Source organism: Castor canadensis, chromosome 1 (assembly GCF_047511655.1).
Source record: "Castor canadensis chromosome 1, mCasCan1.hap1v2, whole genome shotgun sequence".
In the NCBI taxonomy this organism is placed as follows: domain Eukaryota; kingdom Metazoa; phylum Chordata; class Mammalia; order Rodentia; family Castoridae; genus Castor; species Castor canadensis.
The window spans coordinates 13,481,915-13,770,272 of NC_133386.1; the positions used below are offsets into that span (position 1 = coordinate 13,481,915).

Consider the following 288,358-nt stretch of genomic DNA (forward strand, 5'->3'; position numbering starts at 1 on the left):
CAAGTTGATTCATCTCTACCTGTCCTCTTCACTACTTCCCGGTCACCTTCCCATACTGACCTCTGTCACTTTAAGGTTACTGTATTAGCTTCTCTGCAGTGGGGACAGCAAACACTTTCAAGTTTGGGGTTTCCTACCTAACTCCATCCCTTCCATACGTGCTCTCCCCTTAGCATGTAACCCAAGTCCAACAACATTGCTGCATTTGCCCTTGATCTAATGTCCGCATATGAGGAAGAACATGTGATTTTTGGTCTTCTGAGTCTGGCTAACCTCACTCATGATGATGTTCTCCAGTTCCATTCATTTACTTGCAAATGATAAGATTTCATTCTTCTTCATGGCTGAGTAAAACTCCATTGTGTATAAATACCACATTTTTTTAATCCATTCGTCAGTAGTGGGACATCTTGACTGTTTCTATAACTTGGCTATTGTGAATAGCACTGCAATAAACTGGGTGTGCAGGTGCCTCTGGAGTAACCTGAGTCTCATTCCTTTGGGTATAACCCTAGAAGTGGGATTTCTGGATCATATTGCTGGTCTATGTTTAGTTTTTTAGGAAGCCTCCATATTGTTTCTAGAATGGTTGCTCTAGCTTATATTCCCACCAGCAGTGTACCAGGGTTCCTTTTTTCCCCATATCCTTGCCAACAACTGTTGTTGGTGGTGTTTTTGATGATAGCTATTCTAACAGGAGTGAGGTAGAATCTTAGTGTGGTTTTTATTTGCATTTCCTTTATGACTAGGGATGGTGAGCATTTTTTCATGGTTTTTTTTTTTTTTTTGGCCATTTGAATTTCTTCTTTTGAGAAAGTTCTGTTTAGTTCAGTTGCCCATTTCTTAATTGGGTCATTGATTTTGATTTTAGGAGAGTTTAGTTTCTTAAGTTCCCTGTATATTCTGGTTATCAGTCCCTTGTCTGATGAATAGCTGGCAAATATTCTCTCCCACTCTATGGGTGGTCTCTTCAGTTTAGAGACCCTGTCTTTTGTTGTGCAGAAGCTTTTTAATTTTATGTAGTCCCATTTGTCCATCCTTTCTCTTGGTTGCTGAGCTGCTGGAGTTCTATTGAAGAAGTCCTTGCATATACCTGTTGCTTCCAGAGTATTCCCTGCTCTTTCTTGTACTAACTTCAGAGTTTCAGGTCTGATATTAATTTCTTTGATCCATTTTGAGTTGATACTAGCACTTGGTGACAAACATGGATCTAGTTTCAGATCTAGTTTCAGATCTAGTTGCAGATGGATAACCACTTTTTCCAGCAACATTCATTGAAGAGGCTGTCTTTTCTCCATCATATGTTTTTGATGCCTCTGTCAAAAATAAGGTGGGCATAGCTGTGTGGATTCATATCCGGGTCCTCTATTCTGGTCCACTGGTGTTCATGTCTGGTTTTGTGCCAGTACCGTGCTGTTTGTATTGCTATTGCTTTGTAATACAGTTTGAAGTTGAATATTGTGATATCTCCAGCATTGCTCTTTCTGCTGAGTATTGCCTTGGCTGTTTGCAGTTTCTTGTGTTTCCAAATGAACTTTAGGGTAGATTTTCCAATCTCTGTGATGAATGTCATTGGGATTTTGATGAGAATTGCATTAAACATGTAGATTGCTTTTGGCATCAATGTTCATTAAGGAGATTGGCCTGTAGTTATCCTTTTTGGGTGTGTCTTTGTCTAGTTTGGGGGTGAGTATAATACTGGCTTCATAGAATGAGTTAGGCAGTGTTCCTTCCCTTTCTGTTTCATGGAAAAGCTTAAGGGGTGTTGGTATTAGTTCTTCTTTTAAGGTCTGATAGAATTCAGCAGAGAATCTGTCAGGTCCTGGACTTTTCTTTTTTGGGAGACTCTTTATTGCTGCTTCAATTTCATTACATAATATATATCTGTTTAGGTGGTTAATATCCACTTGGCTGAGTTTTGGATGGTCACAAGTATCTAGAAATTTGTCCATTTCTTCAAGATTTTCTAATTTATTAAAATATAGGTTCTCAAAGTAGTCTCTGATGATTTCTTGGATTTTCATGGTGTTTGTTGTTATCTCCTCTTTTGCATTTCTGATTTTACTGACTTAGGCTTTTTCTCTCTTCATTTTAGACAGGTTTGCCAATGGTCTGTCAATCTTATTTATTTTTTCAAAGAACCAGCTTTTTGTTTCATTGATTCTTTGTATGGTTTTGTTTGTTTGTTTCTATTTCATTCATTTTGGCCCTTATTTTTATTATTTCTCTCCTTCTGCTTATTTTGGGATTTGCTTGTTCTTGTTTTTCTAGGAGTTTGAGATGTAGCATTAGATCATAGATTTGAGATCTTTCTTTCCTTTCAATATATGCACTAGCTATACACATACCTCTTAGGACTGCCTTGGGTGTGTCCCATAGGTTCTGGTAGGTAGTGTTTCCATTTTCATTAACTTCAAGGTACCTTTTAATTTCCTCTTTTATTTCATCAATGACCCAATGATCATTAAGCAATATGTTGTTCAGCTTCCAATTGTTTGCATGTTTTCTACTGTTGTTTTTGTTGTTGAGTTCTAGTTTTAATGCATTGTGATCAGATAGAATGCATGTGATTATGTCTGTTTTCTTATATTTGCTGAGGCTTGCTTTGTGCCCTAAGATATGATCAATTTTGGAGAAAGTTCCAAAAGGTTGCTGAGAAGAATGTATATTGTGCAAAATTTGGATGAAATATTCTGTAGACATCAGCTAGGTCCATTTTTTTTTTCATTTTTCTTTTATTATTCATATGTGCATACAAGGCTTGGTTCATTTCTCCCCCCTGCCCCCACCCCCTCCCTTACCACCCACTCCGCCCCCTCCCATTCCCCCCCCTCAATACCCAGCAGAAACTATTTTGCCCTTATCTCTAATTTTGTTGTAGAGAGAGTATAAGCAATAATAGGAAGGAACAAGGGGTTTTGCTGGTTGAGATAAGGATAGCTATACAGGGCATTGACTCATTGATTTCCTGTGCGTGGGTGTTACCTTCTAGGTTAATTCTTTTTGATCTAACCTTTTCTCTAGTACCTGTTCCCCTTTTCCTATTGGCCTCAGTTGCTTTAAGGTATCTGCTATAGTTTCTCTGCGTTAAGGGCAACAAATGCTAGCTAGTTTTTTAGGTGTCTTACCTATCCTCACCCCTCCCTTGTGTGCTCTCGCTTTTATCATGTGCTCATAGTCCAATCCCCTTGTTGTGTTTGCCCTTGATCTAATGTCCACATATGAGGGAGAACATACGATTTTTGGTTTTTTGAGCCAGGCTAACCTCACTCAGAATGATGTTCTCCAATTCCATCCATTTAGCTAGGTCCATTTGATCTATGGTGTGATTTAGTTTTAGAATTTCTTTATTGATTTTTTGTTTGGATGACCAATCTATTGGTGATGGGGTGTACTAAAGTCTCCCACTACCACTATGTTGGAGTCTACATATACTTTTAGGTCCAAACATCAAGAGTATGTTTGATGAAATTGGGTGCACTGATGTTGGGTGCATATAGGTTGATATTTGTTATTCCCTTTTGGTGTATTTCTCCTTTTATCAGTATGGAGTGTCCTTCTTTATCACATTTGATCAATGTAAGTTTGAAGTCTACATTGTCCAAGATAAGTATTGCCACTCCTGCCTGTTTTGGGGGACCATTGTCTTGGTAAATCTTCTTTTGGCCTTTCACCCTCAGCCAGTGCTTGTTTCTGTCAATGAGATGGGCCTCCTGTAAACAACAGATTGTTGGATCTTCCTTTTTAATCCAGTTTGCCAAAAGATGTCTTTTGATAGGGGATATAAGTCCATTAACATTCAGTGTTAGTATTGATAGGTACGTGGTGATTCTTGTCATTTATTTGTTTTTGTTGTTTAAGGGTATGATTGTGTGTACCTGAATTAATGTTACTCTCTGATTTTTTGTCTTCTCTTCTCCTGTGGTTTGGTACTGCCTGTTCTTTCATGGTTTTGTTTTCTTTCATTTTCTGTGCACAGAATTCCTTGAAGAATCTTTTGTATTGGTGACTTGGTGATCATATATTGTTTTAGTTTCTGCTTATCGTGGAAGACTTTTATTGCTTCATCTATATTGAATGATAGTTTTGATGGGTAGAGTATCCTAGGGTTGAAGTTATTTTCATTCAGTACCCAGAATACCTCACTCCATGCCCTTCTTGCTTTTAAGGTTTCCGTTGAGAAATCTGCTGTGATTTTGATGGGTTTACCTTTATATGTTATTTGTTTTTTCTCTCTTAGAGCCTTCAATATCCTTTCTCTATTCTCCATGCTTGTTATTTTAATGATAATATGTCATAGGGTAGTTCTATTTTGGTCAAGTCTGTTTGGTGTCCTGGAGCTTCCTGTACCTGAATGTGCATAGCTTTCTCTAGATTTGGGAAATTTTCTGTTATTATTTTGTTGAATATATTACAAATCCCTTTTGCTTACACCTCTCCTTCTTCAATGCCCATGATTCTCAGAGTTGATTTTTGATGGAGTCGGTGAGTTCTTGCATATTCTTTTCACAGGTCTTGAGTTGTTTGACTAATAGCTCATTCCTTTCATAGGTCTTGAGTTATTTGACTAATAGCTCCTCGGTTTTTCCTTTAATTTCTATTTTATCTTCAAGTTCTGAGATTCTGTCTTCCACTTGTTCTAGTCTGCTGGAGTGGCCCTCCATTGTTTTTTGTGTTTCCGTTTCATTCTTTTTTCTGAAATCTTCCATATCATGGGTCATTTCCTCTTTAATATTGTCAATTTTTGTCTTTAATTCATTTATCACTCTATTTATAGTGTTCTCTGTTTCACTTTGGTATTTATTTAGGACTCCTATGAGTTCATTTATTTGTTTCTGTGTCTTCTCATATTCTTTATTTTTGGTGTCTTGAAATTTCTTGAGGGTCTCTTGTACATTTTGGTTAGCCATGTCTAGTAACATCTCCATGAAATTCTCAGTGATTTCTTCTTTCAGGGTGTTTTTGTGGACATTGTTGGGTTCCTTGGTGTCATTTATCTTTGTTTTGTTGGAGTCCAGAACTGGGTATCCATTTTCTTCATTTTCCTTTGAATCCTGTATGAAATTATTTTGGGGGGAAGAATGATTTCCATCCCTTTTGCATCTTTCCATCTCTCCACTTGGTATTGTGTAACTATGTTCTTGATAGGCTAGTTGGTGGTTTCAGTCACCTGTTTTCTTTCCCTTGGTTTAATTTTGTTTTGTGGTCGTATTGGGTTTTTAGCTTAGTGTGTGTGTGCTAATTCTGTCCCTGTTCTGGGTATAATTTAGTATTAACTAACTCACAATAGTAAAACTAACAAAACAAAATAAAACAAACAAACAAAAAAACCAAAGAAATCAATGGAGAGAGATGAACAAACAAACAAGAACCAAAACAAACACACACACATACACACAAACCTCCAGGTTCAAGAACAATAGAATTTCAGTCTTAGTTTAAGTTCTGGTGTTACTCCTCCAGCATCCTGTCCTGGTGTTGGTATTTAAGCGGAAGCTCTGTGGTAGTCTCACCAGATGGTAGGGTAATGTTGTTTTCTTCTGCCTTTCAGTGGTGGCTGCTTAGTCAGCTCCTCCCTCAGTAAGGTGTGGCAGTTTAAGTTTGTATGTTGTCCTCAGGTTCCAGAGATCAGTTCTGTGGCTCACCAGTTGTCCTGCTTTGGAGTTGGGTTTTGGTTTTCGGTGTGCTGGTTGACTGGGCCTTGTTTCTTTCCCTCACCACCTTTCTCTGGTTCAAGGTCAGTGATCTGTCAGCCAGCCTCCTGCTGTCAGCGTGTTGTGATGGTTTGTTGATTGTTTTTCAATTTTGCAATGTCATTTGACTTTGGATGTTGCTCACTGGCTCAGGAGATGATCGTTGTGGACTGCTCCCTGCCCTATTTCAGGCAGTGGCTTATCACCTGCCCACCGTCGGCCCTTCTGCTTTTCCAGCCTCTATTTACTGAAAGTTCTCATGGGGATCAGCTCCTTGCTCCTCCTCCTTCACCAGTGTGCTTCCAGCATTCCTGCCCCCTCTACTGTGTGCTAGTTTTCAGTTTGTTGTTTATCCAGCTTTTTTTTTTATGGGGGTCAGTCTGCCCAGGGTGCCATGCTGGTTTATCCCAGTGGTGGCTGGGGAAATATTGTGTAATGCTTGGCACTCACCTGTTTGGTATGCCAAATGTCTCCCAAGCAGGTTTGGAGCTGATGTCTGGTGTTGGCGTTCTGTTTTCTCAGTGTAATGTGGAATGGAGAAGCTTTCCATGGGCTAGTGGTTCAGGGTGTTGAAATTTTGATTCTCCTAAGTGTTTTATTTCTTCCAAGTGTGGCTCCAGCATCTCATCAAGATTTTTGGTTCATGGAACTCGTGCTGTCTGCTTCTGCACCCTAGTCACCATCTTAGATCCTCTGGGGTGAAGCTACATATCTTAATTTGTGTATAGTCAGGCAATGCAGAGAGAGCTGCCAGGAACAACCAATCAACTCTCCACAGATGCACAGTGAAATCTCATAAGAAGGACTAACACAGACATGGAAATTCAGTAAATAAGAAAGGTGAAATCTCAAATGATGGAGGAAAGATAGATAGCTCAAAAAAGGATATTGAGACAATAAGATAACACTCTGGAAAAATCTATAAGTTGTACCCAAACTTCTAACTTTCACAAAGGAAATCCTTCATGTGTCAAAGTTTACATTTTTTAAAATTCTAAAATCATGGCAAAATAATTGCATATATACACATATATTTTATATATTTTTTATATATCTTTTATCTTACTTGTGAAATATAAGTGGAAATACATATGGCACACTGATGCATCCAGCTTGTTATCACTTAATAGTATGGGTAGGCAGACAGACACACATATATACATACCCTTTGAAGGATAAACAAATATTGATAAGCAGTGCTTTATGGAATGAGTATGAATGACCTGTGAAAGAAACTCTGGATATTTTGTGCCTTTAAATTTTTGTCCCATTTATTGTCCATTATAGGAGAATAAGTAAATTTTGAGGAACTATATGTTATATGCTAAATTATAAGTCCTAAGCCTCAGTATCTCATTATGACTGTATTTGGAGACAATTTCTTTAAAAAGGTAATTAACTTAAAATGAAGTCATCAGGTTGGGTCCTAATCTAATATGACTGGTGTCCTTTTAAGAGGAGATTAAGACACAAACACCAAGAAGACCATGTGAAGACATAGGGGAAGTAGCTATGTATAGCTAAGATGAGAGACATCTAAAGAAACCAATCCACCGGATTCCTTGCTCAGACTTGCAGCCTCCAGAATGATGATAACACTAATTTCTGTTGTTTAAGTTGCACTCTGCAGTACTATGTTATAGGAGCACTGGCAAACTGGTTACATAGGTACACATGTATTTATACACATATATATGTACATATCTGCATACATGTTTTATTTATATATAATATATGTATACATACATTATGGACAATTGAAAGCAGGGATTAATTAGATTTTGTGGCTTTTCACCACAGTAATAACTGAAAATGAACATTTTCTTTATTCTCAGCCTATGTTAAGCTTGGGTTTTAAATACATTACCATTTTCCCCTATACAAATGCTAAGTTGTGAAGTCCATTATCCTCCATTACTTGGAGAAAGCAGATCAAGGAATAATATGACAACCTCTTAAAGTCTCTCACAAAATTAATTGGTTATCTCATATTTCTTTTAGAAAAGACTTTTATTAATTATTTTCAGAATTCTGAAGTGGATTAGCAATTAATACTCATTCTCACTTCTTTTATTAATCCCAAAATGAAAACCACAGTCAATTGCCAAAGCTTAAGCATCCCGATAGATATCTGAGGATGGCACCTCCAAATCCCAGCATTACTGGTGGGATATAGGGAGGGATTCCAACATTGAGTGGGTGTGGAGAGGAGACAGCTAGAGTAGCTTTCTAGATATAAAAAGGTATACAAGATTTATTTTCAAAACACTTTATTTCTTTCCTCAGATCCCACCCCAGTATCATATTCACAATTTAAAATAAGTAACACATGGTGTCAATTTTATAATGTACAGTGAAATTGATCCAAGCAGGAATATGCCACATAAATCACTGAACCTAGATTAAGAAATTTAGGTTTTTGTATTGTTTAACAGCAAAATGGATGGAAAGGGAAATAGGAGGGAGCTACATGGTCACTGTCATTCCTCTGTCCTTGCTGACTCTCCCAAGTTCCAAGATTTCCAAAAGCAGCTGCACCAGATTCATCCTTTATTTTCCTCATTCTGAACCTGTAAAATATTTTTTTAATACTCCAAGTCATTTTGGATATGGTTATTCAATGAGTAATTGAATTAATTGATAATTCAATGGATAATTAATAATTAATTGTAAATGAATAAAGTGGTCCCCCTGCCAGTACTTGGAGCTCCATGTCCTCACAGCAGCTTCGAAGTTCCTGATGATAAAGTTGACACTAAATTTAAATATTGAGGGAAGCATAACCTGCCCTCTAGAAGTGAATAATCGGTGATAGACCATCCTGTTCCATTTATAAAGAGCAGCAGAATAAGAGCCTGATGCCAGAAGGCAATGACATCCTGAAAGCACAGGCAATTTTTAATAACAAGGGGAGCAATTCATCCCCAGGTAAAGACCCAGGGAAGGACGGGGGTCTAAGTTAGGTAACATAGGCTAACTTCTTGTCTGGATCTCCAACAGATCTGGGCAAATTAGCAATAAGAGTGAAACTTCAGAAATTTTCAAAATGATGGGATACAGACATAATTGCCTAGTGCATGTAATTCCCCAAATTCTGGTATCTATTTCCATCCCATGCTGTACTCAGGAGCATGACTGGAGACTGTGTTCTTAGCTTAGATCTATCTCTTGCCTATAGGTTATGATCTATACAGGTAACATTGGCAAAGACAAACTTGAGATACTGAAGAGCCAAACTTAATCATCTGGAAGTATTAGCTACATGTGAGCAGGCAGGTATTAGTTTAAATAAATGATAATATCATCTCTATTTTATAGTGACAACTACTTTCCTACCATTTAGTACCTAATTAATGGCAAGAAGTCAGATGTGTACACAACACTCTTAAGTCCCTTTCCTTTGAGGTTTTTCCTTTGCCTATATTGCTCTAAATGGGTAAAAAGTAACAACAAAGCTAGAAATATTACAGAATAAGAATAAAGTAATATTGATCAGACCCACTAGAGTCACATTTTACATGTGAGTATTTTAAGTTGAATTGGTTAAAATTAAATAAATTTGAAATTCAAAGGTCAGATATGGTAGTTCACATCTATAATCTCAGCTACGCAGGAGGAAGAAATGGGGGGAATAATGGATCAAAATCAGCCAGGGCAAAAGTGAACAAGACCCTATCTCAAAAACAAGCCTTGCGGTAACTCACACCTGTGGTGCCAGCTACTCGAAAAGCAGAGGTAGGAGGATCTTGGTACAATGCCAGTCCAGGCAAACATACAAGACCCTATCTGAAAAACAAACTAAAAATGAAAGACTAGGTATGGCTTATGTGAAAGAACGCCAGCCTAGTAAGCCCTGGGCCTTGACTTCAATCCCCAGAACCGACAAAATAAAAAAAGAAAAAAATGAATGAATGAAATTCATTTCCTCAGTCACGGCAGCCACAGCTCAAGTGCTCAGTTGTGATTGGTGGCTGGCAGCACAAGGGCAGCACATTTGGACACTTCCACCACTGTAGAAGTTTCCTGGGTGCTGCTGATCTGGGGACATTTTCAGGCTGCTGCACAAAGTTTCCTCCAAAGTATCTAGAATTGTCACTCAATAAAATATGAAAGTGATTTCAGATTTTAGTCTAGTCTTACATATGCACATTGCTTACAATTAATTTCTGTAATGACCTTTTGCTTTGAAAGTTTTAAAAAGGAAAAAAATGAAATTTTGTCAGAAAAGTCAGATGGAAAAAGAAGCTAGCACTGCCCCAGTGGTGTTGGAAGAGGCAGGGGAGGAGGGAACCAGCTGGCCACACACTCCTTCTCCCAAACAAGCAAAAAAGAAAAAGGGAGAATGGCAGAGAAGATTCTCTTGACAGAACTCTTAATGACAAAGCCCATGGTAAAGCTACATTCCCATGCACTGTCAAAATTCTCACTCCAGTTCCAGCAAACTTCAAGGATTCCCTCCAATTCATTCTGAGGCACTTTGGGGTTGCTCAAAGGTACAATCACTTTGACTTCTTTTAATGAAAGACTTAACAGAAGAAAAGGGTCCAGAAACAAAATATCCATTTGGTATGGTCAGCTCTGGCTGATAAAAAAAATGAATTAACATTATAACTTTTTTTCATCCACAGAAAAGTTGAAAGCAACAGTTTTAAGCAATCACTTCAAGTAACTATGCCGCCATCCGCAGGGTACTTTTAGAAGAAAGAAAGGACCAATCTTCTCTCTAAAAGTACCACTTTTACCAATTCTCTTCAATAATTTGTTTTTATGTTGTTTTTCATTACCATAATTTTTCCTTCTAGTCTAACTTTGGTCTCTGACTTTTCCTCACCTAGCAATTAAAATCCTTCAGTGGAGCCAAATTATAAGTAAAACAGCTGCTCAGAGCTGAGATAGAGACAGGAAATTGTGAAGTGGTTTCCTTAGCAATGGGAATTATTTGAAGGCTCTCAGAAGCCAGTTTCTTGGCTTCTCCTTTCTCTTCTGTCTGCTTGCTACCATCTCTCACAATTTCATTCACAAATTTCTTTTTCCCCTGGCCTTGAACACACTTTTACTGCATACCATAGGAGCTAGCTTAAATTTATCTGATTCTTTTCTTTGAATGCACCATATTTAAAATTATGAGTACCATATAGCATCATCTGACTGTATTGCTTACCAAGTGCACAGGGCTGAAAGGAATCTCTGAAGATCTAGGTCATAATCCCTGGAATCACTAAGCAGTGCTACCATATTTGGAAATCTGGACTTTGCAGATGTGATTAAGTTAAAGATGTAAGATGCAAAGGCTTTTCCAAATTATCTTGCTGTGTTCTATGAGCAAAGCAGGGACACACACACACACACACACACACATACATGGCAGCAAGGAGAAGATGGAAACAGATAAGGGAGTGGTGGAACCTCAAGCCGAGGATTGCCAGCAGCCCCAGAAACTGCCAGAGACATGGAAGAATCCCTTGCTTGAGCCTCCAGAGGGAATATGAACCTGGGCTTCAAGTTTCTGGACTCCAAATCTATGGAGAATAAATTTTGTTGTCTTCAGTCACCAAGTATGTGTTAAAATTTTTTAGAAAAGTAACAGGAAAACAATACACCAAGAACAAGTTAAAAGTGTTAATATCCTTATTTTTCTTACATGCATAGAAATTCATGCTGTAAAGTTCAAAGATAGGAAAATGAGACCACCATAACTAATTGGAATCTCTTTTGAATGATCAAGTACATTGTCAGAATGGTGTATTGCTAATTCTTAGGACTAGGAATCATCCCACACCCTTATTCTAAAATAACAATTATAACTACCACCAGCTGCTTTCCACCCATTAAGATATTCCCTCCAGAGTAACTCCTGGAATTAGTGACTGCTTTCAAAGCAGGAATGGGAGAACATTAGCTGTCCTCATTATTTCTGTAGAATCCCCTCTGTGTCTAAGATGGAGTAAAACCACTTCACCCTCTGTCTCTGGTTTGCGGACCAGAAGTCCTAACTAGGACAAGCAAGAAAGAAAGAACACCCTGTCCTGCACCTGATGGAGGAAAGGGCTCTCTGTCCTGAGCCAACTGGATGGGCTGACACACATGGAGGGAACAGCTTACAGGAAGAGAGGCTCCCAACTGCCAACTACAGCACAGTGTGACAACATGAAGGCCTCTCTCTAGATTTGCAAGTCGTCAAGTATTTTCTAAGCATGTGGGATTTGGGATAAATGAGTCTGCCTAAAGGAAAAGAAAAAAATATAGGATTTTTTTTTGGAAATACACTCTGTGCCAATTTGGATCTTCTACAAATGAGACCATGACAGTCTGTTGGAGGAAAATGCTAACTAGAGCTTCTTCCCTAGTGCAAGGTTGTTCTACTCAAAGGAGTGTCTGGATGAGATTCCTGGTGCTGGTTGGGCTGTAAAGTGTACTTCCTATCCCACCATCTTACGGACTGCAACAAAGACTTTATGTGGTCTCTCTTAGACATCACTTGAATGTGTTACTTGTGAGAGGAAATTTGACAATCAAGGTAGGGAGAACTGAAACTTAGTCTTAGAAAAGACCAAGATATTTTTCAAATTCCCTAAAGAAGATCCTAATGTAATCATGTACGGTTCATACTTTCCTCTGCAGATATTCACCAGGAGAAAAGTGAAACATTTGTAGACTCCTTATTCTACTGCAATCACTCTGCTGGGCACTTCACATTGATTATTTCATGCAATTCCTTACAAGATCCCTACAAGATGTAATTTTCCTACAATGGACAAATTTGCCTGTTTTCACAAACAAATGCTAACTTTTCTCAAGTCATACAGCTAGTAGAGAAATCAGAATTTGAACTCAGGGCATACAGAGTGACTACAGTTGTAGAGAGCCTGCCTAGCAAGAGTTGAGGCCCTGGGTTCAAACTCCAGTATCAAAAAAAAAAAAATCCAGCTCTGCATGACTCCAAAAATTAGTTCCATCATTCCAATGCACTGAGGTCCTTAAGAGACTGAGAAAAACTCTAAAAAGCTCATTGGGTTAATGAGTCTTTTATTTCTTTGTGGTGAATGAAAGAAGAGAAATAAACAATGGCCATGGTCTACAAACTGATGAGGTAAGAAACAATGGTTTTGTTTTCTTTTTTATGAGACAAAAGCTAATTGAATGCTTTAAGAGTGATCATATTTATGTGCCCTTTTAGAACATAATAGGCTGAAAATTCCCCAACTCCAATTTTCCTTGCCAGCCCCAGCACCAAATATAAGGATATATATTTTTTTCTATTAGGATGGAAATATGTGTCTTTCATAGCAGTCCTGTCTTCATTGAGTAAGGCCATAAGTCTTTCTTATGAAAACCCATCCATGAAAAAGTATATTTATATAGTAAAGTCAATGTTATATTTTTGTAAGAAAGTTACATTTCATAAAGAATACACATACAGAAGTAGCCTTTGAAAGATAAAATATGTTGAGAAAATATGTTTGTCTTTATATATTTTGTTAAGGAATACTGCCATATAATAACTGGGAGCAAAAAGCCAAATGAGAGAAACATTTGTGGATGCTCCTTTCCACAAAAATAGAATGAAAGCTACCCCATGTCCCAGAATCTGCAAAAGGCTAATTATAAGAGGAACTACTGATATCTGATCCAAGGTGGTAGAGAAAGCAGACACTTACCATACTGACCTCATTTGAATAAAGAAAATTCAGAAGAATATAGCAAGAGACTAGACTAGAATATAGCAAGAGACTGTAGGAACAAATTAATGCTGATGGAAAGAGAGAACGGGAAGAACAAGTTTTTGTGCTGTCTAAAGAGGTGACTTACAGCTCTGTATAGATGATGAGATAAGCAGGCAGGCAGGTATCACAATAGCTGGCTTGTCAGATTTTATGAAGAGAAAGCGTGGACTGTCTCTTCTGGTTGTCACTAGTTTTCTCAGTAACATAACAGCTGAAAATGAAGAAGGTGGTGATGAGTTGAGGAGAGGGGAGGATTGTGTATAGTCTCTGAATAAATAATAATAATAAACATGTACCTTAAAACAAAGGAAAAACATGTACAGTTTCGATGAGAGTTTGGCAACTGCACAATCATTAAAGGGCTATTTTGGCACAAGCTCTCAGGAACTATAGATGAAGCAGACAAAACTGAGAGGATAGGAAGACTTAAGCAATCCACTAATAAGCTTAATCCAATACAGATATAAAGAGAATTCCCTATATTGCTCCTCAAAAAAGTACTTTAAATCATCCATATGCAAGCCACATATGTCACAATGAGTCCCAACAAGTGTTACTTTATACGTTGTTCTCTGATACATTCTAAAAAAATTAGAAGTTAATCACTAGCCAGTCCCACAAAAAGGATAAATAAACCTCACGTATTAGTATCTTGCAGGTTAAATAGGAAAAAAAAACATATAATATAAAATATTAAAAAATCAATTACTTTGAAAGTCACATATATCAAAAAATAAAGGCTGCAACAAAAGTGAGACATGCCCCTTATAAAGAAATATAAATTAGCTCTTAATTTCATCACTCAAAAATAAACACTTAACACATATAATATTTCAGGCTATCTACACTAATGAAGTGCAATTTCCTTCATCCTTAGAAAATTATTTCCAAGACTCAACATTGATCCTTAGAGGATAAAGTGCTTTAAGAAGAGGATTTGTCCTCCAAAACAGGAATAAGAACTTTTCCTGAGGAGAATTCTGTGGAGTAAAAGATTTGTCATTTTGTTACTTGGTCAAATACATCTTTTTTGCTAAAATATTTACTGTAAGATTATGCTAACAAAAGAGTTAATCTCCTTTCAATATTTTTATTCATCTTAACTTCAATTGCTTCAAGATGTGAGATATGTTTCTAACTTTATTAATTGGTTTACCATTTGTTTTCAAAGTCATTAACCAGTTACCATGCATCAAAGAATCATTCCTTTACCCTAAACACAGAGGTTTGTCTTTTCAATCTGTGTCTACAAATTAACTCTTGACATATACACACACAAAAAGAGAAAAAAGCAAATGCCCAAAACTCAGTAACCTTAAACACTAGGATTTATTATTGCTTTCTAGTCTTCAGGTCAGTTAGACTGCTTGGATGAACTCCGTCATACTCTACAGTTAGCCTCAGAGTGAGTAGGATATTCTTGTATTTTGGCTGAGCTGCCTCATGTATTTGGGATTAGGTGGCCCTAGAATGGTCTAGGCTGATCTTGGTTGGGAACCATTGAGCTCTTTTCCAACTGTTTCTAAAATGTATGTGTCTCTCTTATCACTCATACTAGCCTAATATGTTTTCATGGCAATCACAGACAAGCAGAAAAGAGAAAGAACAGGGGTACAAGAGGACAAGTATAGCATAAGAGCCTCTCAAGCATGTGTTAATATCACACTGAGTAACCTTCTAAGACTATGATTGAACCAGAAGGCAGGGTGGAAGAGGGGTGCTAAGTTATTGTGTAAAATTCAACGTGGATACATGAAGGTCATTAATAAAATCAGTCTACAACGTGTTCAGTGATGAAAGTTCAATGAAGTAGTATAATATAAAGTAGGGAATATTCGACCTGTGCAAGTATCTTTTTCTTTTCCAAGTCTTATTCCTGGTAAATTTATAAAGCAAATTCTGTGCAAATGCTGGCTGTTTTTGCATTTTACTTTTTAGCTGTCTAACATTGACTGTTTTCATTTATGTATTTCTTTTTAATCAAATGCTTTCTGATTTGGCTATTCTGTACTTTTTATCTATGTAATTATGTAGTCTGAAAATAACAACCCTGATTCTCATATTTTCTTGTACTTCTTGTTCATGTCTGACTTGATATGTCATAACTTGTAAAAACAATTTCCTGTTCCAGAATTGAATGTAGATGCTTCTAATTTTTCAACATTAAATAAGTCTACTAATTCAAAATAGGTATTTCTTGTAATGTGGAAAATTTCTCATTCAGTTTTTTGCTAATCCAGAATGCAGTTGTATTTTCTATGAATTAAAATTTACCACAGTAAGGGAGAACATCTCTTCTTTGGATATAAATTTGAACGGCTCTGTTAGTAAGCTTTTACAAGGATTTTCAGGCAAACAAGCTCAGCCATAATTATAACTACACATATACATTTGGAATGAGAAACAATCTTTTTTTCTCTATGTCTTTAAGTTTGAGGTTTGGTACTTCTGTTGACCATCTTTTTTATCCCAAGAAGTAAGTCTGCTTATGAATAAAGTAATTGCAGATGAAAGTTGAACCAAGTAGCGTGTAATGATGTAGGGACTTCAGGACAACATTTGAGCACCTGAAACTAGCAGAATTGGAAGTCAATATGTATTCATATTATTTTTTAAAAATCCATAATCAGCATTGAATTAATCTCATAATACTTATCTGAGTTTACCAATATTTGATACATTTACCTATGTTCATACATGGAGCTTGTTTGTGACACGGTGTATGTTTGAGGAAAACTATAGAATTTTTGGTGTCAAGTTGAATTGGAAAGATGACTATGTCTCTAAAGAAGTTAAATAGAACAGAAATTACCAGTCCCTTTAAAAATTGATGGATCTCACCCATCGCATCTTTTCAGTTTGGTTTCAATTACCAGAGACCCGATCCAAACTAGACTAAGCATAAATGCTTACGTACTTGTGTTTGTGTTGGCTTGTAGTACTGACAAGTTCAGGGTCACATAATCACTTCAAGGGCCACAGGCTTCTGGTCTCAGATCTTGTCTTGAAGCCTGGAAACTATCTCACTTTACTTCCTTCTACACTTACTTTATTCTTAGGTAGATTTACTCCCTGGCATAAAAAAAAAAAAAAACATAGTTCAACAGAAGCTCCAAGTTTTGAACTTACAGCTTCAGAGAGAAACAAGGAATAACAAGAGTAGAGCTTGTTTCAATGGTGCACCAGCCAAATGCACTCATCACAGTGGAAAAGCATTGTCCTTTTGATGAAAAATTGTGCCGACACCTCACAAACTAGTAGCTATATTTTACATAGTCAACTCTAGTAAAACTAATGTGGAAAATTAAGAAGTGAGAAGGTAATAAACAGAGGGGATAATAAAACATACTTTTTAGTTCAAGAATTATTCATGTTCTCATTACACACTAATTCTATTAAATCCTCTATAATGAATATATGATCTAAATAATATACTAATATTATATTTAATATTATACAGAATAAAGAAAATTCATTTCACTTCATAACATTCACATGATGAAAATCTATATGAATGTATGTTTACAACAAAATAAAGGTTATGGAAACTAGGGTAGAACTCCATGATTTAATAATGGTGGCTTTACAGATACCTTAAAGCAACTGAGGCCAATAGGAAAAGGGGAACAGGTACTAGAGAAAAGGTTAGATCAAAAAGAATTAACCTAGAAGGTAACACCCACGCACAGGAAATCAATGTGAGTCAATGCCCTGTATAGCTATCCTTATCTCAACCAGCAAAACCCCTTGTTCCTTCCTATTATTGCTTATACTCTCTCTACAACAAAATTAGAGATAAGGGCAAAATAGTTTCTGCTGGGTATTGAGGGGGGGGGAGCGGGAGGGGGTGGAGTGGGTGGTAAGGGAGGGGGTGGGGGCAGGGGGGAGAAATGAACCAAGCCTTGTATGCACATATGAATAATAAAAGAAAAATGAAAAAAAAAGTGGTGGCTTTATAAGGGAAGGGAGAGAGAGCAGAAGAGACACACATGTACTCCCTGCCTCTTCCCATGAGGCCCTGTGGCACACTGCCAACAAAAAGGCATCACCAGGGGTGGTCTTTTGACCTTTGGCCATAACCATGAGTTTGTAAACTTCTTTTCTGTGAGTCATATTGTGTTAAAAGAAGCAGAAAATAGGCTAATATATACATAAATATATATTAACTTCAAAACTTTACAGTTCATTAGTTTAATTTTTGTGCCTGGGTAAAGAAATTTTATATTTATACATAAAATATGTATTTTTTTATTTGACCATTTGAATCACAGAAATTTGGATTGATGCATAATTGCTGATTTATATTTCAATTTTTAAAATTTGTTTCTACTTTACAAATTTTACAGTAGGATCATAAAAAGTAATAAAAATTATTCTTTAGATCTGTACACCTACTCACAAGAAAAATGTTTTCTTCCTTTTGTATTTAAATTTAACATGTACAAAATGTTAAGTTGTATTTTGAGCCTATGAAAATATTATTTAACTATGACTAAAAGGTTAGTGTTTGTTTGTCCTGAGTTTATACTAAATATGATCTAAATTTTCCTATTGTTGATCATAATTACCTAATGAATATTCATTTTTGACAGCAATTGTGTTTTTTTAACATGATGAATGTTGGGAAAATTACCAAGAAAAACTAGCTCTGTGGCCACTGAATTAATTGTAATTGTTCAGAGATTTGAAAATAATTGCTAGTACTTTTAATTACTTTTGAATCCTTCCCCATGAATATTGATTAGTTCAGGTCCTTAATATGTGCTATCTCTACCTAAAATGTTTTCTTCTATTTATCATCTTTGCCTAATTAACATCTTCTAGTCTTTCAGGGCTCAACTGAGACACTGAAATTTAGGAGATCTTGAATTGCTGGCTTAGATTGCACTCACTGGTGTACATTGTAATTATATTCTGTAATTTCTTTTTTCATGCATCAGTATGTGATTTTACATGTGACAGAAGACATTCTCCTTGAACATATATATTTTATCAACTATTTATTTTTCTCTGCTTTATCACTGGTATCTAGAATAGTGACGATATGTGGTAAATAAAATATTTATTAGATTTACTAAGAAAACTGATTTAAATATCTGATACTATAGCAAATAACAATGTATTGCATACTGTACTTGAAAATTGCTAAGAGTAGATTTTAAGGATTCTTAGTCCCCCAAATAAATAGTAAATATATGAGGTAGCTCATTTAATTGCCTTGATGTAGCGCTTCCACAATTTCAAAACATCATGCTGTACACTATAAACATATACAAAATTTGCCAATTTAAATGAAGGTTTGACTCATGTTTCCATTCTTCAAGCTGTAGGTTCAATAGGGCAGGAGAGTATCTGTCTTGTCACTGCAGTATCCTTAGATCCACACCCAGCTTTTGTCAGAAAGCAGGGCTCAATACACATTTGCAAAATAAATGAAGAATGAGAAGCCTCAGCAAAGGGAATTCTAGTCTCAGCTGACCATGCTGCAGAGAGCCTCACGAGTGGACCTCCCGTGGATAGTGAGTAGCAGACAGCAGCTATTCTGTGGCCTACAGCCAAGGCTGGGTAAACCCCAGGGAAGAGGAGGGACAGCATTTCAACTTCACTGGAGCTAACATGCACAAGCTTTTGGATGTCCCCAAATGATCAAGGTCTGAATACAGAGGCAGGAACACTCTTCCTGGTCTCTCATTCCAGCACAGAAAAAAGTAAACATCAGTGGATGTGTCAAAGGAAAATGTCTGCCCTGAAATTTTCAGTTATTATGTGTAAATAGCATGGTTATTTTTTCATATAAGATTTAGCTTAACATATTTCCATCAAAACAGTGCTGGGAAAGTGAATATGTAAAATCTCTGGTAACATTTCATGCACTTAATCACCTGAAGAAATCCCTTTCAAAGGAAACCGGTATGCTTAAATTGATTTCAACAAATTCTGCTCTTTTCAACACTATCTTTTAATACATATGGCAGGGAAACCATGTAAAAGAATAGAATTTCAAACTAGAAGCCATAAAAAAAATGCAAGATATAGAAAGTGAAAAGCAAAAGCCTGCACTGTCCATGAGTCTTGTCCCACTCTGGGAACAGTTCCACACCTAAAATTTCTCTTGAAATGTTACAGATGGAGACGTGAGTGCACAGATGTTCTTTATGGCTCAACAAAACCCACTAACAAGACGCCTGGATTGCAGAGACCTCCTCATGTCTTATCTTTAGATTTAATGTAGTCATGCAAACCAATTTTAACACAGTCAACAGCAATTTGTATTTGTATATTTATACCAAAGCTTCATATTTTGGGCATGTAGAAGACCAATGACACCAAAAAATGTCTCATCCTGACATCCCCAAATCCTGTTGAAACTCCAGACAATTGTACTTCTCTATAGCCTATAAGTCACCCCAAAGCACAGGTTTATAATCAACCCTGAATTTCCTTACCCATCCTACCACTTCTTATTGCTACAAATGCTTTGTCTAACACATTGGATTTTTTTTTAAGCATAATGTTCTAAAAATTGAAAAATAAGCTTTTTCTACTAGTGCCTCTTTCTTACAATACCTTTAATCAATTTAAGTAAAAATATTTTGTCACTGAATTAACACAAACTCAGTGTAGAAAAATTAGAAAATATAGTCAGGCAAAAAATAATCCTCTATTCTTCTACTCATAGATAACTACTGTTAACATTTTAGGATACATTCTACTATATTTTCTACTTATAAAAATAAATTATTCTTTAGAAAACTGCAATTGTGCCCACTTTATAACCTAATTTCCAATCTAGGAATCTATCAGAAACATACATGTCATAAAGTTCAATGGCTAATAGTCCAGGCTATGCACATATTATGGGTTGAATCTTGTGTCCCACAAATTCTTAGTTCCTAAACTTCATAATGCAACCTTATTTAGAAATAGGACTGTTACGTATGTAATTAGTTGAGATGAAGTATTGCTGGATGAACTCATAATCTAGTATGGCTGGTGTTCTTATAAGAAGATGATCATCATAAGACACAGACACACAGGGAGAACACCATATGACAGCAAAGGCAAAGGTTGAAGTTATCCTTCCCCAAGCCAAGAAGTGCCAAAGATTGCTGTCAAACCACCAAAATTGGGAGGAAGCAAAGAAGATTCCACCACTGGTTCCACAGGTAGCATGGTTCTACCAACATCTTGGCTTCAGACTCTTAGTCTTCAAAACTGTGAGGGAATAAATTCCCTCACAGTTAAGCCACTCCATTGTGTTAAATTGCTACAGCAAACCTAGAAAACTTGGGGGCTATAGAAAAAACTTTAAAATCCTAATAATAGTAAAAGTTCTATGAAATAGGTGTTCCTCTATAGTAATACTCAAAATAGTTCTTCCACTCAATGAAAGGATTAGTTTAAAATGTGTAAACCCACACAGTAGCAGAAAAACTCCACTCAGCTCTAAGCTCTAATTTAATAAATACCATAATAATTTACATGGGTTATTGTGAGAAGTTCTAATTACAGATTTTGTTTTTAAAAATAAAGTTATGTTTATCAGTCAGGATCAGAACACTCATCAGGAATTTAAACAGAGAACATAGAAAATGTGCTTGTAAGTAGTATAGGGAAAACAGCTTCAGATTAGTAAATCCATCTGGGGCTGGCAAACAATGTTGAGGAAGGAATTTAGAAATCCAAAGAGGGTTGTGTGTTAGTCATCTTTATATTGCCATAACAAAATAACTGAGACAGTCATCTTAAAAAGAGGAAAGTTTTATTGTGTCACAATTTTGGAGGCTTTAGTCCATGACCAGTTGGTCTTGTTTTGGGTTTGTGTGGCATAGTAAATCATGGTAGAGAAAGCTGCTCACCTCAGCACAACAAAGAGAGAAGAGGAGGGGCTGGAATTGCAATTCCCTTTCAATGACATGCCTTTAATAACCAGAAGACTTCCCCCTAGATCAGAACTCTTCAAGTTTCTACCACTTTCCAATTACACCAGGCTGGAGACTAAGCCTTTAGCACCAAAGCCTTTGGGAGTTGGTGCTATCACTGTAGTGACAGAGAATCTAGATAGAAGCCTCTTTACATTAACCCACAAGAACATCTCCTTGTGTTGTAGACCAAGAAACTGGCTGGAGGCAGCTGCCACTGAACCAAAAAGAAGTGCCCACTATGATGATAAAACAAAGTTGCCACAGGGTGTCTTGAGTAGACCATGAAGGGTGTCCCAGCTGGGGTGTATGTGGTTGATTCCACCTCACACTGATATTGTTAAAGTCCCATAGAAAATGCCCTTCCTTTACAATCCTGCAGCATCCCTCCTGGGTCTTCTCAGGAAAGCCTAATACCAAGCCAGCAGCCCAGAGATAACTGTAATGAACAGAATTTAACCCCATCATCACAGAGCAGGACAAGCAAGAGTGAGTTTGGAGCTGAGAAACAATACATTAATAATTGTCAGTCTTTTATATGTTATATCTATATGGTATTGTATCCACCCCATGTCTCCTTCTTGATTCATAAACGTAACTATTGTAACTGTGGAAAAGAAAGCATCCAATCATCCTTTGATTCAGATGATAGTCTGAGTCCCTTTATAAAAGTTCATGCTCTCAAGGGGTTTTCTTTTAAATAACACTGTAATTGAAACCTTAGTAAGCCACTTTTCCTTTCAGGAAGACCAACACCGTCCAGGTGATGTCTTAAGACTAGAGAATTCTGTGAACATGAGCTAATAACCACACTTCCTTTGCCCTAAAACAAGATCCTTGATCAGAAGTAATGCTGTACAGGATATCATGCCATCAGATAAGGCATTCTGTGATTCCACCCAAAAGTGATGCTGATGAAAGGATCATGGGCAGGAGGCAAATTCACATCTGTAATATACAACTCATTTGGTGAAGACAATTCTGCTCCATGAAGAAAACAGCTCCATGAAGCCAGTCAGCCACCATGTCTCAAACTGGTTCCCCCACACTGGGCTTTATGTTGTTGAGAGATTGGGTGACTGAGCAATATCAGTAGCATAATCAGCCTTTGAAAAAGAAAGTCCACACCAGTGAACTCACAAGGAACTTCCATCCCTCCCATTCTCCCAGGTCATTGAAAGTCAAGCACTGAAGATCTTGGGAAAGAAGGGGACTGATGTCCACCTGATTGCCACATTATTCATCCAGTGACTGAGATTATTTAAAAAGATAGCTTTCCCCAAACTGTCTGCAATATTCAGAATTCCTACCTTACGTCATCTCTGGAATGCTACAATACTTTCAGTCCATTTCTGGGCATTTTTTTCTTTTCAAATGTTTCTTTTATCTATGTGCAGATCAGTAAAGTATGCATGAATAAAGAATTTTAAATATCTATTTTTAGTAAGAATAATTTTATTATTGCCATCAAACTTAAAGTTATATTTCTTCATTGTGAAAAACATAAATGTCGTGACACATTCTTTGTTGTATCATTAGACATTTCCTGTGGCTGTAACAGTTTTCTCTTTAATTGTGTTATAAAATCATGTGGTTTGTTCATATACACTACTATTTTTGCTTTTGTCCCAGTTCTACTTTCTTCCTAGCTCTCAAAATCTAGTTTTCTAGTCACGGGATTTAAAAAGGAATTTTCCCCAACTTTCAAACTCAATACCTCTTCAGTTAATCAAGAACTGCAGATCATCATGTTAAGCGAAGTAAGCCAGACTCAGTAAGTATAACATGTGTTCTCTCCTATGGGGAACCTAGAGAAAAAATAAGTAAAGATAACACAAAAGGAGAAGGAAGACTATTAGGAAAGAGGAAAGAGGAGCAGGGCTACAGTGGGAGTGACGAAGAGGGCAAAGGAGGGAGAATATGGTCACTCTAGTTGGTAGACTGCACCTTCTTACACAGGGGAAAGGCAAGGCAGTATCTTTACAGGGCACTGAGGGCTAATCACTCCATATTGGTCCCACATTTTGTATTCCCACTGGGTATTACGTTTCATCATGTGAATTGGGGGAATACATTCAGATCACAGATCCCCCTAAGGTAGATCAGATAGGCTCAGTGCTCTGTAACTGCACTCAAATTCCAGACTTGAAAACTAGAGAAACAGGTACCATTTCACATCTTCCATCTCTGCAAAGAACAGCACTGTTAACATTAAAGCACTTGATGCACAGAGCAAAAGGAGACATGCAGGGGACAAAGGAAATTTGCGGAGTTGCTCGTGAGTTCAACCTAGTTGTTATTTGCAGCTCAGAACTCAACATTAATACTTTGACTATTATATTGCTTCACTATTTACCTCTAAAGAGCAGATTTATATTTGTTATTAGTGATGGTTGGTCTTTGTCACACTATAATAAATCAAAGGGTTCTTGAGATATTTCACTCAAATCTTTGGCTCTTTTTTGCTATACAAAGACAATGTGTTTTTTTAGCTTAAGGGCTCTTTTTAAAGTGAAATTTTTGTTAGTACATAGATTAGAATGTATGCATGTCTTGGAAATTTGTATTAATACTAAGAAAGCTTTGGAGAAAACTAGAGTACTCTGAAATCAGACTTTTTCATGCTTTCTGGCTGTATTTATACTTTAGTTGGTACACATATTAATATATTTACCTTAACAAATAGTCCCTCAGTTGTATTTGTCTTACACATGTGTTTAGCCTTGATATATAGTAGACAGGAACATTTGGGAGAAAACATATCAGATAGTAAGTTATAAATGTATAAAATTTATTCTTTAATCTATATATAATTTACCTAATAGGCTCAGTTAAATTATTTCCCCACTCCAGTAATCTCCATTGACCCCAAAAGTTTGAAATGCTCTCTCCATCCTCACCTCTGAACTCCCATGGTACTTTCTACTTGGGAAGAAAGCACTGCCATATAAGACTTTACTCCAAAATGCTTGACATGAGAAGGTCCTGAAGGAGAAAAGGAACATTCTAAATGGGGGAAGGAAGTTGGACGTATGTGGGGTTTTGAGGTAGGTCAAAGTTCAGCTCATTCTGGAAATGGGAGGAAAGGTATTTGTCCTGTGCATTTTGTGGGCAGTCATGATCTTACCAAAAGGGTGAAAAGAATAGTTATGGCTTTTGTCATTTGCAAGAGTGGGAGGGAACTGTTGACAAGTGTATGTGGAGGCCACAGTGGAGAATTAATTCTCAGGTCTCAAGAACCTTCATATATATATATCACTCATTTGACTTTTTTTAATGTACCCTAAATAGAGTGACCATAAAATTATCATAAACACACAGAAAATAAATGTTATTAATAATTACTCTGAGAAAGCACTATGAACCAATGAACCGCATGGTCTTCATACATTCAGGGTTTTTCTTAATCATATCTCTTCTTTTTATTTACTTGTCTTAATTAAATTTTAAGCCTCCATATGTCATAACCCAGTATCGAAAAGGTTTTAAAAACATCATTGGATTATTCTCATTAATGAGTCACTAATTATGGCTGCAAAGTTCTTTCAGTTAATTTTAATATGGTTTATATTTATTGCACCCTTCTGCAGGCATACCTGTTACACATACCTCTACCTTCCTCCTCAGTGATACCACAGTGTTATTTAACTAGTTCCTGCAACACGCACTATACCATTTTAATACCTCTTTGGGGTATTCTAAAAGGAGAAAAAACTAGTATTATTTCTCCATGTAAAGGAGAACTATAAAATACATGAAAATTAATAGAATGTACTGACACAAGACATTTTTATTTGCGGGAATTGATTAAAATTTCTAATAGAACACTCCTCAATTTAATTGTGAGTTTTTTAAAAGTATGTAACTAGAAGTTTTTGTTTGTTTTTTGGAGATACTCTGGTTTGAACTCAGGGCTTTCCACTTACTCGGCAGGCACTCTACCACTTGAACCACATCTTCAGCCAAGTAAATTTAAAGTATTATAAATCTATTCCAAGTCTAATATTTATTACAGGTGTGCATGCAAAATGTTCTTCTGTAGGTCATTTAGAACTGTAGCATGGCTATGAAGCTTTATGAAGATCATAATAAGAGCTGAGCAAATGACTTCAACACATGAATAAATTGGTAAGTTTAAAAGATACAACATTAAAAAATCCACATCCAAAGTGCTTTACATTATTGACTGGTTTTGTAAACCACTTATCCTTTCTGAAAGTTCTATCTCCAAATTCAAACTGGAATAAATACATTTAATTTAGCAAAAGTCTAATAAACATTATTAACATGTGTAAAATATCTTATTAGTCAGTTTTAACTTACATTAATAAAATAGGATATTTACAACTGAGAAACTTACAGTCCAAGAGATAGATGCAAATATATTAACAATTAAATATATCTTTAAATGTTTTAGCTCTCATCAGAAAAATATGTAATGGGTACACTCGTTGACATAAAGGAAAAATGAATTATTCTGCAGAATAAGAAATAACTTTCAGTTAGAAGAATATTCAAATAATTCAAGCTCAAGAGTAAAACCTCTAATTATTTTCCTTTCAGCATTAATTATTTTTAAATTACATTTTATTGTAAAATGGATTTAGGGTTACAGTTAATTTTGGAAATACATGAATCAATAAAAAATAAAACAGAACCACTCATAATTCTACCACATCTCAATTTTTATATTTCTTTTTATTCTTTCTTTTTAAAACTATACTTTACCAATAGAATTGGTAAAACTACACTTTACCAATGACAATTATTGGTCTGATCTTTTTCATTTAACATTATAAACCATGGGGATTTTCTATATCATTATATTAATTTCAGAAACACAACTTTTAATGCTTACAAAGTATTCCACTTTAAGATTTGTCTTTATTAAAATACAATAAGAAAGAAAAACCTTTTTATTATTTAGCTAAAATAAATACATCTGTGACAAACTCTCTTATTATTGTGTGAATAAATGCTTTTCTCTTAGAATAAATTCCCACAAGAGAAATTAATGAATCAAAGGAAATGAATATTTAAGGCTTTAGATATAATTTCCAATCTCCCTTCAACAAAAAAGATTTGTAGCTTGCAAGCCAGTCAACAATGTATTGGAGTTTCCAGTTGCTTGCAGCAGTAGTGTTTTTTTAATCACAAAAAAGCTATTTTTGTTAATTTATTAGTTGAAAAACAGGCTGTGATTTCATTTTGCATTTCTTTGGTGTCTAATTGTGTTAGACCTTTTCACATTTATCTGTTCTTTTCATTTCTCCATTTTTTTGTCTTGGTCTGTGATAGTCCCATTTCTCTTTTTAATTCTCCAGTTTTTTTTTATTGTCTTAGAACCATTTTTTTAAATATTAAAATCCCTAAGTATTCAGCTATCATAAACATTGCAAGTATTTCCCAGATTTGCCATTCCCTTTTAATTCTGTTATTGATTTAATTTATCTTATTGGATATTTAGAAGACTGAATTTTTTAATGTAAAAGATCAATCTGATTTTCCCTGTGTGTTTTTTTTTGCCTCTGTGACAAGCTTAGAGAAGCTCTCTCCACTGCAAGGATATGTAACAGCTGAAATTAAAAAATATTTTGCTCCTTGATACACTTTTAATTTAATGCTAAAGTTTTTAATTTTTTTCTTTGTCCTACTTAATGATTTATAAACATTAATTTGCTTTTACCCAAAATTTTAAATCTGTGTTACTAAAAGTGTAAATCTTTAATTTTTCCCAATAAAACATTTTGTAACCTTTCATTCAAAACATTTTTGCACTTTTAAAAAATAATACTCTTTTAAAAGTAAGATTTTTTATTTTTTTACCTACCAAACAGCTTCTTAAAACAGCCTCCTGAATTATTTTATATGTTTTTAGGATAGTTTCTTAATCTCTGTGACTTTAAAAATTGCCACCAAATATTTAAAAAGGTGTCTTTTTAATGCTATTTACCATGACTGCTTCATCTCAGTCAGCACCTATGGGTCTTTTTCTCAGTTCCATTTTAGCTCTTGTTCAGTTTGGTTTCTATTTTCTTCTTTAAGTGTATGCTGTTTCTTTTGTTTCCTTTACTGTATGGACTTACACATTTTTTTATTCTACTTAAATAATCTGCAGTGTTTTAGAAGACATGTGCTCTATTCTACTAGTGCTTACCATTAAGATTTTTTAGTTTTTCTCACATACACACTAGTTTTTGTTAATACAATCTGGTTTTAAACAGAAATTGCTATATAATATATACATTAATATTATATATTTAAATGCTTTCATTTACTTAAAAATATTTTGGCTTTTTTCCATTTAAATTTTCCTCATCATTGTACTGAATCATGGTGCTACAGCTCATTCACTTTCATCCTTTTTCATTTCCCTGGCTTGTCATTCAATTTCATCTCACCTTTGTCGTCTGGAGTTATCAAGTGATTTTTTTTTTACAAAAGAATACCATGTAGGTAGCAGTTTTATGCACAATTTCCATACTTGAGTGTATTTTTATCTCCTTTAATCAGCAAAAGATAAATTGGCCGATAATCTTTTACTAGATCACATTAAAATTTTATAAAATATGATACATACCTCTGGAATTAAGGGTTGCATAAAACATTTTAGCAGTGATATCTTTTTTGCATACATATTTATAAGGGATTGTAGTACTAGAAGGAGTGTTCATTTTTTTTATTTTATTTTCTCTTTGTATAGTCAGGATATACAATAGAGTGAATCTGTTCTTGTTCTTTTTTTTTCATGGCCAAACATAATTACTTATTAATTTTTTCTTACAAACATTCAGTTTCTGTTCTTGTTCTTGAGGGAAGATCAAATGAAGACACAGGGAGAAAGTGGTCATCTATAAGTCAAGGAGAGAGATCTCACAAGGAATCCTGCCACTAACTTGATCTTAGACTTCCAGCCTCAAGATGGTGAGAAAATATATTACTCCTGTTTATGACACACAGTTTGTTGTACTCTGTTACCTAGCAAACTAATGTACTTCTACTCTCCCACACTTATGGAGGACTATGTCACTCACTCTTATCTAATTTCAAGTCCTTTCCTCTTCACCATTTTCCTCACTCTCAACTATAACACCACTTCCTAACTCATTGAAAAATAGAAGCAATCAGAAAAAGACACCCATAGACACCCACTACCACTTCTACCAATGGACATATATGACCCATATATGGAATGAATATGAAACATGGAGAACATCTAAGTTCTTGTGTTGGCTGTTCCCACTGCTGCAGTGCTCCTCCCTAAGATAGCTGCATGGCTAACTCTTCCCCTCCTTCAACTAATTGTTCAAGTATCATCTTTTTTATGAATTCAAGTCTGGTCATGACATTTAAAATTGTAATGCACTTCCCAGGACTAAATCCACCCTTCCCCAATTAACTTTTTCACAGCACCATATACTATTCTGTATTATTATTCATGTGTTATGTTTATTATTTTTCTTGTCTGATCCTAACATGTAGAAAATATGTCTTTTGTTCACTGATATGACTCATACACCTAGATCTGTGTCTAGTACACAAGCAATGTTGAATATGTTCTTTTAAAAAGTATTTATTTAAGCCAGCACCAGTGGCTCATGCCTGTAATCCTAGCTACTCAGGAGGCAGAGATCAGGAGGACCGGCATTTGAAGCCAGGCCAGGGAAATAGTTTGTGAGACCCTATCTCAAAAAAAATCCATCACAAAGAATGGCTGATGGAGTGGCTCAAGTGGTAAAGAAGCTGCCTAGAAAAATGTAGACTAGTACAACCACTCTGGAAAAAAATTTGGAGGCTACTTAAAAAGCTGGACATCGATCTACCATTTGATCCAGCAATACCACTCTTGGGGATATACCCAAAAGACTGTTACTCCAGAGGCACCTGCACACCCATGTTTATTGCGGCACTATTCACAATAGCCAAGTTATGGAAACAGCCAAGATGCCCCAGCACTGACGAATGGATTAAGAAAATGTGGTATCTATACACAATGGAATTTTATGCAGCCATGAAGAAGAACGAAATGTTATCATTCGCTGGTAAATGGATGGAATTGGAGAACGTCATTCTGAGTGAGGTTAGCCTGGCCCAAAAGACCAAAAATCATATGTTCTCCCTCATATGTGGACATTAGATCAAGGGCAAACACAACAAGGGGATTGGACTTTGAGCACATGATAAAAGCGAGAGCACACAAGGGAGGGGTGAGGATAGGTAAGACACCTAAAAAACTAGCTAGCATTTGTTGCCCTTAATGCAGAGAAACTAAAGCAGATACCTTAAAGCAACTGAGGCCAATAGGAAAAGGGGACCAGGAACTAGAGAAAAGGTTAGATCAAAAAGAATTAACCTAGAAGGTAACACCCACGCACAGGAAATCAATGTGAGTCAATGCCCTGTATAGCTATCCTTATCTCAACCAGCAAAACCCCTTGTTCCTTCCTATTATTGCTTATACTCTCTCTACAACAAAATTAAAAATAAGGACAAAATAGTTTCTGCTGGGTATTGAGGGGGGGGAGCGGGAGGGGGTGGAGTGGGTGGTAAGGGAGGGGGTGGGGGCAGGGGGGAGAAATGAACCAAGGCTTGTATGCACATATGAATAATAAAAGAAAAATGAAAAAAAAAAAAAAGAAACCACTGTGACTTTTGTAGACCTTGGCACAGAAAATAAAAAAAAAAAAAAGAAAGCGTGAAGCTTTGAGTTCACACCCCAGTACTGCACAAAAAAGTTATTCATTAAATAAGATAATATTTTTAATATCTTTGAACAATATCACCTTTCCTCAACTCAACTTCAGACGGCTCTGTGTTGTTTGTGGCATCTAAAATAGAAAGAAAAATTGACCTCATGGCACATGGTGAAGGGTGACAAGAACTCCCACATTCTGAGCAGACCAATTGATTGTCAGTACCTAGGGCAATGGATGATGGATCTTACTTACTAAGTGGAAGTGCCTTCTTTGCCACCTTCTGTCTATGGAAGAATAGCAGCTGCAGTCTCCCTATATAAATTCCTTTTCTTAATGACTCTTCCTTACTGGTTTACTGGGTTTTCACATAAAACTGCCCCAGTCTGGCTCCTATTGTATCTGCCAGACTTGTTCCCCAGGATGTGTTCCTGTTCTTTTTCCCCTATAACTGCTCATTATTTTCTGATATGAGTTCAAGTAGCCAAGGAGTCTGAGTCCCTATCTGCCCCATCTTGTTGGACTTGACTTGTCTTTACCTACAGCTTCCTTATCTGTAAAATGAATCTAATGAAGGCATATATTACAGAGTTCCTGAGAATTAAAAAAAAAAATCATGCACACAAACCCTGGATGAATACCAAGGATGAATCTTTTTCCTTGAAACCCTGCAAAAGCCATTTGTCTTCATTCTGTTGCCAAAATCAGCCAACCTAGAACTTTATTTTCCTTATTGTGTATTTGGGCTGCAGAAAGCAAACACATATGTAATTAAAACCACCTTTCACCCAGCTCAGCCTTGCACTGAGCTTGACCTGCTCACTCTTTACGGCTCCTGATAGGCTTCATGGCAATGGATGCCAGAGTTACCTTGTTCACCAACAGAGAAGTGTCTGGCTATCTGGCTCCTCAGCCCCTCCAGGAGAAGGTTTTCTTTCTCATGGTTACCATAACTCTAGGACACATCTCTCCACATGGACCTGTATTTGACTTTGGCTTATTTTATTCATTTATCACCTTATTTCTAATGTCTCTGCTTGTGAGCTTCGCTGAATTTTGTAAGTTCTCTCCCATTTAGACACAGACCAAAATTATATATAGGACTGATATCAAGTCATATGACCTACTTTTTCAATGTGTCTCAGTGTATGACAGCTTCATTTGTTAAAATTGTACTAATCTACTATTATGTACCGGTCTTGAATAATACAATCAAGATTCTTGCTCAGAACTTTGCAGTATAATAGAACAAAACATCATAATGGAGTAATCTCTCTGTGGTCTCAGATACTTCTGAGGTGGAGGAGGGAGGATCACAGCCCAAGGCCAGTTCTGACAACATTATGAAGACCCTATCTAAAAAACAAACAACACAAAAGGACTGGGAGTGTGGCTCAGTGGGAGAATGCTCGGCCAGCAAGCTGGAGCCACTGAGTTCAACTTCCAGTAAAAAGAATTCATTCCCAAACATTAGCAAAACAGTGAGTGTAATGGCCTGAGGTACAATATTGTAAACTATTAATTTTATTATGTCCAAATAAAGTTGATTTTCTGTGTATAAATATTACACGTTTAGAATACTTAGCTGCATTGATACAAATTTCAGTGAAGTTGTTTAAATGTTTCAAAGAAATATGTGGCTAGGCATGGTGGTGCCCTTGGAAGGCTGAGGTAGGAGGATCACAAATTCAAGATCAGCCTGGGCCAGATTGTAAGACCCTGTCTCAAAGAAAGTGCCCCCCTCCAAAAAAAAAAAAAAGATAAACGAGGAAATATGTGAAAGAACAAGCCTGCAACTTTTCTTCAGAATTCCTGACGAGAAATTCTTGTACATTGTCGACATTTGATAGATCTATTTTAAATGAATACATGCATCTATATCTATTCTTTAATTAGGAAGAAATGAACTTTATTAATGACTCAACTCTGGAGCCCCATGCAAGAGGTCTATTTCAAAGTAGCCTCCCAATTTACGTTTTACCATAGGTTTGTGGAGTGTTTGATCTAGAAACAGTTCAGTATGTTTAAGAGTCTCCAGTGCCATTGGCTTCTTGCCCAGTTTCAATCAAAGCAACATTTTTATTATCAAGTGGTTCCTTTCTGTCCCTTTGATGTAGCATCAGCTTGTTAAATGCATGCTCAACTCTTTCCATCAAACTTTTGCTCCGCTTGACTCCTAAAAGTAGAGGGTATTTTTAGACCCTGTTCTAACTCTTCACTTACATGTCAAATCCCATAATCACAAGCAGACATTCAGGGAAGAATCAGAATGGAGAAGGGGACTTGCAAGTGTTGATCAAAATTCAACACAGATTCTGGAATCACGCCAAAGTGAACCAGTTATCACTTCTACTTTCCCAGGTGGAAGCAACATGAAGTATATGTGCCCATCAGAACCCCTTAGTGCTATTAAGACTTCAGAAAACTGCTAGAAGTTTCTCTTTGCAAACCTGGGGGAAGTCAATGCTTTGTTCCTAAACATTGCTGAGAATAATATGCTTCAGAGCTATGATTCAAATGATGGTTAAGACTTGCTCAACTCTCACTCATGTGTTTACCTTATCAATGCCAATATTTATATTTTAATTAATCTAATAAAAAATTACATAACTATAATTGGCATATAAAAACACATTTGTTGTACAGGACTGTTGTCTTACCCTCATGTGCTTTGCCTCTAGTTACATTTTAGAAAAGAGGATTTTCCTCTTTAACTGTTGGCACCCACGTTAGATCTTCATCTCTATAAACAGAAATAAAAAAGAAACCAAGCCTGAATTTTCCCTACTAGATAGTCAGAATTTTCATAGTCAGGAGCTTCTAGTTGCTCAATAAATGCTTGAGGAATCAATAAATAGGTGATTAAATAAATGAGTGAACAAATCAGCTCTCAAGGAATGATTTTCAGTTCTTGACTCAAATCTCCCTCATGAGTGGGGACATGAAATCTTCACCCAGTTTGTTCAACAATGCTTCCTTTCTAAACCTCCATCCTGTTTTGCCCTTAAAAATCCTTCTCTAATTTCTATTTGTTAGAACTCTTTGATGTTCATGCTTATTTGAATCCTTTTGTTGCTGAAACCTAGCTGTCTTATCCTCAGCAGGTAAATGAAAATGGTAGGCTTGGCTTTATTCTCAATTCAGGATTTTCTGACTCTTCTGTGAGGCATGTTGCAATCTCAAAATCAGTCAGGAAACAGTTGAGTTTTTATATTGTCCTCAATTATGCTATTTTGACCCCTTCATAGACAAATACTATCAAGCAAACAAAAACAACCTGTTTCACATCATGGGAAATATCAAAATTTTAATATAAGATATAATCATCTATCTTACTGTGATCTTCCAGGAAACTTTCAGGGATTCACTTGACAGAAAAAGCTGATGTCTCAATTACATCATATTAGGATCTAGCTCTATGTCGTTGATGAATAATATTAAAAATGCAAGCAGCTTCATGCATATTTCAAAGCCTTATAAATATAGTAACTTACTTTTTTTTTAATTTGAGGAGAGTTTGCAAGATCTTCCAAAGAGGTATCAAAAAGTCATTGTTAGTTTTTGGGTCAAGTCTGAACAAGTCTCATCCAGATGAGAGGAAATGTTTATCTCTATCACTTCTAAAATCCCCCACAAAATGATAATATATAAATAAGCCCATTACATATGAGAATGGGCCATCCAGATAAGAGATCTTGAACAGATTTCTGAAAGACAGAAAGAGTGAAAGCCTGTTGATAGATTAAAAACAGAAGTTAAGGGCTGGTACAGGTAGTTCACATCTATAATCCTAACTACTTGGAGGACTGCAGTTCGAGGCCAGCCGGGGCAAATAGTTGTTTTATCTCCAAAACAACCAGAATAAAATGGACTGGAGATGTGGCTCAAGAGGTAGAGTGCCTGTTTTGGAAGCAAGAAACCCTGAGTTCAATCCCTAGTCCCACCAGAAAAAAAAAAAAAAGTACAAAGTATGCAAAGGAGAGAGTTTATCTGTTAAGTGATTCCAGAAAGAATCCAGACTCAGACTGGCCAGTGCAAAGGCAGTCAAGGGAGAAAAGGAGCATGAAGTAGAAATTCATTCAGGACTGATGTCTCATGCTTGAAATCTGCATTCCCAACTTCCTGCAAATACCTGAGAACTCCAGATAAAGTCACCAAATTGACAGTGAAATAAAATGATGATGAGAAGGATTTTGGACTCCAGAGGAAAACTCTTCTCAGTCTGGTTTGTTGGAGGCCTCAGTCTAATACCCCGTTCCTCCTCTGTTCAACCTCAGGTGAAGATAAAAGAAATGTCACACAGCCATTAGTCAATAGCCTGGGCAATGTGAACTCATAAGTACTCAATCTTTGCAAAGCGTGCCTCCACTCAAACTGTATCCTACTAAAATATTTCTCTGGTACCTGCAGTAAATATTTAAATCATACTTCATTTTTTATCAATTAACTAAATGAATTTTAAGATAATATAATTTACATATCATCACTTAATTATTTTATACAATATATCATATCTCAAAATTTCTTTTGCATTGACCTTTGTGCAAGAATTACCCAGATGAACAAGAGACAGAGACATGAGGGTTATAATAATCTCAAGCAGAGCATTTACCAATGCAGATTGCCTCAAAATAACATTTCACTAAATATCTTAGTATCCAACTGATGACTTGCTTTATGCTGCTCGAAACAAACAGAAATCTTCCTTTTGAATAAAAAAAATCTGCATAGCCATTTATTCAATACATGCATTAGTACTTTCATAGATGGCTTGACAAAACTCGGTCATTTTTTAAAGGAAGTATTTCTAGGGTTTTATTATGGTACATTGAGCTCAGGAGTGCTGGAGTAAAGATAATCCACACTGAAGTCCTTCTTGACTATTCATTAGCTTTTAGACCTTCAGCAAGATTCATAATCCTTCTGAGTCTCTTTCTCTTAAACATCCAAATGGGGATTGGTAGTCAGCATTTCTGTTTACAAACAACAGAATCCAAGTCAGGCTAATCTAAATAGAAAAGGAATGCAATTGAAGGCTATCAGATTGCTGAAAATCTCAAGAACAGCCCCATTATAGACACATAAACGGGTCAGAGATCAGAGGAAGGGGGATAACACACAGGAACTTTCTGATTAAGACATCACTGGGCCTGCTCCTTGGGCATCTCAGATGCGGGAATTTGGTTCTTATGAACCCAGTGCATCTTTGAATAATTATCCAGGCAGAGATGTCTAGTTGACCTTGGACTCCATGCACTCTAGGAATCCCTGAAAATAAACAAAATAGCTAATATTTTTATAACACATACCAATAACTGGCATTTTGGGGAGCTCCCCATAAATAATAATCCTCACAACACCACAAAAGTTACTCATTTTTATCAACTAATGAGTTTATTCATTTTGACTAGCTAATTAATAAGGTACAAATGATGGTTGGCTTCATTACACAAATTCAGACACCTAGGCACAGACATGTTAAGTAACTTGCCAAAGCTGGCAAGTACAGTGCTAGAATTCAACTGGTCTATACTAATTTGTGTTCCTTTGATGGCAATTAATAAACTAACTCCACAGATTACCAGGGTGTGTAGCTGGTAGTATCTGCTCAGTAATTAAGTGATAAGGCCAGTTTCCCTGAAAGCTTCATGAATCAGAGATAACTGATCATCAAATATTTTGTAAGAGCTTGCTGAAGTATTTGTATTTCAAAAGTATAGGTGACTCATGCCTATAATCCTACCTACTTGGGAGTCTCATATCAGGAGGATCATGGTTCAATTACAGCCTAGGCAAAAAGTTTGCAAGAGCCCATCTCAACTGGGCATGGTGGTGCTCACCTGTCATCCCAGCTATGGCAGGAAGCATGAAATAAAAATATTGTGGTCCAGGCCAGACCAGGCAAAAAGTGAGACCCTATCTCCAAAATAACCAGAAGAAAAGGACTAGAGACTTGGTTATAGCAGCAGAGCACCTTTCTAGCAAGTGGGAGGCCCTGAGTTCAAACCCTTATTACTGAATAGTCTAGAATCCTCTTCCCAGCAAGTGGGAGGCCCTAAGTTCAAACCCTCATTACTCAATAGTCTAGAATTCTATATTGTGAGTTGGTGTACTGTCTTAAATGGAAAACACATTGGTGTCTGCAAATCAAAATTTCACAGACAATAGAGAAACAAAATCAAGAACACTTTAGGATAGTATTTCCCATCTGTTTTACAACTTGGCATTTAGGGAAAAGGCTAGTATTTTTACAGCAAAATAGTGAAATTGAGCAGGATTTCCTGATTTTCCTGGCGTGACATGACAGAGCATCAGTATCTCAGGATACCTACAAATCATTCACAGAAGGAGAGATGAATACAAACCATCTATCTTAGAGAATGTTCTCAGATATCAATAATTAATATTTAAGATTATATTTTAACAAAACAGAATATTTTGTCATTTCCCTCTTTTTTTTAAAAAAACATCAGAAGATGACTAGCAGCCAAACTCTTTAAACACTGTACTTATTTTATATGCATGAACATTAAGATTCATTGGAGCCACATTTTAAAATTTCATTATATGAGGCCTCAAATGTTAACATGGGAATTATGAAAAAGAGAATAACTTGCCCAAGACAGATACACTGGGGTGTTGCTCTGCTGCTGAAGGTCTAGCCCTGCCTCCTTCAGGCTCCTTCATGGGGAAACAGAATTCCATAGAATGCAGTGTGGGAAGTGTTGATTTACATAAATTAGGCTTCTCTCTCCTTTTCCTCTGCTCCTTACTATTCTAGCCTACTTATATCTCCACAAATGTACTATACTGTCTTCACCACTGGCCTTTGTGAACGTGTAATGCCACAAGATTCTTATTTCTATTTTAGCAACCATAACCTAAACCATAAGGGCAGGATTGGTTCATATTAAGTATGGAGGATCCTTGGCAATCTATATCTTTGTTTGGCTACCTGAGCAATCAAAGATACCTGGAAAAGTATCACTCATAATGACTTAACTTCACTGGGATTGTGGTACAGAACTTCCCATGCTCCCTATAGGACATTAAAGGACCATTGTAACAACAGAGCCTTTCCTATGACTGAATGAAAAAGAAGCTAGGAAAATCAATCTATACCATAAAATTAATTTTAAGAGGATAAAGTGCTTTTAACAACATTGTTGCAGGCAACAATCAAATTATTTTATTAACAGTGTAAAGGCAAAGAAGAACTTGATAGTTCAAAATTAAATCTCTTTCATTAGTTTAGATATATTAGGTAAAATATTTAATTGAATTCTTTCAAAAGCTTTTCTTCATGTGAAAACCACTGGTATAAATAACTATTTTCTAATCTTGAGTGCTTTTTAACATGAAGGTAGAGAGAAAACAGATCTATAATATGAAGTGATCCATGGACTACAAGTCCAAAAATCACTTAAACATACAAATTGAAATTCACATATGCTCCTAAGCAAAAAGCACTATTTTATGAGAGCCTGAAGTGATGGTAGCATAATTCTGATTAAATGAAAGCAAGATGTGTCTTTCTCAAAGCATAAAAGGATTATTAACAATGCATCAAGAAACACTCTCTAGGCAGCCTAGGTTTTCAAAGTGAGGTTCCCACTCTGTGCTTTGTACCATTTGGGATTTATGTTTAAACATGCGATCTGCTTCTCATCTCTCAGAGCATCACAGGACAAGAGGACTTGTCTAAAGTCTCAGTTGCTGTTGTGGGTTACTCCTCCAGTGAAAAGCTATGTGACCATCACAGCCACCTGAAAGGCAAGTTCATCCTCCACTCATAATTGCCAAAAGAGAAATTCACATGTAAGAGGGAAGACGTGAACAAACAATATCAATTCTGTGTGTTGATTCATTATCAGTCATTGTTACAGCTTTTCTTATATTTTTAGTTGGCATTTCAGGGATTCCACCCTGAATTTTTAAATCATTACTATAGAAGGAAAAGATGTACTAATAATTATAAAAAACATTCTTAGCTCTGGACCACCTCTAGCAAACCCTCTGAATTGTCCACTCCATGTTTATAGGCAGGATTTCAGTCTTGTTCAAAATCCACCTGCTGCAGCCACACCTGCTTCTCTCCTCACACCCTCCCAGCCATGGTGGGGCTTCTCCTTCCTAGAATGCTCATTGTACCTGGATATTGCCATCTAAATTTTGATCCCAGCACATGGTTGCTCCTGAGTTGGTGCTACAAATGCTCCCCCCAACACACACACTGTAGCTCATTGTCCTAGGAAAGATAGATTTATGATCCAGCCATATTTGATAAGATGATTAGTTTCTATTCCCCGACCCACTGGTTGTCTCTGAATGTTCTATTCAAAAGCATGTAATCTAACTGGAATTGTTGGCTGCCAAATAAGTGTGTGTCTTTTGTATCTGTAGGAACAAAGAGGGCCCACCAATAAGTTATTTGGGCTTATAGGACAAACCATGTCACATTTCATAAATAGAGATAGGGATAAAGTTACAATCATAACATTCTGATAGCCTGCTGCAGACTTCACTAAAAAACATTCTGATTTCTCTGTGTTTCTGTATATGTCTATATGCACATAGCTGTGTGTGTGTGTACATGTGTATGAGCATGCATGCTGTACTCTTCTCAGTATAAATCTTCTTCCAAATATTCATGGCTTTAGTTTTCCCTAAAACAAAAAGGAGTCATAGGTTTGTATCTTGAGCCCACATAACTCCTCTGAGATACAGCCTCATCCAATATGTTACCTTCTCAAACTTGAAGCCCAATATGAACACATCCTATGCTATCTGCTGCTTTTCCTTCCCATGGGGCAGATGGGATTACAGGGAACCCTGGGCCTGTTGTATTTTCCGTATATTCCTATCCACTGAGTAGTGTAAAACAGAAGCCTAAGAATCACCCTTTTCCTTCTCCTTCCCTCTCCTACTCAGTCTCTTGCCAACCAAGTACCATGTAATCTATCAGGCACTTTTTCTGGCTCAGTGCCTCATCCTTGTGCCCTTTAACACTATGGTTCCAAAAAATATAGGATTCAGAATAAGATGTCTCTTATCAGATAATGATAGATTAAAGCAGGATGCAAAGTTTAAGATATAAAATAATAATTACTCCATATTCTAAGCACACCAGGAAAATGTTTGGGAATCAGATACCTCCTCAAGATTTATTTGAAAACATCAAAAACAAGTACAACTTCCAGCCACCTCCTACCATTTCCTGTCACTTCCTACAAGCAGATGACCATGAGAGGGGAAGAGTTCAAGGTAAATAGTGAAAGTTACGATTAGAATATAGCTCTGTAGTTTTGTGATCCGCTGACCACCCCTGCTGACACCATTGCTGCCACCCAAAAGTCAAGTGAAGTGGGGTCCAGGATAATCTGTATTAGAGACTAGAAGATGACTTCTCAGGGACTTCACTCTTTTCTGGTAGACATGTTTATGTACATCTTCTATTTGGTCATAGAGAAAAAGTACTGGAAAGGGATATTATTTTGGAGATGCATCCCAGAAAAGCTTTCATGAGCAACATTTGCTTGGGCAAAGATGAGTAAGTACCCCATGGGTCCAGTAGACACCATGCAGTTACTCTGATGTGAGTCATGTATCCAGCAACTTCTACAGAGGGCTGGCTGCTCAGCGAGGAAAAACCTGCAGAGAGAAGGTACAGGTGACATGGTAGGTGGAAGTTAGAATCGTGAAGCAACTAGGCAGTGAGGAGAACTCTGAAACATGGTTGAGAGAACAGACATATGCATTTCTTGAAGACAGTATTGGGAGACTGCCTCAAAAGGGCACCCCTGGGAGACCCCAGAGATAGAATATGATCAGAAGAGGATGACATGATCACAACTGAAAGAAAGGGCTTTTGATCCATTCTCTCTAAATCTCTTCTCCAGGCTCTCTACACACCAAAGGAGGAGGGGTTAACAGAAGAGAGAAGGTATAGAAACACAGCTGGCATCCAGTCACTACTGAATTCTTTAGATCAAAGCCTGGATGAGGTAAAGAGGAAGGGAGCAGGAGAGTCTGAGAGTGAACATGAATTTGATATTTCCAATGGGCCCTAAATGGCATGGACTAAATGATTGAAAGTGTCAATAGGTATGGATCTATTTAGTTGTCACTAAGAAATGAGGAAATAAGATCTGACAAGACAATGATCATTTGAAAAAAGAGGAGAAAGTAAGATTTTTCTATTTCATAGTTGTGCTTAATGAAATGTAGACCTTTTAATAAAGTAGATATAAAGGCTAGCATCATCTTCCAACTAGACTACTTTATTAATTTACTACAGGTCTACCAGCATCCATTGTGGTCTCCTTCAAATATCATATTGAAAAAGAAAAGTCATATGTAATCATGTGACTGCCCTCCCTCTAATTAAAAATCTTCCCTTTTAAGTCTCAGTATTTTAAAGACCAAGATAAAATGCTTTAACTTGAGCTATGCATGCCTGCAATGTCTGAATTCAACATATTAGCACCATGTTAGTGCAAGCTTTCTTCTTTATCTGTTTACTCCAGCCTTTCTTCAGACCCTCCTGTTTGTCAAAAAGTCCAAATCCCTGATATATTCTCATGTTTCCATAGACTGAATAGCATACGATGTTATTAGAATTCAGGAAAGTATTAAATTCAATTCATTTATTTTATATTTTAACCTGGACACACCTGAGTTTTACAGACATACAATAGCCAATCTACCCAGCACCAAACAACACATGGAAAACTACTTGGATCTCTCCAAAATCTTTGATTAATAGAAACTTCCATGGCTCAGTGGTACTTTGTGCTTCTGATCCCAAAGCAAAGCCAATGCTAGATGAAGTTATTCTTAGTGTGAAATTGGCTGCTCACCTCTGGGAATACCATTTGAAAAGTAACCTAATGCTTTTCAGGTTATTCTTAGTGTGATTAAATAATTTCCAAGTGGTTACTTCAGGTTGGAAATTTTCTTTTTCTTTCCTTTTTTTCTTTCTAGAAAGAACTTCACCATTTTTCAACCCCAGAATGTCATCCTCAATCTATAACATAGATCATAAACTAAGACACTACAGTAAAAACCAAACCTTATATGTGCATCAGAGGTTCAGCCTGTGTCAAATAATGACAGGCTTTAAAAAGAAACGAAAGGAAAACACCAGCACTCTTTGGAATATAAGTGCTCTAATCTCTTGCTAGAAATTCTTTGATTTAAACCTGTGATCTGAATACTGTGGGCAGAGGAATACCAATATAATTAAAAACATATTTAAGGCAACAGTTTCTAAATGACAGATTTATGCAATTCTTTAACTTATTCAATACAAAAAGAGTATATGCAATCTTATTTAAGTATGAAGTACCATAACGGGAACTATAACTTTCATTTGACAGTGATAAAGATTTTTGTTGATTTTGGTTGAGGTTAGCAAGGTTAGTAACTAGGATTTGACTTAAATAAAAATGGTTAGCTGCTTCTCAGCTTTTTTCCTTGAATTTCTAGGGTAAGCAACAGTCCAAATGTGACATCCCATTTATTATTCATGATTCTCATATTTCATGACTTTATCACTACAATTTGTAAAATGGAAATTATGTGTTTGTGGTTATTACTGTATAAAGTTATTAAACAATGCAAACAAAATCTTATGATAAAAATGGCATGCTTTCTATTACCAGATATTCTCTCAGTGAAGGCTGCCAATCTATCCAAGTAATATGGGAAAGGGTGGGATGCATGAGCAGGGTAAAAAAGAGGTTGCGACCACTGCCCTTTCTGTAATAATATGATGTTCATGACTCATTGTCAGCAAGCCATGATCTTTGAGTTTCAGTAATGGTGATGAGTTTGTCATGAGTCATCTACACTATTTCCCAGATGTTTCTATGACTAAGCACTTAATTTTCAACAAACACATTCTAGCAAAACATATAGCATGAGATATTTACATTAATTTATAAGTACTTATGAAGATCAACAAATTATCAAATTGCTATCATTTCTAAACTGTGTTCCATAAATATGTATAGATTTACTTACAAAGGACTGAGGCCATCGATATATTTTATCAGTAGTGACTAAAGACTTTCCCTCTCTGACTTCCAACAGCTCAGCAGGGACTACAAGTCACCATCAACAATTTTATGTTAGCAGTCCCTGTGGTCATTTACTGCTAGTTCCAAATCATTTAGGTCCAGACAGATTTCCTACCCTTCATTCTAAAGGACAGGCAGGAAGCAGAAAAGATTTTACTATCTGTCTGCATGCTTAGCTACAGTACGGCTTGTCGTGATAAAGCATTCTACTCTCATTAGGCTATGTGGCGTCCTTTCCAAGGCAACTTGTCAAAGAACTGGGTCATGGTCATGAGGACTTTTTTGTTATTTTTTTTACAAGTTAACAGTGTATTCTAATCAATGACGCTGAGAGACTGTGGATTCATTTGAAAAATGAATTTATTTTGTAAAAGAATTCAAAATTATAGTCTCTATATACATAAGTATAATGGTTTGAATATGATGTAGGCCTCACCACAGGTTCATGTGTTGAACGTTGGTCCTCAGCTGGTGGTGCTATTTTGGGATATGGTGGAAACTTTAGGAGGCAGGGACTGGATGGAGGAAGTGCACCACTAGTTATAAGCTAGTCATTGGTTTTCTCTCTCTCTCTCTCTCTCTCTCTCTCTCTCTCTCTCTCTCTTTCTCCCTCTCTCTTTCTCTCTCTCTCTCTCTCTCTCTCTCTCTCTCTCTCTCTCTCTCTCTCTCTTTCTCTCTCTCCCTCTCTCTGTCTTCTGGCTACCATGAGGTAAAGAGCTCCTCTGCCACATGTTCCTGTTGTCACGATGCTCTTCCCAAGTGCATGAGGCCAAGTGACCTTGAACTAAAACCTCTAAAATTGTGAATGAAAATAAGTCATTCCTCATTTCAGTTACTTTCCTCAGGTATTCTGTTACAACAACAATAAAAACAACTAATGCAGAAAAGTGGGGGCATTGCTGTGAGTAAACCTGACTGTGTGGTTCTTAAGCCTTTGGAATATGTTGTAGGAGGAATATGGAAAAATTCTTGCTAACTTATTTTAATTTGGAATAATTGCTAATTTATTTTAGGCAGATTTATAGTAAGAATTTGGAGCTAAAAGCAGAGCAGGAAGATCTGAAAAACTTAGTTTTGTCAGAAAAGCCACTGTAAAGTTGGGGCTAAGGAAGACATGGAGTCAGTAAAAAGAAGCCAGTACTTTGCATTGGGACAGTAGGAAAGATGCCTGGAGGACATCTCAGTATTTTACTGACCCACCAATCACAGAGCCAAGAGTATAAATGTGCTAATTTATTTGAAAAACTTTCTCTTGAGAGGAGAGCACTCTGTGTGCTCTGCTCACACAGGACTGGCTAGGCAGTTGTTTCCCAAGAGTTCTTTCACCATGCTCAGTTACCCCAGAACTCAGAAGCCAATGCAGCTGTGGTCCACAGGGCCTGGCTGTCACTCAGCAGATAGCTGGCCTTGCCATCATTTATGTGATGCTGGGTTTACAGCATGCAAAATGCAAGAGTTATGCAATTATAAAGGCTTCCACCCAGATTTCAAAGGAAGGTGTGGGAAGTCAGGCAATGTGTAACAGGGTTGGAGTCCCTGCAGGTAACACCTGAGAGGAAGATGTGTGAAGCTATGAGGGTAAAGCCTAAGGTGCAGTGAAGACCTCAGGATGTTGGAGATGCCAGGAATGTCCAACACCTGCTGAGGAAAAATGCAGGCAATCAGTGGATCCAGCCCAAGAGAGATGCCATGTCAACTAGAAACATCAAGGCAATGAGGTCAGGACTTTTCAAGTCCATTGATATACCTGTTATGATGCCACAGGCCCCGGATGACAGACATGGAGTTACAGTACTTAATGTTTGCCCTGCTTTTGTTTGCAATTTCCTCTCTGTCCTTCATTATTTGGGGATGGGAATATCTAATCCATGTCATTATATCATGGAGGTATGCAGCTTGTTTTTGATTTTTGCAGGGATTCACAGCTAAGAGATGTTTTGAGTCTTAAAGAAGCTTTAAACTTGGGTTTTAGAACAGTGTGGGAACTGTTAAAACAATGGGGAATCGACTAAATGCATTTTGCATTATGAGATGGTCATGAGTCTTTGGGAACCAGAGATGGAATGTTATGGGTTGAATATAAAATGTCCTCCACAGTTTCATGTGTTGAGCAGTTGGTCTTGAGCTGCTGCTGTTATTTTGTGAGGTGGTGAAAACCTTCTTAGTTGAAGAAAGTAAGTCACTTGGGCGGGGAATGCTTTTGGACTTTTTTTTATGGTGGCTATTCCCTTCACTCTCCTGGACACCACAAGGTAAAGAATCTCCTTTGTCTCACACTCTTACCACCATGATGCTCTGCCTAAGACAAGTGATGCTCTGCCTAAGACAAGTGCATGGGACCTTGTGACTTCTGATATTTTGCACCAAAATAAATCTTTTTCTTCTTTAAGTTTTTCTCTTGGGTGTTTTGGTTACAGCTATACAAAAGTAACTAATAGAATAAGTCAAAAATATACATATAAATGCAAACCTTATAATTAAAATGTTGCCTGAAAATAAAACCAACCCTGTTCCTTTCCTACGGTGTACAATGAATGTAAACTGAGGCAACAGGGTCATTTCAGGAGGATTGAGCTTAAGAACAGAGAAAATAGCTGGCATATATTTATGGGAATATAGATTATTATGCAAGGCTAGGTCATATAATTTTTCAAGTGCTATTAGGGCCAAAAAAAATATTCCTCTTTTCTGTAAAGCCACACTGGAAAAACTCTAGCCTCACCCAATCCCTCTACAGACTTCAGAATTAACTAATGAGACTTTCTGAAACTCTGGAAGGAAAAACCAAGCAGAACATTTCAGAAAATATTATGTTGTGAGAAGGTAAATATAAATTTCAATGGCCCTATTAAAATCTCTTTTTCTGTAAAGATATTACAATATGTAGGTTCACATGATTTTTATTAAAATTCAGTCTTAAGTATTACACTAAGTGTTCATCATAAAGTGCAAGACCTTCCTCTTTCTTATACTACTTTATTTATATTTGACTGCTCAATAGCGATTGCACAAGATAAATCATGAAACCATTAGCACACTTAACACTAGTAATAGATTTGTAGTGACCCGCACATCTACTTGATTATTCAGTATAATACCTTAGAATCAAGAGCTAACTGAAAAAAAAAAAGTGGCTCTGTTTAGAATGCCAGACACATCATAGGTAATTCCTATCCTTCCATTATTTCCTTATTATGCTAAATAGAATGCATAAAGAAAATGTGTCATTAAAGGGATTTACAAAAATATTTTAAAGAGAAGGCATTATCACATCTGTGTCTTGAAAAGTCCTTTTAAATGGTAATAAAGAGAGTAGCTTCAAGCATGAAGAGCACAAGATCAATTAAAAGCCTATTTCCATGGACTGAATCAAATATGATGCTAAGAATGGATGACTTGCTTATTTCATCTGCACCCTAACACACCCACCCACAACTCTCAGAAAAATTGTAGGGAAAGCCAGACAAATCGCCCATACAGCTGAAAGTGACTAGTTAGAGTCAAGGTGAGGTGACAGGTGGGGGGAAGACCAGTCCCAAACAACATTCTAGAAAGAAAGGAAAAGTTACAAGACTGAAGTGCTGGAATGCAGCGTGAACACTTTTGATGGGTATAGTGAGTATATTATAACTTCAGTTGTTAGTCAAAAATAAGCACTTAAGAAGAGAAGAAACCAAACTGGGAAGCAATAATGCAGGCAGATAGTGGGCATAGGATCACTGCAAGTATGAATGATGATGTGATGTTGAATGCAAAGCACAGTATCTTGGCGATCCCACACTCAGTGAGAGGTGGAAAAACTGGGCACCTTTCCCAAGCTTCAATTTGGCTCAAAAGATCGAATAATCTGAGACTACCAGATCCACTTATATTCACAAGGAAATAAAAAATACAACTAATAGTAAAGGTAATTGGTTTCTGTATTATTGTCTAACTAGAATTATGTGTTTCATTACCTTTTCTGATGATACAGGTAATTTGGAATTAACTAAGCCTTTCTCTCCACTCTTTCTCATTTTCATATTTTATTAATTATTAAGAACTCCCAATGTATTGCACATTTTGGATTTCATTACTACATAAAGATTCTAATCTTTATTTTTAATGTTGCTAAAACAAGACTTGATGTCAGTCCTCAGAACAATTTCTTCTCTAAACAGAAGCAGAGAACAGGAATGCCTTGAGCACAGGTTAGGAAATGTACACTAGAGCTTCAGATATAGACAAAAATTCTTACAGAATCCACTTACACAATACAATGGAACTTGTGTGCCACTAGAAGGGTGACATGGGAAAGCATCGTCCCATGAAAAGAGGAGCAGGGTCTGCACCTAAGTTAAACCTCAAGTAAAACACCCTTATTTGAAATCCCTTCCCTCTTATATGCGTTTCCTGTAAAGCCTTCAATATTCTAATTTAAACATGGAAGTAGCCAGCATATTTTAAAATATTTTATGTGGGAGGATATTTCCCATTTTAATAGTTTTTTATTTTTAACTGATACACAAACACAAAATCATATACATATTAATAGCATACTATGTGATGTTTCAATACTTGTGTACATTGTATAATATTTAACTCAAATTAAACATATCTGTCTCTTCAAATGTTTTATGGTGAAAATATTACTTTCTTCTAGCTTTTTCAAATAGAACATCGTTGTTATCTGCAGTCACCCTATTGTGCAGAACTTCTTACCCTTATCTAACTATAACTTAATAGTCATTGATCAATTTTTCCCCATACTGCCCTCACTGCTACTACCCCCAGGCTCTGGTAACAGCATTCCACTCTCAACTTCTATGAGATCAGCCGTTTTAGATTTCCCGCATGAGTGAGATCATGTGGTACCTGTCTTCCTGTGCCTGGCTTATTTCACTTAATATAAAGATGTCCAGTTTCATTGATGTTGTCACAAATCACAGAACTTCATCCTTTTTAAGGCTGGATACTATTCCATTGTGTAGATTCACCGAATTTCCTGTATCCATTCTTCAGTTGTTAGACACTGAGCTGTTTCTGTTTTCTGGATATTGTGACCAGTGCTGCGATGAACACGAGAGTGCAGATGTCTCTTTGACATATTGATTTCATTTCTTATGGATATATACCCAGTAGTGGAACTGCCAGATCAGATGAAAGTTCTTTTAATTTTTGAGGAAATGCCATACTGTTTTCTATAATCACTATATTAATTTGCATTCCACCAACAGCATGCAAGTTTCCTTTTTCTCCACACCCTCATCAGCCTTTTTGATAACAACCATTCCTAATATGGCAAGGTGATATCTCAGTGTTGCTTTGACTTGCATTTCCCTGGTAACTAGTGATGGTGAGCATTTCTCATACATTTGTTGCCCATTTGTATGACCTCTTTTAAGAAATGTCTACTTAGGTCAATTGTCCATTCTTTAAATCAGTTTATTTGTATTTTGCTTCTATATTTTTTGAGCTCCTTTTATATAATGGATATTAACATTTTGTCAGATGCATGGCTGGTAAATTTTTTCTTCCATTCTCTTGGGTGTCACTTCACTCTGATGATTGCTTCCTTTTCTGATTTTGTGACACTTTTGCAGGAACCAAATAAAGAGCCTTTGTTCTGTTCTTTTTTTTTCTTTTTTGTGGTACTGAGGTTTGAACTCAGGGTCTCACACTTGCTAGGCAGGTGCTCTAACACTGGAGCCACTCTACCAGCCCTCCTTTTCTGTGAAAAAGCATTTTAATTTGATGTAATCGCATATCTCTATTTGCACCTTTGTTTTTTGTGCTTTTAGAGTTTTTCCAAAAAAAAAAGTTCTTATAATTCCAATATCCTGAAGGAGTTACCTTGCTTTTTCTTCTAATAATTTTATAGATTTAGCACTTACATTTAGGTTTTTAATCCATTTCAAGTTGATTTTTGTAACTGGCAATGGGAAGGAGCTTAGTTTCATTATTTTTGAGTGTGGATATTCAGTTTTCTCAACTCCATTTGTTGAAAGAATCTCCTTTCTCAAATTTATGTTCTTAGCACCTTTGTCCAATATCAGTTGGCTGGTAGATGTATGGCTTTAATTCTAGACTCTCTATTCTGCCTATGTTTACATACACACACTTTTTGGTCAAGATGGTTTGGGATATCCATGGTTTTATATAGTTCAATACAAGTTTTAAGATTGATTTTTGTAGTAGAGGATGTCATTGGTATTTTGATAGCGATTTCATTGGATCTGTAGCTCACTGTGGGTGGTATGGACACTTTAACAAAATTTATTCTTCCAATCCATGAACATGGTACATCTTTCCATGTTCTTTTTTTTTTTTGTATTTGTTCTCTTCAATTTCTTTCATCAGTGCTTTATACTTTTCAATGTGGAAGTCTTTTGCTTCTTTGGTTAAGTTTACTTTTGGATGTTCTATTCTTTTGTAGCTAATGTAAATGGATTTGTATTCTTGATTTCTAGTTCAGACAACACACCATTGGCATAAAGCAGTACTACTGGTTTTGCACATTGATTTTGTATCTTGTAGCTCTGCTAAATTATTATTAGTTTTAACAGTTTTTGGTGGAGTTGTTGGAGGTTTTATATGCAAGATGATGTTATCTGAAAGCAATGACTATGATTTCCTGTTTACAGTTTGGATACCTATTCTTTCTTTCTCTCATTTGATTGCTTTGACTAGGACTTCCAGTACAATGTTGAATAAAAGTGGTGAAAGTGGACATCCTTGCCTTTCTGTAGATCTTACACAGAAAGCTTTCAGTTTTTCTTCATTCAATATCAGAATAACTGGTTTTTTTATAAATAACATTTAGTATGTTGATGTACATTCCTTCTGCGTCTAGTATGCTTAGCATTTTTTTTGATGTTGAATTTTATCAAATGCCTTTTTGGCATCTATTGAGATGATGATGTGGTTTTTGTTCTTCATTCTGTTTATGTGGTTTAGTATCACATTTACTGATTTGCACATGCTGAACCATCTTTGCATCCTTGGGATAAATCCCACTTGATCATGGAGAATAATCATTTTATTGTGCTATTGGGTTCAGTTTGCTAGTATTTTCTTAATGATTTTAAATCTATGCTCACTAAAGATATTGGCCTACAGTTTTCTTTTTGTGTGTGCCCTTGCTGATTTTGATTTCAGGGTACATAGAATATGTTTAAAAGAATTCCTCCCTCTTCAATTTTTTGAAATAATATAGGAAGAACTATTACTAGTTCTTTAAATATTTGCTAGTACTAGCAGTAAAGCTGTCTGGTCCTTGGCTTTTCTTTGATAGGAAACTTTTTATTACTGATTCAATCTCATTACTTGGTACTGCTTGGCTCAAGTTTTCTGCATCCCAACGAATCAATTTTAGTAAAATGTATGTGTACAGGAATTTGTCCATTTTTTTCTAGGTTCCCAAAATGGTTGACATATAATTGTTCCTAGTGGTTCTTGGTATTTCTGAGGTGCCAGATGTAATGGTTTCCCCTTTGTCTCTAATTTTATTTCAGTCTTCCCTTTCCTTTTCTTAGTCTAGCTATGTTTTCATAAATTTTATTTATCTTTCCTTTCCTTTCATTATCTTTTGTATTGGTTTTGTCTCATTTATTTCTGCTCTAACTTTTATTGTTTTACTAGTTTTGTTTACTTTTTTTGGTTTCTGAATCCCTCACATGCAATAATGCACTGTGTGTTTGAGATCTTTCTTCTTTTCACAAGGCATTAATGGCTGTAAGCTTCCCTTTTGTCTTCATTTTCATTTGTTTCAATAATTTTGTACTGTTTTCTTGATTCTTCTTTGATCCATTGATTGTTCAAAAGTTGTTTAATTTCTGTGGTTTCCAAAGCTTTACTTGTTACTGATTTCTAGATTAATTGCATTGTGGTTGCGAAGCATATTCAGAGTTATTTCAGTTACTTAACATTTGTTTGAGACTTTTTTTTCCTGCAGCCAATTATATGGTCTATTGTGGAGAATTTTCCATGTGTTGATGAGAAGAATGTTCTATCTACAACTGTTGGATGAAATATTCTATAAATGCCTGTTAGGTCCCTTTGGCCTAGAGTGATATTTACCTCTGTTGCAATTGTCCCTTTATCATAATGTGATATTCTTATCTTTTTTTTACTGCTTTTTATTTAAAGTCTATTTTATCTGATGAAAATATGGCTGCCCCTGCTTTACTTTGAATTCCATTTTTGTGGAACATCTTATTTCCTCTTTTCACTTTCAATCTATGTGTGTCCTTAGAGATGGAGTGATGCTCTTGTAAGTATCATATAGTTGGGTCATGTTTCTTATCCATTTAGTCACTCTGTCTCTAATATAGAATATAATATAGAATTTTGTCCATTTATATTAAAGATAATAATGAAAAGGTAAAGTAGCCATTTTGAAACCTGTTTTTTGGTTTTACTGTTCTTTCTTTCTTTCCTTCCCCCTTACAGTCTTCTTTCTATGGTTAAGTGATTTACTTTAGTAGGAGGTTTTGATTCCTTAATTATTTTTTGTTTGTATATTACAGATTTTCACTTTGTGGTTCACAAAACTTATAAAACACCTTTTGACAAGCAATTTTGAAATGATTACAACTTCTTATAAATGTAAGAAATGAAACAAAAAAACCAAACAGATGAAATATATTAATACAAAACTTGGCCTCTTGAACTGGTGGCATGGCTCAAGTGGCAGAGCACCTGTGTAGCAAAAAGGAGGCCCTGAGTTCAAACCCCAGTACCACCAAAACAAAACAAAACTCGGCCTTTGCTTTTCATTCTTCCCCACATTTTTTTTTTTTTGGTGGTACACAGTTTGAACTCAGGACTTTGCACTTGCTAAACAGGTACTTTTATCACTTGAGCCAATCTCCAGCCCCACATTTTAAGTTTTTGATGCCAACTTTTACACCTTTCTTTATTGCCTATCTCATAGCATATAAATGTAGCTAACATTTTAATTGCTTTTATTTTTAAATTTTCATGCTAAAGATATGAATGCTTTCTGCACCAAGTTTATAATATTAGAGCCCCCTGAATTTGTCTGTATAGTTACTCTTATCAGTGAATTTTATACCTTCCAATGCTTTCTCCTTACAGCTGTTTTTAAATGGTGTTGGATGCATTCCAAAACATTTTTATCATCCTGAACTATACCTGTTAAACAGTAAGTCCCAGTTTCTCCTCCCTCCAGTCCCTTATAACCTCTAAGTCTGTCTCTATGACCAAAAGTTGCCCAATCTAGATTTTTTTAAAAGTGGAGTCACACAATATTGATCATTGTTTGTCTGGCTTATTTTACTTAGCATAATCTGCCTAAGGTTTATCTATGTTGTAGCTTGTATCAAAATTCCATTCTTTTTCAAGTATCCATTACATATATAATGTGTGTCTCACATTTTATTTATCCACTCATTTGTTGATGGACAGTTGTCTTGTTTCCACCTTTTGGCTTTGTGAATAGTGATTTGTCATATAAAAGCCTTCTTGAGTCTTTCAGTTATTTTGAGTACACACCTAAGAGTGGATTTCTTGGATCATACCATAATTCCATGTTTAAGCTTTCTGGGGAGCCACCAAACTTTACACAGTGGCAGTATCATTTTCCATCAATGTACAAAGGTTGCAATTTTTCTACATCTTCCCCAATATTTATTGTTTTTTTTCCTTTGTTGTAGCCTTCTTAGTAGCTGTAAAGTGATAGATCATTGTGATTTTGATTTGTATTTCCCTAATCACACTGATGAACACCAATTTATTTGTGAAAGCCATATTTAGTAAAAAACCAACATTGTGTGTTTCTAAGTGTTTGTGGTATTTATTTTCAGCAATCTCTTGAGAAGATTTTTTTAAAATCTTTTTAAATAGGACAAATATGCAGGAGGTATATAAAAACTGGCAGCAGTAAAGATCACATATGACGTCAATATTCTGTTGAGTGTTTGGTAAAGCTTCTTATTCACCTGATTTAAGTAGCTTGTGACACTTTTCTAGTTCTTTGAAAGACTCTTTAAACAATTATATAAAGGACATTTTTCCTTTTGTTCCATTCTTGACTAAAAGTACATACCTGCATATGAAAAGGGTAGTTTTATTTTAAATTACTCTACGGAGTGCCCATGTGAGTTTGCAAAACACAATAAAAATATTTGCCTCTCTTCAAGCTTAGTTCCATGTATGTTTTTATCTTGTTTCATTTTTCTCAAGTTGTAAAAAAAATGGACTTTATTGTGCATAACAACATAAGAATTAACAATCATACTTTAAACATAGGCAACGTGATTTTAAAAATATAGATGCAGATAACTTTGTAATTAACCTGTAATTTAGACATCCAGTAGTTTAAACACATTCCATTTTGTACTTAGTGTAGACATGCAGATTACCTGTTTCTAATACAGCATTAAGATAAAGGTCACTCCAAAGAATTTTTATTTTCATAATTTATTCTCCATTAAAGTATACATTAATTTGATTTTCCATAATTTCCTAATTTGTACTAGTGTAGAGAAAGAAATGAGTAATGGGTAAATAGACTATGACTAAATGATATTTAATAGTCCAATGACGAATAAACACCTATTTCTCATTCTGTAACCACATTCCATTAAAAGTTCTAAAATAAGGAGTAATGGAAGCTTTTCTGATTTTAAAATGAGAGTCACTTAGGAGGAGAATAGCTGATTTATCTTTAAGTTTTTCTCCTATCTGTTCCCAACAGCCACACTCACCAATAAGCCTCTCCTACTCAAAAGTTTTGAAATAGAGCTGCTGGAAGGGGAAAGATCCATGTCTGTGCTATGAACACAGGAGTGGGCTGCTTCACTTCCAGCTCCTTCTGGAGGATTAAACTGATAACTAATCCTGCAAAACACAGTGAACAACTCCTTTCCCCAAAACACTGGCTCTTACACAGGTCCTGAGGTAATGAGCAGAAGTGGAGGAGGACTCTCATCAACCCTCACTTTGGAAAGCGGGAGTTTGGCTTTTTTCTTATTAAGATAATACTTTAAAACTTAAAGGATTATTGGTGGGTTATAAACATTTTTGGTCTAGAAACTCCATAATAATACCACTTACTAACAATTCAAGGTTTGTTACTAACATTTACTTCAACTGTTAATGAGAACTAATTGATGGAACAGTCACCCAAAAAACAGAGAATAGACCTGAAAACCAAATGGTCCTAAAAACTAAAATCTGGCAAGTGTTTTATTTTGTTCTACACTACTCTTATTTCTACTTACAAGAAGAAAACAGATGTTGACAGTATGTAAGTATCTTGACTCCGTGGGTAGGATGTACAGTTGTAGTCACAACAATAACAAAAGAAATAAACATGAAAACAGAAACACAAACATAGTAATGTTTGCCTTTGCTCCTATAAGAAATAGGTATTTATGTAATCATGGCCAAATCTGAAGGACTTAATCACAAAATGGGGTGGGGAACAGAATATCAAGTTACAATAATGCATCAAAGATATTGTAAGGTCTAAATGTAGAAGTGAAGAACTTAGGAGGTCACTTTGTCATGCCCACAAGAATTGCAACACCTAATGGACCCCTACAACACACAAAGAAGAGAGTGTCACTGTGGGGGTTCTATCTCTGCTTTTTTCCTTTAGAACTGATACAAACTTCAGCTCAAACCTTATAGAGCAAAATCAAGAGACTCTCAATCTAGGGCTCTTCACTACTTTACTGCCTCTTTCTTGCAAGGAAGAAAGCACTTAAGTGACCAAAGGGGTCCTGCTCTTAGCTAAGTGTGGTGGATCCAGAGAAATCCTAATGAATATATGGGCACACAGACATAGGCTCTTCAAAAGCAAACTTGAGAGAGAGTGGCTAAGTAAGATAAGGAGTCAGTCACTATCAGTTATCTAAATGATTGTCCATCAAAGAGGAAAGTTGGGCACTTTAATCGCAGTGCATAATGTAGAGTTCACATTTGCTACAAAGGAAATCAAATCCATGCATCAATCACATGCACGTGCTACCATCTTCTCTTGATAAGTTGGTATATTTTATTTTTTATAATAATTTTATTAGGATATATTCATTATACAGGGGGGATTCATAGTGACAATTCCAATTAGACTTATATTGTACATTAGTTACATCGCCCCCATTGTCTCGCCCCCTCAACTCCCTCCTCACCCCACTTAAAGCAATTGCAAGAGGTTTCTTAGTTCTGTTTCAAATAGGTATATGAAGTTTCTGCCATACACCGTCGCCTTAATCTTTCTCTACCCTCCTCCCTCCCACTAGTACCCCCACACACACTGTACTCATTTTATAGTCCTTGTTCTCATTATTAATATTTAACTTGATGTTCAAAGGGGTGTCTCAATGCATGCCCTCTGTGGGTGTGCTTTACTTTGGTCCATTCAACCCCTTCCATTACTCTCCCTTACCCCTTTACCTCCCCCCCATTTTTCAACAGCTTTCAATAGATATTCTTATATCATCTGCCATCACAGATGTTATGTTTTACTTTATTACTGATGCTCCATCTTTCTCTTTTCTTTTCCCTCTTTCCCCGAGTTCCCTAGAGTACATGTTGCAAACATGTTCTACAGCTGAGTTTGTATATGGTCACGTTTGTTTTTGTATATATGTTTATCATTGTATCTATCTTTTTAAAACAGAAATGTACTTCCATGTATTTTTGGTTGTTTTAGGCACAAAATGTATGATAAAGAGCATATCTTATCCTATTTAATTTCATAATTTTTATTTTATATAAATGCCCCTGGACTTAATATTCAAGAATTTATTTTAATCTAACTTCTCTGTTTTCAGGTGAAAAGAACCTCACCTAAATAAAGAACTAAAAACTGTGAATATACTTTTTTAAATCAAGAAAATACTTTTCTTAGGAATCCACAGCCTTACTGGGACTCAAAGGGATATCATATTTGTCTTTGTGGTCAGTTTTTACATGGTGTTACTTAATCCCATCACCAGGTTTCTCAAGATTTTACTAGCCCTCAAAGGACAACTTTTTCCAGATTCTTGCAAATCAAGTCAACATAAAAAACTGTCTTAATTCTTCATTGCAAGTTAAAATAGGATTAAATTAAGGCGGATGGTTTTGGTGGGATGGATTCAAATAAAGATTCTTAAAATGAACCAATCTGAGCCAGACTTTGATATAAGAAGCCATGCTAACTAGATACTATGCCATAACCCCAGTCCAAATCATAATCATTTAAGACCATAATAACTATGTGTTTAGCTCACAAATCTGGAAATCCAGCAGAGCTCAGTGGAGAAGATTCATCTCTGTTCTGCAACATTTGGGCCTCAGCTTAGATAACTCAAGTAGTTTCAGGGCTGGAATCACTCCATGTGGTCTCTTCATATGACCTCTCCATATACTTTGAGCTTCCAGTATGGAGGTAACTAACTGATTTTTTTACATGCATGCTCAAGGGTTCTAAGCAGGATAAAAGGAATCTGTAGTCTTTTGAGAGGCTGTGCTCAGAGTTGTCTGTGTACCGCTTCTGCTATGATTCATCAGTTAATCAACTGAATAATTGAGCTCAGGTTCAAGGGAAGTGTAGCTGGAATACTTTTCAGTGAGCATAGTAAGGAATATGCAACTGCCTTTAACCTAAGATAATCAGAGGTGTTCAACAGTGCTCATATTATCTGTGGCCCAATAGATTTCTCTAACACTCCTACAGTAGACTAAATTCAAAGCCATAGCATATGCTGTGGACAAAATAATGACTTCCTTAACAGGTAGCCATTCTGGTTTTGAGAAACAGTTCTTGGTTTTGAGTGACAGCTCTTGGCTTGTTGTTAAGTTCTGACAGAGACTAAACACAAAACTATGAGGCACTAAATGACCAAGTGACCTGAGTAGTTGATGCTATCTGATCCATCCACTGAAGACAGGCATGTCCAACACCCCTCCATTTCTAAGTGGAAAAAATACATACTTCGTGAGGCTTAGACAGGTTCTGAGTGCACTGTAACATGAGTGGAGGCCTCACATTGTCAGGATGCCTATGTCCAGTGCATGTTTCTTAGCCCTCCGCAAACACTCAGGCGTCAGTTCTGGACTAACTGACAAGAAAAAAAAACCTAGGTTTGCAAATGGTTCTTCATGATATCCTGGAGCCACATAAAATAGACAGCTAGAGCTGTACATTCTCCATATAGGGTGGTCCTGAGGGACAGAGAGAATGAGAAGACCTTCAAGTGGGCAAAGCTTGAAATGCCAAGTTCATTATTGCGCTATGGAGGATAAAAGGCTCTGTTGGGGAATCCTGATGCATGAGATTGGAGACAAGCAGAATTTCTATTACTCAGGGACTCTTGCGGGGTCCCTCCCAGTATACCATGAAGTTGTAAAAGTGAATTAAATCAATCAGCAATCTAGAACAGGCAGGACCATCAAGGTTTCAAAGTTCAACTGTGACTGTGGATGAAAGCCAAAGCATATGAGATGAGGAGCTGAGAAGTATAGGACTTTGCAGGGGGCTGTACAAATTAGGACTATAATGTCAACCCATATTTTCCCATGGCTATGTTCTTATTTTTGGGCCATTCCTTCGACCTATGATCTTTCAGGTAATGATATCTCATTGCACAGATTACAGGCTGTCAAGAGGCTGCTGAATTATGGACTCAAAAAAAGGATGAGCATAAAGCAGAAATTAATGCATGACTGACAAGACTTTTTGCTTTCAGAGAGAAGGGTTGCTTTTGTTTGTACTAAGAATGGGTTCATTAGGTTAAGCAGTAGCACCTTGAAGTTGCTTTGAGTTTATCCGAAACTTTGAATGTAAGATGAGTGGGAGTGATTGTCAAAGAGGAAAAGGATGTAGTGGAGCAGACACTATACACTGATTCATTCGATGCTGATTGAGCCCTCCCCGCAAGTTCACTTTCCTATGTCACAGTGATTGAAAATTGAATTTGCACATTAATATACCAAAACAAAAAGGCATTACTTCAATAGATGCAAAAACTATCATCCTATAAAAAGCAATTTGTATTCATGATTGTTCAAAAACTCTTAGCCAACAGGATATAGAATTTAACTACTGTAACTGAGCAAAAATCATACCACATGCTGAAGTGCAGGTGCATTCCTAAACCACTCATGATATTCCAAACATAATAAAACAACAAAAAGAATGAGACATAAATACAAAGTAAAGAATAAAACACATCATTGTTTTCAAGTAATCCATTTGTCTAAGTTATGAAAATAACTATAATACCATGCAACATTTAAGCTACTGCTACATCAGATACTTTCTAATATAATTTATCTATATTAAATAAGTATAATAGATTATTAACAAAGCTAATACATTCTTTACAAAAAAGAGATTAATAACATAAAATATAATTTTTCAAAGTTCAGCAACTAGTTGAATATGTGTATAATATAAGCAATAAAATAATGTTTCTGTACATATTGAAATCTAAAAACAAAGTATGAAAAAATTGATTTCCAAAAGAAATAAATGAATAAATAATGAGGAATTAAAAACTAAATGATGGATAAAAAACATATGGAGACTATTAGAAAATACTATTGAAAGACATAAATGACCAAATGGCAAGACTTGCAAATGTCCTAGAAAGGAGGACTCCATTTAGTATATATTTCATTTTTCACCATATTGTCCAAAAAAAATGTCAAATCAAAATGCCAGTCTGATTCTAAAGTGCATATGAAATAATAACTGTATAAAAATAACCAAGAGGTTAAATGACAAACAACGAAGTGAGGAATCGGGATGGCCTTTAAAACTGGAAACTCAAGCTTTTTGTTATTCCTCAGAGATAGATTAAATATATCCATGGAGATAATTTTGGAAACAATGGAAACAAAAAAACAAAAATAACCTGCACACAAGTGAAAACATGGTGTGTGAGTGAAGTAGCTTCACAAATTAAGTCAAATGGAAAAATAAGATGAAATTTGATCCCACATGCATTAAATAAGCAAGTATGGAAAACAAACAGTTTAAAACTCTTAGAAGAAAATAAACAAAAACATTTATCTTTATTATGTCAAAATAAGAAATTTCTTAACCAAAATGCAGGAAACACAAAGAATAATATGCTACAAAATTAACATTTTCCATGTGAGAAAAGTAACCAGACGTAAGGATAAAAAAAAAAAAAAAAAGCAATGCATTTGGGGGAGATTTTTGAATCATATGTAGTATATGATAAATTAATTACCTTTCAGAGTATATGAAGAATTCCTTCACATGGAAAAACAGAAAAATTAGTGCAGTGTCTGAACAGCAACTCACTGACAAAGGTGTTCAAATGGTCAGCCAAGGAATCTCCTAGCTCATTTACTCTATGTTGGATTGCCCTGAGTTCTGCAAATGGACTATGGTCGGAAGTGGTGAATGCCACCTACAACTCTAGAAAAAGAGGAAAGAGAAATGGAGGAGAAAGGCAAAGAATAAAAGAAGGAAAAGGAGGTAGGAGAAGGATGGAAAGAAGAAGGAGGGGAGAAAAGAAGAGAAGTCAAAACAGCTGTCACCATCCCACTCCCCTCCCCTGCAACAGCAAAAGAAGAGGTGACACATTCACCATGGCACATCCAGAAACTAAAGGAAGCCACCTGCTACCACCTATTTATTATACAAGAAATGAGAGTGCAGGGCTTGTCTTTATAGAAGAGTCTAACCCTCATCTGCCTAAGATGATTCTCACTTCGGGTTATCCAGTTACCCAGGCTGATTACAACTCCATTCCTCAACATGTTAAAATAAAAGACTTTATGCCATTTCCACCCCTCCCTTTCCTCATTTATTTATTGATTTATTTTTTGGTGGCACTTGGGTTTCAACTACAGGGCCTCAAAGGATCTCACACTTTTTGCCCTGGCCAGCCTGGGACCATGATCCTCCTACTTGTGCCTCTGAAGTACCTGGCCTTACAAATGAACCACCATGTCTGTCTTGTTTTATGGAGATGGGGTCTCACTAAATTTTTATCCTGGCTGCAATTCTCTCACTCTTCAACTCTCAAGTAGCTGGGATTACAGATATGAGCCACAGAGCCCGCCCTCCTCCCTTTGACATTCATCATCTAATCCATTAGTTAATCTTGTGACTCTACTTTCAGAAGACATCTGCTTTTAAAGTGATTATCGGATATCATTTAGATTATTGTTGTTGTCTAAAAAGTACTTTCCTTGTGCCCTCATTTATTCCCCTAAAGTCTAATCTCAACTCAAGAATTGTAATGATCCTCCCAAAATATGTCAAAATTTCTGCAACACTCTGTCATCAGAGTACTCATAAATCTTTCAAATTTCTCCTGGAAACCAAATAGAAAAATCAATGTAGTTAAAGACAATGAGGACACAGACCCCAGAATATGGGCACACCTTGGTGACAAACCAACAAGCAGACCATGAGCAAGATCAATGACTATGTGACAGAAAGTCTGCAGTGAAAGCCAAAGAGCTTAAAAACTGTAGAACCAAAAGTCACTAGAAAATACGAACCCCTAAAAAAAAGGACTTGTTTCATGAGGGAATCTGGGAAGAAAACAAAAATCAGAAAACAGTTACTGAAGTTGGGGAAAAGTTCTCATAGCCTCAAAGATGCAGTAAGTTCCAAACTCACAGAGATATGGGGGAAAGAAAGTGAATGTGGTGGTTCAAACCATCAACAGCAAGGAACCCTCGTGTGTGTGTGTGTGTGTGCGTGTGCGTGTGTGTGTGTGTGTGATAGAAACAATACAGATAAGAAATAGCAAAGCCCAGAACAAATTAGTAGATATCATTAAAAAAAACTATAAGGAAAAGAGTATTTCATAAAAGCAGATTAAATCAGAAAACATAAAAGCAAAGAGATACCATTAAAGGCACAAGAAGGGAAGTAGGAGTAAGAAAAGAGAAAATGACAGGGAAAGCTAACAATTTTTTTAATTGTAAGAGGATTTGAGAATTCTAGGTATGAAATGCAGATTAATAGCTACCCAAAGATGTCCTAATCCCTAAGGGCTGTAAACTTGTTACCTGGCATGACAAAAGGACTTTAGAGATATGGTTGATATCAGGAGATTTGCCTGAATTGTCCCAACCTAGACAACATAATCACAGGTGCATAGAAACAATGGGGTCAGAGGACAGGCGACAAGAGAACAGAGGTCAGAGCAAGGCGAGGTCATGTGCCTTGTAATGGAGGCAGCCTCCAGAAGCTGGAAAAGGCTGATTCTCCTCATGGTTCCAGAAGGAACGCAACTCTGCCAACCCACTTTTGATTTTTGGCACCAGTCTGTGAGATAATAAATTTGTGTTGTCTAAGTCAACTAATGGTAATTTTGCACCTTCAGCAGCAATTGGAAAGTAAACTCAGTGCAACAGACAGAAGATGGGAAACTGGAGAGCCAACATACATATAAGTGAGATCTTTAAAGGAGAAAGTCAACGTAATGGAAAAGACAAATATTTAAGACTGTATTTGAAAAGTATTTTCTGAAATAAAATGATGGAGAGCATACTATACTGTGTACCTGCAAAACTGACTAAAAATGATGAACATTAAACTATATCCTAAGCAAAAATTATTACTATATTTTTAAACAAGTTAACATTTTTCCTTTGGTATGTAAATAAGTAAAAATCATTTATAAGGGAACAAATATCAGATTGCTATGAGAATGTCCAAAGCAACAGTTATGTTAGAAAAAGAATGCAACAACTTTTGAAAAGTGTCTTAATGGGAAGAAAATGTAAAACAAGAATGTTATGTCCAGTGAAACTTTTCTTCAAAGTAAAAGCCACAGGCAGGCATACATGTGTAAAATCTCAGGGACTATCATTCCTATCATCACTTCTGGTATGTTTATAAAAGAATGGGCTTAAAACACAGTGTTTGTAAAGTTTGTAAAAGTGGAACTAAGGTTAAAAGATGTGAATTATGGTGAAAATATATAATTATTATATTTTAGATATTAATATTGATGAAAATACAAGGTAGAAATACTGAGAGTGAAATAAACCCTTCACATATGAATTAACAGGAGTAAAAATATTACTTGAAGCTAACAAATGAAATATTTGAAGCTTAAGTATATTTAAACTTAAATTATATCTAATAACTAGCAATGTGTTTTAGATTGATAAATGAGATAGTAGAAGCAAACGTAATCTATGGTGGGAAGATTTAAGGCTGAGATAATGTTAGAACTTCAACTTGGAAGGCAAAGACAAAAGAAAGGGTCTGAATTTAATCTTGTGATAGGAAACCAACAAACAGCATCTAAAGAAAGAGATGATAAATTATTTTTTCTAAAATGACATAAACTACAGATTTAAAAGTCAACATTTCCTAAACATCAAAATAAATACCAATAGAAAAGACCAAAAAAGACAAATACATTACTGAAATAATATAGCTAGAAACATGGAAGTATATGAAAAATATATTATAAAGCAATGTAACAGAGAACAAAAATATCAATCACTGAGGAAAATAAATTAGCTTAAGTAACCTACTTAAAAAATCCAAATTACTAACACCATAAAAACCAATTATTTATCATATGTAAAAGAAAAAAAGGTTTTGGTAAAGTTAAAAATCTAAAAGTAAACAAGAATATACAATGCAATAAAAAATAATGCAGAAATTAACATCAAGAGGCAAAAAAAAAAGATGTGAACAGGTCAAATAAAAGTAATTTTATAATGCTAAAAGCTACATTTTTAGAAAAGGTATAGCACATTAACATCTCTCTACCCAAAAATCCTAGCAGTCAAAAATATCCCAATTTATCCCAGAGGTAAAATCATGATTTTTATCATTATGATTAAGTTTGAATATTCCTGAAATTCATGTAAGTAATATCATTTGGGTCTTGTTTCTTTCTCTCAATGTAAAATTTTTAAATTGGTCTGTGTTACACATATTAATATCATGTACATATTTTGTTATAAATACTAATTTACTTATTTCAAATATTACATTTTAATATAAATAAAAGTAGAGTTCAAAGTTTGGTAGTTTTCTTCCCAATGTGAATATCTGGCACTGCATGTCAAAAAAGCATTCTTTTCATCCAGTTTTCCACACTGGGCACTTTTTTGAAATTTAGCTGTAAAGGTGTGGATCTGTTTCTGAAATACCAACTCTGTCATTGACTATTGACTACTCTTGACAAATACCAAAATGTTTCAGTTATTGTATTTGTATAGTGAGTTTTAAATCAGAGGTTATAAATATTGCAATTTTTTCTTCTTTGGCAAGATTGGTTCAACTATTCTAGTTCCTTTATATGTTGTATGGAATTTACAAAATTTTCATTAGAAATACAATACAATTACTTTTCACAAACTGACTTTAGGTCTTGCCAAACACACTTGTTGATTCTAGTAGTTTGAAAGGGTTTTGCATGAATGAACGTGGAAGACATATACATCATGCAGTGCTCAGAAAGAGAAGCACTGCATGATCTCACTCATATACGGAATGGAAAAATAAATAAAAATAAAAAGGTTGCACTCAGAGAGTAAAATGGTAATTACCAGAGAGAGACTGAGGTGAAAGAATTGGGAGGTGTCAGTCGAAGTACCAAATTTCAGCTAGATGGGAAGAACAACTTTGAAAAAGGGAGGTGAGCAAGTGAGTTGGGAGAGGGGCTTGTTGAAAACAGCCTCTTTCTAACCTTAGGGGTCATTAACACAGTGGGTGAGTTGTGATAAATCACTGACCTGTGCTTTTATATCCTGGGCGCTTTCCTAGTTGTGTATTAATTTCACATTAAGAACTTTTAAAGCTATATCATTTCTGGGAATGCCCAGCTATCAAAAAAAACCCACTTTTTGCTAAAATTTCATCCTATAAATGTCTTCCCACATACATTGCTTATAATTGTAAACGATAAGTTACCTATATGTCAACTGAAATCAATAAATTATATAACACTCTCTAAAAAAAAAAAAAAGGGTTTTGATTCCTTAAATTTATTCTGCTCCCAATAGTGTCACTAACACGTTATTGTTTCATTCTGTATGCACTGCACTTCCTTTTTTGTCACCTACTCCAGTAAGTGGAACTGTTAGTACAATATTGAATGGAACTGGGAGGATCAGTTTCCTTGTTTTGTTCCTGATCCTGGGGAGGAAACATAGTATTTCACCATTAAATGTGATATTTGCTTTAAGTTTGTAATAGAATCAAATTGAAAAGGTTCTTCATTATTTTCCTCATTTGCTAAAAATCTTGATCAGTAACAGGTATTGGATTTCATAAAACACATTTCCTAACTTATTTACATGCTCATTTTTCCTACTCTACTTTATTAGAATAATATGGTAGATTATAAGGATCAATTTTCTAATGTTAACCAATCTTTATGATGGGTGCCTTTGTATTATTTATTGATTGATCAGATATATTAATAGTATAAAGAATTTTTGTTTAAATTTAGATGATCAGTACTGGCCTATACTTGTGGTTTTGTTTTTCATAAAATCATCAGTTGGGGGTCAGAGTAGTATCACTATCACTAGTATCAGTTGTAGCCTCATACAATGAGCTGTGCAGGTACAAGTTTGGAATTTAGTCTTTCTTAATTAAATGTTTAAAATTTTACCAGTGATACCATCTGAGCAAAGAGTTTTTCTTTGAGGAAAAATTTTTAATTACAATTTAAATTTCTTCATAAAATACGAGCAGATGAAGATTTCCTATTTCCTTTGTGCCACATTAGATATTCTGTGTCTTTCAGTTTCATGTAAATTTATTGAAACAAGAATCAATCTAGTCTTTTTTTATCCTTTTAAGTTACAGATCTGAAATGCTATCTCTGCTTTCAGTAAGTGGGTTTTTTCTTTTTCTTTTTTTCATTTTTAAAGCTTGATAGAGTTTTATTAATATTATTAGTTTCTTCTTAAAAACTTTAATTTTTGCTTTGGTGGGCTTCTTTATTGTTTTCTGTGTTCTAGATTTTCTCCAGGTAACTAGAGAACACAACACTTATTCAAAACAATAATAAAGAAAATGACATTCTTGGCTTCTCATCATAAGCAGAATACATCAAAGACCATTAAATGTCATTTTTCAGGCTGGAAGAAGAATCAGCTCTACTGATTCTTTTTTTTCTACACTACTTTTGCAGAAAGAAGACCATCCTCAAGCAATGGAGATAGAATTGAAAGATCTTCATATGAATTAAAGTTGATAGAGCATATTTCTAGAAAGCTACACTACAAGAAATGCTTTCTACTCTTTTAAGTCTCAGTACTTCTACCATTTCTCAGAAAAAAAATGAATTGGAAGAATGAATAGCTGGAATAATATTAGATATATCCATGAATACAAAAAACATTTTCTATTATTTTCCCAATTTCTTTGATGGACACAAGACTACTTCAATCATGAGGTTTATAACACATCTAGTAGAAAAATATGATAAGAGCAAAATAAGTAAGAGGAGTAAGAGGAATTATATTATTTTAAACTTCTTACATTTATACATAAGGTAGCATATAATATTAATTTATTAATTTATGGTAGACTGAAATAAGTTAAGAATATATATTATCATCCCAAGAGCAGGTGCTAGAAAAAATAAAGACATGTACAAATACTGAATAAAGGAAAGTCACAAAGTAAGAAAGACTGAAACTTTGTCACCCCCCAAAAAGCAACAAAAATGGCAAAAAATCTTAAAATCAACATTTGCAAAACTGTAAAGATTAACCCAAGGTTTACAGAAAGCCGGGGAGTATATATTTTTAGTAAATAGCTAAATTATAGTAAGAATAGTGAGCTTTCTAGACTTTAATTTACCCTAATCCCATCCCCCAGCAACTGGAAGCAACAGTCTGGATTTTGCACTCCAAATTAATGCATTAGAAACTTAATCCCCATTGCAGCAGTGTTGGGAGGAGGAGCCAATGTATGGTGTATAGGTCATGGAAGCCTTGCCTTATGAATGGATTGATATTTCTATACAAAGGGTTTATAAGAGTGGATTTACTCTCTCTGCTTTTCTGCTATGTGAGAACACAGAACTTTTTACCTTGTGCCTGTGAAACACAGTACAGAAGCCCTCACCAGATATCAGCACCTTGAACTTGGATTTCCCAGCCTCAGAATTGAGCAAATAAATTTCTGATATTTATAAACTACCTAGTCTGTTACAGCAGCACCAATACACTAAGGTATTAGCTCTGCAGCAGCCCTGAAAAATAACAACCTGCAGTCCTGGCAACAGAGGAAGGAGAACGGATCTTGATCCCTTTCAAGGTCTCCTTTCCAAAGTATTGTCATAATATCACCTGCCTGGTGGTATCCTGTAGAAAGCAACTCTTACAGTTTCTTTTGTTTTTCTGTCTCGCCAAATAGAGAATATCAATAGAGATATAAATTCTAAAACAAAACAAAACAAAAAAAAACAAAGAACAAATCGTTGAGTTGAAAAGTACCATAGCAACAAATTGAAACAGAGAGAGTTGCAGAAAGCACAATTGAAATTATCTGAGGAAAAGAAAGAAAAAAAGGATTAAAAAAAATTGACAGCATCAGAAATTTGTGAAACATCACTAAACATGACAACATATTCATAACAAGGTGCCAGGAAGAGAACAGAAAAGAAAGGGAAAGAAAAAAACATTTGAAATCTGAGGGTGGTATTGCATACCTGTAATTCCAGCACTTGGGAGGCTGAGACAGGAGGACTATAAGTTCAAGGGCAGCCTGGGATATGTGACAAGTTTGAGGCCATCCTAGGCTAGATATTAAGACCCTATCTCAAGAAGGAAGAGGAGGGGGAGGACAAGGAAGAAGAGAAAGAGGAAGTCATCCTAGGCTAGATATCAAGACCCTATCTTGAAGGAGGAGGAAGAAAGAAATGAAAACAGAAAAAATGATTTAAAAAAACCCACTTAACTGAATTATGGCCAGAATTTTCAAATTTGAAGAAAAACATTCATCTACACTACTGAGAAGGTGAATGATCTCTAAAGTAGGATAAATTCACAGAGATTCATTCCTACACACATGATAATCAAACTATCAAAAGACAAGGTGGTAAATGGATAAAAATATTTAAAATTATCCAACAATATGCTGCATATAAGAGACAAACATGATTTAAAGAAAAGACACACTAGGATAAAGATAAAAAGATGGAAAAAATAACAAAAACATAGCTGGTATGGCTATAATTTCAGAAAAATAGACTTTAAGACAAAAATTGTTACTAAAGACAAAGGACATTTCATAATGTTACTATCAATAAGTTGATCGTGTGGAAAATATGGAATTCAGTAGACTGGTTGACAAAAGTGAGATGCTTCTGCACTGCTGAGGATTGGACACAGTGGTTGAGCATACCGGGCAAGTACCCTGTGACAGACCTATATCCTCAGCCCTTAGATACTATTTTTTAAGTATTGATAACTGAACTGAAAAAATATATTCAAGAAAGGGAAATAACATGGTAAGAATTATTTACAAAGTAGAAAGGCTTAAAAGTAATAACAATATTAGAAAACAAAAGGCTTTTCACCTAGAAATATTTTTTGCAAGAGGGAATAGAAAGAAATTAACATTGTAATTGCAAGAAAAACATACATAATGTAATCTTTGAGAAAATACTTCAGCAACCCATAGTATGAAATTTATAATGTCAAACATGTATAATAATAGACATGAAACTTTATATTGTTCAGATCCTCTATGTCATTACTTTTCAGCTGACGTATCTTGACCTATATAGAGGTTAAAATTTTCCTTCCGTTCATGTGTTTCTGTTTCTCCAGTGTTTTGAGTAATGTATACATTATTTAGATTAATGTTGTATTATTTTAACTCATTATCATTTTGAATTTTTCCCTTTATCTTTATAATCTGCCTTTCTCTGCTTTACTCAATGAATTTTAGCTTGAATCAGTGCCAAGTTTGGGACCTCTAGTTTCTTTTTAATAAATTTACTGTAATGCATTTCCAGTCTTCTTAAATCTCTATCTCACTTGTTTCAGGCATAATTCCAGCAAATTGTAATAACTTTGGTGTTACTGTGATCTATCCTAAAAAAATCTCTTTTTGGAACAAGAATGATAACCCCTACTTAAATGTATGGACATGAGTGAAATCTTTGGTCCCTTGTTATGCCATATAATGTTATGTTGTTTACTGACTATATTTAGGCAAGTGAGCATTAGTAAAATGAATAATAATAAATCAGCTTCTATATTGTTACTGTAAGGAACAACTTTTAATGAATTTCTTGGTAAAGCTAATCTTAAGACCAACTCATTCTCTCTATATATATATTTATACAGATACATGATAGATAGAAATAGAGGTATAGATATATGTACAATCAGCTTCTAGTAATTGCCCCTCCTGCTTCACCACCTAGATTCATTTGCTATGCCTATCTTTCTTAGTGTTTCTGTTTGTATTAAAATATCATTCGGTCTCTACTACTTGATTTGTCACTTTAAATGATGTCTTTTGACTCCTTACTACTGTTTGGGAAGAAGTCTATCAGATAACTCCATTTCCAACTTCCCTCCCCAGTCACCCATGAAATTTTGTTTAGCTCGATTATTAAGCTAATTATCTTGTCAAATCAAGGTATTGTGTGTGTTCTACCACAGTATCACCATATTTTGTAGGATTAGATGTTCAATAAAATAGATTTAGTGGTCCCCACTCATAAATTTGCTAATATCTTTTTAATAATTTCTTGGTTTACTAGATTATCAAGTTTATTTGCACCAAGTTGAAGAAGTATTTTGTGATTTGTAAAACTTCTATTTTGATGATTATTTCACTCTTGTCATTCCCTTATCTATTTTATTATTTGTACAGCTACAATTGAATTTTATTAGTTTTTTAATTTGCTTTATTTTTCTACTTATTCTGGCTCAAGTATTTCTGCTTGCATCTTTGTTTCTTCTCTGCTTTTCTTCAAATTATTTTGTTGATTTTCCCCCTAGCTTTTGCAGTAGTCCTTCCTTCATCTGTGGCTTCATTTTCCATGGTTAAGTTACCCATGGTAGGTCATTGTCTGGAAATATTAAGTGGAAAAGTCCAGAAATTGTACACTATTGTATACAGCATGGATGAAATCTTCTGCCATTCTATTTCTTCTTGTCTGGGACATGGATCATCCATTTTTCCAGTGCATCCACATTAGATATGCTACCTGCCCATTATCCATTTAGTATTCATCTTGGTTGTCAGTTTTACAGTTGAGGTATTGCAGTTCATGTATTCAAGTATCCTTAGGCAGAAGCCCAATGCTGTCAGAATATCTATATCATTCACCTCACTTTGTCTCATCATACAGGCTTTGCATCATCACAAGAAGGAGGGTGAGTACAGTGTAATAGTATATTTTGAGAGAGACCATATTCACGTAAATTTTATTATGGTATGTTGTCATAATTATTCTGTTATTAGTTACTATTGTAAAATCTTTTATTATACCTAATTTATAAAGCAAACTCTGTCATAAATATGTCTATATAGGAAAAACCATAGCACATAAAATGTTCAGTACTGTCTCCTGTTTCAGGCATTCACTGGATATCTTAGAACATGTCCCCTGTGGGTAAGGGTGGACTATTGGGTTAGTTTTCAGTCATTCTCAGATATAGGGATCCAATAAATTAATATGGTAAATATAGAGAAATCCACACCAAGATTAAAGTGAAACTACAGAAGAATAAAGACAAATAAAAGGTCTCAAAGGAACCCAGAGTGAAAAGATTGATAAGTAAAAGAAAAAGGCTAAATAGATTGAAAACTCTCATCTTAGGAGCAGCAGAAGACATTGAAATCCAAGAAATATCTTGACTTCCACACCTAGATATAACCCTAGAGAAAACATGCTCATGAATCATAGGGTATTTATAAGATGATTCATACCAGCAAACTCAGAACTCAGAAATTCCACTGTCAATTAACAGATGCATAAATAGAGATATATTCACATTATGGAATATTGGGTAGTAATTAAATGACAGTTCATGTGTAAACATGGATAAATTCAAAACATAATATGATGTAATAAAGGGGAGAAAGTATTTGTCTAATTTTGTTAATAAAAATGTAGAAACAGACTAAGCTATTCAAAATATTTTTTTTCAGAAATAGATATATTTATATGGTATGTAGAATAAAGCCCTTTCCCAAAATGTCCACCTTGGAACCTGTGACCCTGTGACTACACAGTGAGAGAGACTTTGAAGATATGATTAAACTAAGGAACTTGGGTTAGGGAGATGTCTGGAGGTGCCCAATCCAATCACACAGATCCTTAAAGGCAGAGAATCTCTTCCAGCTGTAGTTAAGAGACCAATTTTGCTGATTTCAAAAATGGAGGAGACCATGAGTCAAGGAATGTGGGAAAGGGGGGAAGGGTAAATTCTCCCTTAGAACATCCAGAAAGGAATGCAGCACTATTAACACTTTGATTTTAGCCTAGGAAAACCCATGTCTGACTCCAAATCTATAGAACTAAAAGATAATGGTTTTTTTGTATTGTATTTTGTTAAGCCACCAAATTTGTGGTAATTTATTTCAGCAGAAATAGAAACCAAATACAATATTCATATAGTGAAAAACAATTTAATATACAAGAATGAATTAATGCAAAATCAAGAATCAGAAACTTCTGAGATACTGGGAAATGTTTTAATTCTCAAAAGGGTCAATATTTTGATGTATTTTTTATTAGTGTACTTTAACCTATGGCTGCATGATTATGAATGATTTTTTATATATAAAACTGTTTTGTAGTACTGGGATTGAACCCAGGGCCTTGCATATGCTCTAGGAAACACTGAGTTACAAATCACTCAAAACTGAAAACCTTTTAAAAGTCAAAAGCAATGTACTAGGATATCTGCTGTGAGAGGAGCATCTCCTTCAGTACCTGAGAATGGACATCTGCCCAGCTTTCAGATGGGCTCATCTCCCTCTTGATTAGATAAGGACAGACCTGAGTGGAGGTGGCGGGAGAGTTTCCCCTACTCTCTATCCTTTGAGATAGCAAGATCCTATGACTTTCTCATGATTATGTGGATAGCATGAAACTTATTGGTATTTGAGTCTCAGTCAAGATGACCACCTACTCAGTCATGAGACCCTCACAGGAGCCTGTGGGGAGACCCCCAGTGACAGGAATTGCTGTTAGGGGTACTTGTGAAAATACTGGAGCAGCAACTAGATCGCAAATATTAAGAACCTGTACTGTGAAAGTCTGTGCACTGAACTCTGAGGAACCCACAGGTTCCCACAAGCAGCCAGCATGTCTACTCAGGCTATTCCAATGAAAATACCAGCCCTTTTTCCAAAGCACAAATGACAACAAGAACTGTGCCCAAGTTGAGTAAAGAGACATTTGCCCTTTCTTCCACATCTGTCCTCCCTAGCTCCTCTGACCCAGATGAAGCTGGATCCTAGCTTAGAGGGGTGGGGGAGAGAATGACAGAGCAGTCTGTGCCCAGTCTTCATTCCAAGTCCTTTGAGCCAAAAGCCTGCTCTGTAATAAGCAGAAAGAAAGTCTTGGAAAAGATAAATTAAAATTTTAAACTGCACTGGAGTGAGTTTAGTTATAGAAAGTGACCAGATAACCATGGAATATTCCCAACATATCATCAAGGAAGGAAGAAAGAAATTATAATTAAAAAAAGAAAACTGTGTCAATATAGATTGCTAAAATTAAAAGTTACATAGATGTTTATATGTACATAGGGAAGGTCACATGATCCCATCTAAGCAGCAAAATGTAGTGTTCAAGTTCAAAGATGGAGACGGTACCTCCTACATCAAGTGCTATAGCTCAACCATTATTTAACCTTATATAATTTACCAATACTTTAGTTTTCTCACCTGCAAAATGTGAAAAAATTTTATAAAATTATCTAAGTCTTTTCAATTTAAAAAATATAATAGTATACTTTTTATAGGACTGCTTGAGGATCAAGTCAAATTATAGATACAAAGTACTTACCACCATGCTTGACACTTAGCACTCATTCAATGTGGCTTTTAATGACTGGCTGAGTTATGGAACTCAGAAAGACTTCTGAAGAAGGCAACTCCTGGGCCAAAGTGCAATTGGCCAACGGAAAGGTATGTTGGTGATGAGAAGAGTGAGCCTCCAAACAGCAGCCATTTCAATATGACTCCTATCTATGTTTTAAGATTCAAAATTTCATGGACCACATAGACATATATCCCAGACTCTTTGTTGAATGTTTTAGGTCTCATGTGGATCTGCTCTGCTCACACTGTCTATGCTACAGGTTTTTTTTCCTCCTCCATCAGATGAATTCCCTTCTTTAAAATGTAACTCGGGAGGTGGGGAGGGGGAAAGGAGAGGGTTGGAGAAATGATCCAAACAATGTATGCACATGTGAATAAATTAACAACAAAAAAATGTAACTCAACTGGCATCACCAGCAGAAAACCTGTCATTACTTTATTATTATTCAACCAATATTTATTGGGTGCTTCTTCATAAATAGCACCATGCGAGGTGCTAGGCTGCAAATGTGAATAAGCAAAGGCTGGGTCCACAGAGGGAAAAGTCTTATGAGGAAGAAGTTCAAAAAATAGGTAATTACCAAACAATATTATGACTGAGATTAGAACAGGGTACAGTGCGATGCCTGGATTGGATGTTGGACTCTGATATCTGGAATAGTTTCATCTATACCAAGCATTGTCTTCCTGTGTTCCTATTGCCCTCATTTCAACTGTGAGGAGAGGAACATGAAGACAGGCTAAAATGAACTTGTTTGTAATATCTATCAGAAAGTATGATGAAGCACTTTACATGAATATCTGTTCTAATCCCCCCAACAACCCTATAAGAATCTAGTTCTTATTATCATTACAAAGATAATAAAGAGAGGCAAATTAACTTTCCAGGGACTGGGAGAGCTGAGGCCAGATGCCAACCTCAATCCCAGGCTGTAAAACACACCATAATCTTTGCACAGCTAAAAGAGCCTCTATTTTAAGAGATACATTGAAGACACTTATCATAATTCACTGTAAAACCTGTCAATTAGATATTCATGTTAAAAATTTTCCTGTATCCTTCTTGACTCTAGAAGATTGTCTGGGACCTGGAGAAGACAGCCTACAGATTATTTACCCCCAACAGGTAGGTGACTCACAGTTAGAACTCAATAAAGGTTAGGTTGGATGAATTAATGCAGACATGAATGGATAAATCCTTAAAAGAATAAATTAAGTCAATAACTGGTAAGAACTGAACACATGGGAAGAGTCACAAAGCTTTAAGGGATGGTGACAGAGGGTAATGGGCAAAGGTTCAGGCCAGGATGGCAAGTTGTCAGCACCATAGAAGTCCAACCACAGGCAACAGGCAGATGTCTTGGCACCCAAGCAGTGTCTCTGTCAATGGATTTGGCAATAGGAAGCAGATGGAAAAGCAGGCAGCCAGGTGGTGGGCATCAAGAATTTTGGAACCATACAGCAGAGAAAGCAGCACCAAAGCAGGACCTCATTCTATGTAAAGACTTGGGTAATAGATGACACTCCTATCCCAGACAATACAAGTGGATGTTCAGAGGCATGGGGTTCCAGATGAAAGGTCTGGAGACAGGTTGCAAGGCCAGAGTGGCACCAGTCTGAGAGGATGATAGATGCTAAGCGAACAGGCTGTGCATACAGCCTCTCTCTACTTCCTCTGTCTGAATCCCTCCTGCTCTTTGCACCAGGGGCCCTTCAGGGACAGTTGGTTAAGCCTGTTTGTAGTGATTTATTGGTCTCAGCTGTGGGGATCAGAGGGCTCTGGGAGCAGGAAGTCAAGCACGTCGTTATTAAAGGAAAGTTCCTGTCACAACTCTAAAACTAGTGGTGTCATTCTTGATTCCTCAAATTATTTTATACCACACATCCAAACAGTCAGCCAATACTACAAATTATACCTCGAAAATGTATCTGACTACTCTTGAACTCTTTCTTTGCTACAATTCTGGTCCTCAATCGACATCAGCATCCCTCACCTACCTGGACTGCAGTGGCTCCTGCACACCTTCCCACCTTCCATTCTTCCCCACTCTGTCCTTCCTCAGCTACAACGATCCTATTCTCATTTTGGTTGTTTTCTGTTTCTTATTGATATTTTGAAGATCTTTATAAAATTACATTTACAAACATTGCAGTATCTTGTTGTAGATTAATAGCTTATCTTTATGGCAGTCCCTTTTAAAATCCTCCATTACATCTCTAACTCACCCAAGAATGAATGGCAGCATCAAATTACAAGGCTGTGCATGATTCCCTTCCATTTCCCTTTGTAACCTGATTTTTAACTACTCTCTCTGCTTCAGCTTGAATGTGTCCCCCAAAAGTCCATGTGCTAGTAACTTAATCTCCAAATTTTTATGTTGATGGTATTTGGAGGTGGAGCCTCTGAGAAGTAATTAGGATTACATGAGGTCATAAAATGAGGAAGAGCAACCTAAGTTGTCCCATTTGCTCCATCTTGCCTTGTGATGCCCTCTGACTTGTTATGATGCAGCAAGATGCCAAGCATATACTGGCACCAGGCTCTTGGACTTCCCAGTCTCTAGAAATAGGAGCCAAATAAGCTTCTGCTTTTTATAAGTTACTCAGACTTGAGTTTCAGTCATAGTAACAGAAAATGGACTAAGACACTCCCCATTTGTGCACTGCTATTACATCTGTGACTGACAAACTCTCAATTCTGAGCCTTTGCTCTGGCTGTCCCTTCTGCTGGAATTCTTTTTCTCTAGAAATCCTCTAACTTAGTCCCTTGCTTTCTTAGACTGTGGCTCAGAAGTAAAATTTCAGAACTTCTGACTCACATGCAACATACTTTCCCTGACTCAGTTTTTCCTCTTAGCACTTATTATTACCTGGCTTACTATATACTTTATTTTACTTATTTACATTGATATTTTGTCTATCTTCATCACTAGAATATAAGCCCCATATGGGAAGAGAATATTGTGTTTGTTTCCTGTGCCTAGAACAGTGCTTACCTCAAAACGTATAATAGATGCTCAACGTAGGTTGAATGAAAGAAATATTAAAAATGAAGGTTAAGAATATTTATGTGTAGAAAATATTCTGATTAGGATTAAAGTTTATTTTATTTTTATTAATAAAATTGTGATCCCTGATAATACACATGTGAGTATATAGTATGTATTGTGTGTGCATTAGCTTATACATGTTTGTGTGTGAACAAGAGAAAGAGAAATAATAGAAGGAGAGGGGAGAGAGAGAGAGAGAGAGAGAAGGAGAGGGAGTCTTAATATATTTAGAAGCCATTGTGGATTTTTTTGATCAGGAAGATTTTCAAAATCTTTAATGTGACAATTTATAAAATATAGAGAAATAAATTTAGTGGTCAACTTCCATTATCCTAGCTTATTTGTCAAGAGAACTCCCTGTTTTCCAAGAATCACTTTTGAATAGTTTGAACACTCTTCCAAAACTATTCTGTGATGTGTAAGACTCCCCCTTTCAAAATCTTTTGACCCTCAACAATTGACTGGAACAGAGATGTCAAATACTGGGCAAGTATACTAACAAGATAGTAGACACTGCTAAGAATCACAATAATCTTTCTTGTTTAATCTCCAAATCCTATCCAATACAGTACTATTAACAATTAATTAGAGGTGGTGTAGAGATGCCAGAGTTGATATTTTAACTGCTTCCTCAACCCAATGCAGCCTTATTTTACATTTACATCTTTATAATTTCATATAACGGAAAGCTCTAGCTGAGCCATGGTAAAAATTCCTATATGTACCTCATAATTCTCACTGAACCAATCAACCAATCATGACATCACATTGCACCTACCAATCCCAGTGTCCTTTCTTCCACACATCTCATTGTCTACAAATGGTCCCCACTCTTTGCAGATCACTAGGAGGGCTGTAATCAAGCATAACCACTAAGATGACTGTGCTCGCTCTAGACTAGATGCTACTTACCACTTTATTCCTTATAGTCTGGTCTACTTATGAACACTTCACAGAGTCCTGCACAATGCCCTTCATATTATAGGTGTGTGCTTCTAAGTATTTTCTACCTATATGTCAACCAAAAGTGTATCACATAACTTCCTATTTAAATATGTTATATTTTACATCTCCAATTTCTTGAATTCCTATTGCAAATCTGCAAAGCCATTCAAAACTAGTTTCATTCAAGACAAAAAGTTCTCAATGCATTACTTTAATTGGCCTCTTTGATCATTTGTAATTGCTATGCTATGTGGTTGAGAATTCTGATTATAAAACACAACTCGTTTTTCATCATTTTCTGGTCTCTCAGAAAAAAAAATACCGTATCATCTCAAGTATCCCAATTGACTTTTTGTTGCAGCATGTATGCAATGCTGGTTTCACCCGGTTTATAAGTCTTTAATATTGCCTTTCATTACATTTCTATTCTCCACAATGCCAGTGCAGATGGTTTCTAGAGGCATTTCAGGTGAGTGGGGCATGAATGAATGAATAGGCAATCATATTATATTAGGTAAACTCTACAATAATCAACTGTAAAAATTTAGGTAAGACTATGTATTTTCATTTACCACTTCTTCATCATATTCTACATTGTGAAACAAGTTTAACAGAAAATCAAGAAACCAGGGGGTCTTTAACAAGCCTTTTGCAATGTCAGTATACATCTTCTGATTTACAATGTAAGTGTATTTTAATATGGACTCAAAACTAGTCACCTCGGTCCTTCTAAAAACCATTATATCCACACAGATATTCAGACATCTGCATTAACTTTGCACATCTCTGAACTTGCTCTGCTATTAGCCAAAATATAGTAAGGATACCAGAAACTTGCAAAATCTAATCACTGCCTCTTACTATCTTTACTTGCATCAAGCCGTAGGAGGAGGTCTGATAAGTCAGAAGCCTGTTTCACAACCATGTAACTCTCTTTTAAGAACTTTCACCAAGCTCAAGACAATATAACATTGTCCATTAACTTCTGGAATTTTGCTCCATCCATCATGAATCTGACTGTGATAAGTGAATGCCATTATGTTTTCTAGGTGAATTTAACATTTTTAATTTTTCTAAAGAAGAGCAAAGGATTGTTGTTTAACATTATCTGATAGATCTTTTGGGCAAAACAGAATATGAATATGAAGAGCCTCTCTACTGGAAACTTTTCTAAACTACTCAGGATGACTGAAAAACAACTTTACATTGGCAAGCTACAGTGGGATTTTATGATATATAAAATTGATTATAATGAAGAAAATCATAGGCAGGTGTTTATATCTAGACTCAACAATCACCATGAGATACAAATTCATTAGTGCTATTCTGAAGGAATAACATTTTAATTCCAATGCTGGTAAGTTAAATAACCATGGGAACATTAGAAACTAATGAGTTATAAAAAAAGTGCTTATAAAATGTGGAACTATATTTCATTTTGCATATTTGAGAGGCAGACTTTTTTCTTTTTCTTTTTTCATGTCTCTCATGTCCTTAAAATATTGATAAAAAACAAGAATTTTCCATCAAAACGGGTTCCTTGAGAAGAGCTTGTCTCAAAGGTTTGATTAAAAGCAGTTGAAAAAATGTGATAAGCACTATTTACTAAAAGTATATAACTGTGCTGGGCTGGGGGCATAGCCCAAGTGGTAAAGTACCTGTCTGATAAGCTCAAGGCTCTGACCCCAGGGTGGCAAAATATTAAGAAAAAAAAAGAATGAAAAACTTCATAAGCAGTCATGTGTCATATTGTCATATTCTATTTTCTCTGTGATCTATTCTGTAGTTTACCTGGAACATTCATGGTTTCCTGGATTCAACCAATGTCTTTTCCTTCTGCTTTTTAAGGGTAAAACAGCTGCTTTTAAATAAATACGTGGGAAAGAAAATGAAATGTAGTACTACATAGTTTCTTCCAGGAAAATCTTTAAAGGGTACCAAACTCACTGAAGTAGATTCCAGCTCTCCTAATGATGACAAATACCCCTAATTATAAGTAAATGTACTGTAAATATTGTGATGTTCTGTTCTTTTCCAGTATCTTCTATCTGGGAATAACTTTTCTGTAAATCTGTCTGCCTTACTACGAAGGCATTATACCAAAACTGCTGCTGCATCTAGATTCTCTTGAAAAACACATTCATTATGGCTTGGAAATGCTGATGATCAAATTCTGCCTTTCATGGTTACCACACAGCCATTAATGAAGATGAGTCTAGTGGGCTCTGAGTTCTGTATAAACAGTAGAGAAGGCATCCCCATCACTAAAATGACTGAGATTCATTTCTGAGTCATATAAAATAATTTTTATAACATTATGTTTTTGCAAAAAAGCATATAGTAGACATTAATAAAGTCTATTGAATTGAACTATTGATTTAGTCATGCTGTCAAGCTTGTTGTAGACAGTTCATAAGACCAAGATATAGAGATACCACAAGATATGCAAGTGAAGGTCATTACAGTTATGATTGGTTCCACCCATCTAGACATCTCTCAGATGGCAAACATGTCTAGTTTCCTAGAACACTCACTCAAGATTCCGGCTAATGCATAAGGGATCATACACACACACACACACACACACACACACACACACACACACACACAAACAACTGAGCAAGAAAGTCACCAAGAGGTTACATTTGACTTTAGCAAGTAAATGAATGGTAGAATAGTCAAGTCATATACACAAAAAGTTGCTCAAATAGTTATCACTATAATTTAGGAAAGCTCACAGAAGTAAGAGTCTGATTTTAAAATCCAGTGTGTTTGTTTTAAATTTGTTTTTAGAACCTTACCCTTGTATCTCCTTTAAACTGCATGGATGACCCTGCATGGAGCCATTTTTGATAGGCTGGGAAGAGGAAACAAGATAGGCTTTCTATGTGCTTTAGGGAAACAACAGATTCTGACAGGAGCCAATTAGGATCTAAGAAGAGGAACCATCAGCAAAAAATAAAAGACACTTTTTCTGACTTTGTGATTTGTTCATTCAATCATTCATTTGTTCATTCAATAAATATTTACTGAGAATGTACTATGTGATAAATCTTATTCTAGACACCACAGATGAAGCAGTGAAAAGTGAAGGCAAGGCTCTTAAGCCAGTCTAAGTAAACAAGCTTATTTAGGTAGTGAAAAGAGTTTTAAGGAAAATAAAACAAGACAAAAAGAACTTTCTGGGTCATTTGGAGCAGATTAAATGGATGGTCATATTAGGCCTTTCTGAGGCGGTGATGTATGAGCATATACCTACATGATATTAAAGAACCTGCTCGGTAAAGATCCAAATGCAGAGGATTCCAGGAAGAAACAGCAGCAGGAATTACTTACTGATTCATTCCAGTGAAAAGAAGCAGGCCTGTGTGGCTAGAACACACATAGTTATGGTCTATGCGAGCAGGGATAAGCAAACAAGGCTGGAAGAATATTTCATAAAACCTTCTAAGCTATGCAAGGATTATGGGTTGTATTTAAAATGCAATGAAAACTCATTGGAGAATTTTAAGCGAACACATAACAAGATCTGGTTATGTTTTTAGAAGATCATTCAGCTGTTGTTGGTGTGTGTGTTTCAGGGTTGTGGGGGAATAGAAACAAGGAGACAAAAACAGAAGGCATTTGAGTTGTTGAGGTGAGAGATAATAGTGACTTGGATCAAAGTTTTAGCATTAAAGGAGTAGAGTGTACAAATTGGGGACATGTTTTGGAGGTGGAGGAAACATGGCTTGCTAATTAATTGGATGTGAGGATGAAAGAAAAGAGACAAAACAAGGATGACTTCTACATTTTTGGATTGAATAACTTGGTAGAACAATTTGAGGAGGAACAGGTTTGGAGGGGGTGGATATCCGGAGTTCTGCTTCTGAGATGCCTGTTAAATATGATAATAATAGTATCTACCTTGTAGGGTTGTTGTGAAGAGAGAATAAAAGAATTTAGGTCAGTACCAGCAGGAAGTAATTGTTCAATAACTGCTAACTACTATAATTCTTCAAGTAAAAGTGGTTCAAGACAGAAAAGAGCTCTGTGAGGGGCTAAGAATGAACACACAAATTTCAGAGTTAACACAGGAGAGTCACTGTTGCTCAAACCAATTTTGGAGATCTTTTGTTCATTATCCATCATGGACCAATAGTACAGGGGACCAAATGTTTATCTCTCCCCCAAATTCATATGTTGAACTTCTGATACCTAAAGTAATGGTGCCTTTTTGAGGGTGAGTAGGTCAAGAAGGGGAAGCTTCATGAACGGGATGAGGACACAACAAAAGACAGCAGTCCATGAGCTAGGAACCTGGCCTTCCTCACATCCTAATTTGCCTACATCTTCACCCTAGACTTCTCAATCTCAATTTCTGTGAGAACTTTCTGCTGTTTATAAGTCACCCAGTGTATGGTATTTTGTTATAGCAGCCTGAAAGATCAAAGAAACTTTTGTAAACACCAACAAAAATGACTTATCTTAAAAAGAAAACATGCCAAGTATAGGTGACTACAGTGTTTGGAGTCTATGGCAATGTCGGACTGCAATAAAAATTTCTAAATTTCACTCTCAATTTCTGTGCCTATTTCCCATTATAGACCAGTAAAGAACAGTTTGCAGACAACGCCAGGGAGTGAGTGCATTTTAAGAGCCATCCTACTTAGAGCTACAGATGTCTAAAGGAGAGGCCCTGAGACATACAAGGGGAGGCGGGAGGCGGGGTAGTTCAGTAGACTGAAATAATGCCAAGTGTTTGCATACATGAGCACCCAAGCAATGGGAAATCATATACATTTACAAGTAATCAGTTTTAATTAGATACAAGGAAAGAGCCTAATCATTCCTGCAGGAATTCACTCCTCTTCCCACAGATGTGGAATCTAAGGAGAAACACATCCGTTTCCCTACTTCGCCCTCACAAACACTTCACACTAATCATCAGAGATGCAATCTAGCGCTCAGGATGCATTAAGTATCCACAGCTCCTTCACCACCAAGCTGGGCTCTGCTGGGGAGCAGAACAATTACCAGACCGGATAGCGACCCAGCTGTGCCCTAAGGCTGGTCTAGGCCCTAAGCATCCACACCTCGCTTAATAATTCACAGCTCCTGCCTTGCCACAGACTTGTCTCACTCAAGACTCCAGCTCCTGTGGTCCAGACATCCAAAATAGTGCACAACCCCACAGCCAGAGAGCACCTGAAAGAATTTGTAGGGCAAAGGGGCATATTTCTGGGTAAGGAAGTCAATCAAGTAAAGGATTCTTCATCATGTTGGAGTCTTTCCCGTAAGCAAAACTTGCTTCACTTTACACTTTTCTTGAACCCCTCCTATACGGGCTCTCTTCGGCTTCGGCTGAGAGCGCGCGGCTGCAGCGCTGTTTTGTACCTTAAAGACCTGCTTCTGGCTTTTTGCTTGCTCCTGAAGACCAGAGGACAGTACGTGGGCTGCGGGTGAAGGCCAAGTTGAAGGAGCCTTGCATACACGCTTGTGTCCTCAAAGGCGGCTCTGGGGTCTCCAGAGCTCCAGCCAAAAGCTCCAGACCCAGGCCGCCAAAGCGAGAGCCCCGCGGAGCCCCTGCGCACAGTGGGCTCAGTCCCGGGTCGAGCGCGCGGGGCCGGGCCGGGCCGGGCCGGGCCGGGCGGGGGCGCCGGGAAGGGGCGTGGCCGTGACTCACGCGGCCGCGCGCGGGGGAAAAGAAGCAGCACCTCCGGCCGCGCGGGGCGAGGGGCTGCGCCCGCCCGCAGGACGCATGCGCGCTGCCGACCCAGCGGCTCCCGCTCCCTCCCCGCCCACCCCTGCTCCTCTCCCTCCCCCCTGCACTCCATCCTCGCCTCTCTCCGTCTCTCCTCGCCCGCTGGGTGCTGAAGTTGGGCGGATGGCAGCAAGCCGGCTCCGCTAGAGGACCGAGCAACCCAGCCTCGCGCCTTTGGACCATCGGTGCGCCGCCAAAACCCCAGGCATCTGGGTAAGATATTGCCTCTAAAGCCGCGCGCTGCCAAGTAAATGACATCAAAATGTCTGCTTTGCACCGATGGATGGATTTTTTTTTTTCCTAGGTGTGGAGGGGGGAGGTTGAGGAAGGAGGGGGTGGAGAGTGCGACTGCCGGTGCCCTCTCTGGCAGGCGGAGAGGGGTCTCGCGGTGCCCGCGGCGCGGCGCGGCGCGGCGGCTTTGGGAAGTTGAATCCCGCGTCGCTGCCTGGGCTCGGTCGGTTTGCCGCCTCGCGGCTCGGCGGAGGGGCTGGGCTGGGCGAGTGTCCTGCCCGCCCCGGGAAGCCTCGCTCCGTCGGGCCCCGAGCGTCCGCGGAGAGCGCGGCACCTTTGGGGAACCAGCAAAAGAGGGCCGGGGTGGCGCGAGAGCCCGCGGGGACTCGAGGTCCGTCAGGATTTTTGTGGTTGGTTGTAAGAGAACCGAATTCAGTGTCTAATCGACCGAGGATCACCTCGCTTACCGTTCTGTACCTTTGAGGGAAATGCGCTATTCAGGTGGGGAAGGTGTAACCAAAAGGTTTGCAAAAATGAATACCTTGAGCAGCAGGGGTAAAATATCGGGGGGGAGGTGTGTTTGCAGGGGATGGGGGTCCCTTTTGTTCCTTCGTCCACAGAAAGGGAGTTCGGGCTGTGCATGGCATGGTGTTGGTTTTACAGCCACCCAGGGAGCGAGGGCGAGGAACGGCCACCAAACCCATAGCCACTGCCCGGGTGGGTGTATCTGAGACTCCCTGGTTGCGGGTGATGATGATTCTTTTTATTATGGATGGATCACAGTTTCCTGGCTCCCTCCTCGCCAGGCTCCCTCCTCCACTCCCTCTTCTTGGGCTGCGGCAGTGGCTGGGTGCAGACACTCGACCGTTTTCTCCTCTTTTTGCTATCTCCCCGTATCCGTGGAAAATGTCGGAGGGCTTGGGGATGGCGGAGGGACAGAGCTGGCCTCGGGAGCCATGCGTGGGGAGATGCTTCTGCCAGTCCGAGGCTGCTGGCAGCGCGTCCCAGGGAGCCCGCTCCAGCTTCGGAGTCCCTGGGCTCCTGGTACCAGGCAGTGGTCGCCAGGTCAAAAAGATGCCCGCCCACCAGCCGTGCGGGAACCCGCCCTGTGCCCTCCGCCTCTAGCCCGAGCCCCGGACACCCCCTCACGTGGGCGAATCCTTGGTCGCTCGGGGGAAGCCTGACCCGGCTCCAGGCTAGTTTTCCTAATCTCCCCACCTCTCCCTCCCTACCCTTCAGTAAATGCTTCTTTGAGAGTCTCGTCTGCAGAACTTTGCATGCTTCATAGTAGTTTCTGACCTTCTTTTGTAGGAAATTGTGTTACAGCGAGATGCTGTCCATTTTGGGATAATGATAAAGAGAAATCTTAGTTTGGTTCCCACCTAGGATAAGCACTTCTGAGACTTGATTCCATCTGCATTTCCGGCGTTCTTACATACTGGTTTTCCGGGAGATGAACCCTTCTGAAAATCATTTAATTGGCGAAGTGAAAAATAATTTTTATTCCTGTAATGGAAAATAATGTTTTTCCTACGTTCAGAACTGCTAGATATTATATGTATGAAATATTTTGCAAACTATGAAACACTTAAACTACATTGTATTTGTTTCCGACGTCTTTTGTAGTAATAGTAGCAGTTATTCATGAAATGTACATTGCAGCACTAATAACTAATCAAAAGATAATTTGTACTCATTAATTCAAATGAATGACAAGATTGACCTTCTCCAGTTAAGTTACTATTATTAAGCTACTTCTTCTGTTAGCATGAACTAAAACAGTAATTAGTGCACACATGGGAGTGTAGATTTATTCACTATTTTTACAGTCTTAAAGACTATATTTAGGGCAACGTTGGAAGATTAGTTTATTTACATTTTTGGAGATGAGGAAACAAGTATTTATTATTACACAAAGATCTGGTGGCATAACTTATTAAACATGGTGAATCTCCCTGATAATGACACCTAATCTCAGACCCATAGACACTCATCCTTCCTCCTGAAATTATAGTCTGAAGGATTAAGAAAAACACCTGATTTATAACAATGTAAAGTGTCCATTTTTGCCCATGTCCACTCTTTTTGCTCTAGTTCCTCAACTTCTTGGTGTTTGGTTCCCATGGAAGGAAATTAACAGTGAGTTACTTGGGTTTCAGTTCTAAGGGAAAGAGCTTTCCCTTCTCAAATAGATATATTTGGTTTTAGGAATCATCTTATGGGTTTCTAGTTAACTGAATGCATAGTGTTAAAGGTCTGAGTCCATTATTATTCCTAAGGAATTCTTATACTTTTGCATAATATATAAATAAATAATAGCCTCATTAACCTTTCCTGCCATTATAGCCAGAAGCTTTGAAGAGAAAGAAAAACATATCTTCTTGTCCATTTGGCTTTCTTACAACAGCCAAGTAAAAGCTGAGGATCGACATGTTGATTGGTAGCAATTCTGATTGACTCACAGACTGAGGAATGAGAAAGAATTAATGTGATAATCTGTTGCTATAAGGATAATGAATTTTGTATTAGATGTCCATTCACTGAAATAATGGACTTTTCTGGAAAAGTGGAAGGGGAGTACAGATAATGAAGGATTCTCTGCTGAGAATCCTGATAGTCCAACTCTGTCTGTTCAACAATGAAGATATTGCACTGCCCGGAAAAGCACACGCAAGCACTGCTGGATGCCCAGTGGATGAGAATAATTCTATGTGACGTTAAGAGCATTTTATGTCATCTGATCACTACAGAGTGCAAGTCCGAACTCATTATACAGGCTTACTAGTGTATGACATTCTCAGGGGGTGTCTGGGATCCTCACACATAAGTTGTTACAGAACGCTTAGCAAAGCTTAGAAAATAAAGCAATCCTTTGCTATGAGTAGACACTGGGACTTTCTGTGTGAGATTGATGGGTACGCCCACCTTCCTCTGCTCTCTCATCGCTACTTGTCCCCCAAAGACACTCTCCTAACTTCTAAGAAATTCATTGACTATTCTTGCTATTGTGCCAGCACCTAGCACAATGTCTGGCAAAAGACAGGTATTAAATAAACATTTCTTAAATGAATAAGCTTTAAATTGATATGGCTCACAACCGTCTTCCTAAATCAGAGGCACAGTTTCAAAAGAGTGCTTGTGCTCTTTTGAGTACACAATTTGAAATCCTAAAGCTCACCCTTATTGTCCCCACAGCTTTGAGGAAGCAATTTTTAGAATTGTCACATTGTATGTTTTTAATGTAACATTTATAGTATTGATTTATTTACACATTATAAAGCAATGTTTGCTTATTTTAGATCTACCAGAACACAGAAAATATATGAAAATGATTTGTGACTAGACATAGATATGATGAACACAAATTTTAATCAAGCTGACTTTATAAAGAACTTCTATTGAAATACAGCCCTTTACCACCAGTTCACCTGTGGCATAATTGTACCATTGTTTAAAAATGGTATTTTATAGCAGAGTGCCATACTTGTTTTATTAAAAGTTATTTATAGACTGGGAATGTAGCTCAGTGTTAGAGTGCTTGCTTAGCATATGCAAAGCCCTGGGTTTGATCCCCAGAGCTACAACAAACAACAACAAAATTAATTTGTTACTGTTTCTATATTGTTAATGCAACTTAGTGACTGCAAAATAATTTATCTTACAGATGTTTTAATTTGCTTACCTGTCCTTTTTTTATTTTTAGGCTTTTATGTTAGTTCCAGTATTTTCCTGTTTAAACTGATGTACATCTTCATCCTTAGCTTTTTGTATGCAGGCCTGTAACGCAGTTTTTCCTTCAGGCTTGATATATAGAACATTCAGTTTTCACCTGCATAATATCTGGCTTTAAAAGTATTTCCTAACTGGATATGAGAAGCTAATATTGTTCAAACTTTTATTTCTTTGGCCTCTAAGAAAGCTGACTAGTTTTTGGCATGCTTATAAACTATTTATTTTGCCATTGAGGATGGCTTGTTCTTTTGATCATGGGTATTCAGATACATTTTTAAAAATTTGAGTGCTAATATTAATATTCTTTAAAAAGGAAAAGCAAACAAAGGAAGGAAATGCTTAGTGACAGGACTGCATGTGGCAAAGACTACAGAACTTACTGTGGGCTGTGGCTAAACCAGAGAAGCTGGAGTTGGCAGGGCTACTGGATCAGGACTGGCATAGTTTGCTAACCAACATCTTACTATTGGGAGCTTCTACGTGAAGAGTTCTCATGTTTTCGTGGATCATTTCTGTCAACTGCCAGTGTTAAAGGATTGCTTTCAAGTTTTTCTGAGATAAATGTGATTGATTGAAAGGAAAAATGGAGTAGATGGAAGTCCAGTGGGGCACTTTTGTTAAAATTTTCCATCAGAATAAAACAATTAAGCATAATTATAAAATCCTGTCAGGTTAGTGTCACATCCTATCACAAATTTTCAGTGGTAGGAAAAATTTAAATATTTAAAAGATGAAAATCTACTCTATTACTAAGTTTTTTGTTCCATAATGCTCCACATAAATGCCTGGTTTTGACTTTTAAAATTCTATGACTTTTGATAAATTTAATTTCAAAAGCTTAATTATTTAGCTTGGAAAAAAATCTATGAAGTCCCTTAAATATTAAACTCCCTACTAAATATAAAATTTTGTAATTTTATCAGATATAACCTTAGTAATTCAGAATCAATGAACGTAGAATTTGTAATGAGTGTAAGGTCTCTATAAGATCAGCAGTGAGCTGTGGGGAAAATTAAATTACAATTAATTTTTACTATCAACTAGATGTGCAGCTTTTTCATAAAATCATATAAGTATTTTGTAATTAGAAGTCTAGCATAAGTAATTTAACATCCTAAATCTCTGAATTTCTTAAACTTTGTATGTGAAATTTTCTTTTAAATCCCTGTGTCAATAAATATAATTTTATTATAGACAATGTGGTTCACAAAGCAAATATTTACTTCCTTATATTGGGCCGCAGACTTTTCATAGTACTGCTGATTGGCTGTTGAAACACACAGGTTATAATTCAAAAGCCATGGCATTACAATAAAACAGACACAGCTCAGGGGAAATTATGATATAAATAAAATGAGCAGGTAAGTTTATTTCATTTCTTTAATTATCTCAGGTTTTCTCTGTGTCCTGAGTTAAATCCAGTAAAAACTCTTTTGTGAAAGTTGATGACACTCTTAATTTTACTCTCAGTGAAAGGGAGGGGGCTTGGTTTTTAGTGTATTATGAAAGGTTATTTAATCTAGAGATTTTATGAGTCAATTTTGACCTTAGGAAGACCATCTTATGTTCCTAAGTCTACTATGTGACAAGTAGCAGTCAGTATTATTTAATTTAGGTGATAGGTATAAGAAGCATATGGAAAGTTAGAGACAGTGAAAGCAGAGAATGTGACTTGGTAGGAAGACCTCAGGTTTTAGATTTAAATAACCAAAAATTTAGCCTTAATCTTTTTGAGTCTTACCTATAAAACTGAAAATAAAGATTTTATGTGCTCTTAAAATGTTGAAGGATTAAGTAAAAGAATATGTAAAAAAAATACATCATATTTTGGCAATCACTGTGCAAGTGTTAGAGGCTGTACTACAGCTACGTAAATAAAATAAATACAGGAAACACTGAGTAGACAGTATGTGCTTGAAAAGATTTTACTGTCTAACCATTATTTGTCTTAGTTAAAGGATCCTTATTAATGTTCAAGTTGCTCTCCATGTGTTTCTTGTCTTATCCTTCCCCAACTAGCCAGTTGAATGAATACATTCATTCATAAACACTTTTGAGTACCTACTATGTGCCAGGCTCTGGGACAGAGATGCAAAGATTAATTAAACATGGCTTTTTTTCCATGAAGAGTTCATATATAAGCTGCTTCAACTAATTATTTTGCTTTTATCTGGTGAGAACTAGTCATTCTAAGTTTATAAATCACAACTAAATACCATATGGGAGTAATGAGCAAGGATTTCCCTAGGATTTAGGAATTTAGGTTAACTGATCTCAAAATTTAGGAGCATCTGCCTCTAAAGTGCAAGCAGGCTGCTAAACAAAGCCTCAGGGATAAGAAGGAAAGCAGGAAGTGGCTCTGCTGGTGTATGGTCTAACTACCTCCACTATACCATAAAAACAACAAAAGACAGGAGGCTTAAGCCTCTTTGTCAGGCTGCAACTACAGAGAATCCCCAGTTCTGCCTCATTAAATAAAATATTTGCATACATTTGTACATTGCCTCTCTCCCCCTCACACTTATCTTTGCAAGATAATTTAAGGTATAACTACATGTTGGCATAGGGAGTGAGAGAAGAAAGAGAGTGTGGCTGTTCCTCCCCAATTTAGGATCCATATTCCTGTGCTAAAAAATCTGGATTGCAGATTTTTTCCGGATGCTACTCTAGTGCCATCTTTGACCATAATCTTTTTGGATGATAGTACATTGACCAAAAATTCAGAATACTCTTTTTTAAAACAAAATTGATTATGGAGAAATAGCCATCTTCAACTTGTTGAGATCACAAGAGTGATTTCTAAACCTAGAAGCTAGATTTTCTGATCTGGGAAGATTTGATATCATTTATGAAACATGGTAAAGACTTCACATTCTTCCTAGCAATATATTATTGAATATATACTTAATGTTCCACTTGTGATAATGAAAGACATTGCTACTAAGAATGAATAAACTTGAAGGTGAGTCAAACCCTTGTGTCAGTCACCAAATTTTACATGCTGTGATTAAGCCTTTGACTGTGCTGTTAATAAATAAGCATGGATACTCATTTGAGGTTTGATCATTTTTTCTAATTGTTGCTACACAGCATAACCATACCACATTTTACCTGTAACCTATGGGTTTACTATGATCAAGATTCACTAGGTAAAAGCAAAGGAAAAACTAGTATTTTTTTTTTTTGCAATGCTGGGACTTGAACTCAGGGCCTTCACTTTGATCCACTCCACCAGCCCTATTTTTGTGAAGGGTTTTTAGAGATAGGGTCTCCAGGATGTTTCATGAGGACACTAGGGCATGGCATACTACAAAGCCATATAGTGATCTGTGTAATTTACAAATTGGTATGACCAACCTAATGCTGTATTGTCCATTGGCGTACTCAATACTCTAGTGTAAGTTGGTTTATTAAATACTTCAGTATAAACTGGAAGACTCACCTACATTTGACCCTCCCTCTTACTAATATCATTCATCATAGTAGCAGCAATAGTATTTCTAAATAATAAGTTAAGGAAGAAAGTTTTAAATTCTTTTTTGTCCCTCTAACACTTCATGGAAGAATTCATGTTAACTATTGTTTTGTATAATTTGGGGGATCTTATGTTAGCTTTTTTCTGAAAATTAAAACATCAAGAACTCAAATGCTGCAATTCATCAGAACAAATTAGAAAAAAGACCAAAACCTGCTGTTTCATTCTTTTCTAGTCATCAGGGGCGAACTGGCCTGGTTTTCCTATCTGTACTAGCTTATGATTAAGTAATATTGGCAATTTTAACTCAGACTATTGGAGCCACATTTTCTTCTGTATGTGTACAGTAATCTCAAATTTTCACTACTGAAGAAATATTTTAGACAAAATTATCTTTACTAAATTCAATGTCTGATGACCCACCTATATTTATATAAATAATAGACTCACATATTATTTTTGGTACTGGAAACCAAATGAGAAAGAAATCCTTTATAGATTCAAATTGTCTCCATAGTTTAATATTTTTGTGTCAGAGTATGTAGATATGTGTTTTTCCCCTGTGATTCATAAATGGAAAGAGAAACAACTGACTTTATATGTGTGATCCTAACCAAGTGTTCTAGAAAAAGACATACATGCATGAAGATACAGGAGGGAGTATAAATGAGAGGAGAATGAAATTCAAGTAAAAAGCAGGAAGGCTGCACTCAGAAAACAAGACTCTCAGCTAAAATCTCATTATATCCTCAAGTATAATGCTCAATGCATTATTATATAACTGCTGTATTATGTAACCACTTCCAGTTTCGAGAATTCATGTGACCTAATCTTAAGAAGGTAATTTTTTCCCATTAATTCAGTAATTTCATTGACTAAACATCTGAGTAATGCAAGTGGGATTTCATGAGGTAGAATTCCATTAAATAAATGTTAATTCCAGGAAGGAAAAAATGTGAAGCACTTCTTGACCTGACATAGGTTATGGGAAATAGTTTCAAAATTTCTTATAGGTGATTCCAAAATTCAATCAAATTGATAAAAATTAATACAAATTTTAAAATGTATCTATTCCTATATATCCTATAAAAACAATTCTCGTTTTATGATGTAAAGAGCTTCATATATTATTTTTAAAGAGCAGCAATGAATAAATACATGCTAAGCTTTCTTTTTATTGAGCAACAGGGCAGTATAATGACTTAATGTCTAAAATATTTGTCAAGGCTTTGGTGGGAGTGACAAGTGTGCTTGAAGAAGCTGGTCTGCTCCTCACCAGTGAGATTATTTTTCAGAGAATGTGCATTTATGGCCTAGTAAGATCACTGAAATTTACTCAGTAAAGCTGCTGATTAGAATTAAAATCAACTTGGCACTTAGTGTGCTGGCTTCTGACCACTTAGTCCAGAGAGAATTCTAGTCTAGTTACATATCAGGGGGAAAAGGAGGTCATATGCCCAAGACTGGAGCTCTTAGAGTATGATCTAAGAAGTTAAACTATGGACATGTAAAAATCATGGAAAGGGAGAGAGGTCTTTTGGTGCATTGGTAAATGTGAGCTGTGTGGGTCTGGATTTCCAAGCATTTGTATTCGATTTTAAAGTTTTCTTCTGGTTCAGCAATTCATCAATTCCACCTCTCTGTTTCCTGCTGCCTTATTCTTAATTAAGGCACTGTATAATTGGAGCCCTGCTCTACACCTGGGAATAGTAAAATTAAATAAGACATAGCCATGTCTCAAGGAGCCTAAAGCTAAGTTGAAGAGAACAGATACATATGTACCTTTCTATTTTAAGTATACTCTAAGAGAGAAAAAAACATAATGTGAGAATTCAACTTGAAATTAATGTCAGATAACTAGACCAGAACCTGACAAAGTTTCATAGAGATTGTGACATTTTCTTTTCAAATTATAGAAAGACAGAATTTTGACAGGAATGGAAAGACCTTCTAGTCTCAAGGACATATTGTTCTTATTGAAATGCACAGTTTACTTGTGTCTTGGACTCTCCATGTAGGTAGCAGGGCAGAGTGGAGTTTGGGTTGTGGGTGTCTGATCTGGAAGGTGGATTTCATCTATCAGGATTAGCTGGATGGAAACATCACCAGGGCAGCAGCGACTACCAGGGCTCCCAGCAAACCTGAGAAGTTGTGACTCTTGTTGAAGATTCTTGGCATTGTGTTTGGAGTATTGCTTACAAAAGTGTGAAAAGAAGTAAAAACATACCATGACATCAGAGAGAGAGAAGGCCACAGAACCATAACAGCTATTTTTTATCCAAAAGATTCCACAACAAAACCATTTAGTGTGTTTCTATTTATTGGATTATGTGATGGTCCCAACTATTTCTAATTATGTTGGTCCTGAACCTCAAGACCTGAACAAATTTATAATGCAGCTGGTCCAAGTGAAAGAAATACAGAATTCTTTCCTTCCTCTCTCCCTCCATTCCTCCCTCCCTCCCTTCCTTCCCTCCCTTCTTCCTTCCCTCCTTTCCTTCCTTCCCTTCACCCCTCTCTTCCTCCCTCCCTTCCTTCTTTTTCTTGTGGCACTGGGGTTGAACCAGGGGCCATGTGTGTACTTCTGAAGTTCTCTACCTCTTGAGCTACAGCCTGTTCTTTCCCTTTTGTGTTGGAGATGCTGTCCCACTAACACAGAAACCTTAAAGCAACAGAGGTTAACATGAGAAGGGGATCAGTAACCATTGTAAAGATCAGTTAGAGATGAATCAACATGGGTTGTAACACATGTGTACACGAAAGCAATGCTAGGGATATTTCTGTATAGCTATCCTTAACTCAACTAGCAAAAATGCTTTGTCTTCCTTATGCTTATGTCTTTTCTTCAACAAAATTAGAGATAAGGTCAGAACAGGTTCTGCCTGGAAGTGAGGGGGGAGGGGTGAAAGGGGTTGGGGAGGGGGGCAGGGGGGAGAAATGACCCAAACAATTGTATGCACATGTGAATAAATGAATAATTTTTAAAAAAAGACTACTCGTTGACTTTTCCACACACGCAGAGCTTTTAGTTTTCGCTGCAAAATGGCTTTGGAAATATGTTTACTTGAAGATCTTAACTATTTTTATTTTATAATCAGGCTATCATCTAAATTTATTGTTAATTGCAAGTATCCAGAAACATATATATTAAGAAGTTAGGCATAAAGAAAAAGAAAAAATTGTTTTAACAACATAATTATTTCCTAACTATATGATACTGAACACTAACTCATTAGAAGAGAGTTACTTAGACATATACAGAGGACACAATTCAGTTCTTGTTTTTTATCAGTCTAAAAATTATTCTGTTTCATATCACAATACTATTTTAAGTTACAGAGAATTAAACTAAAAATCCAATAAATATGTTAAATTGATACTTCCAGTATATGCCTGTAAAATAATCCTGTAACCACTTTTTAAAATATTCAAAGATTAAAATAATGTGTGGTTAGAAAAATATCGTAATGTAGACATGATTTCAGCCTTGATTGAGAATTTCATTGTTTTTTCAGGTGTTAAATGAACCTCTCAAATTTAGGATGAAAGAAATTGGCAATTTTTAAATAAAAACTTTCTTGGAGTTTTTTTTTTTTAAGACACAGAACTAGGAAAATTCAGAAGATACTTTGTGGTTCAATTTTCTAAAGGCATATAACATGTGCAGAAATTTACAGAATGATCCTGGAAAGAAGACCTCTACTGTCATTTGTTACTATCATAGTGGAAGGTCAGGGTTTTCCTTGATAAGCACAGAATGCCATTGAGGCCACCTAAAGAAGAGTCCTGAGGTTAAAGCTGAGTTTGGAATGAGCACTGCATCAGATCTGTGCGGTAGGGAGGCAAAGGGAAGTTGGAATGCAACTTTCACGTTCCAGGTGAAAAAAGGCAGAACCCAAAACAGTAGACAACAAAGAGCCCAATCTATGGCAAGAGAACATAGTGAGAAAACATGGCATAGAGAGCATGTGGTCAACAGAGATTTGGGAGATCTAACAGGAACCTTAAAGCTGATGAGGAGAATTTGAGCCGTGTAAGTTTGGATGATGAAGATGCCACTAAGGCAAGGAAGACCAAAATGATGAAGAAGTTAAGGAGGAAACAAATTAAGTTCAATTTGGGAAATAGTTTGACATATTCATTAGAATTTAATATGCTGTTAATTTAAAAGCCCCAGGAATAACAGTTGGTTTGGTAGGAATCAACAAGTATGGTTGGGCTACGTTGGTAGAGCCACATGGTGTCTAGAATGAGGTTGGTGACAGTTTTGTTCTGTTCTGACTATTCATATCACAACTGGAATGAAAGAGATGGTGAAATGAATTTATAGAACAACAATAATTCATGTGAGAAGGGATTGGAGGAATTCGTGCTTTCCCTAACCTGAAATAGAATGGTTCTTCTGGAGAATAGTTGTATTTTACCATTTGGAGAAGAGCCATGGGACTTAATTAGACTAATTGTAAATCACCCTGGTGTATGATGGAAATAATAAAACTTCATGGAAGATTTGAAAAGAGAAATATGTGCAATGTCTCTGCATTAATATTAGCAGTCAGTGCACCTTAGCTCTTACTAGGACTTTTACAAACCACGTTGGAACCAGTGAGCACACATCATTGCAAGAAATAGTGCCATCCTACTGGAAATTACTTTCAACAATCACTGCTAATTTTGTGAGCTGCCTTAATGGTGCTAAGTATACTGTCCCAAGACAGCACATGGTGAACAAATACTTGCCAGGGATGTTACAGAGATTGAAGGGTTGGGAGGGCAAATGAGTTACAAGGCTAACTCTAAGGTTCAAGTGGTACCAGAGAATTTGGAATGCAAACCCAAGAGAATGACTGGGACTTGAGATAAAAAAATCTTAAAGTTTCCTACTTACAGGTGATAATAGTAGAAAAAGTGAAGAGGGTCGTGAATGAACACTTAGAATAGAAACCCAGTGGAAAAATGATAAAATAATTAAAAAATAAAATGAAACACAACATTAAAGTTAATGAATAGTAATAGCAATAAATGCATGTACTAGAAAAAAATATTTCAAATCATTAAACCAGCTTTGCTTTAAGAAAATAGAAACAGAGGAGCTAATTAGACCCAGAGTAAAGACAAAGACATAATGAAAATAAGAACAGAAATAAATAAAAAATGAAACAATTGAGGAAATAAAAAAAGAAACCCAGAGCTGATCTGCATTGAATTGAATGGATGTGTAAAAAAAACAAAACTAAAACATGCCTACACACATACATATATGCATTCATATTTAAGATGGTCAAATTGGGAAAAAAGTGTTAAAAAGAGAATACTAGTATATCATGTAACCAAGGAAGTGGAAATGTTTTTAAACCAACTTTATTAACATACATACTAGTTTTCTAGAAAATATTGGAAAGAGATAGTTTTAAATGAGCAAGAAGAGCAGCTAAGTTACGTCATGTGGCAGAAAAGTTGAGTAAGATCAACTAACTTATTACCTTATTACCAAGGTAATAAGTTAGATTTTGCAATGAGGAAGTTACTCATGATTGTCTAGAAAGCCCTCATGATTAATGATTTATATATCATCTATTTCCAGAAGGTTTCAGGCAGCTTAAATAAAAGCACTTTCATGAAGGGCAATGAAAATGAAGCATAATAAAGATAAGAAACCACAAAGAGAAATAAGTGGGGGAGGAGAGTATACCACAAAACCTGGATAAGGTTGTGATTGAAATAGAATCCCCACATTTTAGCTCTGAGGCTCCCAGGTAACAGGTCAGGTTATGTATAATTCATTAGTTACTGACAGAAAACTTTTTTAGAGGAAGTTTCCTTTCCTGATACCAAATTCTATGAAGAGTGTATGTCCTGAATTCTTAGACAAGGGACATATTTGACAATATGATCAACAATACGATGAAGAGTAAATATGATTGAAGTACATTTATCTCTCTCTGGATATATATATATATATATATATATAATTATATATTATATATATAATACAATTATGTATTATATATTATATACATATATTTTATATACATATACATCTGAAAATAGCATAATTAAACCCACTAAAAACCAAGAAAGGAGAGGGACAGGAGGGAGTGGAGATGCAAAAGAGTACGAGGGTACTTGTATGGAAATAGCATCATAAAATACCTTTGTATAATTAATATATTGCTAATAAAAGCAACAATAAAAATGATTCTGCTAAAGTTTCAGACTTGCTTTGAATTGCTGCTTCTTTTTTCAGCCCTTGAAGGGAATGACAGTAAGGCAGTGATAATTCTTGTGGGCAAGACTAGTTGGGCACCTGAGTTTGAAAAATCAACACAGGAGGCAGCATTAGGGTAGTTCAGGGGCTATTGGGAGAAGAGACACGAAGCTCCCTGCAACTCCATTGCCACACTGTAGGACCCAAAATTCCTTCCCCCTGATCTTTGTCACCATTCAAGTTCCAGTTCAAATGTCATTGCTTAAACAGACCTTTGTTGGACTCTGCCTAATGTGGTCCCTCTTTCATCTTTCCTCTTATCTACCACTGTCTAACAATAATCTGTTTTCTTTCTTCATAGCATTTTCTGCTGTTAGATTATTTTATTGATTATCATTCTCCCTCCTCCCATTAACTAGAATGTAAACTAGCACACCAAACAGTGCCAGGAACTGAACAGGCACTCAATATGTTCACAGAATGAAGGTTTTATGTATGGGAAAGAACTCAGCTGGGTGTTGATGTGAGAACTAAATAGGATGGTAGAGTTGGGAATGGAATAAATTCTCCCCAGTGCATAGCTGAGGAGATGATGGTGATTATGATAATCACACAATTTTTTTCCTGAAAACTTTAAGAAAATTATTGTTTAAGGGAAAGATACACATTTGTCTTTGTATTTTCCTATACACTTATAAAGAGCAGGGGTCCCAATTTGAATGGTAAGTTCATGAATATTCATTGGCTGTGTTTATAGGGTATAAAGGCTAACTGGGAAGAGAATAGCATAAATGGCCATAACTTGTGGCAACCCTCTTTCTCTCTTTTTGGATAAGATTGTTTAATGTTACCCATTCAGACTTTGAAAACTATCTTTCAAAACTTGCCTAAAAAGTAAGTGACATTGCTGACATAAAGACAGAAACACAAGTGCCTGTACAGAGATGTTCATTAGAATTGAAGAGGAAACTGGAACCAGGAAGTGAGAGACTGGAGATAGAACAGGAGGTGAGCCAGAGAACATCTGAATGTAGACTAGTGGCTTGGAAGAACTAGAAGCGAGAACTAAACTAGTTGGTAACAGCAGACTGAGGTAGGTGGCAGACCAAAGAAAACTTGGTAACATTTGTTAAAAAGTTTAAAGAGAAGTAAGTTCATTGGCGGTGAGAGGCAAAATTATCAATGGAAAAGGGTTAGGAAAAATGCCATTGAATTTCCCGCAATATCAATTTTATCCATTCTTGAGAAACTTAAAGTGCTTCTATATTGAAATAAAAGCAAACATTAGGAAATAGTATATAATACTTATTTGCTTGTTTTATGGCTTAGATCTGGTGCTTAGAAGCAATTTTCATTATTTAGGCACCATGTTGGGCTTTGCCTCCAGGCTCCAGGGTGCAAGTTTACAATTTAGAGATAGTGGAATTTCCCCAAGGTTGGGACAAGCAAGGAATTTGAGAATCAGAGCATAATAAGTTCAAAAGGCACCTTGAAATCACTAAGTCTGCAAATAATGGATTCTTTTTTCTCTAATCTCCTTATCTCTAATATTTTAACTCATAGCCAGAAGAAAGATGTTGTGAGACAGATATTACAAATTGGTGTTTCTGAAATAATGGTTTTACTTATTTCAGGCATCTGAAATGACAAAAAATTGTTTTCAGCCTAGAAAAAGAGTAGAAAATCCTCAGTCTTTTATTTCTTGTATGCTGAGTGAGTTTTTCTGATACTGTTAACTTACTGGTTAGAAAATTAACAAATGTTTGACTGTTAAAACAAACAAACAAGAAAACAAAGACCATCCTTATTAGTTTGTTGGTCTTTCTACAAGAGGATGTCCAACCTATTGAATGTTGTGATTGTGCAATGAGCAAAGGTAATTAATCATCATTTCCACAGGGTAGGAATGCATTGTCAAAAAAGGGAAATGAGCATTAAATGAAAAATACCTCAAGAACTCATTGGGAAAGTACATTTTGTAAATGCAATTTAGAAATAAGGTAAATTTTCATATATGCTCATTCTTTTATATAATTGTGGACTGTCATCCAAGAGTGGAGAGATTAACAGGACATTGCAATTGAAATAATAAAAATGGCAAAAAATTAGGTGTGTAACTGCAAATGTTTGAAACCATAAAGTAGAAACTAAATTTGTTTTCTGTAATGTTTGTCTGTTTCTAATGGTCTACTGCCTTTGTTTTTTATAGAAATAGTCTGGGAATAAGGAATAAGGAATTTTGGGGGGAAAAACTTGTAAACAAAAGGGATACATGCTGGAGTTTTGTGCATGGATCCTCCAGTGAATTCCTCTTTTAACAAGTGCTTATGGAGCACTTACTTTGTTCCAAATACTTTTCTAAGATACTCTGATTTATAAGGGAACAAAACAGACAATGCCTGGCCCTCACAGAGCAGCATTTGGAGGGCCTTTGCAAAGCAGGGCTATTGAATTGACATCTTGGTCAACTTGTCGTGGAGTGAACTGTCAGAAGAATGAAATTTCCATTCTTAGCCCTCTCTAACTCAAGGACATACGTAGCTGATAACATCCAAAGTTCTGGGCACAAGGGGGAGAAGTGAGCTCATTTTTCTCAGGCTGGAAGTCTGACTTCCCTCCAGGAATGTCCCAGGAGTGAGCTGCATCTTCATCCCTGTTCCTTGCCTTTGCCTGCCAAACCAGCTTCCAAGTGTTCTAGGCTTGGAGGTACATTTCAGACAATTTAGAGCGTAATTAACTGAAATGGAAGAATTCTGAGGTACATCAGAAAATTAAGCTCATATTTAACAAATGTATAAAACCAAAAGGAGTATATTCTTAAAATGCATATTTAGGCAATAAGATACAAATTCAATTTTATTTTCTCTAAACTCTTGGGGAACTTATGTATGGAAGCTGTATAGTGTGCAGAGCCAGAGTGGAACGAAATGAATGAAGAGGCAAGGCAGCTTAAAATAAGGAGGAAAATCATGATCTTTTCTTTTTAGGAAGGAGGAGCAAGTATTTTGCAGATTGCTCTATAACTGACATACACTCAAAATCTCCAGTCATCTTATAAGAGACTCAGTATTTACTGAAAAAAAAAACTCATCTGAAGCAATCTGATCTCCACTTATACATGTGATTTTTTTTCTTGTTTTTTTTTTTTGGTTCATAAGGACATACACAGAATAAAAGGATGGCTTTGTTTTCAAGAATGGCGCTGAAGCAAGAAATGATGAATTATGAAGAGCTGTTAGGGATTTGGTTGTTGCCAAGGGGAAATGAAGGAAAAGAATCTGAATGTATGCCAGGAAAACATGTAATGATAGCTGATGCAAGTTGGTATTTTATTTGTTTTGAAATGATGGACTTGGAGAAGACACTGTAAACTCTCTACCACCACATGCAGCAATTTAAGGCTGAAAAAGAAAGTGATGTCTTTACAGCCAAGATTTTTAAATATTGGCTTAAGAAAGTTGCACATTGTTGGGATGGAATTAAAATTTGATTATCATAATACCTGATATAATAGAAAATATAATATACATTTTATGTTTATTTTATAAATGTTATTGTTTTTTAGAAAATAACATATGGACCAAGCATGGTGCCTCATGCCTATAATCCCACCTACTTGGGAGGTGGTGATAGGAGGTTTGTGTGTAAGCAAAAGCACGAAACCCGGTATAGGTAAGAACTTTCTCAATGAAACCCCAGCAGCACAGCAACTAAGAGATAGCATAAATAAATGGGACTTCATAAAACTAAAAAGCTTCTGTTCATCAAAAGAAATGGTCTCTAAACTGAAGAGAACACCCACAGAGTGGGAGAAAATATTTGCCAGCTACACATCAGACAAAGGACTGATAACCAGAATATATAGGGAACTTAAAAAACTAAATTCTCCCAAAACTAATGAACCAATAAAGAAATGGGCAAGTGAACTAAACAGAACTTTCTCAAAAGAAGAAATTCAAATGGCAAAAAAACACATGAAAAAATGCTCACCATCTCTAGCAATAAAGGAAATGCAAATTTAAACTACACTAAGATTCCACCTCACCCCTGTTAGAATAGCCATCATTAGCACCACCACCACCAACAGGTGTTGGCGAGGATGCAGGGAAAAAAGAATCCTCTTACACTGCTGGTGGAATGTAAACTAGTACAACCACTCTGGAAAAAAATTTGGAGGCTAATTAAAAAGCTAAACATTGATCTACCATTTGATCCAGCAATACCACTCTTGGGGATATACCCAAAAGACTGTGACACAGGTTACTCCAGAGGCACCTGCACACCCATGTTTATTGCAGCACTATTCACAATAGCCAAGTTATGGAAACAGCCAAGATGCCCCACTACTGACGAATGGATCAAGAAAATGTGGTATCTATACACATGCAGCCATGAAGAAGTACGAAATGTTATCATTTGCTCGTAAATGGATGGAATTGGAGAACATCATTCTGAGTGAGGTTAGCCTGGCCCAAAAGACCAAAAATCGTATGTTCTTCCTCATATGCGGACATTAGATCAAGGGCAAACACAACAAGGGGATTGGACTTTGAGCACATGATAAAAGCGAGAGCACACAAGGGAGGGGTGAGGATAGGTAAGACACCTAAAAAACTAGCTAGCATTTGTTGCCCTCAATGCAGAGAAACTAAAGCAGATACCTTAAAAGCAACTGTGGCCAATAGGAGAAGGGGACCAGGAACTAGAGAAAAGGTTAGATCAAGAAGAATTAACCTAGAAGGTAACACACATGCACAGGAAATTAATGTGAGTCACCTCCCTGTATAGCTATCCTTATCTCAACTAGCAAAAACCCTTGTTCCTTCCTATTATTGCTTATACTCTCTTTTCAACAAAATTAGAAATAAGGGCAAAATAGTTTCTGCCGGGTATCGAGGGGGTGGGAGGAAAAAAGAGGGGGCAGGGTGGGTGATAAGGGAGGGGGTTGGGAGGAGGGGGGAGAAATGACCCAAACATTGTATGAACATATGAATTAAATAAGTAAATAAATAAAAATAAAAATAAAAAAACCCACGAAACCCTGTCTAAAAACAAAAAGACTAGACTGACTGCATGGCTCAAGTGGTTTGCCTAGCAAGCATGAGTTCAAGTTGAAACCCCAAAATGAAACACTTAAATAAAAAGAGTTATTTAGTTTAACCTAAAAATAACAAGTTGACATGAAAATAAATTGAAATAAAGACTGTTAAACTTATGTTAACCCTTTTTGATTTTTTTAAATATAGTAATTGGTATTGGCAGAAAACATAGTGCCAGTGGTTATGAGAACAGGACTGCTAAAATGTTTGTTTGTCTTGTCCTAAGATGAGGCAAGAAAACAGAGTTCTAGCTATAGCTACAGATCTGTTACAAATTCTAGAATGGCAAAGAAGCATAATATTCATACAAGATCAACAATAATTAATAGATCAGGACAGTTTTGATGTTTTTCATTAGTCATCCAGGATTGGTGGTCAGCAGTGGACCCAAAGACCTTATAAAATAATACATTATCTCTCCCTGAAAAGGAAATTTCAAATACAGACTCCATTATCATTCAAGGACCAATATCTTCATCCCTTTTCTTCTACCCTCTCCTACTCACAAAAGTAAGTCATTGTTCTCCCCTCTCCCAGGAAATAGCCTCCAATTTTCCATATCTGTGTTCTTTTGCTTCTGCTACTTTCAGCCTATTCCAAATCCTGACCATCTTTTAAGGTCAAAGCTAAGTCTCAGACCTTCATGAGCCCATAGCTAGCCACCTCATAGCGACCACTTACTCTACTGAAACTCTGTCATTAGAACAGTGATGCTTGTGCTCTTGTCTTTTCTGTGAAGAAAGTCCTTTCCTTACTCTACTCTTTTCAAAGGGTGGTATCTATACAGTCACTCCTGCTGCTGCAACACCAGTGGTGACCTTGACCCCCTTCTCATTCACATCCTCCTTCTTTTTAACCTCTGCCTACTATACCCAAGGTTCAGTCTGTCTTCTTCTTCTCCATTTCTGCCCTTTAGGTTCACCATCTTCTTGCCTGGACTATTACAACTGCTGCCTTGCCTCCATTGTCCCTTCACCCACTTGCCTTTCACATGGCTGCCAGAACATGGTGCCATGCTACTGTCTATCCCCATAGCTACAGGATAAAATCCAGACACCTTGTCCAGCTCTTCCTGTGACTCTGCCCTGCCTGTCTGTCCCCTGTTCCTTCCACCTATGAGGTACATTGTGCCCCAGCCACACTGAGTAAATAAATGAACAAATCTTTAAAAAGGAAGTCATGCTAGTTAGGTCTCCTTTTTTGACCCTGCTATTCCCTTTGGACAGAATGTTTCACCTGTTTTTTTATTCATTTGAAAAATGTGGTTGTACATATTGCTGTCAAACCTGACCTCGAATATTATTTTCAGTAAAACTGTCTCGTTATCCGTCATAATCATAATTCTGTGTTTATTCCTCCACAAATGAGCACATTTCGTTAGTTATTTGTGCAACTGACAATACCCAGTCACTCTCCGAATAGGTTATATTTCATAGCATAATAACAAGACAGAAGAAGTGATATGTTTGCCAGGCAGCCCAAGATCAGATTGGGCATATGAAGTAGGCATATTTGGGATACATGAAGAGAGTCATTAATGCTGACGATTCCAGATGTGATGATGCTGTTAATCTCAGTCCTTATATTGGCGTCCCAGGCCCTAAGTAATCTGTTTGTGCTCCATTCTCTCCCACTCTAGACCTTTCTGAACTCATCAACTTGTACTCATCCCTTCTTCCTCTTCCCCTGCTACACAGACTTCTCTGTTCATGCAGTGGGCCAGGCGAGGACATGTCCAACTCAGCCATTTTCTTCCTTCTGCCTAGAATGTTCTTCCTACAGATATACATGTGGTTCACTTCCTTATTTCCTTTTCATTGCTCAGATGTTACCTTTTCAGAGATGCCTTCCTTAATCACAACTTAAATTTGTTAAATCACTCCCCCGACACACACACACACACACACACACACACACACACACACACACTTTGTTCCTCTCCATAGTCCCATGTGGTATCTTCCTTTCACTCAGTACTATATCCCAGGCACTAAAACAGAGCCTGGCTCACAATAGCCATTCAATAAATATTTGTTGAATAAATCAATGAATCCCACTGTCACAGGCACCAGCTCTTTTTATACACCCAACTGATATCTTTCTCTTTGAATTATCTTTATGTCCATGATCCAATATTAGATCTGGTAGTTGGTTAATGTCTGACCTTAGTCACATATGTTCTGGATTAAGAGTCATTTATCTTGGGCTTCATTCCTGGCTCTGCCACTTTCTGATTATGTGACCTTGAGTGAGTCAGTCAGTCTTTCTGGGTCCAGCTTTTCTCATTTGTAAAACAGGGCTAATGATAGCCAGTGAATTACTCAGAGTACGACAAACACATCAACAACTATACAGATCTATAAGCATGTTTGTTGGCTATTTTTATCTATTATCTGGTCAAAGAATTGAAGAGGCAACATGACATACAGAAAAATTGAACATAAGCAGTAAGCGAAACTGGTTTTGAGTGCTTTTCTTCTTATTATCTGTATGAGTCCTTATTTTGGCTCCTTTTCTTTATATAAATGAGGAAGACATTTTTTCACAAAATGGATTGAGATATCAAATGAGGTAATATACCATGAGTCAACAATTCTAATATGCACATTTTTTCCACATGGTAATATTTTAAAAATAAATAATGCACTTTGCAATCAATGGTGTCTTCAGTTCAGTGATATGTGATATCTCCTTCAAGGCTTTTATATTATGCGAAGCAGGATGGTAATTACAGTTCAGAATCTTTCAGGTCGCTCTGACAACTTTTAAGATACTTGCCTTTCTTCCTCTATTGGGAAAAAGTGCTTCTAATAACTAAAGCGGTGAATTTTGTCTTACAGTGCTTAATAGCCATTATTTTGTGGGTTGCCTTTGGAATTCATTTTTCTGGTTTTAAAGGAAAAGAAACAATCAAGTTTTGAAGCATTAACAACAAAATGATTTGTTCAATTTATTTCCTTTTAATAAGAAGGCACTTTGTTTTCCCACTCCCTTATCTTACCTCTAGTCTGTTTATACTTCCTCTTGGCTTTGGTTTGCTCATGGAGGACAAGAATAGAAGAATGTCCTGGCAACCTCAGCACGTTAGCATAATATGGTTACTAGGAGAAAAGGGTAGGTGCAGCACGTGAGGGGACATGAGGCTCTGCTGTCCTAGAGGAGACAGCAGAAGCCAGGAGCTCAAAGCAGCATTCTCCTGAAGCGCACGGAAGCATAATTATGCCCTCGGTCAGCTGGCAGTAACATTTTATGGCCCATTTTAAATAAATTACTAAGACAAAGGGAATAAAAAGTTATTTCTAAAGATGTCATCATGAAGATACATAACATTTCAGCACGTTATTCCTTAAACCTGCTGCTATTAAACTGGAACTGCTAACACTAACAGTCGGCTTTGTTCAGAGGTTATATCCTCCTGTGTACATTGTGGTTTGTTATAATGTCCCTAGTTTTCAGTTAACGAAATTGGAAAAGAATAACTGGGGTGCTGTCTGGATTATTGTAAGAAATCCGACAACCGTTAGCCACATTCTTTGCTCACTGAACTATAGAAATTTCAAGATGGAAGTAATATACTTCCGTAATGATTTTCAACAGCAAAAGCACATTGTACAATTCATTTTATTCGTTAAGCAGTTGTGTCTGAGAATCTTCCAAGTGCCAGTCACTGAGTATTAGGGCAGTGGCTAAAAATAAATATGTTAAGATAGAATATTTACACAGTGGTAACAGCATGCCAAGTGTCTGCAGCCTACTTTTCTTTATTTCAAGAGGGCACTGCAATGCCCTTATTAGTGTTAGAAAGAAAGCAATATTCTGGAAAAAATATTTTAGGATCCATCGACATAAACCAGTTGTCAGTTGACAACTGTGATTAGATTCCTCTACATGCATGGAGGGGCCTGGGGGCAAGGGACCATCTCCATCTGTGACATTTTTGGTATGACAGCCACTAGAGTGGAAATGGACTACAGGAAAATCAGTGGACTTACTATCTCTGGATAATTTTAAAAGAACTGCTACCTATTTTCATTATGGGCTTGATGACCAAGTCTATGACTCAAGTATGTGTCTTGTGCATTCTTCTTCTTCTTCTTTCTTCTTCTTGTAGTACTAGGGATTAAACTCAGAGATAAGAAGTACTCTACCACTTGAGTCATGCCCCCAACCTTTTTTGTTTGTATCTTGTTTTTGAGACAGGCTCTCCCTAACTTTGCCCTGACAAGCCTAGAACTAGTGATCCTCCTGATTTTGTCTCCTGAATATCTGAGATTACAGACATGCTCCACCATGTCCAGTTGTATTTCTGCATTCTTTAGACAAAGGAACATGTCATTCAGTTGATCTAGTTGCAAGTCATAATATCTATAAAATTCAGCTACCCTCATTTTGCTTTTCTCCAAAGAATTAATTAACCAGATATGTAGAGGCTTTTCTAATTTATGAACTTATGCCATCTGATTCTTTGATTCCTTTTTCTCTTCAATCTGAATATTAAAACATGAGAATTGTTAGCTTCCATTTGGACATACTTCTATTCAAGATAAAAAATGAAAAGGGTTACAGAACAATGTAGCTTTGACATTGTGGAATTTAAAACATACTAAATAAAGACTAATGATTTCTACCCAATAAAAAGTTCACGTGCCATCAATTAGTCTCCTCTTTCATAGCCCAAGCCACATCTGTGTGACTGTGACAGCTCTAGAAGATTCCCTTTGTGTTCACATGTTTGCACACTTACATATACATTGCATACATTATACTTGCAATTTCACTTGTCTTCTAAGAAGTGTCAGTTTAGCCCATTTTGTCACTAGAGAAAAACCAGGACAAAGTGTGTTCTGGCATGTTACAGTCTGAATCCTCCTTCCTATGTCCCATTAGACCCTCTCACAGCATCTTTTGGTATCTGGTTGTTAGGACTTACTGAAGGAGTTAGATGATAAGGCTTATCACTGCCCTTAGTAGAAGGCTGTGAAAGAGCAAAATTCTTTCAAAGCACAAAGGCAGATAACTACGTGGTTGGCATGAATACAAGACAGTGAATTTGCTGACAGGTATCACTGCTAACCATAGGAAGTCACCACTGTTACATATACTGTTAGTTGCTAAGGGCAACCCTACAAGCCTTCAGCTCCATTTTATGAAGGAATTCTTCTTGTATGGAAATGACATCTGCCATTACTTTTAAATCACTAGCATATAATATGGTCATAGTTGAATATATAAGTAGAATGTATGTTGAAAACTAATGTACTAGGTTCAAAGTTTAATTCCATGTTGGGAACATGGGCACATTGATTAAAAATACTGAAATTCATGTTTCATTTCTAAAGTAGAGAAGATTTATTCAATAGACTTAGAAGGAATAAGGAATAAGGGTAAAAGGAAAACTAGCAATAATATGTGACAGTATTTAAATTATTATTTCCTATCCTTTTGCTACGTGAATCCTAATTCCAGTTCTAACACTGGGGTCTAGTCCAATTTTTATGTGAATAATTAAATGAGAATATAAACAAATATCTAGGAGAAGTAAGTTTCTAAAAGAAAGAGCAGATCAACTATATCAAATAGGAGTTTATTGTCGCTCCTTACAGAAAAAACATATAATGCAGTCTCAAGAGAAGTCTGGCAGTGGATGCGATAAATAAAAGCATTTTGTCTTTAAGAACACAGATTGCTTGACACTGTCTTCACATAAATTTTGATGGGGCCTATAAGTAAATCATGTTAATTAAGGATTAAAAACTCTTTCATTTCTTAGGGGAAATTCTTACCAAATTGAAAATGTATTAACTTTTCTGCTCTCTGTAGGAGAAGATTGTGAATATAATCTTTCTTATTGGGACGTGCAGCATCTTCAAAATATCATTATTGAAAATAGCTCTCATTTAAAGCACTACTGATTTAATCAGAAGTCCCAAAGTGGAGGAGGCATGTAACGCTGGAGGGACAGAGTGCCAGCTCTGTGACAAGTCTTTCACCAGTGTTTTCTCGCTTAATCCTCACCCACTGCGAGAAGTGTTATTTCCCTGCAAAATAATAATTACACAGATAAGGAAAATGAAGTGTAGGAATTTGTACAATCTGTTTACTGTTCATTATTGAACTCATGAGTAATACAAACAGAAACTGGATACAGGGTTTCTGATTAGGAACCCTAAAATCTTTTTTTCTTTTTTAGCCAAACTTTTTTTAAAATTGTTCTTCACAAGGCCACTCCTCAAATACAAGGCCACTTAGAGTCCAGTGAGAAGGAAATGTGGAATGGGCAGAATGCATCCCGCCTCTAAAATAAGTGACTTTTTCTTTTTTCTTGAATAAATTTTAGAAAAGAGTTTATCTCAATTAGACTCCTCTAATAATAGCAAAATGGAAAAATAATTCAAAGTAAGTCAAGGATATGCTTATTTGAACTTCATTTTTCCCCCAGAGGTATTTAAAGATTAGTCCAAACAAATTTTTGGAAGTATTGGGGTTTGAACTCAGGGCCTCACATTTGCTAGGCAAATATTCCACCACTTGAGCCATGCCCCAGACTTTTTGCTTTAGGTTGTCAGGTAGGGTCTGGTTCTTCTGCCTGGGCAGTCTTTGACCACCATCCTCCTACCTCTGCCTCTGGGATAATTGGGATTATAGAGATGTGCCACCACACCTGGCCCTGCATTTTAAAGCGTATAAATGCAGGAATGCAAGGAAGTGGGTAAGTTAAACATTTATTTTAAAGAATTGTCATGTATATTTGTATCTCATTGTTGTGTTCCCTTTCACTTTTTGCAATCTACTATGTAGAGAGTGATATAGAAAAGGAAAAGAGATTTGGAAACCTTTAAGTTGGGCCACTGGATGTGATAATGAATAATTCTTAGAAAATCAGACTACACATGACCCCAGGAGACTTCCTCACTGGTATTTTTGGCCCTTCCTTTTTCCCTCCAGCAGTGCATCTCCTTATAATTCTTCCTCAAGTATCAGATGTAGTTCTGGCTAATTTTCTAATTTACTAAAAGTTAATTCCAGATTCAAGTTCAGTCTTTTATGGCCATGGAATGATAGTATTTTTACTGGAAGGAACTTTATTGAAACTGTGATTACAAACTCCCCTTATGTGGAAGACAACTCTACACTTTGACTTGACTTTATCTATACACTTTTAAAACAGAGCTGCCACCTGCTTATCCAGTATGAACCAACCCTGTCTACTTGAACATTTGATGATTCCTGTGAGTGCCTATCCCACAGGTTCATAATCCATGGTGAAGCAAAGAGACTCAGAACCCTCTAGGGGAGCTGACCATCATGTTGTGAGGATGAGGTCACAGGAATGGAAGATAAAATGAATGATATGTAAAGGGGGGAAAGCAAAGTGCCAAGCAAAATTTAATATAACATTTTAGAACCAATAAATATGTTTAACTGATACTTGATTTTAAGAGTAGAATGTGTTAAAAATCTGGAATAAATTTTTCAAAAAAATTGAAGTTTCTAGAAGCAGCAGCTTCCCTCATGCCATTATTAAAGACATTCACTGGCCACCATGGAGGGTTTTATTTCCTTTTACGTAAGTCATGAGAGGAAACCCCGCCCTAAGATGACCCTTGTCATCCTTACTGCAGTTCTTAAGGGTCTGTAGTTCTCTGTTTTTTTTCCCAGTTCCCACTCCTCCCTAATTCCTGATATGCCCTCAATCATCAACAGCAGTTACTGTACACTCAGCATCTTCTCTGGACACTGCTTTCACTTTCTTGATCTGAAAAACCTGATTCTCGCATGAAGCTATTGCTTTCCTGGAAGTCCTTGCAATTGATGACTTTATACCTCTTCCCATAACTGGCCAAGAGATGGAGTAGGTGTGGTCATCCTGGCTCATCACTATCGCTCCCAGGCTAGCTTTCTCTTTCCTAAAACACCAAATTTGAACTTCACACAATCAGATTATCTCACCTTATACCGCTCTTTGATGCCTTCATGTACTGATCCCTGCATCACCGCCCCCGTCACTTCTCAACAGTATTTGCTGCTGGCATGCTGGGTGTCTCTCATCCTTCCTCTGAGTACTGATACTTTAGAGACATTTCCCAGACTTCCTTGACTTCCTCATCTTTTTTTTTATTAGTGTAAAGGAGTTGCTTTGTGATAATGTTCATACGTGCATATAGCATACTTGGATTAAATTCACCCCCTCTATTACTCGTTGTTATCTACCTCCTTTAAAACAATTTAACATGACTTATTATTCTATTTTCATACATGCTTATAAAGTACTTCTATCATAATCAGATCCTATGCATCCCCTTCTGGTCCCCTCCAAACAATCCCCTGATTTATATATGTCACTTTTTCTGGTCTAGATTCCACATATGAGAGAGAACATGAGATATTTATCTTTGTCAGTTGGTCTTAACTTTACTTAGCATGATGTTCTCCAGTTCTATCCATTTTCCTGCAAATGACATAGTTTTATTCTTCTTTATGGCTGAATAATACTCCATTGTGTATATATATATATATATACTGTATTTTTTATCCATTCACTAGTTGATGGGCACCTAGGCTGATTCCATAGTTTGCGTATTGTGAACAGTGCTGCTATAAACATGAGTGTGTTCATGCTCTGACCTGTACTAGACACTCACTACCATGCCACACCTCCTTAGGGTGAGGCATGACAAATTTATGCAACCCCTCCAGCATCTCAATATTGCCCAGTTCTCTTAACCCACTGCCCTTTCCCTATCTTCCTTTCAAACTTCCAACAATCATTTGTTCACATAGGGACCTAAAACCCACTAATTCACTTAACACTAAACCCACTAAACACCTGATGTCTTCTCATCACTGAAGTTTTATTTAAAAAAAAAATCATCTCTAGGGGGATAAAGGATGATGATGGAGGGGGTGAATACAAGTATGATATATTTGATATACTGTAAGATATTTTGTAAATGCTACAGTGTACCCCCAAGCCAACACAACAATAAAAAAAATCATCTCTGGATTGCTGTTGTCTAAACCCTACTGGACACATAATTGTTGTTCAATAAATGTGGACTGAATTAAAGAAGCCAAAAATGTATGGAATGAATGTTTAAGCCCACAGGTCATTTTTCCTTGCTTTTGCTCTTAGGAAATATTCATTCTTTCTTTTAGGTAATTACCATACATATTTTTATAAAAAGCCACAAATAGCTGCTGACTAGTTCATAGCTTTTTGCATGGTTTGTTAAGGAATAGGTAAATCCAAGTGCTGGTTAAGCAGTTACATATACTGCAAGCTAACAAGACACTGGGTTGAAACAGCCGCAAAGCAAACAGGTTCTAGGAGGTCCTCCTGTAGACCATGTTCCATTTAGAGGAAGAGGCCCTGATTTAAAGAAGAGGTAATTTCCATCTTTGGCCCCATTTCTCAGATATGCTGCCTTATCATTTTTTTGAAATCCATTGAAAAAAAAGTTAATTTATCTAAAATAAACAGGAGAGTTAGAAGTGTTTAGTTTTGCATGAGTCATCAACTTGAAGAGATGAAGGCCAGGGCTATTACCTTTTATTCATGAACTGTGATATATTAAAATTTTGTAAGGGAAAATGCTCTTTATAGAAAAAATTCCTAAATTTTAGAAATTAATGTAAACAGTTATTATGTGGCTTAATAGCTTTAATAACAATTGAAAATAGCATCTATTTGATCCACATCCTGTTCCACAGACAAAAGGAAGAAGAAACCAATGAGATTGTATGGCTGACTTAATGTGATAAGGAAACGAAACCAAGTTGACATTCAGAATCTCCAGACTGTGGGAGCTAATGCTTACTGAGCAAGCATTTCACACGCATCACAAAATCTTCACAGTAAGGTAGTGAGGCAGATCTGTTATCATACTCATTTTTTTTTTCAAATGAAAAAGCAACAGAAGCTAATGAACATTTCACAGCAAGTTAATTGCAGAGCCATTTTTTCCCATAAGAATGTTGGCCCTTTGAAGACTGCCTCATTTTTTCCTTACATTTCATGGACCTAACCCATATCTAGGACATAGAAGATACCTAACAAATGTTAGTTGGATGGGTCCTATACGACACTAGAGATAAACAATGTGTTTTAGAGACCTGCACCTAATATATTCAAATTTTAAGGACGGAAAACAGTTTGGATCCTAAGTGTTCTTTGGACTTACAGTATCTTCAAATCAAGATATGAATATTTCTTATAAAAGAAATAATCAAGTAACTTTCTGTATGGGAAATTATGCATCTCTTAAATGACTCAGCAAATATGAATAAATGTATATATAATTAGATCTTTTTTTCATAATCTGACAATAAAGTTGGAAAAGTGGCATTCTGGTAACCAGTTTGAGATATTTCCTCCTAAAATACTTATTTCAGAGAATTGCTTGGAGTACCTTAAAAAATTCAGTTCAGCAACTCTATAAAATAGTGTATACAATATTCAAAAGCCTGCTATACTTCAGGTTCATTTATTAAGTGGATTGATCTCCCTGGAGTATTCAATTTCAAAATTATTCTTTTAATTTAAGCATTTTCCCAGAACACCAAGAAGAAATATTTAAAACTGTGAACACAACAACACTATTTCAAAATTTTCTCTCCTGCTTTTTTTCATGTTATATTCTTTTTGCTGCTCCTGTTTTTCCTTTTTCTTTTTAAAAATGTCCATTATATGATGGCCAAGATGTGCTCCCTTTTATTTCTTTTAATGTACACTTATTTTCAATACTAAATAATATTTTATTATGAAATATTATGGCTTCCTCTCTGTCCTTTAGTGCCTCTAAATCACTTGCTCAGAATTAAAAACTGAACTTCATGAATATTACTTACCCAGAAAGTATAAGCCATTTAGAGCTACATTTTCTCCAGATATTTTAAGTACTTTTTTAAAGATATGACTCATTCAGAAATCCTCACACATACCAAATGAATATTAAATTCTTCCTGGATAGGTCTTAGATTTTGCATTATTACTAGTATTGTTATTTTTGATACAAATATTTATTTCTTTATAAAGATTACACTAACCCCCAAATTATATTCATCTGTGAATGTACTAATTATAAAAATGACAATTTTTTTAAAAATTTAAGTTAAAAATTATTTATAAAGGTTTGATTGGTAACGAAACTGAATATCCTATTTAGGATAATGCATAAAATCCCTTCACTGATAGATAGGTGCCTATGTGTAGATAAGGAGGGTTGAAGAAAGAATGACGGCCAGAAAGCTAAAGACCTACACCTTTCTTTCTCCCATTGATTGCTTATAAGACTCACAAGTTATTAATATTGAGAACATATCAGAACTCTACAAGAAAAATTTGACAAAGAATTAAAATTAAATTAAAGCTTATCTTTCTCCTACTAGCACAACTTTCCTGAATGTGTTCAGAATTTTCTACATTTGATTTAAAAAAACTAACATGATGGAAACTAGGTAGGAAAAAGAAAAGGTACAAAGACTACAAGTTATTAATATGATGGAATTTTTCTCCATCAACTTTAAATGCATATCACTTTAATAGTTCAGTATACCTACCTTAAGTCATGGGTGTGTCATGGGTATGATACATTTTAGAAGGATACATACAGAAAACCTCATTCCTTGATGTTGTCAAACATTACATAATTGTATTTATATAATGCACTTTCATATGTGTGACTTTGGGCCTGAGAGGTACTAGAAGACTTTGCCATATTTCCACAGATGAGGAAACAAAGACTTGGTAATTTTAAGTGATTTGTTATTGTCTACCCAGTGATTTAATAGTTAGTATAAGTAAGGCTGAAGTCCAAATCTTCTGGCTCTAAGACTAATGACTTTTACTAGATCACTTTGAGTGTCCAGAAAGCTGTACACTGGAATTTGTTGTTTTATCCCCTTATCTACCAAGTCAAGATTGTGTTAGATAGGTGCCCTTCTGGGATCCTCTCTGTTCTTCTTGCCTGTGTGGACTCTGTAAAGTGTGTGCACTATTTGTCTTAATGACCTTCCTGAAATGTATCCTTACCACTTGTCCTTTTGTTTCCTCCTCATCCATGGAGAAAAATGAGGAGTGATCATAATTAGAAGTAGGGTCTCTTATCTGGTAGTCAGGGAGATTGTGGAATAGATAATCACCTTTCTCTAGTGGAAAAAAAAAGAAAAATGAACCAAACTAGTACATGCTGCATTGACTTAGAAAAAGGTTCACCATACTGGGTACCATTGAGAAATGATGCCAGGAGAACAGTGAGTTTCAGAGATCTAGAAAGAATCTGATCACATTCCTTTCTTAATCTATAATGCACTTCATCTGCCTGCAGATAGCATGAATGTATCATAAAAATATCTATAGGTGAATGATACTAACTCAGAATCAACTAAGATACTAGATGTACAATATTTTTAGAAATTAAAAAATGCTTCAAATATATAGTTCTTGGTTATAAGACTAATTACTATTGAGAACAATATTTCCAAGTAACATCTTCCTATTTTTTGGTTTCTTCAAGTTATTTGTAGTCATTGTTAAGACTCTTTCCCTTAATATGCTGAGAGGGGAAATTCAGTACTCTTAGACCCTGATAATATCAGAGCTTATCAGTCTATCTTCCACCCCCTTTTACTGGGTTTCAAATGAAAGCAAGTCATAAAGGGAAATTGAATCCATAGCTGCTTCTATAACACTTTGTTCCTCAGAGGGTACTTGCACTAAAAGGAGTGCACAACAAGACACATTTAAGGTACAAGTTATATGAGTCCTCAGACACTGTGTGTATAATTCAGAAACATTCATAAACTAAATTGAACTGGGGTAATCTGTGAGCAACATTTTGACCTCTAGTATTTCCAAGATTTATTTGACTCTATAGCTTAAAGTGGATTATAATACTTTGTTCTGTGATGGCCCAAGCCCATTCTGAACCCAAACATGTATAATTACACATTCTTTATTCAAAAGGCAGAATGAATAAAGACAGGGGTGCTTTATACTGAAAGGAGGAAATTAGCAGGGAGTTAATCTAGAATACCAACACTAAAATACTGTAGTTTCCTAGAGAGATCTTAATAAAACAAGTATTGATAAAAGCTTCAGGACCAAAAGCCAAACAGCAAGAACTCTTTTGACTGCCCTAAAGAAAGGTTACCTGAGTTCTTCACAACTGCCATGAAATTCACGAAGTTAAAACTGGCACCTTAGTACCCAGCTGTATCAACATGGCAGCATTTTCTTTTCCCAGAGAGGTACCAAGAGCAAACAATCATATCCTGCACCATTTTAACGTAGCACTTATCTAGGTGGGTTAAAATGAGGCACATTATGTTTTTAAAAGAAAAAAAATACAAAAAGAAATCTCAGTAATTTTTTAAAAAATGATATTAAATAAGTGACTTAAATTAAAATTTCCATATATAAAATCAGTTTGGGGCCATTTCCAGGTGAATCTGCACATCATATTTCCACCGGTTTCCCCAATTGTAGGAAGATTTTTTTGTTGTTGTTCTTTTGAGACAGGATCTCCCTATGGACTCCAGGCTGGTCTTGAACTGATTACGTATCCCTTGCTGGCCTCAAACTCGTGGTCCTCCACCTCTGTCTCCTGAGTATAGGGATCATAGGCAAGCGTCACCATGCCCAACTGATTTTTTTTTTTTCTTTTTTGGCCGAAAAGCACATGGCTTGATCTAAAGATGTGTGTGGTCAAATACTGATTGAAGATTGAGATTGATTTTCCTAAATTTACAGACTATGATTCAATATATACAGCATTTTTGAGGTCAAGTATTTGTGTTAAAATCTTTATATTTAAATTATGGATCTTAAGTGTCCACGGTCTTTGCATAATATGTAACTGGGAATGTTAGCTCAATCAGCACTACTGAAAATGATTTCATAAAAATATTCATGGATTTTCACTTAAAAAATCATGTAAGACAGTTCTCCAAAGAAGCCATTTTTCCATGTTCAAGAGTACAGTATCTCAAGATACTAGCTGAAACATTTTAGAATCAATTGTGCTTTTAAACTTTATTCCTAGGTAGCAACAATATTTGAATATCTTTTATAGCAAGATTAATAGTATAAGAATAATTTGTAGCAATCTATGCCAGATTCATAAACCTAGACCTTTTCCCTCATAGCTGTGGCCTACAGAATTAGGTAATTACAAATACCAAAATTTTCTTTTAAAACATAAATGTTTAACTTATTTAGTATTTATGAATGCTTTCACCTTGCTTAAGTCATTGATTTGTTATTTCTACTTTTCTAATGAAATGGACTCATTTTGTTAAATTGTCTTATTGTAGACCTGAACCACCAGGGTATAAAATGTGCATACCCATCTGTGTCAATTTTAGAACAACATTTTTGTACACGTTAGATTTTCAATACCCCTGTCTTATACACAGGTTACTGTACTGCACCTTGTTCATGTGTTGATGGCTCCAAATGACTAGGTAACTTCCTAAGTGTTAATTGCAACTACTTCAACACTAGCATTACAGTTGGCTTAGATCTGCTACTTTCAGTTTTATCAAAAATGGACTTCTTTCTGTTTCTAGATGAAATCTTACTCAGAGTTCTAATTTCAAGAGTACAAGTGCATTAACAGCTGGATCCAACTGGCAAAATGTGTACGCTATGTCTGCTAACTCTTCTCATACCACTTAATAGAAAAATAATATATACATATATGCATACACACATGTATGCACTTTTATCAAAAATAAACAGGTGTTTCATGACACATGCTTAACCGTAATAGATAAGGGAAAAAAGAGAGGATGATTGATTCATCAGAGACTTTGAAGCATTCCTAAAAGAACTAAGTCAAGGAGAAACCACATTTAAACGGTGTTTGGAAAAATCTTTTGTAGGTGGGAGCAGTGGTTGAGTTTTTGTAAATTCATGGGCACAAGAAATTCAGGGTAGAGTGTATTTCTGGGATAATCATTAGGTGAGCCATTGATGCCACACTTCAAATACCTGAGTTGTTACTCATTCCTTTATCCTTTATGATAATAATCTCTGAATGGCTTCCATGTTTAGCCCACACTACAGTACTGAACACGGTGAGAACGACTTGATATTCTCTCAGGCAGCTTGTAATTTGAAATATAAATGGGCAAACCCATAAAGTATGCCACCTGCACATGTCATTCCTTGGATTCCTCACTCTGCACCCTGTAGTTACCAGGAGCATCCTTAAAGGGAGCTCATGGGCTACCTTCTGTACACAGAAGGGAGAAGCTAACTGCCTCCCATATCCAACATACTATGGACATTTCTGTCCAAGGGGGAGAGGGAGAAGTGAATTGCTCAAAAAAGCCACTGGTCTATAAAAATTTTGGAATGCGACTGGACAAGTGTTGGAAATTTTTATTGGTTCTTAAAGCTTGGGGCTGATCCTCTGTGGCCCTGTGCTGTGCCTGAGCCTTCTTCCTTCTTATGAAAAGGAAGCACGTTTGTAGATTACTAGCTTATATGTTTGTTTGTAAAAATCTAGAGGACATATAGCTGTAGACACACATATAAATGATAGACAGACAACAAAAATAACCATTGCTCTTTCATTAGGAAACTATTTTCATCATTATGAATACCTCTGCTTTCTAAATTTTCTCTGAAACATATTTTCAGGTTTTGTAACACACACACACACACACACACACAAATATAAACTTTTTAAAGAAGAGGGGAATGCACTTAATTCAAATCGCAGTGATGATGTAAATGAACTGATTTATACTACCAATCACAAGACAAAAGTATGTGTAAAGCGCACTGCAGTTTACTAATGCAGGTTAAGTAATATTACTGCTTGCATCATTCCTGTATGAATAATTATGAGAAAACTAAGTTATAATGATAAGGTTGCAGGTTGAACATTGAATCAGATCAAGAGATAAAATCACTAGTGTTCTCCTTGATAAATGTTTCCAATATGGAATTATTAGTGATATTGAGTCAGCTTGTCAAGCCATATATTTACTGGAGCTGGGCTGGTCTTGCCTTTCACATATAATTTTTCTGTATAAAAAGATCATCCTTCTCCTGTTACCACAATTTTCCTCACACAATACAATTTAGTGGCCTTGATTTCAGGGTTTTTTTTTTAAAAAATACAATTACTTTCAGAACCCAAAGATAGTAAGTTATTCTGGATGGCACATTGTAGCAGTTAGGGTTTCCTTCAGGGTGACCATAAATATTATCCATCACAGTGGTTGTAGCATCACTTCTTCCTCCAGAGATCTTTAATAATGGGCGACACAATTTTTCTCAGCATAACCGATGTTCAGTCTGGTTTATAAAATGAGAAATGAAGTCAGTGATCACCCATGTTTTGTTTTACTCTACTGATACAGTAGTGATTTCTCTCATGCTTAGAAGTAACTTTCAGAAAGTCTGTGAGTTATAGAATACATTTTTAAAGTGCTGTGTCCAAATTTGTGATTAGTTCTCAAAATCAATTCACATTGAGTATGATGAACCATACTATCATGCCATCCTGTGTTTTTCTGTATTGCCATTTTCTTCTGTTTAGAAAAATATAGACTAGGATTATCATGGCTCATTTGGTGATTAAATCCACAAAAAAATTCATGAAACAATTATTTTAGTAGAACTCAGAGGACTATCTCAAAGCCCATGAATTGATAGAGATGTAGTTATCCTGTAAGGATCTGTTTCTCTCAGACACACAGACAAATATTGATCCCAAGAACTCTGCAGAATTATCCAACAATGAAGCAGACCAGGGTAATAGGACAGCGCACCTCCCTTTCCTCCGTTTTCCCGTGAGAATTCCTCTCAATAAAGTCATTTATACTTGCAAGGTAAACACACCATGCTCGTACTTGCAGGGCAGGTATGTGTGCTTCATTCTCAAAAGCTCCATCGCCTGGGCACTCACTGGATTTTGTTAAGGGAAAAAAATTTGGAGTAATGAAGTAAATTTGGCTATTCAACCACAACATAATATATCCTAATGCCATTCATAGGTACAGGGACAACCAGACATTTTGTGAGTGATTTTTCTTTCAATTAGAGCTGTGCTACTCAAAAGAATAGTCCTCACACAGAGGCTGATGTGCGCACTGAAAGTCACTAATAGGGGGCTGAATATAAATCAGTGCACCACTTCCCTTATTTTTCTGCAATCCCCTATCTCAGTGTGGACCAGTAATAAACATTTTCTAGACCAAAACTGGTCTGGAAGCACTGGTCAGTTGCACAGAACTAGAGTACTACCAGTGAAATCGGGGCAGCCAGCCTGCCCTCATCCATGTTACACAACAGGGTCCTGACTATGCTGCTCATTTGCAGTGTGGTCCTGATGGAATTCATTTTGCTGCTTTGCATTTTGGTCTTCTCTGTATGCAGAGGATATGGCACCTGATAATCATGGGGTCTTTCGCAAAGCTATAATTCAAATCTATGCAATGATTCACCAGTAGTAGAGAAAAAGGCTAAGCAAACTATGGCGATTAATAATTATGTTATCAAAATGATGACTGTGAATATTGTTTAACATAGAAACATGATTGTTATAAGTGAAACATCAGCATATCCTAGGCTATGGGCATATATGTCCTACTGCAGCCCTATAAAAATATGCATGCAGAAAAAGTCTGAGCATAAATAGAAAAACTGTTAAAAGCATTGAAAACATGGGACCTGTACATTGATATTTTTTTGTTATCTAAATTTCTGTAACATAGTTTTATCATTCACAAGTACAAATAAAGAAATAGTACACAATGCATTCAATTAATCCTAATGTACTTATAATTTTAAGTCTTTTTCTCTGTACAATAATGAGTGTTACAGCCCTATTTTCACATTTGGAATTTCTCATGGCATCTATAATTTCTTTGTTCTTACAGCAACTCTCTTGCAAAACAGGTATCTTTACACTTCCTGCTACTTTGGAGTCAGTGAAACCATCCATTGGACAATACATTGTCTTCTGTTATACCACAAGAGGCATAAGTTGTCATACTAAGGCAGGCTCTTCACCTGTCCTTTGGATTATATTCCAGTCTTCTCTGGAATCTTAAATTACTTCCCTCTTTGAAAATAACAGTTCCACTTGAAGGAACTGTTTAAGCTATCAGGCTCCTGTTCCTAACCTTCTCTTTGCTCCTCACCCCCTCCGATCAGTTCACTGTCCTGTGTCTACAATAGAACAGCCCAGACTGTCCTGTGGTTGTCCCTGACCCCCATCTAGTTAAATTCAATAAGTTTATTATTTCTGTTTTAGAATTACAATCCATTCTAAAATAAAACAGAAAACAAATGAGGGGTTTTAGGTTGCTGCTGGATCTCTAAGAGGGCCAGGGAAATAAGATTCTACAACTGTACACCCAAGAGCCAGGCCCAACTGGTAAAGAGCAGAGAAAACTCCACTGCTACTGTGTTCAGCTTTGATGAAACCTCAGGCTGAATGATAAAATCTTTTCTACTCCCACCGTTGAGTAAACAAGTCCTTCCACCACTGTGCATGCCAGAAGACCAAATCCTCCCTAATGTGGTCATCTCTTCTGTCTGCTAAATAGTCAGTTATCCAAGTCACCACAGGGCATATATCACTACATTGTGAAAACACAAGGCCACATGTTGTGCCTGAATATTATATATCAATGTTGTTAACATTCCTATTTTGTGATAAGATTTACAGTGATGTTGTCAACATTTGTGCTGATTTTATATATGGTTGTTTCTTTCTCTCCTCCCCCATCAGTATTGTCCAAAAGTTAATGAATTGTGTCCATCAAAATTACTACTGACCTTATTTCCATAAAAACAGACTCACCACTCTGCCAGCTTTGCCTTCTGCAAGCTTGCCTGTAGGAAATGATCCATTAGTTAAAAAATAAAAAGGAACTAGAATATGTTTGCCTCCCACAAATCTGGCTATGACATAGACAATTCTGTTTCAACATTTCACAAGAGAGAAAAAAACTTTTAAAATCTATGATGACATCTTTAACTATTTTCTTTAGTCTTTTTGTTTCTGTCTTTGTCTCATGGAGTATTCTTTGTAAACAACACAGATGACTTTTCACCATTGGAATTCAGATAAGCATTTAACTAGAAATACAATCTTGAAGAAGATGGAGACTGGAATTCGTGGGGAGAGTCCAGATAAACGGTATCTTTTTAGATAACTCCAGAAATCTGGTTAAGGTCACTTTGAGGCTTTCCTGAGTGATGAATGGATAAGATGAAATTCTACAAAGCCAAGCTAAAACGAGGAGTTATGAACAGTTCCCAGGCTTGTAGTGGGCAGGAAGTTGCTCAAGCTGCAACTAGCCAGAATGGAGGGTGAGTGCATGGTAATCATGGTAATCACCAATAGCATTAGTCCTCACAACCAGAACTGAGCTGGATCACACTGATCTGCAGCAGATTAATTTCTCCCTCTCTTTCTCTCTCTCTCTCTTTTTGTCTCTTGTTAAATCATGAGACCTAGACTTCAGAATTAAGAATACAGCCAGGAAGAAAAAGCGGTATTTTGTTAAAAAGACATAACAAATGATAAGTTCCTTCAAGATACCCAGAACAGAAAAAAAAATAGAAAAAGTGATAATAAAAATTGGAGACTTTAACAATCCCTTGAAAATAATTGATAGAACAAATAGAAAATCAGAAAAAATAAAGAATCTTGAATAATACTATTAACCAATTTAAACAAATTTTCAAAACACTGTACCCAAATAGAGCAAAATACAGTATCGGGAGGAGTACCACCCTGAATCACATAGATAGTAAAGGAAAAAGGGATGCCATCAGTAATTTTATGTCAGTGATTAGTAGCTTAAATTTTAAAACCTATTGAATTCACCACAAGAAGAGGACTAAGGTAGAAAAGAGAAAAATGGAGGGGATGAACCAATTTGGAATACAATACATATATACATGGAAATGTCATAATAAAACTCTCATATAGATAACTTGAACAAATAAAAATGTCTTTTTTTCTCAAAAATGGAGAACAGGAATGTAAATCAGGTCCTGTCTGGGGGTTGCTACCAGTGGGAGAGGGAGGATATAAAGAAAAGTGGTAGGAGGGTAAACATGGTAAAAATATTATGTGCTCATGTATGAAAATGGAAAAATGAGACCTGTTAAGACTATTCTAAAAGTGGGGGGAGGGAAGATAATTAATTCAACTACAGTATATTGCAAGCACTTTTGTAAATGTCACAATGTACCCATAGTCCAACAATAATGTAATAAATTTTTTTAAAAATTAAAATAAAATGGACAAATCTCTTTAAAGACACAACACTTCTCAACACATTTTATGAGACCATTACTATCTTTATTTCATAGAATACTAATTAAAAGATAATTGCAGATCAATTTCCCTCAGATAAATAAATGTGAAAATCCTTTGACATATGTTAGAGCTGACCAAATGCAGCAATATATACAAAGGATGAAGCTTTATGTAAAAGCAGGGTTTGTTCCAGGAATACAAGTTTGATTTGCTGTTTAAAATTCAGTTCATGGAATTTACCATATTAATGGAATAAAAAGAAAAACTATACGATTATGTCAATATATATGTTAAGAAGAACATTTCAATATGCATATGTCCATTTGTGATTAAAAAGAGATTAGCAAAGGAAGAATAGAATTCTCCCAATCTGATAAGAGTATTCTTGACAAATCAGCAGCTAAACACAGTAATTAATGGTAAATAACAAATTCTTAGTCAAGAATGTCCATTTCTACTTCCTTTCAACAGTGTATTAAATGCCTCAGCCAGTGGAATATGACATGAAAAGAAAATACAGATGGAAAGGAAAAGCTGTCTTTATAGTTTTGTGATTGTTTTGTAGAATATCCTATGAGATTTGTGAAAACAAAACAACAACAAAACCAAACAAAATAAAAAGCTACTAGAGCTAAGAAGAGAATTTAGCAAGTCAGAATGCAAAAAGAATGTGCAAAAAGCTCTTGTATTTCTATACACTAGCAAAGAACAACTATGAATTAACATTAAACAACATCATTAACAATTGCTTAAAATTCAAAATACTTATGTACATAAATGAAAATACAATGTCTGAACTCTGTAAAATTATATAATAGCACTGACAAATTTAGGAAGACATAAGTATATCAAGAAATACCTTGTTTGTGGGTCACTAGATTTAGTATTTTTAGGTTGTTAAATTTCCCCCCATATTAATTATATTCAGTCTCTATCAAAATCACAAAAGCCTTTTTGTAGAAATTGACCAGGTGATTCTAAAACTGTACAGAAATGCAAAAGATCTAGAATTGCCAAAACCATTTTGGAGTAGAGGTAGAGGATTTCCACTATTGGTTATAAACTTCATGCAAAGCTACACTAAGTCATTTGCACACATTACAGACTCTAACAATAGACCCACAGAGCAAGTCAGTTGACTCTTTTCCAAAGAGGAAAGAATGCCAAGGGTACAGAATAGAAATTTCAGTAAGTGTTGAAAAAAATAGATGTTTATATTGAAGAATAGTGTTCATGTTTTGACCCTGACAGAAGAAAATGCACAGAAAAAAACAGAGAAAAATTTCATGGTCTTGTGCTTCTTAGAACACAAATAAGGATGAATCATAAGAGAAAAAAATGGTTAAATTCAACTTTATCAGAATTAAACTTTTTGCTCTTTGAAAAAGACCATTAACAAAACAAAGTGATTAAGTCATAGATTGAAGAAAATACAATATATTTGCCAAAGAAATTATTTCTTCAATATAGAAAGTACTCCTTTGATGTAATAAAAAGAGAGCTCAATTTAAGAAATGGGCCAAAGATTTGAATGGAGATTTCATAAAATGAGAAAGGAGTGGCAAATAAACACAGGGAAAGGTGCATACATCATTAATTATCAGGGAAATATAAATTCATGAATTCTCATTTAACCCTAACACAGTGAAATAAGTAAGCGTTTCCCTCATTTTGCACATATTAAGTAATTTACTCAGACACAGCAGTCTTACTCCAGATTCTTTAGCCACCCACATTCTACTGTAATTAAAGGGGTTTTTTTCCCCTCATGAGATATGTTTCTAGAAACTCAAACCACTCCAAACCACTAGAAGAAAAAATTAATGTTCTGTAGTTTCTAACTTTTTCTTTTTTCTTTTTCTTTTTTTTTTTTTAGTGTTGCTGGGGATGGAACTCAGGGCCTTCTGTCTGCTAAACAAGCACAACTTGAACCATGCCCTTGATCCTTTTGCTTTTAAGTTTACTTTTCAGATAGGATCTCATGATTTTTCCCAGGCTGACCTTTGCTCTCAATCCTTCTACCTCCACCTGCTGAGTAGCCACCACACCTGGATTATAGCTTCTAAATTTTTGAAAACAAGTATTAATTCAGACAAGTACTAAATCAAACAGCAATACAATTACCCTTTTACAAAAAAGGATATAATGTTGCTGCATCTGGTATGCCTAGGAAAGAAAAGAGCAGTGTATATGTTTTAAAACATATAAAATACATACCATTTTTAAAGCTGCAGGTGGCTTGAAGCTTTACTTCTGACATACTTCAGCATATGTCACCAAAAAACCTACTTAATCATGATACATTATCACTCATCAAAGTAGTGAGCATTTCATACCATTCAGTGTCCAGAGCATACTGACCCAAGTGTTTTGTTCACATAGTTGTTTCTTTTTCCTAACAGGATCTAATCAAAATTCTCCTATTACTTCTAGCCCCTTTTAATCTAAAAAAATTCCCCTGTACTTTTCCCTCTGCAGAGTTGATTTTGCAAGGTGCCCAGGAGAATTGTACTTTAGTTTCCCATATTTGACTAAGATTTGATAATATTCAAATTACATACTTTGGGGAAAGAATAGTAAATGAGCAAGTGCTTTCTGTTGAACTTCCTGTTGTGTCACATTAGGGGTTCCCCATGAGAGATGTTTGCTAAGACTGATCACTGAAACATCTCTGTGCTAGCATACATTGCTTTTTCTTTGCAATAAGTAAAGAATCTGTGATCTTTGGACCCACACAAATGTTTTGTCCCCAGTCCTTCATGTTATGGTTTCAGGGTTCATTGGTAAGCAGTTAGTCTATTACTTTATTGGGGAAGAGGTAATGATATTCTAATTCTATCATTCCTACTACAGTTGTTCACTGGCATTCTTCTGTAAGAAGGCTTGTGGAATGTGAAATTTTATTTATTCAGCATGTTAGAATAATTATACCCTATTTTTAGGTGCTTAAATTGCTATAACTTTGGCCAGTGGGAGCCTCTTCAGACTGTTTATATGTGGACCCTTTGGCCTTTAATGGAAGCTATTTCTCCATTGCCTGGACTTTTAAGTCCATGGTTCCTTTGTGTGGAGGATGGGATAATTAGAACCCAGGATCCAGATGCAATGTATGTTCATTATGACTTAGATGTCATTGATTCTAAGATGTTTCAGTGGAAAGATTGAGGAACTACATTTTAAAAATCATAAAGTCATGTGAATAAGCTTAATTAAGTAACAATTTTGCAGTTTTTATTAACTTCTGTATTTCTCTTTTGTCTTACAATGAAAATATTGGTTCTTAATAATACTACACTTACTTATTTTTACATACATTGTAATTGTATATAATGATTTTGTATGACAAACCAGTATTACTACTAACAGTAAACCTACTAAATACAATTTAGCATTTCTTTGCTTATGTTCCCCAATTACTTGAATGGATGCTTCTGTGTTTAGTGATATTAACTTAATATGCATTTGCTTATGTTTCTGTTCAATTTCATAATTTTTAAACTAAATTTTATTTTTGGAACATGAAAAATATGGTTTAAAATAAAAAGATCTGTATAAAAAGTTATATTCTGAGAAATATGCTTGTAATTGTCCCAGTTCCTTCCTTCTGTTACTTCTGACTCCACACCAGTACATGAAGATCTTTCTTATTTTTTATAGGTGCATAATTTTCTGCTTTATAAATATGCAGTGCCTCCAGGGAGTTTTCTTAAGTTCTGCTAATCACTGAAACACAAAAAACAGTCAGCCTACTTAGAGGCATAAGGGACATGAGCCCCAAGGTGCTGCACTCAGCAGGAATCCACGCAGCAGTCAGCTCCTCACTAGGGACAGCCCGAGGCAGTTCTGGAACTCTTTTCCTTGGGTGGCATATCTCCTGTGCAAGGAAATGAGATCCACATCAGACTGGGTAGAGATAGGAAAGGGGGAAGGGCAGGGAGGCACTCTGGCTCCCACAGAAGCTAACGTCTCTGGTAACAGTTCCTTCCATAGGCAGAGTTTTAAGGGTCCCCATGAGGCATATGCCTGGTTTTAAAAGTCACCATACTCAGTGAAGGTATTTATGATTTTATTTGCAAGATCCCAGTCCAGATGCAGTTAATAAGTTGGAGTCATTTTTGTCAGAGGTAATGTTACTGGGCTACAGTTAGCATTCTACCTTTACCAAGTTGCCAGGAGTACAGTATGAAACCATGAACCAAAATCATTATGCAGAAGGAAAAGGGGTTTGGTTAACACTTTCCACAGATGTATCATAGCCCCCACATGGACATAAACAGCCTCCACATGGATGGACATTTGGATTATTCCCAATCTTCTATTACTACAAATAATGTTGTAATATGTAACTGTGTGCACATGCTGTTTCATATTGGTAGAGATGAATCATCACAGTAGATTACTGGAGGTGGGATTTGCTAGCTCAATGGTAAATGCACATGACCTTTTGGTAGACATTGCCAGATTCTCCTCCATAAGGGTTGAATGATTTTGTCTTCTCTCCTGCCGTATATGAAAGTATCTCTTCACACACAGCTTTTCTGATAACACATGTTGTCAAGTTTTTGATCCATAAATCTGGTACTTGAAAAAATAGTATCACAATGTTTTGTCATGTTTATTTTATGTGCAAAGTTGAACTTTGTTTTCTTAGGTTAAGGTGCAATTATCTATTTGTTTTCAGTGAATCATCTGTATACATCCTCTCCCATTTTTTATTGGGGTTTAGTCATTTCCTTTTTTTTTTAGTAAAGACCTTACTATTATCTGGAAATTAACTGTCTGTACTGTAAATAACAATTTGTTTCTCCTAGTTTTTTATTTGTCTATAGATTATATTCATGGTGGTGGTTCTTTGTGTTCATTTGTTTTGTTTTGTTTCTTCCATGCAGTCTTTTAAATTATTTTCTAGAATTTAAGCATGGTTTGCAAGACTTTCCTTTCTTCTAGGTTATGAAAGAATTTCCCTGTGTTTTATTACATTGTACAATTTGATTTTTGAATTTATAAATGGGATATATTTAGAGTATATTCTAGAACAAAATTTAAGGTTTTAACAAATTTTATCTCTTTCTAAATGGCTACAATTGATTCTAACAAATAGTGTTGGAAAAGAATACTTTTCACTCTTATTATATATATTAAATTTTAATTTTTTCTCTGTAAATAGTGTAGGTATTGAGCAAAGTTTAACTGTGAATCACAAATAAGAGTGGATTTTTGGCTTATAATTAGTCAAATTTTTTTAGTTCATCTATAGCTAGATTACCAAATTTAGTTTGTGTAAAATTTTTAAATGCAGGGAAATGTATATACTCACTTATTTACAGTTTTTTTTAATGCATCATTTTGTAAATTCATCCAGTTGAAATAATTAGCCCAATCTCATTCTGCATCCTGGTCTATATCAGGGATGGCAGTTCATAGTTTCACGCTCAATTGCAGTAATGGGAAGAGATGACAGTCTCAGCCTCACCAAGCTTTTTTCTCAATAGTATACTTCAAAAGAAGAGCTCAAGAAATGAGCTTGAGCTCTGTTCTCATCCTAAAGTTTCTTTCAGGTGGCAACCAATCAATCATCAGTCAACACACAATCTTTCTTTCATGCTGCCATGGACTGCTATTAATGATGAGAGCAAAGATTTCTGACAATATCCAATTAACTAAAGCTAAGTAGGCGTTTCTAACATACTATATCATGTTCACAACTTGTACATACTTCCATCCTTTTTTTTGCCAATTACAGCATTAAGGAAACATTTTGGTTTTCATTCTACTTCACACTCATATCAAAATGGTAACTCAAGAATTCCAGGTGTGTCTGATACCCATTCTGCTTTAACATGGAGTTTTCTAGTAAGTAAGATGTAGAAAATGAACAGTATTCTTAATAACATATTTTATGTGACTCATTAAAAACAAAAGATGCAGAGCCAAGCAAAATGCAGAGAATGTATTATTAAGAGAAATAGATTTGTCTTGAATTGATTTTACCAGTCTGGTAAAACTCTAAAACCCTGCCTTGGGATCCACAGAACACTTCAGACTTTTGGCCAGTCGCATGTAAATAAACAGCCAGAAGTAAATTAAATGTTATACAACAAGCCACAGCTTTGGAAATGTAAGATACTGTGTACATTTGTCTCACTACGAGAAAACTCTCCTTTCTTGGGAATAGGGGATTCATTTCCTCTCAAGAATGTTGTAAATGCTGAAAAAAAATTCATTGATTTATATTTCAAGAGTGACATGATATGCTCATCTTAATAATTATAAAACATGCTTGAATTCTAACACACATCTTGAGGTAGGGCTGAGTTTCATTTCCTCCTCACTTTAGGTCTAGATATTACACTTAGCAACATGCTCTCAGAAAAATTGAACCTCTTTAAGTTCCTTTAGCCATTGGTCAGTGAGTGCAGGAACAAAAAGGACACACAAAAAAATGGACCAACAGAGCAGCCCTCATGGTTCAGTATCTGCCATTTATCCCTCCAGAATATTTTCTCTTCTCTGCCCTTCTCTAGAGACTGGTCCACAGGGCTGCTTCAGTGGGCTTGGCAACAGATTACATGGAGGCACAGAGAATGGCTGTGGATTCCTGCATGGTCCCTGGGCTGACTACTGCTTTCTTCCTAGCTAATGGCACAGCTTTGGTTGGAAGGCCTCTCTATTCCTAGCTTCCATCAGCTGTCTCTGTCCTTGTGCTGTGTAGCTGATAGTCACATCACATGTTACCTATTGCCTAACCCCAGTGTGCTGCACTGTCCCTTGGGGTTTCCCTACATTTTACACTTGTTTTTAAAAACCCATTATTGAAATTCAACCATATCATCCACTATCTCCTGTGATCCTGACTGTCAAACTCTCTAAAAATTTCAGAGTATCCACAAGGTACTAAAGACATGGCTGTGGCACCCCAAGCTGAGTGTGGAAAAGGAGCAGATGCGAACACCACTTTCTCAAGTGGAGCAAGCTCATTTGCTGGGTAGATGGTAACTGCACCTCCACAGCTGGGGTTAAGAAGGGACCAAAAGTGGATGGAACAGAACAAACTAGTTGCACAGGAATATGAGATATTTTTCCTTATAGTAATTCCAGTGAATAAAATCTATAGTGTTTTCTAAAATATTTCACAAGCCTGTGGGGAGATACATTTGCAGTGAAGGTGATGTTCTTTATTGCAAATCTATCTCCAAGCTTTCATTACAGACTAATGGTGAAAACTTACATATTATGAAAAACAAGACACTTTCTTTGGGCTTGATATGAACTGTACATAATAGGAACTTCACTCATACATGTTCACTGACTTTTCTGAACTTATAAATCACAATCTATATATTTAAATATTGGATCAAATATTTCATAGTCCATATGAAATGAAAACCAAGCACTGTAAGTTTACTTTTAAAGTGAACCACCAGTAGGTAATGCCAGAGGTGCTGGCTTCCCAAATGAATAAAATAACTTAACCCTGGTGGTTACATGTTATTGGGCAAGGCATAGAAACCTAGGTCATTCAGAGAGATTGACAAAATCGTGTATCCTAGATGACACAGCCTACTAGCCCTTGGGGCATTAGGAATATGCCCATTGCCCAGCAAAGAAATTCTCGTGAGGCTCCTGCTTCCACTTGTGATCACTTCTTGGGTCTTCTGGGGGATTTTCTCTAGAAATCTGTGCTAGGCTATATTACCTAGGAATTAGTCACAGAAAAAGAAAGATCAGAATGTGGAAACAGGCATTCTTAAATTTAAACCTACACTGTAGGTTTAAGCCTATCCAGTATTAACTGGATAGCCAATGACTAGGTCATTGCTCTGCTTTCCTATTTATAAAGTAGCAGCATCAACCTTGTAGATGTGTTCTGAGGGGTGAATGAGAATGCACATAGAAGCTCCTCAGTTATAAAAGAGTCATCTGCATCACACTCTATAGAATCACACAATCCATGTCTACCTGACTCAAGTTGTTGTCACAGTCCGTGTTCCATGAGGCTGACTTTTGCTGAGACCTCTGATAACTACAGTGTGTATGTTCAATGTTTAAGGCTTATGAATTACATGGAATAGAGAGATTCAGTGGCATTTTTCCAATAACGTGTGAATTATTTGCAAACTCCTTAACACCATTTCTGTTTCTGTGTGGCAGATCTTCATCATGAACTGTACCCTGTGACAGTTGGGCACTGCCTTAGAAGCTAAGGATATAAATAATCATTGGATAGGATTCTCAGCTTCTCAAACCCTTGTAGAGAAAGTACAAAAGCTGAAAAATAGGAGTAATTAATATAAATTAAAGCTCATCATGTGTGCAGTACTGTGCTAATCACAGGAATACTTTTAACAAATGCTTACAACAACCCCAGGAATTCGTTAATTCATGACCTAGGGTTAAAGTAATTAGGTAGCTTGCCCAAAGAGTTGGAGAGCCTTACCGAGAGAGTATAACAGTTCTGCTAACCATGCAAGTTCTGGAGTTCAGTTAAGTGTTACTCAGTGCGTGGTTTATGGAGCTGTGCTCTTTTGCAGAGCATTTGTTATTGGTCTACAGTGAACAATAAGTAATGAAAGTGAGAGTAAGCAGTTAGAATCTTTAGAACAATTTGGGAGAGTAATTTTATATCTATTAAATCTTAATAGAAAAAACTAATCAAGGCTTGTATTTTGCATGTTTTTTCCATTTCATTATTAATTTTAAAGATACTCAAAAAAGAATTGCTCTGATTGGAAATTTAAAAACAAAACAAGCAAGTAAAAAGAGAACGCGAATAGCATGAGAAGTGGCAAGGTTTCATGGATGAAGTTGAAGTTGTGATGAAAATATGAACAGCTAGCAAGAATGGAGCCCTTACTATATGCTCATGGTTGTGTTTAGAGATTTGTAAAGTGGGGTAATGTCCTTCTGACACTCCTAGAATTTCATGAAATAGGTATTTACCATGCCTACTTTATCTGGTTATGTGCTGGATATTGCTCCCAAGATCCACTTATCCCTCCAGAGTTATTATTGGTTAAAAGCTAGACAAATTGGTTCCTTTCATTACCAGAATTCTTCCATGGGTATGTGTAGATAGAGAATAATCATACCTTCCTGCCCACCCAAGAAAAGAAAAACATGTCATTTTGCTTCTGACCTATTTTCCTATATTTCAGAGGGTACTTTAGTGGGAGGCTGGGAATGGCTGTGTCAGGACTTTAGAGTAGACGTTTCTTCTTCGTTCATCAGCACACATAAGCCTTTATAAATAGTTGCTGCCCACTCCTTCTGGGATGAATGGAAACATTTGGCTCTGTACATGATGACTGCTGGTTGAACTGATTGTATCACTTGTGTACTTCCTGAGTGTACACAAAGTATATATTTTTTAAAAGACTGAACTTGCATAAGCTTTGTAGCAGGACCTGGACACATTTGCTGAAAATATATTATGTTAAATGCACAGAGTCAGACAATAACTAGGGTTCTTCAGGAAAAGATGAACATAAATCCTCCTCAACAAATTTTGACATTGAGTAGAACACAAAGTTTTGAAGAAATTTACTCATTATTTGATTGTATCTGTAAAGACTCTAATTTATATCTCTTAATATAAGATTATATATATGTAGAATATATATGTGTGTGTGTATATATATAATATATATATATATAAAATGTAGCTTTGGAAAGAATAGATAATATACTCTTTCATGTGCTAAATATGTCTGAGGAGATGCCATAATAAAACCTTTTTTCAACACAGCGTATTATGAAGTACAAGAAAAAAATCACAGGTAACTTACATTGATTTAGGCATAGAAAATTTTTTGGCTAACATGTTACATGAAACACCAGCATAAGTGAGACATAATCAATGTGCTTTAGTTCCTTCTGTGGATACTTCAACATAGCATTAATCTCTTTATTCCCATTGAATGTGTCTAAACATTGCTCTGGATTAAATTTCTGTAGCAACTTCTTAATTGTCACTAATGATCATATGAATGATTACTGCTAGTGCAAACAGTCTCTGGCATATCCTTTTGCAAATGATGTAGGTTTGTTTTATCTATTTCACATTTTAATGTTTTGCCTTCCTTATTTTAGCCTTGTTTATCTTCTTGATATGTGTTGAAATTAGGAGTCTTTCTGCTCCAAAAAATTGTTTGATGGATCACTATATGCATATCATATAAGTAAAAGTAAAATTATTACTTCCCTAAGTGACAACACTACGAGTCAACATTAAACACTAGGTTTTGTTTCTGAATGGCACAGTGAAATAGGGCCATTCTAAGGATTCTTGTCAACTTGCAGTGCTTATGACAAAAGCTGCCCTTACTCTACTTTTGTCCCCATTTCCAAAATATTCACCCTAAGCTACTAATGCTATCCTAAAATAAAGCAAAGCCTGAACAAGTCAGGTAAAAATCAGATTTTTAGACGCCCTTCATTATTTCACTGATCTTCTAGGCTTTCCTAACTTTCTGAACAATGAATGGCCTTTCCCTTTGACTTCACTGTACAAATTTAGTCTCTGTTAGAGAATCTGTCTGTAGACAGATAGAAAGCAGCCTCTCTTTCTCTTGTTTCATTCATTTAACAGACACTCACTAGTTTTGTACTCTGTTTTGTTTGTTTTGAATCAGGGACTCTCTATGTAGCTCACAATAGACTCCAACTTGCAATCCTCCCAAGTACTAGCAGTACAGGTGTGAATCAAAATGCCCAGTTTTTAAACTTATTCACAGGGCTTTCTACCACTTACCAATAACTGATGTTAAAAAGTGTGTCTTCAGTTCAATACTATATTATACTACATTGCAAATCACACATACATTGATAAGAACTGAAAATTCTAAGAAAAAAATGAGATAAGCTTTAAGAGAGGCATTCTCTCATTAAATTATATTTTTCCTGTGAGAAAAACAGAGCGAAGACTGCAGCTCACAAATTATCAGTATTTGGTGACGCTTAACTGGACTCATGATTCTTCTTTCATGTACACTAGGGGAGACATGATGTATGAACCGGGCTCTGTCCTCGAAAAGCTCAGAGTCTTACAGGAAGAACTGACAAATGGCAAAGATCTAAGTCACCACAGAACGACAAGCAAGACAGGGCAGTGCTGTGTGTCTTCCCAGATCTGGGAGTATCTGCCAGGAATTCCTGGAGGAAGCACCACTGCCGGGGAAAACTTTCAGGAAGTCAGAGTCTTGACAAAGAAGGCGACCTGTATACAAATTATAGCTGCATGTGACCAGTGCATATCTCTGTCCAGACACCAAAATGAAAGCGCTGATTTCTGCACAAATTAAAAGAAGGAAGGGGGGTGATAAGTGTTATGCTCAGTGCCCCCTTTACAAAGAATACATTCTAAGACCCTCCAGTGGATTCCTGAACCTATGCATAGTACCAAACCTTATATGTACATTGCATTACAATGGTTTTGTGGGGCCATCATGAAGTAGCACTGCCAAACTGTGACAGTAGATCTGGTAACTGAGACAGCTCCTCATTTACTAATGAGCTGGTAGTTCATACAGCATCAATGTTCTGGTCAAAAGGGAATTCATATCCTAGGAGAATGGAGCAAGATGATTCAAGAATTACCTGTGGTTTAAAACTTATGAATTGTCTATTTTTATTGTCTGTTGTAATATTTTGGATTGCAATTGACTGTAGCTAACTGAAATCACAGAAAGCTAAACCATGGACAGAAGGGGACTCCTCTAGTTCCTGACCTTTCTTCCCTTTAGGTTCACTAGGACACATGACATCTTTCTTATCCACTGCACACCAGTAGAGATGCCTAGAGGGTCACTCAATCAAATTTACAATTCAGTGTAGCCTGAACCAGTGCTCCCTGTGCCCAGAAAGGACACCAGTTACCTGTAGCTCCTTGTAATTTCATATTGTTAAAATGCAGATTCAGATTTAGGAACTGTCAGGGCTTAAGATCCTCATATCTAACCACCTGCCTGGTGATGTGACCCTGCTGGTCTATGGTTTACACCTCAAGGGGAAAAGACCCAAATTTAATGCCTTATGTGAGAACCTTCACAAATGCCAAATAAATCTATCACTCTTGAAGTTATATTTAAAAACCCATTTGTAGCTAAGCATGGTGGTCCACGTCTATAATCCCAGCACTTGAGAGGCTGAGGCAGGATGATCAAGTGTTCAAGTCTACACTGGGCTAAAAGTGAGACTTTGTCTCAAAAAAAATCAAGGCAAAAAGCATTTTGAAACTCTGAAGAAAAATCTTCAGGTATTTTTGGGTAAATATAAAGACAGACACATTGCTCTTGAATAATAACAGAAAAAAATTATGATTGTGATTAGAAATTATTGAGTGCTACCACAGTTGGTAGAAATAGTAGCAATGCATATGTTTTCTGCTATTCCTTGCAATGACTGAGTGAAGTAAATATCATTCCCCATTTTACAAACAAAGGCAGAAATTTTATAATTTGCCCAGTTGTAGTCAGTCAGTACAAAGGAGACACCGTGACTCATGTCTAGCTTTCTCTTACTACAAACTACACTAAAAGCATAGGCAAAAGAAACAAACAGAAAGGTGATGGAAGTGCAGAATCACAAGAAAAAGGTTATGTGGAACCAGATAACAATGATGTTATGGAGAACAGGAACAGCCAAATGTTCTGGGGACAAAAGCTAGCAGCTGAGCTGAACAGGTGCCCCCATCAAATAGCCCTGTCAAACAGTGCATTTAAATGTTTCCAACAGGTTCTACAGATGAGCCAACAAGGCTCAGAAACTGATGATTTAGAGAGAAAATACACTAAAAAACATTCCCCCCAAAGCAAAAACCTGCTTGGATATTACTCTTTTTAGATAAGAAAGTCATAAAATAGGAAGTGACATTAAATGAAGGCTTGCTGGGTTATGTAGACATTTGCTAGCTTAGCGATGCAGGGTAGTGAGAAGAAACTTTAAATTGAGAAGGGACTTGCTTTTCTTCATGGGGAAAACACATCACAACTAAGAATAAATGTCTGTGTATAGTGAATTGCTTCCTCATCCACTCCAGTGCGAAAGAGAGCCTCAAAAATTTGGCTTATCTCGCAAATACATTTTGGGGGCTTAACACTGAATCAACAAGACACTGTAGAACTGAATGCTTTCACTAACCATGACAAGATGGCTGCAATTATAATGAAGTTCGATTGTTGGATAAGAAATTGATTGTGGGTAGTGAGTCACTTGGGATTCGGTTCATTTACATATGATAAAAATTACAAGTGTTACTAGTAAAATAGAAAAAAGCAAAACCATTACTTTTCTTTCTTCACTGAGTAAGCTTTTATGTAGATCCCTGAGATAGGAAAATGCTAAACCAATGGGTGCAAAAATTTTACAACCCACTATATAGGAAGTGAAATGATCTCTGACAAGATGCTAATAGAAGGCTTTCAACATTGATAGCCTGAAAACATTATGCTCCTGTGGCCTTCTGACACATGAACTCCCCTCGGTATTACCGTGAGAGAGCTGACACTTACTATGGACAGAGAGTTGGTCCAAGTATTTTATGTGCTCAATTCTTTAACCTTTACAGTAGTGCCAGTTCGTTCTATTATTATCTGTCAAAGAGGAAACTGGAACAGATACAGTTTAAGTAACTAACCACAGGTCATGCAATTGATTACAGTGGCAAGATTGGGACACAGGCAGCATGACTCTGGGGCTTGTTTATTTATTGTACAATAGTACAGCTTGAGGGCTGGAATCAGATACTGCCTTTTGTATATGTATAATTTTGAATTCTAAAAATATTTTGCAATCAAGAGTGAGATGAGGACTAATTTTGATGTGCAGAGTCAGTTCTTTTCCAATTGTCCTGATTTTCCCAAATTGATAATCCCACTACAACAGCATCCTGCCCATTAAGAAAGATGTAGAAGCATTCTTTTTTCTCCAGAATTAGGAACTGTAAAACTGCCATTCTTATATTTATATGTATATTTCTCAAAACACTTAAATTTTGTCTGAAGTTTTAAGGTAAAAGATGGGTGTTTACCTTATATCAGGCCATTCAGACTTCCATTCTATAGACATTCTACACAGGAGTGTACCCTCAATCTCCATGAAGGATACTTGGGAAAGATGAGACACATGGTTCAAATTGGACATTGTGCAAATTGGTGCTTTAAGGCTATAAGAATTGTATGTGGAACTTCCAAATCTCTGCCTTGGGGAAGTAGATATTTTTAATAATCAGAGGAATCCTCTGTATTCCTTATTATCAATAATATTCAGTTTGCATCCACTATAGGCAGAGAACACTGATTCCAGAAAACACACACACACACACACACACACACACACACACTCTTCATCACTTTAGGAATTTTATAATCCTATTGCAAAATAATAGCTAAATAAACAGGTGAAGAATAGTATTATTCAATGGTCAAAGATTTATAAGACCTATGAGAGTATAGAAATTGAAAGAAATAGGGGTTTTCTATCTTCTCAACTATATTTTAAAGCCAGCAGTTGGCTTGGGCAGCCCATTACAATAAGCAAGAGAGATTTTCTCAGTCTATCATCCATGTGAATCTGAGGCCTCCATAAGTAAACCACTTACAAAGAATTAGTCAGCCTTGGCTTGAAGAATACTTGGCTTGGGGATCCTGTCACTGTCACAGGTAAATTAAGATCTTACCCAAGTTATCAGTCAAACCTTCCATAGATGGAGTCAGGAGTCTCTCAATGGCTTCTTTCCATCTATTTATTTTCTAACACTTGAGACTTTGCAAAGCAAATCCACATCCTCTTCTACATGGGATCTCGTCAAGTACCAGAAAATTATGATTTTGATGTCTCTCTGGAGTAAATGTTTGCCTTTGTTGCAAAAGTAGTTTTCTTATGGGATATTCGTGAGTTTAAAAAAAAAAAAAACTCTTCACCTTCAGGTTTTCTGAAAATATTTCAATTTCTTTTGTAAATTCTCATGGCCAGAATTGAACATAACCTAACCAGCCCACAGAATACCAATCCCAACTTCTTTTAGAAAACAGCTTTCTACTAATGTATGTTAAGTTCCCATTTACTATTTTGTTTAGATCACACTGCTGTTTAATACTGAATTTGCTGTCTAGTAAATCACCTAGAATGTTCTGTATGCCCCTGTTAAGCCATTTTCTCTCACCCTATTCTTACAGAGCTGTTTTTAGGCCCAATTCATAATCCTTAAATGTATCCTTTTAAATTTTATCTTATTTTATTTGGCTCATTGTTCAATGTGTGGAATAATTTGGATCACTGCCTGTTATCCAGGGGAAGGGAAAAGGGAAGAAGGGAGCAGGAGTAAAACTGTGTACAACCAGATGTGAGATCAGAATTTTCATCTCATTCCTTGGAATATAGAAATAATGCATTAATAGACCTCTCTGATCACTAGGTCTGACTTATAGGTTCTCCTTATTCATAAATTTGTTTCAGCTTTGAGGGAATAATGGTTATGCTGGGATTATTGATATCTATCCCATCACAGAGGCCCCAGCATCTAACCATAGGACCATGGTTTTCCACAAATATCTGGTAGAGGTGCATTCTACCAGCCCTGTCCTGCTCTGCCCTGGATCCTGGATCCTGGATCCTGGCACTGCATAGCTCAAAATGTCTAAGGTCTTAGTTTTGTGCAGAAGTATATCCTTCTTGAAAAGGAGGAGCCAATTTATTCTGCCTTGTTTTTCTGTATGCTGTGCAATTAAAGGGTTTCTTGACAGGTTTTCTCCTTACGGAGTGAAGGAGAGGGGAAAAGAATTGGCCTCCACATATTACAAAGTGATTGAGAGTTTCAGGCCATTCTCATGCTTCATTCTATATCACTTTTTGTCATGTTTGATTTATGACATCTGAAAAATTCGTTTCATTTAAAAGTAGAACCCTAGAAAAGAAAAATATAACAGTCCCACAGATTTTCACTTCTGTACTTAGTAATAAATCCCAGCTAATTCCCTTCTGTACCACTAATTACAAAGGAAACAGGAGCAAATAGGGCTCCAGGGTGTGACCATCCATTGCTACAGGTCGGGCTATATTCCCCACACTTATTCACCTCCTAACTAGGACTTAGGAAGGCGCTTGCTAGGCAGTTTCACTGAGCAGCTCTCTCAGATAGTATTTCTATCCCAGATTCACGTGTCTAATTCTTTGGTAGATGAAGCTATGTAACGAACTATGATAGAAGATTGTTTTTCTTCAACCTAGCCATATGCTGGAAGGCTCAGAAGAAGTGTAGACTGGAACACAAATGAGATGCTGAACTGCTGGTATACAGGAAAATAGCAGCAGTCTGTCTAAATAGTAAAAGAATTTGCACAAAAGAAATCAATGAGTATTAATTTTTTCCACAAGGAAGATATTTATGACACAATATACACATTTACCTCAAAAAAACACAAAGAAAGCATTTGACTGTGATTTTTTTTTTTTAGCCAGTTAGAAGACAATCTCGCACATGTAATGAATAATATTTGGAACCTTCTATGGTGGTTTCAAACCACAGTGTCTCTAGAGATTTCCTGAATAAATGGACCAAGGATGGAATTTAGCTCCATTTTTTTTCAAAATTGGATATTTCAAAAAGAAAAAAATAAGATATTCAATTCTAAAGAAAGCTATTGAATCTTTCTGCAAAATCTCAGGATATAGATAAGGACTGCTGTGTTGTATTTGTGTGTGTGTGTGTTTAGTTCAGAAAAAAAATGAAATACAGATATGTACAAAAACTAATAAAACAAATAAATACTTCTATGACCTATACTCCAATTAAATAAATACTAAAATTTTTTTCCTCCAGATCTTTTTTAAAGATATGATCAGATAAAGTTGAAATCCTTTCTTCTTGAATCATAGTTCTTTCATTATCTTCTGAAAACACTCAGTCATGGATCCAAAATTTTCTACATACATTAACCAGAAAAATATGGGTTAGTATTCTGTATATTTATGCAAGTTATGTTAATGATACTGTATTTAATACTTTCCAGATATTTTCCATTCAATATTGTTTTTGAATGGAAATAAAAAAAAGATTTTGAATGGCAGTCTCTTCAACTTGATTCATATAAATCTTAGTTACTCATTTAAGTACTGCTTATATATAGTTCATATAATGGTATCAGGTTTTTTATTCATTTCTGAAAAGATGAAAATTTGTTGCATCTTAGCTTGGACTGTTATAACAAAATATCACAAACAAGATGACTTAATCAACAACAGAAGTTTATTTCTTATGTTTCTGGAAGTGAAACTCCTGACATTGATGTTCTTTTACAAGGGTACTAATCCCATTCATGGGGGTTCCTCCATCACAGCCCAATTATCTCCCATAAGCCCCACCTCCAACTAATATAGATTTCAACATATGCATTTGAGGGGACATAAACTTTCAGTCTATCATATTCACCCTTAGCCCCCCCATAACTTGTGGTTTCTCATATGCTCAATACATTAATTCAACCCCATAGCCTCAAAAAAGTTTTAAGTAGTTCAAGCATCAGGTCTGAAGTCCACAGTCTCATCTAACTGTCATCAAAATCAGACATGAGTGAGACTCAAAGCACAATTATTGTGAGACAGAATTCCTCTCTAGCTATGACCCTGTAAAATCAAACAAGTTATGTGCTTTAAAAAATATAGTGGAGGACTAGGGAGTAGCTCAGTGGTATAGTTCTTGCCTGGTATGTACAAGGTTCTGGGTTCATTCAAAAAAAAATCACACACACACACAGACACACACAACACACACACACACACACACACACACACATACACAGACATACACAGAGACACACACACATACACACAGACACATGCACACAGACATACACACACATACACACACACTCAGACACAGACACCCACACACTCACACACACAGTAGGATGATGTTCTCTTTCCAAAAGGAGTAAGAAAGAAGAAAGGAGTGATAGGTTCCAAGCTAGTCCAAAATCTAGCAAGACAAACTCCATGAGATCTTTAGGTTGGAGAATAACAATTCTTGACTTGATGCTGTGCCCTTGAGGCCCACTGGGTGGAGATACACCTTTGGACCCATTGGGGTAGAAGATTAGACTCTGCAGCTCTGCCAGCTGGGAGGGACATTCCAACCTAGGGACTCTGCTGGGCACTGGTGAAGCCCACACAGATCTAGACAGTCCCACTTCTGTGGCTTTGGGTGAAAGTCATCTTGCCTGTTAAAAATAAGACAAAGACCTCCCTGCTTTTGAAACCAAGGAAGTAACCCTAATGACTTCTGAATCACCTTTTGGGTATTCTTTGTCTTGGAAAATAGAGCCCCTCTGCAGTTGAATAGTCCTATGGTACTGTCCCATAAAATCAAAGAAGTCTGATAATCTGCCTTCCTTCCTTCCAGCCTCCTTCCCCTTCAGTTTAAAGTCGGCTTTCCTACTTAGGTAGCTCATTAAGTTTATGATTCACACCCTTAATAATCTCCTTATCAAGCCGCACTCCAGTGTTCTCTTAGGGACATGCCTTTTCTTTTTCTGCAATGTAAGCGGAGTATTTTCCAAATCTCTTTAAGTTCTAGTTCCTTTTTGCTTAATTATCCTGACTTCCAGTCATTCCTCTATTCTCACATCTTATATAAGCAGTCAGGGGGAAACAAGCCACTCTTTCGCACATTGCTTAGTACCCTCATCTAACTATCCTAGTTCATTGCACATAGGTTCTAACTCCCACAGCATGCTAGAACATGAATGCGATGTAGCCAGGTTTCCTAACATTTTATAACAAGGATTGCCTTTTCTACGTTGGAGAAAATAAGACAACAGTGTTCAAGAGGATGATAACAAATTCCTCATTTCCATCCAAGATCTCATCACAATGGCATTGACTGTCCATATTTCTACTAACATTCTGCACATAATTGTTTATAGATTCTCTAAGAAGATGGAAACTTTTTCTATAGCTCTTCCCTCTCTTTCTGGGTATCATCAAAATCACATCTAAAAGTGCTTTCATGTGAACCATGGATTCTTCTGGCATGTGCCTCAAAAGTCCACCAGCCTCTACACATTACCAAGTTTCAAAGCTGCTTCTACATTTTAAAGTTATTCAGAGGCACTTGTACACCCATGTTCATTGCAGCACTATTCACAATAGCCAAGTTATGGAAACAACCAAGATGCCCCACTACTGACGAATGGATTAAGAAAATGTGGTATCTATACACAATGGAATTTTACTCAGCTACCACCACCACCAACAGGTGTTGGTGAGGATGCGGGGGAAAAAGGAACCCTCTTACACTGCTGGTGGGAATGTAAACTAGTACAACCACTCTGGAAAAAAATTTGGAGGCTACTTAAAAAGCTAAACATTGATCTACCATTTGATCCAGCAATACCACTCTTGGGGATATACCCAAAAGACTGTTACTCCAGAGGCACCTGCACATCCATGTTTATTGCGGCACTCTTCACAATAGCCAAGTTATGGAAACAGCCAAGATGCCCCACTACTGACGAATGGATCAAGAAAATGTGATATCTACACACAATGGAATTTTATGCAGCCATGAAGAAGAACGAAATGTTATCATTCGCTGGTAAATGGATGGAATTGGAGAACATCATTCTGAGTGAGGTTAGCCTGGCCCAAAAGACCAAAAATTGTATGTTCTTCCTCATATGTGGACATTAGATCAAGGGCAAACACAACAATGGGATTGGACTTTGATCACAAGATAAAAGCAAGAGCACACAAGGGAGGGGTGAGGATAGGTAAGACACCTAAAAAACTAGCTAGCATTTGTTGCCCTCAATGCAGAGAAACTAAAGCAGATACCTTAAATGCAACTGCAGCCAATAGGAGAAGGGGACCAGGAACTAGAGAAAAGGTTAGATCAAAAAGAATTAACCTAGAAGGTAACACACACGCACAGGAAATTAATGTGAGTCAACGCCCTGTATAGCTGTCCTTATCTCAACCAGCAAAAACCCTTGTTCCTTCCTATTATTGCTTATACTCTCTCTTCAACAAAATTAGAGATAAGGGCAAAATAGTTTCTGATGGGTAGCGAGGGGGTGGGGGAGAGAGGGAGGGGGCGGAGTGGGTGGTAAGGGAGGGGGTGGGGGCAGGGGGGAGAAATGACCCAAGTATTGTATGCACATATGAATAATAAAACAATAAAAATTTTTTAAAATATTTCTAGTGTATAAACAAGAAAGGAAAAATTTGGAAGACAAGGAAATGGACCAGAGCAGGGTCTCCCAGGAGAACCATACACTCTGAAGAGGACAAAAAGAAATCAGAAGTCTATTTAAAACCTGAAAAATGTGAAGAGTGGAGGTTTTGGGAGCTGCTATAATGTTTCAAAAGGCCATGAGTTAGAGTTGGTTCCTAGATGAGACTGGGGAGGTGGTGGAGTCTTTAAGAGGTCTAGTCTACAGTGGGTACTTCTGGTCTTTGGATCATGCCTTTGGAGAGAATAGTGGGACCTAGTTTCCTCACATTTTTACTTCCTGACCACAAGGTGAGCAGTTATTACTCTACCTCTCGCTCTTGCCATGATGTGCAACATCGCAGGCCCAAAAGCGAGTGCTCAACTGATCATGGACTGAGCTCCAAAATTATGAGCCAAAATGATTGTTTTCTCTTTAAAATTGATTGCATCTGGTCTTTGTTACAGTGAGGGGAAAAGTGACTGATACTTGCCCACAACACAAAAATGATAACTGTGTGACATGATGCATTTGTTAAAATTAGCTAGATTTAAACAATTCTATAACATATGTACTTGAAAACACCATATTGTACATGATAAAAGATACAATACTATCTGTCAAATCAATTTTTGCCTGTGAAGGCAAGGACCCTTGACACTGGCACGTAACACTACCAAAGTAAATAAAGTTTGTTTTATCCCTAACTCAGTCTTGGCTCAGGATTGGTCTGTAAACAGGAGACGACTCATTTGGCCTGGTTTGTAGGGCCACAGTTGTATCCTGATTTTTTTATCTACCATGTTATATAAACTCTATGAAAGTAAGCCCCCAAATTTGATGATTTTTATCTTCCTCCAATTTTCTACTGAATGAAAATAAATTTTGGATGGTGGAAAAAGGGGGCGGGGGGAGGGGGTGATGTCTTTCCAACACAGATACATAGGCAAATGTAGTGCCCTATGACAGCACTTTCAAGATCAGGTCTTAGAGAATGAATCAAGCTGCTAAGAAGGAGACTTAAGTGTTGTAAAAGGAGGTGAGAGGTCACTAGACACAAAGTTTATTTCCACGTGATGTTACTAAAATTAGAAACTTTGCAATGGTGATTTGTGAAGCTGTTAGCCTCACTGTAACAATCAATGGAGAAAGTAGTTACACACACCCTTGTAATCACAAGTGTTTGCAAAAGGAAGCAGATTAATCATTCTTGAGAAAAGAAGGAAGTTAAAAATAAACTTTCAGACCTCATCGTGTTCACTCACTGAGGATGCAGAATATATGACAGCACCATTACTGTAATTTTATGCAGCAGACGATGCAGAATTTTATCCCAAAGTTTTTTGAGATATACTTCTAAAGAACATTTTCCTGAGGACTTTTGGTTTGCCAGCTAAAGCTTACCAGTTTTACCTTTTCTAAGTTAGCTCCCTTCTTCCTTAATTGAATTATTTATCCTTCAGCATTGGCAATTTATCTTTCTTGCAATTTTTTAATACCCTGTCTTTTCTGTCTTCTTTCAGCCAGTTGGGTGTAGAAGGAGCTGAAATGCGAAAAAGACAGCAATCACAAAATGAAGGAACACCTGCTGTGTCTCAAGCACCTGGAAACCAGAGGCCCAACAACACTTGCTGCTTCTGCTGGTGCTGCTGCTGCAGCTGCTCCTGGTAGGTCCCTGCCCTGCCTGTGCTAGGGGATAGCTGGAGTAAGCATGCGTGCAAAGCCTTCAGCTTGTAGAAGCCTCTCAACATGTCTCATTTCCTCCTTTCCAAGGAGTAATTATTGAAGACCATCATTGATTTAATAAAAACATTCCTCAAGAAAAGTATTAAGCTCTTCTGAACCTACATTTAAGTTCATGGTAAAGATGACAAATGACTTATGTCATATTTTTCCTCCATGCATGCTTCTAAAAGATATGGATAAAAATAAGATTATACTTATATATTTATCTGTCAATAAACAGTATTCTCCAGAGTCATGATAGTATGAAATTAAGATATTATAATATCTGCTGCCAGGTGTAGTGACAAACATTTGGAATCACAGCTACTTGGAAGGCAGAAATAGGGGGATCTTAGCTCAAGGTCAGCGTGGGCAGAATTTAGTGAGATCCCCTATTTCAAAAACCAGCTGGGCATGGTAGCACACCTCCAAGCTCAGACACTTGGGAGGGAGAGGTAGGAGGTTCATCGTCTAAAGCTGGCCAGGCACAATCACAAGACCCTACAAAAAAAACCTAAAAGGCAAAAGGAACTGAGGGTGCGGCTCAAGGAGTAGAGCACTTGCCTAGCAAGCATGTACGCTGATTGCAATCCCCAGTACTTCCAACTTTAATAATATTAATAATAATATTAAAGGCAGTTTTTTTCATCAGGTGCTTCCTCACAGGGTGTTGACCATTCAGGTGCCTAGCCAGGAAGCTGAGTCCGGGCACAACCTCAGCTACAGAACCCCTCCCAATAAACACAGAGAGAGACGAGACAGAGATTCATGACCACCAATGTTAACATCAGAGGCTATGCTTGGAACAGAGGCCAAGTTAATTAGCTAAAACCTCTGAAATTAGAGTCAGAGGACCTGGTTTTATTGCAATTTTATGACTGACAGGCTATGGGACATCTTTGTTCTTTGATTTCCTCATTGGGAAATTGATGATGGGCGTTGACTCCCAAGGTCCAGTCTAGTGCTGAATGTCCATTGGTCGGATACCTTATAGAACCTTTCCAGGTCCAAATTCCCAAAGTGAGAAAAATCGATATGACCAAAGGCCATGAGGTTTCTTCAAGTGAGATACCTCAAGGGGATGTTGGCCTTAGTAGAACTTTCCTTTGGACTGTAAGGGAGTCCTTTAAGATTCAGTTTACAAGTTGATCTGTACTAGCAGTGGTCATCTAGTGCTACCAACCTATTTTAAAACCTTCTTGCAAGGCCCAAGTGACTGAATTGTCTTCTTGTGCATGGCCTGTACAGTTTTCCAACATCCACTGAGGTTGGTATTTTTTGTTGATTTGTTTATTGTTTTTGATATGATGACATTCATTGTAACCAAAATAGAAGATGGAAAAGTGTTGTGCTAGATTAGTTCTCTTGATGATGAGTAGGCTCACCCAATATAGAAAACTACAGGCCCAGAAAACCTCAGAGAGTATAGTAATCTGGAATGTTTCAAGTAGCTCTTATGTATACAAAAACTGATTTCTGGATGAAGATTTTTGTTAGGAAAAGTCATACATGATTTATTTGCTTTCATTTGTAAGCCTTAACAATTTCAGATGCAGGAAATGGAGTTCTAGCTGAGGTAAGTATCTCAGCCACAGTTTACACAGATTACAATGTTGTGTAATCTCTTATCACTCCTATGGAGATAGTCTATTGCTGCTCTTAATCCATGAAATACTGTGTACAGACTTAATATGGTCAGACTGTTGGTGTTCAAATCTTGCCCTTATCTGTCACTAACTGTGTAACCTATAGCAAGTTAATTAATCTCTCTGGTCCTGAGGTCCTTTATCTATCAAATACCAATAATATAAACCCACTAACTCATAAGTTTGTTGTAAAACTAAATGAGATATTGTACATGGTGAGCTGAGAATGGTATCTGAGACAGAGTTAGCATTTTATAAGTGCTGACTCCCCAGACTATGGACTACTTCATATTGAAAAAGTAGAATTTTCTTTAAAGAGAATCATGTAAAAAAATTCTGAAAGACAGCTTTAAATATAACACACAACCTATCTTGAAAAAGAAAGCTATTTTATTTTAAACTCTAAATAAAGCATTGCAAATGCATGGTGACACAGTGTTAAGGAATATACATCTCCCTCTCATTTGCACTGTGCCATGCTCCTGTAACCAAATATTATTTTATTGACTGACCAAATCTTATTTCTTTTACTTGTTCAGGATTAGAACACTGAAAAGGAATACTGAAGTTGTGTTGCACTGTTAGCTGCCAAATGAATACAGTTTACATCAATTAACAGTCAGGACATGTTCTGAAAACTGCATCACTAGGCAATTTTCTTGATATGGGAACATCATAGAGTGGACTTAAACAAACCTAGATGGTACAGGTCAGTCTCTTGATGGCCTTGCGATTTATCAAGAGACTTGGTAAATGTGAGGTGGACGAGGTTGCTGCCAGTGTAACACAGCAGCCTGTTCTACAGTCAACATTTTTTATAAGTAGAAGGAGTCCACTCTAACAATAAAAAGCCTACTACAGTAAATATATAATCTGAATGATTGCTTACTATTAAGAATTGTGGGGCTGGCAAAGTGGCACAAGTGGTAGAGCATCTGCCTAACAAGTGTGAGGTCCTGAGTTCAAAATCCTGTACTGCAAAAAAAAAAAAAAGAAAAAAGAATTGTGTACATGCATGGCCATATTTGCCATGCATGTACCACTGGCCACGCAGTGGGTTTGTCTATACCAGCATCACCACAAACTTTGGGTAAGGTGTTGCACCACAACTTCACAACATCTGTGATATCACTAGGAATTTTCCAACTCATTGTAATCCTATATGATCAGAGTTGAACACAGTCTGTCATCAACCAAAACATCATAAGGTGAATAGCTGTATGTAGTAGGACTTGTTTTTATCTATGAGATAGACATTTAGTGAGACTTGCTTTTACTAATTTTTAAAGAACTCACTAAATAACAAAATGTTCAAATTAGCTCATCAGCATCAAAATGTCACAGAACACAGAGTGAGGATCAAGAGTGAAACAGCTTTTAGAATCTACATCACCTTTCCCCATGTAGGGTGACACTTTGGATCCCCAAACACATGGTGCACTGCCTGCATGCTCTATTCACCCAAACTAGAGTGTGTTTGTGAGGAACTTCACTTTATCAACAATGGGACATAGATACCTGAACTTAGGCGTTGGGATGTATAGTCTATACACTTGCATGTCCTTCTGTATAACACAAGAATTGTCTGTGTCAAACAATTTCCAATGTAAACAATTTGGAGATTTTTGAAAAGGATGAAAGTTAAATTGCCTTGAACCATGGATTTTAACTATGACTATGTCCAGTTGCAAATGAAGGTATACATTACACATGCACTTTGAAAATACCATTATTTTGTACTTTGAGTTTAGAGAAAAAAATTGTAAGGGCTTTTTGCAGAGAAAAAAAATATAAAAAGAAAGAAATGCTCTTCAAATTTTCCAGGCTAGGTCAAAGGAGCAGAACAAAAAGAAACTTGAAAAAATGTAATTTAGAGACTAAAAAAAAGTTTGAAATCAAAATATGAAGCAATCATCATTTGTGAATGGGAACAGTTGTCATCTGTCTGGTTTTATTCCTTTTAAGGAAATAGTGTCAAGAAAATGAATTTCTATATCTAGTAATAAATGTAAGTACCTCATCCTGGCCTCACATGGGATGAACATTTAAAACTACGACATTTCTCTTGAACTTGCATTTCTCATTTGTACTTTGTTACCAGGTCATCTCATTTTATAATCTATCCCTATCTTTATAAAATTGCTGCTACGTTTTAGTTTGGGGAAGAATACAGAAAGCAGGTATATTATCACTGAATAATCCCACAGTTTCCTTTAAAACCTAAAGTTTGGATATGTATCACAATGACTATTATGCTGATACATTCTCTAGACCTGTCAAAAAGCCACTTTCTTCTTTAAATCAGTGTCTGTCTCATCTCTTCTCCATTTCAGGAAGAAAAGACAAGAGAATGAGGTGTAGACCATTTAATTGTCTTACATACATGAGTGATGGGTGCCTGAATCACAGCTATAAAATGGACAATCCACATATGTACAAAAACTTTCTTTATATGAGACTGAGCTGATTCTGACCAGGTGAACAGTTTGGCCAGACCACTTGTCTGGAAGTTCAAAGTTGACACTGGCAAATAGAATAACCTGTCTCTTCCAGTGGTTGCCATCTTGCCTAGACCTTATCTGAAAGAAGCTTCAGAAAGGTGCTGGGGTCTCACCATCAGCTGGTATCAGGACAGCATGAACTAGTGAGGTTGTTTAGATACTCAGGCTGGAGACAACACATGTACAGGTGCACTGCAGACTAGAAACCGCTGAGTGCTCGTAAAACAAGGGGCAACAAAAAGAAGATAAGAAAACGGAGATTTCAGAATTTGGGTTTAAGTTAAAGTCCCAATTGTCCTATGAATGCTGTCATAATATCAAAGGTTAATCCAGGCTAAAAGGGCACATGTTTTCTCTCATATGTGGAATTTGGACCTAATACAAATACAAGAAATATTATGAAAAACATTTCACACTAAGGGGAGGTCACATAGAAGAGGGAGGGTGAAAGAAGGAAGATAAGAAGGTGAATATGGTTGATGTACTTCCCATACAATAATGAATATAGAATTTTTAAACCTGTTGAAATCACCGTAAGAAGGGGACTAAGGTAGAATGGAGAAAAATAGAGGAGACAAACCAATTTGGGTTATAATACATATATACATGGAAATGTCACAAGAAAACTCCCTATATAGTTATCTTAAGCAAACAAAAATGTCACTTTTTTTTCTTGTACAAAATCAGAGAACAGGAGGGCAGAATAGGTTCTGCCTGGGAGAAGGGTGTTGGTATCAGTGAGAAGGGGGAAGGTGTGAGGAAAGGGTGTGGGAGGGTGAATGTGGTGCAAATACTGTGTACATATGTATGAAATGGAATAATGAAACCTGTTGAAACTATTCTAGAAATGGGGGGAGGGAAGATAAAGGAGAATGATGGAGGGAGAGAATTCAACTATGATTCATTTAATATACTGTAAGAAATTTTGTAAATGTCACATACTCCCAACATAACAATAAAAAAAATTTAAAAAATAATCCAAGCTTTTTTTTCCAAACAAAGTCTTTAGTTATTCATCATTCTTTTAATACCTAGCTGCTTCTAGCAGTATCCCATCAAACAAAACAGGTTTCTCTGTGTTTAGTCATAAAAAGTAAAACTTAGGAGACCTCAGCTACCATCCCTTTAAAATGTGCACATGACATCTTCTGGGCCTTGGGTGGTAGGGAGGTAGTAGCTGTGGAGAACACAGGACTGAAGGATTAAGGGTCACACCGTTGGGCTTTCATTTGCAGCTTCCAATAGAACAATTCTGTCTTCAGTTGTTTCACATTTTAGGCTTAGATATAAACTCTTGTTTGAAAAAAAAAATGCCCTCGCTAAAAAAAAGGTAATGTTTGGAAACTTTTAAGTATAATTTTATAGGTCAGGAAACTGATGGCCTGCCTGCCATCAGTAGACACATTAGTGAAGCAGGTGAGATTAAATTGTAAGCCTCTTAATATCCAGCCCATTGATTGGTCCACACTTCTAGCTTTTCATCACCAGGTTAGAGATGAGCCACTTCCAAATATGACTTTCCCAGTCAAATTCACAATCTCATGTACTACTGCCCACAACATTTGGCCTGTGCCACCAGATTCTTTGCAGGCAAGATTGGTCACAGAACAAATTTAGTAAATTAACTAGTCCTTTGAAACTAAAATTGTCTCCCTTTTGGACACATTAGTTTCCAGAGTTCCCAAACCAACTGTGGGACAAATCTCACCAAGTAAATGTTAAACACTTCACAAACATGTTTTTGGATGCCCCTCCCTTCATTTTTAACAAGTACCACAGCCTCTGTAATTCAAAACAGTGCAAAAATAATGTGCTATTTTATCCTCTGATGCTGTCACCCTTTAGCTCTCTGCCAATGGAAATACAAAGATGCATGCTTTAAAAGTCAAAGGGATATTTTCCGAAAAGAAAAACAGAATCTGTGTCTGCACCATGGTGAAGCAACTGCTCCCTGGAAACAAAACTGCTAACACATGCAAGTTAAATCATTTTATGGGTGGAGGTAGCAGTGAGTAAATACTGTCCTGTGTACCTGAAGCCTCTGAAAGCTGCTTCATCCTACTACCTGGGAGCCTAAGTTACTCCATGGAATAATTTGTTCTGCAGGACTCCAAAGCACTTGCAACCAAAGCATTGTAAATAGAACTTGTAAGAAATTATATAGTTTCAAAACTCCATCTATCTTACAACGGCATTTTATCAGTGATACGAATTTTAAACTATACAATCAAAAGACATCTACCAATTGAATCCAGGTTTCACAGTCTGTGTACAGAAACCAGAAAGTAGACAACAGGAGTATGGAACTTCTTTATATCATCTATCCATTAAATCACTCACTCATAATTTATTGTATGTTCATGGTTGCTTGGCACTGTTGTATTTCATCACCTTTCACAAGGTTCTGCCTTCCTATAAAATGACAGGGACAAAGTCTCATTAAGCAATTGTGTCTAGATCCAAATATTTGATTTTATTCCCAGGACATCCTCTAAAAGAGTTTAATATTAAAACTGCCTCTGCCAAGTCTGTATCACATGTGACCAGAGTCCTGTCTATTGGAAAGCTATCAGAATTGGAACTAAATTTGCCCTTTTCCATCAAATATACACCCTATCTTTTGGACTTTGCATTAACTTAAAAATGCATTTTTTCTAAATATTATATTATACTATTAAGACTATCAGTGGAAAGATGGGATAAGAAAGAAACAAAATGATAGATGAAAGTTTTATTGTGCCCAATCTAAAAGAACAGTGACCCAATAAAGAGTGGGAGATAGGTTAACTCAGTTTAGGCCAGAAGAGGGCAAGAGCCAGATTAGAAGATAAAGCAGCCTCTACTGCAGGCTAGTCCAGTGAGGAACCAAGGAGTGTCCTAGTGGATACCTTGGGGACACCTGTGGTGACAGGTCCTCTGAGGTGGGTGTAAGAAGGAAGAGGAATGTCCCCATGTGAGGGCCTGGTAAGGAATTATAGGGGTGTAAGAGAATAAGAAGAGGGGAAAGTCAGAGGCTTTGAAAGAGAAATGCTATCCCCCACTTTGCCCTGTCATCAGTGCGGGAGGAGAGACCTTGATGAAAGACTCTTGGGAGAGGCATTACCATATGGTGATCCTCAGAGTGGGGAACAACAGGAGACAGTGGGTCCCAGAGGAGTGAGAATGCAGTTGAGTGGATCTGACATGGAAAGGGAGCTTGAAAGAAAATGATTTTCCTCCAAGAGGAGAATCAATGGTAGGAGGAGTGTCTCTCAGGTTCAGACTCAGGGTCGGCAAGGCTTACTCAGTGAATGTGACTGTGTCGTGAGCACCATGTGCAGGTGGATGACCAATGTGTCTCAGAGTTTAGGACATGATCTCAGCAAGGATCAGGGCTGGGCACAACTGTGGCTATGCCTCTTCTGCCCTGGACAAGATGCATACATTAGGGGACAGAGTTTCACTCAAAACTTTTACCATTTTTCCTACCAGTGATTCTCCTTCTATTTGACCCATGCTTTTGTTTTTCAGGTTAATATCTCTGTTAAATTATATGTGGATTTTGTAGTTGAATTTACAAATACGTATTTTCATAAGCATGTACTAAGGTTTCATGCTTTCTTTCTCTTTTTTTTTCCTCCTTTTTTGAGACAGGGTCTCACTCCAGGCTGTCCTCAAACTTGACATCCTCCTGCCTCAGTCTCCATCCAGAGTGCTGGGATTACAGGCATAGCCACCATGCCTAACTTAGGCTTTATGCTTTTAAACAGGCAAAATTACATTTTGGCTTAGAATAATTTGACAAATAGTAGGTGTCTAATTTACATTTGTTGAATGAACAATTAATGTGAATTTTCCAATTAAATTTATAAAATATGAAAATTTGTGTCACAGAAAATGACAGGCACATTCACCCCCAGCCTTAGGGTCATCATGTTGAAAGTGATGCTTGACAGAAGTGTTTTCTAGGTGTCATTTTCCTTCATCCTCCCGTGTGTGTGTGTGTGTGTGTGTGTGTGTGTGTATCAGTAGTAGTAGTAGTAGTAGTATTTGTAGTTGCAATCTTAGAAAAGAAGGGAAAGACTTGGGCGGGGGCAGCACCAAAATTTGCTTAGTATTGCTGGGATAAAAAAATCAAGAAGGATAAAAGACAAGACTAGAGAGACTGTCTTTGACAATAAAATGTCTTCTATGCCATGTAGGGAGTGAGGGCCTTACACTTTGTGGAAATGGGAAGTAATTGGATATTAGTAAGTAAAGGAGGACAAAATCCATTTTATGATTTGGTTATATCCCTCTGAAAAGAATGGAAACTATTTGAGAGAACAAGACAAAAGAGCAAGGGGAAAACTGGGAGATGTTTGCAGTAGCCTCAGTGGGGGACGTCCCAGGTCTGAAATAAAGAGGCAGTGAAAGAAATGGAGAGAATTATGTACTCAGGAAAACATTGGGCTATGCCGTTAAGAGTTAATGATAGATGAGAAAGAGAAGAAAAGGGTAACTCCATATTACTTGGTTGAGTGGCTTACTTGATGTGGATCTGTCAGATGAAAGATGGGAAATTGTTTAGGCCAGAGATAAGATGAGTTCAACCTGTGTGAATGAATTTGAAGCTTACAGGGCAAATGGTGGTGTAGGCCTATAATTCCAGCTACTCAGGAGATGGAGGTAGGAGCAAGGTCTGAGACTACCCAGTGCAAACTTAGCAAAAGACCTTTTCTGAAAAATAAACAGAAAAAGGACTGGATGCATGGTTCAAGTGGTAGAGCATCTGCCTGGCAAGTGTGAGGCCTTGAGTTCAATTCCCAATACTACCACCAAGGAAAAAAGTCACATGCATTAAAAGCAATATTCATGAGATGAGAGCGATGGCCCTGGAGAGTCAACAGTGTCTTCACACTGACACTGTCAGTGAGCTACAGACTAAATCCTCAGGCTGTTCCAATAGTGCAATGGCAAAGGCTGGGGGAGAGGAGGCCATCTGAGAGACCTCATGCAAAACAGCAGTGTTTTGAAGCCTGGAGAGTAGAGTGCTTCTCAAAGGAGGAGTGAGTAAAGTCCGATCGATGAGGATTCTAAAGCATTGTGCAGTGTGGCTGACTAGGAGGTTATTGGTGAACGTTGTAAGAACCAAGCTTCTTCCTAAGGTGCACAGGAGGAGGAACTTGGAGAGAGAACAGCTGCTGGCAGAGAAAATGGGTGAGCCTCTCTTTAAAGTTTCCAAGAGGCTGCGATCCTTTGGAGTGAAAGTTTGGTCTGAGGGAAGTTCAGATTCCCTTCCTAACTCAGTCAAAGAAAATCGATCAATGTTTCAGGGAATACAATCAACCCTTCCAAACCCACAACAAAGAAATTAGCTGCTTGACAATGACTAGAAACTTCCCCAGCTCCTCCTGATCAACAATATAAAGTGAGTTTTTGATATTTTTGCTACCCCTTCATTTCCTAACTGTAAAGTGTCATAGCTATTCTACATCTACCTGAAACAAGTACCAGCTTTTGTTTTTATTCCTCTCATTAAAATTCTTCATTCTTTCTTTAGGACCTACCCTACTTTCTATCATAGTTTTGGCATTGGTATGACGATCTGTCTCTCTTTTAGAACGCTATTCAAAAACTTTGTATTCTCTTTGTTACATAAGATAATAAGATTCAATAAGTGATGTTTATCATATAATTATGAATCAAATGCTATAGATATTATAATGTCCAATGCTATAAATCCATGTCTGTGTTTCAGATTATCAGTGTACTACATATTAACATGCCTCGCCCATGCATGGGGGCATCTGTTACTAAGTAAAAAGCAAATTTCTTGTAGTCCCATTTGTCCATCCTTTCTCTTAGTTGCTGGGCTACTGAGGAAGTCCTTACCTATACCTATAGCTTCCAGAGTATTCCCTGCTCTTTCCTGTACTAACTTCAGAGTTTCGGGTCTGATATTAAGGTCCTTAATCCACTTTGAGTTGATACTAGAGCAGGGTGATATACATGGATCTAGTTTCAGTTTTCTGCAGACAGATAACCACTTTTCTGAGCAACATTTGTTGAAGAAACTATTCTCCATTGTATGTTTTTGGCACATTTGTCAAAAATAAGGTGGGCATAGCTGTGTGGATTTATATCCAGGTCCTCTATTCTTTTCCACTGGTCTTCATACTGTTTTCCAAAGTGGTTGTACTAGCTTACATTCCCACCAGCAGTGTATGAGGGTTCCTTTTTCCCTGCATCCTCACCAACATTTGTTGGTGGTGGTGTTTTTGATGATAGCTATTCTAACAGGAGTGAGGTGGAATCTTAGTGTGGTTTTGATTTGCATTTCCCTTATGGCCAGGGATGGTGAGCATTTTTTCATGTGTTTTTTGGCCATTTGGATTTATTCCTTTGAAAAAGTTCTGTTTAGTTCAGTTGCCCATTTCTTTATTGGTTCATTGATTTTGGGGGACTTTAGTTTTTTTAGCTCCCTGTATATTCTGGTTATCAGTCCTTTGTCTGATGTATAGCCAACGAATATTTTCTCCCACTGTGTGGGTGGTCTCTTCAGTTTAGAGACCAATTCTTTTGTTGAGCAGAAGCATTTTAATTTCATGTAAAACTAAACATAGATCTGCCATATGATCCAGCAATACCACTCCTAGGGATATACCCAAAAATGTGACTCAGGTTATTCCATAGGCAACTGCACACCATGTTTATTGCAGCACTATTCACAATAGCCAAGTCATGGAAACAGCCAGGATGCCCCATTACTGAGGAATGGATTAAGAAAATGTGGTATCTATACACAATGGAATTTTACTTAGTCACAAAGAAGAATGAAATTTTGTCTTTCACAAGTAAATGGATGGAACTGTGGAGAACATCATCTTAAGCAAAGTTAGCCAGGCTTAGAAGGCCAAAAATCATATGTTCTCCCTCATATGCGGACTTTAGACCTAAAACAAATGCAGTAATATTATTGGACATGGGCCACACGCTAAGGGGAGAATACATACAGGAGGTACAGGGAAAGGTAGGAAACCTAAAACTTGAAAGTGTTTGATGTGCTCACTAAGGAGGGGTGAATAAACTAATATTAAACTGACAGAGTCCACTATGGGAAGGTGACCAGGAAGTATTGATGTAGTAGAGATGAACCAATTTGGGTTGTAATACACATGTGCATGGAAACAATGCTAGGAATCTCTCTGTATAGCTATCCTTATCTCAACTAGCAAAAATGCTAGATCTTTCTTATTATCACTTATGTCTTCTCTTCAACAAAATTGGAGAAGAGGGTAGAATAGGATTTGCCTGGAAGTGAGGGGGTAGGGGGAATAAGGAGAGATAGGGAGGAGAGATGGCCCAAACAATGCATGCACATATGAATAAATGAATAAACAATAACAAAGGAAAAGCAAATTTCTACCATTGCTGCGTTTTGTACAAAGCAGTAAAGATGATTTAAAAGTATAGAGCCATTCTGCTGACGATTTCATAAGTGATAGTGGAATAAGAACTGCATGTGTTTCATTCTAATTTGAGGTCATCTTGTCATAATTAAGGATTGTACTTGAGTTCTTATAACGTCTTCTTCTTCAAGAAATAAAAAACCTACCTTCAACATGCAGCATGAGGTAGGGAAAGAACAGTCCCCTAGACTTAGACAGATATGGGCATGTCCCCATTTTGTGATCTGTAATTGCAAAGTCTTTGGGAAGTTCCTTAAGTTCTGTTATGGTTAGTTTCTTCCTTGGTAGGCTGAGATTAGTAGCATATGTAAATCAGTTTATTCTTCAGTAATGCTACAGGTCCCTGAATCATCCTTTCTTAATAGTTATTATTTCTGACTTCTTCACAAGTCTCAAACTGAAAGGAACTCACTAGACAAGGTAGGATTTGACCATCATACCCTAATCAATGTTCCATCATACCCTAATCAATGTTCCATCATACCCTAATCAATGTTCACAGTTAATGTGATAGGCACTCACTCTCTCTGCATTCTGTGTAACTGGCCCCTTTCTTCCCAGCTCTGACACTGAGCAGCACATTCCTGGACCATCACCCCACAGCCAGACGACTCCCAGAGTGCCATCAGCCCTATCTACTGGGGATAAATTTTCCCACAGATTGGGATTGCTGCTGCTGCTCCTGTCTGCTCCCAAGGATGCCCCACCTCCGCCCTGTACAAAGTCATATACACAGTAACTGGAAAATATCAAGGAAGGATGCATGGGTAGAGGATAAGTGACTCTGCCAGCTGTTAGATGTATTTATGAATATAAATGCCAGCTGTTAGATGTATTTATGAATATGGACTGCTAGAGCTGTAACTTTTTTATTCTGCTTTGTATGACAGGGACACAAGTTAACTAAAATCAGAAGACAGCATAACTGGTGCATTTAACGACTCAGAAGATCACATGCTATTTTAGGAACAGTGTCTGTTAACCAAACAGAAATCCATTTGGCCTTTTCACAACCTTTCCCACAAAAGCATCTACTAAGATTACAGTATATTGAAAGGACAGCTTAAAATGGGATTTCAATCAAACTGAGAATTGAAGTAGAAGAGTCTGACAGCATGTATCACATAAAGTTTATCTACATATTCAGTCCTGTAATTCTCTTAACTTTAAGGGAAAATAATGATATTTTGTTTGTACCAAATAAGAAGCTTTGGAAAGCTAGACATGGTGGTTCATACCTGTAATCCCAGCTACTTGGGATGCAGAGATAGGAGGTGGTTTGAGGCCATTGGGCAAAGGCTAGTGAGACTCTGTCTTAAAAGCAAGCATACATATGTAATCATGGCATACATCTGTAATCTCAGCTACTAAGAAGACAGAGATAGGAGGCTTGCCACTGGCTCAGTAGAAAACACAAGAGTCTGTCTAAAAAGAGCAAAAGTACTGAGGGGGTGGCTCAAGTGGTAGAGCACTTGCTGAGCAAGCATGAGGAACTGAGTTCAATCACCATGAGTGCCAAAAAAGAAACAAAGAAACGAGCAAACTTGGGTTGTCTGAGTGTAAATGAGGGAATCTTTTAAACCTATCTTTTCAAGCAGTTGCATGAATCAAGAGAAAACCCCAGCAAAAATGAACAGATCTGATTTTAGATTTCATGTGTCAAAAAAGAACTTTTATGTACAGTCTGATCTGGAAATGAAGTCCTATGGATGGTCAACTCTCACATTGCTCTTTAAAAAATTTTAAAGAAAAAGTGTTTCCTACCCATTATTAGTTACAAACCTTTTCTAATTAATTTGTTCTAAGAATGCATGACAATTTGCATATTCCCCCAGCAAAACACCTTATTAATAGAAAGAATAACAACGGTGTTAATAAGATTATGCCTGCCTCTCTTTCAGAGTAAAGTATTCCCAGATTAAGTGACTTCAGTCCAGGGAGTATTCAGAACATTTTTTGAATACCAAAAAGAAAAAAATGGTTCCAGTTATGAACAACACTTCCCAAGACTAACGTATCGCCTTTGGGTTTAATTATTACACTCACAGACAAACACTAAACAACTATTTTCAATTCCTTAGGAAGACATAATTATCAAAACTCCTTACAAGCTAGAGAATATTTCTTTTTCCAAATAAGGGGAATATTCCCAGAAAGTTTTTCAGTTATCCTTTATTCTTAAACATTGTATTTATAAAGGTAACACAGCCATCTAGTGGAAAAATTTTTAATAGCTGATTATTTTACTTGAGAAGCTTAAGTATATGAAACAAAAGCTTAAACTGAATTAGATACTTGTTTCATGATATAGGATATATGATTGTAAAATATGAATCCTTATGGGGCAGTGTAATTTTTAACATTACATTAACCATGTTAAAATTGTACATTTATGCCAAGTGCTGGTGGTTTATGCTTGTAATCCTAGCTAGTTGGGGGGCTGAGATCAGTAGAACCACAGTTCACAGCCAGCCTGAGCAAATAGTTCATAAGACCCCCATCTCCAAAATAACCAGAGCAAAATGGTGTGGCTCAAGCAGTAAAGCACCTGCTTTGCAAGTGTGAAGCCCTAAGCGCAAACCCCAGTACACACACACACACACACACATATATACACACATTTGTATTGAATAGTATTTCCAGACACAAATTTCTAACTATTTTCTACCCACAATCCCTACTCAAAACCAAGTTGTATTACAAAATCATCTAAATGGAGAAGATGAGGTTCAAGTCATAAGTTTGACGCTGAGATTTTATGTGTCTGAAATTAGGGATGTTACATGACCACCATCCCACCTTTTGGTGCCTCTGTGCTTTCCACACAGAGGTCTGGTTTGGTTTTCAGTGGTTTTTTGTAAGCAATGCATCAGTTCTATTCTCACTTCCTAGTTTCCCTCTCGTGTTCTTTTTGTTGATGGGAGAAAGATGTACTTCCCAAGAAAGCCCTTCTCAGCTGGAACAACACTTTCTCTACAGTCAGTGACATGACCTCTTTTAAGCTTTGCTGTCATATCGTTCTGTAACCACTCCTTTTTGGTCATCTCAAGTTCCCAGAAATTGAAAAGAAGTTGCTACACACCACTATCTATTGCGCATGGAGTTTTCTGCACAGAGCTGCTGCAGAGGGGTTGCTGGGGACAGTGCCTATGAAAGGGCACTAACACTTGGCACACTGTTTTGCAGTCCACTCTTTCCAGAACTTTAAGACCTATCCAGTTTTATAAATAACTTAAAGGACAAAATGTCACAATTAGCTCTTTTACATAAAGAGAAGTGGCACTGCACAACAACAATGACCATGAAACAAGAAGCCAGAAGATGGGAGCTCCAATCTCAGCTTTGACCTGTTCTAGTTGTGATATGTCACCTTCATTGACTGTCTCCTTGTAAATGGGAATTGACTGATAATCCCTTGCTTACCTTACAGGGCTGTTGTGAGGAAGAAGCAGTAAGGTAATGTCTGAGGAAGTGTTTTATAATAATGGCAGAGTATTATATGTCTCTATTTCCTCAGTTTGAAAGAAGGTCTTTGATAAAGTTGGAATCATCATTTTAATAAGCAATTAGCTCATCTTTATATTTAGTTAAGCATCTGTAATAATTTGCCTTTTATCTCAAGTTTTTGTGGTACTGAAATTTGAATTCAGGGCTTTGCACTTGTTAGGCAGATGCTCTACCACTCGAGCCACACCTCCAGTGCTTTTTTCTCTGGCTATTTTTGACATAGCATCTCAGCCAACCTGGCCCATAATCCTATTTATGCTTCCCACAGTAGCTGGGATGACTGGCGACTGTGTAACACCTTGCCCATTTTTTTCTGTTGAAAGTGGAGGGTTGGGGGGTGCACAGGAGGGAGTCTTGTGAACTTTCTGCTTAGGGTTAGGTTTGAACCTCAATCCTCCCAATCTGCACCTTTCAAGTAGCCAGAATGACAAGCCTGAGCCACTAGTGTCTGACCCAAGTTCTTAATTCTTGCTTTACATCCTTGTGAAGTAAGCCACTACTCTTACCCCTTTATGAATGCAGAAGACAAAGCGTGGAACTAAAGAAGATAAATTCTATATTTGGAGTCCACATCAGGAACTAAAGAAGATAAATTCTATATTTGGAGTCCACTTCATTGTTTTTTGGGTCCATTACATTTAATCTACCTATTCTAGTTTTCTGATCCCACCCTGAAGTCTCTCATCTGTCCATTCTGTTCTCCATTTAGAAGATCATGCCTTTTATAGCCCCAGGCCCTACAGGACTTCATCATCTCTCAGATTGGAATCCCCTTTATCCGGGTCTCCATCTGGTAAACACCTGCTCATTTTCAACCCAATATAATCATTACTTCTGCTGCAAAGTCTTTCTCAATTCTTTCATGCAAAAGTGCAGCTACTAGAACAGTGTTGAGGAAAAGCCATGTGCAGAATTCTATTTTAGTTTTTATCACAATGCTATGTGATATTTATCTAGCTGCAAGAGCCTTTGTCTTATCCTGAATTTCCAACACAGTCAACAATCACATAAACCAGGTGTTTCATCCATATGTGTAAATTACTGTTAACTCCTGAATACAGCTGTATTTTACTATGAGTATTTTGAATGAAGAAAATGAATTATTTACAAGATAATCTACCAATTTTCAAAATCTGAAGGATGTTTATTTCATTTTTCCAGTGGGAAATTTGAGGTAGAAGCCATTACATAAAAACAAAAAACTGATATAAAATTTTAAAACATTGAAAACTATCTGCCTTTACCAATGCCAGTTGTTGTTTCTTGGAGCCTTATATCGCAACATATTAAATTTGAGGATCTTGTTGATTCTTCAGTTGAAGTTTTGTGTAACTATATGTGATTTTGTGATTGTCCTCTAGCTCTGAGTTAGTATGGCTACTACAAAGTTTCCTCTTATTCACAACTATTTCGAGCATTCTTCCCAAGAACCCATTATTTCCCTTACAACAGTAGCCTGTCCTTCAAAATAGACTGTGCACATGTCCCTCCTGGCATATCAATAGGTAATGTCTATAAGTGGAAGAAGGTAATATTTTTCCAATCCCACTATCTAAACTGCCTATTAAACAAATAATCCCCCATACATAGAGAGGACATCTTTTTGAAATGTACCAAATGCATTTCCCCCTTTTCAAAGTCACCATTCTAGAAAACCTGTAATGGGATTTAAATGTCTATTTCAGAGTATTCAGCCTAGGTTATTGGCACTTTTCTTCCACAGTGAGTACTGTTCATGTGTTTTGTTCTCCTTGTGGTTTTAATTGTTTAAAATTGTTAATTGTTTTAAAACATTAGTTTCAAATGTTACACCTGTGAAAGTGAAAAATTTTTGTGTGGCCCTCAGAATTGTTAACGTTGATGTTTTCCTTTCAGACAGTTTTCAAACACATAAAACTAGATGTTGATCGAAAGCAAATATTTTTCAGTAACTTAGTACCTCAAAAAAAAAAAACTATGCAAGGCTGAGTGAAGACTTGAAATAGAGTAAAATTGGAGCCAGACATGCCAGTATCGGGGCAGGGAAGCCATCCAGAATCAGTTCCTTGTCTCATCTCCATTGGTGTCCATCTCCAAATGGATGGTAGTAAAGAAGAGTTGTTGAAAAGGACTAACTAACTGCTCATCACTAAAGTTCAAGTTCTGTCTGCATGGAAGGATTGTGTTCAATATTATACCAAGAGATGGTACAACTGCTAAACAGTAAAGCATTATTGAATGTCTGTTATAAGTAGTTTTAGTCAAAACGTGTGTCCGTATTTTACCATCTGTAGAAATGAAAGATGTAAACACACCCAATATTTTATAATCATCATTCTGATATGGTAGCATTTGGGATGTTTGTAAACATCTCAGAAACAGATGTGAGAGCCAGAACTCGTGCTCAGAAGCTTGTGAATAATGCTTGTGCATTCCAGATCTGTGGTTCTTCCGCAGGAGCACATGGAGAAGAATTTTTTCAGAGACTTCGAATGAGAGGGGTATGCCTGCTTTGTGTAGTACACTCTCTAGGAAACCATGGAAATGCAACAGAAATAAGCTTGTAAGGAGCTTATTATTTAATTAGGAAAATTGTATTTTCCAGTCTTCTTATAATGCCTTAATATGTGTGTACATACTCATACATAAGATTAATAAAGATTGGCAGATTGAGTATTAATTGCCCATTTAAGTAAGATATTTCTAGAATTCACAAAAAGTTGCATTTTTATAAATGTAGGAAATTTCATGGAATATTTTCAGTGGTGTATTTCCTCTAACCATCCACTTCCACATTCCAGAGAAGTGCCCTCACTCAAAGATTCTTTGAGAAGTTGATAAATCTCCTCTAAGTCGCATATCTAACCTATATGGATAGCAATAAGAGGGCTAAGCTTTCCTGCTGCTCAGGCTTCAAACACGTTCACAGTATCCACATGCAGAGACTACAGAATGGTGCTTCTCTCTTTGGATCTCTCCGCCAGGCTACACCACATCAAAGGCTTTGTCTTCTCCATCCATGGGATCACTGCCTCTGCAGAGCTCTACTGCCAGGGCTGCCTGTCTTATACCGACCGGCTGTAAGTTCTGTTTCCCAGAATAGTGAGCCACATCACGTTTCTTAAAGGTTTATTCCTTTCTCCCCATGGTTCTACACCAATAAGCCTGCCACTATCCCTAGGAATGGTAGAGGAAAACTCACTTTATTTCACTATTAAACTATACATATACAGTTTATTTGGGTGACAGTAGGAGTTGAGCTCAGGGCCTCCCATTTGCTCAGGGTGCTCTACCACCTGAGCCTCTCTGCCAGCCCTTTAGCACTAGTTATTTTTGAGATAGGGTCTCACTTTATACCCAGGCCAGCCTGGACATCAGTTCTCCTACTTATGCTTTCCACATAGTAAGCCCATGACACCACACCCAGCCATTGGTTAAGATGGGGGTCTGGTGAACTTTTCACCCAGGTGTTCTAAAACTGTGATCCTCCTGATCACTGCCTCCCAAGTGGCTGAGATTACAGGTTTGAGTCCTCACGCTTAGCTGTAGTTTTTCTCTAATGTGTGCTTTTTCAGACTAAAGAGTTCTTTCCTATTTCCATCAGGTTCTCTTTTCTCTAGTTAGTCCAATTTCTCAGGCAAATTTTCCTACCTAGTCTCAGTTTTAGTTGTAGCTTGGCCTGTTTATCATAGTCATCTCCCTTAAATTCTTTCTTTTGCTGCATTCTCTCTCTTCACCCTGGCTCCTGAGAATGAATGAATGAACAAGACATTGTCTCTGTTGTCTTGCCAGACTTCCCAGAAAGGATAACTACATGTTGAACTTCTTCTCCCCCTAGATGCTTGCTTTCTACCACAACCATACTTAGTGATGCTTTTCTGCATTCACACAAGTGGTATATTACTGCAGTGTCTAGAGGGCCTGCTTCATAGAAGGCTCAATAAAAATATAAGTTTGTTTGAGAGAGTTGAGTTTGAACTCCAACCATATGAACCAGCATATCAGACCACTCTGCACCTGACCTTCCTTATCTATAAAATGGAAATAATAACATGAATGCTAAGATAATGGTGCCTGACCCATAATAGTCACTAAAATATAACTTCTATTGCCTCTAGTGAAGTAAATACATGAATGAATGAATGAGATGTTATCTGGCCTTCTTTTGCTCTCTGACAAGCTCTTGGGATGCGCCCCATCTTCTAGAAAGAAGTAGCAGTTTGCTAATTCAGGAGTTCAGGTTTTCTGAGGCCACTGAGTCACCTTCCCACCTTCCTTCTGAATATCTACTCATACCCTTCCCCATTATCCTAGGTAATACCTGGAGCCTTGGGTGTATCACCCTAAAGCAATGCTCAGTTACAGCTTACCTGAACCAGATAATTCTTATTCTTGTTCTGGGTTACTACATGGCATGGGGTATCCTAGTTCCTATAATCCTACAGAATTCCCAGTCTAGTCCCAGAAACAGAGTCCCTTCCTACCCAGTGCTCTCCTGTTCCAAACCCTTACAGTTGTTGGCCTGTCTGTCTCAAGACAATGGAGGTTAACTAATTGGGGGTGAAAAGCCAAAGACAAGATCAAATTAAAATCCAGTAGCTCAGACTTTAAGTGGTCGAAAGAATGAGGGCATCAGTGACAGGAAATCTGGTCTGCAGGGAAGACCGTGCCAATTTAGCAAAATCTATGTCAGATTCTGATACATTTTATCTTCTTAGATATTAATGGGGAGAAATAAATGGAAAACTATGAATAGAAACAACCAATTTCCTTAAATGGAAGTAAACATTCCATTTAAAGGGTAATTTAACAATATATATCAAACATTACTGCATATAATCATGTAAGTATCTCAGAGATTTTAAGTAGTCTAAATTATGTAAGGATGAAGTCAGAATAAATAACAATATTCATTTGGGAATTCTGGTTTACTTCTCATTTAAAAATTATTCTCTTTCCTTTGGTTGACATGGGTTTAGCTGTTACTTAAGAGTGCAATTCAAACAATAAAAATAAAAATAAATGAAAGTGCAACTCCTCTTTCTATACTTTAAATACCCTCACATAATTGGCAACAAAAGTCTCTAGTGAAATATTGCTCCTGTAAAAGTTATTATTTTCTTTAACTGAAATTCCCTTGATATAATATATTGTGCTACATTACAGCCTCACCGTTAGGAATGAAGAAAGAGGGGAAAATGCAGGAAGACCCACACACACCACAAAAATGGAGAGTATCCAAGTCCTAGAAGAATGGTGAGTTGAGAGTCATGCTGTGATAGGTTTTCTGTGCCATTTACACCTGCCACGTGCCTAAGCATTGTCGTTTGTTAAACGGTACTCCCAGAAATGGTTTTGTGAAATGAATGCTAACTCAGTTTGGGGATCTTATATTGTGGCTGCAATTCCTTTTCATCTGTTTTTCTATTAGCCATGTCATCAGTTGAAGCATTGCCCATGTTTATCTTTCTTTCCCAAGAATCAAAGATTATTGCATGAATTAGCACAGAGAATTGCATTAGCTTTTACTGGTGGTTTCTGCAGTACAGTAATAAAGAAAATATAGTCACTGAGTATCTGCAAGTGGATATCTCAAAATCCCCAAAGCCATTCTAAAAGTCCTGCTATTCAAGTGTTTTTAGGAATTTCTGTAACAAGTACACACAATATATTCTTATTATTGATCCAGTGACTAATGAAAAATGACTACTAGGGATAAAAATATTGTTTCTTATGGAGGGAAAACGACACTTTATAAGGTGAAGAAAAAAAATCCATTGTGTTTCCATGAATGGAACTTCCAGTGTTTCCATGAATGTACAGCACATTGTGAAGAGTTCAAATACATCTAGGCTCAACTGGGAGTTTTGATGACCATGTGCACATGGCATAGCGATCCTTACTTTTCGACTGTGTGGCTCTCTTCCATGCATCTGTGCCTTCATGAATGTTTGGTAAATGCCAGAAATAACCAATCTAGTCCTGGCAGATTATTTACCAGAAAAGGCCAGACTGGGTGGCAAAATGCTGACCACTAGGTGGCAGCAATGGAATAGAATTTCTGTCCACTCTTCCTACTAGCCTAGCATTCATAGGTCAAAGTCACCTTTAGTGATGGTCTCATTTTCTCTGTGCAGTCAAAACCCTACTGCAGATGAAGTCTTATCGTGGTCTCAAAATTTTGACAAGATGATGAAGGCCCCTGCAGGAAGAAATCTTTTCCGAGAGTTCCTCCGAACAGAATACAGTGAAGAGAATCTACTTTTCTGGCTCGCTTGTGAAGACTTAAAGAAAGAACAGAACAAAAAAGTCATTGAAGAGAAGGCCAGGATGATCTATGAAGATTACATCTCCATACTATCACCGAAAGAGGTAAAGATCTGCAAAACATTGAGGTGGGCTTCCTAAGACAGAGGATAACCCAAAAGGGCCACTGTTCAAACTGGGGAGTGCCTGGGATGTGAACAGGTCAGAAGACCACGAGGGTGTTCATGAGCTTTGCTGGACACATTTGAAGGCTAGAGTTCCCCTCTCTGCTTTATCTCCAGCCAAATTGTGTGTGATAGTCAACTTGGTTTTTAGAATTAATACTGTGTAGTCTTTTAAACAATTTGCTGTGTCTTAAACTAAAATGGAAGAGAGTTTATTTTAGGCTCATGCTCCTCAAACATGGTCTTCAGGCCACTTGTAGGAGAATCACCTGGGGTATCTGGGGTATCTGATACCTGGGGTATTAGATTCTTGAGACCTACCCAGGACTTCTTAAGCTGATTTTTTTTTCAAAGAGAGCCTGGGAATCTGCACTTTTAACAGGCTTTTCTTAAGTATTATACTCATTTGAAAATCTCTGGTATAGGGCTTCAAAAAAATCCAACATCTTTGTTAATGATTATGATGGAATTTTTTTCAGTACTGAAGAATGGGCTTTTATGACCACTAATACTCTTGGGGTTGGAGTAGGGAGTAGAAATTACTTTGCTTGTTATAGATCTTCTTTTGTCAAAAGTGCCCACCTACTTTCCAATTACCAGAGTCTACTTTAAAGGAACACTTCCAGCAACCAAACAGCATTTTGTATTAGCTTTTTAAAAATGAATTAGCTAGCCCTGTGTAGAGGCTGTAATCCTACCTACTCAAGAGGTGGAGATCAGGAGGATTACAATACCAGCCAGCCTGGGCCAAAAATTAGCTAGACCCCCATATCAACCAATAAAAAGCTGAGTATGGCTGTGAATGCCTGTCATCCCAGCTACACAGGAAACACAAATAGGAGGATTGTGGTTCAGACCAGCCCAGGCATAAATACGAGACCCTATTTGAAAAACAATAAAGCAAAAAAGGGCTTGGGGGGGGTGTGTCTCAAATAGTGGAGCACCTGCCTAGAAATTATAAGGCCCTGAGTTCAAGCCCCAGTACCACAAAAAAAAAAAAGAATTGCCTTTGAGAAATGTTCCAGTTGGCAGAGGTGAAAGCACTGGGTTAATAGTGGGATGAAGCCCTGCAGCCGTGGTGTCAGAGCTCTCTCTTCCACACTATTCTCATGCCTTTCCTGTTTCTCCTAAACTACTGGATACTTTACTATGCACTTAAGTATCCAGACATGGTATTTTCTCCTCCCAGAGTTCAGCCTCCACACCATCCTCTCCTGCATGTGGATGTGGCTGAAGTGCTGGAGAAGTGGGCTGGGTTGTCGGTGCCTTGTCCCGCACCTGATGTGTCCCCAAGCTGCCTACACTCCTCCCTCAGGTCTGAAGTGAATTAGTACCTCAAAGTTGGGGATGCTATATAAATTGTTTCACTTCTAATGAAATGTACCTAAACAATTTAAATTTTTATTAAAGTGTCACTGGTGCTTCAGATTACTTCAGCAGCATTGCTTCTACAAAATGAGAAGGCTTCTTAAACTGGATGCATAAAAGATTGCTTTCATTTTATTTCTTACATTAATATATTAAAAATATTCATAGAGACAAAATAGAATGTTTTGTGTAGTCTGAAGACATTTGTTATGGATATCACTTAGTGTTTCTAACACTAATATAAATCTGCATCCTAGAAGGACATTTTTAAGATTTCTGGTCTACTTAGAACCTCAGCATCTAGCCAACTCCACTGGGATTTTATTAGCATACAAATTATATGCTTGCTTTTATTTCCAAGTTGTATTACACCAGATGATCCAAATATGCCCCAAAATAATAAAACATGTCATCTTGAAGTGACAGTTGTCTGCATTACCTGGGCCAGTTGCTTGTACCATGTATCTGCTCCACCTTTTACAGGTTAGCATAAAAGGCATTCTCAATGTGAAGAACATAGAGGCTCTGCATTTTTATGGCCTGCATTTTCTAATCATTGGTCTAAAATGTAAACACTTTGTCCTTGTCCTCACAGCTCCTGATTGCCAGATGTCGTTGACTGATGGAACACTGTAAAATACTTAATTTTCACAAAATTACTTCCTCTTTGGGCTATATTGAGAGTTACCATAGTTATTAATTATTGAAATATAAATTTGGGTTTCTACTCTTTTTGTTTGAAGAAATATGGGGGTTTTTTGGCCTAATTTCTTTACTTCAAACATAAATTTCATTAGAGTCATTAAAATATTACTTCCTGATCAAAAACATGATCTTTTAAAAATTGCATAGACTAGATATTTAATGTAAAAACCATATTTATTCTGTCTTATTTTTCCTACTATCCACATGTTGGGCATTGCCTATTCTATGATACTCTCAAAATGCTACACAGAGTTAGAATTCACACTGCAACCATGCTGTGACTCATGGGCTGAATAGCAAACAATAAACAACTCTTGACACAGAATCTAAATTATTCAGCCTATAAAGTGCCTTTCTTTAACCAACTGATTTTCCTCCTATCAACATAGTAATTAAATTTGAATAGTGTTTAGCAGAAACTGCAAAACCAAAGCAGGCATTTTCAGTCATACAAAGTAATTGTTGAAAAACTGTACTGTAAGCCAAAGTATGCATATATTTACTTTTGAACTGTGTTCAACAACTTGATTCACAATACAGCATGTAATTTTCTGGAGCTCATTCCAAAATACTGTATCTCAGTGATGTTGCTGTACAAAAATTTGTCAATTTCTAATCAGCCACAATGTATTACTAACTGATGATACTTTTACCATTCTTCAAATTTTGTTTTCTAACAATTATGAGGACACATGTCACAGCACTGGAATAACACCCAGGTGCAAAGGATTCTAGTCCTGTGTCTACTCCATCCAAATTGTGTGACTTGGGACAAATCACTTCACTTTTCTGGACCTCAATATTCAGTCCATTTGTTTATAAAAATAAAAACAATAATGGACACAGAGACTAGTATACCAAATCCAGAATGACAACTGTAAGGCCTTTTATCCTCCCCACCAAAAGACATAGCTAATCAATCGTGGCCCTCCTACTCAGATTAATCCTCAGAATCTCTCTCAATATAGTATTGAAGGTAGTCACTACAAACCAGAGTTGATTTCTCATTTGGGGGCCAGAAAATCTGACCCTTCTACTTTGAAATTCTATAACTGTTTCTATTTTCTTAAGATTTTTTTTTTTTTTTGAGACAGGGCCTTGCTGTGCAACTCAGGCTGGCCTTGAACTCAAGATTCTCCTGCCTCTGCCCCTCTAGTGCTAGGATTACAGGTTTGAACCATCACATCCTGCTCAGATCATTTTTCAAGAACATAAACATCTTGAAAATTTGAGTCATTTATAAAATGGTAATAACTAGATAAGTAAAAAAGTCAGGATTTTATTATCGAACATAATAGTTACTAAACTTTATTTTGCATGAATTAAGTTGTCATGTTCTACTTTGTTAAATGTAGAGAAAATCTACATTTAAAAAATTATGTATTTATGTATCTAACTTTTTTCTTTAATGAAACCATTGAAGCCAGTGTGCTGAAAATTGTATTTCATTGTTTCAAGAGCATGTTTCATGCATTTTTAATAATTTGAGCATTATGTAGTAAAATAAGATATGCAATCAGTGTACCTTCTATTCTTGAAATAGGGTCCACTTTAAGAGAAACTGAATTTAAAATTTTTCAAAAATCTAAAAATTTTAATAAAGAATAACCTCTAATTCAAAACTATATTTCCTTTTCATACAGTGTCCTCAAGTAGAAAACAAATGAAAAAAAATTTTAAAGTATTTAAAACTAATGGCCTTGCTGTACATAGCAAATCCTGATGACAGCTTAAATTTATTAAATATTGAAAAGACAACGCAATAAGAAACTCAAGTAAAAAAGCTATTTAAGGGCTGTTATCAACTATAAGCAGCATTGAGCTATGGAAAAAATAAATAAATGTAAATCCTTAAATAAGCACAATACTTTTATCAGAACTGAAGATAATTATATAGTCAGTTATCTACAGATCTCTTAGTGGAGGGTTTGCCAGTAGTCAGGACTGTAACCTGTCTGGTCACTGACCATCTGCTCACTTTAGCACCTGGAGCCTCGGTGCCCTAGTTCTGTAAAATGTTAGGGTGGAGAAGCCTCTAAAATGCACTAATTCTGTGATGCTCAAACTCTGGAATGTGGCGATGTTAATAATAGTGGTAGGAATTGTTTGCACTTCTCATTTCATCTTAGAATTTCAGTATCATTGGGAAGAAAAATGTCAACCTATCTACACACCAAAGTCATCTAGAACGATGCTTATGTGACAGACATGCAAATGCTGTGCTTGTGAATGCATTTTAAAGCAACATAGTGTGAATTTAGCACTTCCAGTGAAGTCCATTTTTTTTTAACAGAACTCATTTGACTATATTTTCCCACATTTATCTGTGCATGCATACTAGCACTCGAAAAATATTTATTATTTCCTATGAGCCAGGTGCCGGGCTGGATGTTGGGGATGTGATGATGAACAAAACAGACATTGGCCTATCTTTAAAGGAGCTCATATTTTAGGAAGACAGACAAACCATGTTGAAAATACGTAAAGAAAATTTGTGTTCAATGCTAGGATGGGGGGAGGTTTAATGATATAGAGTATGGTTGTCAGAAAAGGTCACTCTGAGAAAATACAACTTAAGTTGACACAAAAACCAAAGACATTGGGTTTGATCAAAAGGTGTCATCATAATCGTGATCAATTTTTGTTAGTAATATTCTCACTTTTCATAGGGTTTTAACTATTGTTGATAAAGCAGTCTTACATATGTTGTTACAATCTGAGTCTCACAGCAGTCCTTCAGCCATGAGGACAGATGGCATCACCTCACAACAAAGGAAACTGATCCTGAAAGAGGTAACATGGATGTATGAAGACAGAATTATATCTGGTAGAAACCGTGTCACCAGAGGTGAATGGCAGGTTCTTCTTCTCACCGAAGAAAGAATTCAGGGAAGACATACAGAGGAGTCTTAAAAGAGCAGGATTTACTGAAGCAAACACGAAAGTGAAATTTATTGAAGTAAAGCAAAAGTTAGACCCTCAAAGAAGATTGGGGGCACTCAGCACAATCAAGCAGTCAAGGGTACCAAGCTCCCCCCAGGTTGTGACACTTTTAGGGACAGGGCAATGCTAAGCATATGCACATAATTGTAGAGATTTCTGAGAAATGGGAGGGGATTTCCAAGAACTGTGGGACAGGGAGTGCTTTACCTGACGTGGTGCCTTCAGGGCTAAGGTGGCAGTCTATAAGGGATCTGTGTGCATTGAGTTGCAATGAGACCTTTTGTTCTAACCTTTAAATTTTAAAAAAGTCCCTACCGGGAGAACTGTTGACCACTGTGCCAGGTAGTGGCCTGGATCATGGTCACCCACAACTGCAGGATTAACAGTGAAGCAGGATGTTTGGCAAAATATCCTCAGGATGGTGTCACACCAGTTCCTTGTCTCCTTTTGATGGGTTGTTTCCTGTCTGCCTGCCTGCCCCCATCTCAATAGAGGACAAGCCCAGAATCTTCTGATTCAAATACAGGGCACTTCCTACACAGCATGCTGATTTGTTCATTTTCTGTCCAGTATTTTCTTCATGATACTCCTGTGGATTTCTGTAAATCCAACCTTAGAACTTCAGACAAAAATGAGAAATGGCAACCTTAACCCAGGTTTGAGCCTCTCCAAGACAGGCAAGATGTACTTTGGACCCTACCAAAATTAGTTACTTGATTTTATCCTACTAAAAATCTTTGCTGCCAGAGATAAATTCAAATAATCAGTCTTGTTGGTAGCTATGATTATTTCCAGTAGAAATAATGAGAATAAAATAATATATGACTAAATGTTCACATGACCAAAATTTATTTAAACTGACAGGAGAATCAGGTTATCTTTAATTCTATAAAATTTAATGTGGGGATACTAAATTTAGTAAAATTTAAGAGCAGAAAAAATACACTAGAGAAGTTATAATTGGTAGAATTTGATCTAGAGTTCTAAAAGATAAAGAAAAAAATAATCAGAATTTGACTTGGAAAATAAATCAGTTTCAGTACAATTGAAAATAAAATGAAAAATGGGAAGAAAGGCTTAATCATGATATGTAAAAAATGTTCAGAAGATTAACTTGATGGATGGTCTTCTATGTGGGGGAACTTCCAATGAAAATCATTTTCTATTTTTGACAGTCCTGGAGGTTGAACTCGGGGCTTCACACTTGCTAGGCAGGTACTCTACCACTTAAGCCATACCCCCCAGCCTGAAAATTAATTATTTTCAGTATGACTGTCATCAGCATCCACAAGGTCAAAATTTCCACTGCATCTTGACAGCCTGAACAAAAAGCCATGTCAAAACTTGTACTCCCTTTCAGCAATAGCCATTTAATACTGCCCTTCATTAGATAAAAATCTAGTAAGACTAACCATGTATGTATAGCCCAGGTCTTCAAAAGCCCCATTAGCAGGATTTCTGTATTCTGCCTCACCATTTTACCTCCACACTCTCTTGAACCTAAGCTCTCCTTGCATTTTCCTCCCCAATAATTTGTGGAATTGCTGGGGAATGTTTCAGTATGATTGCAAGCCACTTTATTTCCTTTATTCCTATCTCCTACTCCTTGTGGGAATTAATGCTTCCAAGTTCACTGAGATCTGTCACAAAGTCACACATGTCATTTAAGGAGCAAGCTCTCCATATAGCTAAAACATTTTTAGCCTTCTAAAACTGCTGCCAAGTCTATCAGAGCTACCTTGCACCCTGTCTCTGTTATTGCTGTAATAAACCCTTCCTCTGCCATCCCATCTAAGTATCTTCATTGAGTAAAAGAATCTTCATTGCCTAAAGAAATTTGTGTCTTTTTCTATGCCTTTCTGTTCCCTTAAGATAAGTTCTCTCCAGAAAACCCCTCAGTCCTTCATTCAGTTGACCCCAGAAAACATGGTTTTGTAAGCCACTCAGATACGCTCTGGTGACTGTGGCTCCGGCTCCAGCTGGGATTCTCCCCCACTACCTTGTATTGTAGATGTCCTGCATTCTGAACCACAAAAATGCCGAAGATGAAACTACAGATTCTTATATCTAGGGTTTGTCCTTGTTGCTTGACCCTTCTGTCCTTCTTTTGACTGACCAATAATCTTTTCAAACAAACAACTAGATATTAAATTTTCTTTTATTTTTCAAATGGAAATAGCAAATGTATTCTTGTTACACATTTCTAAGTGTGAACTGTATTAACTTTCATTATTTTACTACTGTTTGTAAAAAATTAAAAATTAAACAGTGAGGACTCAAGATGTAATGTTTCATTATTTTACTTCTCTCTTAATATTATTTTTATTACTATTAATAAACTGTTACACTAAATTAATTATGCTATTATTTAAGAAGTAAATGACCCTCTTTTTCTGGTCACTAATCCAAAGTTTCCTTCTCCACAGAAACAAAAATTCTCTCAAGTTTCAAAGGAGGGTGTATTTACTAAGACTTCACCACATTTCCGAATAAGATGAATCAGTTCAGACTCCAGTGTCAATATTTTCTTATTGAGTGCAAACACAAAAAATGTTTTCATCTGAAATAAAAAGCTTGAGGGAAAATCTAAACTTATTACTTTGTAGTTGATGATGACTTCATATGAAAAAAGAACTAAATGATCCATTGATAGGACATCTTCTTAAAATTTTTTTTTATGAATTCCCAACAAAGAAGTATAGTCAGCCAAGAGATGTTTAACATTTTTTATTCATAAGTTGGTCTGGTAGAAATGCAATCTGGATCCTAACGATTTCCTGACAAATCTAACAGCTATCCCTGGGTCACTTCAATCTACCCAGCTCCACGTGGTACACAGGCTTAGGAACCTTTGGACACTCAATGCAACATGAGCGAAAAAGACTTTTGCAAAATGCTTATGATAATGTTTATATATAAACGTGTGTATGTTAGGAATGTTTATATGTAAATATAAGTGGTATGTTATGAAACAATTAATTAAGGATCACAATGTACCATTTCCTACTCAATAGTGAGAATTGAAATCAATCAGGATTCTGAGTGATTGTTTTACCTCTTGTACAATTTTTCTTTTTCCTGTTTTTTTTTTGTCGCTGTTGTTGGTTTTTGTTTCATTTTTGCAGTGCTAAGGATCCAACCCAGGGTCTCATGCATTTGTAGGGTTTTTTCCTCACATGGCATTTCAGGACAGAACTTTAGTCCTATTCCATCACTCATACCTTTATTACTATTTATTCATTCCTACTTTCACTTTCCAGCATGTACTACCTAGTCCAAATATATTAGCATTTAGTGGGTGTGTGTGTGGGATTACTAAATAATGACTGAATTTAATTCCTATACACTTTTCAAATAACACTGCCCTGATTATTTTCATGGGTGTTCTTAATTCCTTCTTATATTTCTCCCCTCAAAGATTCCATTTGGAGCAATTGCTCTGCTTCATGTTTAGTACAGAGATCTTTGGATGTATCCCCACCTGAAGATGTTCCCTAAGCCTCGCTAGGTGGGTAGGACTTTGGGAACACCTGCTGTATTTCTGCTTTAATGTACTTTTCCACATTCCTGCTTTCCTACTTTTGACACAGTGGGACCTGTTGGGATGTGAAGCTATTGAGGATCAGCATTTAATATTATGTTCATTTTTGTTGGTACTCTCTACTCTGGTAGTGAATTTATACCCCATTTATCACTCCCAGCAGTCACAGAAAAGGACTGTGGTTTCATGTTGTGGTTTTTCTCTGCAGCCTCAACAATGAGTAAAACTTGTCAAAAGCTCCTGAATAAGTCCAAGTAATCTGAGAGAGCCATGAACCAAATTTCTACTTTAAATGTTTAGCTGTTTTTGTTGTTGTTTGCCTGCTTGATTCAACATTTGAAGGGAGAAAAATTATATAAGCTTATTTAGACTTTTTTCTGAAAAGATGACCTGCAGATTTTAGGTAGTTGAATTTACTCTTTGTGACTTAAATGTCACAAACCTACAGTTACTTAATTGAGGTCTTTTGAAAACAATATTATTTAATATATCTGCTCTTATTTCTTTTTAGGTCAGTCTCGATTCTCGAGTTAGAGAGGTGATCAATAGGAATCTGTTGGATCCCAATCCTCACATGTATGAAGACGCCCAACTTCAGATCTATACTTTAATGCACAGAGATTCTTTTCCAAGGTTCTTGAACTCCCAGATTTATAAGTCATTTGTTGAAAGTACTGCTGGGTCTTCTTCTGAATCTTAATTTTCATTCAAAAAATCATTACGGAGGGCTAGGATGATTAATAAAAATAGTTGAAATACATCGAAAATCAAGTTCCTGAAGAACTACAGGTTGGCGTCCTCAGGCTACTGTGAAAATACAACAAATGGTCTTTGTCTCCAGTTTTATCAAGGTTATCCATGATTAAGTTTGGAGAAAATACCACATAAAATAATGAATTGCCAAATTAAGTTTGTTTTATTCAGCACTCATTCTACTTGCAAGCAAACTGTATTTGTAGTCCTATGAACAGTCTCTTAGTGTATCTTTAGAGACTGCATGTGCAAAGTAAAACTGCTTCGTTTGCTATGTAGTTATTGTACTATTTAATCCAATAGCATAACTTATATGTGTATTTAAGAACTTTTGTGCAATATGGTCTTATAGAAATAATTGCCAAAATTGGCTATGGTTTGCATTTTTTAACATAATCTGAGACAGAAAAAGGCAATTTTTAAAATGTAAACATAATACTTAAACATGCTATATATTGTGTTCAGTACACTAATTTTGAAGTCAATATTTCTGTACATGAAAAAAGAGCTATTTATCGCTGTCTGTTGGAAAATCCTAATGGGAGATTCCTCTGGTTGTTCACTGCCAAAACTGTGGCATTTTCATTGCAGAAGAGTTTGCTATGTTAAAAAAATAATTATAAGAAAAGAAAAAAAGCACAAAACAATTTGAAGATATTCTGTCTCAATGACAAAATCAAAGAGTGATAGTTTTTATTTGTAATAGGAAAAAATGATCTATGTACATATCAGATGTCCAATACTGTAATTTATTAAATACTGGATCTCCAGTTATAAGACAGTTGTGTATAAAGTAATGTACTTCAGTAAGAAAAATACTAAGCTTGATAACTTAGTTTTGGAATATAAAGAAGAAGATGTAATAAAGGAATGCCTACATGTAGCACTGTAAAACATTTTGAACAGCATCTCTCCTGTGGCACATTTTCCCTGAAAGTGAAATCCAATAAAAGCCTAAGTTTTTAGTAAGAAAAGTTTTATAAAGAGTTATGACAAAGATAATCCTCTACTTCAGACCTTAACTGTTTTCACTTAGTATCTTAAGAATGACTTATTTTAAAAATGTTAAAACAAAACTCATTCTCATCCATAATGAAAAGGCAGGACAGTGCTCAGATCTTTTAGCGGCCATGTTATTTTTTATAATTACAACCACTGTTAAAGACAAAATTCTTGCCTGGTATGGGATGTACTTCTGACATTCAAAACAACAATATCTTATCTGGACAAAAATGATAATAATCGGTGTCATATTTATATCAAGATGTGACATTTGAATATTAATATCCCCTGGAGAATATTTTTTTATCTTAAATTGAATGAATATAACACAGAATAACCTAAAATGAAAGTTTTAAAAAGATTTATATCCACTGAGAACACTGGCCTTATATTAAGGATGATATTAAAATTATAAGTTTTCTTTGTCATTTTTAACTACCTCTCATTTTTTAATTTATTAAACATTTTTTAAATAAACAAGTTTGGGGTTTTCTTTTTAAATTTATTTTACTTGAAAGGCTGGCATCATGTTTCTTTTTCCATAAATTTAAAGCATTTCAAGAATTGTTTTTTTAAGTGAATATGATTTTCTAATTTATATAGAATTCAGGAGACATGATTAAAAGGGCTATTATCTATTCCCTATGCAAATATTTTAACTGTTGCAGTGTTTGACAAAATGGGATTTAAAAAAAAATTGAAGAGTGGAAAATGAAATGCTCTGTTTACACTGGCGTTGCTGACTATCCTACCATATTCAGCACTTTTAAATACATTATTTGTGAAAATGTAGTTAAAATGCAAGATAGAAAATATTTATAATAATCATTTCTTTTAACAAATGTCTTTTTTCTGAGAGTGTTAGTGTGTTAAGACATTTTATTCATGTCACTTAGGTATGTAATATTTGAATAATAGTTTTCAGTAATATGTTGAAAAAAGATAGCTTTGAAGATGTTTACAAAAAGTCATATTTTTCCTTAAAAGCAAAGAAAAATATCATCAATTTTATTGTGAAGTTCTATTGTCCCTAAATCATTTAATTTTTCTTAATTAGCATTTAGTTTATTATGCTACTGTGACATATACACATGATAGTGTCATACTTGTTTCTGTGTTTGAGGCACAATAAATTGGTGCACATGACTAGAAGATATGTAATATACTATGACACTCTGCATGCCTCAGTCTTTTCACATGTAGACTTTATTATGTTCTTGTTGTTACTATATATGATGGTGACCTGCTAGTCATAAGTTATCTTTATAAGATACTTTGGACTATTAGATGAATTGTCTGTTTGACAATACTTTTAATATTTTACCAAATGTAAAAGATAGGGTCCTTATAAAGAGCCCTAATCTCTAACCTGGGAATTTGTAGAATACAGATTTCAAAGTTGGTATATCATTTTGAAACCTGATTAAGAAGTTGAGGATTTTAGAGCAGATTTACCTTACACAGCAATGTTGGTAATCATGCTATGTGAGCATTTCCATATAAGCTCTTATTTTGTGGGAAAACACAGGTTTCTCATTGAATTTCAAAATATTTAAAGCTTCAAAGAATATATCTGGGTATTTGCAACTCTGCCAACTTTTAAAGTATACTATAATTTCTTCTAAGTTACAGAGCTATAATAAACAAATTTTTAAAAAACCCTCAATTGGTGTCTATGCTACCATTCCAAGAGCACAATATTTACTTTCTTAAGAGTTTGATTTTTCTTGTGAGTAAATTCCTCTTTGGGGAAATATTAGCACTTTAAAAGGAGCACTTTGCGTTTTAGATTGTGAAGATAAGTTTGTATACTTTGGAATCTGCTGATGCACACAGAAAGAAATTAATGCACTTTCTGTAGAACTTAACTTTGTATCTATGGAAAGAACCAGAAAGGTATAGATTATTTATATACAGATGAATTGGAGACTCAGATCTCTGCAGAGATTGATCTTGTACATAGATCATGCTAAAAATAGATGGAAGACTCTTCTTTATTCTGGCTAATCGTCATTATGTTCCCCAAAGTTAGCATAGAGGCTCTGACAGTGTTATGGGGCAAATATGAATAAGATCAAAACAGAATTTTGATATTGAAGTTTGAAATACAAAAGTCAAGACCATAATGTGGTCTTTTTATCTTAAAATATGTATATATGACCAGTTCTGATAGATGATTATGGTGCACAAGGTGTTCATTGGTATCCTTTAATGCTGCCTAGTATAAAATGTGTATTATATATTTATCCAATAGCTCAGTTTTGTAACAGGACTACAGAAATTGATAAATGTCAATTTATTGGGAGCAAATACACATTTCACTCTGTTAAGCTGATTTAAAATAATACCTGATTCTTAATTTTGAGTTTATTCACCTTTTCTATTTCTTAACTTTAAATGCTGAAAAGACTTACATTATAACTGTGACAAATTACATTTACAGCAAATACAAAATATCATGTGCTTTGGTGAAGAAATGTAAAAGGAAGGAATTTAAAATATAATCAGAAGATATGAAAATAAGAACCTTTGGAAAAAAACAAAAATTCTAAAATGGATATAAAATGCCTATATACAGAACCATATCAAACATGAATCTTGGATTCTTTGAGCTTGGTACACTGGCAAATCAGTTTGAAATGTGGTACGTATATTTCTAAAAAATGTTCTTCCCCGTCTATTTGACAGTTCATGACCCTAATCTTCAAAGTATATTTTGGAAAGTATATATTTGAGTGTTTTTTCAGTTTTTAAATTTCTAATCAATATACAGTGTTTTCCTGAGAAAGCAGTATACAATCTGTAAAAATGTTAGCAATTCTTCCTTTGCTACAATTGCAGATATTTATCAATAAAACTGGTACCAAAAACTTGCTTCAGGTCTTCTATGCAAAATTGCAATTCTTTGCAGCACACAAAAAGTACACAGAGTAATAAGTATTGCTTCCAAATATTAGACTTTGATTTCTTTATAAGTATTATAAAAGTTATTACTCTTACAGGTACAGTCCTATCCTGGCCTAAGTATCATCTTTTCAGATTAATTTCAAAGAATGTTCCAGAGCTTGGCTCTAGTAAAACCACTATGGAAGACAGTGTTGCCCTAACTGGTAATATTTTACATTAGTCTGGGGAGTAACTTTATTCCTATGACAAAAGCCCTAAGAGAACTAGGGAAAAGGAATGAACTTAAGCCCTAGTGATAATAACCAAATTAGTATTTTTACATGTCATATATACAACTTGAAATTCATTCTTCCTCTATTACTTTTCATATGAAGTGTCTTTCCTGTTACAGAATCTTCACAATTTTAAAATCTTTTGATTTATACCTAACTGCTGTCACAGCATTTCCTGTATTAAAATCATGCCACATGCAGTGTTTACTAATAGAAATGTATGCACACAGATTCACATATGAAATATAGTATAAAAACATCAAGAACTCAGAATGACAAATTTTGGTTTCAATTTATATTTCTATTTCCTGTGATGGAGGGCAAGTCATTTATCCTCTCTGAATCTGTTCCCTCATCTGTAAATGGGGAATATTAATTTAGAGGATGACCATGAGTTTAAATAAAATAAATATGTGAAGAATAGTGTTACATATCAAAGTTCTTCACCTCATTAATAACCACTACTTTTCAAGAATGTCTGTATTAAATATCATTATTTTCTCACTTTTAAAACTTAATTATTCACCCAAAAACTACAACCAAGTTTATTTTAAGGTGAAGGATTATATCAATGTCACTGCTTTATTCAAAAATAAAATCACTATTTTCAATTCAATGTCCCACCAAATCTGCAATCTAGAAGTCTTTCCAGCAGTCTAGAATTGTTTCTTTAAACTGTATATGTATTTGTAGAAATATATATAATGGGAATAAAACAATATTCCTAATGATAGGAATAACAGAAAATCAAGCCATTTACCAAATAAATCAATGGGTGATAGAACTAAAAGTAAGTTAATAAGAGATTGACCATAGAAAATATCCTTTTTAATATTATAGTAGTATGATTTTCTTTTAAGAATTTTATCATGAACCTGTGGAAATAACAAAAAATAGAAGTGGCTATGTTCCTAATTTTTTCATTACATCTTTTATTTTAGAATAGTTTTAGATTTATAGAAAATTTGCAAAGATAAGACCAAGAGGCCTCAGATACCCTGCACCCATGGACACAATTAGTCTAAATTAATGGAATCACCATTTATGCATTAAGTCTACAATTTATTCAGATTTCCTTAGATTTTTACCTAATGTCCCAGTATCTCATTGAGGATCCCACATTACATTTAGTCCTTATGTCTCTTTATGGCCCTTTTAGCTGTTTCTTAGACTTCCCTTGTTTTCAATGACCTTGACAGCTTTGACGAGTGTTGTTCTGGCATTTTGCAGAATTTCCCTCTATTGCAATTTGTCTTTTTCTCATAGTTAGACAGACAAAAGTTTTGGGGTTTGGGAAGTAACAGTGCCATTCTGAACAGATGATAGCAAAAGCACATGCCATCTGCATGACTACGCTTGTGAGAATTTCCCAAACTTCAGGCTCCTCTTTGCTGTTGATGTTGACCTTGATCACCACCTGCGGTATTATGTGTAATGGTGATGCTGACCTTGACCATCTGTTGAGGCACTGTCTATTAGGTTCCTCTGCCACAAAGTAATTTGAGAGATTATATTTATGCTGAGCTAAAAAAAAATTGAATAGATTCCTCAACACTAATACTAGGTTTCATTAAAAGATTACTAACAAATGCTATGAAGAAAATACAATGATAGAAAGTGAGATGGGAGAATAAAACTCCAAACAGTATTAGCTTGAATGTTTATTTAATACAGGTAAAAGAGCATTTCTTCTCTCAAACCACCTATTTAATTGCCTTTAACCTCCACACAGTTTGAGTATTAAAGATCTTGATCATACTAACCTTTTAACTAGTAAAAGGTAATTTAAATTAACAAATCACTTTACTGCTTTTCTAGATGTCCTGCACTGAACAATGTATACAACACTGAAGTAATGTAAAACAATATCTTCCCTCTGGCTTTAACGAATTTGTCTTTCATACAATTTTTATCTGATTTTAAGATGTTTGCTAAATCCTAAGAGGAATTTTAATTCATTTGACTCTGTAAAAATGACTGCATTGAACATGTGTAATTTACTGCCATGTTTGTTATATTTAGTAATCTATAACCATATTTTGGACCCCACTAATATTTATTAGCAGACTCTAAAGAAGTTTTGGGTGCATGAATAAAAGGATGAGACACCATGCTTGGTTATTTGGTGATGCCAAAATCGAAAAGATAACCCAAGTTATTTTTTCGCTAATTTACGTTTTCTGGATTTTTAATTACCCTTTCTTTGAATCTATTTCATCAGTTTAGCTATGTACAATAATAGACTTACTGAAAATGATAGAGTTTTCACCATGTAAAAGAATTTGAGCATGACAATAATGTAGGGAAATTCAGAAGTCTCAAACTATATATTTTAGCGTTTTCAAAGTAAATCAAAGCAGGTGTTTTCATCTAGCTATATTGTGGAAACCTACAGATATCATTGTAAAATGCATATGCATTAAGCTGACTTTCTTAAAATGTTTTAAATTAATAAAGAATTCATCAACGTGTCCTTAGGCAGGTTACTGTTTCCTCATTAGTGTAACACTATAGGTGCTCATATATGTTGCTTAAATTGCTTATGCATCTGAGGGAAAATAAATTCTTTGGATTCTTTATATTGCTGTATAAGGTTACTGCTTATTACAATGTTACTTCTTTTTATAAATAAGAAATTATATTCTTTAAATAAGTTACTTTTTGAGAATGCAGCTGAGAGATTTATCACATTAAGTTCAAGTTACTCCCACCACTTACAAAAAAAAAAAATCAAAGTTAGATTTACAGTTAGGAAATAAGTATTCCTGATACAAATACAAGCAACCTGACAGTCCTGGTACTCAGATCAGATTTAAAATAAAATGGGTTCTAACCACTATCTTACAACAAAACATTTTGACAAAATAATGTAAACTTGAATACACAAAGTAAACGGAAGAACTGAGGTAGATGGACCTTTTAAGTAGCAAAACTATTAGTTTTCTATATTTGAAGAGTCATTTCATTCTTCCAACTTACTTTCCCTTTACATGGAGTGCGAGGGGTGAATAGAGACAATGAAAATTCATTTTTAAGGATTTTATACTTAATAGTTTGTGTTAAATGACTGAAGAGTTCCCATTTTTTACCATTTGACGTTTTTAGACAAAGAATAAAGGAGAAGCTATTTCAGTACTTCGTCTCTCTGGACAGTGGAACACCACTTGGTAGAACCTGCCCAAATCTATCAGGTGGTGGGAGTTCCCAGGCTGAGCCCTTGCTTCCCAGTCGTACTCATTTCTCTCTCTCTATTTCTGTTTCTCCGGCGGGCTGTGAGTAAGAGAACTGCAAGGGCAATGCACCAATAAGCTTCAGTATTGGCAGCACGTAACGCGCAGGTTTTGCAAAGTAAGGCTACCAGAAGAAGGCCTTTGTCCCGCACTGACCTGGTGAGCTCGGACCCATGGCTTCTGTACATGCCAGGAAAGCAAAAACCTCAGCCCGGAAAGGACTTGCAAGGCTTTGCGTGCCTTGGCTTGTTGTAACAGGTTCCTCAACCTCAAAATCACTCGAAAGCAGTGGGATTATGTCAGAGATGAAGACAAAGTCAGGTTTTGTAAAATCATTCGGTTGTCTTAGAGAACACTATCATATCCTCATTAAAAGGAACTTAACCCACCGACTGCAGAAAAAACAAGCTGGGGGATGACTGCAGTGCGAAGCCAGCCTCAACAAACGAGCCCACCCTGGGGGTGCAAGGCTGTAATCGCAGGCACACAAGAGGCCCAGGTGGGAGGTCCACCATCAGAGTCCCCGCCTCCGCCACCCCACCCCAAAACTAGAGACCTAGGCTGCAGGTGTGGCTCAAGTGGCAGAGCACCTCCTAGCAAGCCTGAGACCCTGAGTTCAAACCCCAGTACCATAAAAAAAAGACAAATATGAGCAGGAGGAAAGAAAAAGGAGTGAACACACGTGGAAGTAATGGCAAGGTTGGTACCGGGGCCAGGCGACGCTCTGCGTCCCACGTCCACAGCCAGAAGCCGCGGCGGTGACGAGAGCGCGTATCTCTGCCTAGCGAGGGAGGAGGCGCCCGGCCTCCGGCACCGCCCCGCTCGGTCAGGCCCCGCCCACAAAAGACCCCGCCCCCGTCCGGTAACGCCCACAACATGCCCCGCCCCATCGCCGGCCACGCCCCTACCGTTGTCTGTTGCGCCCCCTCAACTTTTGGTCTCCGTGAACTTCACAGCTTTCCCACGCTTTGCCGGAAGTTCTCAGCAACGCTTCCGCCAGGCATTTAAAAACCAGCCTGTGCACGGGGCGGGGCGGGGTTAGCTCGGAATCTGCGTGTAGTGTCGCGAGACCTGTTCTCTCCGGAACTTCCGGCTCTGGTCCGGAGCGCTGTCGGGGTCCTAGAGATGCGGTGTCGGCTTCTGTGGGGTGCTGCCCGTTGTCTGTGGGCCCGCAGGGCTGGGGGCCCGGCCCGCCGGTTCATAAGCAGCAGTGGTCCGCCGCTGGAGGAGCTGTTCGCCCGCGGCGGGCCCTTGCGGACCTTCCTCGAACGCCAGGCAGGGTCAGCAGCCCAGTTACAAGTCAGGGGGCCTGAGCTGTTGGCGGTGTCCAGACTCCTGATGGAGAAGGAGCAGGAGCTGCGGGAGACCGAACCCTTGCTGCACGGTAAGGGCCGGGCCGGGCCGGGCCGCGGCGTCAGACCAGGCGCTGGGCTCTCCGTGTGCCCTTCCCACCGAGCCGCTGGCCGAGTGGCCGCACGCCACCTGTACTCAGTTGCACCTGTTTTTTTTGGGATCAGAGGTGAAGACGGCATCATTACTTGGCATTTTGTTCTCTTGTGTTCCCTTGGTGTGCCCCCTTCTACTTAAATTGACGTTTCTTTGTTGCCTGTCCTCTGGCAGAAGCTCATTTGCCCAACAGGGACAAATAATCCCTGTCATGGGCTCCAGACCAGGGATTCTTGGTGTGGGATGGAGACCATCTGCGATAGTATGAGGAGCGGTGCTTAGTACAGACTTAAGACTCAGAACTGGAAACCTGAGAGTATGCATCTCCAACAAGTTTCGCGTGCATTTGTATCTGGAATAGGGCCCAAATTTCCGCATTACTACAGGCTCCCAAAGATGCCAAAATGTTAGTCCATGGGCCATACTTTGGGCAGGAAAAGTGTAGCAGTGCATGGGGGAGGGCCACAAATTAATAGTAATACAACTTACAAGTGAAAACATGATGTCGTAGTATAACTAAAGACCAAGGAGAGGAAGAACTGTTGGGCAGATGTTGCAGAGGTTGTAAGGACTGACCCTTCGAGGACATAAGTCTAACCCTTCACTACGCTCCAAGCTTTGCTTGGCCTTCTTTATGAACTGACTCATCCAGTGTACATAGCAAGCAGTGAGACAGGCACTATAACTCATCAGAAGAGGAACTTAAGTATAGATAAGTAAAATAACTCCTCAGGGTTGCACAGTTTACAAGGGACGAAGCTGGCATTAGAGAGACTGTAAATGCCATGTTCTTAATCAAACTACTGTACTCCTTAACCAGGGAAGAGGGATTATGGGCAGTGGAAGGCTGGACCTGTTGTAAGGAGTCAAATACTAATATATATGATTGTTTATCCTGTTGGCAGAAGGAGCCAGCAGCTTTTAGATTTGGAAGTGGATGATAGAATTACTTTCTTCACTTAGGAAGCTTGATTTGTAATTTTTTTTTTCATATAAGTCAACCTGGAGTGGGATAACATGCCTAGAAAAACAGGAGAGGGATACAAGTGTCTAAGTGAGGGGAAAAAAAAAAAAAAACAGTCTTAAGTATTTTAAGAGAAAAGCATCATGCCTTGAGTTTAATGGATGTCCCAGAAGTATCTTTTGGAGAAAAATTAAATTAGTTTCATAGCTTAAGCCAAGCTTAAAATCCACGGGGACTTAAGGGGGAAGTATTTTGAAAAATCAAACTCCAGAAGTTAACAGAATGTTACAGAATGTAACTCAGTGTAATAGAATATGTCATTCAGGAAATCTTGAGTTACTACTACGTGTCAAACACCACTAATTATAAAATTATTGAGCAATATTGGGAGCTTACAGTCTGAAGAGAAACAGATGCTTAAGTAAAAATGTGAGTGAATGAGTATTTAATTTCTGTATAAAAAGTAGAGTTATAAAAAGCAAAACTGGCATTTGAGTAGATCTTTAAAGATAAGAAAGAAAATGTAGACAGTGTAAGAAAAGGCAAAGTGACCAACAAAGATAAAGGTGCCACATGGGGAAGTACAGTGTGACAGGAGCACAGAATGGGTCTGGGAGGTGATAATAAAAGAAACCTGAAAAAAAAAAAAAGAAAACTAAAACTGGAAAAACAGAGCCCTGCATGACAAAGAATTTGGATTTGTTTTTATGGACCATGAGAGGTTGGCATATGTTTTTAGACAGAGAAGTGGCAATTTTTTTTGTTGGTATTGGGGTTTGAACTCAGAGCCCCAAGCTTGCTAGGCAAGGGTTCTACCACTTGAGCCACACCCCCTCCCCATCCCTTTTTGCTTGTTACTTTTCAGGTAGAGTCCTTTTCACCTGTATGACCTGGACCTTAATCCTCTTATCTATGCCTCCTGTGTAGCTGGGATGAAAGGCCTTCACTACAATGCACAGCTTATTGGTTGAGATCAGGTCTCACTAAGTTTTTGCACAGGCTGGCCTCAAGTAGCTGTGATTACGGGCATGAGCCACTGAACTCAACTCTAAGAAGTATTTTTTAAGAATATTTAATGCTAGCCTTAAGTTTTGAGGATGGGTTCCATCCAGTGAGGAGGCTGTTAAATAGTCCAGGGGAGAGGCTATGGTGCTGCAAGGCACGTTTTAAGAACAACAGTCAGTTTGGTGGTTTATGTCCTCAGGGTGCTGGAGACACAACATTCTAAGAGAAAGCTCAGGTTTCTGGCATCAGAACGTGAGGGCTACCGCGAGAATATAAAAATTGAATTGGATTTAGGAAAAAGACATGTTTGTCTTGAGTGCCATATTAGGTTAATAAAAGTAAACCTACAGGAAGGTCATTTAGATAAAGGTATCTGTAGTGGTCCAAGGAAGGGAGGGGGGGAACCTACTGACATGGGAGAAAACTGGTGAGCCTGAGCAATGATAAGGAGAGCTCTCAGGTAAGATACACACGGTTACTTAAAAGCAGATGAGAATGCTTGGGGAAACCGAGAGATATGGACAAGGCCATTGATACACTGTACTGTGTTTGAGGAGCAGGCAGAGCTCTGCCACCTTGACTTCTAAAGTAAATGCAACTGTAGACACCAATAAAAGTTTCAAGAAGTAAGGGCTTGTCAATGTCTGACTTAGAAAGTCTATGCTCATCTCTTCAGCTAACAAGGAAAATGGTAAACCTGGTTTTTATTCCTAATTTGGATGGGAAAAGGGTGACAACAAGCAGTTGCTTCAAGGACTGGAGAAAAGGACCCCTCTAGAATGGAAAATCATAGATAGGTGCCCAGGAAAACTACACTGATTAATGATACAGAAAGAGGAATTAAAGTTATTATAATTGCCTGTAAGTCCTCAGTCTAAACCTCTGTTGCTGCATTGTCCAATAAAGTACCCAGAAGCCTCAGTAATATGGACAGTCTGAATTGAGATGTGCTGTCAGCATAAAATACATACAGGTAGGCATTGTGGTGCACACCTGTAACTAGGGTACTTGGGAAGCACAAGCAGGATTATGAGTTGAGACTAAACTAGGCTGCACAGTTCCAGGTCAGCCTGGGCTACAAAGCAAGACCTTGTCTCAAAATAAATAAATACACACAGCTTTCAAAGATTCGGTATAAAAATTTTAATATTTTTATATGATTTAAATGTCTAAATCATACTTGGGTATACTGAGTTCCAACCCCAGTTCCAGTTTAGTCTTACAGAACATAACATTTCAGAACTGAAAAGCACCATGGGGCCATCTAGTTCGGAAATTTTATTCTTGATGTATCCAAGACTCAGAAGTTGGGTATGTGGCCCTAAAGCACATTAGTGGTTAAGCTAGTACTAACCACTAATTTTTCCTTTTCTTGAAGCAGTACATTGTCCATTTCACCCAATTTCTTCCACAGCATACCATTTCCAAAATCATTTTCTACCATTCCACCAAATGTGTCCTGTATTTGCTTACTTCATTTCGCTGTTGTCAATCTTGCTTTTTGTCCATCCCCAAAAACAAACAAAAGAAGAAAATTGTTTGAGGTGCTACAATTTTAATGTTTAATCACATGGTATTTAGGTTTTTATTCTTTGTGAGGTTTTCCTCTGCTAGAAAAATAAGAAGAAAATAAAATTACCTGTAATTCTGCCATAAGAATAGGTCATATATGTATTATCCCCAGTTCCCAACAGTAAACATACAGATTGGTTTGATCTACAAAGAAAACAATTTGTAATAGCTAAAAATTTTCCTTCTCTCCTTTCATAGGCTGCATGTTGTCCATACAATGGAGAAATGAGAAAGTATATTTTGTTACGTCAAAAATGAGAATTCAAAGATTAAACAACTAGAGAGAGACTTCATGTATACATTAAGCAGAGTCCAATAAATGTTTTAGGGTAGGATACTTACTTTATATGATGAGAATATTTATAAGGCAATAAATAACATTCTACTTTGTATTTCAATTTTGGCCTAATTGGTGAACTTTCTGTTCCCTTTCTAGCTTTCTAACCAGCTAAATACATTCATTTGTATTGTACAGCTTAAGTTGGAAAATTGAGTTTATTAATGTGAGGATTTTATGGAGGTGAAATTATAGAAGAGTTTAACCAGTTTCTCCATGTATTTTTATAGATAATCTTTTACTTTTAGTTTTACTTATAATTTCTTTTGTTATCTGAAAAGTTTTTTTTTATAATTATATGCTCATGAAAACTAATGTTTAAAATATTACTTTTAACTAATGACATTTATAAAAAGTTTATTGTTATCCAGCTACAATAATAGTAAACTTATTACCTTGAAATCTGTTGACAACACTAAGGAAAACTTAACTGCTCCCTTTTTTCTTAGATGAAAATGAAGATTTAAGGAAGCTTGCAGAGAACGAAGTGGCTTTGTGTCAGAAAGAAATAAGTCAGTTGAAGCATCAGGTATGGTATCTGTAAGGAATGAAGCATTCTTGCCACTACTCTTTATGTATTTGATTAGGGGTTTATAAAAACAATAGAAGTAATTAGCTTGTTACTATTGAGGATAAACTTGTTATTTTAACTTTTAATTTTTTTCAGCCATATTGAGGTATTACTGACAAAAATGTCTACTGAAGGTATACAGTGTGATGTTTTGATATACGCATACATTGTAAATGTTTACATACCAGTAAAGAGTTTCTGTTTTTTGGGGGTTTTTCTGGTGATACTGGGTTTGAGCTCAGGGCTCCTTTCTTGCTAGGCAGGTGCTCTACCACTTGAGCCACTTCACCAGCCCTTTTATGTGTGTAGTGTTTTTTTGAGACAAGGTGTCGATTTTTCTCTGGGCCGGCCTTGAACTATGATGCTCCTGAACTCTGTCTCCCCAGGAGCTAGGATTACAGGGCTCTGGTCAGCTTTAATAGGGTTTTTAAAGCAGGAAAAGACATGCTTCCTGTGGTCCTACTTTTATCATGCTAAAAGGACTATAGAACTCTGACAAAAAGACAAATGTCACATTATTAGCATTTTTGGAAAGACAGTAAAATACTGGCATATTTCCCCTCTTGATTTTTTTTTAAGGGCATGAGGATAGAGGATGGGTAGAGAGGTTATAGAGTGAAGGTTGATTGTAATCTCCTTGGGGTTAGGACTGTATGTCTCCATCACTGTTACAGTGTCAGTTCTAGAGTTCCAGAACTACAACTTTTCTCTTCCATTTTAAGAAAGCCTAAAGAAACCTTGCATGTATATTTCTACTATAGTAGGGCCTCAGTTTCTAAAAGAGCTAGAATCTTCTTTTGCATTCTACACATGGTATAATATCCTGCTGACAATGAGCACTTAATTTTTATTAATTGGATGGAGGACTGATACAAATCATATAAGAACTTCAAGAGCCTGGCATGGCGGTGCATGTCTATAATCCCAACTACTCCGGAGGTGGGGATCAGGAGGCTCATGGTTCAAGGCCAACCCAGGTGAAAAGTTAGTGAGACCCCCATCTCAACCAACAAGCTGGGTATGGTGGCAAGTGCCTGTTGCACCAGCTACTTGGAAGTCATAGGTAGGAGGATTGTGATCTGAGGCAGGCCCTGAGCAAAAATGCAAGACCCTATCCAAAAAAAATAAAGCACAAAAAGGCTGGAGCATGACTCAGGTGGTAGAACGCCTGCCCAACAAGGACAAGGCCTTGAATTCAAGCCCCGGTACTACAAAAAATTTAAACTCCAAGAAGAAACAAAAATAAGCTTGTAAGTTTTAGATGAATGCTGTAACATTCGTAATATGGTGGTGACACTAATATTTATGGAAGTTACACATTTTACATTTCTAATTGGCAAGATCATTGAACAGTATTGAACAACCAGCATTAAACTATTTGCTTAGAAAAACAGGTTAAATATTTGAAATTCGAATTGCTTAGTTTTTTGTGGAGTAAGTTTTAAATAATTCATTATAGCAGAGGTAATATTTTTGTATTTACAGATTGTCTTACTTTTGGTTCCTCCAGAAGAAACAGATGGAAATGATTTGGTCCTGGAGGTAACTGCAGGAGTCGGGGGCCAGGAGGCAATGTTGTTTACTTCAGAGATGTTTGATATGTATCAGCAGTATGCTGCATTTAAAAGATGGAAGTTTGAAACCCTGGAATATTTTCCAAGTGAAATAGGTCAGTAAGCTGTTCAATTTGTTTTGGTAAAGTGTATATTTACCTACATGTATCCTAGGAAAAGGGTTAGCAAGACTATGACTGGAACTTATTTGTAAGCAAGTCTAGGTAGTTTTATGCTCATTATGTACTTAATAATTTTTAATATAAACATCAATTTTGAAAATCTCGTGGGTAGTCATTCAGTAATAACCATGGACAGACTAATGGTCTTTAAAACTGGTCTTTACCTATATCATTGATATCAGTTCATTAGTGCAAACACTTTATGTTTAGTACTTAAAGCAATAAAGTATTAAAACAATGCATATCATAGACTTGCTAAAGTTCTTTAATATGTTTGCAACCTCTCTGTTTATATTCTTTTGTGGTTCTTTCAAATGATAGTAAGATAAATAAGATAGTAAATGCAGTGATCAGTTATTTATACATAACAGGGATACCAAAAAAATTGTTTTTCCTGTATTTTCAAGGTGGCCTTAGACATGCATCTGCCAGCATTGGGGGTTCAGAAGCCTATAAACACCTGAAATTTGAAGGAGGAGTGCACAGAGTACAAAGAGTGCCAAAGACAGAGAAGCAAGGCCGCATTCATACTAGCACCATGTCAGTGGCAATATTACCCCAGCCTACTGAGGTAAGGCGTATAGTCCTGGGCCCATTGCTTCCCCAGCCCCAGCAACACACAAGAATTTACCAAATTGAGAGCCGGGCACCAGTGCACCAGTGGCTCATGCCTGTAAACCTAGCTCTTTGGGAGACTGAGATGGGCAGGATTATGGTTCAAGGCCCACATAGGCAAATAGTTCTCAAGACCCCATCACCAAGATAACCAGAGCAAAATGGACTGGAGATATGGCTCAACCAGTAGAGTGCCTGCTTTGTAAGCATGAAGCCCCAAGTTCCAAATTGATTTACCTGTTTTCTTATCCTTTGATCTTCCTCGCATATTTTGAATTGCTCTTGAGAATTTATCTTAGTCCAAAAAAATGTAATGTGACAACAGATGGTAAGAATTTAAAGACTTATAAGTGGTCCAGCCCCTAACTTAGACATTATGAGACCATCTCTATAGGTGAAACAGTATTAACCCATATTAATATGAACTGTTTCCCTTCATAGTGACTTTGCTTTGTATTACTCGGTCCCCAGATAATATTAAAGAAAGGGCAATTACTTAAAACACTTGCTACTTCACAACCCAGTCACAGTAAAATGGAAGTATAAACACAGCAAACTCAGTAAGTATTTGTAAGAAAATTAGTATAGAATATATGTTTTGCTTAATTTCTCTTCTGAAGAATGATGGGGAACTTTTTATTTGTTCTTCAGAATGTAGTATAATTTGAGAAGTTTGAGGGTTTCTGTTTATTAATGTTTAAGAAAAAATGCTACTTGATTCTGTGTAAGAGGGTTATTGGAGTTTCTTTTCATAGATCTGATTTATGTGTGAAGTGTAGATGATGACTTGAACAGGAACAGGGAGTAAACCTGTATGAGCAGCAGGAGCCTGCCTAGGAATTAGGCACCTCAGCTCACCATCTTGTAGGCAATAGGATCTTTCAAGAGGCCATGGAAGGCTGGAGTCCATGTATCATCCAACTCTATTACTGACTGTTGAGAGGGAGTTGTGTAGGGAAACATGGAGTGCTTAGGGAACGGTATGGTTCTTACTGCCAGGATTCTGGACATGTCATGGAACAGGCTATAATTCATAGAACAGAGCTTTCTGCTGGTGACTCAGGACAAAGCAGTAGCATTATCCCCATCAGATTCCAGTGTAATCATTAATTGGCTCCTTGGTCTTTGCCTCTAAATATGTTTACAATTAAACAAAATCTTTCCTTTATTCAAACTAGCATTGCTTTTTTCCCTCTTCTAAAGTCTTTGAACTCAGAAATATCCTACAAAATCTCATTTCAGCTCATATATACACATTTGTAACAGTAGCTAAATTGTGTTTATATAGACAAAAGGGAGTAATTTACAAAGCTGTTCTTGACAATTAAGAAGGGTTGTTTTTGTTTCATATTATGATTCCTTATTCTTTCTAAAAGGAGAAAAAGTTCCAACTATTGTCCTTTGTGATGGTGATGGTGGTAGGAGTGGAATTTGAACGTAGGACTTCATGCTTATAAAGCAGGGGATCTCTTGCTTGAGCCACACCTCCAGTCCATTTTGTTCTGGTTATTTTGTAGATGGGGTCTCATGAACTATTTGCCCAGGCTGGCCTTAAACCATGATCTTCAGATCTCAGCCTCCCAAGTAGCTAAGATTATAGGCATGAGCCACCAGTGCTCGGCAGTACATGTAATGTTTTAAAATCCCAACTTCTCTTCATATGCATAGATTAATCTGGTGATCAATCCTAAAGATTTGAGAATTGATACTAAGAGAGCCAGTGGAGCTGGGGGCCAGCATGTAAATACCACAGACAGTGCTGTGCGGATAGTCCATCTTCCAACAGGTATGTACTTAAATTTTCAACATAAAACATGGAAAAAAATCAGTTTCTGAGGGATACGACTAATTTTCTACTGAAAGAGATGTTCAGTTACCAAAGGAATATATACTATACTAAGGTTGTTACTGATTACTTTATTGACATATGGATTTTTTTAGCTGATACTCTGCAGGATAATTACAAGGCAAGGAAGAGGGAAGGCTTTGAGCCCAGGGAATTTCCACATCAGTGACTGCTCTAAATCACTGATTCTTAGCCCTTTTGCAAGAGAGGGCAATATGGACTGACTCCTTTGAGAAAATAAAGTGTTGAACTTCCTACCCAGAACATAACATACCTGCAAATTTTTGCATATACATTCAGGGCTTCGTTCCATTAGTTCATTCACAGACCTCCAAAGTATCTGATTCTAGATAATTAGGCAAAGGGACTATATTCTGCTAAGTAGTAGAGTGTTTCCTATTACTTAAGTGATAAAAGACTGCATGGTTAGCAGATCTCAGTTATCTGGAAAGAATCTCCTTCTGTGACTGATCTCAAATAATCACAGTTCACATTAACCAGCAGAGGCTGATGGGATTAATGGACATTGATTTTGTTCTTTTAAGAATGGAAAAAATCTTCACATTAAATGTGGTGGTGGTGTTTTATATAATATAGGAAAGGGGAAAAAAAAATCCCCAAATATTGTCATCTCTAGCAATAGACTTTTATCTTCCTTGTCACTTCATTTTTATAGGAAGTTTTTTTTTTTATGGTAGCTAGCTGAGAATATGGACAAGCAATCTGTATTAAATGTGTATTAAATGTTTTGTTTGTTTAGTATGTACACCTCAATATGGAAATACTTTGTGCTGTAGTATAGAGTTAAGTGTAAAGTCTTCCTTTTATTTTAGAGTGATGTTTTTCTCCCCTCATGAAGGAAGAAGAAAAGGATGAGAAGAAAAAATATTCCTTGATAATAAAGAAGATCTTTCTATTAAAACTCTTTCTCATGACACTATTCAGGTGTTGTTTCTGAATGCCAACAAGAGAGATCTCAACTGAAAAATAAAGAGATGGCTATAAAAAAGTTACGTGCAAAGCTGTATAGCATGCATCTAGAGGAAGAAACAAGTAAAAGATACAATGCTAGAAAGATTCAGGTAAAATGAATTTTACAAATGCTTCTAAAGGATAAAATACTTTTAGATAACTCAGTCAAAATTGTTTTCATATATATGTGAAAATAAGAAAACAATTCAAGTAACCTAACTAAGGACTGTAACTGTTTTGTAGTAATCTTACACCTCTCCCTCGTATTCTATATCCAAAGGCATTTTTCTCAGACTTTGTTAAAGTACTAAAAATGCAGGTGCTCTACTACTTGAGCTGTCCTCCCAGCCCTTTATTAAGTCCAGTTAATACTTCCAAAGGAAGGTGAATATTGTCTGTATATTTTGTGTACTGGATGAAAATAGAATAATGAAACCTGCTGAAATTATTCTAAGGGAGGCCGAGGGAGAATGACGGAGGGCATGAATCTAGTTAAGATACATGTTAGCACATATGTAACGCCACAGTGAAATCCCCTGTACAACTTAATATATGTTAATAAACAAGACTTCCTCAATAAGGGGCATTTATCACCTTGTCACCACTCAAGATGACCCCATTAATTCAGAGATTCTATTTATCTGTTATTTAAGTATGAACTGATTTCCAAACTCTCTTTATAAATACATCATTATTGCATAGGAGACGGTATTTTAATTTTACATATGGAGAAATTAAAGTTTGGAGTTGAAGTAAAGTACCTGAAGTCAGAACACTGAAGTGGCAGAGACAACATTCAAATATTAATGTCTGATTTTAAAATTCACATTGTTTTTTTCCTCTATCATGTCTCCATGTCATTTTGGGATTCAAAATGTCTAAGGTAAATTTGTAGGTTTAAGTAGTGTTGAATCTAATTGTACCTCATGTCTTTTTTTTTTTTTTTTAATATGTAGGTTGGAACTAAAGGAAGGTCAGAGAAAATAAGAACATATAACTTTCCACAGAACCGTGTCACAGATCACAGAATAAACAAATCGCTGCACGATCTTGAAAGTTTCATGCAAGGAGATTGTCTACTGGATGAATTGATACAGTCACTGAAGGACTATGCTGATTATGAATCCCTAGTAGAAATTATTTCCAAAGAAAATTAAGTTTGTTTGTTATTAAAGCCTTTTACAGTACAGGTTAGGAAAACTGTACTACAGCAGATTGTGTTGTGTGTCAATGCTCACCAGTAATTCTCTTGGAAAACACAAGTTAACATAATTGGAAGTATTATGCATATTTACACCATAGATCATTAATGTAGCTCCCTTTCAATGTATTAGTAAAACATACAACATAATCATAATGTCATAACTCATAGGCTCTTATATACAAAAAGGAGACGAAGGAAAAATTGTTTTATATATGATCTTTAATGGGTGTTCAAAATTTGGCTTAACTTATGAAAACTTAAAATATAAAATAGAAGAAAAATGATTCCACATTACTTGGAATCAAATCAGGAGACTGAAGTTGTATCATTAATTTGACTGACATAGAATTAACAAGTGTGAATATACTAGCACTGAAAAGATAGTACCCTAGGACTGAGAGAGATTACCTAATGAAAGTACACCCTTACAAGGAGTTCCCCTTCCCCATGATGGAGTCAGACCTATTAGCGGGTATGGCTACAACTCATTTAATGGGTTGCCCTAGGTCAGAGCTTGTGTGCAGCTGGTGGATAGGCCTTACAAGCAGAGAATCTCAACCCCTTAGGGATTGGGAAACACGAAGCCTTTGGTCAAGGTATGAACAAAACAGTAAGCCTTAGTGCACTTCTGTATTATGGTTCTCTAAAGAAGCAGAACTAATAGAATATGTAAGGATTGGCTTGTGTTACTAAGGCTTACAAGTCCAAAATTTGCAGTGTACACTGCTGGAGACCCAGGGATGCTGATGGTGTAGTTCCAGTCCTAAGACAGTCTGCTGAAGAATTCTCTTGCTTAGATGAGGCTGGTCTTTTTGTGCTACTCAGACCTTCAATTAATTGGATGAAGACCACTGATAATATGAAGGGCATATGCTTTATTCAAAAGTCACTGATGCAAATGTCAGTTTCATCCCAGACTTCTCAGAAATACAAGAATGTGTTAGCAAATATATGAGTACCCTGTGGCCAGCCAAGCAAGTTGACAAAATCAGTGTTCAAGAGTACTCCTGGCAGCTGTGCCATAGAAGAGAAATGAAGTCTTACCCTGCTTGCAGTATTCCTTCACCACCCTGAACTGTCAAAGTTTAATGCTCTCGCTGGCAAAGGAAAAATGTATAGGTTGCTAGGGTTTGAAGGTGTCTCCTCCAAAGTTCAGGCGTTACAAATGTGATGGTATTAACAGCAATCTTACAAGTAGGTCATGAGAGTTCTCACTTGTGAATGAGGACAGTGCCCTCATAAAAGGTTTCATGCAGCATTCAGCTAGCTTGCCCTTCTACCATACAAGAACACAGTGAGAAGGCCCTCACCAGACAACAAAAGGCAACATCTTGATCTTGGAATTCTTAGTCTCCAGAACTGAAATAAGTAAATTCCTGTTATTTATAAACTATCTAGACTCAGATATTCTGGTATAGCAACACAAATGGACCAAGGTACATGTCCTGCTATAATATCGTAAAGTCAAGTAGTGGAAGGTTTGTTGCTGAGAGGCAATCAATTTAACAGACACAAACATCCAGACACCAAAACTCAAAGTTTCTGTAAAATATTTTAATACTCAGTGTTTGAAATAAATTACAAATGTTACAACACTACCCCCTTAAATAGTTCAGCCTACATTTTTAAAAAATGGCATTTTTTAAAGCATATATTATCACACTTAGCAAAATTACAGTAAATCCCAATTATCTTCAAATACCCAACAATTCAAATTTTTCCAATTCGCCTGTGTTTAGAGCTGGTTTCACACTAAGATCCAATTAAAGATTATGGGCTGAATTTGGTGGTTTTAATCAAATTTCTCTTAATCTAGAACCCTGCCAGCCCTTTTGGCCCACACTTTTTTTTTTTTCATGGTATTGCACTGAATTTTCATTTGAGAAACTCCAGCAAGATAAGTTTTTCAGTTCAGTTTTCCTGCAAACTGCAGACCAGAGCTTAAGATGGCCAGTTTGGAATGTCACTCCCTTTCTTGAGACTTAGCACTGTTGTCACTGAAATTATATTTAAATAGGCCATTTCAAGGTTCTGTTTTTACACAGATGCATTAGATTCTCTTAAAAGAAGACAGGTGAGAAGTGGATTCGCTGTATGAACTGCGGAGAATTTATACTTGCAAATGAGCTTAAAGCTAAATCAGTATAATCTTTATAAATATTTTTCTGCCAAAAGAGTCAAAAGAAATTATTTTTTCCATGGGAATCTTGGCTATGCATAACTCTTCTGAGCAAACTGACTCCAGAGAATTAGGGCCTGAGAGGGAAGGAAAGTCAGCAGAGAAAAGAAGGTGCGTTTGATAAAGAAAAGTGGAACACTTGTACTAGGTAAAGAACTGAGAAAAGCTGGGAATGGCTCAGGATTGAAAAAAAAAAAAAAGATGTAAACTAAGAACTTAACTAGAAGGGCTCCACCTCGTAGACAATAGATAAAAGTTACAAGATTAATGACTTCACCATTAAAGTTAAATGACTGAGAATGTAGGAGACAGCTAACTCCCCAAATTGCCACACTTTTGCCATGTTTGTTAGAATCAACAGTAGTATACACTTTTAAGTAGCAAATTACATACCAGATGCTGTGGCTCACACCTGTAATCCTAGCTGCTTAAGAGGCAAACATCAGGAGGATGGTGATTCAATGCCAGGTCAGGCAAATAGTTCCTGAGACCCCATCTCGAGAAAATCCATCATAAAAAAAGAAAAAAAAAAAAGCTGGTGGAGTGGTTCAACTGATGGAGCACTTGCCTACAAAGTGTAAGGCCCTGAGTTCAAACACCAATACCACCAAAAAACAAGTTACATGAATTCAAAACTATTATCACGTTTTTCCTTTTAAGTCAAAATTCCTTTAAAGGCCAAATTTCCTTTAAAGCCCAGCTTGTGGTAATTTGCAGAGTACTTCATATTGGTAATTATTATCCCACCCTATTGCTTTAAAAAACATAAAGATAGGCAAGGATTTTAAATCTGGTCAGTGATAGTTTTATAAATCAGAGAATTATATTTGAATTTACGTTAGAAGAGAATCCTCCGTAATCTCATGAAAAGTTTTCTACCTTCAAAAGGTCAGTTGGTGAGTGCAGCTTTCAGTGACCTACACAACTTGAGTACACTTCAACTAATCGTTCAACTAACTCCAGTGTTTCTCACTGCTTTGCCACTTTCTCTTAGGTCTTTTTGGTTCCCAGGTTTCTGTTTTGAACCAAAGCTACACATCCACAATTTCCCCTTACCTCTTCTAATAGGTAGCGATTACAGAAGTTGATTGAGATTGTGAAGCATCTTGAATGTTGACTTTCATTCTGTAAACAAGGGAGAGCTATTAAAACTTGCACTCTCCCTTACCCCTTACCCCTACCCAAGAAAGGGAAATGTGAGAGCTGTACTAATTAGGTGAAAAGGAATCCTTCATCAGTACATCATGACTGATCAGCAAAAACAAAATTTTTTTAATTGTCTAAAATTTATTTGCTTTTAGTGAGACATTTAAAATACATATCTGGGACTAGCAATACAGCTCAGTGACACAGTGTGTGCTTATTAGCATTTGTGAGGCCCTGAGTTCAACCCCTGGTACCATAAAAAAAAAAAAAAAAAACTTTAAAATAAAGTACCTATCAGGTTTATTATGAACCCATGCAGAGTAGTAGGCAAATTTTTGTTAGTGAACTGACATCACATCCTCACTCACTAACCTACTAATCTAAATTAGTCATTCCTGGATAATCAAATGTAATTTTGGAAGCCAAAAAGTATGAATGGAGCACCACAGCTGTGACAGTGAAAGCCTGCTACCACCCTCAGTGTAACATTTTAACTCCTTGGAATGGACTTCTGTGGATGTTGCACCAATAGCTCATCTATACAAGTAATCATAAATCATCATTGTCACTCCTACCTGCTTCTGTTACCCTCAGCCTAGAAGATACATGCTACACTTACCTCTGCAAACAGACTTTAGGTTGCAAGGTCCAACCAATGGGGCACTGTATCTTCCAGGCAGAAGTAACTACTCCTTTACTCATATCCTATAGTACTTTACTACTTTTCCCTCTAACTCATATACACGAAACTTAATCCCCAATGCAACAAGGTTGGGAAGTGGAACTCTTGGTAGGTGTGTAGGTCACGAGAAGGGCTAGATAAAGAGGGTTTGGCCCTTCTGGCTCTTCCCTCTTCTACCCTATGAGGACACAGCATTCCAGGCACCATCTTAGAATCAAGACACCATCATGGAATAAAGACAGCAGCTTGAAAGCATAAAACAGCCTTCGCCAGATACCAGAGCCTTGCTCTTATACTTCCTAGGTTCTAGAACTGTGAGAAATAAACTTCTGCTCCTTATAAATTACCTAGTTTGTGATTATTACAGAAGCATAAAACACACGAAGGTATATTAATTATAAGACAACATTAATCACAAAGTAGTAAATTTACTGGTTTATTTGTCCCAAGATTGTGTCTAGAAATCTGGTGTATTGTTCAGAAAGACCTAAAAATTGAACTTAATTTTAACAGGGCCTACAGAACCAGTGAATCAAAGCTCATTAACTAGAATAGCAATTTTGAAGGTGTATAAACTATTACTATGTTTAAAATGAAACTTGTTATATTCCTCTATAACTTGTTTCTCATTGTGTTATCTCAATTTAATGGTGCAAACATTTTCCCTCTGAAATTTAAAATGTCACCTTAGAGTCCTTTTCCTCATATTCAATTTATCCTACTTTCCTGCTTTCCTAGTAAATGCTCAAATCCTCTCCAATTCCATTACCACTGCTGTTGTGCAGTTACTTTCTCCTGGCCTACTTTAGTAGTGGCCTGACTTCTTCCTGCATCCCCTCTATCTGCTCTATCATTCTGGCTATACATAGATAACTGCCAGATTAATCTCCTTTAATAAAGCAAGACTCTTATCTTGTCACTTTGTTAAACACTGTAGCAGATTCCCACTGCCTCTCACATAACATTTCAACTCTTAACTGCATATGCAATACACCCATAATCTGAATCAGGCATCATTCTGTACTACCCTGTTAGGGAAGGGCTTTTACATCCATGGCATTCTTATGCCATGTCAAATTAATTTTTTCCTGATAAAGGCTTGCATTTAAGCTTTCCCTCATTTCATTGCATATGCTATGGACAGCCACCCTCCTCCAGTTCTCCCAAAAAACATTCCCTATAGCAGTGGTTCTCATCCAGAGGCAGCTTTCCCCCACCCCACCCTAGAAACTTGGCAATATTTCACACCATTACCAAAACTGGGAGGGTGGATTAGATAGTAAGGGTGTGCTGCTAAACAACCTGCCATACACAGATTAGCCCCCCAACAAAGAATTATCTGGCCCAAAATGTTAATAGTGCTGACGTTGGTTGAGAAACTCTGTCCAATGGATTATTCCCTTATCATGGCATATAAAATCAACTTCTTTGTCCTAAAAAATTCCCACTGTAACTTTAAATGTTCTTGAGTCATCCAATAATCCATTATTGCCTTATTTCACATACCTCACCCCCCATTTTATTCAAAAATTGTTTACTGAGCATCTGTTACAAGAACACAGATAGTAAGCACAAGGGCAGGTGCTGTGTCCCAAGTATTTCCATGTGCCTCACAATGCTTTGTATGTGGTAAGTCTGCAAAAAGAATGTGATGAAAGAATGAGGGCAGTTTCTCTGCATTTCATTTTTCACCTAAAAAACCCATGAACTGGGTGATGCTGATTTTCAAGAAAAGATAGGCAGGTATACAATTTGTTGGCCGAGTGGCCCTCTCTAAGTTACTCACTAAAGATGAAATTAACAAGTGCCCATGAACCTGTTAAATCAATTAAAAATAGTATTGTAGGCTGTGAGTGTGGCTCAAGTGGCAGAGCACTTGCCTAGCAAGCCAAGACCCTGAGTTCAAACTCCAGTGCAACCCCACCAAAAGAACACGCCATCATAATTAAAGCTCAACCAAAGCATGAAGTCAAAGATTAAGTATCCTAATAAACCAAAAATTACTCAGCGTGCAACAGAACATGCTTGACTCTGTACATATCGCCATATATTGTTATTGTAATTTTGACTTTTCCAAAAACAAATCAGCCTTTTTTTTCTGGAAGAAAAAAAAAAAAAACTGCTGTAGGACACTTTTAAGCTGTGGTGAAGATCCAATCATTATATTCCAGGTGCTCCACTAATTTAAATGAGAAGTCTTGCCCCCCTCAAATTTCCCATCACTGTCTATATCTGAAAATAAAGAGAGGTGATAAAGATGATCTCTATGTCAAATGGTAATAATGTGACAATGTACTATTAACAGCCAGGACCCCAGCAAATATTCCCCAGCTGTAAGTACACAGAAGACATTTAATCACAGACTTCCAGTCTTGGTGAAAGAGGTCTGGCCCTTTTAGCTATGGTAGTTTCTGCCATATGAGGACAGTGTTCTCAGGAGTCTTCCAGGTCTGCAGGATTCGAATTCCATGCACTCTGTGTAATTCTGGTAAGCACAGTGAGAATTAACTTGCATTTCAAAGCATGATCATCATAACATGAACATAATGCTAAGATTATTTTAAGAATTAAAAGCTCCAATTAACACTATCTGTATAGCACAAAAAAAGAACCTGTTATAGTTTTTAATACTCAGCAAATCACTTTTTTTCTAAAATCCCTACAGCAGCTACCCAGCACAATCAGAAGAAACTCTATAAACCTCACATTGAAACCTACAAGGTCCTACAGGATCAGGCTTCTCCTTGCCTCTCTGACCTCACCTCTTATTCTGTTCCTTGCTCAATGAGTTCATTCAGTTTATACAGCTCTGCATTGCCAGCTTAAGATGGTTCAAAGACTCAGAAATTCTCCTGACCATCCTTAATCCATCTGTACTCCCATTCTGTACCCTATTACGTTGTTATATATCTTTTTTCCTTAATTGTCAATTTCTTTCCCACTGCTATGTAAACTCCCAGAAGAGCAGGAGTTTTTGTCTTTTCAGCCCTGTATTTCCAAGACTTAGTACCAGGGCAAGTGAGGCACATGCCTCAAGTGCAAAACTTAACAGCCTGACAAAATCTCTGAAATCAAGATTGATACTACTGTAATGCAACATTTAAAAAAATGAAAATTGGTGCAAATATTCACGGCGAACTGACTATAAAAATTTTAGATCAAGACGGATCCGCCCAGCACTGTCTGACTCATCCTGATCTTGGCCCCGCCCCCAGGACTGTCACCAAATACACTGAACCTTAACTGAAGGTCAAACGCCCGCTCTGCCTGAGGCTGCCGAAAACAGGAGGGAGAGCTGCTCAGGGCGGGAATTTGGTTTTTTTGGAGCTTCGCAATGCGGTGGCCAAACGCTGAGTCCAGGGAACGCATTATCCCTTGGGAGCATATGCAATTTGTGAAAGGTCCAGCATCATTAAAAATACGGTCCAATTTGTCATCCCAGACTTAACAATACATCCAATTCTCACCATTACTAGAAAAACATTCATCTCGCGTGGGCCCTCCAAGAAAGTGAGGGTTTTACGCATGCTTTTGTTTTTGAGGATAACTGCGCTGAGTCCATGCAGAGGGGAATAAAACCCCAGGAGAACGTAAATGCAAATTTTGCAAACTTAATGCTCACAGAAATCCAGTGGCTGAAAATACAAACCTACACTCTTACAGGAAAGAAGTGACCCCGCCCCACCCTCAGCCCCGCGGGAAGGCCGGGACCTGGCTGCAATCTCCCGCCTCAGCGCGGGCGGCCACCTCTCGCGCGCTCCGCGCAGTGCGGCGAGCGCACCTCCGCTACCTGCGCCTACGCGCCCGCCGCGCCCCGCCCGGCCGGCCTCGGAGGGAGCCGCGGGGGACGGCAGTGCGCAAGCGCCAACCCGCCAAGTCTACAGCCACCGCCCGCCAACGGCGCCTGCGCAGAGGCAGCTGCCAGAGGGAGGGGCGAATTTAGGAGGGAGAGAGGAGCGCGCCTAAATCCTAGAGAGGCGGGCTACGTAGGGCTGGGGGGAGGGCTCCTCTTCCGGAAAGTCTGGATTCCCGATCCACCAGAGTTGATGCTCACTGAACTCCCACTTGTGAGAAGATCGAAGAAAACCCAGTGCCATTTGTGCCCATCAGATCTTCAGTCAGAAGCCGGAACAGTATTCAGGATGGAATCAGGACTTGTGGAAGGCCAGTTCCTGAGACGGCGGAGGGGAGCGCGGAGGATACACGCATGCGTGGTAGGATCTCTCCACGTGCGGCTGGGCCGCGGGCTCCCCGCCCTCGTTGGCCCTGCCCTCGGAGGCCCCGCCCCCGATCCTCAGCATCTTTCCGGCCGCCGGGAGCCGGCGAGATGGGAGGGGGTTGAGCTTCGCTGCTCGGTCCCGCCTCCAATTGGGCGTGGACAAGGGCGTCCCCTCCCACCGCCCTCCTATTGGTGCGCGCCTGCGATCGGTGCGCCCCATTGGCCCACTTTAATTTGGGCACCAAATTCAAAGATTTTAAAAGTACCAGCTGGCGCCTTTTAAGTGCTACCGCTCTAAGAAGCGGGCGGCTCGTACCGCCGCTCCTGTTCCTGAGGTTTGCTCCACGTCCACTGGCATGAGCCGGCGCCACTGCAGCTGCGTCGCACGGCCACCCTCCTGCTCCTGCAGCTCCAGCTCCGTGACAGCCGCCGGGCGCCCTCGCCCCTCGGACGGTGAGTTGAGGGGGCCGGTGCGGGGCAGCGCGCGCTTCGGGAGGGACGCGCCGTGGGGTGCATCTTGCAAAGTGACCCGACCTTCTCCCGAGCCTGGGCGCTTGACCTCCGCAGAGCCTTCCCGGGGAGGGAGGCGGCGGTGGCTCTTGGGTCCGAGGGAGAGAAGGCTGGGGTTGGGGAGGGGAGGCCAGATGTGAGGGGTCGGCATCATGGTGGCATGATGGCATGGCGGGCCGTGGGGTCCCACCGCCCACACTGGACCTGGGCTGCAGCTCCGGGGGTCTGCAGGCCGTGCGGGCGAGGGCGCGGGTTTTCCCTTGGGGCAGAGCCACCGATCCCCACCCGTCTGGAGTAGGCGCCAAATGCCCCTCCCCTCCCCCACCCGGCTCCCCGCGCTGACAGGGCTGCGGGTCTGGTGGGCCCCACGCCTCCCCCGACCCCGGGCGACCCTCTTCGCCATCGGCCCCGCACCCCGACTTTCCTTCTCCCGGTCCCGATCCAGATCCTGCTGGCGGGCGCGGGAGAGTGAGCGCGGTTCTCCCCGCCCCGCCGCGTGCACCGCGCCCTGGGGACGGCCCACCGACCCCAGGATGTCCAGGTCGCCTCCCTGCTCCCGCCAAATGAGGACCCCTCCCCGCCCAGACACAGTCAATCGGGGCGTCCAAGAAAAACGCTACTTTCCCCATTTTTCTCTTGGCTCGGTAACTCAGTCCCAAGGCTTGGAGTCTCAGCGGAGGGTTCTGCGGACGGGGGAAACAATTTTTAATACAAAACCGTGAACTTGTGCGTATTACTTACCTTATTTTACTAGAATTGAAAGATTATTACATCCCTGAAGTCCTGAAGAACCAGGTAGTCCTCTGGCTTGGATCGAGTGGAAGCACTCAGATGCTTATTTGTGTCTTCATTGTTGCTATCTCTAAGTGAAATCCAAATGCATTTATTTTACCTAGAAAGTGACCCAAAGTAAGGGCGAAAATGAGCAGTAAAGTACCGTTTGGTAATGCCTCTTTCATGAGTGAAGAGATCAAGTCCAGAGACCAAAACAGTACTTAACTTTAACAGGTTGGGTTTATATATAGAAGATTCAGGAATCATAAGTCTCCCTTTGAAACTGAAGTTTGATGGTTTCATGTAGGATTAAAAAAAATAATAAACCAACGATGATTAAAAAGAAACCTCCTTGTCTTTACTACTTTCCTCCCTAGAAAGTATTTGCCTCCAAATTCCATTATCTCCCGCCTTCCCCACCCCCACCTTTACAGGCTTCAGGAAATGAAAATTCAAAATTATTGCGCCCACAATATTTTTTAAAGTACGTTTCTCTTAAAATTTCTCTTGAGAATTATGCCTAGGACTCTCTTAAATTCTTAAGTAAAGGAATGACTATGCCTAACCTTGGCCACATGGTGCTTATCTTTAGGTGCTGGTGACTGAAACTTAATTGTTTAATTAACATAATGGAAGGATTGTAAAGATTTTTAAGCACTGTAACCTTAACTATAGTATTTAATGTGGAGTTTTGGGTTCATATTTGAAAGTTAACTGGAAGTTCAAACTGTACAGCTTACTGTACCACTTTTTTCTTGATTGAACTGTGAGTTGGTAATGAGAGTTTTTAAAAATAGAATATCTGAGGTTCTTAAGTATCTCCATTTTAGAGAAAACAAAAAATACGAATACAAGGACTAATAAGTGGTTCCAAGCTAACAAAGCTGAGCACAAGACTGAGCTGGGGTTTTCATGTGAACTTGAATCTGATTCCTAAATGTACACTTTTGTGTGGAGTGTACGGAGTGCATCCTACTATTGTTGAACAAATGTTCATGATTTGCAGTGTGGGCAAGTGAGGGGGTTTGGCTTTTTGTGAATAATGTGATAAAGATAGGTTCAATGGATTAGGCCTTGTGTTAGGGACTGCCATGCATGTATTTAGTCTAGTTTTATTTTCCGTCCCCCATCCCGTGGATGAGAAATAGAAGAGTTACCTTAGTCTTCCCCAACTCAGTAAATGGTACTTCATGTTAGGTGGTAGAGACTTTAACCCCAAGGTATTATTTATTCCACTTTGGTTAATTATCCCCATCTGGTACATTAGTAGACTAACTTTGACTTTACCCTCCAAAATATCAGGAGCATCCTGTAGTGTCAGAAAGTAAGGAATGCTCAAAAACAATGATGCAAGTATCACTTACAAGTATGTCAAATGTACACTAGGGTCAACTGAAATACACGCAATAATGAAATCTAGAACAATTTGAGCAACAAATTATATTATTGGATTTTAACCCTAAACCCCATAGTCTGTACTGATATAAATGATTGACTAAATGAGAGAGGATAGACAGATCTTCCCTGCAGAAAAATTCCAAATGATGTATGAATTTAATCCCTCTCAAAGAGGGACACAGCTGCCATTGGTTTGAAAGGTAAGCTGTGCAGAGTGACTTCCAAGAATACAGTGTGTGAAAGGAACAAAACAGGTAATTTTACAGTGGAGAACCTGACCAACACTTCTCAGCCAGATGATCAAGGTAAACATTGCCCATGATAAATTATATTAACAGCATCTACTCTTGATAGATATGACAAAAAGATATGATGACTTTACCTCTGTGTTCTTTTTTCTAAAAACCCTCTGACCCAGACAAACCATTAGAAAAACATGAGACAGATCTGGGTTAAGGAGCATTCTAGTAAAAAAAAGTCAAAACTTGTGCTGGTGGAGTGGCTCAAGCAGTAGAGCGCCTGCCTAGCAAATGCAAGGCCCTGAGTTTAAATCCCAGTACCACCAAAAAAAAAAAAACTTGATGTAACCAAAGTAGCATATGGAGATAATGACAACCTAAATATGTGGGGTCTTGAAATAGGGGGAAAAAATGATAATAGGTACAAACTAAGAAACCAAGTCAAAAATGGATTTTAATGGTGCATAAGTATTCCTTAATTGTGATATATCCACCAGAGTAAAGGAAGAGTTTAGGACTAGTGTTGGATGTATAGGAACTGTGCTATTTATGTGAAAATATAGAGACTATCAGTGGACGGTCCTACATTCCATCCCAGTCCCATAACACACAAAAGCAGAAAGAAGAAATATGCCTCCATAACAGTGATTTTGTTTCTTATAAGTTCCTTAGGTGCTAATTTAATGGGTAAGAGGACACATTCCAATGTTATTAGCTAAAATCCTAGGAAGCACTTTTTATATTGTATGTCCTCTATGTCAGGCACTGTATCATTTGCTTGGGATTCTGTAGTAACATTCACGACTGGCCTTTAAAGAGTATACAGTGTGATCTTAGAAATTTAAAATTGATAGTGCTATGAAGCAGGATTTGAAGTCTCCAAAAGATGAGGCTATACATTAATAATGAGTTAGGAGCTAACTAGTCAAAGACCGTAAAAAAAAAAAAAAGTTCTAGTCAAAGAAAAGGAGTAATGCGCAAAGCTGTAGAATGGGAAAGGTCTCATCATTCTATCATTTTTATTTGTAAGCAGCTCTGTGTTTCCAAAGCACCTCATTCTCAGGTGGAAGTGGAAAGAGGGTTGCTTTATACTCAAGAAGAGTGGTCTGGCTGTCTTGACTACTTGATTAAAAGACAGTAGAAAGAGACTGTAATCAGATACTAAACAGTCAAGTGTTAAAATATAGAGATACAGGAGCAATCTGTTTCCAGAGTACTTTTTCAATAATAATATGCTTAATGCTTAAGATTTAAGTAATCTCACATAGGACTGTCATAACTCAATAATTTCACAGCTTCATAAGCGTGTGTTGGCATTTCGCAATTAAAAATTAAACGTGGTTTTTTTTCTTTTGTAGGTTATAAAGAAGAAAGTTCCACTCTCTCTGTCAAAATGAAGTGTGATTTTAGTTATAATCATGTTCATACTGAACTTAAACTGGTAAAATCTGATGATGGTGGAAGTCAAGGTTCTTACACTTCTTCGTGTATGGAAGGTCCTTGTAAAGACTGTGTTAAAGACTATGAAAGGTTATCATACATTGGGTCACCAATTGTGAGCCCCAGGATTGTAGAACTTGAGACCAAAAGGAAGCCCTTGCACAACAAAGAAAACCGGCTTGTACAGCTAACTCTTAATAGTTCAAATGCAGTGGAAGAAGTAGAGACCAGTAGACTTTATGAAGATAGTGGCTATTCCTCATTTACCCAACAAAGTGGCGTCAATGAACATGAAGAGGGTAGCCTTACCCTGGAAGAAAGTTTTAGAAACAGTCCACAGTCCTGCCTGCTACAGACACGAAGCCCAGACCATTATCCCAACAAAAACTTGCTACCAGTTCTTCATTTCGAAAAAGTGGTTTGTTCAACATTAAAAAAGAATGCCAAGCGAAATCCTAAAATTGATCGAGAAATGCTAAAGGAAATTATATCCAGAGGAAATTTTAAGCTACAGAATATAATTGGCAGAAAAATGGGCTTAGAGTGTGTGGATATTCTCAGTGAACTCTTTCGAAGGGGACTCAGGCATCTCTTAGTAAATATTTTGGCACAGCTCAGTGATATGGACTTAATCAAGTAAGTGTTGCTTTGATCTTATAGAAGTGGGCATCTAATCTAACCACCTTGAATTTCATAGTCATAATATTAGAAAACTACTTCCATCATCTCTCTTTTAATTCTGAAATTTGTAATTTACACCTGGGGATTAACTGAAACGAGTTCCAGTTTGCAAGGTTTAATAGACACTGTAACTTTCATCACAATGAAATAAGAAATAATTTTTTCTTTAAACATTTTTGATGTAGGGCTCTCCTGGTTTTGACTGAAAATATGGAGACCCACAAATAGGGATCTAGTTGTGACTGTATTAAAAACATACTAACTTGTTTTTTAATTCCTCTTTCCACCAAGGAAATTCAGTTAGGATGGGGTAGCTTTGAGAATTAAGATAATACAGACATTTGGATTAAACTGGATTCAAATCTCATGGGTTCATTTTTTAGAGTACCCTGAATGTATCACTACACTAGCACTAGTGTTTATGAAACAGCTAAAGTGAAACAGATATAAATAAATATTGGTTTTAGTTGTTGGCTAAAACCAAGAACTTTAAGTAGCTTCTTAAAGGATAATTAACATTGCAGATTGTACTTTTTCTACAATAGGTAGAACATAATAGGTTTTTGAAAACTTGATTTCTGCTGGAAGCAGTGTGTCCTAACATACTTTGAAATTTTCTCTACCTTTTTTCAAACAACTGATGTGGTCATGTACAATGCCAGCTACTTATTTGGTGTTTGCAGATACTGCTTTGTTTTTTTTTTTAAGATAAAGTAAAATACAAAGAATATAAAGAACTGGTTTTTAATCTGCATACCCTAGAGTTTCTTCCTAGGGAGCTCTTAAAAAATTTAAAACTTTGGCTCCCATCTTATATCAGTTAAATCCAAATAAATTGGCATAGTTATTCTTATCCCAAGCCATTTTAATGTATAGTCAGGTTAAAAAAGCATGGCTGATATAAATTTCACTTTTTCACTGTTGATGTTTCTCTACTATATTCATTTAGCATCTTTGATGTTTTAATTTTTTCCTTTATGATCATTTACTTTCTAGTTTTTCTAAAGTAAGCACAACTTGGAAGAAGATTCTAGAAGATGATAAGGGGGCATTCCAGTTGTACAATAAAGCAATGGACAGATTTCTTGTAAGTCTTTGTAATTTATGTTTTCCCATTAAAATAATACTGCTGTTACTTTTACCTTCAAAATAAGGAGAAATAGGAAAGAAAAACCAGGCAATATTAAAAAAAACTTTAAGTTTGCAAAAAGATTCCAGTCTTTCACTGGAATTCATTAAGAATCCAAACTCAACAATGAGAAAGGAATCCTGCCTCAGTTACTTATTTCTGGGGTTCTCCCTAGAAATGGAAAATCTAAAGTAGTAAGAGGAATTCCTTGGTTCTCAGATGAGAGTTGACCAGTTAGCTGATCTTGGCTACCATTTTTATGTGCATTTTATAACCTTTGTAACACTTGGAAAAGCCATTGTATTTGCACTTAGTTGTTAAGAAATAAAAGCTATAAACAGAGTATTTTTTGTGACTTATCAGAAAAATAGTATAATGTGTAATCTTATAATGTGTTGACTTTTGTAAAATACTTGGTAACTATAGATCTTTTTGAGAATCCATGAATATATGACTAAGCCTAGAACTGGGTAGATTTAAACAACTATTGCTTAAATTCTCCATATTTAGCTTCTTTATTGGTAAACTGTTAATGGAAATTCCACTGTTTTTAAGTCTGTTCATATTAAGGAGATAACATGTGGCTACTGCCATCTACTGGTAATAAGAAGAATGACCATTTCTGTTTTTGTTAGTTATGAATCATATCTTACAGACTATGTAAAGTGATTTCTCAGTTTTTGATTCATATTTTCTGCCAGTGAGTTAAGCTTTAAACATCTGTGCGTGCAGTTACATTTGGCTGTGTTTAACATCTACAGGTAAATTAGATGTACCTAACCAGGGCTCCTGTGCCTTCCCCAATACACCCAAAAAGCACCACTGTCATGCACAACTCCATTATATTCCTTTGTAACGATATTTATGAGCATAACAAAAGTACCTGGCTGTTGAGTAAATACAGGAAAGAAAATATTTTAACTTTTGTTAAAACCTTTTTAAATTAGGAAAACAAGATTAAGTTTTCACTACATGCTTCAACCAGAGAATACGTTATGTTCAGAACTGCACTGGCTTCTGTTCAAAAATCAGCCCAGGCTCCTTCCGAAAATGCTCAAGCCAAGTTATCCAGTCAAAGTGACCGGAAAGGTTCTACTCACAGTCGACACAATGAATTCTCTGAGGTAACTTTTTGTTTAATGAATAAATTAGAATCATGGGTATTTATTGCTAAAGGGGTTTATGGTAAGAAATGAAAAAGGTTAAAATATAACTCAGATAAATAACTATTGTATTCCCTACCAAAGTAGGACAACTGAGGAAGAAGGGCTAAGGAGAAAAAAATCTACCTTTCAGAAATTGAAGACTTCTTATTTTTATCTTCAAATAATTGGGTAATACATAAGCGCTCTACTTGGAAATAGATAATTTTGCAAATTTCCTTGAGCAAATCATAATCTTAGAGCTACATAAAAAATAAATGCCATGTGGTGGTGTGTACCTGTAGTCCCAGCACTCAGACTGGACTGGAAGCTGGAGTGGGAGAGAGTCTGGATGGCATAGCATGACTGTGTCTCAAAAAAACAAGAACCCTAAAATGTGGTAGTTGCTTTCTGTTTTGTTTTTTGTAAGACAGAACTAAAGGTGAAAGAGTAGCTAACTGCGGCCTTTCACCAATTGAACTAAACTAAAGGGCAGAGATGGTATAGTGCATGACAGTGGTGCTTTTGAGGAGCCCTTGGTTTTCTAACTAAATTATATTCAGCTCTTACTAAAATTTATGCATTTTTTTTCTAGGTTGCCAAGACATTGAAAAAGAATGAAAGCCTCAAAGCCTGTGTTCGCTGTAACTCACCTGCAAAATATGATTGCTACTTACAACGTGCAACTTGCAAACGGGAAAGTTGTGGGTTTGACTATTGCACAAGGTGTCTCTGTGATTATCACACCGCCAAAGACTGCTCGAATGGCAAGGTCCTAAAAGACAGCTGTAAAATGGGCCCCCTGCCTGGTTCTAAAAAAAGCAAAAAGAACCTACGAAGATTGTGATCTCATACAATTGTGAATGATCATGAAGGTTAGATTGAACGTGTTAGGTGTTAATATTAAAAGAATAAATAAAAAATAATTGTGAATGGGGGGGGGTTCCCCCACCAATATATAGAGGATACACAGCCTCTTAAAATATTTTACAACTTAATATGAAGAAAATTAGATTGGAAAAATTAAGTATTTTAAGAAAGGGAAAACAAAGTAGTTATCTGATACTGTGATTTAGAGGTCGATACAAAACTTGATTACATTTTATGGTAAAAGAAGACCATGTAATTTTATATAGACAGTCTTAAATATTTTAAGTCTGGTTTAGTGTCTTAATATTTGAGGCATTTTATTTGCTTTATCAAATCAATACCAATTGAAATATCAACTTGTGGAGTCTGTTACTCTAAATATTTTGTCACCTTTCTTGAACCTTCTTTTTGTTAGTGTTTGTTGTATTTCCCAAAAGTATCCTTCATAAAATCTTGCTGTATTCTTTATTTCCAAAACCTGTTTTAATACTTTTATATATGTAAATATTTCTGTATTTTTATGTGCTTAATAAACGTGTACATATAAGATAAATTTTGTTTATTATAAATAAAGTGTTATAAGCTTAATGATGTATGCCTTTTATTTTTACAAACATCTTAGTTCTAGGGACACCTGAATTAGGACGCTGCAGTAAAGCATTTGTTTGTGAAGGCACTGAGTGAATCGTGTCTATTCTCATGGACAGTTTAAGGGGAGGTTACAGATCCTCAGTCTGTCTTGCTTTCTAATCCAAACCACCATTTTATGTGTTTTTATTGAGAGTTGAAACGACATTCAGTGTTAATATTCAAAAATATGTAGTTCCTGTCATTTTGTTGTTTTGTGATGTCCAGTTCTTAATTCTCAGTGTACTTGGCTAGTGGAGTTTATTTCTTATACTCTCCTGGTTGTGTTTATTTTCCTCTTATGTGTAAGATTCCTTTAAGTATATTTGCAGTGCTGGTCTAGTGTCATGAATACCTTTAGACTTTGTTCTTCATGGGAGGTTTTTATTTCTACTTCAGCTGTAAAGGATAGGTTTGCTGGACGCAGTAATTTAGGTTGTTAGTTAATTTCTTTCAGGGCTTGAAATACATCGTTCCATGCCCTCTTTGCTTTTAGAGTTTCTGCTGAAAAATCTGTTAATTCTGATCAATTTGCTATTATATGTTCTCTCTTACAGCTTTCAGTATTTGTTCTGTATATTCAGTACTTTATAACACATGTAATACAGTGTTTTTCTTTTCTGATCTTATCTGATGTTCTGAAATCCTATACCTGTATAACCCTTTCTGAAGATTGGGAAAGAATTTTTGCTGTTATTTTGTGTTCTTTGAATTCATTCAGGTGTTTATGCATGTCCTCTTTAATTTTGTTGATCATTCTTAAATTGTTCTCTTGAGTTCATTGTTTGAAATTTCATCCACTTCTATTGTTCAAGTCCTTATTCTGAAATTGTTGACTTTTGGAAGAGACATGTTGCCATGCTTTTTCATATTATTTCTACATTGTGATTTGTACATCTTCTGAGTCCAAGTCTTTGGATATTTTAAATACCTGTAGTCTTTCAGTTGAAGCAGTTTCATTGTTTAGGTAGAACAGTGTTGTGGCCTGGTTGAGGTGCTATTTCTCACCACTGAACTGTGGGGGAGGGTGTGACAGTAGCCAAGCATTTGACCACTGGGCCAGATCTCCAGGACTGCTCAGATCAGGGTAAACTAGTGGGAGTTTCTGGAAGGGCTGGTTGTCTGCTTCTGGGAGTGCGGCTCCCCACTTTATGTGCTGGGAACTGCTGTTGGCTGCAGGAACCTTTACAGCCTGTGCACTAGGCAGGTTTCCAACTGCTCCTTGCTTCTCCCCAGTTTGTGCTCCTAGGACAGTAGGCATCCAAGTCCACCTGAATGCATCATGGTTGGGGATGAGGAGTAAAGCACTGAGTTCTGCACTGGCTCAGGAAGAACTGAGGGACCTAGTGTCTGCATGCTGATGTTGATGCTTACAGACCCTGTCCACAGTTCACTTTCCTGTGGGAGGCAGAGACTGAAAGTTTCTTACTCAAAGGGACTGGGCCCTGGGGCCCTCAGTTCGGACTATATGCAAACACACATCAGGAAGCAGTTCCCAGAGGTAGGCCTCAGTTTTCATGTTCTACCTGAAGTTTCATCTCTGTTGGGGATAAGGAAGACATTGTTAGTATCATGACATTTAAGGGTCTGAACACAGGGCTCTGACCCTCCTAACAATCAATACATAGTCAGGAGGCAGGCCATGTGGGCTGAATACTAAGGCAACTTCAGGCTCAGTGCTTGGTTTCTGCCCCAGCATCAGGGGGTAGAACTTGCTCCTGTCCAGGAAGAGTGGAGCCTCCAATCACCAAGGTACCCTCCACTGACATCAGAGATCCCCTGCTGTTTGAACTTCTCTTTGAGGCCACATAAGACCTTCTCCTCTCCTGGCCATCTCCCACCCAGACTCTGGCAGGCTGTCCCAAGACGCTCTGCACAATTAGTGTTCCTTGTTTTCAGGCCCCAGAATATCTCAGTCTCAAAAAAGTAGCCCTCTCTTAAGATGGTATCTTCCTTTCAACCTCTGAGATAAGAGGAATGACAAAATGTCTTCATGGAGGATAGCCTGTCATACCAGACCAGTGGTTCCTCACAAATCACTCACACTAGGTTTGAGGCTTGCAGGAGGTGTGGGATTATCTTGCAGCTAGAATTGCCAGTCTGTCACCAGGACATCTGTTTTACCTTGTGATGGTATCTTCAGTTTCCCCTCTTGTCCTGAATGGGCAAGCCCCTATGAATGGGCTTGGAACTGTTTGCTCTCTTGGTCTCTCTGTGCTTTTCTGCTGTCCTGCTACCTCTTGTGAGTCTTGATGCTCTTTCTCTCTTCAGACTATAATGTTAATCTGACTCTTCTCATTCATAGCGTCAAAATGGTGGACACTTCTAATCCACCATCTTGTCCAGAGGAGAGTTCACCATTTTATGTTTTTAAGCAGGGTAGGGAAGTTTTATTTATTTCACATTCTCATCAAAATTTGCTGTACTTAAGTCTTTGTAATTTTAAACATCCTAATGGATGTGTAGTATATGGTTGTGGTTTTAATTTATGCCTCTCTAATGACTAATGTTGAGCATCTTTTCATGTTATTTAGCTTCATAGTGTTTATTTGATGAAGTGTCTACTTAAATTAATTTCTTTCTTCTGTTGTTCTCTTTTTGATATTTGAGAGTTTCACCAGAAAGTCAGAATACATATCTACCTTGGTTCTTGCATCCAGTGAGAGAATTCAGGCAAGACAAGCAAGTATAGTGAAAGTGATAGAAAAGTTTCTTAGGACAGAAATACACTTTCAATAGATTGAGAGGGGTTGTCTCTAGGGTGAGAGTGAGAAGAATTATTTTTACCCTGGCACCACTTTTTATTGAGGTGGAAGTGGCTTAAAGCATTAAGTCTCTCTTTAGGACCAGCCCATGAGACTGAAGTCACAGTTAAGGTCAGGAGGCAAGGGTAGGCCTACAGATTTACAAAATACAAAATATAGGGTCCACCTGACCCCTAGGGTCTGATTTAAGGGCCTGGGTTTTGTTCTGTTAAGATTTATTGTTTCAGGAACTGGTGTTGACCCACCTTAGGGTGGATGACTCAAAACAGCTCATGACATCCCATGACCTTGGTGGGTTATTTTGACCCTAATAGGTGCTTTTGTGTTTTTCTCTGAGACCTTGAAGAATCCTCCATTTTAGGTTTCCTTTTCAAATCCCCATTGCTCATAGCAAACTGCTACCTAACAAGAGTATATATTCTGAACCAAGTGCTGTATAGGGTGTGTCTTGTCTTTCATTTTACCAGTGTCTTTGGGAGACAAGTTTGTTTAGTTTGTTTGTTTGTTTTTTGCATTATGGGGTTTGAACTCAGGGCCTACACCTTCAGCCACTCCAGCAGCCCTATTTTTTGTTTAAAGGGTTTTTTTAGGATAGGGTCTCAAACTATTTGCCTGGGCTGGTTTCGAACCGAGATCCTCCTGATCTCTGCCTCCTGAGTAGCTAGGATTACAGGTGTGAGCCACCAATGCCCAGCTGCTTTGCTAAATCTTAAAATCAAATGCAGCCTTTTATTTTTCTTTCAAATTTTTTTGTTGCTTTTTTTTCTTAGTTACTTTGCTCTTCTCTTACAGTCTCTACCTACAGTTTACCAATTTCTACAGAAATATGGATTTTGATTGGGATTGCAGTGAATGTATAGATCAATATGAAGAGTGCTGATATCTTTACAGCATTGAACCCATGCACTTAGTGGGTTTTCCAATGATTTACATTATACATTATTCGAGATTTAGCTGTTTTACCTTTTTCTGGTGGAACTGGGGTTTTGAACTCAGGGATTTGCACTTGCAAAGCAAGTGCTCTACTGCTTGAGGCATACCTCCAGTCCATTTTGCTCTGGTAATTTTGGAAAAGGTATCTTGTAAATTATTTTCCTGGGCTGACCTTGAACCACAATCCTGATCTCAGCCTCCCAAATAGCTAGGATTATAGGCCTGAACCATTGATGCCAAGCAAAACTGACTTTTTTTGGCAAGAGTGCTAGTACTACAGTTTGAACTCAGGCCTTGTGCTTGCTAGTCAGGCACTCTACTATTTGAGCCACACCCTCTGCTATCTTTTCATTATACATGTATTATACATCTTGTGTCAGATTTGTTCCTGTTTCATATTTTAAGCTATTCTAAATGACATTTTTATTTTGATTTTCAATGGTCGATTGCTAATATATTGGAATGCAATTATTTTTACAAATTTATCTTTTATTTTTCAACCTTGCTAAATGCTATTGAGTGAAACTTTTACTAGATTTTCTAAATAAATGATCTTGTCTAACACAAATAAATACAGTTTTAATTCTCTCATTCCACTATGCATGACCTTTATTATTTTTTTTTCTTGACACATTTTACTGGCTAAAACCTCCAAAAAAATGTTTAATAGAAACATTGAAGGAGATTGGTGTGGTGGCTCATGCCTACAACCCCAGCTACAAGGGAGTAAGAAGGAGTATTGTGGCCTGAGACCTACCCAGGGAAAAATGCAAGGACCTATCTGGAAACTAACTACAGCAAAAAAGGATGAGGGAGGAATATGGCTTAAGTGGTAGAGTTCTTACCATGCAATCACAAGAGGCTGAGTTCTAATCTCAGTACCACCAAAAAAATTAAGTTGGAGGAAATATTTTTGGCATATCCAACATATTGTGGAATAATAATTTGGATATAAATAGAATGATGCTAGCAATAGGGTTTTCATCTTTTTAAGGAAATTTCTTTTTGTTCATAGTCTGTTCAGAATTTTTATCAGGAATGGATGTTGGATTTTGTCATTTTTTCCTCCACATATTTACATAATACTACAATTATTTCGGGGCTAGTTACTATGAATTACCTTGATTTTCAGTTGTTAAAAAAATACTTGCATTCCTTGGGTTGACTGTACTTGGTCATGAGGTATTATGTCTTTTATGTATTTTGGGCTTGATATATATTTGTCAAGCATTGCATTTATATTCCTAAGGGATACTGGTCTATAGTTTTCTTACATGTGTTTCGGATATATTCTCCCCTCGTCAGTTTTCTGGCTGTGTGGAATTGCTATCATCTCTTCCTTTTCTGTTATCATCCATCAAGGAGCCATCTGAGGCTGGAGTTTCCTTTGTGGGAAGGTGTTAAAATGTGCTTTTTTCCAACAGATGTAAGACTACTCAGGTTATCCATGTCTTCTTGAATTTTGTAGTTTTTATCTTTCAAAGAATTTTCATCCAACCTATTTTACTGGTTTGAATAAAATGGTCACGTTGTTCCAATGTCATCTTTGAATCTGTAGCGATACATTCTCCTATTCCAGAGATTGGTAAATCGTGTTTCTCTCTCCTTTCATTAATCATTATAACTAGATATTTATCACTTAGATCAATCTCAACCCATGTTTGGTCTCATAGATTGTCATTTAGCTGTTTTCTTCTTCTTCTTTTTTTTTTTTTTTTTGGATTTCTAAGGTGAAAGTTGACTTCATTGACATGATGTCTTCTTTTGTAATATAGATATTTGGTGTTAAAAGTTTCCCTCTAAACTCTGATTTAGCAATACACCACAAATTCTGACATTTTGTGTTTCATTTTTTTGCATGTTTCATTCTATATAATCTCCCTTTTGATTTCTTCTTTGACCCATGTGCTTAGAAGTTTGGTAGTTTCCCAATATTTTGAAACTTTGTGCCAGACTAGGACATAGGTACTGTTTTTCTTAGCTGGCTTAGGGTTGTTGCTCTGTAGCTAAACACCTACCCAAATGTGCTCAACCCACCAGGCCCAATCCCCAGTACTACTCAGAAGAAATCTGACTGCAACAGCAACAAGAACCTAGCTAGGACACACTAGCTAAGAAGATATAGTAAATAAAAACAACTGCCACCATAAAAGCATCAGAGGTAAAAAGTAGCAAAGATAATAGTGCATGAACTAAGAAGATGTTAGTTAATAAGGGTAGGGGAAAATAGAGTAAATAATATTTGAGAATAATACTAGCAAAGAGAAAAATAGAAAGAGAAGGAAGAAAAGCAAATAGGAGGGGGAATGAGAAAGAAGAAAGGAAGAGATAGAGAAGATTCAGCTAATGATAAAATACAAAAGAAACCCAATAAACAAGCAATTCAAATACAGAAAACGGTTTTAAAGAGGAAAGATGAGAAAAAAGAAGAAATGAGAAAGAAAGAAAACTAATCTAACTTAATAAAGAAAGAGAATAAAAATGAGGGTAGGAAGAGAAGGAGGGTGAAAAGAAGTTTAAGACTTAAATATTGGGTTGGGGACATGGCTTAAGTGTTAGTGCACTTTCCTAGCATGCACGAGACCCTGGGTTCAATCTTCAGGACTGCAAAAATTAAAAATAAATAAATTTAAATATTGTAGGTGTGGTGGTTCACATCTACAGGTCTGAGAGGTTGAGGCAGGGAGATCATAAGCCTAAGTCCTGCCTGTGCCCTATAGCATGAGCCTGTCTCAAAAAAAGAAAATAGGATAGACTAAAGCAAGACAAATAAGATTTTAAAAGGAGAAGTAGTGAGAGGAAAATATAAATAAAAAAAAGAGAAAAATCATATTAAAAAGATAACTATTGAAACCATTCCAGCAATCAGGAGAGGGGGGATGAAAGACAGCAGCAGAGGGGGTGAATTCAAGTGATGTATTTGATACAACGTGAGAACTTTTGCATACACTCCAATGTACCCTCACTCAGCACAACCATAATAAAAAGGAATTTAAAATCTATATATAAAATTTAAATTGATAGATTTGATTTTTTTAAAAGTCTATAGAAAACAAACCAAAAGTACAGCACCAAAAAAAAATGGTGAGGGATTAAATAAAAGAAAGAGAGAAAGCAGGTTTCCAGTTCTCTAAGGAGGTCAATTCAATTGTGTGGACAACAGTGAAAGATTTCACCTATTGTACCTAGCTCTTCTTCTGTGGCCACTTCAGCTCTGCCACCTGGTGGCAGCAGTCTGCATGCTGGCCTAAACCTTCCTAGTCTGATTTTTTGAATCTCGATCACACTCAGATAATCAATTACTACTGCTCATTTCCCCTTACTGGAGCTTTTTTGGCTAGCTTTCCTAGTTGAAGGCCTAGTTGAAGGAACAGGAAGTGACTTCCACTCCTTCCTGTGACTCCTATGGGTTTCTGTCTCTAACTCAAAGTCTCAGGCCAGCCCTCAAGTGGACAAGCAAGTGACCCTTGCTGGTAGTTCCTAGAGAGAAAAATGCAGACACTTTTGACTTCTAAAGCTACAAACTGGTTAGATTAACAGTTCTGCTTGGTACTGAGACCAGTGTCAATTGTATCCTCTGAATCTCTGGCTCTTTCTTTGGCCTGCAGCCTCAGCTCTCTGCTGCAATGCTTTTGCCAGTTTCGCACACTGAGCTCTCTTCTTTCCCTCTGTTCTGGTCTCCAATTTGGGGTTTTTAAAATAAGGTTCCTTATGTTCTCAACTGAAACTACAGTGTATGTTTTCTGAATGTCTCATTCTTTCTTTTGCACCAGTCCCTACCCTATGTCTTTTTTTTTGAAATGTGTGTCACAAAATCCACAATGTTAATATGCATTTTTATTAATGTATGTTAATTATACAAATGGGTTACACCATGGTGTTTCACACATGCTTGTGTTGTACACTGATCAGCTTGACCCCTTCTATTGCTCTCTCTTTCCCCATCCCCCATATTTCAATAGCGTTGTGAGTGAGTTATGTTACACCACCTTCATACATATACACAATGTATTTTGGCATTATTGTCCCCCTCACTCTCTTTCCCTCTCCTCTCTCCCCTTTGTCCCTCTCATAGTCCCTCAATTACAGTCATGTTTTTGTATACATGGATGAATGTATATATACATATGTACATACATACCCATATAGGTTTTAGGTCTAGATTCTGCAGTCTTTTATTTTTGATATATAATGTATATGCCATAAAATTCATAAATTTAAGTGAAAATGTGGGGGTTTTTTTTAGTAAATTCACAAAATGGTGCAAAAATCACCACTATCTAATTTCACAGCATTTTTATCACCCCAGAAAGAAACTTTGTAATTCCATTTATGTTACTCCCAGTCCTGACATTCACTAATTTACTTCCCATCTGTAGACTTGCCTATTCAAGACATTTCGCAAAGGAATCACACAATAAGTGGCCTTTTGTGTCTTACTTCTTTCACTTGGCATAATGTTTTCAAGACTATTCATGATGTAGCATAAACAAGAACTTCATTCCTTTTTCTAACTGAATATTCAAAAGATATACCACATGTATGTATCAATTTATCAGTTGATAGACATTTGAGTAGTTTCCACTTTGGGAGTATTATGAATAATATTTCTGTGCAAATTTATTTACATGTTTTTATGTGAACATATGTATTCAATTCTCTTGAGTTTACCTAGGAATGGAATTGCTGAGTCATATGGTAATTCTTTGTTTAATACTTATAAGTAACTTTCAAAGTATTTTTTACAGTGTCTGCATTATTTTGCATTCCTATCAGAAATGCAGGAAGATTCCAATTCTTCATTCATAGTCTGGAGGAGTTTTATTTATGCTTCTTGTTTAATGACTTAGCTGGAATTTGCAGTATCACTTTGGAAAGAAATTATAAAGATGGATATATTTCACTTATTCCTGACTTCAAGTGTTCTTGTGTCACCATTGCACATTGTGTACTTTTTGCCTTGTTAGTTCACAGGTCTTTACACCTAGAGAATCCATACTTGAGGAATTATGTTTGAGGAGCTTAATATCCTCCAGGACCTGAGTTAGATGATGACATTCTGATTTCGAGCTGATGCCATTCTCAATGAGACTTTTGATTTTGAGGGGAGAGTAAGTATATTTTTCATCTGTGAGAGATGTAAATTATTGAGGACCAGAGAGCAGACTGTTAGCCATCTTCTGTAATGGTACCCAAGGATCTGAGCCTCTTGGTATTCAAACCTCTGTGAAATTTCCTCTCACAGGAATCAGTTTTGGTCTCTGTGACAAATAAAATAGAGTGGAAGAAATAATATGTCACCACTGAGACTATGTTAAAAAAGACATTCTAATTTTGTCTTTCTTTCAGGAAGTTCACTGAGGGAAAGCAGCTATCAATCATGAATAGCCTGCCAATCAGGAGAAGCCTACATTATGAAGAACGGAGGGAGGTCTTTGGAGAGTCCCAAGCAGAGAAACTCCAAGGTTTCCTGCAATTGCTGTGTGTTAATCTCCCTGAAAGTAGACCTTTAAGCTCAAGTCAAGCCCCTAGGCACCCTTGGGCTCTGCTGACATCCTGATTGCACCCTGAGCACCCAGCTAATCTGCTTCTGTACTCTTGACCGCCCCAAAACTCTGGTATAATACATATTTGTTGTTTTAAACCTCTAGGTTTCAGAATATGAGAATTGAGCAAGAGAAAGATGTGCAGAAATCTTTTCTCACTCTCTTTGTTTGGGTACACTCATTAACATTGCGAAGATCAGGTCTTCTCAAGAGATACAGAATTAATTGGCCTGGAATTGACACTGCTTAGACAAAGGATTGGAAGTCACCTTGTGGTTATATAGTGTCCCCTTAAAAAAAGAACTCATAGTCCCAAGCCAAAATAGTTTTGGGGTTGGTTTGATCACAATAAAGGACCATATTATGCCTACTGTATCAGAGAGAATGGATAATTTATAGATGGTGGTATTTTCATGGTTACTATGATATGTAGAAATTTTTAAATTATTTTTTTACAAGAAGTTACAGTACTAACTAGCTAACAGCTTACTGAAACTTCTTTTTGTATAAAATCCAGGAATACTCTGTTTTAACGATTAAATCTAAATATAAATAATAGCACATAAAATTCCCTTTTTGGTTCATGTTGCTAATTCAGAAGAATAAGCTGACCCTGCCCAAATAGTGTCTGAGCTGGGAGTTCAGCTCCAGAATTACTTTCATTACATGACTGCTCTGGTCAAGCCAGTGAGCAGTCTATATTCTCACATGCTTGTTCCTTGCCATCTATATATTATAGGACCAAGCAGTATTTTTGGTCAGTTGGAATGACTGTGTAATGGTGTTTAGCACTTCATCGAGGCTAAATGAAGAAAGTTCAGGTTTGGCCATCCCAGAGTTGCTCTACGAATGGTAAGGGTCATATTTTAGTGTATCTGTTAAAATCTCAATGTATCCATATTCATTGGTCTTTTGTGTAAATTCTCAACTTTGGTATCACACATTTCGTGGAAGAAAATATCTTATTAACATATCAGCACTGAACCCTACTTGCCATGAGCCTACTCCATATTGGAGTGTTATCTGGCTCACACAGATTAGACTGATTAGAGTTCCATGTTCTCTGTGTAAGAAGTGTGTCACACTCAGTTCATACAACTTGAGGACCTGCATATAAGACAACAGAAAGATAGTTTCTCTATTGAAACAGTGCCCTATAAGCCTACCCTGCTTCTCATTGTTCCATTTTCCTGAAGTTCTGCTTTACCAGTGTAAACACAATACCACGAGGTGGTGCTCTTTCAACATTACCCTTTTGACTATGTTCATTCATTTGAAATTTAATATAAAAAAATGGGTGAAACGACAGTGATGCTTTTCTATTCAATTTATGTTATCAGCTTAGAAAATTAATCCCATTAAAATTGTCATGATATGTATATATACACGATTACTTGTTGATCTTAAGTATAAAAGACATGAGTTTTGCTTCTTTCCAAGAGCTTAAAACTTTGTGTACAACATACAAAGTTTAGATCTGCACTGACCAGTGCAGGAGTAACAGGCAACTACATCTGAAATGTGGTTCATTCACATCCAACTGAGATGAATTATAAATGTAGAATGCTTGTTGGAGAGTGAAGACTTAGTATGAAGAAAAGTGAAATCTCATAAATAATTTTAATTTTGACCACACATTGAAATAGTCATATATTGTGTATACTGCACTAAATAAAATACTAGGAAGAGTAATTTTATTTATGTATTTTCACCATTTCAGTGTAATACTACACAATTTTAAATTATGTCTCTGACTCATTTTGTATTTCTATTGAACACTGTTAGTCTAAAATCCCACAAGGGTAGGCTTTTATGGCCTATAACCTATATGTCATGCTATGGTACCCTAACACTCAGAGCTCTCAGACTTTCAAAAAAATAAATCAAGTTTCAGATATGGAGAGGAGAGCATAATTTCTACAAAAATGATAGATAGATTTAATCTAGATAAACCTTAAAACTTTTCCTTCAGAACTGCCACCATTCATGGTTTGGCAATAACTCACCTCTCATTTGACCCCTGCCCCATACTCACTCTGAAACTGATAGGAATGTAGATCTGGTCCTTGTATCACCTAGAAAGTGATGAAAAACTAATTCTGGAAGGAAGGAAGGAAGGAAGGAAGGAAGGAAGGAAGGAAGGAAGGAAGGAAGGAAGGAAGGAAGGAAGGAAGGAAGGAGGGAGGGAGGGAGGGAGGGAGGGAGGGAGGGAGGGGAGGGAGAAAGAAAGGAAGACCGGACAGATTCAGGTTGATTTCTCTGGGAGACAGAGAGCTACCATTGAATTCGGGCTTTGCCTTCTTACTAGACAGAAACTTCTGTGACCCTCTACAAAACCCTCATTTTACTCAGAAGTATTTCCCTTCTTCCTCAGCTTTGAAGTTCACAGAGAACCTATCATTTTAGGCTTGTAAAATATGTTTTTCCTTTCTTTTTTTGTAATACTGGAGATGGAACCCAAAATCTTGCAAATGCTTTGCAAGTGTTCTACCACTGAGCTCCATTCTAGCCCCAAATATTACTTTCCTAATGTCTTTTTGCCTTGATTTTTGAGATTTATTTTTGGTTAAATATCTCTTTGCATATTGGAGATAAACTGAAGTAAAAAAATTAGCCTAAGAGCCCAGTTTTCCTTTGTAATTTTTTAAAAAAAGTTTGGACTACATATTCTTGTGAGCAATACAGAATAGACAAAGTGACAAGAAGTGACTGATCATTAGGATGAAAGTGAAGAGGAAGGAAAATAGCCATTTCCTTCACTGATAATGGAATTCTTGATTGTTAATATATGTCCATGTTGCCCATATGCAAAAGATATGCTGACTTTTTATTTGTCCGAAGTGCTTATGGGATAATAATATTCAAAGTGGAAAGAATGGTACTTTTGGCTTCAAATCCTGACTTTCCCACTTCCTATTAACCTTGGACAAGTTTTTGCCATCTATGAGCTTTAGTCTTCATATTTGTAAGGAGAAAGTAATACTTCCTACTTGATATTACCAACAAGACTAAGTTAGAAAATCCAGGTAAAGTGCTAATGCAATTTCTAACACATAATAAGTAAATGTGCCTATTATGGGCAAAAGTATTAATTCTACAAATATCTGGATGGTCATGATAGTCAAAATAAAGAGTGATTTCCCTTTCTAAATAATTCTACAGTTTTTGACCAGAAAATCTCATGCAAGATTTTCCATCATCTATGCTATTTGCGCTTGAGAACTGAAAAGATTTTGTCCTCTTTAGATAAGCAGAGAAAAAACCTTATCACTAGAAAATAATTTTGTTGAAGCATAGAGTTCATGAACCTCCAAATAGCTTCAAAGCTCACACTTAGAAGTTTACCATTATTCATTTATCTGTTTATTAAAAAGCATTGTTGAGTACTTCTATGTACAGTGAAGTATGCTGGACTATGTCAGTGCAGAACCTTTCTCAATCAGGGTTTCATCAGAGAATTCAGCTTCAATAATCTAAGGCATCCATTTATATATATGTATTAACATCTCTTCTAGAATGGTACCAGGTATGAACCTTCCTTCCTTGAGGAAATTAAGAACATAATTACTCAAGTAAATTTTGGCTTCTGTTACTCAGATAAGAAGTCCAATTGAAAAAGTCTAATTGGTGGGAAACCAATAAACACAAAGTTAACTATAGTAAAAGGTAAAAGGAAATGAATGAAGAATAAGCAAAATATTATGGCAATAGAATGAAAGAAAATTTACTTCCAACAAGAGGATCAAAACAGAGGAATTACTGAAGATAACATTTTTTATCAGTGCTTACTGCAGTTTGAACTCAGGGCCTCATTCTTGCTAAGCAGGAACTCTAGCCCTTTCTTGCCTGAGTTATTTTTCAAATAGGGTCTGACATTTCTTCCTGGGGCTAGCCTTAGACTGAGATTCTCCTACCTGTAGCCTTTGGCCTCAACAGTATCTGTGGGACCACAGCTGTGTACCACAACTGCTGGCTCATTGATTAAGATGGTATCATCTTACTAACATTCAGCTCGGGTTGGCCTTGAAGGGTGAGACTCCTGATGTCTGCCTCCTGAGTAGCAGGGATTACAAGCATGAGCTACCATGCCCGATGAAAAAAATGAAGAGAATCTTGAATGATGAAAAAAATTACTTCTTTTCTTGCTCCTTTCTCTTCTTGGTAAATGTGTGAATTATTGTACTATGCCCCATGATTGAGGAATTAAGGGTGAGAATGCTGATGTCTTCATAAGTTCCTGTGAAGAAAATTAACCCTCGTGAGGGGACTTCTTCACAGATTGAGAGCAAACAATTTCTATTTCATTCTAAGAGTTAAGAAAAGACCATTGAAAACTTTTTTTTAACATATTAAGAATAAGGTAGAAGAACAGGAAACCCAGTGGCAGTATTAGAGATTGTGGAACCCAAAGGAACACTTGCATTGCTGACCCCACTTCCCAACACACTGGTGTAGTTATTTATTTTAGGGAGCAATACTAATTTGTTTTCAAAATTCAAAAAAAATTTAAATACTAAGTGTATATTCTTTCTTTTTTAAAAAATTATTGTTGTGCTGGGAGTACATTGTGACATTTACAAAAGTTTTTTACAATATATCATAGTTGAATTCCCTCCCTCCATCATTCTCTTTTATCCTCCCTCCTCCTATTTCTGGAATAGTTTCAACAGGTGTCATTTTTCCATTTTCATACATGTGTTCATAGTGTTTGTAACATATTCTCCCTCCTACACCCTATCCCCAGATCTTCCCTCCTCCCTCTGGTACCACCCTGCCAGGCAGGCCCTGTTCTTCCCTCTTGTTCTCCATTAAAAAATCTGGGGGAAGACAAGGTCTTACCCAGGGTAGCCTCAGACTCCTAATCCTCCTGTTTCAGTCTCCTGAGTTCTGGGATTACAGCAATATGTCACCATACCTGGCAAAAAAACAAATTAAAGGAAAAATATTTCAGTAATTTTAAGAACTACATTTCTTTTTCCAAAGGATAAATTAAAGGCACTTTAGATGCATACAGGATGAACTTCAGGTGGGTAAATGAATAAGCCTTGTGCAGTGGATTATCCTACTGAATAATCAGTGTTCTAGGCCCACGGCATAGAAGGTCATGTCTTTCCCTCTAGATAAACTAACATTACATAAAGTCACAGATTCTCAAGAGACAAATGCACAAGTAAACTCTAATTCCCTCACCCTCTTCCTGAGAGACCCAATAGGGAAGAGAAAGTAGACCCCTTAGCCTTGGGGGTAGTTGAGAATAACAGCTTTTCTGCCCTCCAGGAAATAACAGGAGTCTTTCTGAGATTGTCCTATCCCCTAGGAAATGAAGACCTTGTCACCTCTGAGAATGAAAGACAGAGAGAAGAACATGAGAGAGTCACACCTGCCACCCTTCCTCAGTCGCTAGAGCACAGGAAATATATCGCAGTGTTGTGATGTCATATAAAATGACGTGCTGATGTCACAGTGCAGCAGAGATCTTATCTTTAACACCTATCAGCATTAAACTATTAAGTGTCCACTTTGATGAGTGAAGAAGCAATATCTTACCCCACACCAGCTTTTGCTTGGGGGATGAGTGGGAAAGGAGTGTAAAAATGACCCATAAGGTCTTAGGAGGTCATCACTCTAAAAAACTCATCAATCCAGAAAATTCTAGCAGTAAAATGAAGGAAGTGCCATATTTCCTGTTACCAGTTCATTGCTAAGAAGATAGTATACAATGGATCCATGATCATTAGTTTTAAATGCTGACAAATGCTTTTTCATTTAAATTTTTTTCTAATAAAATATGTACCTTTGAGATTGTATCTTGTTTACTTTGCATAACTGTCACTCTGGAGGCTTCACCTGTGTTGCTACAATGCAAAGAATCTATGTTGTATGAACTCTTTGGTGCTTTACTTGGTGTTCTTACATCGGTAGATTTTCCTGACATTTTCATGAGCCTGCAAACTTTTGAAGAGCTTGTTATGTCACTACTGTTGCTATTTCTTTCTATTGCAGTTGTGGTTGCACCCTTTCTTTTCCTTCTTTGGTTTTCCACCAGAGGGCATAGTAAGCCTAGCAAAGACACAGTTTGCAGCTGTTTTCTTTAATAAATTGAAACTGTTTGGACTTATTTAAAATAGTTCTAATTTCTAATGGTTAAGAGAGGAGTATCTGATCTTGGCTCTAGTACTTATCTACTCTTTGGTACTGGGGAGTTCTTTAATTTTCTCTCTCAGCAACAAAACAGTGTTTTGTTTTCTTATAAAATGAGAGTAACAACCTGTTTTTTTTGTGGGGGGGCTGTAAGGAATAACTGTGAGGAATCACTTGGGGCCATGTCTAGTATAGAGTAAGCACTGTAAAGTGAGTGATGCTATGAGGGTTAGTGACGATGGCAGCTCTGTGTCACCCAGGACTATCCTGGAAAACAACTAAATAAAGCTACTACCATCTGTGTGTCAGGTATGTATGTGTGTGCCAGGGTCTCTCCACCCAGTAGACATGGGAGGGTAAAGTCTATGTCCATTTGCTCATTGATCCATCCCAAGTTCAAGAATAGTACCTGGCTCAGTAAATAAGTTTTAAAAGAATGGAATAATCTTTTTATTAACCCATTGTTACAGTTTGGACCTTGAGTGCTCCCAGAGTTTCCTGTGTTGGCTTGATCTCTAGCCCACAACACTTAGGGAGGTGATAGGACCTTTAGGAGCCTAGTGAAAGGAGGACGTTAAGTCACTGGGAACATACCGGATATTGGGACTGTGGTTGATCTCTCTCTCTCTTTCTCTCTCTGTCTCTCTCTCTCTCTCTCTGTCTTGCTTCTGAGCCATCATGAGGTGAGGAGGCTTCTTCCATGTGCTCTTGCCATGATGTATTGTGCTGCCAGTGACCCAAAGCAACAGGGACAAGTGAACAAGAACTGCAGTGTGAATCCGTGAACCAAAATAAACATTTTCTCCTTTTAAGTTTCTTTTCTCAGGTATTTTTTCAGTGACTAAAAGCTGACTAACACCCATGTTTACAGGAAAGAAAACAGAGACTAAGAGAGGTGATATAACTTGACAAGATAACACATATAAATGCGATGTGTTGAACCATAACCCAAACTGGTTGGATTCCAAAACCCATGTTCTTTCCATGGAAATTTCTTAGAAAGGCTGAAAAGATCAAAGAAAATGAACTTTTGGTTGACCCTTACAACTAACATGCCTGACTGAGTCTTTGTATTTTTTTTTTTTTTTGAGTCTTCATATTGTTAAGAGGAGGAAATCAAGGCATTCCTTTTAACAAGGCTTTTTGAGGATTGTTTCCACCAGGATTTAAATAGTACTTAGCAAAAAAAAAAAAAAGTCCAAAAAATAAAAACAACAACATTCACTTAAGGCACTACTTAATTACTCTTAAGTAAGCCTAACAAATATTCCTAACTCATCTTTTCTTGTAGTTATTTTGCAATTTACTTTCCAAAACCAAATGGAATAAGCAAAATATGAAGAAAAAAATAACTTTAAAAATGCTATGGGTCAGGTGAGGTGGCATATGCCTGTAATTTCAGCACTTGGGAGGCTGAGGTAGGAGAATTGAGAGTTCAAGGCCAACATGAGCTACAAAGCAAGACCCTGACTCCAAAACCAATCAACCAACAAAACCTTGCTTGCATTTAAATTAACACTTTGGGAGGGCATAATGGCTGGTGCAGTTTATGCTCAGTATGGGTTTGTTGAATGCCTGTGTATGAGAGAGAATGGAAAGAAATAACTGTGGCTAAAGTATTCTAGTCCCTTCATATACAATAAGAAGTCTGCTGGACAGGAGAATCAATACCACCTGGAAACATGGCAGAAATTCAGTTGTGTCCCAGACCTCCTGAAACAGAAAGCAGCATTTTAATAAGATCCCCATGTGATTTATATACATTAAGGCTTGAGCAACTTTGTCCCAGTATGTTAACTAATCATATGATTGATCCCCATTAACTAAATAATACCATCTTAGCATGTTCCAAAAAAGCAGAAAATTGGGAGGAAACTTTTTCTAGATACCATAAAACTTCAAAATGGTGGAACCCTGTGTGAAAATAGAAACTACAAACATTTATTTCTCCTTTTAAGGAACTTGCACCTATCATGCCAATTTAGGGCAGGTTTCTCCAATTTTACAAAATGATTTCTTGTGTGGATTACTTGTATGAAAGGTTTGATTTCCATTTATTTATTGGCTTATGTAGCTAGAAATCATTTCACTGTGAAAGTTACCCTTACCCAATGCATGTGAATCATCAAGATGTGTTTCTTAAATCCAAGGCTTAGCTGAGTAACCAAGCTAAAATCTATGGAACTGTCATTCTCAGTGACAGATGTCTCTCATCTTAGGTCATAAAACTTCTCTGCCTATGAAAAGCAAAGAAAGTTGCAGCAGTAGGTATGGAGCTCAGTTACATGGAAATATATTAGAAAAAATTTCTGCCTAGTATATTAAATATACTTTTATGCACGTATGGACATATACCTGTACCTATATATTTTATATATATATATTAAATATATACTATACATGTGTGTACCTATCTATATCATTTTAATAGCATTATATATGTATGTATTTTATATATAACTTAAATTTCAGTAGATTCTATAATATTTATAATGTAGTATCTTGTCTTTTCAAGTTTATAGTCTCCATAATGTAACTTGCTATAGTTAAAAATAGTCTTTTAAAAAGTAATAACCCAGAGTACTAGCACTGGAATATCTTAGTAGGCTTGTGGTACTGGGGCTTGAACTCAGGGCCTTCACCTTGAGCTATTCCACCAGCCCTATTTTCATGAAGGATTTTTCGAGATAGGGTCTCGAGATCTGTTTGCCTGGTCTGGCTTTGGTTACTTTTTATTGTTACCATATCTGTATAGTGTAGTACTACTAAATCTAAGAATAATAACAGTAATAAAAGGAATTTCTTCTAATGATTTACAGATTTTATTTCATTAGATGACTTACACATTTTTATCTGCAACACTAACCTATTTCTTTTTAAAGTACAAACCTGATGACTGTGTTAGATGGTCGTTTTTGCCTCTCTGACCTGAAGTTAGTTCACCTTCAATGACAGAATGTCTTGATTAGATTTATCAAACCAAAATAGTAGTGTTTTGTTTCCTTTTAAATTGCTATGAATTTGCATAGAATCATAGATTTTATGTCCTTAGTGTTTTGTCCTTACCTCAAAATCTAGTTGAACAAAGCAGCAGCACTAGTTAGCCCCTGGGCATTTGAGAACGCTTCATTCTACCAGAGAAAAGGGAAGGGAACCAGATGGCATCACCAGTGCTGCAGAGCTGTCATCTGAACAACCCTGTACTTTTAACTTTCTATTTTGAATTTATTTTAACATACCTGGGGCTTCAGTCTGTTGGAAATAGTTTTGTACTTTGTTCTGGTGTCTTCTCTCTGATTTGTGCCATCATAGGTGATGACTACAGAATCTGCACTCGATGCATTGGTAGTGATTATTAGAGCTCTTTAGAAATGTCAAATTGAAAAATTCCCTCAAGAGCAATAGTATAGAACACCTTCACTTTACTGTAGAATATACAGTAAAAAGATGGTACCTACAATATTGATTTCTCTGAGACTTTCTTTTTTATAAATTTTAATACTACAAATGTTTCATATTTATTATTAAATATGTTAAATATAGTCCTCTACTTGTTGGATATAGATTTGTATCCATGCTTGTTCACTACATTATTTAAACTTTCTAAATCCTTATTAATTTTTGACTTACCAGTTTTCAGAGAGGTATATTAAACTCCCTTGCTATGATCTGGCTCTTCTTGTCAGACTAATGCTCCCTCTGACCAAAAACAAATAAAAGCTTGATAAAATATAAAATTTATCAATTTGAAAGCATCACGAAACAATCAAACCATACCTTGAGAAGTCAATATCTTAACGATAATGGAAGACTACTGGTGAGCCCTACATCTGTTATTACAGTATTTCTTCAAGATGTTGATCAGCATATGCAGTCAGCATAGAAGTGCTACATGGAATGGCCACCTAGAATAAGTGACAATCTTGCTGAAAGTATGACAAAAATGACAAAACTGCCATGATAGCCAGGATCTGAGAGGCCATAATCCACAAGAAAGTACATCAACACCATTATGCCCAACATTCTGATATAATTCCTCTTGATGTTGTTTCTTATTTTGAAACCACATGTGCTCAGATGTAGAGGTTAAGAAACCAAGAAAAAAGTGGTTGTTAAGCTTAAGAGCATAGCAGAGTTGCAAGCAGTTCACTGAGCTGGGGGTGCAAAACTTAGACTTGAGTATCCATTAAAGAGAAGGCACCCAGGTCATTTCTTCAGGTCTTCTTTGGTGACATCTGTTAATTACACCTAAGGAGAAACAGCAAAGTGTAAATAGATAAGCTAACTAAAAGCCCAAAAAACAATCCCAAATAAACTCAATCCAAGATTACATCAAGGCGATCTACCGATACTACATGCCAGAAAAAAAAAAATCCTCTCTGGAAAGATATAACATCATTGGAAGACTTCATAATTTATTTAATTCACAATATGCTACACTTACTAAACAAACAATTACCAGTTACACCAGAAAAAAAATAACCAAAAAGCAAGAGTTAAAGTAGATAATATAGATTCATAGGTGATCTGGATATTGGATCATCAAATATGAATCTTAAAATGACTATGATTAATATGTTTAAATTCAAGAGAATGAAACAGAAATTCTAGTACTAAAAATGCCGTAAATGAAATTACTTGAAAGGTTCAGGTACAACTGAAGAGAGAATTAATAAATGGAAAGATATCTCAGTGGAAAAGATCCAGATGGAAGGCTACAATATAAAAAAATGAGAAAATCACAAATAAGAAAAGACACAAAGAGAATATGATGAAATGTTTAATGATGTGTAATTAGGATTTTAAAAGGATAGGAGAGAGAGAGAAAGGAAAACAGGAAATATTTGAAGAGAGACCATGAAAATTTTTCTAAAAATAAAATATATGCAGCCAAAGGCAAAAGGAGCACTATAAAATAGAGTGGGATGAATGCACACAAGTACATCATAAAAAAACTTCTGAAAAACGAAGGCAAAGATTTTCCAAATATCAAGGAGTGAGGAAAAATGCATTATGAAAAAGACACAGTAAGACAAAGATCTGTCATCTCAAGAAAAATAATGGAAACCATAGAAAATGGAATGAAATCTTTGAACCAAGTAAATGTTAGCATGGAAGTATTGTCCATGAAAACCATACTTCAGAGCTGGGTATAGTAGCATATGTTCCTATTTACCTATTGGGAAGCATAGGTAGGAGGATCATGGTTTGAAGCTAGCCCTGGACAAGAATGTAAGACTTTGCCTGAACAATAACTAAAAGTGTAAACAGCTGGGGCGATGGCTCAAGTGGTAGAGCAGCCACCTAGCAAGTGTGAGGCCCTGAGTTCAACCCCCCAATACTGCCAAAGCAAAGAAAAATATATTTCAATACATACTTCAGAAGATATTTCAAAAACAAATACTTCTTGTTAGAAAACCCAAGGAATGCTTCAAGCAAGAAGAAAAATATCCTGAAATACAACTCTGGTAATTTCAGAAGAAATGAAGACCATAAAAGGGTATCAAGGTAAGCCTAAATGAGAGTTGATTCTCTAAAATAATAATTGTGTAGTCAAAAGTGTATGTGAATGGAGGCTGATGCAGGAGGATTGTGTTCGAGGCTAGCCTGGGCAACAAAGAGATCCTGTCTCAAACAGTAAAAGTGTCTGCAACTAAAACATGGCAACAGTAGTGAAATAGATGAATGAGGTGAATTAGGACTAGGACTAGGGTTAGGTGAATGAGGTACTCACAATTCCACCTCTCTGAGCATGTCACCTTAAGTTGGGCACTGTAGTTATTTTATGCTTGAGATTTTCTAATGATTTAGCTCCCTTTTGTGATTTTCTTCTCTCTAAACTGGTATTAGAATTTTTGTGTTCTGTTGTCATCAGCTATCTGATGAAAGCTTTCATACTTTTTCTTGATAGAGTAAATATAATCTTTGAAGCTATATGTAAGAACTCATCCACATTTCCTTGGGTCTATTTGTATTGTCTCTTATTTCTATTTTTAAACACCTAGGGGATTGACACAATTAGGAGCAGGGGTTTCATTTGCTGCTAGTTCCAGTCTGTTATTTACTCTTTATGAATATCCTTCAGACACACCCTTAGGACATAATCCCAAACTCCTTGGCAGGCCCTGCATGCCTACTTTTGACACTAGTTTTTTTTTAAATATGCCAAGATTTCTGCTCAGGTTTTCAGACTCTCAGAGCCTTTTTTGGAATCAGTAGATACGGCTGTAATCCAGTCATGGATGTCCAGATATCCATTCCTCTCATAACTGCCAAGACAAAAAATGTGTTTGCTCCCAACATTAAAATAGCATTATCCTGATATTTAGTTATTTTCAACCCTCAGAAAATTCTGTATGGGCAGGTATAAAAGCTATGTGTTGAGATTTAGTTAAAAGAATGTATATCCAATCTTGACACAACAATCATTGTTTTGCTTATCATGCTTACTTGGGGATAGTAATTGCTTTGTATTTCAATAAGACATCTGCATGCAGAATGCTTAAAAAATCACCTCAAGAAAGCCATAGAATTATTATTAAGTATTAAATGATAGCAATTCAAACTTGTGCATATACGTACATATAGTTTTTTTAGTTTTAACATATAGCTCTAGTGACTGTTCTTTAGAAAGACCCTGCCAACAAAATTCCTTCCATCCCATCCTCAAGGATATTTCCCCTTAATTTTGGATATGTGCCTCATGCACACAGAGGGATCTTGAACTACGGCAACTCAAGAAAGGCTACACAATAAGGAAGATGACGAGAATCAGAAATGCCTGCTTCTGGAGTCTGACATCCAAGGAGCTGATAGTCAATGTAAACAAATATTTCAGGTATAAATATAACTTACTGTGAAATATGATCAAATCAGAATGGACCCCAGGAGAAGATAACAAAATGTTGGTTATCAAATAAGTGTCATAGTCTTGTTTAGATTACAGGTAATCAAAAATTCTATGTTAACTATAATTCTTTCTCATCAGCTACTTTTAGTTTTTTTGTCCTGATTCTTTAGTGCAGACAAGAGATAATTCTGAGCCTTGGGTTTGGAATTAGAGCTGAAGTATGGAGAGAGTTTTCTCTTTGCAAGCTAGTTATGCTTTATGAATATAGCAAAACTATGCTTTTCATGTGTCCTAAATTAACAGAGGTCTGTGCTGAGTTGGAGAACTCAGAGTCAACTAAAGACAAATTGTGATTTATATGTTTTCTTGAGATTAGTTGTATGTAAATATTTTTATTTCACTTAAATAATCCCTCAACTGAACTAAATATTCTTTTTCTTTGCCTAGCACATTCTTCCTAGGTATAAAACCTTCTAGAGAAACAATTACTGTGAAGAATGTGCTTGCAATTATTATTAGTTTAATTTCAAGCTATGAGCATGTGAGTTACTCTATTAAGAAGTAGGATGCCTCTTTCATTGACTTGTCTGGAAATAGCTAATCTTCCAGTAGTTACTGTTTAGAGATTTTTCTATAATTCCTGCAGGCTGTTCTTCACCTTATTGATTTGTGATAAATCATGGATTACCTCATGGCATACCTCAAGCTCTTTGAGGGAGCTGCTGTCACATCATTTGCACATGTGCAGTATCTTTAAAAGCAGATTATTTTTTCCTCTCTCAGTATTCTGTATACATGATGCTTGATAATTTATCTTTCCACATCTTAACCATAAGTGATGATTTATTTAATCAAAAGCTTTACTCCTGTGGATTCATTAATGGAAACATCACTGAATCAAAGCCTATTAAATTGAGAACGTTTGCCTGACATTATACTGTCTATCAAATATAGAACTTTTATTAAATTGAATTGTTCTGAATTGAATAAAACATTCTGCAGCTTTACCTTAGGAGAAAAAATGATGCTCCCTTTCTCCCCAGAATAGTTGCAGAATGATTTTGGGATCTAGTAGAGTTGGGTGAATAACTATGTGAAAGAATTATCTTGTGACCAGAGCGCCTCAGGTCAGGATACAAACTTAAATAGCCTTTAGCCTGATTAACTTTGTCTCATAATTTTGCCAGGAAAGGTCATGTACATATGAGGCATCTGCCATGAGAATTCTGCTTTACTTTTGGAAAAACAAGTAATTTTGGTAGCTAACGTCGCTGAAGGCCTTCTACATGCTAGGCCCTTACCTAGGCACTTTATGTGGTACCAATCCATCTGACACGTTTAATCCTCACAATACTTTAAGTTAGGCGCTATTATTTTACAGATGTTTGTCTGAGACTCACAGTGACTAAGTAACTTGAGCCCGAGTCTACACAACTCCCAGGACTAGGCACTAGGCTTGAATGTGCGACTTCCTCCCACCATCTCCATGTGCATAGGGACCCAGGATGTTTGCACTCTTTTCCCTCTCTACCCTGACTCCCTACCTACAAAATATGTCTACTTCAAATAGCTTTGATAGTAAACACAGCTGTAAATTTAAGTCAAAGTTTGATGTCCTTGGAGAACTCATATTTGGTCCTGTTCATAACTGAAGTAAAATGATACATCTGTAGAATAAATTTTGGAATTAATGAGAAGATATTTTGGGACAGGAACATTCCTTGATGTCTGTGAAATCATAGCCCACAGACATCCATCCCCTTTATCTATGACTATAAGTCCTAGGGACTATTGGTTTCTTTGCTTTCTGCCCCTAGAGCTGTTGGTGCCTATCTGAAATGAAGCAAGAAAAAAAAAGGTCTATGTCTATGGATGATGCAGAAATGAGTCACAGGAGGAAAATGGCAATGTGTCTGTTCCCAGATGACAATTGTATTTAGGATAATCTAATTCATCCCAGAGAGGGCATAGAAAGAATTATTATTTTTATTGCTTGTTCAAAATCACATTCTTCAACATATTTCAGAACTTTTTAACGACAGCATTTTAACAAGAGTAGGAGAGAAACATAGAGATGAAATGACACTTTAAATGTCAATTCGTGTCATGTAGTCAGCCTCCATATTTCTCAATCTTTGCATATTGAACATAACCACGATGAGTCCATCAAGGGGACAGGGGAAAGAGTTTCTATTTGTCATTTTTCTATTTGTACTTTTCATTTTGTCCTGAGTTTTTTCTCATATTGCATATGCTACCAATTGCTTTTAAAATTCATTTGGAATGTATTTATAATAAACTTGTTCCCCATTATTATTACTATGGTTGGGCTGGAGTTTGAACTCAGGACTTTGTGCTTGCAAAGCAGGCACTCTACCACTTGAGCCACATTGTCAGTTCATTTTGCTGTGGTTATTTTGGAGATGGTATCTCAAGAACTATTTGCCTGGGCTGGCCTTGTACCTGCTCCAATTCTCAGCCTTCCAACTAGCTAGGATTACAGGTCTGAGCCACTGGTGCCCAGCTCCTGCCCTGTAACTTTATTGATTTAATAGACTTTACAAAGTAAAGCACTGCTTGCTGGAAATAATTGATGATGCTAAAATATTGAGCATATTATTAGAAGTGACAGATTTATTCAGGCAGATTGAATAATGTAAGTGTGAAGGAGATCTGTGCATATTATTATAAGATAATATAACAACTAATTTGGACCTTAGTTATATTCCAAGCTGAAAAAGAAATAAAATTATTCTTAAGTCCTAGAGCACTCTTCATAGCTTGATTTTTCTTTTATGCTTATGATGCAATGTCAAAATACATTATTTAAACCACTTCATTTTTAATGTGTTCAATAAACTCACATGATTAATAAAAATGAGAATTAAAAAATAGCAAATATGTTAGAATGACCGAATATTAGCCAAAGGCAACACGTAAAACAAACAAGAATGTCTAACCATCTTCCAAAATAAATTTCTCCCTGAATTTTAGTATACATTTGCTTTTGAAATGTGCATTTTTAATTATTACAAACTAGTATATAGTTCTATTTTAAACAATTTTTTTTCAATGATGTTACATAATGAAAGAATACAAGAGGAAATAAAACAAATACATATGCTTAATTTTTGTTTATATATGCAAAAACATATTCTTGGCAAGAGTGCTACCACTAGCTACATACCCAAACAAAAACTTATTCTTAAAAAAATAGGAAGGCAATACTCATGACAATTGCAGTGCTCATTTCAGTAACTGGCCATGTGTTCATAGCTGCTATTTGTACCTACCCTCTTTCACTACTTATTCTGTGTTCCCTCTGCCTTCTGCAAGAACTTCAGTGGGTCTTGGTTCTTTACTCAGAGGGGAGACCTACACCACCATTACTGAAAGTTCTGGGCTATTGCTTGTCCTATCTGGATTGGGTTGTGGTCATTTCCCATTTACCATAATAGCAGGGCATGGTAATACTAAGAGATGCCCTAAGGGATCTTCTGCAGACAAACTCCTCCTTTGATCTGGCTCATTCATCCCTGCCAGCACTGTAACTCCCTTCTCAGAGGCTCAAGGAGCCCAAAATGCCCAGAAAGGAATCTTACTTTCCTTCTCAATGAAATTATTGTTTCGGCTTTTGGCAGAAGCACTGCCCCTCCAGAACTAGAACTTCTAGGCATAAGGTCATGAAGAACAGAAAGTAAAACTTTTCCATTCCTGAGCCCTTAATTATCAGTCTTCCTCTGCTGAGGTCACCTGTTAGTGAGCATTTTACATGGGACACAAATATCTTCATGTCCGTTGTCCATTCAGCTACCAATGTACTTCTTCCCCAAATGTCTGTGTCACCAATTTTCCAATCATGTTCCTTCCAAATCCCTAACCATGTAACCAAACTATTGTCTAGGTCACCAGGGTGAGTGATACTCTTTTCATTTTTACCCCTTGATTCCTGGGCCTTTGAATCTTAGCTATGGGAGGAACAGTGCCACATGTAGGATGCTGATTCAGAGTATATACAGCCTTCTGGAGAACTATGCCCTATATCTGACAGGCATTGTCACCTGGCTAGTGCTGTAACTGTGTCTTCTAAATGCCTTCCCACCATTCTATCAGGCCAGCTGCATCAGGATGCTCAGGATGGTGGAGAACATGGTAAAACCAGAGAATTTCAAGAGCACAGGCCACTGCCCCACTTCCTTGGCTGACAAGTGAGTTCCTTGGTCAGAAGCATTGTTGTGTAGAATACCATGATGGTGAATAAAATATTGTTTACTTCCATAATGGTAGTTTTGGCAGAAACATTACATGCAGGAAAGGCAAATCCATATGCCAAATAAGTGTTTATACCAGTAAGTACATCATGCTGATGCTTGCTTCTGTAATAGAAGTGGTCCAGTGGTAATCAGTCTGCCACCAGGTCCCTAGCTAATCATTTCATGGAATGGTGCCATATTGGGAACCCAAGTGTTGACCTCTGCACTGGCAAATGGAACACTCAGCAGTGACCCAAGCCAGGTCAGCCTTGGTAGTCCATGTTGCTGAGCCCATGTACAATCTCCATCACTGGGATCATGATCACTTTGTTCATGAGTCCCTTGGGCAAAGAGGGGTGGCTGGGAAAAGAGGTTGACTGTTATTTACAAAACATGTCACAGCACCCATTTGGTTATTAAAGTCCTCCTCTGTTGAAGTCACCTGTTGGTGAGTATTCATGGGCTACAAATATCTTCATGTCCTGCTCCTGTTCACAGAGGTCTGTTCACATACCTCTTCCCTAAATGCCTTGGTCATCAATTTTCCAATTATTTTGCTTCCAAATTCCTGACTATGTAGTCAAAGCACTGACAGCAGCCAATGAATCAGTACCTAGTTGCATACAAGGCCATTTTTCCTTCCAAGCTAAAGGTGCACTGTCCTTCAGGGATATAAAAGAAGCCAAAAGAAGTTGTGTATCTGCAACTTTCCACTTTCAGGTAGTGCTAGAACACATACCTTTGGATACCATGTCACAACCACACATGTGTTTACTTTCTTTGCCCTTGGAATCATGGACTGTGCAACTCTAACAACTCAGGCATCTCTAAGGGTGCATGGTGCTTCATAGAATGATTTGGGGACCTAGGATGGTGATGGTGGTTCCATGTTATAGCTGATGTATCTGAACATGATCCTGGATGGACACTGTTGCTTCTATTCTGTCCTTGGAAGTGATTCACTGATTATGACTAGTCCTCTGGTCCTGCCTAACTGCAAGAGAGAATTTTTGGCTTCAAGGATGTCCAGTGTCCTCGTTATGGATCTCTCAGCACCAGCAGAACATTGGCATGAGAAGATGTGCTATTTTAAGCATTTCTTGTAATATTAAACTAAGCTAAAAAACTCAAACCATAAAAGGCATTCTTTTATTTATAAGCATTAGAGAGTACTGGTGAGGTGGGCACCAGGAAGATTATCAACCTGATGCAAATTAACCTTCACCAACTATTTGGCTTCAAAATTCATAGAACTCTGGAATAACTGGACAGAATGGAGGTTGAAAAATTAACCTCCAGTGACATACCATGTTATTCATTCATTCAAGAATTTATTATATACAAGGTTTCAGTTTCCACTAAGCACACAAGCTTCCTTATTGAAAATGGCAGATGCAGATCTGGCTCTCACAGTACCTGTATTACAGAGTCAAGAGGGGAATTAAGCAGAAATAATATATCATAATAGATTTTATATTCCACTGTATCCAATAATGAGTTCATATAGCATGCTTTCTAGGCTAGTCTATATTACTGCAAAGGCAACATTTTATTTTTCAGGCTGACTAATATTCTGGATTATTCCACTTATATATTATATGTACATACATACTTAATATATATGTTAGTGAGATTCATAGAAGAAGAGAATACAATAGTGGTTGATAGATGCTGCAGGATGGAGTAATGGGGAGTCATTGTTTAATGAGTAGGGGGTTTCACTTATGCTATATGAGTAAGTTCCAGAGATATGCAATAGGACAATGTGCCTGTGATTAATAATGAAGCATTTTCACTTCAAAATCTTATGTTAAGCACTCTTTCCACAAAAAAGGGAAGGGGGACTCAAGGCAACCTTGGAAGCATTGTATATATCTATTGTCTTGATTGTGGTATTACAGGTGTTTATAGATGTCTAAACTTACCAAGTTGTATACTTTAAATATGGCAGTTTTTTGGCTCCTCAATTATATTTCAGTAAAGTCATAATAAAGTAGGAATATAGGAATAAAAGAAGGAAGAGATAGAGGGAGGAGGGTAGAAGGGATATATATATATATATACATATGTATATATGTAAAGACAGAGGGATCTTCTAGGCATTTGTGGAATATGGAGAAGGCAGAGAGATAAGAGGAATTCAGAGTGGTGGAAATTAAGGCTTAGCACCATCCTCTAGTTCCTGGTGGTTCTGGTAAGCCAAATGCCAACAGAAACTGCTGTGGTTTGACTGTATTCCTGAGAAATTCATGTGTTGGAAACTGAATCCCAGGTCATGTGCTAAGGGCATTTGGAGGTGAGGCCTTTGGGAGATAATTAGAATTGTATGAGATAATGAGATGACACCCTTATGATTAAATTCGTGGCTTTGTAAGAAGAGGAAGAGACACCTGAGCTAGCAGGCTTGCTCTGCCTTGCCTTGGGATGCCTTGTATTATCTCAGCACTATGAGAGCATCCGTCAGCAAGAAGGGTCTCACCAGTGGCAGGCCTTTGAATGAAGAACATCAGAAATGTGAGTTAAATAAATGTCTATTATTTTTAATTTAACCAACCTCAAGTATTTTGTTATAGCAACAAAAAATGACTAAGACAGCAACGTTCATCAGAAAGATTTAAAGAGAAAATGGATGTGGTCAGCTTCTGTTGTTTTAGTAGATTACATTGACTGTTCTATGGAAAGATTATTTTTCCTGTTAAATTAAGAGTAAAAGTCCTGAAGAATAAACCAGAAACTTTCTCTTCCAAAGAGAAAAGATGCCAAGAGCTTATGTATCTAAGATCATTAGAAATTACACTTCAGAAGAACAACTATAAGTTCTGAGGCATTCAATGCATTATGAGAACAAAGAAAATTATATTTGGATTAACCGGTGGTTATTAACTTTTCACAATTAATTTATTCATTTAACAAATATTTATTTAATGTTTTATTTGTGTCTACACTGTGCTGGCATTGGGTGTAAGTGAACAAAGCAGTTATGGTGTTACCTCCCATGGAATAGGGAGTCTGTAATTCTGAATCACTGTTTATAACTTTAACATGTTTCTAGTCAACTGTGTAAGCTCCGTGTATTACAATGGCCTATCTTTCTGTCCCACACACTCTTAAAATACTTAACCATTGAGCCCATTAATCCCCCAACACCCTGTCTGCATTTCCTTCTTCCCTCAGAGTCAACATTGCCACATGTCATGGAAATGACCCCAGAATGGTCAATAAGGACCTCAGTGTTAGTAACTCCCTGACTCAATTTTGCCTTCTTGTGGCTCTTGCTCTATCTTTGGAACCATGAGTCTTATTGATTGGGTTTCATAATTTACACTTGAGTGGTGAGATCCTTAACTTAATCCAGCCTCCCTAATGTCTATAATTCCTTGGTTGTCTGTCACAGTGTTTCACACATCAGTGACATACTACAGATGATAATAATGGTATTGGTAATGGTGATAGCTATAATAGCAATTAAAATGAAAACTAGTATTTACTAAGTGCTATTACCTTCTCTCAGTCCTTGACTAATGTAGTATACATGGCCTTTTGTCATGGAACACATCTCTTATCTTTGGATTTGCTGTCTATCTTAATGTGTTAGTATATCTATCAGGAGGAATAGCACCAGAGACTCCAGTTATTGATTGATGCTACACAACAACTTATACTTCTAAATTTTGTTTGTTTAGTTTCCTTTGCATTACTTTCAAACACTTCTTAAGATTTTAAACATTTAAATTGCTTTATTTGGTGGAATTTGAAATATTTATTTTTGTAATTTCCAAGTTAGTGAAGTTTTAAAATATTTTTTAAAATTTAGTATAAAAGTTAAACTAAAATAAATTCAGTGTCAATGATTATAGTTTCAATTTTAAAAAGTTTACTAATTGATTAACTTAGTAAGTACATATTGGGCAATTAGTATGTACCAGACACCATGCACACACAGTGGAACAAGCAGGTCCCTGCTAGTGAGAATGGTTATGCAGCACTTCACAGGTGACAGTCAGGCAAAAAGAGCACCATTTACTACCAGTTCTCTAAACTCTTGCTAGGGTGATTTATATGAATCACTAAATATTCTCAACAAGTCATACAGCACATGAGCCTTGAAAATACTTTTAAAATTAGTAAACCCAACAAATTGCTGCCGTGGGGGTCTATATTTTGCAATAACCTTGCCCATAATAAAGCATTTTTTTTTACCATTGACTCTATGTATGGTGGTTAGGGACTTGAGAGAGGTTTGGATTTCTGAGATTCCAGGAAGAGAATAACCTCTTTTGTGAATCTGAGCAGAGAGTGTTAGGTTATTGAACATGAGAAGAATGGAGCTGAGAGGTGATGTCAGGTAGGTGATGTAAAGTGGTCTGAACTTCAAAGAATGAGCACAGTGATGGATGAGCAAATGGAAGATTCTCTAGGCAAGAGGGGAAGTGTAAGAGTAGGGAATCAGGAAGGAATGGGTGTATTCAAAGGGATGACAACCTTAGCGTGCACCAAACAACTGAAAAATATCTATGGGCAGTTGTGTTAGTGAGTGTTCTGTTGCTGTGACAAATAGGGATGAAAGGTTTATTTTGGTGCATGATTTCAGTCCATAATCAGCTGGCTCCACTGTTTCTGGGCCTGTTGTGAGGCAGAGCATCATAGTGAAGAGCATGGTGAAGAGATATTCACTTCATGGTGGTCAGGAAGCAGAGAGACATGCAAAAAGGGGCCAGGGACATGATATACCCTGCAAAGAAATGCCCCCAGTGACCTACTTCCTCTAACCGGGCGCCAGCTCCTTATCATGCATTCAGTATGGACTCATGGGTAGAAAACCCACTGACAAAGTTAGCATCATCACCATCCAATCACCTCTCAATTCCACCACCAGCGGGGGACCAAACCTTCAACACATGAGCCTTTTGGGAGGACATTTGATATTTAAAGTGCAACAGCAGTTAATTGGAAAATTAAGGTGGATAGTACAAGGTCAAATTATGATAGAATCTGGAACTCCAGTAAGTGGCTTAGGTGGCCTGAACCGTTTTAGGAGCGTGTCTGAGACAGACTGACATTTACGCAGTACAGGAAGATGAGTCATGCAATGGTGGATGGGGTTTGGAGACCACCTACCTTTTCATTTCAATCTATTCAGAAATCCTTCACTGCAAAAAATAATGAAAAAAAAAAGAAAAAAGAAAAAAAAGTCAAGGAAACCAGTGATTTTTTATGGTTAAATGATGTTTAGATATTAAGGTACTTCAGTGACTCTCATTTTTGCATAGTGGAAACACTTTTTCCTCTTGCAAAAAGACTGGCTGCCTTATCAATGTGTACCCATAAATATGATTTTGATTGATGAAAAGGGTTGCCTGAAAAGACTTTGATAAAGGGATAAAAAGCAACACAAACTTTAATTTTTAGCAAAATAACAGGACGGATGAACAACCACTCAGAAAATTCTTCCTTCTTTTCTGTTTGGGTTATTTAACAGCAGGAGGAATATGACTAAAATCAGAGGCCTTATTCCTACATGTTGACATGCTTCCTACTTTAGGAACAAATAACTTTCTGGCCATATTCATGAGGTAGGACCTAGTCTCTTTTGGATTCTTTAAGAACGGCTTCAAAGATGAGGTAGAGTCTGGCATATCATCCACAGCTCTGCAATGCCAAATGCCATTAATTGGATTTGAGCAGAGGCCACCCCACAAATTGAACATTATATTTTTGAAACTCACGACAAAGAAGGAAGGACAAAGGGGGATTAATTGCCAATTAGGATTTGAAGAAAACATTTATTTATGATTACTCACATTTCTTAAAGCTTATTTAGCTGTATTTTAAAAGTCTGGAAACATTAAATTATCTTTATTTCTTTTTAGATAATGAAAAAAGGAAGTTATGACTATAAAGAATATAACTTTAACTAATATTCCTAAATGCTTGTGTACTATAGTAATAAAATTTTAATTTTCAGTAGGAAAAGATGAAGGGAAAATTGCTGTTAATCACCATTCTACCCCTCTGTGAATTGAATTATGATTAATATATATTCATACCAGTCAGAATATGACTCATATAATGAGTTACCAAGTTTCTAAAACCTAGAGCAAGGTAGAAAATTTGAATAGGTGCCAGGGAAAAGTCAGGCATCCAATACAAGACAGAAGACTAAAGGAACTGAAATAATTTGATCTGGGGAAAAAACAAAATATGTGAAGTCTATTCTGAGAAGAACAGAATAGGAAGAAGTGATAACTGAAAGAATTTTTGACTAGACACATGAAAAATTCTTCCTTAAGTTAATTCAAATAGACAGTTGAAACATGTGAGGTAGAATCATGTTCATTTAATGACTCATTCATCAATATTTGAGCAGCAAGTTGTGCAAGATAGACAAGCATTCTGGTCTCTTCTACACTAACTTATACTAGGGGATAAAACAGTAAATAAACAAGTTTATAAGACCAGGATTTCGGATTTCAAGAAGTCCTATGATGAAACGAAGCAAGTCAATAAGAAAGAAAGTGGTCAAGTTGAAGAATGTACTTCAAACAGAGGAGTTAGAGAAGTGTCAAAGGGGCAGCCTTGGTGACAAAATTTGAGTGGTGGAGGGAGATAGCACTGTGGGCAGGGAAAATGGCAAAAAGAAAGACCTAGGTTGGAGCTCAACTCAAGATGCTCATGGTAGACAAGAAAGCCGGAGTGCCTAGATAATAGCAAAAAAGGAGAGAAGACTAGGAGATGATATGGTTGAGGCTGAGTTTCTGCAAGTTTTGTAGGGTACAGTTAGAGTTTGATTTTATTCCAAGATCAGTGGGAAGCTACTGGGTGGTTGGAAATGAGATAGAGAACTAGGGTAGGTGAGTTTTCCAGTTTGCTTCACCCCTGTGATTTGACCACAGTAATCAAACAGTTTTTTTTTTTAAATTTCATTTATAGAAAAGAACTTAATCTAATTCAGACATAGAAGCAGTTAGAGCTCTAGCCAAATTCACTGGCCTAAAAACAACATGAATTTTAGCTCTGAAGGGAAGTTTTTGTCTGAAAAGACTGTAAGAACAGGACTCTTTGGTGAGAATGTTTAAACCTCAGCCTGCCTAAATGCTATTCAAAAATAGCATTCCACAAATGTCCTCCCTTCTTTTAAAAGCAGAAAGTATTTGGCACCAAATTTACATTTATGAAAAATACCAACCATAAAATCAGTTAAAATTTTATTTTCATTTTATTTTATTTATTTCGTTTATTTTATTTATTTCATTTATTTTATTTATTTCATTTATTTTTTTTCATTTTATTTATTGGTAAATTTGTTTGCCAGCTTAATGTAGAATCCATACTATCTGCCAGATGTGGTGGCACACACCTATGTACAAACACTTGGTGGGCTGAGTCAGAATTCCAAGTTTGAGGCCAGTGTGAGCAAGTTCAAGGTCACTCTGGGCTATATAGCAAGACTTTAGCTCAGAAAAAAAAATCCATACTTTCCCACATAGTAAAGACATGAAATAAATGTTTAACATTTAGTAAGGTAGAGAAAGAAGAAGGAAGCTAGAACACATTAGTAATTTTCAATCTAGAGTTTCTTATAAGGTATGAAATCCAAGTGACTCTCCTGAGATTATGAAGGGATAGTAGATTAGTACACTGGAATCCTGAGTTCCCTATGACCTTGATACAATGATCTGAACCACATCAAATATGAACTAAAACAAAACATTTCTACACAACCAGCCCTTAAGGCTTCCTGACAGCATGGGCTTTCGCTCTACGGGACTCTCAGGCAATTTGGCTGTTTTAAGGGAACACAGCAGGACTGCAGGAGAAATATTTGTGCTATTGCCCACCTCTACCTGTACTTGCCCAACTGACACTTATTTCAAGGCCTCCATTTTGGTGACAAAAGAGATATTGTTAAATGGCAGGCTAAGTTAATGGCCATATTTATCACCGTTTCTCTAACTCCATATTCTTCTCAAAAGTATGGGAAAACTGGGGATGATGTATAGAATCCTGATCAGGTTTTTTTCACTGTTCTTCAAGCTTCTGTCAAACTCACCATTTTCCTCCAGTATTCACAGTAGTGATTTGCACATAGTAGGCATGTTTTCTTTAAAGAATAAATCTTACTGATGACATTTAGTATTCTTTACAAAATTTTATTTATAAAAACATATGGTCAATGTTAGTGTATTTTGTTGAGAGACTATGTTTAGTATTTTTATGAAATTTTCAGTAATGAAACAGTATAGGGAATTATCTTTTACTAAAAGAAAGACAGCAAATATTTATTCTATTTTGATATCAAAAGGTACTGACACCTTTTCTGATATCTGGCTTAACATTACTTTGTTTAGTACCAGAAAAAGATTTGATGTAGCGTAAAATAATGAAACAAAGCATTAAATCTGCAGTGGTGTCTTTTATCCCAATAGAAGCATATAACTCTTTGTGATGGGATATCAAAACGGGCATTGCAGGTTTTCTGCAACCACGAAGCTCACTGTCTAGTGGAGGCTAGCAATTAGCTATAATACATGTCATCAGGACCATGGTGGTGATATGAGCCAAGTGCTCTAATGCAATAAGAAAAGACAGATGCAGTGAGAACACAAAAATCATCGTAATTCTGATAAAAGAATGAGTCCCATGTTGGGTGGAGGCAAATGCAAAAAGATCTGGAGAAAACCACTGTAATTGAATTCTCATCTAATAAGGGACGGAAATCATGAGACTTTCTCAGGACTATCGCCTCATTTTCATAACACTAAATTTATTATGCTTGTCTTGAGAAGAGAGCAATGAACAAAATAGGTGCTATTTCATGTAGAAATACAAATACAGAGGGCATTTCTAATAATGTCTTTTATGTTAATATTTGACAATGGCTGATAATGTGATTATTGATTGTCTCTCCAGGAAGACAGGGAATATAGAAAAATATAGAGATGTCATAGGGTAAGTTTTTCCTGATCTGACTTGCTATGAGTTTGACCTAGAATTTCTTCACAAGTAAGAGCGTATTTCGTATTTCATAACTGCTACTCTTCCTGTGACAGCTACAGGCATGATATGTCTATTGACACTGTCTTCTAAATATTCAGCATTCACTTTACAGGCAACCTTGGCTGCTTACTCTGGCTTTTGGTTCCCTAATTCACCTACCCAAAAGGAAGTCCGATAGAAACAAAAATTAGGCCCCAAGAAAGTACTATTTTGGTAGCTCTAGATTGATAATATGGGTCAACTATTTGGAGCCAATCAAGAAAGGAGGTAAGACCACAGGGGCAGCAGCATGCTATGAAGTTTGTTGGGTAGCAGTTGGACAAAGTTACCTGAGAGAGAAAGTCTTCACAGCCGCGTCTGTCCAGAGGCTACCTGGAGGGGAGGAGAGCGAGCAAGCTCCCTGGAGAGAGAGGCATTGTAGGTGCTCATGTGTCTAGATGATGTTTCTCAGCAGCACAGTGAGAGTTTTTGGCCAAGGATCTCCTAAACACAATGCAGCTAGGGTTCTTATACCACAGGCTGTAAGTTTTTAAGCGACAGCAGATGGTGGGTAAAGTTTCTCGGAGCAGTTAAAATTGGAAAGCTTTAAATGACTAAAACTTGCTTGGACATTCTATTGAAGTAAAAAAATACGTAACGTGAAATCTATCCCCACACTCAAATGTGTGGGATGGAATTTTTAGCTAAAGGCACATGGTAGCACTGTAATGTATACAGCTATTTCATTGCATATGGAGACTTTGTTCTGACTGAATGGAACCCCTCATGTCCCACACCTCTAACCCCTGGCAGTCAACATTCCACTCTCTGCTTGTATGAATTTGACTACTTGTACATTTCATGCAAGTGTGATCAAGGACTATTGTCATTTTGTGACCGGCCTATTTCACACAAAATAATAATCCCAGGTTCATCCACACTGCATCAAATGGTGAGGTTTCTTTCTTTTTAAAGGCTGAATAATATTCTATTCTATAGGCATACTGCATCTCATTTATCTGTTTATTAATTGATGGACTTATAAGTTATTTTTTACCATTTGGTCATTGTGAATACTGCTGCAATGAACACAGAAGTGCAAAAATGTCTTCCAGGTCTTCATTTCAATTATTCTGAATAAATGCCTAAAATCAGGAGTTCTATGGTTCAGTTTGTTAGGAAACTCCACACAATTTTCCATGGGGATTGCTCTACTTTACATTCCTACCAACAGTGTACAAAGATTCTAATTCTCTATATCCTTGTTATTTTCTTTCTTTAAAAAATGATCATCCCAACAATGATATCACGATTTTCATTTGCATTTCTCAGATGACTAGTGTTCCTAGCATGTTTTCATACACTAATTAGCCATTTGTGTGGCTTTGTTGGAAAAATATATATTCAAATGCTTTGCCCACCTTTAATTTGTTTATTATATTATTGAATTCTTTTTAAATATTTTTAAAAATATCATTTTATTTATTCTCAAATCTGAAAATGGTTCTACTATCATGGTTACACACACTGATAGTAGAAACAGAATTCAATATCGAGTCATTTAAATTTTACAGAGAACACACAATCATTAAAACACTGATTGGTTACAGAAAGCAGAGTAGGAATACCATAAGCTATAATTTTCCTTTCATTAAAGAGCAGCATCCTCTAAGAAGAATCCATTAGTAATATTCATTTACACTGCAAAATAATATACTTTTACTCATCCATTTTATCTCCCTCACACTCAATGCAAAGAAATAAAATATAATCAAGAGGAAAACTATGTCCCCATTGTTATTCACAGTAAGAAGGACCTGCTGCATTTTGCAGGCCTGGAGGACTGTACAATAGTTTGATCCACTAAATGGATCCACGTACCATCTTGACTCAGACCCACTGCATGGAATCGCTTTCTTATCTGGTGACTGCACTAACTCCACTGTGATAGACCAGATCATTTTTGTGGTATCTCCAGATCTCACTAAGTAAGAAAAGATCTTACAAAGTAAAATGAAACTCATCGGTCCATAAATGATACCTATAGGCTTAGGCTGTTTCTTTAGAATAGGTGGCAAATGGGGCCCTTTCTTAAGTACATGGATAGATAAAAGTATTTCTGTGGCCTTCATAATACAATCCTTGTATTATGAAGACAAGGCACACAGCCAAACCACTGTCAGACTAAGAAACTTCCACAGCTTTTATCAGTTCTTCAAACAATGGAACAAGTTCCTTTTCTAGGTTGACAATTAGTCCTGGGTTGGCATTGCTGCTGGCTGTGAAACACACTACCAGAGGTAAACGATTGAACCGAGCCACCTGGTAGGTGTTCTAGTAACAAATGATGCTTTTATTTTTTCAAAGTCCACTAGTTTTCTCCCTTGGTCTTTTGCTAGGGCAAAAGTAGATAAGAAGCCAGGTCGCAAAGCGTGCTCTGGAGTGTGATAACTTTGGCCACTTTAATAACAGGAACCTATCTCTATCTGACACAATAGCATGGATTCCTTCAACACATGGCAGCTTCTTATACAGGAATCATCTAAAGTGATTCTCCCGCAGGACCAATATTCCACTCTGGGGTTCTTGATTGTCAGAATATCTCCACTGCACTTCACCTACGGCTTCAGAGACAGATTCCCACTGTCACACGACTCGTGACCCCCTCTGGGAGTTTTTGAGCATGAGCTCCCTATTAGATATGTTTGAAAATATTCCCTCCCATTTGTGGCTTGCCTGATCACTCTACTGATGGTTTTTGTTGCTACACAGACACATTTTAGTATAATATAGTCCCACATCAGTTTTTTCTATTGTTGCCTGTGCTTTTGGTGTCATGTTTGAGAATCGCTGCCAAGATCAAAGTTATGAAGCTTTTCCTTTGTGTTCTTTTAGGAGCTTTATAGTTTCTGTTTTACATTTAATTTTTTTATCCATCTTAAGTTGATTTTGTGTGTGTGTGTGTGTGTTATAAGGGCCCAATTTCATCAGTGTAGATTTCTAGTTTTCCCGACTCAATTTGTTGAAAAACAACTAACCATTCCCCATTTTGTAGTCTTAATACCTTTCCTGGAGGTCATTTGTCTATGCATGCTTGGGTTTATATCTGTTCTCTCTATTCTGTTCCATCGGTCTGTTTGCTTGTCTTTATGCCCATACCATGCTGTTTTAATTATTGTAGCTTTGTAATATATTTTAACATTAGCAAGTATGAGTCTTCCTGATTTGCTCTCATATCAAGATTCTACTGTCTATTTGGGGTCTTTTATGGTTCCAAATGGATTGCAGGATTTTTTTTCTATTTCTACGAGAAAGTCTTTGGAATTTGATGAGGACGCATTGAAGAGTGCCAGAATCTGTCGATAAACTAGGGAATATGGGCATTTTAACAACATCTAGTTTTCCATTCCATGAACATACAGTGTCTTTCCATTTTTGTTTCCTATTTAATTTCTTCAGCAATATTTTGCAGTTTTCAGTGTGTAGTCTTTTGCTTGTTAAGTACATTCATAAGATTTTATTCTAATTGACACTATTATAAATGGGATTGTTTTCTTAATTTCCTTTTCAGATTATTTGTCATTAACATATACAAACCCAGCTAATTCTTCAATTTTGCTGACTTTGCTCTTGTATGATTTGTGGGGAGGAACCTTAAAGAGCAAGTGTTTATTTGACACAGTCTAGATGCTGGGATGTCTAAGGCCCAGGTGCCTGCAGATCCTATGTCTGGGGACTGGTACTCTTTGGGTTTTGTGTGCCTTTGCATTTTATCCTGACATGGAGAGAGGGATAGATTTCTGCTTCTTCTTATAAGGATATTAATATCATTCTCATGACCTATTCACCTCCCGAAGCCTCACAATGCCATCACATTAAGGCTTTAGTGTAGGACTGTGGGACAGGCAAACATTCCATTCATAGCAGCACTTGTCCCTGACTTAGGGTCAGGAAAAGATATCAGTTTTTCCACCACTGGGTATAATACTAGCTGTGAGCTTTTTATATATGGCCTTTTAATTATGCTGACCTAATATCATTCTATTCCTAGTTTTAAGTGTACTTTTATTAATGAAAGGGCATTAAATTTTGCTAAATGCTTTATTTTGCATCTATGGAGATGAATATGTAGTTTTTATTCATAATTCTGCTAATGTAGTATATCACATCAATTGATTTACATGTTTTGGATCATCCTTGCATCCAGGAGTGAATCCAACTCTGTCATGGTGTATGATCTTTTTAATGTGTTGTTGAGCTCAGTTTGCTAATATTTTGTTGAGGAGTTTTGCATCTGTATTTTATTAGTAAGTTTTTCATTACTATAATGAAATACCTAACACCCACTACTACAAGGGAAAATAAGTTTATCTAATGCAGTTTTAAAGGTTCAAGAGCATGGTATTGTATTGGCTGAGTTCTGGTAAGGACCTCCTGGTGAATGGCAGATGGTGTAGAACATATGAAGGGACGTTAAAAGCCAAGAAGCAGAGAAAGAGACTGGGGTCCCACAACCTTCCAAGGACATATCCCTAAATGACCTTAGAACACCCCCCTGGGGCTGACGTTTTCAGGGATTGTTTCACCTTCAATACTGTACCCTGGTTGTGCCACCCAATGACAATGGGTGCTTTGGGACACTCAAACACACTCAAAACATGCAGCATTCCACCTTTGCCCCAATGGTTTATGTCTGCCTTATAATGCAAAATGTGTTCATTCCCTCACTGAGAATCCCAAAGTCTTAACTGTTCAAATATTGCTCATAAGTCCAAATCCAAAGTCTCATCTGAGACCTAAGTCAAATTCTTTCAACTGTGAGGTCTGGTTTATAAAGAAGTTATTTACTTTCAAGATACAATGGTGGGACAAACACAGGTAAACATTTCTATTCTAAAAGGGTAAAATAGGCAAGTAGAAAAAAAGAAATTAGCCCATCAGTGCAATCAATTCTAAAGCTCCAGTTCTACGTCCTGGGTACACTGCAGTGAGGAATACACTGCCCAGCCTTGGGCAGCATGCCCCCTACACTGTTTCTGGTTGTAGCCTATAGCTGCTCTCTTGAGCTGGTTTTACACACTGTTTTGGTGATGTCCACTGAGGGCACTACAAATTACTAGCACCTTTACAGTCTGAAGCTTTTATTTTTAATAGTAATTAGCTCTTCAGTTCATAGTCTGGCAGAGTCAGAAGTTTCTTATTTTGAAATTCTGAATATTGATTACTTTTGAGTAGTTTTTAATATTATTGGTTCTGTGATAGTTGCTATCTCCATTTAAAAGGACATAGAACTATGCTTTCACTGAAAAACTTATTTTGGAAATTCAATTTGCATACTTGGAATTTATTATATATGCAACACCTGTCTGGTATAAAAATTATAAACCTTTTGTACTCATTATTATTGAAAGGAATAATACTAGAAAGTGGAGAGGAATATTGGATCTGCTTCATTTATTTTAAATTCATGACTTTTTATTGTATTAAAGCCATTATATGCTTTTTAAATCTCATGATATATTACTTTAGTATAGAACATAATCACAGTATATGGTTATGAAAACTTCCTTTTTAAACAGTAATCTTCAGAGATTTGAAATTTTTCATTGCTTAAAAATGTCGGGACCATGGCTTTAAAAAACCTTTAGAAATAGCTTTGAAGATTAGTTATCCTTTACCTTTCAAAAAATGAGCCCATTTCCTGCCTTTTCTAGCTATATACCCCTAGAAATATTCTCTACACTTTCTGATGCTCTTGGGGAATGATAGCTATTATTTGATATGCAGGTTAATTCTAGAGAAATGTTTCATAATTCATTTACATGTAATGAAGTAACAGAACTGAAAATTTGGCAGATATTTTTCAACAACTCTGGGTTAATCAAGTATTGTTATGGAACTTAGATTCTGTAGCTCACCTTTAAATGAAGAAATTAGGGTGATGAAAGTGATGGGAGCAACGTGCTTTCAGAAAAAAGAGGGAGAAGTGCTATGCAGAAAAATCATAGATGCTGACCTAAGATGAAGAAGAATGACAGGATACAAGTGGAGGCAGAACAAGATGGCAGATTAGAAGCATCATCTATATGCTTCTGTGAATGAGTTGGGGCAATAAAGGAAAGACTATATTCCAAAAAGAGACAGAGAGGAAGGGTGTCATGAATCATACAAAAAGGTGGCAGAACAGCATGGAGAAATAGAAAGGCATTGAAAAAAAGTAAGAAACAATCATGGAATCCTTCGTGAGAGTGTGAGGGGAGGGAAGCCACAACCTCAAGGTAAGCCAGGCAAATATGTGACAACAGACTGACAGACCACAGAATAAACCCTCACTTCTCACAAGCCTTAAGTCAATGAAGAAACTTGTGTGGCAGTGACTCCTGTGTGGCAGGCTAGCACTGGACAAGAAATCCATTTTGTACTCCCCATAACTTGGAGAGCCATAGTCAGGTACCATTATGAGAGGGGGGCCTATTATTTGAGACTGAGTTTTTCTGGGGATTTGAAAACAATAATCACAGTTCAGGTAGCCTCAGGACACCCTATCACAGAGACTGGGAGGGACATGGTCATAAGAGGAAGTTATGAAGAGGGGAAGTGTCTGAAGTGAACCTGTTGAGAAGTTTAAGCAGCAGGGTACTAGGGCAATGACAAACATGGTGGTTCATGGTCCCACCCTCTGCATCAAGAAGTGATCACCATTGTCTGAAGATCACTGCAGAAACAGAACTCCAAATCTATGGCTGATGTATTGCTTGTCATTGGTTAGCTGCCTCCTAGTTGTGTGGCTTCCAGGTGGGACTAAGATTTGAGGCCGCTGCTACAAGGTCACTATATTCCCCAGCATCCTCCCCTTCTCCTCTTTCCCCTCCCTGCTCCCCTCCTCCCATCCTCCCACTCCCCCTGTTCCCAGAGGGTGGTTGACTGCAGGGGAAGCTGTGGCTAGCAGTCCCAGCAGTGCTAGACTCCCTTTATTCCCCAATTCTAGTAAAAATTAGTGTTGTGTTTGCCCCCTGCCACTATGAACTGGGGGACTTGCTGCCTCTGGAGGAACAAACTGAGGGGGATGGGTGGAAATAATGGAAGCCTTCCTGGACCATAGGCTGCAAAGCTGTTTGTGGCCAGTACACAAATACAGGAGGCTTGAAAAGTTAATGAAGCCCTGAGGCTGTAAACTGATCCTTGACTCTCAGCCCACATACAGCACAAAGCTATACACTAGCACCCACAGGACTTCAGCTAATTGTTTTCCCTCTGAATGGTGCTGGGGACTGGGCCTTGTGCCTTAAGCATGTCAGTGAATGTTTGACAACTGAGCTACACCCTCAGTCCAGTGGTAAGAAACTGCACATCAGTCCTGTCACTATCTAGTCCCTCCTGATCATTGAAAATACTTCAACTGAAAGAATAAAGATAATCAAAACATACAACTAATGACTTGGGGCCTACATGGGCAAATCCTATTATAGAAATATGAGAAATAAGACAAAAAACAAGGCAGTATAAGTTCTCCAAAAGTCCACAGTTCCATAATAACAGATGCTAATGATACTGAGATGGATGAAATTCCAAAGAATTCAAAAGAATAATTATAAGATTGATCAACATGATTAAAGTGGACACCAATAAACACATGAATGAAATAAAAGAGAATGTAATTAAACCCCTGAGTGAAATGAATACAATGCAAGATGAATTCAATAAAGATACAGAAATTCTGAAAAAAAGGCAAATTGAAACTCTGGTACTGAAAATCTTAATAAGTCAAATAAAAACTCAGTTAAAAGCCTCCCCAATAGACTGAATCAAGTTGAAGACAGAATATCAGGAATTAAAGACAAGGCAGATGAAATAGAACAGTCAAAGAATAACAAAGAAGAGACAATAGTGCTAACATAACATACAAGATCCCCAGGACACCATCAAAGTACCAAACCCATGAATCAGGAGTGTAGAAGAAGGAGAAGAGAAACAAGATAAAGGCAAAAAATTTCCTAAAGCATGTGAGATCCATGTACAGGAAGTTCTTAGAACACTGAACAGATGAGAGCAGAAAAGAACGTCTACACATCATATTATAGTTAACACATTAAATTACATAGAACAAGGAAAAAACTACAAGTGAGAAATGCCAAATCACATAGAAAAGTAAACCAATCAGAATAACAGCAGATTTCCCAACAAAAACTCTAAAAGTCAGGAGGGCAAAGAATGACATATTTCAATCCATGAAGTAAAATAACTGCTAACCTAGATTTCTATATCCATCAAAGCTATCCTTATAAATGAAGGAACTAAAGCAGTATATGAACACTAAGCCAGAACTGCAGAAGATACTGAAAGGAATCCTACATACAGAAGAGAAAGATAAGCACCACCATAACAACTGAGAAAAGAATCTCTTCTGATGAGCAGATAAGCAAATGAGGATTAGAAAAGAATCAAACACTACAAATCATCAAAATGATAGGAATTATTATATAACTTTCAGTAATAACTCTTTGTGTTCTCAATTCTCCAATTAAAAGACACAGACCAGAGGATCAGATTTAAAAACAAAACCCAATTATTTCTTGCCTATCAGAAATGCACCTCCTTGGAAAACACAAATACAACCTGAAAGTAAAAGGTTGTAAGAATATACTCCAAGAAAATATAATCTAAAAGCAAGAAGCAGTAACAACACTTATATATGACAAAGCAAACTTTAAATCACAAGTCAAGAAACAAAGATAGTCACTTCATAATAAGAGAACAGTCCATCAAGAGGATATATTACAATTGTAAACATATATGTACTTAAAACATCAGCCCAACCAATTTACTAAAGGCCCAGGTAGATTCCAACACAATAATCAGGTGACAATAATAACCCACTCTCACTAATAGATAGCTAATTCAAACAAACAAATCATCAAAGAAACTTCAGAGTTAAACACTATAGATCAAATGGACTTAATAGACTTCTACAGTATATTCCGCTCAGCAGCCACAGAATATACATTCTTCTCAGAAACTCACAAACCCTTCTACAAAATAGGTAATATTTTAGGATATAAATGAAGTCTTAACAATACAAGTAAACTGAAATAGCTTCTTATATTTTATCAGTCCACAATGGAATAAAGCTAGATATCAACAGCAAGAGAATCTAACAAAAGTATACAAACACAAGCAGAGTGAACAAAATGCTTTTGTTTGGTCAGTGAGTCATTGAAGAATTAGGGGATATAGAAAAGTGCATATAATAAGATGAAAATGAAAACAACTTAACAGACTGGGATGCAGTTAAAGTGATTCTAATAGGGACTTTTCTATCTATGAGTGCCTACATTAAATAATCAGGGTAATCTCAAAGAAATCACCCATGAATCACCATCAGTGAAACAAAAGATGGTAGAATAAACAAGACTGACAAACTCTTAGATTAACCTAAACAAAGAAACATAAGTCTCAAATTAATAAAACTAGAGACTAAAAAAGGTTACATCACAATAGAGATCAGTGAAATCCAGAGGTTCATTAGGGAGTATTTTAAAAACTTACACTCTCGAGGACAGAGGATTCTAAGATGGTGAATAGAGGGAGGAAGCAGAAAGTGTGCTTCCTAAAGTAAACTCTTGGAGAGATGCTGGAGATACACCTAGCAGGAAAAACCACCAAGAAGAGGCAAAACTCCAACACCTCCACACCCTCCAGCCACATTAAATGAAGAAACCAGGAGGGCCCCTGCTCCTCCAGACACCAGCTCCTAACCTGTTTGGGAGACTACCAGGTGAGCAAATAAATAGCACATAGTACTCCCTGGGACAAATCAGCATAGCCCCCTGGGCAGACTGACCCCCACCCAGGGAAAAAATTTTAAAAACTGAATAGTAAACAAGCAGCTGAAAAAAAAAGACACATAACAAAGAGGGTGGGGCACCCTGAGCTCTGGAGAGGGGGGAGGGCACTCCCTCACTCAAACTGTAAATAAACAAGCCAGCTGGAGAAGGTAGGAGTGGTGACCTCTGCCCAGCAACCAGGGAGAGGGGAAAGCTTTTAACAGTAGCTGTGCTGATGAAAGCTCCACCTGAGGGGGAAGGAGCACTCCCTCATGTGAACTGTAAATAAACAAGCTGGCAGGAGAAGGCAGGTGTGGCGCCACCTCCCCCAGTGTGCTTGGAGAGGGGAAGGTGTCCAACAACAGCTAAAGTGTGGCATGCTCCACCAAAGACTGGGGGAAGGGCACCTCCCCATGCGAACTCTAAATAAAAAAAGACTGCAATTGCAAAAGGTGGGTAGGGCTGTATACTGGACAAAACAAAATGTGCAACCATCCAGGACAACTCTAAATAAACAAAGCCTGTGGGGCTAGGTGAGTGTAAAGCTCATTCATGAGATCTGCAATAAATAAAGCCTACAGCAACAGCTGGCTGACAGTAGGTGGCATGTGATCCACAGCCTCAGATAGACATTCACAAAGCTGTCTCCAGACTCTTTCTTTTATTTTCCTTTGATGAGATTGCAAATGTATTGCATTTGAACCTGGGATTTTTTTTTCCACTTTGATGAGACAACAACAGAACTCCTACTCAGACACCAACACCAGGAGTAAGATGCTGAAGGACTAATACCAAATCTATTAAGACTGAAATTTTATTCCATTTGAACTTGGGAAATTAAAAAAAAAATTTTATTATTATTTCTTAACTTTTTTCATTTTTTTTATCCTCATTCTTTCTTTCTAAGGCCTATTTGGCTCACTGTGGATTAGTAAACTATCTCTCCCTGTTTATTTCTTTGGCTTTGTTTTTTTGTTTTGTTTTTTTGCTTTTTCTTTACCTTCTTTGCTTTCCCTCTCCTCTCACCCTTCCATTCTAGATATCACCATCGTTATTATTGCAACCTAGACAATACTGAATTACACACAGTACAGGGGCAGTAACAGTAGAAAGAGCAATGATGGGAAGACAGGAAAAAGAGGGAAACCATTTCTCCCCCCCCAATAATAAATTAGTACAGGAACCAGACGGAAATGAAGAAAACAGATGCCAGAACCAGACAACAACAAAATGAAGATAAACTATGCCAAAGAACCCAATGAAGCCCACAAGAACACTCTAAAAGAAGAAATTCTATAAGTAATCAATGAGAATTTTGTAGAGATGACACTGGATATGGTCAACAAAAATGTATAGGAGACACTCAAGAAATTCCAAGACAACAAAAATAGAGAATGTGAGAAAGCACAAGAACAAATAAAAGAAACTGTAGAAGCACTGTATAAACACCAAAGTGAAACAAAGAACACGATACATAAAGAGATAAATGAACTCAGGACGAAAATAGACAATATTAAAGAGGAAGTGACTCAGGATATGGAAAACCTCAGAAAAAAGAACGAAAGAGAAATGTAAAACAAAATGGAAGACCAACCCAGCAGATTAGAACAACCAGAAGACAGAATCTTAGAACTAGCAGATGAAATGGTAATTAAAGGAAAAACCAAAGAACTATTAGTTAAACAACTAAAGACCTGTGAAAAGAAAATGCAAGAACTTACTGACTCCATCAAAAGACTAAACCTGAGAATCATGGGCACTGAAGAAGGAGAAGAGGTGCAAGCAAAAGGAATGCATAATATATTCAACAAAATACTAACAGAAAATTCCCCAAATCTAGAGAAAACTATGTCCATACAGATACAGAAAACCACCAGAACACCAAACAGACCTTACCAAAATAGAACTACCCCACAGCATATTATCATTAAAACAACAAGTACAGAGACTCAAGAAATAATATTGAAGGCTGTAAGAAAGAAAAAACAAATAACATACAAAGGTAAACCCATCAAAACCACAGCAGAGTTCCCAACAGAAATATTAAAAGCAAGAAGATCTTGGGGTGAGATCTTCCGGGCACAGAATGAAAATAACTTCCACCCTAGGATACTCTAGCCAGCAAAACTATCATTCAAAATAGATGGAGCAACAAAAGTCTTCCATGATAAGCAGAAACTAAAACAATATATGTCCACAAAGCCATCACTGCAAAAGACTGTTCAAGGGATTCTGCACACAGAAAGTGAAACCCAACTTAACCATGAAAAGAGAGACAGCACCAACCCACAGGAAAAGAAAAGGCAAGAAAGTAGAGAGTAACCTCAACTTAAGTACACAAAATCAACCTTCAAACAACTAAGACAACTAAATGACAGAAATCACCACATACCTATCAGTACTAACACTTAATGTTAACGGACTTAATTCCCCCATCAAAAGGCATCGTTTGACAAACTGGATTAAAAAGGAAGATCCAACAATTTGTTGCTCACATAGGCTTAGGATGAAAGGTTGGAAGAAGATTTACCAAGCCAATGGCCCCTAAAAACAGGCAGGAGTAGCAGTACTAATAGCAAACAAAGTAGACTTAAAACCTACATTGATCAAATGAGATAAAGAAGGACAATCCATACTAATAAAAGAAGAAATACATAAAAAGGAAATAACAATTATCAACCTATATGCACCCAATGTCAGTGCATGCAATTTCATCAAACACACTCTGAAGGACCAAAATGCATATATAGATTCCAATGCAATGATAGTGGGAGACTTTAATATTCCCTATAACCAATAGATAGGTCATCCAAACAAAAAATCAATGCAGAAATCCTAGATCTAAAACATACCATAGATCAAATGGACCTAGTTGGTATCTACAGAACATTTCATCCAACTTCTACACAATAAACATTTTTCTCAGCAGCCCATGGAACCTCCTCCAAAATAGATAATTTCCTAGGGCACAAAGCAAGCCTCAGCAAATATAAGAAAATAGAAATAATCCCATGCATTCTGTCTGATCACAATGCATTAAAACTAGAATTCAACAACAAAAATAAAGACAAAACACATGCACATAGCTGGAAACTGAACAACTCATTGCTTAATGAACTATGGGTCATTGATGAAACAAAAGAGGAAATTAAAAGGTTCCTGGAAGTCAATGAAAATGAAAACACAACCTACCAGAACCTATGGGATACAGCAAAGGCGGTCAAGAGAGGAAAGTTTATAGCCATGGGTGCATATATTAAAAAGACTGAAAGATCTCAAATCAATGACCTAATGATACATCTCAAACTCTTAGAAAAACAAGAACAAGCAAATCCCAAAACAAATAGAAGGACAGAAATAATAAAAATAAGAGCTGAAATCAATGAAATAGAAACCAAAAAAAAAAAAATACAAAGAATTAATGAAACAAAAAGTTGGTTCTTTGAAAAAATAAGATCAATAGACCCCTGGCAAACCTGACTAAAATGAGGAGAGAAAAAACCCAAATCAGTAAAATCAGGAATGCAAAAGGGGAGATAACAACAAACACCATGGAAGTCCAGGAAATCATCAGAGGCTACTTTGAGAACCTATATTCAAATAAATTTGAAAATCTTGAAGAAATGGACAGATTTCTAGATACATATGATCATCCAAAACTGAACCAAGAGAAAATTAATCACCTGAATAGACCTATAACACAAAATGAAATTGAAGCAGCAATCAAGAGTCTCCCCAAAAAGAAAAGTCCAGGACCTGATGGATTCTCTGCTGAATTCCATCTGACCTTTAAAGAAGAACTGATACCAACCCTCCTTAAACTGTTTCATGTATTAGAAAAGGAAGGAAAACTGCCTAACACATTTTATGAAGCCAGAATTACACTTATCCCAAAACTAGGCAAAGACACCTCCAAAAGGAGAACCATAGGCCAATCTCCTTAATGAACATCGATGCAAAAATCTTCAATAAAATAATGGCAAACCAAATTCAACAACACATCAAAAAGATCATTCACCACGACCAAGTAGGCTTCATCACAGGGATGCAGGGGTGGTTCAACATACGAAAATCAATAAACGTAATAAACCACATTAACAGAAGCAAAGACAAAAACCACTTGATCATCTCAATAGATGCAGAAAAAGCCTTTGATAAGATCCAACATCATTTCATGATAAAAGCTCTAAGAAAACTAGGAATAGAAGGAAAGTTCCTCAACATTATAAAAGCTATATACGACAAACCTACAGCCAGCATTATACTTAATGGAGAAAAACTGAAACCATTCCCTCTAAAATCAGGAACCAGACAAGGATGCCCACTATCTCCACTCCTATTCAACATAGTACTGGAATTCCCAGCCAGAGCAATTAGGCAAGAAGAAGGAATAAGAGGAATACAAATAGGAAAAGAAACTGTCAAAATATCCCTATTTGCAGACAACATGATCTTATATCTTAAAGACCTAAAAAAAACTCTACTTAGAAGCTTCTAGACATGATCAATAGCTACACCAAGGTAGCAGGACATAAAATCAACATAGAAAAATCATTAGCATTTCTATACAAAAACAATGAGCAAACTGAAAAAGAATGTATGAAAACAATTCCATTTACAATAGCCTCAAAAAAAAATCAAATACCTAGGTGTAAACCTAACAAAAGATGTGAATGACCTGTACAAGGAAAACTATACACTTCTGAAGAAAGAGATTGAGGAAGACTATAGAAAGTGGAGAGATCTCCCATGCTCATGGATTGGTAGAATCAACATAGTAAAAATGTCGATACTCCCAAAAGTAATCTACATGTTTAATGCAATTCCCATCAAAATTCCAATGACAATCATTAGAGAGATTGAAAAATCTACCATTAAATTTATATGGAAACACAAGAGGCCACGAATAGCCAAGGCAATACTCAGTCAAAAGAACAATGCAGGAGGTATCACGATACCTGACTTCAAACTATATTATAAAGCAATAACAATAAAAACAGCATGGTACTGGCACAAAAACAGACATGAAGACCAGTGGAACAGAATAGAGGACCTGGATATGAAGCCACACAACTATAACCAACTTGTCTTTGACAAAAGAGCTAAAAATACACGATGGAGAAATAGCAGCCTCTTCAACAAAAGCTGCTGGGAAAACTGTTTAGCAGTCTGCAAAAAACTGAAACTAGATCTATGCTTATCACCCTATACTAGTATTAACTCTAAATGTATCAAGGACCTTAATATCAGACACCAAACTCCAAAATTGGTACAGGAAAGAATAGGAAATACTCTGGAATTAACAGGTATAGGCAAGAACTTTCTCAATGGAACCCCAGCAGCTTAGCAACTAAGAGATAGCATAGATAAATGGGACTTCATAAAACTAAAAAGCTTCTGCTCAACAAAAGAAATGGTCTCTAATCTGAAGAGAACACCCACAGAGAAAATATTTGCCAGCTACACATCAGGCAAAGGACTGATAACCAGAATATATAGGGAACTTAAAAAACTAAACTCTCCCAAAATTAATGAACCTATAAAGATATGGGCAAGTGAACTAAACAGAACTTTCTCAAAAGAAGAAATTCAAATGGCCAGAAAACACATGAAAAAATGCTCACCATCTCTAGCAATAAAGGAAATGCAAATTAAAACCACACTAAGATTCCACCTCACCCCTGTTAGAATAGCCATCAACAAAAACACCACTAACAATAGGTTTTGGTGAGGATGTGGGGAAAAAGGAACCCTTATACACTGCTGGTGGCAATGCAAACTAGTAAAACCACTCTGGAAAAAAATTTAGGGGGCTTCTTAAAAATCTAAACATAGATCTGCCATATGATCCAGCAATACCACTCTTGGGGATATACTCAAAAGTCTGTGACACAGGTTACTCCACAGGCACTTGCACACCCATGTTTATTGCAGCACTATTCACAATAGCCAAGCTATGGAAACAGCCAAGATGCCCCACTACTGATGAATTAATCAAGAAAATGTGGTATTTATACACAATGGAATACTACTCAGCCATGAAGAAGAATGAAACCTTATCATTTGCAGGTAAATGTATGGAACTGGAGAATATCATCCTGAGCAAGGTTAGCCAGGCCCAGAAAACCAAAAATCGTATGTTCTCCCTCATATGTGGACTTCAGATCAAGGGAAAACACAACAAGGGGATTGGACTTTGATCAGATGATGAGATGAGAGCACACAAGGGAGGTGTGAGGATAGGCAAGAATCCCCCCCCAAAACATGATAGCATTTGATGTCCTCAATGCAAAGGAACTAATGCAGAAACTTTAAAGTGACAGAGGCCAATAGGAGAAGGGGACCAGGAACTAGAGAAAAGATTAGTTCGAGAAGAATTAATTTAGAATGTAACACACATGCACAGGAAAGCAATGCAAGTAAACTCCCTGTATAGCTATCCTTATCTCAACTAGCAAAAACCCTTGGCCCTTCCTATTATTGCTTATACTCTCTCTTCAACAAAATTAGAGATAAGGGCAAAATAGTTTCTGCCTGGTGTCAAGGGGGTAGTGGGGGAGAGGGAGGGTGCAGGGGAAATGGAGGGGACAGGGAGAAGGGGGGAGAAATGACTCCAACATTCTATGCACATATGAATAAAAGAAATTTAAAAAATCATCAGGAAAAAAAATCCTATACTCTCATAAATTGGAAGAAATGGATAAATTTTTAGACATATATGATGTAAAAGTCTGAACCAAGAAGATACAAATAACTCAAAAGGATCAATAATAAGCAATGAGACTGAAATAGCCATAAGAAACAAAACACTTCCCAAAGAAATAAAAACCTCAAGACTGAGTGAGTTCACTCTGAATTCTACGAGATTGTTAAAGAATAAACACCAGTGTTCCTAAACTATTCTACAAAATACAGAGATAAGCAAACTTCCAAACTCATTTAATGAAACCAGTATTACCCCAATACTAAAACCAGATAAGAACACAAAAAACATAAAGGAAAACAACAGGCCAATTTCTTTGATGATCACAGATGTGAAAATTCTCCACAATATGTTAAAAAGACCATATGGTATGAAGTCAGCTTCATTCCTGGAATGTAAGCATGGTTCAACATATGCAAACTGATAAATGTATTATAATGCACATAAATAGAAGCAAGGACAAGAAACACAATCATCTCAAAGATACAGAAAAAGCCTTCTATTTGCTTCTCTTCTCGTCCCTTCCCTCTTTCTTCTCTTTTTCTTTCTTCCTTTTCCTTCTTTCTTCTTTTTTTTTTTTTTAAACAGTAGTAGATGAAGTTCTGACCTGGAAAATTTGACAAAATAGTTTGAGTCAACACATTACCCAATTTTGACAAATGCACTTAGAGAATCTCTTCTATCCTATTCTACCCATGGCTGCATTAGAAATATTTCATGGAAAAGAAGAATAATGAACTATGATCCATCTCTGACCTATGTCTGCTTGGCTCCCAGGGCAAAAAGACAGACATGGGCCTTATCTTGATAACACACTATGATTGGGAAGTCTATAAAAATCCTTATCCAGGGAATTCCCTTTCCTCTTAGTGGGAGAGCGATAAGGAAAAGAAGTGACAGAGTGAATTTCAATTCAAGATGTTCTGCATTTGTTTGCTTCTTTTTTTAAAAAACCAAGATAAGCTTGATTTTAGAACGACTTCCAGTACTGAACAAGCATAGAAACCACTGCCATATATATCCCGTGTTTGCCTGCATTGCTCCTTTGTGCACACTGGTCATGGGCAACAGCAGAGGGTCAAAAATGATTGAAATTGGATACTGAATAATTTATGCTCCTGTTTTGTTTCATTTACTCATCGGTTCCCCCACATACATGTTTTGGGCAAGTACCTGTTTCAGGCTCTGTGTTAAGAATCTAAACATAAAACAAGTTTCCTGTTCTTTCACTCTTGTGGAGAAATCGTCAATTTATAAAATAGTGTAAGTCCTGTAATAGAATTATTATACTTTTAGTGATATCAGAGAAACACAGGGACTATATTTGAGAGACTTTTGGAAAGCTTTGCAGAAGATAGATCTGAGCTGGACCCTAAAGGGTGAATAAAAAAAGTGTATCAGGTGACCAGTCAATATTCAAGAAGACCAGAGCCGAGGGTGTGGCTGAAGTGATAGAGCACTTGTCTAGCATGCTTGAGGCCCTGGGTTCAATTCCCAGAACTGCAAAATAATAAATAGAAGAGTCTCTCTCCCTCTCTCTCTCTCTCTCTCTCTCTCTCCCTGTACTATTTAGAAGACCAGTTCCTAGTGGAGGAAAACACCAAAGATCTAAAAGCATGAGGAGGCATGTGTGAAGTGAGTAGGGGCAGGAAAAGGGAGAGTCTAGAGGTGAGATTGGAAGGAGCAGAATTATGAGTGGAACTGCTCCATAGCCACATGTAGGACTCCATGTGCTGGACACCTTCAAAGACTAACTGTCAGTCATTGATGCTTCTCTTTACTCTTGTCAAGACTGCAATTTTTTAAAATTCAAGTTTATTGTGATATGCTCTTGATTTGAGAAGACTGTTTCATGAAAATCTTTCTTTCCAACTCCCACTCACTGATGCACACCATTGTCTTGGATTCTGCTGGAAAAATTTTGTTGACTTCTAAAAAAGTGGAGAAGTATTTGGAGTTGACAACTGTATCCACGTGGTGTTTCTGATAATAGTGAAAGAGTGAGGGTTCTAAGATAAGACTGTGGAAATGTGATGGCGTAATAAGAAACTTAAAAATGCCACAGATGTTTTGTAAATCTAACTCATAAATTTGACTTAATAAAATGTTTCAGCTCATAAGCTAACATGGTAACATCAGAAATAAAGGGTGAATGATTGCTAATTCTTCATTTACTATTCTATGTATGCAGTGTTCTACATTTTTTTTATATGTTGATGAAATACTGCATGCCTGGGATAAATTGCCCGTGGTTATGGTACAAATTACCTTTTCAAACTTAAGATAAAATTTATGTAACATAAAGTTAGTCATTCTATCAATGTTAAAGTATGTGATTTAACCCTTTTTCATTTACTCATGATGTTCGGCAGCTTTCACAACTATCAAAGGTCGTAATATTTCTATAACCCCAAATAGAAACCTTACACATGCTCGTAGCCAATCCCAACTTCTTCTTCATTCCCAGGAAATCTTTGTCACTTTGGCTTTGCCTGCATCAGACATGTCATATAAGATAAGGTATAAATATGTGACCTTTTGAGTCTGTCTTTTTTCACTTACCACAATGTTGATCCATGTTGTAGCATGATGAATATTTCATTCTTTTTTATGGCTGAGTGATAATCCACTATGTAGAAATAACACATTTTGTTTAACTTCTCACAAGTTGATGACTAGCTTGTTTCTACTTCGGATCATTATGAATAATGGTGCTGTGAACATTCATGTATGTGGTTTTGTGTGAACATGTTTTCAAGTTTAGACCTAGGAGTGAAACTGATGAATCATACCAGAATTTCATGTCTAACTTCCTGAAAAATTGGCAAACTTTTTCACAGAGGCTGAAGACTTTTACTTTTTTGAGGGACTGGAATTTGAACTCAGGGCTTCACACTTGCAAAGTCAGCACTCTACTGCTTGAGCCATACCTCCAGTCCATTTTGTTCTGGTTATTTTTGCTCTGGTTATTTGCCAGGTCTGTCCTCATACTGCCATCCTCTGGATCTCAGCCTCCCAAGTAGCTAGGATTACAGGCATGAGTCACTGGCTCCTGTCCTAAGACTTTACATTCCCATGAGCAAGGTGTGAAGGTTCCAATTTTCCCAAATCCTCACCAATACTTGGAATTTTCCATTTCTTCTTCCACCACTTCTCTTCTTCTCATTTGCATTTCCTTAATGATGACATTGTTGATCATATTTTCATGTACTTATTGGTCATTGTGTTTATTCTTTGAAAAAATGTCTATGCAAATTCCTTGCTCCTTTATAAATTGTTTTTTTATTGCTGAGTCTTAGGGTTCTTTATATGTTTGGTACTGTGGTTTGAATTCAGGACTGTGTGCTTCCTGGGCAGACAGTCTGCTTATTAGGTTTTAGGTTATTTTTCAGATGGGGTCTTGTGTTTAGCTTTGGACTGCATTCTTTCTATAAGGAATCTCCCATGAAAGAGATGGCATAAAAATTATTCCATTTTGAGATAATTTTTAGATTTTTATTGGTAGTGTATAGAAATATAAGTGAGTTTTGTTGGTTTTGTATCTTGCAACTTTACTGAACTTATTTTATTAACTAATAGTTTTTTTCAGTGTGGATTCTTTAGAGTTTATATAAGATCATATAAATCTCCACTTATTACCTGCAAGCAGAGATAGTTTTAATTCTTCCCCTATCTGACATCTTAATGTATTTTCCTGCTGGAAACTTCCTACCTAGAACATCCAGTACGACAAAGGCATCTGCTCTCAATGGTCCTTATTTTGTGGGTAAAACTGAAGCCTTTTAGGGTTCAGTGTGGTATATACTACAGTTTCCATAGGTGCCTTTCATCAGCTGGAGGAAGTTCCCTTCCGTTCCTCATATTCTACTGTTTTTATTACAAAAATGTGTGGAGTTTGACAAATACTTCTTTTATCTTTTTGCTCTTTTTTTTTTGCATCTGTTGAGATGATCATGTGATTTTTTTTCCTCCCTTATTCTTTTAATAAAAATTTTAATCAATTTTCACTTATGGTTTGCACTTCCTTTACAGTACTTGGATAAGCCCCAGATGGTCATGGTATGTCATCCTTATAATATGCTGCTGGATTAAGTTTGATAGTATTTTGTTGGAATTTCAGCATCTATATACTGGAAGATACTGGTTTGTAGAATTTTCTTCTTGTGGCATCTTTGGTTTGGAATGGCATGGAATGAATTAGAAAGTATTGTTTCCCGTGTGTTTTCTGGACAGTTTGAAAAAGATTGATGCTACACATTTAAATGTTTAGTAACATTCAGCAATAAAGCGATCTAGCCATGGAAGTTTCATTATGGGAAGACTTTTTAAAATCACTAATTCAATCTACTTTCTCATTGTAGATCTGTTTAGATTTCTTCTGCACACCCCTGGGTCAGTTGTGGTAATCTGTGTCTTTCTAGGTGTCTATCCACTTTGTCTTAGTTATGTAATTTGTTGGTATACAATTATTCATAGTATTCTTTTATAATCTTTTAATTTTTTCTGTAATAGCAATATCCATACATTGAGTCACTTTCTTCATTCTTTCATTATGCTCTGCTGAATGGATGATTTAACTTGCTCTATTTTTAAGTTTACTGATTCTTTCTTCTGTTTGCTGCGATCTGCTGCTGAGCACCAGTATGGATTTGTTTTTTCATTTCAGTTAGTGTACTTTCAATTTCTAGAAGTTTTATTTTGTTATTTAAAAAAATAATTCATACCTCTTTTTAATTGTGTACTGATTGAGACATTGTTTTCTTACTTTCTTCTAGTTCTTTTTATTTATTTAATTTTTGATGGGAGTTGGATGTGAACTCAGGGCTTCACACTTGCAAAGCAGGCACTCTACCACTTGAGCCACAGATAAGGTCCATTTTTCTCTGGGTAGTTTAGAGATAGAGTCTCATGAACTATTTGCCTGGGCTGGCCTCAAATCATGATCTTCCTGAGTTTAGCCTCTCAAATAGCTAGGATTACAAGCACTGGTGCCCGGCTTCTTCCAGTTCTTTAGACATATTTATAGCAACTTATTTAATAGCTATTTGAACTTTCTCAGATACACTTTTTAGACTGTTGAGATGTCCCCTTTCCTGGGGTTTTTCATTGATATTTGTTATTGCTGTGATTGTTATTGGCTGATTTTCCTGAATTAGCTCTACAAAACATATCCTTTTTGTATGTGGCCGTTGAAGTTTCTGTGGAGTTCACTTAGTGACCAGCTAGCAGAAGAAATTAAATACCATTAATTAAAATGAATGATTTATAACATTAGAAGTTTTACTTTTTAAGCCATTAAGGTTATAATTATAGATCTTACCTGTCACTCCACCTTTAGAATATTTATTTGGTCAGAACAGAAAATTTTAGCATTTGATTCAAATTTAAAATAATCTCAGTGGTTTTATTATGGAATACAATCCAGAAAACTTTTTTAGAGAGACTGTTGAGGGCATGGAGAAGGAGAGAAATAACTATAAGTCCAATTTGTCCATTCTATGATTACCACAGAAAAAACACAAAAATAATTGAGCAAATGAAAGAGCATTTAAATTAATCAAAAAGAATTTCTCAGAGTAATGAATTAGTGGAGGATTAGTAAGAAAAAAATTTAAATTTTGTTTGGAAATTTGTTTTTTCATTAACAAATTAAAAAAAATCAAGATTGTAGATATAGAAAGAAAAAAGGTAAGAGTAGAGATCTCAGACAAGTAGGAAAGGAGATTAATAGTATCATAAATTCAAGGATTTACTGTGGATAATGTAGCTCTTCATATAATATCTAGCTTCTGCCAAATCAGCTATTTACTACATGTTTGTAGTAGATTCCAGATGGTGTCCATTTTAATGCTGGAACCACAGTTACCAGAATCCTCTTCCCTATGTAGTTCCAGGTTAGAATTAGCCAAATGGAATGTGGCACCAGAATTAGAAGGAAGTTCAGTTACCAATTATTTCTCTCTGAAAGTCAATATATTTGCTGTGGTGAGAGGTACAGATACAGAGGTACTGACAAATTCTATCTTCCCCTTGCTGCTTCCTTCCTCATTTCCCCCTCAGTCCAGTTTTTCTTCTCCAGCTCTGCATTCCTAGAATAACCCAGCCCATCACCAAACAGAGGCAGTAGGCTTCTTTACCCTTTCTCAACAGCCTCGCTCAGTCTCATTTGTTAACAGAATTTGCTTTTTAAAATGTATTTCTTTAATCTAATTAGCTGTAATGACCTTGTCAGTATCAGAGGAGATATTGGCATTCCAGGGCATGCACTGGTAAAAGAGTTACTTCAGTTATCACTTGGAGTCATCAATAATCAAATGCTTATACAAGGCAAAAGTTTGATTGACCATGTAGTTGCTAACATAGAATCTTTTATTAGACATAAGAAATAACAGTGCTTTGTTTATGGTTTCTAAGAGGAACCAACTTGGGGAAAGAAAATGAGTTCAGTATCAAAATTTAATTAAAAAGCTGGAGACTATATGATGGCTTTAAAGGAGAATCTTTACTTTCTATAGCTATAGTCAAGGTCTTTAGAAATCACACCCAAAATCTAATCCTGCACTTGGCCAGATAACAATACAAATTAAATCTCCATCTTCATGAGGTTTCATTAATTAAGATTAGAGTATTTATATTTGAAGGGGACAGATAATAAAATGTGACCAGATTCTGATGAAGCTGATGTCATGACCTGAATTCTACCTGTCTTCTAGGTCAATAGAAGAGTCCCTTTCTCTCTTGTCTTAGGAAGCTAGTGTCTTCTCATTTATAGAAATTGCAATATTTTCTTGTAAGGCACTTTTCTTGTAAATATTGCTAATTTACCTCTACCACAGTGCAGATTCCCTCAAAGTGAAGTCCAAAGGTGTAAGCATCTATAAGTTCTCAATCAGCTCTTTTGTTACTTCTTCTGAAAGAATGACCTAATACCTGAGGTTCACCAGGAATCTTAAATCCTCTACAGGAAAGACAAAAGCAAGTAATAAACACTAGCACAGTACTAATCACTCTATCAAAATAGTTGAGACAATTGACTTAGAGAGAAAAGAGGTTTATTTTTACTCATAGTTTTGGACATTCCAGTTCATGATTGTCTAGCCCCATTGTTGTGGGCTTATAGTAAGATAGAATATTATGGTGGGAGTGTTGTAGAGCCAAGCCACTCACCTTATGGCCAGCAGCCAAGCAGAGGGGGCAGGAGGTCAAGATTTCACAACACCCTTAAAGGGCATGCCCCTTATTATCTGAAGACCTACTAGGCTTAGCTTCCCAATAGAGCCAACATGAGGATCAAGTCTTTAGCACATAGGCCTCTAGGGGACATTCAACATTGAAGTTGTAGCATAAAACCACCAATGAAATACTAATAGCAGCAGAAAAACAAAGCATAAAATAATTTGAAAAAATTTAAAACCAGATGATAGGATAGGGTGATGAAAACACAAAGAAAGAAAATATATTCATGAGATAAGAACAGAGAACTATACAAAGAATGGAGAATAAGAAAGAGTTCATGAATTATAATATATGATTGTAGAAATGAAAACCTGAATAAGATGTTGAAATGATAAAAAGTAGTATACTGCAAAATAGGTAAAGAGATAATGAGGAGCAAAAGGATAAAACAACTAAAGGGTTAGAAATTTAGGACCAACTTTTATATAATAGGAAACTAGCAAGAGAGAATAGAGGAAAAAAGGAGAAATATTATAGTAAGTTTGTAAAATAAGTGAAAATATAACCCACATGAATTTGTCACTGTGGAATTTCAGAATAATTAGATCAAGAGGTTCTAGCCACTTCAAAAAAAACCAGACTTGACATAACAGGATCAAGAATTAAAATGTAGTTAAATTTCTTGTTAACAACACTTGGAGCAAAATGACAATGAAGTGAAGTCTTTACTTTATCAGGAAAATACTGGAACATTGGTTCCATTAAAATGAGAGGACATCCAAAGAGACATGAAATGCTCAAAAGACATGCAAGGAATGCCCAGGATAACAATCAGGTGTTCTCAGGAGGATAACTGCACAGCATCCACAGGGCGAGTAGTTTTATGGAATCAGGTGAGAATCCATGGTTTTCTTTGAAAGATGGTGATGATGGAATGCATGTGACACAATTCAATTTAATGAGACAGAGTTATACAGACAATGGTCATGACATATTAATGAATAATGAGTACAAAGTAAACTAAGTAAACAAATAATGAAAGAAGTCAAGGAGAAAACAATTGTGTAAGTATCATAGTATACTTCCTGAGCTTGGCACCAAAAATTGAACCAACCACAATAATGATGTCATGATGTTGGAAGGATGCAGAAACAAGCATAGTATGAGTTAGTTATTCATAGAGAAAAATAAGCCCTCTGTTTGTATGATACCACCACCAAAGATGATGCCTAAAACCAAAAACACAGAGAGTGGCAGTGCAGGTGGGTTATATAGAGAACTGAAAAAGTTAATATTGGTGCTTGACTGGAGAATGGACTGTATGGGATGGGTGCTTGAGGAGAATATATTTTAATTTGCAAGTCATATAGAACTACTTGAATTCTGAAATGTGTGCTTACAGAACTTTGTAGAACTGTATGACTAAATATTTGCATGTGCAACTTGGACAAAGGTTTTTTTTAATTAAAAAATACACAATTTAAACATTTTTGATCATAGTTAAGCAAAGTTTTGAGAGATTAACCATAGACCATAGACCAAAAGATAATTGTAGCTGAATGTATTAGAGTTCACATTCACTTAACTTAATCTAAATGTAATTTATCTTAAATCCAGTAGTTTGTTAATTGTTAATGGTACACAAATAATAACAAAAAGGAAGAACTTGGTTTTTTTTAAGTCATCACTTTTTTTTTTTTTAAGGTTATGCTGGGAAAGACTTTTCAGCTGTCACTGTTTGCCATAGTCAGGTGAGGTTCTTCCCTCTCCATTTTGTCACCCAGGTTAATCTTTCTTGTGATTCTCCAGGAGGGAGTTGGATGTCCCCAAGACTCTAATCCAGATGTGTTGATTTCACCATGTTCTTGTATGTCATTCTTCCCTCCCACTCAGACTGTGGTGTTTGTGACAAGTCACTGTAGCCTTTTTTTTTCTCTTATAAATGTTGTACAGCTTGAGAGTACAATGTCAAAACATAATGTGTGTAATCAAGTGGAGGAAAGAAAAGCCATTTGACAATGGTTATTTCTCCCCCACCTAATGTATAGCTTCTTGTGAAAGTGTTCCTCCTGTTATTTTTATGACTGCTTAAGACTGAAATAGTTTCCTCATTGAACAAGCTATGGAGAGTGAATAGAGCCAGGTCAGGGTCAACCTGGTCTTCAAAGACCTCCTAGTTTATTTGATTAACTTCAGCCAAAAGATAAATTATATAGTTATGTGACATCTGAAAGACACTTTGATAAAACTTGGTACATGGTGACCTAGAAACCTTTAGCCTTTGTCAGACACGGGTAATTGTAGCAATGTAAATCCTTTTCTTTCTGTGGTCAATACTACCTGGGTTAAAATAACCATTATGTTATCCTCTGTGCCTCTGTGGGCTCTGACTTCTATTTAGCCAGCCCTCTTTTGCGAATCCATTTCCCCTCCTTCAGCCTTGTTTCTTAGATATTCTTTTTGACCTAAATTGTGTTGGCATCTATTCTTACTTTCTATTGGGTGATAGAAGAAACAAAGACAGGACAGCATTAATGGAGATGTTGTTACTTGTAGTTTCCACAATATAAATTGTAAATATGATGTTTATTAGTACAATTGAGTTAGGATTTACAGTCCTTTCTTCTGAGATGTGCAAGATAATAAATGGAAACTCAAAAACAGGTATGTCTATTCTAGACACTATTTCCTTATAAGGAATATATCTAACAGTTTTAACACTAAATAAAGACTGTACAAGTCCAATTATGTGAAAGAATCCTTCCTTCCCTTAGCCCTGTTTTCCTTTTATTTATCATTATTTCTTAATATATTCATTATTGTATATAAACGTATTTTTCTGATAGAACAGAGTGGAGTGCAATTTTTTTTCTTTTCATGACTCTGGCATGCTTACTTTTATTACCAAGTAGGAAATCCTTACAGGATTTATTATCTTCAGAGCTCCTGGTTATAATATATTCTATTGTATTACTTAATATCTAATTATTGAGGTAAAATCCCAAGCTTCTTTCTGAGTAGATTTATAGTCTAGACTGATACTTCAGAAACAGAATAATTCATTTAATAAAGAAGTATCTTAGACAAATAAAGGAAATTTTGTTATATCACAGGCTTGGCTATTATTTGTTTCACTATTTTTGTCTTTATTTCTGTTAGCTACAGGTTTAAGAGTGATTTGAAAGTTTTTGTTGAGAACTGAGTCCTGTGGGACTATTTGAGGTAAGTAAGAAAATTGCTTTTCTGCTTTCCTAAGCTTGGTCAGAATGAAAGAATAAGTGGAAAATATTCAATTATTTTTGATATTCAAAATGCAACATTTAAGAAATACTTGGAATAATGAAAAAATTGATTCTGTCCACCAATGAGCAATTTGGACTAAGATGCTAATGCAGAGATTCACTTGGCTTACTGCCTGGATATTGGTTTTTTAACAAAAGGACAATGAAAATGGTTTTCTCCTGTTATTTGGTGCAAACAACTCACATGAAAGTTGTCAGTCCAGTATCACGAATACCACCATCATGAGTACAGAAGGTGTCATAAGCAAGGCCAGCCTAGGGGCAGGGACATTAACATAACTTACATTTCACCATGTGGAGTGATTTTCCGAGTTTTACTCCATAACTGGTGATGTTCCATTAAATCATTCTTTTTACTTAAGTGCAGCAGGGCAGTTTGGAATGTGCTCATCAAATCAATCCCAGCACGTGCTCTATTAACACTGATAACCCCAGTGGAGTGCACATTTGATTGTCATGTGGATTCTGGTAAGTCCGCAGGAGAGGGACCTCAAGTTTTTAAGAAGCTTCTCCACAGCCTTTACCTACCTGAAATCTGATGGAAAAGTTAGTGATAAAAATAATTATAAAATTCTCCATACTTTATTTACAAATGATCCAGTTGAATTATCTTTCTAAATTTAAGATTTTTAACATCAACTTCATTAGTAGTGAGCATTAGATAAGAATTAAGCAATTATATTTAATACTGAGTTACACATTTAGTATATTTTGGTTTATTTAAAAATGTTGAGTACATATATATAAATATAAGCATATATATGTATATATATGAATTCTGATAGTACCTGTGAAGTGATGGGAAAGGCATAGCATTCACCCACAAGGATTTAGGATTTTCAGGGTTTTAGGATATACACATTTTCTAAACTTATGATTCTCCCATTAAATGTGGTAAAACTGGTTTAAAAGCATCCCTTGAAGTTCAGGAGCATGCCCATGAGTGTACTGAGGGTACAATGAAATTTACAAAGCCTCACCAAAGAACACTGGAGAGTGATTGTGGGCGATGCATTTCGTGCAGAGAGAAATACATGAGATATTTGAACTGACCCTTTGAGGTTAAGTCTTATGCTCTGTATCAGTTGATGTATTGATAATTTGGGAAAACTTCTAAGTTACTCCTTTATTATTCCTGAATAACATAAAATTATCCTGCTACTTTAAATGGGGAGAAAGCGTTCCCAGTAATAGAGGCATTTTCTTCAAAAAAAAACAATCTTCCTCTCCCAAAGCCATACTACTTAACCAAATTCAATATGATTTAAATTACATGTTACTTTTCATTCAAGGCCAGGCAGTCCAGACTGTGTATGCTAATTCACCAATGCATCTAGGAAGTGACATCTAAAATTGATAATAGTAATTTCCAAAAGGTAAACTTGAAGTTGCCTGCTGTGAGGGGGTCCAATAACACAGGAACCTTCATTTGCAGTTACAAAAACATAATACAATGGCATTTGGAAACTTTAATTTTCTTATACTGGTAACTTCAAATTAGTCATTTCTTTACTAGCTAGCTATATAGAGTTTCAAATAGAATTGTGCTTACCATAGTTATTAAATCACAGAAAAGTTTTCTTAAGTTGATAAATTACATGCCTCAACATATACCGTCACTAATTACATATGAGCCAAGATGGAATTAATATTTTGAAAAATGGACTACCTAAGTGCCTCAGTCCAATTTCACTACTAGGATGACTCATGCAGTTTCAAACTCCAAAGGTCACTAAAAGTTGTGTTTGTGAAAATTTGGGGAGGCTATGGCCCAGACAATAACTTTAGGCAAAGTTCTGTCATCATGATGTGTTATCAGTCTTCCAACATGAAGCTGCTAGTCCCCAGAATAATTTCTTCAAGATGCAAAAGGAAGCAATAGTTTGGAAAGTAAAATCCTGAACAATTTTGATCATTAAAAATGATGTGGCACTGGTGGGAGGAGGGAGGTGATGGGGAAAGGGGCAGGAGGATGAACGTGGTGCAAATAATGTGTACACATGTATGTAAATGCAAAAATGATACCTGTTGAAACTGTTCCAGGAACTGGGGGAGAAGGGATGAAGGAGAGCAGTGGAGGGGTTGAATTCAAATATGATATATTTGATACATTGTAGGAACCTTTGTAAATGCTACAATGTACCCCCATTCAGCACAACAATAATAAAAAAGAATGAAAGAATGATATGCAGGTGATTTTCAGTATTAAAAAAGTGAGCTCTTTGTTACAAGTTCTGTTTTTTTTCCTAATTCAGGAAGAGAGACAGGAGCCAATAAAAGGCACAAGTTTGGACTATTGTAGAGGATAAAGAAATAAGTGCATAATACTAGGGTATTGGAATTAAAACTCTAATTTACTGTTTTATCAGTAAATAAAGATGACCCTGATAACAGATTTTAGGCAGTTTGTTTCTTAAAATAGCCAAACTCAAATTAAAATGATAATATTTTTGTGTAATAACTAATGTCTACTTCCATTATATAATTCAATCTTTGAAGAAATTCACCAGCAGAGAATATACATAATATTTTCTCCATAATAAATACAATTTCTGCAAGCATCAAGAGGATTGCATATTCTGATATCTTTAAATTTTTATTTAAATTATTGTGCTGGGTGGGAGTACACTATGGCATTTACAAAAGTTCTTACAATATATCAAGTATATCATACTTGAATTCACCCCTCCATAATTCTCCTTTATCCCTCCTTTCCCCCATTCCTGGAATAGTTTCAACAGGTCTCATTTTTCATTTACATACACAGTATTTTCATTATATCCACCCTCCCACCCTTTCCCCACATCCTCCTCCCTCCCACTGGTACCAACCCCCAGCCAGGACCTGTTCCACCCTCCTGTTCTCCAATTTTGCAAATGAAAAAAATGACATTTTTGTTTGTATAAGATAGCTATACAGGGAGTTTCTTAGTGACATTTCCATGTATATATGTACTATATAACCCGAATTGGTCCATCTCCTCTATTTTTCTTCTTTCCACCTTGGTCCCCTTGGTCCCTTCTTATGATGACTTCAACAGGTTTAAAAATTCTATATTCATTGTAGACACAACACAAATATTCCAATATCTAATAAGCACCTTATATTATAAATTTTACTCTAATTCTCTGTTCTCATTTACCTCTAATCAGGTCTTTTAGTTAATTCAAATTTTTTTCATTTCTGTAATTTTTCTTTACAAAATGGTGATATGGGTTTTGTTCAAGGGGTTTACTTTTGTTTTCCTTTTAAATTGGATACAGAAGATTTTTAATATGGCACATTCAGAGGCCAGGTATGAGGATATCCTCTCTTTCCTTCCCTGTTCTTAAATAGTCAGTGGTTGATTTTCTTGTTTTAACTTACAGCTAACAACGTTTCACAAAGCAACCGTTTCCTTAATTCTTGTGTTATTTGCATTCTCTTTATGATCTTTTAAATGACTTTATCATTCCCAACCTACTTGAGAAATAAAACGTATTCTTGTCAATTACAGACAAGAATATGGTCTTGATTCTCAGTCATGGGAAATGCCCGATGAAGGGGCTTTCCTCTGTGGACCCAATATTCCCCCTGGTATGCTTGGTGATGAGACAATCCCTGAACACAAATCCTGCCCCAGGAGCAGCGTTGACACTCTCGCTCTACATTTTAAGTAAGCTCAAATCACTTATTCTCTCCTTATTCCCCTCATTTTCTCCTTTTTTTGTTTCTTGGGCCTTTTTGGTCTTTAAAATGTACTACAAATGGATGGAACTAGAGAACATCTTTCTCTCTTCTGAGTGAGGTTAGCCAAGCTCAGAAGACCAAAAATCATATGTTCTCCCTCATATGTGGACTTTAGATCAAGAGGATTGGACTTTGGTCACATGATAAAGCAAGAGCACACATGGGAGGTATGAGCATAGGTAAGAAACCCCCCAAAAAATGACAGTATTTGATGTCCGCAATGCAAAGAAACTAATGCAGAAACTCTAAAGCAACAGAGGTCAATAAGAGAAGGGGATCAGGAACTAGAGAAAAGGTCAGTTCAAGAAGAATCAACTTAGAATGTAACACATTTGTACAAGGATACAATGCCAGTAATCTCCCTGTATAGCTATCCTTATCTCAACTAGCAAAATGCTTTGTCTTTCTTATTACTGTTTATACTCTCTCTTCAACAAAATTAGAGATAATGGCAGAACAGTTTCTGTCTGGAAGCGAGGGGGTAGGGAGGAGAGGGAGAGAGTGGAGGGCAAGAGGCAGAAAAGACCCAAACATTATATGCACACATGAATAAACAAAAAAATAAAATATATTGCAAGAATTAACATTAGTGCAATTTCCAATTTTTCAAATTTATTTACATGCTCTCAGAAGTTCAAATAATTCCCCTATATTAGTCAGTGATCCATCACTGTAACAAAATACTTTGATATTAAACTTATAAAAAGATTATCTTGTCTCATAATTTTGAAGGTTCCAGTCCATGACTGGTTGACTTTTTGTTTTGGGTCTATGGTGAGGTAGCACATCATGGCAGGAGTGGGACAACTCAGGTTATGGACAGGAAGCAAAAGAGAGTGAGGAGGAAAGGGAGAGATGGGCCCCACAATTCCCCTGAAGTGCACACTTCCAATGACTTAAAGACCTCCCCCTAGGCCTCACCTCTTAAAGTTTTACCACCTCCCAATAGTGTCTCCCTGGGGCCTAAACCTGTAACATATGTGCCTTTGGAGCACATTTTAATATCAAGCATTTATAAAAACGTTTTTATTTTCTTTACTAGAGTACAAGCATATCTAGGATTGAATGAGACATTGTGCATCACAACCTCTAACATTTGACATTCTCTGGCCCATGAAAAAATGACTAAATAAGCCAGGCATGTGGCATGCACCTGTAATTCCAACTCTGCAGGATGCAGAGGTAGGAAGATCATGAGTTTGAGGCCAGTCCAGGTAAAATTAGTAAGACCCGATCTCAAAAATAAACAAAAAATCAATCAACAAACAAAAACACAAAAAATGGGGGTGGGGAGAGTTGGAGCATGGCTCAAGAGATAGAGTACTTGCCCCCGCATGTGTGAGGCTCTCAGCTCAAAATTTTAAGAATTAAAAATAAACAAATGGCTAAACAAACTATATTGCGATTTTTCCTAGATATTCTCTTGACTTGTGTTCCAACTTGTGTACTAGGCTTTTTTTTCACATATTGAACAACAACCTTTCTTCTTTCTCTTCTTGACCGTATTTTATAAAATAGACAGACAGATACATTTCATGTACCATGTGTTTGGGTTCAGACTGTGTTTCAGGTATCTTTGCTATGATCCCTAGTCACATCTCTTACATTTGATGCTGTTCTTAACAGTAGAGCTACAATGTGCAAATTCCAGAAAGGACGTGTAGTGTTAGTCTTGACTTACTCATATTTCATTCCTCACCAACGTATTAAGTATGGGATATTATCCCACACTTTGCATCAGTGTCTTTAGCTATCTTTGCAATGTTTCTGGTATCTATAAATGAACATTGCCTTGAAGAGAAAATGATGATCTCAGCAAAATTTGTTTTTACTAAAAAAAAAAAAAATCCAAATGTAATGATTATCCTCCCTATTTCTCTTTTTTAGTGTATTCCATAATTTTTCTTAAGTTTCTCAGACATTTATTTTTCTGCCTGTTTGATTCTACCTTGCATCTCTTATCTTCTGCTATTATTTCTACATGTCTGAAACTTATCTATATTCAAAAATAAAAATTAAAAACCTCATTGCCACTTCAGCCTCATCATATTAGTCACTTCACCTTCTCAAGAGTCACACAAATCTTCTGTCAAAGATAGACTCAGGGATTCCAAGGTGGTGACTAGAGGGAGGAAGCAGAAAGTGTGCTTCCTAAAGTAAACTCATGGAGATACTCCTGGCAGGAAAAACCACCAAGAAGAGGCAAAACTCTGACATCTCCACACCCCCAGTGTGCACATAGCATCCCCACTCCACGGTAAATGGAGAAACCAGGAGGGCACCCATGCCACCAGACACCAGCTCCTAACCAGCTTGGGAGACCACCAGGTGACCAAATAAGTGGCATGCGGTACTCCCTGGGGCAAATCAGCCCAGTCCATGGACAGACTGACGCCTACCCAGGGAAAAAAGAAAAAAAAAACTGAATAATAAACAAGCAGCTGAAAAAGAAGAAGAAGAAGAAAAAAGAAACATCGCAAAGAGGGCAGGGCATTCTGAGCTCTGGAGAGTGGGGAAGGGGAACTCCATGATGTGAACTGTAAATAAACAAGCCGACCAGAGAAGGCAGGACAGGCGCCACCTCCCCCAGTGTGCTTGGAGAGGAGAAGGCATCCAACAGTGGCTAAAGTGTGGCACATTCCACTGGAGAGTAGGGGAAGGGCACCTCCCCATGTGAACTCTAAATAAAAAAAAAGTCTGCAATTGCAACAGGAGGGTAGGGCTGTATACTGGAGAAAACAAAAGGGGCATGCGTCCAGGACAACTCTAAATAAACAAAGCTGGCAGGGCTAGGTAATTGTAAAGCTCATTCATGAGATCTGCAATAAATACAGCCTGCAGCAGCAGTTGGCTGACAGTAGGTGGCATGTGAACTGCAGCCTCAGATAGACATTCACGAAGCTATCTCCAGACTCTTTTTTTTTTTTTTTCATTTGATAAGACAACAACAGAGCTACTACTCAAACATTAACACCAGGACTGGATGCTGAAGGACTAACACCAACTCTATTAAGACTTTATTGCATTTAAACTTGGGAAATTTTATTTATTTATTTTTATTTATTTATTTATTTTTTATCCTTTCTCTGTCTCTCTAATGCCTATTTAGCTCACTGTTGATGAGTACACTATCTCTCCCTGTTTATTTCTTCAGCTCTGTTTCTTGTTTTGTTTTGCCTTGTTTTTTCCCTTTTTCTTTACCTTCTTTGCTTTCCCTCTCCTATCACCCTTCCATTCTAGATATCATCACTGTTATTATTACAAGCTAGGCAATACTGAATTACACACAGTACAGGGACAGTAACAGTAGCAAGGAAAATAATGGGAAGATGGAAAAAAGAGGGAAACCATTACCCCTCAATAATAAATTAGTACAGGAACCAGAGGGAAATGAAAACAGATGCCCAGATCCAGACTCCAACAAAACAAAGATCAACTATGCCAAAGAACCCAATGAAGCCCACAAGAACACTCTGAAAAAAGAAATCCTGCAAGTGATCAATGAGAATTTTATAGAGATAATACTGGATATGTTCAACAAAAATGTACAGGAGACACTTAAGAAATTCCAAGACAACAAAAATACAGAATATGAGAAAGAACAAGAACAAATAAAAGAAACTGTAGAAGCACTGTATAAACACCAAAGTGAAACAAAGAACACAATAAATAAAGAGATAAATGAACTCAGGATGAAAATAGACAATATTAAAGAGAAAGTGACTCAGGATATGGAAAACCTCAGAAAAAAGAATGAAAGAGAAATGCAAAACAAAATGGAAGACCAACCCAGCAGACTAGAACAAGCAGAAGACAGACTCTTAAAACTCGAAGATGAAATGGTAATTAAAGGAAAAACCAAAGAACTATTAGTTAAATAACTAAAGACCTGTGAAAAGAAAATGCAATAACTTACTGACTCAATCAAAAGACTAAACCTGAGAATCATGGGCACTGAAGAAGGAGAAGAAGTGCAAACAAAAGAAATGCATAATATATTCAACAAAAAAATAACAGAAAATTCCCCAAATCTAGAGAAAACCACCAGAACACCAAACAGACCTGATCAAAATAGAACTACCCCACGGCATATTATCATTAAAACAACAAGTACAGAGACTCAAGAAAGAATACTGAAGGCTGTAAGAGAGAAAAAACAAATAACATACAAAGGTAAACCCATCAAAATCACAGCAGACTTCTCAACAGAAACATTAAAAGCAAGAAGACCTTGGGGTGAGATCTTCCGGGCACTGAATGAAAATAACTTCAACCCCAGGATACTCTACCCAGCAAAGCTATCATTCAAAATAGATGGAGCAATACAAGTCTTCCATGATAAGCAGAAACTAAAACAATATGTGTCCACAAAGCCACCACTGCAAAAGACTGTTCAAGGGATTCTGCACACAGAAAGTGAAACCCAACATAACCATGAAAGGGCAGGTAGCACCAAACTACAGGAAAAGAAAAAGCAAGAAAGTAGAGAGTAACCTCAACTTAGGTACACACAATCAAACCTTCAAATAACTAAGACAACTAAATGACAGGAATCACCACATACCTATCAGTACTAACACTTAATGTTAACGGACTTAATTCACCCATCAAAAGGCACCATTTGACAAACTGGATTAAAAAGGAAGATCCACCAACTTGTTGCTTACAGGAGACCCATCTCACTGACAGAAATAAGCACAGGTTTAGGATGAAAGACTGGAAGAAGATTTACCAAGCCAATGGACCCCCAAAACAGGCAGGAGTAGCAATACTTATCTCTGACAAAGTACACTTCAAACCTACATTGATCAAATGAGACAAAGAAGGACATTCCATACTAATAAAAGTGGAAATAGACCAAAAGGAAATGTCAACACACCCAATTTCATCAAACATATCCTGAAAGGCCTAAAAGCATGTATTAACTCCAACACAGTTGTCGTGGGAGACTTTAACACCACATTATCATCAATAGATAGGTCATCCAAACAAAAAATCAATAAAGAAATCCTAGATCTAAAACATACCATAGATCAAATGGACCTAGTTGATGTCTACAGAACATTTCATCCAACTTCTACACAATATAGATTTTTCTCAGCAGCCCATGGAACCTTCTCCAAATAGATCATATCCTAGGGCACAAAGCAAGCCTCAGCAAATATAAGAAAATAGAAATAATCCCATGTATTCTGTCTGATCATAATGCATTAAAACTAGAACTGAACAATAAAAATAAAGACAAAACACATGCAGATAGCTGGAAACTGAACAACTCATTGCTTAATGAACAATGGATCATTGATGAAATAAAAGAGGAAATTAAAAAGTTCCTGGAAATCAATGAAAATGAAAACGCACCTACTGGAACCTATGGGACACAGCACAGGCAGTCCTGAGAGGAAAGTTTATAGCCATAGGTGCATATATTAAAAAAAACTAAGAGATCTCAAATCAATGACCTAATGATACCTCTCAAGCTCCTAGAAAAACAAGAACAAGCAAATTCCAAAACAAATAGAAGGAGAGAAATAATAAAAATAAGAGCTGAAATCAATGAAATAGAAACCAAAAAAAAAAAAACATACAAAGCATTAATGAAACAAAAAGTTGGTTCTTTGAAAAAATAAACAAGATTGATAGACCCCTGGCAAACCTGACTAAAATGAGGAGAGAAGAAACCCAAATTAGTAGAATCAGGAATGCAAAAGGGGAGATAACAACAAACACCATGGAAGTCCAGGAAATCATCAGAGACTACTTTGAGAACCTATATTCAAATAAATTTGAAAATCTGAAGAAATGGACAGATTTCTAGATACTTATGATCATCCAAAACTGAACCAAGAGGACATTAATCACCTGAATAGATATATAACCCAAAATGAAATTGAAGCAGCAATCAAGATTCTCCCCAAAAAGAAAAGTCCAGGACCTGATGGATTCTCTACTGAATTCTATCAGACCTTTAAAGAAGAACTGATACCAAAAAAAAAAAAAAAAAAACAAAAAAAAAACTGGTCCATGAAATAGAAAGGGAAGGAAAACTGCCTAACACATTTTATGAAGCCAGAATTACTACACTTATCCCAAAACCAGGCAAAGACACATCCAAAAAGGAGAACTATAGGCCAATCTCCTTAATGAACATTGATGCAAAAATCCTCAATAAAATAATGGCAAACCGAATTCAACAACACATCAAAAAAGATGATTCACCATGACCAAGTTGGCTTCATCCCAGGAATGCAGGGCGGTTCAACATGTGAAAATCAATAAACGTAATAAACTACATTAACAGAAGCAAAGACAAAAACCACTTGATCATCTCAATAGATGCAGAAAAAGCCTTTGATAAGATCCAACACCATTTCATGATAAAAGCTCTAAGAAAACTAGGAATAGAAGGAAAGTTCCTCAACATTATAAAAGCTATATATGACAAACCTACAGCCAGCATTATACTTAATGGAGAAAAACTAAAACCATTCCCTCTAAAATCAGGAACTAGACAAGGATGCCTACTATCTCCACTCCTATTCAACATAGTACTGGAATTCCTAGCCAGAGCAATTAGGCAAGAAGAAGGAATAAAAGGAATACAAATAGGTAAAGAAACTGTCAAAATATCCCTATTTGCAGACAATATGATCCTATAACTTAAAGACTCAAAAAATTCTACTCAGAAGCTTCTAGACACCATCAATAGCTATAGCAAGGTAGCAGGATATAAAATCAACATAGAAAAATCATTAGCATTTCTATACACTAACAATGAGCAAACGGAAAAAGAATGTATGAAAACAATTCCATTTACAATAGCCTCAAAAAAAATCAAATACCTAGGTGTAAACCTAACAAAAGATGTGAAAGACCTCTACAAGGAAAACTATACACTTCTGAAGAAAGAGATTGAGGAAGACTATAGAAAGTGGAGAGATCTCCCATGCTCATGGATTGGTAGAATCAACATAGTAAAAATGTCGATACTCCCAAAAGTAATCTACATGTTTAATGCAATTCCCATCAAAATTCCAATGACATTCATTAAAGAGATTGAAAAATCTACTGTTAAATTTATATGGAAACACAAGAGGCCACTAATAGCCAAGGCAATACTCAGTGAAAAGAACAATGCAGGAGGTATCACAATACCCAACTTCAAACTATATTACAAAGCAATAATAATAAAAACAGCATGGTACTGGCACAAAAACAGACATGAAGACCAGTGGAACAGAATAGAGGACCCAGATATGAAGCCACACAACTATAACCAACTTGTCTTTGACAAAGGTGCTAAAAATATATGATGCAAAAAAGACAGTCTCTTCAACAAAAACTGCTGGGAAAACTGGTTAGCAGTCTGCAAAAAACTGAAACTAGATCCATGTTTATCACCACATACCAGTATTAACTCTAAATGGATCAAAGATCTTAATATCAGACCCCAAACTCTAAAGTTGGTACAGGAAAGAGTAGGAAATACTTTGGAACTAATAGGTATAGGCAAGAACTTTCTCAATGGGATAGGGGCTGAGGCTTGAACTCAAAGCATTGTACTTCCTAGCAAGCACTCTACCACTTTGCCATGTCCCCAGCCTTTTTGGCTTTGATTATTTTTGAAATAGAGTCTGGTATTTTTGCTCAGGCTGGCCTGGGCTGTGATCCTTCCCATCTCTGCCTCCTAAATAGTTAGGATTCCAAGAGTTAGCCACTGTGCCTTGCTGTTTCCTTATCTTTCTTTCATAATAAGAACAACTTTTCCATGACAAGGTGACCTTGTGAAGATTTTCACTCTGCTTAGCATTACAAGGGGCTTCAACACAATTCAACACCCAACTTTGTGTCAATGACATGACCTGACCTTAGAAAGAGGAAGGGAAAAGGTGTGCTACTGCCCTGAGGAAGTTCCTGGTCTTACGTGGTTCCCACCTACTCTTAAACTCCTTCCCTGAAAAATCACAATGTCCTCCTAATAAACCACAGGAAATGCTGACAAGTGATGTTCTCCAAATCTCATATTGGAGATGGTCTTGATGTGAGTTTACTGGATGAAGGTCTATGATTTGGAAAGCATCCTATTAATAGAATAGCAAGCACAGATGGCCCAGAGTTCTTTTCAGGGACTGTTTTCTGAACCACATCCACGGCAGCTGGTTCATATGGGATGATCTTTACCAGTGGAAGAAGGAATCAGGTGGCCTGGCTCAAATTCAATGGGGTGGTACCCCATGGAATTGGACACTATTTAGCATAAATTTGCTGGGTTTTGATATATTGTCTTGTGATTCAACTGCTCTATCCTTAAAAAAGAAGTTTCCTTTGCTTGCAGTGTTTAGCTAGGTTACTGCCTCTCTAGTGCATACTTTGCTTCTGTGCAAGTCCGTCAGTGTCTTTGGTATTTTAAGTAGAGAGAAATTAAAACTAAAGATTAAAGGCAAAATTTGGTTTAAAATAATATAATGCCATGTGAAAACATGAAACAAGCAAATATTTTATATATGCCAATGCTATTTGATTTACCTGAATATCATAGTCAATGCTATTCAGATAGGGAGAAGGCTGAGTAGAAACTGAAAATATTTGTTTCTTGAGTTGAAGCTGAAGTGAGACAGGGCCCACTATGGTCTAAATCTTTTCTTCTTCCAAAATTCTTATGTTTCAATTTTAACTTCTAAGATCACAACATTAGGGAAAAGATCATGAGAGCTGGGCTGGGGTCTCATAAGTGAGATGAGTACCCTTATTAACAGGCACAAGGGAACCATGCCTGCCACTACGTGAGGATGAGTCATTGAAAAGGTGCCATCACTGAGCTAGGAAATGGGGTCTCAGCAAACACAAAACCTGCTGGTGTCTCAAACTTGGATCTCTCAGGCTTCAGAATTGTGGAAAATGAATTTCTGGTCTTTATTAACAACTCCATTTATGGTATTTTGTTATAATAGCCCAAACAGAGTCAGGGTCAATGGAATTTTACTGTTTAAGTGTTGATACACCAGAGAACTATTTTAAATACTGTAACCAAACAAAATAGCAACTACAACAACAAACTGATGACTGTCTGTGCTGGAAATCTCTGGGTTGTTGTAAAAATCACAGAGTTTGTAAGTTTATGTTCTCTGTGCTCTGAGACCGTCATGTCGGTTCTCTGACCTCAGTCATGGCCTGTGATTCGTGGGGCTTTTGGTGGGTGTGGACTGAGAACAGGAGGGCTTGTATATGTCTCTTAATGCTAGAATTACAGAGAAGAACTTTTATTTAAAAATTCATATTTCTTCTCCAGGATTCAGATTTTACAGTTCCAGAGTGGGGCTTAGGAGTATGTTATTATAAAGTTTTTTGGTTGTTCTAATAATGCATCAAAGTCAGAACTTACAGAAAAAAATGCACCTCCAGTCTGGCTTCTAGTGACTAGGTTTCTTGTAGTGCTCTTCATTTCTAGTGACTAAATCTTGAATGTGCGCTCCAGTGCCCAAATCCCTTTTTGATACACTGCCTTTTTTTTTTTTTTTGATACACTTTTAGACTCTTTTTTTATGCACTTTTAGACTGTGGGATGTACTTTTCTCTCTCCAGTTTTCTTTCCCTCTTTATTTCCCATATGGAACAGAGTCCTAAACTGTAGATTACATTAGCCAGGGCCATAGAAAAAGAGACAGGATGTCTGGCTACACGTCTCCCTAGATAGGAGGGCTTGTCTGCTCCTGGGTTCCCTGTGCTCTCTCCCCATACCTGTCCGGGAGTTTGTAATGTCCCTAACATCAGCTGCTTCTCTGTACTACTGTTACCAAACACCAGATCCTTTCATCAGGAGTCTCGAATCTAGGGAAGCATGAGGATCTTTTACACTGTGGGTGAAATAGAGTTTGACATTTATTCATCCCAATCAATAAATCAGGAGTTTAAATTTTTGAGAAGTATTGTGACCATTCTGATGGAGTTAGTGCTGGACCATACTTTAAGAAAGAGATCCTACAATGTAGCTCATTTCCTTAAGTTTAGTTTCTGTTTCGGGGTCAACCTTATTTTAAGTTTGAACTTCTTTGAGTCTTATTTATCTGGCTACTGTTAATATGCCACCCAACTGGCTTAATATTAATATAAAGCTAAATTCAAATGTATTAAGCTAAATTCAAATGTCAGCTGGACACTGGCACGTGCCTGGAATCCCAGTATTTGAGAGGCTGAGGCAGAAGAACTACAAATTCACAGCCAGCCTGGGCTACATAGTGAGATCCTGTCTAAAAAAAAAAAATATCCAAATGTTACTACTTCTATTCTGATCTTCACCAGTGGAGATTTTCCTGCCTTTTGTGAAATTTCACAGCTCTCTATCTGTTTCCTTTTTTTGTTAGTCAGTATATCTCATCTTGTACTATAGCCATTTATCCATCTTAATAGACTGCTGTTTGGGCTGCTTGGGGGCAGTCTCTGGTTCTGGGTTGAATGAATTTTCAGTGACTGATACAGGGAGTAACACAGCCAAGGCACATAGTAGGTGCTCAAAAAAACTTACTGACTAAAAGAAAGATGGTGTTAAACTTGAAACTGGAGGTATGATGAGATCGTGATTTTCAGAAGTTAATTCTTACTTTGGAAAGTAGTGGCTGGTGGAGTGGCTCAAGTGGTAGAGTGCTTGCCTAAAAAGTAGTGATTTTTTTTGGCAGTATTGGGATTTGAACTCAGGGCTTTGTGCTTGCTAAGCAGGTGCTTGAGCTACACCTCCAGCACAAAAATAGTGATTGGAAAATATTTCAAGATTTTCCTAGAAAATACTAGCAGAAAGGAAAATCATTCCAAAAAGAACAGTTGGTGAAAAGAAGGAATACTGCAAGAAAGACATAAAAATGACAGTGCTGAGTCTTTCTAGCTGGTTGCAGTTTTGTCTAGGAATTGTTGATAGATAAGATTTGGGAATTATTTGGCAGGTGTGGAGACATCAACAAAACTGGATTCTTAAAAACAGTGTGTGCATATATCTTAGTCCTAACAGAAGTCACCAGTCACCTGTTTTTAGGTCAAAACAAATTAAATCAGATATTTCCAAAAATTGACCCCTCAGAAATACTTTTGTAGAGTATTTGACAGACATTTTCTTTCAAGAGAGACTCCAAGATTGGACACTATGTTTCCATGTTAATACAAAGGAAACTAAGCATTTCCAGAGTGCTCAATAAGACTCTAAGATGAAAAAAAAGAAAAGAAAAGAAAAAGCGATTGACTTCACCATTTCTCCTACAATATAGTTGGTAACTGGGCTTGAACTACTAGTGTTATGCATTAGTTTTCCTTTTCATCAAGGAAATGGGCTAACGGAAATAAGTTGGTCTTACTTTCTTCACTTAGTCCTCCTTTTCCTATTGGCCATAAACAAGAAAACTTTTCATTGTCACCCATAAAATGAGGTGTAAGACCTGAAGCTGAAGGTTCCTATTTCCAGGTAAATTAGACAGCATCAGAAAACTCTTGGCTACTATTATTAAAAGCCCTAGCACATTCTCCAATCAGATCTTGGCATGTGGGAAGATGACACAACTTGGTAGCACATCCAATAGAAAAGCGTATTTTATTTTATTTTTTATTTTTGTTGTGATGGGTGGGGGTACATTGTAGCATTTACAAAGATTCTTACAGTGTATCAAATATATCACACTTGAATTCACCCCCCCCCTCTGCTCTCTTTCATCCCCCCACCCTTATTCCTGGAACAGTTTCAGCAGGTATCATTTTTGCATTTATATACATGTGTATATATTATTTGCACCATATTCACCTTCCCACCCCTTACCCCATATTAAAAAAAAATTTGTGTACAAAAGTGCACAGCTAAACCCAGAATGATGTGCTAAGCCAGTATATTCATTTCAGTCTCCCCAACATTCATTCGGTCTTCTCTCTTTCATTATTCAGGGTTCAGTCAAGAAAGAGAAACCGTAACAGCTAATTTGAAATCATTTAAGATGAAGAATTATCAAACAGATATTGGAAAACTAAAAAACTTAAATAGATGGGAGTAATGATTCACGATATATCTTAGTCCATTTATACTGCTATAACAAAAACACTTGAGGCTAGATAATGTAAAAAAGAACAAAAACTTACTTCCTCACAGTTCTGAAGGCTAGGAAGGCCAAGGTCAAAGCACTGGCAGATTTGTGAGGGTTATTCGCTGAGTCCAAGATGGCGCTTCGTCACTGCATCTTCTGGAGAAGAAGGTCCTTGTGTCCTCAAGTGGCAGAAAGGCAAGTGAGCCAGATTCAGCACAAAGACTCTTTTATAAGGAAACTAATCCCATTCACAAAGGGAAGAGCTCTCATCACCTAGTCACCTCTTATAGGCCCATCTTTTACTTATCCTCATATTGGTCTTTAATTTCAATACCTGAGTAGGATGGTAGCAGCAACTGTGGGAAGTTAGGTTTATCACTAATGCTGGGGGAATGAAAGAAAAAAAACTGGGATTATGAAATATGGAAGTTAACAGGACAGCTTTGATGAGTGGAGACCCAGACTTCTGAGGAGGAGGGATTCCTGGCTAAAACTGATGCCCCAGAGACTTCTATGAGAGGCTACTTTTAGAGCAGGTTACAACATGAATGCAGCAAAATTAACACCCTTAAAATGCTCACAGCATAGTAGGAAGGTAATAATATACGCAAAGGTAATTTTTCAAATTACAAAGTACCATACAAAAGTAAATCTCTATTCTAGGTACTATAATACATTTCAGATTTGTATAAGGAGACCATTAAAATAAGATATTCTGAACTGCCTAGATCTTTACATCTTTTGTCCATTTTCAAACTGGGTGTGAAACTCTGGAACCTGA

General features: G+C 36.9%; 3 protein-coding genes and 1 pseudogene across 9 annotated transcripts; 3 read left to right on the forward strand and 1 right to left on the reverse strand.

Moving 5' to 3' along the window:
- Positions 1-80,899: 80,899 nt before the first annotated feature.
- On the forward strand, positions 80,900-180,630 carry Rgs17 (regulator of G protein signaling 17). The gene is made up of 5 exons (XM_020187020.2): positions 80,900-81,053; positions 141,607-141,750; positions 162,038-162,127; positions 163,009-163,243; positions 172,371-180,630. The coding sequence occupies exons 2-5, from the start codon at positions 141,632-141,634 to the stop codon at positions 172,557-172,559; spliced, it is 633 nt and encodes a 210-aa protein (XP_020042609.2). The 5' UTR covers positions 80,900-81,053; positions 141,607-141,631; the 3' UTR covers positions 172,560-180,630.
- A 437-nt stretch (positions 180,631-181,067) lies between these two features.
- Mtrf1l (mitochondrial translation release factor 1 like) lies at positions 181,068-192,299 on the forward strand. Of its 6 annotated transcripts, none has more exons than XM_020187018.2 (7): positions 181,074-181,407; positions 185,797-185,876; positions 187,404-187,587; positions 188,061-188,224; positions 189,937-190,054; positions 191,060-191,196; positions 192,043-192,299. In XM_020187018.2, the coding sequence occupies exons 1-7, from the start codon at positions 181,149-181,151 to the stop codon at positions 192,241-192,243; spliced, it is 1,143 nt and encodes a 380-aa protein (XP_020042607.1). In that variant the 5' UTR covers positions 181,074-181,148; the 3' UTR covers positions 192,244-192,299. The 6 variants fall into 6 exon arrangements, 4 of the variants coding, with proteins under 4 accessions (XP_073928167.1, XP_020042607.1, XP_073928181.1 ...); XM_074072080.1 differs by lacking the exon at positions 181,074-181,407 and adding an exon at positions 181,435-185,339 and having other exon boundaries at positions 187,429-187,587; XM_074072072.1 differs by lacking the exon at positions 181,074-181,407 and adding an exon at positions 181,436-185,339.
- A 7,959-nt stretch (positions 192,300-200,258) lies between these two features.
- On the forward strand, positions 200,259-209,228 carry Fbxo5 (F-box protein 5). Of its 2 annotated transcripts, XM_020187022.2 has the most exons (5): positions 200,260-200,969; positions 204,796-205,513; positions 206,555-206,645; positions 207,635-207,811; positions 208,425-209,228. In XM_020187022.2, exons 1-5 carry the CDS (start codon positions 200,873-200,875, stop codon positions 208,674-208,676), a joined length of 1,335 nt encoding a protein of 444 aa, XP_020042611.2. In that variant the 5' UTR covers positions 200,260-200,872; the 3' UTR covers positions 208,677-209,228. The 2 variants fall into 2 exon arrangements, with proteins under 2 accessions (XP_073928151.1, XP_020042611.2); XM_074072050.1 differs by lacking the exon at positions 207,635-207,811 and having other exon boundaries at positions 200,259-200,969.
- Positions 209,229-246,974: 37,746 nt separating this feature from the next.
- On the reverse strand, positions 246,975-247,322 carry LOC109701469 (ragulator complex protein LAMTOR3 pseudogene; annotated as a pseudogene).
- Positions 247,323-288,358: the final 41,036 nt, after the last annotated feature.

What these genes read in the sequence shown, in the direction of transcription:
- Rgs17 (XM_020187020.2), top strand. Translation starts at nt 141,632, where the DNA reads ATGCGAAAAAGACAGCAATCACAAAATGAAGGAACACCTGCTGTGTCT. An exon ending in TGCTGCTGCAGCTGCTCCTG is followed by an intron (nt 141,751 to 162,037) that starts GTAGGTCCCTGC and finishes GCTACATTACAG; the next exon opens with CCTCACCGTTAGGAATGAAG. An exon ending in CCATACTATCACCGAAAGAG is followed by an intron (nt 163,244 to 172,370) that starts GTAAAGATCTGC and finishes ATTTCTTTTTAG; the next exon opens with GTCAGTCTCGATTCTCGAGT.
- Mtrf1l (XM_020187018.2), top strand. Translation starts at nt 181,149, where the DNA reads ATGCGGTGTCGGCTTCTGTGGGGTGCTGCCCGTTGTCTGTGGGCCCGC. An exon ending in TAAGTCAGTTGAAGCATCAG is followed by an intron (nt 185,877 to 187,403) that starts GTATGGTATCTG and finishes TTGTATTTACAG; the next exon opens with ATTGTCTTACTTTTGGTTCC. An exon ending in ATATTTTCCAAGTGAAATAG is followed by an intron (nt 187,588 to 188,060) that starts GTCAGTAAGCTG and finishes TGTATTTTCAAG; the next exon opens with GTGGCCTTAGACATGCATCT.
- Fbxo5 (XM_020187022.2), top strand. Translation starts at nt 200,873, where the DNA reads ATGAGCCGGCGCCACTGCAGCTGCGTCGCACGGCCACCCTCCTGCTCC. An exon ending in GCGCCCTCGCCCCTCGGACG is followed by an intron (nt 200,970 to 204,795) that starts GTGAGTTGAGGG and finishes TTTCTTTTGTAG; the next exon opens with GTTATAAAGAAGAAAGTTCC. An exon ending in AAGCAATGGACAGATTTCTT is followed by an intron (nt 206,646 to 207,634) that starts GTAAGTCTTTGT and finishes TTTTTAAATTAG; the next exon opens with GAAAACAAGATTAAGTTTTC.